This window comes from Equus caballus, chromosome 12 (genome assembly GCF_041296265.1).
Source record: "Equus caballus isolate H_3958 breed thoroughbred chromosome 12, TB-T2T, whole genome shotgun sequence".
Taxonomy (NCBI): domain Eukaryota; kingdom Metazoa; phylum Chordata; class Mammalia; order Perissodactyla; family Equidae; genus Equus; species Equus caballus.
The window spans coordinates 38,258,571-38,473,107 of record NC_091695.1 but is presented as its reverse complement, the minus strand read 5'-3'; the positions used below and the strand labels follow the sequence as shown (position 1 = coordinate 38,473,107).

At 49.6% G+C, this 214,537-nt stretch overlaps 10 protein-coding genes across 50 annotated transcripts; 4 read left to right on the top strand and 6 right to left on the bottom strand.

Annotated features, from left to right (window-relative positions):
- Positions 1 to 10,777: 10,777 nt before the first annotated feature.
- On the bottom strand, positions 10,778 to 19,103 carry SAXO4 (stabilizer of axonemal microtubules 4). The gene is given in 14 exon segments (XM_023654161.2): positions 10,778 to 10,819; positions 10,821 to 10,851; positions 11,356 to 11,520; positions 13,123 to 13,217; positions 13,309 to 13,419; positions 13,739 to 13,825; positions 13,939 to 13,998; positions 14,395 to 14,507; positions 14,826 to 14,889; positions 15,488 to 15,616; positions 17,320 to 17,473; positions 17,752 to 17,875; positions 18,325 to 18,461; positions 18,918 to 19,103. Coding segments are annotated over 13 exon segments (1,284 nt in total). The 5' UTR covers positions 18,434 to 18,461; positions 18,918 to 19,103.
- An 18,464-nt stretch (positions 19,104 to 37,567) lies between these two features.
- SDHAF2 (succinate dehydrogenase complex assembly factor 2) lies at positions 37,568 to 56,879 on the bottom strand. Its single transcript, XM_001502117.5, has 4 exons — positions 56,745 to 56,879; positions 52,389 to 52,612; positions 52,196 to 52,305; positions 37,568 to 41,278 (listed from the first exon to the last, which is right to left on the bottom strand). Exons 1-4 carry the CDS (start codon positions 56,778 to 56,780, stop codon positions 41,148 to 41,150), a joined length of 501 nt encoding a protein of 166 aa, XP_001502167.1. The 5' UTR covers positions 56,781 to 56,879; the 3' UTR covers positions 37,568 to 41,147.
- CPSF7 (cleavage and polyadenylation specific factor 7) lies at positions 56,870 to 78,854 on the top strand. Of its 4 annotated transcripts, none has more exons than XM_023654156.2 (10): positions 56,870 to 57,011; positions 57,636 to 57,744; positions 63,477 to 63,695; positions 64,534 to 64,637; positions 65,016 to 65,188; positions 68,037 to 68,451; positions 68,958 to 69,076; positions 71,271 to 71,439; positions 72,093 to 72,260; positions 76,862 to 78,854. In XM_023654156.2, the coding sequence occupies exons 2-9, from the start codon at positions 57,691 to 57,693 to the stop codon at positions 72,253 to 72,255; spliced, it is 1,416 nt and encodes a 471-aa protein (XP_023509924.1). In that variant the 5' UTR covers positions 56,870 to 57,011; positions 57,636 to 57,690; the 3' UTR covers positions 72,256 to 72,260; positions 76,862 to 78,854. The 4 variants fall into 4 exon arrangements, with proteins under 4 accessions (XP_023509924.1, XP_023509925.1, XP_070084889.1 ...); XM_023654157.2 differs by having other exon boundaries at positions 56,899 to 57,011; positions 65,016 to 65,161; XM_070228788.1 differs by having other exon boundaries at positions 56,944 to 57,084.
- On the bottom strand, positions 78,855 to 83,983 carry TMEM216 (transmembrane protein 216). Of its 14 annotated transcripts, none has more exons than XR_011423690.1 (7): positions 83,892 to 83,974; positions 83,218 to 83,319; positions 82,545 to 82,637; positions 80,788 to 80,989; positions 79,631 to 79,785; positions 79,219 to 79,359; positions 78,855 to 79,124 (listed from the first exon to the last, which is right to left on the bottom strand). XR_011423690.1 is itself a non-coding variant. In XM_070228797.1 (5 exons), exons 3-5 carry the CDS (start codon positions 82,588 to 82,590, stop codon positions 79,356 to 79,358), a joined length of 252 nt encoding a protein of 83 aa, XP_070084898.1. In that variant the 5' UTR covers positions 82,591 to 82,637; positions 83,218 to 83,319; positions 83,892 to 83,974; the 3' UTR covers positions 78,855 to 79,355. The 14 variants fall into 14 exon arrangements, 9 of the variants coding, with proteins under 9 accessions (XP_070084898.1, XP_023509927.2, XP_070084892.1 ...); XR_002811912.2 differs by having other exon boundaries at positions 83,218 to 83,315; positions 83,906 to 83,953; XR_011423689.1 differs by having other exon boundaries at positions 78,855 to 79,359.
- Positions 83,984 to 96,936: 12,953 nt separating this feature from the next.
- On the bottom strand, positions 96,937 to 103,262 carry TMEM138 (transmembrane protein 138). 4 transcript variants are annotated; one of them, XR_011423684.1, is made up of 6 exons: positions 102,794 to 102,928; positions 100,303 to 100,570; positions 99,038 to 99,209; positions 98,184 to 98,374; positions 97,799 to 97,874; positions 96,937 to 97,524 (listed from the first exon to the last, which is right to left on the bottom strand). XR_011423684.1 is itself a non-coding variant. In XM_001502070.6 (5 exons), exons 2-5 carry the CDS (start codon positions 100,428 to 100,430, stop codon positions 97,412 to 97,414), a joined length of 489 nt encoding a protein of 162 aa, XP_001502120.1. In that variant the 5' UTR covers positions 100,431 to 100,570; positions 102,794 to 103,262; the 3' UTR covers positions 96,937 to 97,411. The 4 variants fall into 4 exon arrangements, 2 of the variants coding, with proteins under 2 accessions (XP_001502120.1, XP_005598278.1); XR_011423685.1 differs by having other exon boundaries at positions 102,770 to 102,875; XM_001502070.6 differs by lacking the exon at positions 98,184 to 98,374 and having other exon boundaries at positions 102,794 to 103,262.
- Positions 103,233 to 112,525, top strand: CYB561A3 (cytochrome b561 family member A3). Of its 19 annotated transcripts, none has more exons than XR_011423681.1 (8): positions 103,233 to 103,372; positions 105,814 to 105,921; positions 107,233 to 107,431; positions 108,572 to 108,780; positions 109,447 to 109,601; positions 110,309 to 110,465; positions 111,041 to 111,290; positions 111,709 to 112,525. XR_011423681.1 is itself a non-coding variant. In XM_005598224.4 (7 exons), exons 3-7 carry the CDS (start codon positions 107,248 to 107,250, stop codon positions 111,793 to 111,795), a joined length of 792 nt encoding a protein of 263 aa, XP_005598281.1. In that variant the 5' UTR covers positions 103,233 to 103,372; positions 105,814 to 105,921; positions 107,233 to 107,247; the 3' UTR covers positions 111,796 to 112,525. The 19 variants fall into 19 exon arrangements, 15 of the variants coding, with proteins under 15 accessions (XP_005598281.1, XP_070084881.1, XP_070084880.1 ...); XR_011423683.1 differs by having other exon boundaries at positions 106,813 to 107,431; XR_011423680.1 differs by having other exon boundaries at positions 103,292 to 103,501.
- A 1,223-nt stretch (positions 112,526 to 113,748) lies between these two features.
- On the bottom strand, positions 113,749 to 125,569 carry TKFC (triokinase and FMN cyclase). Its single transcript, XM_005598219.4, has 18 exons — positions 125,484 to 125,569; positions 124,079 to 124,193; positions 121,364 to 121,553; positions 120,316 to 120,426; positions 120,060 to 120,241; positions 118,751 to 118,829; positions 118,363 to 118,452; positions 117,758 to 117,792; positions 117,598 to 117,682; positions 117,412 to 117,501; positions 116,749 to 116,865; positions 116,276 to 116,395; positions 115,975 to 116,112; positions 115,240 to 115,346; positions 115,033 to 115,136; positions 114,864 to 114,897; positions 114,670 to 114,759; positions 113,749 to 114,290 (listed from the first exon to the last, which is right to left on the bottom strand). The coding sequence occupies exons 2-18, from the start codon at positions 124,079 to 124,081 to the stop codon at positions 114,129 to 114,131; spliced, it is 1,737 nt and encodes a 578-aa protein (XP_005598276.2). The 5' UTR covers positions 124,082 to 124,193; positions 125,484 to 125,569; the 3' UTR covers positions 113,749 to 114,128.
- A 55-nt stretch (positions 125,570 to 125,624) lies between these two features.
- On the top strand, positions 125,625 to 154,548 carry DDB1 (damage specific DNA binding protein 1). Its single transcript, XM_001502022.7, has 27 exons — positions 125,625 to 125,853; positions 127,041 to 127,189; positions 128,219 to 128,335; positions 128,704 to 128,925; positions 131,161 to 131,275; positions 132,188 to 132,285; positions 133,055 to 133,213; positions 134,080 to 134,163; positions 134,737 to 134,853; positions 135,446 to 135,548; positions 138,410 to 138,485; positions 138,581 to 138,689; positions 140,377 to 140,555; positions 140,653 to 140,816; positions 140,896 to 141,003; positions 141,162 to 141,369; positions 142,465 to 142,560; positions 142,662 to 142,773; positions 143,730 to 143,853; positions 144,202 to 144,366; positions 145,086 to 145,180; positions 150,562 to 150,732; positions 151,101 to 151,210; positions 151,498 to 151,667; positions 151,895 to 151,997; positions 153,031 to 153,154; positions 153,776 to 154,548. Exons 1-27 carry the CDS (start codon positions 125,793 to 125,795, stop codon positions 153,857 to 153,859), a joined length of 3,423 nt encoding a protein of 1,140 aa, XP_001502072.1. The 5' UTR covers positions 125,625 to 125,792; the 3' UTR covers positions 153,860 to 154,548.
- A 3,502-nt stretch (positions 154,549 to 158,050) lies between these two features.
- VWCE (von Willebrand factor C and EGF domains) lies at positions 158,051 to 193,324 on the top strand. 4 transcript variants are annotated; one of them, XM_070228774.1, is made up of 21 exons: positions 158,221 to 158,439; positions 160,930 to 161,024; positions 161,146 to 161,235; positions 161,570 to 161,698; positions 164,011 to 164,127; positions 166,743 to 166,859; positions 167,747 to 167,875; positions 168,900 to 169,330; positions 169,413 to 169,506; positions 170,763 to 170,845; positions 172,348 to 172,435; positions 173,946 to 174,031; positions 175,255 to 175,372; positions 175,869 to 175,934; positions 178,089 to 178,181; positions 179,389 to 179,415; positions 179,756 to 179,838; positions 180,395 to 180,485; positions 180,569 to 180,651; positions 180,973 to 181,063; positions 192,290 to 193,324. In XM_070228774.1, the coding sequence occupies exons 1-21, from the start codon at positions 158,330 to 158,332 to the stop codon at positions 192,916 to 192,918; spliced, it is 2,850 nt and encodes a 949-aa protein (XP_070084875.1). In that variant the 5' UTR covers positions 158,221 to 158,329; the 3' UTR covers positions 192,919 to 193,324. The 4 variants fall into 4 exon arrangements, with proteins under 4 accessions (XP_001915993.1, XP_070084875.1, XP_070084874.1 ...); XM_070228773.1 differs by having other exon boundaries at positions 175,869 to 175,954; positions 178,085 to 178,181; XM_001915958.6 differs by lacking the exon at positions 179,389 to 179,415 and having other exon boundaries at positions 158,051 to 158,439; positions 175,869 to 175,954; positions 178,085 to 178,181.
- Positions 193,325 to 199,122: 5,798 nt separating this feature from the next.
- LOC100059532 (pepsin II-4-like) lies at positions 199,123 to 208,228 on the bottom strand. Its single transcript, XM_070229173.1, has 9 exons — positions 208,173 to 208,228; positions 207,551 to 207,695; positions 205,422 to 205,539; positions 204,425 to 204,543; positions 203,515 to 203,714; positions 201,822 to 201,938; positions 200,540 to 200,684; positions 200,349 to 200,447; positions 199,123 to 199,272 (listed from the first exon to the last, which is right to left on the bottom strand). Exons 1-9 carry the CDS (start codon positions 208,226 to 208,228, stop codon positions 199,123 to 199,125), a joined length of 1,149 nt encoding a protein of 382 aa, XP_070085274.1.
- Between the last annotated feature and the right edge of the window lie 6,309 nt (positions 208,229 to 214,537).

Here is a 214,537-nt window from a genome sequence, read left to right as displayed (position 1 = left end):
TGTGTCAGGCCATGATCAGGCAATGGGGGAATAAAGCAAGGAAGAGAGAGAAGGAGGGAGGGCTCCATTTAAAACAGGGTGGCTGGGGAGGCATTTGAGCAAAGATGGGGAGGAGGAGAGGGAGTGAGCCCTGCAGACAGGTGTCGGGAAATGTGTTCCAGGCAGAGGGGATGGCAGCGCCGAGCCCCGGGGTGGGAGTGTGCCTCCGTGTTCTGGAGCAGCCAGGAGGTGGGGAGCGAGGGCGAGCAGGGTGACAGATGAGGTCAGAGAGAGAGACAAAAGGGGCGGACTGCCGAGGGCCCGGGGCCTATGAAGGCTCAGCTTTGACTCTGAGTGACAGATCATTGGGTGACTTTGCCCCAAGGAATGACATGATCTGGCACATATTTGAATGGTCCTTTTGGCTGCAGCTGCAAGACCGGGGTGTGTGTGTGTGTGTGTGTGTGTGTATTGTACGTATTGGGGGCAAGGAATTTGTGCAACTTGTACAGCTCTCATTTTGGTTCTCTTCCACAAGATAGTGATGGTCGTCATTTACTGAGCACTTACAGGTGTCTCATTTACATTTCACCACCGCTCCGCCAGGCAGGTACTAAATCCCCCTGTTTTACAGATGAGGAAGCAAATTCAGAGAAGTTAAGTAGCTTGATCAAGGTCACACAGCTGGTAAGGGGCAAAGTCAGGATTCAAACCGAGTCCGTCTTATTGCCAGGCCTGGGCTTCTCCTGCTGTGTCTCCTTGCCTCTCTCGGCTGCAGGAAATTAGAGATGCCCAAATGCTTGCCCCCATCCCAGAAACTCGAAAAGATTTCCAGGACTGCCCTACTGGGAGATTTTGATCCCAGGCCCCAGAGCTCTGTGTGTTTGCCCAAATAGGGGCATCCTAGAACCCACAGGGCAAGCCGAGGAATGCCAATAGAGGCTCAAGGCAGAGCAAAGAGGTCCCCAAGCCAGGGGCGTGCGAGGGCATGATCTGGGCTCAGGGTTTGCCTGTTAGCAAATTCCAGGCGGTGTCTGGCCCACCATTACCCCAGGTGCTTCTCTAGATGGGGCCAACTCCTGAGGCTAGCTCAGCCACTGCCAATGTGCGCCCCAGACGCCCCTAGAAATTGGAGCCTAGACACACCCTGCGGATCACATTCCCGCAGCACCCGAGCTCTGACAGCGACCTGCCTGGTCTGTTGAGAGCTGAGAACCTTCCTCATCTCTTCCAGGGAGACCAGAGGTCAAGGGAGGGAATCTGACTGGTGCCCAGGGTCACGCCCCACGCCATGGACAGGAACTTGACCATCCTAATGGGTTCGGGGAGGCCCCCATATTCCCAAATGGGTTCCGGGCATGACAGCTCCTTCCTCCTGGAAAGATGCCACAGTATCATGGCTGGCAGCCGCCCTTATGTCAATACCTTCCTAGATCTGTGGCCAAGTGCAAGTCAGATCTTCTGCTCTGAGACTCCAGACTCAGGTCCCCCCTATGATCTCCAAGGACTTGCCTGGCCTGGTCCCCCTCCCTGTGGCACAGGCTGCCGAGGGTCATCCACTTCTGTTTTCTTTCTCTTCCTGGGTACACAGCAGGCTGATGAGGTGGGGCTCTGGAACGAGCACTGGGCTGATGGGTGTGGGCAGAAGTGATATGTGCCACATCCATGCACAGTCCTCCATTCTCTTTTATTTCTGCAGTGTTAAACGTAGAAGGGAACTGGATCCCTGAGTCACCGCTTGGAGACGAGCTCCCTGACCCACATTAGATGGTGAAGTAAATGAGAAATAAATTTTTAATGCGTTTAGCCACTTAGACTTAATGGCTGTTTGTCACAGAATCCACCTGGACTGACTAACACAGTTCCTCTCAGTTTCTCAACCATACCAGCTTTTTTCCACCCCAGGACCTTTGCACAGGCTGGTCCCTTTTCTTCCCACTCTACTTGGCTCACTTCGCTTATCCTTAAGTTTTCAGCTAAAACTTCCCTCTCTTGGAGAATCCTTCCAGATTCTTTGGAGCATGTCAAGCCCTCATGTTATAGATTCTTGAGCTCCCACATTTCTCCTTCAAAGTACTTGCTCCAATTATAATTAAGTAAATAATTGACTATGAATTATTTGGAATCTGTTTCCTCTGTGCTAAGATATAAGCTGCTTGAGAGTGGGGCCCTTGCTCACTGATGTTCTCTAGTACTTGGCCAGGCGCTGCTCAACCTACTCAATAAATAAGTGTTGAATGAATGAACGGGGAGAACTCTCTCCCACAGGTTCCCCAGGGCCACCTGTTCCACCAGAGCCACTCACTCTCTCTGAACCTCGATTCTCACATCTGGACAATGAGGCAAAACTGGGGCTAGGGTGAGGCGGGCAAGGCACTTACCCTGGGCACAAAATTTAAGGGGCACCAAAAAACACAGTACAGACGTGCATCACTTAACGACCAGGATACATTCTGAGAAATGCATCGTTAGTCGATTTTGTGGTCATGCGAACTTCACAAAGTACTTACACAACCTAGATGGTGTAGCCTACTACACACCTTCCTATATGGTGCTAATCTTACGGGACCACTTTCGTATATGCGGGCCATCATTGATGGAAATGTCATCATACGGCGCATGAGACTGATCTCGAGCCTGAAGTGAGTTCGCTCGCTCCTTGCACAGCAAGCCAATCTCTGACACCGGCTGTAATGGAAGAAAGTAGGAGTTTTATTATTGCAAAGCGCTGAGCAAGGAGAATGGGTAACTAATGCTGAAATCCAAAACGCCCCGAAAAGCTACAAGAAAGGGTTTTTATTTGGGGTTTTAGGTAGGGGATGGGGAGCCCATAGCTTTGCTGGCCGGTGTTTTCCCACCAGCCTGTGTTTGACCTTGAGAAGCTGCTTACGGGGAGAGGGGAACAGTAAGACAGGAGGGTTGCAGGTGGCTGTCCTTGGCTGTCTTGCTTCCATGATGGATGGTGGATTCTGGTGTCAGGGCCCGAGCAGTTGAGGTCTGGGAAGCCTCAGCTTTCTGACCTCCTCTGACACAGCTTCCCTGTGGCAGACTTCAAGGACACATGATGAGCTAAAACTTTAATGGGAGCCCAGCGTGAGGCCACCTGGGTTTTAACAATTTGTAACGTCTATTTGGTTGTAAAGCTCAGGGAGTCAAAGGTTAAAGAGACAGGTATTTACATATGAGTGGAACTCAAGAAGCAGAGAACAGGGATGAATATTTTTGGTTTTAACCCCAAATAAGCTCGGTTCAATCTCCGGGAACCGACATCAGGTCTGATATTAACTAAGAGCCGTAACAATACTGTAATCAAGATAAATAACAGTTTAATGCAATAAAGACAACATCGGTACCAGCGCTGTGATGAGCCACACTCATATCGGAGCCTGCAGCAAAGGGAAAAATTGGTAGTATTAATCCCATTTTTATTCGAAATTTTGCTATTTTGTTGATCATGGATTTTTTGCATTAATTTTGATTTTTTAAATGATGGTATTAAATTAATTGTATTTATCTCGAAGACTCGGTTTTTTTGTGCCTGGGAAAGTGCCTGGCTCACCTCACCCTAGTCCCAGGCCTGGGATGAGTATAGTCACCCTCTCCTGGAAGGATTAGGATGAAGCATCGGTGAGATCAGATGGGAGCTGGGTATCCTCATTTTGCGATATTAACTGACGCTCCGCTGTAGACAATTTCCTTATATCCATTCCCTTCCTTTCAGATGCTAAATTGGCTTTCTGTATTCCCACTCTCAGAGGGAAACTCAGAACAAAGAGTCAAATCCTTGGCTTTGAGTTGCAAAAGAGGCTTTGAAACCCAGAGCTGAGACTGCGGCCGGTTCTGAGAGAGAGATTTTGTGTAGGTCTAAAAGCTTAGCTTTGAACTTGGAGAGCAGAGAGCTGATGCTGAAAGCCCTGGAGTGGGGAAGGATGCGTCATCACAGAAGCCAAGATCCCACCCAAAGAGAGATGCAGGTTCCACAGGCAGGAGGGAGAGAAGGGGCAGAGTAGCACCCCTAAACGGAATGTCGGCCCTCAAAGGCCCTGGTCCCACCTGCTCTGAGCTGAGCGTGGTACGAAAAGGAAAAAGTCCCTGGTACATTAGGGGACACCAGGGCTGAGCGGACCTGTACTTCCCTTACCAGGTGTGGTCTGAGAATGCAGCGGGCCTCCTGTAAGCCCCCCTACCTGTATAGAGAAGCCTCAGGAATAGAAACGGAGCTGAGCTAGCTTCCCCCACGGATCCTCTACACGCCCCTGCGTCATGGGGGAGTATCCAGAAGTTTCTGAACCTCCAAGATGGACTTGGTGAGGCCGAGAGCAGGCTGATGGACCTAAGGGGCTGCATGCATGGTCCAGGCAAAGCAGCTGAAGGGTTGATTGTGTGACCCCAGCAACCAGAGGTCAGAGTGTCACAGTTGCTTCCGGGCAGGTGCAGGCAGGACAGGTGTGGATGACCAAACCCACGGAGGTCACATATCTCAGGAGGAGTCAACACGGATGGATGCCTCTCCCCCAAGAGCAACTTTCCGGAATGGACGCACCCTGGAGGAGGGGCAGGATTCTTGATCCGATTGGATTTGAGTGCTAAAGGGACAGAGCTTAGATTCAAAGGGGGCTGTGTTGGCCTGGAATCGACTAGAGGGATGTCTTGGCGAAGTTCCATTACAGAGAGCCCGGGGTGCACTTCTCACCAAGCTCCTGAGTCTGTGCCTGTGAAACCCACACTTGCAGCGTGCACAGCTGAGCGGGTGATGCCATGCACAGTAGGACCAGATCCAAGGGACCCGGTTTGCATCAAGGACCTCATAGATTAGTATCCCACAGGGCATGTGAGGAAAGGCATCTTTTTCCATGTCTCACAAAGGGTCCGTAAGGCAGCAGCCTCCTTGCCAGGTGTGTAAGGTACCTGGCCCACAAGAGACGCTCCAAAAAGGCTCATTCCCATCCTCTTGATGGTAACCCACATGTGAACGAAGGACATTTGAATTCTTTGGCCACCCCCACATTGTCTTAGGTTGAAGAATGCCAAGGGTTTTGCAAAACAGAACCCAAACGTCCTACTGTGGAAGCTGGAAACGCTGGAAACTCCCAGCTTCCCTCGCAAGTTGGATGCAGGCATGTGACCTGGAAACCACCCATCAGAGGCATTCATCCTAGATTCTGAATCGGAAATGAGACATGGCAGAGCAGAAGGGACCGTGCGGAATCTCCTGAGGACTGTGGGGGCAGGGCCCGCAGGGGCAGTCCAGGGCCCAGTGGTGGGGGAGGCATGCTGTCTCCATGGGCCTGGGTCTGAGGGGCAATTTTGGCTCTGGTTCCTGGCTCAGTAGCTTCTAAGCTGTGTTCTCAGGCCCACCTGAAGATTCTGTGAACTCCGAAATCCTTTTGATAGATTCCTTTTCTGCTTCAATTAGCCGAAGTTGGTTTCCGTCGCTCACAAAGAGCTCTGACTGCTACCCCACATGGTCAGACTTTAGCCTCATCACCAAGGGAGTCACGTGGTCATGGTGGAGGGACCACCGGCCCTGTCTCCGAGGCCTTCACTGCCATACCCAGGAGTCCCCATGCTGCCAGAGGCCTCGTATATGCTCAGGTTCTTCAATGCCAGCCTCCTGCCCCTTGTGCCAGAGCCCACCAGGAGAATGTGGCTCTGCTCCAAGACTGTCCCACCATACGGACCTGAAGGGACCATAGGGACCACACCTTGTCATGGTCCATGGCAAGGCTGCTTGGGGCCAGATCCTTATAAAGTCTTTCCTGAACACAGCTCCATCAGCTTCTCACTCAGTCTCTCTCTGAGGATAAATGGACCAGAAAGATGCCTTTCTGACCCGTCTCTTTACCTGAGGATCTCTGAAGACAGACACGCACATGCGCATGCACACACACTCACACGCCACTTCTTCAACAAGAGAAAACAAGGCCCCATGCTTATCACTGGCTGCACAGGAGATGCTGGCTCTCCTGGGAAGCTTCCAGTCCCCTGCTTCTGCCCACTTGAGACCCCCAGTTCGGTGATGTGCTGGGAAACGCCTTGTATCCAGAGCAGAGAGACCAGAGTGTTCGCTCACTAAGCCAGTGGCTTTCGTGCCTCATCTCTCTGGCTCAGACTGACCTGGTTCTCACAAAGGTCCTTCTGGGGTGAAGTTTTATGACTCAAAGAACTGTCCCACCAGAGCCCTGTCTGAAGCAGCGTCTTGAAACGCAAGGAGTGTTGGGATGTCTCAGAGACCCCGGCCGACCCTCCTCTGACCTTGAACAGAAGCCCTAAGGGGGGCTTTCCTGGGTCTGGTCCCTCCTCTGTCCTTGCATGTTTAGCTGTTTGGGGAACACTTCTGTGGGGATGGGTGGCCCTCCAGATGGTCAGAGAGGAAGCCGGGGATCAGATTCTGAGTTTCAGGGCTTCCATCTGTCTGCGTGGAACATCCCCACTGTCCTGCAGCCTCCCCACGCACGGCTTCCCGCCACCCCCCCGGGCCTCCTGTTCCCACGGGCAGATGCCTCTTCCCAGCTGGCCAGCTGTCAAGCAATGATAACGTGACCCGGGCCAGGTGGCACCTGTCGACATCAGCCGCCACAGTGCCATGACAGGAAGCAGCCACACACGTGTGCACGTGCGTCAGGAGCGGCGCCCCATCGCGTGGCACCCGGGGTCTGTCCCCATCCTCCCGTCCCATTAGCCCTTGGGGCTCCACGCCCCCACACCGATGCCGTCAGCACAGCACCCACCTGCGTCCCCAAACCTCCTCCAGAGGGCGGCCCCCCAGCGTTCTTGCTGAAAAGGCCCACGGAACGTTCTCAGCACCAGCAGGCTGTGGGGGCTTAATAAGAGTAATCGTCATTGTCACCGCACACCTCCGAACGGTTCCTAAAGTGCCCGTGGGAGGGGCAGGGAGGTTTTTTGGTCGCAGCTACAATAGGCACCTGCTGGAAGGAATGAATCACCTGGACGCCCCAAGCTGGTTACCAGGTGAGGGGAGGTGGGCAGCTTCCAGGAGGGCCAGAAGTTGGCCTCAGGGATGGGGCGGGGCCTGGCCCCCTGAAGGACAGCCTGGGCCTCCCGGTAAGGCTGCACTTAGAGGTAGATCTCACCCATGCTCTCCCAGACAAGAACGGGTCTGTTCCTAGAGAAGGGTCGTGTCCAGGACCAAGACGGAGGAGACAATGGTCAGACCCATGACTCTCCGCAGTGCGGCCCTTGCTCAGGACTCCAGGCCCACCTGGAGCTCTGGTCCCTCTGCTCCAGCATCAAGGTGGCTCCTGTTTGCCAGCTGAGCATTTTACACATGTGGTCTCACTGACCCCACCAGGTGGAGCCTGCAGTTACCTGCCGCTCAGCGTCGTTAGGTGGTCTCCAGAGCTGATGGCAGGAGGCAGCCTGCGGGTGTGGACAGCCAGGATTTGCACTTGGGCAGCCTGATTCCAGAGCTCAGGCCCAGACGACTACGCTCTGCTGATGCCCAGACCCAGGAGAGGAAAGGGTGCCTGGCTGATGCTGGCCAGGGCCAGGCGGAAGGCTCAAGTCTCAGGGGGCAGGGGGACGGGGCCTCAGAAAATGAAGCCACATTGTCAGCGCCCACACTCCCCAGCCAGCGCAGAGGGCGGGTGACGTGGCCAAGGCCGGTCCCTGCAGTGGGGTTTCAGTAACCTGAGTAGCCGCAGGGTGGAAAGTGTCCGCCCCTCCTGCCCCGGTGACTCAGAGAGGATTGCTCAGAGCACTGGCTCTGGTCTTGGGACCTCCTGCGGGTCAAGGATAGAATGTGGGGGCCCTCAGGCCACTACTGGGGAGTTCAGTAGGGGGTGGTCAGAGACTGGCCCTGGTGTGCGAGGGGAGAGCAAGGGGGCACACGCAGAGAGACAAGGGGCCACCAGGGGACAAAGCACAGGGGTCCCCAGGGGCCCCAGCCATGGCATCCAGGCAAGTTGGGAGGGGGGGGAGCGGCACAGCATAGTCTCAGCTGCCAGGCCACACAGACGCAGGGAGCCTGGGTGACTGACATCCTGGCATCAGGGCCAGTGATCCCCAGAGGCCCACCCCTGATGGCCCTGCTGGCAGGCAGAGTTCGTCCGTTCATCCATTCATCTAAGATTTACTGAACACCTACCAATGTGACAGGCACTGTCCTCAGCTTTAGAGTTTCAGCTGTAAACAAGACAAGCATGGTCTGTGCTCTTGTTGAGCCTCCTAATGGGGGAGGGGGACAGAGACGGGCTCCATAGCATGGCCTGCCCTGGGGGGGCAATGGTTGACTTGAAATTGACCTATGCCCCCACCAGCTGCTGCCTCTCTGGGCTCTGGCCCCACCCCTTAGCAGCAGGCACCCACCCACAGTCCTTGCAGGCTATGTGACCCGGGACCAGTGCCTCCACCTCTCCATGTCTGTCTCCTCATCTGGGAGGTGGGGACCCCCGTGCCCTAGTCCAGGCAGGACTCTAGACCCACCTAGGCTTGGCCTTGGCCCCTCCTGGAACGCCCTTCCTGCCACCCCATGCCCTGGGCCACCCTGTCCTCACACAGCCCCTTGGGCTGGGGCCCAGGACCCAGCAGGGAGGCCAGGAAGGGCTGCCCGAAGAGAGGCCACAGGGGGAGAAGGCAAGGGCTGAGGGGCGCACAGGGGAGCTGCTCGGCGCCCTCCCCGGGGATGGGGTCTCCTGCTCCCACTCAGGAAACATCGTGGGGTGGCCCCAGCTCACATGTCCTGGAAACTGGGTGTGGGACAATGGGAGCGGGGAGGTGATGGCAAGAGGATGTAATCAGACTCCGGTGTCCCCGACACCTTATCCTCTGTTGAGCCAGGCAGAGGTAGGCAAGCGGGAAACATGAGCTGTGAAAGGACACTGGCAGGAAGAGGGGAATGGAGAGGAGAAACGGAGTGTGCGTGTGTGTCTGTTCTGTAGGTCTCTGTGCACCTGTTTTCTTGTCTGTGTGTCCGTGTCTATGCGTGTTGATGTGTCTATAGGTCTGCCTGTGTGAGTGTGTGTGTGTGTCTGTATATACAAGCATCATGGGTGTTTATGTGAAGATCTGTGTGTGCGCATTTGTTTGCCTTTCCATATGTCTCTGTGTGTGGTTGTGTTACTGAGTCTGTGTGTCTTTGTCTGTTGGCACTTATGTGCCTGTGTGTGTTTGTATGTGCGTGTCCTCAGGGGTCTGTGTGTATCTTTATTGTATTTGTGTGTACTTTTGTGCATGTGTGACTGTGGGCGGGAGGGGCTGGTCAGTCTCCCACCCTCTCCGCCACCTCACTCTGGCCAGGCCAAGGATGGGGCCCAATTCAGTGGGCAAGGGTCCGGTTTGGTGACACACCCCTAAAGTTGGGGGCCATGGACCAGCAGGCCGCCACCCACAGTCTGTGGGACTGTCACTGGGTCCTGAGTCTGGCTGGCTTTGCAGCCGAGAGACTTTATGTCCCCGACTCCCCTCCTCCGATGTGGGAGCCAGCTGGAGCCACCCACATCCCACATGGAGCCCCAGCCAGGCCGTGGACAGCCCCCGGGCCTGCCGCTCAAGACTTCTGGGTACAGCCGGGCCCCGGGACCAGCAGAGCTGCTCCAGAGACACCCACTGGGAAGCAGGAGTGGAAAGGTGGGTGGGGGACCAGCTGCTGGACCACTGAGTCCTCCCCTCTGAATGCCAGTCTGGGCTGCTGCTGTCCTTCTGACCTGTTATGACCTCAAGCAGCTCAAGCACCCTCTCTAGGTCCAGGTTTCTCATTTATAAAATAAGGGGCTGGTGCTAGCAAGACCACAGCATACAGTTGTATAGCTGTGCACTGCACAAATGCACCTGTTGGAGGTGACAGAAGGCCCAGAGAGGGAGCCCGGATTCTGCCCTGTAGGCTGAGGGCCCTGGTGTCAGGCTGCAGCACCTGGAGGGAGGGACGCCCTTTTCTTCCCACAGGAAGTTTGCTCTTTTAGTCCTGTGCTCATGTGGGGCGTCCGTCTAGGGGGCACCTTGTTCTAATTCTCATGAAGGGGCTGCACTGAGGCAGCAGCCTTTTCAGCAAGTTCCCACCTCTCCCTGTGTTGGTGTCCGGGTGTCCATCCACTGAGGACCCCCCTCCATCCGTCTCTGGAGGGACACCTCTATGACTCTTGCTGCCCCACTGCCCTCCCCCCTCCCTTAAACCATCCAAGGTGGGACCCAGCAGGGCCCCTGAATCCCTGCCCCGATCCCCTGCTCCACTTTATAGACCAGGTACTGAGGCCAGTCGAGCCCCCTCCCACACACCCCTGCCTCCCCCTTCTTCTCTGGCCCGCCTGCTCCCTCCCTTCCACACTTGACTGAGCACTTAGTACAGACCCCTTGCCAGGAGTGGAAACTGAGTCTCAGTAGTGAAGTGCCTTGTCCGTGGTGTCACGGTGAGTCCAACCAGGCCTCCCGGAATCCAAGTCTGGCCTCACCCCTCCACCCCTGCACTCCCACCCTCATCCCTCCTTTTCCCAGCCACCGCTGACAGTGACAGACACATGGCTCCGCCTCACTGCTCTTTATTTCATTAGGAAAGTAGTTGGCGGAGTCCCAACGGGGGTTGGGGTGGGAACAGCCACAGGAGCCGGCTCCTGTCCCATTAGGTTGGCCAACCTGTGGGGAACGTACAAGAGGAGTGGTGGTCTGTGTGCTCTCCTGCCCCCAGGAGGCCACTGATCTACCACCCCCGACTCTAGGGCTGGGGTCCCCAGGCAGCGCTTCCTTGACCCAGGGTTTGGGAGGTCGGGCAGGCCCACGATGGCCACCCCGCACAGGGAACAGGTGTGTGGGGGGGGTCCCCCAGCCCCTTACCCAGGCCTCAGGCTCAGCTGGGGGTGGTGCAGCGGCTGCTGTGAGGTGTGGCTGGCTCGGCAGAGGGGGTCGGCTGAGATCAGGGTTCTGCAGGGAGGGAGGGGGCGCAGATGAGAGAAGGATGGGGCGGCGAGCCCTCTCCAAGTCTGCCCTCTCCGGCTGCCAGCGCTCAGTCAGGGCAGCCAAGCCACAAACATTCTTTGCCTGCCAACTCGGGGCCGGCATGGGAACAAATGTGATTTTTGAGGAATTGAATTGAGCAGAAAGGAGTCATGGTGAGGCAGAACCACAGTCCATTCAGCTTAGGTCCCCACCCCGGCCATGCAGCCTGGCGGGGAGCAGGTGTGCAGCTGGCCTCTGGGAAGTTTGTCAAATGCCTGGGAACAAGGGGCAGGGAGGAGGGGAGCTGAGCAAAGGGAGAGGTCGCTGGGGAGAGGAAGGAGGAGCCCTGTGGGCAGGAGAAGGGATGAACAAGCCACAAAGAGGAAAAGGGGCCTCTCAGACGGACAGGCACACAAGGGAGGGAGAGAGGCTGCAGAAAGGCCTGGATGTGGCAAAGGACAGAGCCGAGCGGGAGGGCGGGACGGCTACCTTCCCACATAGGGGTGCTGGCGCCGCAGGCTCTCCGTGGGGGTGGGTGTGGCCTCCACGCGGGTGGCCGACTGGTTGAGGGTGTAGCCTCCTGGCTTCTGGGGCTGGATGCCACCTCGAGTCCAGCCTTCACAGTCTCGACCCTTGGGGATGTTCTCGAAGTACCTACAGCACAGGAGGGGTTGGGGGCCGGAAGCTGGCCTCTGCACCCCTCTGCAGCCTCTTGCTCTTCTCCAGCCGGAATCTCGGCTCCAGCAGAGTGCACTCTGCCTCCGATCCCTCTGGCCTCCTCGCCTTAGCCCATGCCGTGCCCTCTGCCTGGCACTCCACAAGCCCCCATCCACTTGGGGAGCTCTGGCTCGGGGAGCCTGCCCTCCCTCTGCCCCTGAGCCAGAGGCCCCTCCTTGTGCCGCCCCCAGCGCCCAGATGCTGAGAAAGCACTTGGGAGTGGACAGGACTGTTTAAGTGATGTCTCTGACCCCGGCTTGGGAGCCTCTTGGGGCTGGGGACCCTGTCTTATCCATTCCTCTCCAGGCATTCAACTTTTCTTCCATTTCGTCACTATTCACTGAGCACCAGGCCGGGTTCTGAAGGTACCAAGGTGAGCGAGATGCGGGCCCCGCCCTTGAGCTTATGAAGAGAAGGTGCCAATAGATGAACGTGGAAATCGGTGATTCCAACCCCTGGGGGCTCTGGGTGCACCAGGCAGGAGCTCAGGAAGTGCTGGTGGGCAGGGAAAGGATCCAGCAGAGACAGCTGGGCCTGGGGGTCCGCCTGCCTAGGAAGGGGCAGGGACACACTGGTCCCCCTAGGCCCAGAGGGAGCCTCTGCCCCTTCCCCTCACCCTCTGAGGGGACTGGAGCAGCCACAGGTGTCAAGGATCTGCTGTGCAGTCAGGCACCACATCTGTCCCTAAGGATGGGGCACAGGGGCACCTTGGGACACCAAGGACTTGGGGGGACAATGTGGACACAGATGACAGATGCTGTGAGGGGAGGTTTTGTCTGAAGAATTACACTCCTTTATCCCACTCCTGTGAAGCCCTCCCCAACCAGTCCTGGCCCCGGGAACCCTCTCCACAGCTCTAGGGCCACTTCCTCCTGGGAGCCCTCCCTGATGCTCCTGACACTCACTCTTTGCCCAGGGCTCACACAGCACAGAGCTTATCTCCTGAGGCAACATGGAGCCCACGTGCCATTGGACTGGATGTAGTGTCTTAGCAGATGCCATAGTTGCTCCACCCAGACCCCCTTGGACCCCCTTATTCTTCCCCTGCCCACCAGCCTGGCTGCCAATGGCCTGCACTGCATCTCTGGGAAGGCTGCCCTAGGGCTGCAGGAACTTGCTTTGCCTGAGCAAGGAGGTACCTAGCATTGACACTGCCCCTGGGGACAGCCCTAAACCAACCACCCAAGGATGTGGGGGTATGAATACCCCAGCTCCCTCGCCCCTTGGCTGGGATAATTCTGAATTGTGTGTTTCGCAGTTTCTAGACTCTCCCAGTGGGATGTCTAGCTTAATAGCACGCCTGTGATTGGCTACCTCCCCTTCCCCATCCCCCCTCCCCACTCTCCCACACCCCACAACCCAATAAAGGGCTTGTGCTCAAATCCTTGGCTCAGGGTCTGCTTCTGGGGGAACCTACATTAATTCCGTGTCGGCCTTCGCAAGGCTGTGAGCTCATCACTGGTTCCAGTCTCAGTCTCCCTGTCTGCGAAATGGGCTCCAGCATCACAGCCCCGGACTCGGGCAGGGAAGGGGGCTCACCTTTGGTTGTAGGCGTTGAGGTAGCGATTATCCACGCCTGGGTCGTAGGGGCTGCGGACATAGCTCGGACTGTTAAGGCTGAACCCTGTGGGCTCCTGCATGAGAGAGAAGAGAGAGAGAGTGGGGACTCGTCAGTTCAGAGAAGGTGGGGATTTGGGGGTGGCGGCTGGGTACCCCAGGCCTCACCTTGTTCCCCACGGTCTCCTGGCCCAGCAGGGAGACATTTGTCTGTTGCATCCGCTGCGGCGGCTGGAATTGCCGGGTCATGCTGCTGGGTTCTGGGCTGGGAGGGGGCACCTGCAGGGGACAGAGCCACAGGCAGGGTGGCTGGGTGGTCAGGGTGAAGCAGCAGGGAGGGAGGGCGGGCGGGCAGAGGCACACACAGCCCCAACCTGCCCCCAGCCCCAGGACCCGTCCTTCCCCCTCCAGCCACTCGAAACTCACTGTTTCAAACACTCTCCTCCGTTTCCAGCCCCTGGGCCTTTACCCTCCATCGAAAGGGGTCGGCAAACACCCTGATTCTTCCCGTCCTTCAGTGCCTGGCCCAAAGGCCACCATATTCAAGAAACCTCCTTGACTCTCCGCTTGTCTGAGGGAGCCCCCCATGGCCACTCACTCTGGGGTTCAGAGTCCTCTCATTCCCTCGGCTGAAGCTCTTCTCCCACTCGGAGCCTCTGGTCAGCGTGGGCAGCAACTCATCGCCCTAAGACAGCAAAGCAGCCACTGTCACCGCAGCACGGCTGCCCGCCACGGCCTTCTGGCACAGTGTCCCAACCACCCCCCAGGAGGACCCCAGCCCTCCCCAGCTCAGCTTACATGAGGGTAGGTCATGGGGAGAAAGTCCGACTTGGTGACACTCCGGCTGGGGAGGAGGACCTGGAATGAGGCCAGCAGAGGAGCTTCAGCTGGGCAGAAGGGGTCGCCCCCTTGTCCTGAGCTCAGAGAGGGACAGGTGGGTGTAATTGGGGTAATGAGGAAAGGGAAGAGTTAGGGGAGAAAAGAGGGGAGGACCCGACGCTGAGTGGGAGCCAGCAGGCCGGGTTCTTGTCTGGGCTCCGAGTGACCTTGGCTAGGCCACTTCTCCTCTTTGGCCCTCGGGGTTCTCATCCGTAAGGTGGGGGAGTTGGACCGAAGCAGGGGTGGTCGCCCAAGCTCCCTCCTCTTGTGTTTGAACAAAGGGTTCTGCCGCTCACTTTTTGTAAAAAGCTAGAAATCCCCAGAGCGGACGGCTTCGATGACCCTGAGAGTCCAGTGGGGCCCAGCCTGCCTTACCGGGTCCCCGGGCAGGGCCTGGGAGGGCGGCTGGAAGACAATGGGGCTCCTGGTGGACTCCTTGGTGAAGCCGGTCTCCTCCTTGGCTCCGATGGATCTCCTCTGCAACAGGTCTGCAGGAACAGCCCCCTTGTGCTGCCCCCTGGCCACCCGGCCCCACCCACGGGGCCCCCAGAAGCTCAGTGTCCCAGGACCAGGGGAGAGAGCTGGCTCCGGGGATCCGAAGGCCTGAGCCACCAGGATGGTGGACACCAGGAGGACTCCAGACTCCAGGGCCCAGAGTGAGAGAGGAGGGCAGAAGGAAGGGCAGGACCGACGGGCCAGGAGGCGGACTGGACTTAGTCCTTAGTCCAGGGTCCCCGGGGGTCTCTCCTAGGTCGGGAGTAGGGAGGTGTGGTGGGAGGGAGGCATGAACTCTGACAAGCACCCACCTGGCTCCTGAGAAGGCTCCTTGAGATACTTTGAATTATACTCAGAAGTCATGAAGTGCGGGCCCTGGAACACGGAGGGTGGAGCAATGGGGCCACACGGGAGACCAGAGCCCCGAAGGTGGTCAGTGATGGTGGCGGCTCTTGGGTATCCGCGCTCTGAGTAGAGCTGTGCGGTATAGCTGAGAAGGGAGGGCTGGGGCAGCACCCCTGACACAAATCTCTCTCTGATGGGGCATCACAGTGCCAGCAATCCCAGCTGGAGAGCACAGCTCTCCTGTGACCAGGAAAACTTAGTCACGTCCCACACTGGACTCCTAGTAACGAACAACAGGGCTCAGAGCCCCCGGGACCAAGGCCGGAGGGGACCCAAAGAGAGGAGAGAGGCTGATGGAAGAAAATGGGTGCTCCCTTCACAATCCACTGCTCGGGCGTCCGGATGGGGGAGGGGAGAGAAGGGAGCATGGGTGTTAATCCTAAGACGGGCGTGACGACCCCTTTGATGCTGTCTTGGAAATCCCAAATATCAAAGCCTTTGCTCTCCCCAGTTTTTCTTGGTGCCCTGAGCTTCTTGGGTGAGTCTCCCTCTGGTCTCCAGGAGGGAGAAGCAGGGGGTCTGGCCCCTCTGCCCAGCCCACAGCCCTTACTGGGGCCCACCCACTCACGTATTGTGCATTCTCCCACTCCAGGGAGCCCCTGTCCTGCTGCTGGTGGAGCAGGGGCACTTTCCTGGGCTCCAGCCCGGTGATGGCCTGGGGCCTGTAGTCCGGGGTGTCAAAATGGACCTTCCTGACCTGGGAGGAGGGAGTGGCCAATTACCCCTCCAGGTGAGGGAGGGCAGCCACTCCCTGACTCTGATTCAGCCCTTAACCCCTACAGAGTGTCTTCACAGCAGCCTGAGGGGGCCCTTTACCCTGAAGTCAGGTCACGTCCCTCCTCTCTCCAAGCTCTGGAGTATTCTCATCACACTCAGAGTAGAAACCCACATCCTGACAGCAGTCCACAGGACCTCGGCTCCTCAGTCGGCTCCAGCCACCTGCCTCCTTGCTGTCCCTCTTCACATCACACACTCCTGCCTCAGGGCCTTTGCACTTGCTGTTGGCACCACCTGGAACACTCTTCCCTCACATAGCTACACTTGGAGGAACACTAACCTCTCTCAAGTCTTTGTCTAATGTCTCCATAACAAGCTCTTTCCTCATCCTCCTGATTTGCTGTGGCAACCCCTTCACTTCTGTTTCACCCCCTGCCTCTTCCCTGTTGTATTTTTCCCCAGCACTTTTCACCGTAAAATATAGTAAAGACGTTCAGAACATATTGGTTGAATGAATGAATGAATGAATGACTTAGTATCCATTCTGGTGGTGGTGGTGATGATAAGGATGATGGTCATAATGATGACAGAAATGAAGAAGACGGGGTGAAAATGACAGAAGTGAATTTGACAATGGTGGTGAGGATGGTAATAAGGGCTTGGAGATATGGATGGGATGGTGGAGATCAGGGGGATGGGATGGGTTTGGGGTTGGGATGAAGTGGGAATAGGACCGGAGATGGGGATGGTGGGGATGGGGGTGGGAATGGTATGATGGGGGATGGGGTGGGAATGGTGTGATGGGGAATGGGGTGGGAATGGTGTGATGGGGTGGGGGTGGGAATGGTGTGATGGGGGTGGGGGTGGGAATGGTGTGATGGGGTGGGAATGGTGTGTTGGGGGTGGGGGTGGGAATGGTGTGATGGGGGATGGGGTTGGAATGGTGTGATGGGGAATGGGGGTGGGAATGGTGTGATGGGGTGGGGGTGGGAATGGTGTGATGGGGGGTGGGGGTGGGAATGGTGTGATGGGGGGATGGGGGTGGGAATGGTGTGACGAGGGGTGGGGGTGGGAATGGTGTGATGGGGGTGGGGGTGGGAATGGTGTGATGGGGTGGGGGTGGGAATGGTGTGATGGGGGATGGGGGTGGGAATGGTGTGATGGGGTGGGGGTGGGAATGGTGTGATGGGGTGGGGGTGGGAATGGTGTGATGGGGTGGGGGTGGGAATGGTGTGATGGGGGTGGGGGTGGGAATGGTGTGATGGGGTGGGGGTGGGAATGGTGTGATGGGGTGGGGGTGGGAATGGTGTGATGGGGGATGGGGGTGGGAATGGTGTGATGGGGGATGGGGGTGGGAATGGTGTGATGGGGGGATGGTGGCAATGGTAGAGATGGGGATGGAAAGGGAATGGGAATGGTAGAGATGATGATGGTGACAGAGATGGGGATGGAAATGGAGAGGGAGGTGATGGTGGGGACGAGGATGAGGACAAAGGTGATGAAAGTGTGTGTACCCCCAGCCCACATTGTGGCTGCTCCATGTCCAGTCATCTCAGCCTTGACCAACTCTTGGCAGGGCAGTCCCACCCTGCTGGAGGGACTCCACCCACTTTCCACCCCCAGCCCTTCCTCCAGCCCATCCTAGGGCTCCCCGCTGTCTCCTGGCCCCGGCGCAGCACTGACCTCCTTGGTCAGAGGTGTCACGTTGGACTTCTCCCGAGAGTACCCAGAGCTGGTCTTGGCCAGGTCCCAGGGCAGGGGATATCCGCCATCGGATACCTCTGGGGGACGGAAACTCTGACTGGTCACTGTCTGGAGATTGTCACAGACTTGTTTCCTGAGGTGGAGCAGGGGTAAGAGCTCTTACCACCAGGGCTACCTGCCTTTGTCCTCTGAAGGCTGCAATGCTTATCTCCAGAAGCTTCCCACCTCCCTCAGACCTCGCACAGATGCCTCAGGGGTCGCCTGCCTTTGGGCCCCCAGGACCTGAGACCTAGAGCAGGCAAGGCTCAGGGTCCCTATGCCTGGAGCCTGGAAGTGGTCCGATGAGCTCCTATGGCCCTGAGAGCCAACTCCAGCAGGACAGGGGGTGAGAAGGGGTGGGGCTGACCGTACCCCATGGCTGGTCCAGGTGGCTCCAGGGTGTCAACCTTGGCTTGGTATGAGACCACAGGCCGGAAATTTGATTGGTAGCCTGTGCCTTTGTGACTGCCCATGCGCGGCCTGAAATCCTCCCGACCTGCCAGAAGGGAAGTGAGCAGACAGGATGGGGGGGTCAGCAGAGTGGGAGAGCAGTGAGGGGGGCTTCCCAAGCACGGTCAGCATCCCCCTTGGGGTCCAGGGGCCCTGTGATGGAGAAGGCACAGAGTCGGGGCAACAGCAAGTGTGACACGAGCTGTGAAACCTGGCCTTTCGGGACTGTGACAACAGGAAATGGAGTCGGCAGGTTGGGGACAGTCAGTATGGCAGAATCATAGGATGGATTAGGTGGAGGGAGCAGTGGGGCGGGGCCAGCCCCATGGTACCCGTGTGGACATGGTCCTTGGGGGCTCAGGGGACCGATCAGCTCAGTGTGCTGAGGTTGCTCCCAGTGTGTGATGGGCTAAGGGGGTGCTCCTCTCCCAGCAGGAGTGCCTCCCCGCTCCTGCCCTGTGTCCTACAGGTGCTTCTGCACAGAGGTGCCCTCACCATAGGCTACGGAGTAGCTGGTGGCATAGAATTTCAGCGGATCCGTGCAGCCGCCTGAACTCATCTTCACATAAGGGGAGACACTTCCCAGGGGGAGTTTCCCCATCATGATGCTGTGGGGCAGGGCCCCGGGGGGCCTAGGAAGGAAGCACAAGGGGCCCCCGTCAGCCCAGCAGCCCTAGGGCCCGAGCCCGCCCCAGGCCCAGGCTGCCGAGACCACAGAGGGGGTGACGGAACCCCACCCAGCCAGCCCCTTCCCCCAGGCCTGTCCCTCTCCACTCACACCCCCACCTCACACTGAAGACAGGACTAGTAATCGTCAACACTTATCTCATGTACACCTGTGTCTCCTTTCACCTTCCCACATCCTATTATTAATTCCCATTTTACAGCCAGGAAACTGAGGTTCCAAGTGATGAAGGATTAGCTCACAGTAGGTGGTAAACTGTGATTCAGACCCAGGGTATCTGACTCCTGGGCTCCTGATCTAAACCCCCCCACACTCTCCTCTGGGGACTGAATGGCCAGACAACCTCCCCCCAGGGAATTCTTGGCTGTCCCAAGAATTGGGGGATACTCGCTCTCCGTCTCACCCTCGGCTGTCTTGGTCTTGCCCACCTCCCGCTGGGAGTTGGCTCAGCTCTCCTGGAGACCAACAGGCAGCTGGCCCCACCCTCACCTGCCCTCCGCAGTGGCTCTGAGGACGAGCAAGAGGCTGCAGGAGGCAGGAGCTGCTCCGGAGTGGCCTGGGCCCTCTGAGAGGTGGCCAGGCCAGGAGAAACAGTGCATTGCCTAGCAACTGGCGCCTAGCAACAGAGTCCCCACGCCTCTGAAGCCCTTCCAGAGCCAGGGCCCACGGAGGGGCTGACCTGGCCAGGAGTGGGGGGCCAGGAGCTGCTGAGGCAAGGTCCTGCCTCCATGGCTTTGGCCCCCATCGCCGGTCTCCCTCCACAGGGCCCGGCAGAGCTGCCGTCTGAGTGACATCAAATAAACGATAATCCCAAACAATCACTTCCATTCACTGAGGACCCACTTCTCACCAGACGCTTTATATCCTTTATCTCCAGTCCTCTGAGGAGCTCTTCCAGGTAGCTATTATTATCCGTCTTTTCACACGGGGAAAATGAGGCTTAGACAAGCAAAGCGACTTGACTGGCCGGAGATCTCGCAATCAGAAAATAGCAGAGTCGGGATTCGAACGTGGGTGGGTCCCGATGCCACTCTTAGGCCTCTTGGTAAATCGATGTTTACCATGCTCTGCTAGAGCCAGATCTGTGCCAAGCAATTTTACACACGCACTTCATATAATCCCCCAGATCACACTGTGAACTGGGTACTATTATTATAGAGCCAATAAGCCACAGCAGTGAAGAGTGTGGTTCCAACCCGATCCGTCACCTTCGACGAGGTCCCTATCCTCTTTGCCTCATCTTCACCGAGGGCTGTAACCGGACTGCCTTGTAGAGCTGCCGGCAGATTTAACGAGAGGGTGAATTCAGCACCTGGCAGATAGTTGATGCTCAATTTATTTTTATTTTTATTTTTTTTTTTTGCTGATGAAGATTCACCCTGAGCTAACATCTGTGCCAATCTTTTATTTTTTATGTGGATCACCACCACAGCATGGCCACCTACGAGTGGTGTGGTTCCATGTCCAGAAACTGAACCCAGGCTGCCAAAGCAGAGTGCCGTGAGCTTAACCACTAGGCCATGGGGCTGGCCCCCTCAAGATGCTCAATTTTTAAAAGCTGCTATTCTTAGCCTTATTTTCGAGATGGTAAAGGTGAAGCCTAAAGACAGATTACCCAGGCCTCACAGGCGGTGGAGGCAGAGACTGGCTTAAGACAGGAGTGAACCAACTCCACAGTCACTGCTCCTGCCTCCTCTGAAGCCCATTCACCTCGCCTTGACTTGAAGGCTTGTAAACGTGTAACAGTCGTGTCTCTGGGGAGGAGGAGGTGAGGTGGGGTAGCGAGGAGCCCCGATTTGCAGCGTTTGCCAATTTCCGTGGTGTAAATACTCTCATCACGGCTGCTTTCAGACCACTAACGCCACGTCGCTGAACGGGGAGTCGGGCAGACATGCTCTGTAGCCACCCTCCACTGAGGAGCTCCCAGTCTAATGACAGAGGCTCGCGTGAGCTCCACCCACGAGCCGCAAGATAGGGTGAGACCACCAAAGGTGGGGGCTCACCCAGGGCGAAGGGAGGGAGTGGCCCTTCTCAAAGGGTGCATAGAGAAGTGGTTACAAGCAAGAGCTCAGACTCTGAAGCCAGACAGCAGAGGCCCTGGCCCTGCCACTTGATAACCTAAGACTTGGTGCATGTTCCTTGTGCCTCAGTTTCCCCTTCTGGATAACGGGGGTAATCATGGCACCTCCCTGTGGGGTTGTAGTACACACAAAGCCCTTAGCCGGCACCTGGCATGCTTTGACTGTGAGCGCCAACAAAGAGTTAGGGAAAGGCCCAGGCAGAGGTTTGGGCCCCTGGGTTATGGCCCTTGAATTTCTCACGGCCCTGCCCTCAGGGAGCCCACAGTCTTCTGGGGTCTCAGACACAGCCAGTGTGATGTAGCCAAAGAAAGCTCAGTTTAGGAGGCTGGCAGGTCTGATCCCAGAAGCTGCTTCTGCCACTGGCTTGCTGTGCGAGTCTGGGCCTCGCCTCCCTGAGCCTGTTCCTGCACCTGTAAGCTGGGGACACAGTGCCCACCTGGTAGGTCGCTGGTGGATTTGGAATACCCCATGCACAGTGTCTAGGCGGAGATGAGGGAGGGTGCACCACGTGGAAGGCTCTGCAAGGGCAAAGGTGGGAGAGCCTGGCGCCCTGGTGGCGGTGACTGTGGCTGGAGCACTGCATGGGGAGGAGGAGCTCAGCTAGAAGCTGTGGCCAGGTTTTCCATTTAGCACTTGGTGGGGGAAGAGCAGGTGGGAGAAAGGTTTGAAATCCTCCCCGTAGGGCTGCGAGGGAAGCTCTTGAGCTGGTGGAGCAGCCGGAAGACTTGGGTAGGACTCCCGGGAGGCGGCCGCTCTCCGAGTCTGAACTCCCTTTAGGGCCGGCAGCGGCGGTCCTCCAAGTGGCCTCTGGTTTTTTGCTGTGTGGCGACACCCAGCGGCCATACCGCGCAACTGCAGGAGATGCTGCCGGTGCTGCTCTCCGCAGTCTGGGGGGCTCCTGGAGGGGTGCAGGGAGGCGGCAGAGCAGCTAGATGGCCCCAGCCACAAGCCACCCAGACTTATTCACCCCCGGGCTCTCCAGAACAGAAGGTGCCGGCTTCGCACGGAGTGCTCTGGGAGGGCGGGGGCCCGGAGCCCGCAAGGAGCAGGAGGCCTGGGGATGCTCGCCTGGCACTGGTCCCAGTGACAGCCGAATTGCTGCGTGACTTTTGGACCTCTCACCTCTGGGCCTCAGTTTTTCTATCTGTGAAATGAAGCAACAGACTAAACAACGCTTCCAGATTTTAAGTTGGAAATCCTGGGCCCACCTCAGCCCATCTTCTCATTTATTAAGCACTTCTGCCCAGGCTCAGAGCTAGGAGTCACCCCATCCCTTTTCACTCCAGCCCCACAAGACAGAAACTATTTTTATCTCCGTTTTACATATGGGGGACCTGCCCGAGGCATCACAGGCAGGAAGGGATGGAGCCAGCTCTGACTCCTGAGTCGGCGCCAAGCCTGCTGGAAACTGCCAGCAAATCTGCTGTCAAGAGCTGGGACTGGAGCAGTGGGCTCTGACACCACGCGGTCGAGCTCAGTCATTTCCAAAGGGATGGACTGCCCTGGCCCGATGGTGACTTCTTTCCCCTTTCTAGAGCTGCCCAGCCTGAGCAGTAAGATTCGTTCTCGTCTCCCCCCTGTGAGAAGTCAGGGCTTCAGACACGTGGAGCTGGCCCTGGATGCCAGCAGCTGCCTCCCCACTGAGGCCTGGAAGGTTGAGTCTCAGAAACCAGCAAGAGGACATTTTGGGGCCCTGGCCCATGGAAGTCCTTAGCTGGGACCAACGGGAGCAGGCCCTGACAGGTGTCCGAGGCCAGTGTGCACCACCCTTTGACTGCTGACTCCCGAATGGGGACAGATGTCTGTACTCTGTGCTCTGGGCTGCGTGAGCTTCAGGTCCCCAAAGGAGCATGAACTTGGGCAAACGAGTCAGCACATCACCAAGCATGTGTCGTTCTGTCTTGGTTGACATGTGTCTTCAGGGCTGGCCTCAGGGGGCAGGGCCAGGCTCTTGTCAGGAAGAGATGTGTTAAAGGAGGGAAAAGCTGCTTAACACACCCAACCTTTTGACAGAAGACCATGCTGCCCGGCGGGGGGAGTGAGTTCTCCGCCTGGGGAGGCATTCAAGCAGCAGTTTGAATTTGCTTGGATCTGGATGACAACGACAGCAGGCTCTCACTCAGGGTTTATGAGGTACCAGGCACTGTTCTGAGTGCTTCCCATGTAATACTACATTTAAATGTCACCACTGTGAGGGGTGTTCCTGTGTGGTGGGTGGTATCAGCAACTCTGTTTTATAGATGAAGAAACTGAGACACAGAGAGGCTCCGCAACTTGTCCAGGGTCGCACAGCTAATAAAGGGGGAGGTTCTTCTTTGAATCCAGGCAGGCTAGCTCCAAAGGTCACGCTGGCGACCACTTCGATATTACCTTATGGATTGAGCTAGAAGCTCTTCAAGTTATTTTCTCTCTCTCTCTTTTTTTCTGGTGAGGAAGATTGGCCCTGGGCTAACATCAGTTGCAATCTTCATCTTTTTTTTTTTTCTCCCCAAAGCCCCAGCACATAGTTGTATATCCTAGTTGTGAGTCCTTCCATGTGGGACGCCGCCACGGCATGGCTTGATGACCTGTGTGTACGTCCGTGCTCAGGGTCCAAACCAGTGAAGCCCGGGCTGCCGAAGTGGAGCGTGCAAACTTAACCACTCGGCCACCACAGGCCAGCCCCTCCTCAAGCTATTTGCAAAATCTGACCTTCGATGACAGTTTTTAAGACCCTTTTAAAAGACTCCTCCCTCCCATGCTCAGCTGTCTCCTGCACCCAGCCCCTTGGTCTGCACTGGCCGCTGCTAGGTGAAAATCCACCAAAGAGGGGTTGACAACTGTCCAAATCATCAAGATGAGCAAGAATTGGGAAGCAGTCCGCTAGGACATAGCTGAGGAAACTGAGTCCTCGCAGAGCAGGGACGTCTGAATTTGACGGCGCTGGGAACCTCACGTAAATGGAATCAGACTGCATTTGTCCTTTCGTGTCTGGTTTATTTCACTTAGCATAACGTCCTCAAGATTCATCTGCCTGGTAGCATGTGTCGGAATTTTGTTCGTCTTTAAGGCTGAATAGTATTCCATTGCATCTATAACCACATGTCGTTATCCAATCCTCTGTAGACGGACATTTGGGCTCTTTCTACCTTTTGGTTATTGGGAATGATGCTAATGTGAACTTGGGTGTACAAATATCTCTTTGAATCATTGCTTTCAAGTCTTTGGGGTATAGACCCCGAGTGGAATTGCTGGATCATATCACACTCATACTTTTGAAGTCCCTGGGCTGGAGGCTGGGGCAGGCACGAAGGGTAGTGTTTCCTGGCTTCAGATGGGCCTCGAGGCAAGAGGGTGCTAGAGGAGAGATCAGATCAGGTGTCACTCCCAAGAAAGCCCCGGGCTGAGCCCTTTTTGGTGTAAGAGGAAGAGGCAGGGGTGCTAATGCCTTGGAGGAGCTGAGGTCACATCTCTGCTCCTTCTGGAGCCTCTTCTAGACTTGGCTTTGAGGTGTGGCTCTGACACAAATAGTGCTGTGTGACCTTCCTTAATTAACCTCCCCTCTCTGGTCCTGCTGCGTGTGAAAAGAGGGGTCTGGACTAGAACAGGAGGTTTGGTTTGTTTGTTTTTAGTTTGACATGTGTTGTTTCTTTGGCCTTGGGGCCTCAGAACTCCTTCTTCAAACGGATCCTGAAATGATGGTTGGCTCCATGTTTCCTCCCCTCCCCTCCCCTGTGAGATAGAACGACCCCACTCTACCCGCTTCCAGGTTCTTCCCCTCTGCCTTGTTACAGGAGAGCATGGACAGGAGGCTGCCACACTTGGCCTGGCCCTCTGGGTCTGGCTGGACCGCACTGGCCGTCTCTCCTGGCCTAGACCCTAAAGTGTGTCCACGGAGGCCACCGGGTCTGCAGAATAGAGCTCAGCAAACCCCTCGCTCTGCTGCCGAGAACACTGTTTTCGAACCAGATTCTTCTAAGCTCACCTGAAGAACCTCACCCAGGCCAGGTGACCCCCTGTGTGATCACCTGGACCTCAGCTGCTCCAGGTGACCCTCAGGGGTGGAGCAATTTGAGGCTGGGATGTGACATACAGGGGGTCATGGCAGGAAGGGCTGACTGGGGCCACGCCAAGCCACGGGGCCCCTTTGTCCACGGGACAGGGCAGCAGAGTGGCCTGGCTTCCTATGACCACCTCTCGGGTTAGCCCCGCTGAAGGGCTCCGTGGATCCTCTGAGGACGGCCAAGTAACCGATTTAGAGGATGTGGATCTGGAAGCTCCTGGGTCTGGACGGCCTGGCATTAGGGTCCGAGCCCTGGCTTTGGGGCCTCGCTGAGCTGCATTCACATCCTGGCTCCCTCGCGGACAGTGTCCTGGGCCTCGCTTTCTTCTTTGCGACAGCAGGATGCTAGCTGCTCCCTGGGCTGTTGGGAGGATGAAATGAGGACTGCGAGAGAGGAGCTCAGCGTGGTGCCTGCACCGGGTGGAGGGGTGGGGGATGTGGTTATTGTGGGTGTAAGCATCGGGTCCAGGGAGAGTGCCAGCAGACGGGCCGGCGTGACGGCAGCTTCCGCTGCTGGTTTTGCTCTTTCCAGCTTCTCTGTACTGTGACTTGGGCCTCTAGGAAGGACCGCTGTCTCAGTGAGACAGGAGGGCTGCCCGGGACTAGCATCCTACAGCTCCCACCTTTCAGAAGTGCCCTGGAGGCCCTGCTTCCTGTGCTGTCACCCCAGGAACTGAAATAGCCTGGGTCTAATGGCCTAAGTCCAATTGCTCTCTGTCATCGTCCTTCCTAAAAGGCAGTGGCTCCCCGGATGGTCTGAGCGCTCTCTCCACCTCCCACCATGCTAGGGTGACTTCTGGGATGTGGTTCATTTCTCCCCTCGGTGGACGTTTCCTGGAAGAAACTCTCTCATGCTTGTTTGCTGGCTGTTCTGTTTCTGCCTGTTCTGTTCTTGGACTGTCTCCTCTGGGTGAACTGGCTGATTTTGCACAAGGTTTAAAAATTAATGACTCCTGGGGAAGATGCAATGAGATGGAGCAGAAAATAAGAACCCAATCCACGTCCTTCAACAGGATGGAGATATTCTTGGCAGCGATCAGCAAGAAACCCGGGGTAGGGGGCAAGAGACTGGGGCCCAGACGCATAGAGATCTGGGTTCGAATCCCCAGCCCTGCCTTTATAAGGCAGGTGCCCTTGGACAACTTCCTTAAACCTCTCCAAGCCCGTTTCCTTAGCCGTGTGATGAGGCTGCAGTAGAATTCATACAGTTAGGCTGCAGATTTAGAAAAGACAATATTTAAGTGCTTCAGCACACAACCCTGCATGGAAAAAGCAGTCGGTAAGTGGTTATGCTTGTTTTCCATTTCCCAGCCTCCCTAGCAGTTAGATAAGTGCCGTGTGGCCTGTTCTGGCCAACATGCTGCGCGAGGAGTTGAGGAGCGCCACTCCCAGCCTGAGGTAGTCAGGAGCCACTGTGCGTTTTCCACTCCCTGTGGGTGGAGTCCTCATGTTGGGCGGGAAGAACCGAAAGGTGGGAGCAGCCTGGATCCCCGAGTCACCGCCTGGAGGTCAGCAGCCCGGGAGAGCTGCCTGTCCCTCATCGGATGGGGATGCGACAGACGGAGAAACTGAGCTGCTTCATGCCCTTGAGTTTTGGGCTTTTGTTTGCTTCTGCAGCACAAGCAGAGGACTGAGGAGCTGAGGACTTGGGAAACAAGTTGGGACATGATTCTGTGTATTCGTCAGGGTTCTCCGGAGAAACAGAACCAACAGGATGGACATCTATACGTATATATACAGAGAGAGAGAGATAGAGACAGACGGGGTTTGGGTATAAGAAATTGGCTCATGGGATTATGGAGGCAAATAAGTCCCAAGATCTGCAGGGTGGTGAATCAGTAAGTTGGAGACCCAGGAGAGCCAATGATTTACTTCTAGTCCATGTCCAAAGGCCTTAGAACCTGGAGAGCGGATGACATACTTCCCACCTGCAGACAGGAAGAGCTAATGTTTCAGTTTGAATCTGAAGGCAGGATGAAAGCCAACGCCTCAGTTCGATGTCAGTCAGCAGGAAGACTTCTCTCTTAATTGTGGGATGTGGGGTGTGGTGGAGCCTTTTTGTTCTATTCAGGGCTTCAACTGATTGGATGAGGCCCACCCATATTAGGGAGAGTGATCTGCTTTGCTTAATCTACTGATTTAAATGTTAATCTTGGGGCCGGCCTGGTGGTGCAGTGGTTAAGTTCACATGTTCCACTTTGGCGGCCCGGGGTTCACTGGTTTGGATCCCAGGTGTGGACATGGCACTGCTTGGCAAGCCATGCTGTGGTAGGTGTCCCATGCATAAAGTAGAGGAAGATGGGCATGGATGTTAGCTCAGGGCCAGTCTTCCTCAGCAAAAAGAGGAGGATTGGCAGCAGATGTTAGCTCAGGGCTAATCTTCCTCAAAAAAAAAAAAAAAGGTTAATCTCATCCAGAAATACCCTCAGAGAAACACCCAGAATAATGTTTGACCAAATATCTGGACACCCTGAGACCCAGGCAAGTTGACCATAAAATTAACCATCATGTTCTAGCATATGGGAAGCAGATAGATGAGAGACCTACTGGAATTTTGAGGGAATAGTAATGCCAAAGAAACCACGAGCCTGGTCTTTCAAAAGCTTGTAGCTGAACTAAAAATGGATCAAAGACTTAAGCATAAGACCTGAAACTGTAAAAAGCTCCTTGACGTTGGCCTTGGCAATGATTTTGTGGGCAGTGACACCAAAATCACAAGCAACAAAAGCATGTTCCGATGAGGAGGCCACGCTGCAGAGGGGTTGGGAGGGCTGGCGCGCCACCGGGCTGCCTGGCTTCACGTCCCGCTTCCCCTGCTCACCAGCTGAACGACCTTGGGCAAGGGGTCCAATTTTTCTGCAGCCCAGTTTCCCAGTTAAAGTGGGATGATCAGAGCGTCTCTACCTCTCTCCATGAGGAATAAATGAGCTAAATTAGAAGCGTACCTCACATGATAAACACCTCTCACTATAATTAGTCTCAGGAGAGGCTAAAACGGGGCACCGTCTTGGCTGTCCGCCTGACGCTGCCCAGGACACTGACCACGTGCTCAAGTCAACCTCCTGCCCCGTGGTCAATGGACAGTGGAGGTGGCAGGGATGGCCGGTGTGGGTTTTCAAGCACTGAATTTACACATGTCACCACAACAAACCTACTCCTGGACGTTGACAGCCTCTTTTTATGTGACAAACTCATAAATAATTATATCAGAGAAGGCAGTTAAAACTCCTGCTCTCTCCACCTACATGCTTATGGCTGTAGGCATTCTCAATGTTGGTTAATTAATGTCACAGCTTCAAAAGAGAATTCTGAGCCAGCCCTGATGGCCTAGTGGTTAAAATTCAGCGCTCTCTCCACCTTGGTGGCCCGGGTTCACTTCCTGTTTGCAGAACCACACCACCTGTCTGTCAGTAGCCATGCTGTGCTGGTGGCTCACGTAGAAGAATTAGAATGACTTACAACTATACCTTCGTGTGTTGGGGCTTTGGGGAGAAAAAGAAAAAAGGAAGATTGGCAATAGACGTTAGCTCAGGGCCAATCTTCCTTGCCAAAAAAAAAAAAGAGAGAGAGAATTCTTTTTTTGATGGAGAACATCTTCATTTTAGACATAACTGATATTAAGCCAGGTATCCTTTTATGACAGACTTGTCCTCACCAGTTCCATTTTTCTCAGTGAGGAACTTATTTTTAAAATGAATTTTTGTAACTCAACGAGACTACTCTTATTTGCACTTAATTTTCATTTAAACATTAAAATTTTTTTTTACTTTAATAACATTGTTGTTGTTGTTTTATTTGTTTTTCTAGTTTCAGACATGATTTTTGATAAAGATACCAAAGCAATCCAATGGGAAAGGAAGTCTTTTTAATAAATAATGTTGGAATAACTGGACACCTTTATGTCAAAAAAAAAAAAAGAACCTCAAATCTTACCTCACATCATGCCTAAAAATTCATTCAAGATATAAAGATACCTTCATGACTTGGGGATAAGCAAAGCCTTCTTAAATAGGTCATGAAAAGCAATAACCATAAAAGAAAAAGCTGATAAACTGGATTTCATCAAAATTTAAACACTTGGCTCTTCAAAAGATACTGTTAAGAAAACGAACACACACAAGGCACAGACTAGGTAAAAATATTTGCAAATATATATCTAGCAAAGGACTGGTATGCAGCATATATAAAGAGCTCCTACAATTCAACAATAAAATGACAAAAACTAAATTTAAAAATGGGTAAAAGACTTGAAAAGATACTCCACAAAAGAAGATATATGAATGGCCAATAAGCGCATGAAAACATTCGACATCATTAATCGTCAGGTAAACGCAAATTAAAACCACAGTGGTGCACCAGTACATGCCCACCAGAATGGCTAAAATTTAACGGACTGACAACACCAAATGCTGGCTCTCATACATTGTTAGTGGGAGTGTAAAACGGTACCTCTACTTTGGAAAAAGTTCTGGCAGTTGCTTTTAAACTAGACATAAACCTATCTTATGACCCAACAATTCTACTTCTAGATATTTACTGAGAGAAAGAAAAACATATGTTCACAAAGAGACTTGTTCGTGGTATCTTCATTCATAACAGCCCAGTACTGGAAACCTGTCGGGTGTCCATCATAGGAGAATGGACGGACTGACTGTGGTGGAGTCATATGGAATGGAATAACAGAATAAATAACTAGCAGAGACAAATACTGATGTGTGCAATGACGTGGGTGACTCGCAGTAACATTATGCTGAGTGGAAGCAGGCACAAGAGAGGACATAGTGTATGATTCCCTCTATACGAAATTCTAGAACAGACAAAACTAACCTGTGTGGAAAAACAGGCTGCTGGGGGTGTGGGGAGGTGTGCTGTGGGGGCTGACTAGGATGGAACATGGGGGCACGTTCTGGGGTGATGGTAATTTCTGTATCTTGATAGGAGTTTGCTGTAAGCATTTGTTAAAACTCAGCCAATGTACACAAGATTTATTCATTACATCGTGGGTAAATTTTACAGCAAAAGGAAAAAACTTTAAATATTGGACTCTAATGATAGACATTATGAAGTATTTTGGGAAGCATTCTGATTTCTGTAATTTTCTCTGAAATGCATCAATAAGTAGACGGATTAGTGGGTGGAGAGAGGGATGGGAAGATGGACAGATATGCAATGAATCAAGTAGCGTAAAAAGTTAATGAAAAGATCTAAGTGGTGGATATACGGGTGTTCACTGTAAAACTCTTTCAACATTGCTGTATGTTGGAAAATTTTTACAATAAAATGTTAGAAAAAATTCAGTAACATTTTATGTATTCATTTTATAGTTACTTTATAAATGTTGACAACTGACACCATGGATATGATTTTTCCATATGCAGTTGTAGGTAAAGCTTCCTTTTAAAATTAATTTGCTTAAATAAAAAAGGAACGTGACTCAAGAAAGACTGTAGATAAATATTAGCAGAGACGGTGCACTGTGTGGCAAATCTCACGAGGGCAGGAGTGAATGGGCAAAGTCTGGGATGAGAGGGGTGCTGGAAGGTACCTGCTGTTCTTGGGAAACCTGGATTCGAATCCTGTCTTGCTGCTTCCTAGCTGTGTGAACAAGCGTCTCTGAGTTTGAAGGATCCAGCCAGGGCTGGGAGTAGATGTGTATGTGTTGGGGAGAGATGCTAAGAAGGCCCATCAGACTGAATGGGGAGTAGAAAGCAGAGAGGGAGCTAGCACGGAGCGCCCACACAGACAGGAGTCCCAGCTCTTTCTGCTTCTCCAGCACACCCTCCTTGTGAGCAATGTAAAGCCCGCCCTCAGCGGGGCGCGTGGACCCTGGGGCCGGGGCTCTAGGGCCCTGTGGGGCAGCGTCTATTTCCTGAGCTTGGGAGTTTTCTTCTTTGACCATCCCAGGTCTTCCAGAGGCCTAGGCAGGGGACCAAGAACCCGCCACTGTCCTAAGTGAAACAGACAGATGTAATTCATTAAAACGCTTGTCCTCGGGCCGAGGGCATCCCGCCACCTGGCTTGCTGGGGACCAGTCCTTCAAGCATATCGAACTGTTGGAACTAGAGAGGGGGGAAAAAAAAATCTCTTCTCAGCAGGAGGCCCAAGAGGCCTCTGACTCCTGCAGATGCACAGCTCCCGCTGTCAGGAAGGTTTGCTTTGAGCTCTGCTATTGGACTGACACACCAATTTTTGTTTTTACTCATGTCTTAAATAATTAGGAACACCCTCTATGTGCCAAGTGATGTGCCAGGCACTAGAGACATAAAGGTGGACAAAAATAGATCGAGTCCCGTCCTCATGGAGCTTGAAGTCCACTGGGCAGAGACAGGCATTAATCAGAGAATCACCAGATGTACTTAAAATTGAGGTGAGGGGGGGCTGGCCCCGTGGCCGAGTGGTTAAGTTCGCGCGCTCCGCTGCAGGCGGCCCAGTGTTTCGTTGGTTCGAATCCTGGACGCGGACATGGCACTGCTCATCAAACCACGCTGAGGCAGCATCCCACATGCCACAACTAGAAGGACCCACAACGAAGAATATATAACTACGTACCGGGGGCTTTGGGGAGAAAAAGGAAAAAATAAAAATCTTTAAAAAAAAAAAAAAATTGAGGTGAGGGAAGGCTTCTCTGAGGAAGTGCCCCCTGAGCTGAGATCTGAAAGAGGAAAGGGGTGATAGGGAAAGGGAGGAAAGAGCATTCTGGGCAGAGGGAACCTTATGTGCAAAGGCCCTGTGGTGGGAGGATGAGAGGTTGAAAGAGCATCACAGAGGCTGGAGCACAGAAAGTGGGAGAGAGCTTGCCAAGATGACGTTTAAGATTGGGCATCCTATGCAGGACCCTTGTAGTCTATGTTAAGAATTTTCACCTTTTTTTGAGAGCCATGGGCAGCCCTTGAAGGGTTTTAAGGAGACGGAGGACGTGGTCAGAGCAGTGTCTTGGAATATACTGATTTCAGGGCAGCAGATAGAGAACAGAAGGCTGTAGTAGTTGTCCAGGTGAGGGAAGAATGACAGTACCTCTGACCATGATGATGCTGCTGGAGATGGAAAGAAGCTCTTTTGGGGGTGAGTCAACAGACCTCGGTGACGTAATGGAAGGAGAGGGAGGGGTTTAGGCCAATTCCTAGCTTGAGCAACTGGATGGAGGCTGGCACCTTTCACTGAGAGATTCCAGAGGAAGACCAGGAGGGCTTGGCGGGTGGCACAGGGAGGGGGAACAGCTGGGTTCTGTTTTGGACATGCTGAGTTTGAAGGGCCTCTGAGACCCACTGGAGGAGTCAAACTGGCAATGAGATATGGAGGCAGGAGTTCAAAGGAACGGAGAAGTGTCCACATGTAGGAGCTAATGGATACCCCGGTGTGGGTCAGGTCACCAGAGCAAGTATGGAAAGAAAAGGGGAGGGCTCCTAGGACAGCACACAAGGAACTTCCAATTTAATGACTGGGTAGAGGGGCGATGTGCCTCCACAGAGGCAGAGGTGTGGCTAGAGAGGTGAAGGAAACCCAAGGAAAGGTTGAATCACGAAAACCAAGGCATGAGGTTTCTGTCGTCGGCTGGAGTTGAAAGTAAACCTTTGGACAATGTCTGTTGGATTTAGCAACACGGAGGTGCTAGGTGACCCAGTGAGGGACGCTTTCTTAGAAAAAGAAGGCAGAGGGCTAGACAGGTGGAGATAAGGAACAGATGAGAGACAGGGAAATGGAGATGAGCGTGGTCAACCCTTTGCAGAAGGTGGGTTGTAAGAGGAGGAAAGGAAAAGGAGGGTTGCTGGATCTGAATCTGGATCGGGCAAAGCAGCACAGGCTTGAGAGCTGGATACAACTGAGCAGAGACAGATGGATGTGAAGAGAAGGGTAGAATAAGGTAGGGACAGGATCCAAAGGGCAGGAAGAAGGACCGGGTGAACAAGGAGGAGGGACAGCTCCCGGGTTGTAACAGAACGGGATGTATACAGATATGGGAAGATAAGGGAGTTCCTATCTGATGGCTTCCATTTTCTCTGATGGAAGTCAGTGAGGTCATCTCCTAAGAATGGAGGGAAATGAAAAGTCATGGGCTTGAGGAATGGGTAGAAGGTTTGACCCAGTCATTGTTGAGAGTGAGAGAGCAGACTGACCAGACACATGGCATGTGCAAAGGCCCTGTGGCAGGAGGGACTGTGGACAGGAGAGGAGGTTGAAGGAGCATCTGAGAGGCTGGAGAACAGAAACTGAGAGAGAGTGTGGCCAAGAGAGAGAGAACATGTGATATACTAAGATGTGCTATATACCATGCATCTGATACAACAAGATGTGCTAGGCAGAGTAGAATAGGCCATGATGAGGAAACGAATAAAGCAGGAAATCCCCCTGACTTGACACAGTAATGGTTTATTTCTCATTCACACAGTTTGAAAGAGTTTAGGTGACTCTCTTCCTTCATGTAGCCACGTCATCTGGAACACATGGCCTGGACATCTGCAGCAGCGTAACAGAGGGCTGGGGACCACTCAGGATGTTTCTAGGGGCCAGGCCTGAAAACGGCTCTCATTACTTCCACCCACATTCTATTGGCCAAACTCCATCACATAGCACCAGCCTTATTATCCGAGAGGCTTGGGGATGTTGCCTTCCTGTATGCTCAGGAAGAAGAAACGGGGGACACGGGCATTACCGTAGTCTCTGCCGCAATCTGCGTGCCGAACCAGCAAGTTTTTCTTCTCACTCAGACACATACTCACCTCTCCTCAGGGGACACCATCCAAAGTCCTGCCCAGCCCCTGCGTCTGGCTTGAAGCCCGGGGGCACTGATGACTCGGATGTAGTCGTCTCTTCTCACCCAATGAGGCTCTTCTTGGTCCAGTGACCCATGAACTAAAAAGACAAGTAAGCTGCCCCCTCACCCCACCCCATACAGCGGTGGCATAGGGACAGGACTGCAGGAGACTCCTTCAGCACTCTGGTTCTGCTCCCCAGGAGAGGCTCTCCCATCCGCTCTGCGTCCTGGCTCTTCTCTCTGGGAGCTTCCTCCTTATCCATCATCCCCCCTGGCCACATCTGAAATGGGCGTGGCAGGGCATGCCCTCCTTAGGTGCTTCATACTCTCCCTCCTGCTCATGGATGGTTAGAGCTCGAAAGGTTGTTTTACAGCTGAAGACTGTCAAGGGTTTTTATTTTTGAGGGGGAGCCCCGGCTCATGGTCCCTTTGGTGATACACTTCTTCACAGGCTTAGCTTGCTCCTGTTTGTTTCTAGTTTTGGGTAATTTGTTATGCAGCATTATCGTAGCAATTGGTAACTGATACAGACGGGAATGCAGCTTACCATGTAGTTTCCTGTGCCAGTAGCCACTCTCCTCCAAAGTCTTTTCCAGACATAATTCTTGAGCCTAATTTGTTTTGCTGGTTCACACCCACACTCTCCCTGTCTCCTCAATGGCTATCTTGAGGCTATTCGGAGTAGTAAATAGGAGGCACAACTTTCATCTGATCTTGTCCTGAGTCACTTTATCCAAGGGAAAAGCTTTATTGGGCCTTTGATGCTCAAAACTTTTCTCTCTCATCTTTTTCTACTTAGGGTGTAGAAGATTTTCCAGCCCCGGGAGGGCCTGGGTTTCTGGGTTCTATTTCCTTTTGCTATCACTCGAACACTATTCTTTCCTGAGCACGTGTCTCCCTTGTAAATCCTCACCCAACACAGCCAAGAGGAGCCAATGGAGATGACTAGTTTTCTGTTCTCCAGCCTCTTCCTGGTGGGCTGCCATCTTGGAAAGCATGGGGGGTACCTCCCAAGTTAGAGCAGACAATAGCTTTACCAAACATTTCGCTAGTGCATAACACAGATCTCCTACTTTTTGAGGGTCCTCTATCAGTTTCTGTGTTCACTTCTGCCCAACTGCTAAGCCAATGTGACCACAGGTGCATAACTCGATTCTTCTGGGCCCATTTCTTCATTGGCAAAATGAAGATAACAGTACAGGGCTGCTGCAGAGACCGAGCAAGTCAGTGCATGCACAGACGGTCCCTGACTTACGATGGGACTTACTATGATTTAGTACGATGGGTGAAAGCGATACACATTCAGTAGAAACCGTACTTCGAATTTTGATCTTTTCCTGGGCCAGCGATGTACGGTACAACCCTATCTCATGACACTGGACAGCAGCAGCTCCCAGTCAGCCACACGCTCACAAGGTAAAACAATCGATATCTTTACAACCATTCTGCACCCAGACGACCCTTCTGTTGTTCACCTTCAATACAGTATTCAGTAAATCACGAGATATTCCACACCTTTTTATAAAATAGGCTTTGTGATAATTTTGCCCAACTGTAGGCTAATGTAAGTGTTCTGAGCACATCTGAGGTAGGCTGGGCTAGGTCATGATGTTTGGCAGGTTAGGTGTATTAAATGCATTTTCGACTTAAGATATTATCAACTTACAATGGATTTATCGGGACGTGACCCCATCATAAGTCGAGGAAGCCTGTACAGTGTGAGCCCAACGTGTGGTCTGGAATAAGCGCTCAGTGAATGTGAGTGGTTACTGCTGCTGTTCAAATGGGCGAAGAGGAATTACACGTGTTCGCAAGAGTCTGATATACTAAGCAGCCGCCTTTTAAAAAAAAAATTAAGGTGAGAGGTTCACCAGGGGCCAGGATGCTCGTTCACACAGGCCAGGCAGTGATGCTTTTTCTCTGTAAGCAAACCTACATGGGAAGCTGCATTCCTGTCTGTATCAGTTACCAATTGCTACGATAATGCTGCATAACAAATTACCCAAAACTTTGTGGCTTAAAAGAAAAAGCATTTATTTAGTTTGAGGGTCTGTGGGTTGGCAATTTGGACTAGGCTTGGCTGGGTAATTCTTCTGGTCTTGACTGGGTCCCCTTATCTGTCGACTTTGGCTGCGGTGACTAGGACACATCTGTCATCCTCCTGAAAGCTAACCTGGGCAGGTTTTCGGGTGGTGGCAGAGGCACAAGAGTTAGGGCAAGCCCAGTTTGCAAGTGCTTTTCAAGGTTCTGCTTGCTTCACAATTACTGACATTCCATTGGGCAAGCAAGGCCCTTGGCTGACCCCACAGTCAGGGTGGAGGGTCCTGCAAGAAGGGGGAAACAGGGGTGAAGAACCTACCAGAAATCATGAAAATGATTGGTGAGGGTGAACTCAGAACAAGGGAAGTTACTTCCACAACATTAAAAATAGGTGTCTGAGAGCTCCGTGGCTTGGTGTCCCCACCCTTACTGTGGGGACAGACCGGCCACACAAGGCTGGATGTCCTACGGCCGGCACAGTGCCTGACACACAGGGCCCAATCCTCCCTTCTCCTCCGTTCATGTCTCCCTCCTGCAGAGGTGCCCGGGCCTGGCTCTCTCTCATCCTCGTCTGCGGCTCCTCATCTGGCACTGGGCCTACCACGCAGTGCTGGTGCAGACAACCTCGGCTTAGGAATCAACGAAATAGTGAAAGAACGAACAGCAAATTCCTCAAGGACAAACAAGATACGTTCTTCTCTGGTCCCCAGCATCGAGTGAAGACCATTACAGTGCATCTTTCACAAATTAGATTTCTGAGCATCATTTTTCCTGTTTGGACCCAGCCGACTGCCTAGTTCTACTTGTGCTGCAAACACAGCATCTAGTACATCTGCTAAAACCTTCTCACCTCTGCAGGACCCTGCTGAGGGGGTGGCAGCCAAGAGAAAGAGGGAGGCAAGGGTCCTGCTCACAAGGGGCCTGGCATCAGAGCCTCTGCAGGAACTGGCACTGGCTTGTCAGCAAAAGCGTGGGAGTCAGCGGGTGTGACGGAGGTTGGGCACCTCACCTTGGGACCCTGGACTGGGGTTTACCAGGCCTTCCTGACCAGCTACATCCAGCTCAGAGCCAGCCTCTGACTTGGAGGGAAAGGACAGTGACAGGAAGACCTGGAAAGAGTCCAACCTCATCTCTGCTGCTCCAGGGAAGGATGAAACCCTCGATGCAGGGCAGACTTTGAGCCCTGCCCTCTGGCCCCCCTCCAGATCACAGGAAGCCTCTCAGAACTCAGGACCACCACCTGCAGAGCCAGGCTGCTCCTGTCCTGCTTGGAGGGCTCAGGTGGTTAAGGCTGGAGCTGCTGAGGCTGTTGCCCTCTGAAACTTAGGGTCCTGGTGGTCTTCTAGGGAACCAGAGGGTCTCTGCCAAGTCCAGTGCACAGCAGCCCTCCTCGGACCAAGAGGAGACCCAGGAGGAGAGGACAGCGGCAGGAGGAATGACGATGGCTTCCCTGTTTTGAGGGAGTAGAGCATACGGTGTAAGTGCACAGGCCCTGGCGGCCCTCGGCCTGGCTTCCAATTCTAGTTCCACCCCTTCCCATCTGACTTCGAGCAAGAAGCTTCTTCTCCCCAAGCCCCACTTTCCTCATCTGTAAAAGGGGAATGATAATTGTACCTTCCTCGTACCATTGCTGTGAGGATTGAACGAGATAACCCATGCTCTTAGCAGTGTTGGGCACACATAAGCAAACAGTCCCGTTAGCAACAATTACTACTGAGTGTTGCTAGGGGCCCAGGTACTGTGTGAAGGGCTTTACACACGACTCCATTTAGTCCTCACACTCACATACGAGTTGAAGTTCTTCTTCTTCTCCTTTTTGCTGAGGAAGATTCACCCTGAGCTAACACCTGTGCCAATCTTCCTCTATTTTGTATGTGGGTTGCTGCCACAACGTGGCTGCCGAGTGGCATAGCTCCACACCTGGGAACCAAACCAGGGCCGCTGAAGTGGAGCACGCCAGGCTCTTTTTCCTTCCCTTTTTCCACATGAGACACAGAAGTGTGGAGAGGTTAATAACGTGCCCAAGGTCACGCAGCTGACCCATGGTAAAGCCAGGATTCTAACTTAGTTCTGATTCCGGAACAGCTGCCCTGAACCGCTCTGCTCTGCTTGGCTTCCCCTCAACAGGTGTCCTAGGATGTCACCAAATGTGCACATTTTATTAAATACCAACTACATGAACTGAAACCCACTGGCAAACAAAACGGACATCTTAATGTCATAACTCGCTTTTTAAAACCACATGCTGTGATGTTTAGTTACATAAAATACGTTCACATTGCCCTTTTTGAAGCGAACATTCTCCTCCTCGGCAGGAATATCTGGATTCAGGCGAGTCCTGGACCCAGCAAAAGCCCTGAACTCTTTTCTGGCTATGGGTCAGGAGGAGGTGGATTTCTTCTCTATACACCTCCTTCTTTGAGGCCTGATGTTACTGGATCCCTTCACCTTCTCTACCATCTGCTCTCAAGCGTCTGACTGCTCACACACATTTGTTTCTTGAAGCCGAAAGGGCACTGCTTTCCTGAGGCCACCTGTTCCCCCAAGTCTATCACCTGATGGGGGCAGATTCTAACGCCGGTCCTCGTTCCCAGAGGGCCCCCTGGGAAATTGAGGTGTCACAAGGTGGCTTAACTGGAAGCTGACCAGTATCATCAGCTTGACAGCTGCAGGACGGCCAGTCCACCCTCCTCAGGTCCAACAGGCTGTAGCAGTAAGAGGGGCTGTCAGCTCAAAGCCTCCCAGACCTGCTTGCCATTTAAGGCTGCCTGCGCTTCCTTATCACGGCATCGTCCTCTCTTCGTCTAGCCACGACAGCAGATAGACTGAAGGATAAATGTGAGTCTCTCAACCCTCCCAATGGAATTCCTTTCCCTGGAAGCAGGTGTGTGCTGGTGCTGGCCTCGCTGGAGCTGGAGGGACAGACCAGATGATCTTCAGATAACGCCCAAAGCCGGGGAGAGACGCCTTGACAATGACCCCCAACAGACACACTCCATCTAAGGCGCAGAGCTCGGGCAAAAGTTGTTTGGTGTATGGATTCTGCAGACTGAAAATGATTGAGAGGAAATGACAGGAAAACAGCCTTTACTGACCCAGTTTGACGTGTCACGCGGGAGCCTGCGCGACATGAGACTCATGAGACCACTTCAGATGGGTCAGGGCAGGGCCAGACGCCCATCCGCCCGGCGCAGGCTGGGAATGAGGTCAGCGGGCAGTGAGGCGTCCAACAGAGAGGAATGAGCCTAGCTTCTGTTCCTTACGGATCCTTGGGGGGCTGCTGGCTCTTGCTCTGTGTTTATTAATTTTTAAAAAATGCACTGTGGCCGGCCTAGTTTTACTTAATGCCTAATAAAGGGAAAAACTGTTTACATAGCACCCCTGGGTCTGAGACTGAGCAGCTGAAGTTAGCAAGATCCTTCACTTTCAGAGATGACACAAGCCAGCAGCCTGGGAAGAAAACAATTCCTTTAGAAGCATGCCATTCCCAGGTGAAAGTGGCAGCAGCTGAGCATTATGTTAAATAAGACAAAATCGGAGTAAGGAGAGATCACACCCTGGGGAATAAAGCCCCGACCGCATACTTGGCTGCTGGGCTCGGTTGCGTAAGTGTCCAGGATAGATGGGTAAGTCACTGCCCAGTGCACGTGCACTTCTTATAGTCCAGATAAATCTCTCTCTGTAAAACTCTATTTGACATTCTCCCCACAGTACATCAAATGAGGCCCGAGAATGGCCAGAGGCTGTGGTGTGCTCCCAGGGTGATGTCTTCTCGTCTGCCCTGCTTCTTTCTGCCTCCCCATCCTCACTCCTGTTCCTCGCTTAGGTGAGAGTGCTACAGAATTTTCCATCAAAGGAATCGTCACCGGGGTCTGTTTTCCCTCCAGTCTTCACGGGCTAGAAGGCACCCCGCGGTTCTTTAACAAGCTCAGCTTTCCTGTCTGCAGATGAGACTGCCCTGCACGCAGTTCTGGGGACCTCGCTGACACACCAGGCAATGTGTTTCAGGAGACAGGTTTTAAGCCTCAGGCCAAGGCCATGACTGAGCACCTCTATCTACTGAGCTCCCTGTGTCCTGGGGACCAGCTAAGAACTCCGCAAGCTTTAACGTCTGCTCAACTAGTTAAGATAGGGAGTGCCGTCGCCCCCATCTCATAGATGAGGAAACTGAGGCTCAGGCCCACTCATGTCTCCAGCAAGGAAGCAGCGGGCCCAGATTTGAACTTGGAGCCAGCACCTGTGCTGCCTCCTTATTTACAAGCTCCCTTGGGTGACCGAGTGCTTACTTTGGGAAGCACCCGGCAGCTTCCTGCCCCTACGTGACACACAGGTCATCTCGGTACTGTCAAGTTTCTTTGCCATAACTTTTCAAAGCACAGATTTCTACGAAGTTTCCACTAGTACGGTAGTGCGTTCTGGTAGAAAGTTCCTGAGCTCTGGAGGCACGCTGAACTCAATGAGACTCTGGCTTTGGGACTGAACAGCGATGCGACCTTGGACATATTACTCTCTCTGAGCCCACTTTCTCATCTACAAAGTAGGTGTGACACCGCTTGTCTGCAAGAGGGCTGAGAAGCTTGAATGAGATCACGTGAGTAAAGGCTGGTTCTCTTCCCTTCTCTCCTTAGCCAGAGACACTGGGGGGGCAGGCAGGACCATGAGGCGGCCCTGGGGGACCCCGTAGCTCAGTCACGCTGGAAACGTGCACCTCCTCCCTGCATGCAGCTCTAATGATCACCAACATCTGCTTCTCAATGCCAGCCTGGCTTCCGCAGGTCCACCCCTTCAGATGCTCCTGGCCCAGTCCTGGTGATGACCGTTCTGACTGGCTTACAACTCCCACGGCAAATTCTCCTAGTGAGACGGCCTCTGGCAAGGCAGAAGTCTTCTGGCCCAAAGGCTAAACACTTTCAACTAATTCATTCTGACATATTATTTCTTCCGTGACATTATTTCGTCAACTAAAATAGTTACAAAGATGGGAAATATAGAAAAAGTTGCTATAGCGCTCTGTGGAGATAAAATCCATGATTGCGACCTTGTAAAACTCTATAAACATAGGACTCCAAAATATATGGGAACAGACAGAATGAAAATGACTGTGTGAGGGTTGGGGAATTGTGATTTTCCTTTCTTAGATATTCTTTAATATTCCATTATGGTTCTGTTTCCAGAGTGAACATTTCAAGGAAAACCTGATGGGTATGTTGACTCCTGAGCAGCAGGCCCGCCCCGTTCCTGCTCGCTGCTCTCATTCTGCCTGCTGTGCCTTTGAAGGGCTCAGCTCAGGGGGCTTTGATCAGCTTCCCTTGGCAGAAAGAACCAGATCGGACTGGAAAGGGGGGATTTCACAGGAACAAAGCTCTGGGCTGCTCAGGGCGCTTTCCACCCAGCACCGGCAGCCGCCGCCTCCTTTCACAGAGCACACGCGGCGCCTGAAGCCAGGAGCCAGCACAATAGCTTCCCCTACAGTGCCCTCCTGTGGCCGAGGCTGGCAACACTGACATCCTGCTTTTGAGGCCTAGGACCGAACAAAGCGTCGGAATGAGACACACTGAACATTTACACGTCCTGGGAGCGAGATGGGTCCATCCTTTGAGGCAGGACGAACGGTCCGGGCGGGTTGAGTGTCTAGGGACAAGTGGGAAAACAGGGCCGGGATCCATCATAAGCCATGCGGGTTCACAGACTGAGGCCAGGCAGGCGGAGGCGCCCAGCTCAGTGGGGCTTTTCAAAGAGGTATTCGAGATCGGGGGCACGCAGTCTCTGCTCCTTGTTTTTGTTTTTCGCAAAGTCTCTCAGCAGTGCCATGACTTCATTCTCAAATATTTCTGGGGCTGGTTTTGCTTCTGCAAGAGAAAAACAGGCAAAAAGAATGACGTGTGTTGGCCAGTCAATACTCAGGTAGAAGGATCTTGAGACTTGAAACTGCGGTCCTGGCCAAGAAGCACAGTCGATACACAGACCTCTCCATTCTTCCTCCAAATACACACGCAGCCTATACCAGGAGCTGGCAACCTACGGCAGCCTGTATTTGTACACAGCTCTCTGGAGCAGCCACTCCCACTTGTTCCATATTGTCCGTGGCTGCTTTCGTGCTATGATGGCAGAGTTAACAGTTGCAACGGAGACCACATGGCCGCAAGCCTAAGGTACTGACTCTGGGCTTTTAGGAACAAGTTGGCTGACCCCTGGCCTGTCCAATCTTGGCTGTACTATTTGGCTCTGCATTTGGTATTTCAGTTGTTTTCTGGGTATTGTGTTCCCTCCCCCCTCCCCAATTTCCTAAGGCAAAAGTCCTCGGTTATAAGTGACAGAAACTAATAACTCCAGTAAACTTAAGCCAAAGGGAACTTATTGGAAGGTTATTAGAGGCACGCAAAACTGACATAAACCTGGAGAACCAGATTTGAATGGACAGGCAAGAAAGACACAGAGCGAAGGCATGAGAAGGCCAGCCTGAGTCCAGAGGCAGGCAGTCTGGCAGTAGGCCGCTCACCTCCAGCTTTTCCTTCCACCTGAGACACACTCACTTAAGACTCAAATTACAAGCAAAGCCTCCCACTGGGAAAGCTGATGTAAGGTGCTCTGGAATGAGCCTCCTATCAAGACCAACTATAATGCTAGGAGAGGGAAGTACTCCAAACAAAGTCTGAGTCCCCTCACTCAGCACAGGGCCTGACATTGGGTGGGGGTCTGGCATCTGTTTCTCTGTGACAATCAAAATAAGATCAAGGAGGTTTAGGGCTGGCCTGGGTGCATATTGGTTAAGTTCGCATGCTCTGCTTCAGCAGCCCAGGATTCACAGGTTTGGTTCCTGGGCACAGATCTACACACTGCTCATCAAGCCACACTGTGGTGGCGACCCACATACAAAATAGAGGAAGATTGGCATAGAAGTTAGCTCTGCAGCAATCTTCCTCAAGCAAAAAGAGGAAGATTGGCAACAGATGTTAGCTCAGGGCCAATCTTCCTCACCAAAAAATAAATAAAGAAAGAAAAAACAAAAGTAAAAGGTTTATATATTGAATTACATCTTTTTATTTTTCAAATTGCAAACTTTCCCAACACGATTTATTAAGTAATTCATCTTATCCCTTCCTGATTTGTAGATTCCCATATTACATAAATTTTTGTATATACTAGGCTCTCTCCTATGCTCAGTAATCTTTCAGTGGTGCTTGTACCAATTTTACATTATTTTAATTGTTATAGCTTTACAGTACAGACTAATACCTGGTAGAGCAAATCCTCCTTTGTTATTCTTTATTTTTATGCACACTGTTTAAAAAATGTAAGTGCTTACTGGGCTTTACTAATAAGCATCTAGAGCAGGAGTTGTTAAACTATGGCCCACAGTCCTAATGTGGCCCACCCCCTGTTTTTGTAAATAAAGTTTTATTAGAACACAGCCACACACACACAAAAAGATCAAGGTTTAGGCTTCCCCTAGGATGCTGAAAGTTGGCAAGAGCACTGCTCTCACCCTTACGAGAAAAAGTTAAACTACAAATATTGCAACTTTCAAGTCATCAGAGAGCTGAGGTCACAGGGCAACCAAGTAGAATAAAATCTAAGGAAAGAGAAGCCCCTCAAAAGAGAAAGTGGACACGAGCACTTGCTCACCTGAGACAGGACGAAGGAAGAAGAGACACTCGGCACCATACATACAGGTAAGAATTCAGCTAAAACTCTTTTTCTTTTAAAGACTGGCACCTGAGCTCACATCTGTTGCCAATCTTTTTTTTTTCCTTCTTCTCCCTAAAGCCCCCTAGTACACAGTTGTATATTCCAGTTGTGGGTCCTTCTGGTTGTGCTATGTGGGACGCCACCTCAACACGGCTTGATGAGCAGTGCCATGTCCGCACCCAGGATCCGAACCGGCACAACCCTGGGCCGCCAAAGCGGAGCGCGTGAACTTCAGCACTCGGCCACGGGGCAGCCCCTCACCTGGACGAACTGCCGACAGCCTGCGTAGGCTGATGTGGGAGCATGAAACCCCTGGAGCCACACACAGGGGAGTGCACACCCACCTGCAGGTTCTTGTCAACAAACTGCCGACAGCCTGCGTAGGCTGATGTGGGGGCATGAAACCCCTGGAGCCACACACAGGGGAGTGCACACCCACCTGCAGGTTCTTGTCAACAAACTGCCGACAGCCTGCGTAGGCTGATGTGGGGGCATGAAACCCCTGGAGCCACACACAGGGGAGTGCACACCCACCTGCAGGTTCTTGTCAACAAACTGCCGACAGCCTGCGTAGGCTGATGTGGGAGCATGAAACCCCTGGAGCCACACACAGGGGAGTGCACACCCACCTGCAGGTTCTTGTCAACAAACTGCCGACAGCCTACGTAGGCTGATGTGGGAGCATGAAACCCCTGGAGCCACACACAGGGGAGTGCACACCCACCTGCAGGTTCTTGTCAACAAACTGCCGACAGCCTGCGTAGGCTGATGTGGGGGCATGAAACCCCTGGAGCCACACACAGGGGAGTGCACACCCACCTGCAGGTTCTTGTCAACAAACTGCCGACAGCCTGCGTAGGCTGATGTGGGAGCATGAAACCCCTGGAGCCACACACAGGGGAGTGCACACCCACCTGCAGGTTCTTGTCAACAAACTGCCGACAGCCTACGTAGGCTGATGTGGGAGCATGACACCCCTGGAGCCACACACAGGGGAGTGCACACCCACCTGCAGGTTCTTGTCAACAGACCGCCACTGAGCATGCTCCGACAAAGACAGGGTTCAGACAGGGGGCTGGAGAGAGCCTCCCTCAGTGATTCATGCCAGGAGGGGAGCGGCCGACACTGCAAAAAGAAGCATAAAGCCCAGCCCAGCCCTTCTCCTCTACAGAACAAAAGCCTCAGCAACTAGGAGCAGGTCAGTGAATCCTGTCTCCTACAGGACACACGTGAGGACCCATTTGGGCTGGTGGAAGGGTAAAAGAAAAAAACCCCTCTACCCTTGTGGGAAGGGCAGAATCACTGAGAAAGCCCACCCCTAAGACCCAGGCTACAGGGATGAAGCTGGACCAGGATAACAGAGAATACCCTCCCCACCTCCCTCCTCAAACTTACAAGCACCAAGTGCAAAACAACAGGAGTCTACTGCTGGGGGAGGGCCAGAGCATGGAGAGCGATTCCCTGTGAGGCACAGAAATACAGGAAGGCTGCAAGCTGAGGGTACAACAGGAACATTGAGAAACACCCTCTGGAAACTCAGCCCCCACCCTAAGCACATGGTAACAATAGAGGCTGGTGGTGCACTGAAGGGAACCAAAACAACGACAAAATCCAATGTGAGCTTAACTCCTAACTAGACTGACTCGATCCCCAAATTAACAGCCTAGCAGAAGCAGCACGACCATTTCCAGGCAAAAAATACTACTTATCTCGGTCTTTACTCTCTTACTCATGATGTGTAACATTCAATCAAAAATTATGAAATACAAACACATAAAAGAAAAAAAAAACACACTGTGAAGGAACAAAGCAATCAACAGAAACACACTCAGGGATGAGTTAAAACTATTAGACAGGGAATTCAAATAAAGTAACTATGATTAATATGTTAAAGGCTCTAGTGGAAAAAGTAGACAAAATGTACAAACCGATGAGAAATTCCAGCAGAGATGGAAACTACAAAAGTCAAAAGGAATGTTAAAAATAAAAATACAGTAACAAATAAGCAGAATGATCTCAAAAGGCTCATCATAAGATCTGACATGGTCAAGGAAAGAATTAGTGAACTGCAAGATAGTCAACAGATATTACCTAATACAAATTACTCAAACTGTTACATAAAGAGAAGAATGAAAGACACAAAGGAGAGAATCCAAAAGCTTTGGGACAGTATCAAACAGTCTAACCTAAATGTAACTGGAATCCCAGAAGAAAAAGAGGGAGAAAATAAGGCAGAAGAAATATCTGAAGAGATAATGACTGAGTTTTCCAACAATAATGAAAGGTATAAAAACACAGATCCAACATACCCAAGCAGGATAAATACCAAAACCAAACAGACATATTCGAACAAATGAAAACCAAACATGAAATACTGAAAACATTCAGAAAGAAAACGTACGTTACATACAAAGGAATAGACATAGCTTACTTCTTGTCAGAAAGTATGCAAACCAGAAAATAGCACATGCAAACACCAGAAGAATTTGAAGCTGGTGGAACACTGAAGGTAATCAAAGCAACAAACCCAAATCCGGTTCAACTCCGAACCAGACTGACTTGATCCTGCACAGAACAGCCTAGCAAAGGAGGTGTGCCCACGTAAAGTGCCGAAAGGAAAAAGTGTGAGCCTGTAATTCCATATGCACCAAAAATATCTTTTGAAAATGACAAACAAAAGCCGAGAGAATTCATAATAGCAGACCTGCACTACAAGGTCTGCTAATAAAGGAAGTTCTTCAGACAGAAGGACTATGATACTGAGAAAAACATGGATTGATGTAAAGACATGAGGATCTCTAGAAATGGTTAAAATGAAGGCAAATATAGGGGCTGGCCCCGTGGCCGAGTGGTTAAGTTCGCGCGCTCCGCTGCAGGCGGCCCAGTGTTTCGTTAGTTCGAATCCTGGGCGCGGACATGGCACTGCTCATCAGACCACGCTGAGGTGGCGTCCCACATGCCACAACTAGAGGAACCCACAACGAAGAACACACAACTATGTACCGGGGGGCTTTGGGGAGAAAAAGGAAAAAATAAAATCTTTAAAAAAAAAAAAAAAAATGAAGGCAAATATAAAATACATTTTGTATTCTTTTCCGTATTTTAAATCACTCTCAAGATAATTGTCTAAAGCAAAACAATAGAAATGTAGTGTAGGCTTACAGCATAACTAAAACACAGCAAGAGCACAAAAGATGGGAGGGAAGAATTGCATACACTGTTATAAAGTTCTTCCATTATACGTGAAGCAGTATAATAATACCTGAGGGTATAACACGGAAGGTAGACTGTGGTGAATTAAAGATGTACACGGTAAACCCCAGGGCAATCACTAAAAAAATTATAAAGACAGGTACAAATAATGAGCCAACAGTGGAGGTAAAACAAAATAAAAAGTACTAAATAAAAAACCCCCACGGAAATAGAAGTAAAAAGGAACAAAGAACAGATGGAAGAAACAGGAAACTAACAAAAAGATGGTAGTAGCTTTTAATTCAACCACATTGATAACTCGTTATATGTAAATGGCCAAAACACGTCAATAGAAAGACAGAGACCATAAGATTGGATACGAAAGAGAGAGATAAGTGAAAAGTCAAAGAATGGTGTGGCAGGCAGACTTATGAGTCGGCCCCCAGTATTTCCCACTCCCCGGGTATACAAGGCCTGCGTAATCCCCCGGACTGTGAATATGACGATTTTCACTCCCCTGATTAGGTTATGTTATATGACACAGTTGACCTTAGGACAGGGAAATTATCCAGGTGGTTCTGACCTAATCACAGGAGCTCTTTTAAAGGAGAGTTTCCTCCAGCTGGTGGCAGACGGCAAGTCAGAGAGATTTAAAGCACGAGAGGGAATCAACGTGAGGGAGGATTGCCACAGCTGAGCCGGAGAGGGCCAAGTGGCAAGGACCGGAGAGTGGCCTCTAGAAGCTGAAAGCGAGCCACAGCTAGCAAGACAACAAGATCTCAGTCCTACAACTGCAAGGAAATGAATTCTCCTAACACCCTGAGTGAGCCTCCAGACAGGAATGTAGAACGGCTGACACTGGTTTCCCACTGTGTGATCTGGGCATGGCTTCTGACCTCCAGAACTGTGAACTAATAAACAGGTGTTGTTTACAGTTGCTGAGTTTGTGGTAATTTATTACGTAGCGATGGAAAACTAATATAGATGGAAAAAGACATAACATGCAAACACTAACCAAAAGAAAACTGGGGTGTCTATATTACCAACAGGCACTTCAGAACAAGGAATATTATCAGTGATAAAGATGGACATTGTACAATGATAAAGGGGGCAATTCATCAAGAAGATATAACAATCCTAAGCGTGTCTTCACGTAATAACAGAGCTTCAAAATATATAAAGCAAAAACTGAGAGAAATGAAAGGAGTCTTACTGAATCTACATTATAGTTGGGAGATTTCAACACTCTTCTCTTAGTAATTGATAGAAGAAGTGCAGAGTAAATCCGTTGGAATATAGAAGACACGAACAACAGTATCAACCAACTTGACCTAGTTGACATTTACAGAACACTTTACTCACAAGTGCAGAACACACATTATGTTCAAATAAATGCACATGAACATTATCAAGATACCTACATTTCAGACCATAAACAAATTTCAAGAAATGGAAAAGAAGTGAAATTATATAACATGTGTTCTATTGTCACAATGGAATCAATAAAAGAAAAATATCTGGAAAATCCCCAAATATCTGAAAACTAAACACAGGTCTAGAGCCAGCCGCTTCAGTGGCCTGGGTTCAGTGATCAGGCGTGGGACCACACCACCCATCTGTCAGTAGCCATGCTGTGGCAGTGGCTCACATAGAAGATCCAGAAGAACTCACAACTACACACAACTACGTACTGGGCCTTTTGCGGGGGGGAGGAAGAAAAAAGGAGGAAGACTGGCAACAGATGTTAGCTCAGGGTTGAAGCTTCCCCTGCAGAAAAACCAAAAAAATACATACTTCTAAATAACTCATGAGTCAAAGAGGAAGTCACAAGGGAAATCACAAAATATTTTGAATTAAATGAAAATATAACATATCCAAATTTCTAACATGAAGCTAAAGCAGTGCTTAGAGAGGGTAATTTATAGCATTAAATGCTTATAGTGGAAAAGAAGATCTCAAGTCAAGGAGTTCAGCTTCCACCTTAAGAAATTAGGAAAAGAGCAAATTAAGAAGAATGGAAATAATGAAGATAACGGTAGAAATCAATGAAATTGCAAACTTAACCACTCAGTCATGGGGCCGGCAGCTGGAACATTATTTCTGTGATTAGGTTACAAAACACTGTGGCTTCCATCTTGCTGGTAGACTCTAATGTCTCCTTGGCTTGCACACTCTGACGAAGCAAGCTGCCCCATGGCAGAAGCCTTTGCGACAAGGAACTGTAGGAGGCCTGTAGGCAACAGCCAGCAAGAAACTGAGGCCCGCAGGTGAAGAGCCTGTGAGGAACTGAATTCTGCCAAGACCAGAGAGGGCTCGGAAGTAATCTTTCCCTAGCTGAGATCCAAATGAGACTCCAGACCCTGGGCCGACACCTTGATGGGGACCTCGTGACAGACTGAAGCATAGGACCCCGCTGAGCATGCCTGGATTCCAGACCCACAGAAACCATGAAATATAAGTATGGATTGTTTTAAGCCAATAAGTTTTGGGGGTAATTTGTCATGCAGGAATAGGTAATACACTGATTAAAGAAATCAAAGAAGACTTAAATAAAAGGAGACATGGCGTGTTAATAGATCAGATGATTCTAAATTGTTAAAAAGAATCTTCCCAAATCGATCTGTTGCAACACAACCCCAATCAAAATCCAAGCAGGATTTTTTTTTGGAGAAATTGAACAGCTGATCCTAAAACTATAAAATCCCAGGGGGAAAGAGAAAATCTTGGTGACTTTGGATCAGGCAGAGTTCTTAGACACAATACCAAAAGCACAACCCACTAAACAAAACCAGTATACTGTGCTTCACCAAATTTAAAAACTGCTCTTTGAAAGGCAATGTTAAGAAAATGAAAAGAGGGCCAGTCCCAGTGGCCTAGTGGTTAAGTTCAGTGTGCTCCACTTTGGCAGCCCGGGTTCAGTTCCTGGGTGCGGGCCTCCACTGCTCTGTTAGTGGCCATGCTGTGCTGGTGGCCCACATACTAACAAACAGAGGAAGATTGGCACAGATGTTAGCTCAGGGTCAATCTTCCTCATCAAAGAAAAAGAAAGAAATGAAAATGTCTCCAGAGACAGAGAGAAAAAATTTGCAAGACACATCTGATAAAGGCCTTGAATCTGGAATAAATTAAGAACACTCAAAACTCAATAATAAGAAGGGGCTGGCCCCGTGGCCGAGTGGTTGAGTTCGCGTGCTCCGCTGCAGGCAGCCCAGTGTTTCATTGGTTCGAATCCTGGGGGTGGACATGGCACTGCTCATCAAGCCACGCTGAGGCAGCGTCCCACATGCCACAACTAGAAGGACCCACAACAAAGAATATACAACTATGTACCGGGGGGTTTGGGGAGAAAAAGGAAAAAACAAAATCTTTGAAAAAAAAACCAACTCAATAATAAGAAAACAAACAAGCCAATTAAAAAGAAAAGGTGGGGGGGGAGATTTGAAAAGACACACCACCAGAGATGTGTGAATGGCAAATGAGCACTTGAAAAGAAAAGATCCTCAATATTATTAGTCATTACCAATTAAAACTACAGCGATATAGCACTACATACTTCTTAAGAGTAGCTAAAAACAAACACAGCTAATACCAAGTGCTGATACAGATGTGGAGCATCAACCCCGCCCTTCACACCCAGTCCCTGGCGATCACTGGTCTGATTTCTGCCCCTACAGTTTTGCCTTTTCCAGAGTATCATATAATGAAGTCATACAGCATGCAGTCTTTGAGTCTCGCCTTTTACAGGACAGGAGTCTGCAAACTACAGCCTGCTGCCTGTTTTAGTATGGACCATGAGCTAATGATTTTTAAATGGTTGAGGAAAAAAAAATTCGAAAGAATACTGTGTGACACGTGAAAATTGCAAGAAATTCCAATTTTAGTGTCATCGATAAAGTTTTATTGCAACACAGTCACACTCAGTTGTCTTCCTGTTTTCTGTGGCTGCTTGCGTGCTCTGATAGTAGGGTTGAATATTTACAACAGAGAATGTATAACCTACGAAGCCTAAAACATTTACTACCTAGTCCATTACAGAAAAAGTTTGTTATCAAGTTCAACATACACTTATCACGTGACCCAGCAATCCTTCTGCTGGATATTTACCCAAGAAAAACTAAAACTTGTGTTAACAAAAATGTGTATGCCAACGTGTAGATTGACTTTATTCATAATGGGCTAAAACTGGAAAGAACCCTAAGGTCTCTCAATTGGTCAGTGGATAAACAAACTGTGGGACATCACTCGATGGAATTCTACTCAACAACACAAAAAGGGGGGCCGGCCCAGTGGCTCAGTGGTTAAGTTTGTACGTTCTGCTTCGGCGGCCCGGGGTTCATTGGTTCAGATCCCGGGTGCAGACACGGCACAGCTTGGCAAGCCATGCTGTGGTAGGCGTCCCACATATAAAGTAGAGGAAGACGGGCACAGATGTTAGCTCAGGGCCAGTCTTCCTCAGCAAAAAGAGGAGGATTGGTGGCAGATGTTAACTCAGGGCTAATCTTCCTCAAAAAAAAAAAAAAAAACCACAAAAGGAAGAACTACTACTATGAACACCACCAAGGACAGCTGTCAAATGTGTTATTCTAAGTCAGGGCCAAACATTTTCTTTAAAGGGCAGGACAGACATTTTAGACTTCGGGGCTTTCCAATGGTTGTATAAGCTTCTAGATGCTGCATTATCACATTTTATACTTGGAATCTGTAGAATGGCTTCTATTCTATGATACAAACATTGAGTGGAAACACAAAAACAGGAGACCCAGAGTGTAACACAAATGGATGAGATGTCCCCTGACACCTTTCCCCCATTTTTCCTTGAGAATACAATCTCCAATTTAGCTGGACACGTAGAATATATTATTTCTTCCTTACGGCTAGGTGTAGTCATGTGACTGAACTGTGGCCAGTGAAAAATAAATGGAAGCATGGTGTACAATTTCCTGAGAAGGGTCACAGAGTATGGGGTATGCTCTTCTATACACTTTTTTCCTGGCTGAAATATGGACAAGACAGATAGAGCTTCAGTGGCCATCTTGGATCGTGAGGCAGACGACACACACCAAGGATGAAGGAGCAGCAAATCAAGAGGATTCTGGACCTCGTGACTTTTTGAAGCTACTCTGTATGCTCTGAAGTGCCTACTTCTGGACTTCTGTGATGAAAAAGAGAAATACAGTTCTGTCTTGTTTAAGCCATTATTGTTTGGGATTTTTTTTACTCATAGCCAAAGCTAATCCCAACTACAAACAGAATTCATCCCTCACAAAGGCAGTCCCAGAGTGGGACTACTGAGGAACTCTTGCTACGCACTTACAGAGCTGTCTGCTTCCACTCCATTCCCAGAATGGTTTTTCTTCAATCTTCCCCCCCTTTGTTGTTTGGAGGAAGATTAGCCCTGAACTAACATCTGCTGCCAATCCTCCTCTTTTTTTTTTTTTTTTTTTTTGCTGAAGAGGACTGGCCCTGAGCTAACATCTGTGTCCATCTTCTTCCACTTTATACGTGGGACACCTGCCACAGCACGGCTTGCCAAGCGGTGCCATGTCCGCACCCGGGATCTGAACCAGCGAACCCCGGGCCACTGAAGCGGAACGTGTGCCACCGGGATGGCCCCATCAACCTTCCCTTTGATACTGTGAGCTTCCCATACAATTCCACCAAATTCCCTTTTTGCTTAAGTCAGACAGAACATTGCTATTGCTTGCGAACAAAGAACCTTAACTAATAAAACAAATTTTGCACACTCAAGAAAAATTTGAAGAGTGTTCAGGTTGAGTGTCCGTGGCACACGTGAAAGAAGAAAAATTGCTTAGGATACAATTCCAGAGTCAAACCAGCCCAAGTCAGCCCATTGTTCACATTATGTTGCTTATCACGTCCAGTACCTGTAGCCCAGTAGTAAATATCCCAGTCATTGCTGGGCTCATTAATCAGGCGATCATAGAGGTTCAGCTGTTTCTCTGTCATGTGGTGCAGATGCTCTTTAGCAAAGAGGCTAAAAAGAAGGAAAAGAGAGAAAGACACTGAAAAGGCTGTCTCCAGTCAAAGAGAAGTGACCCCAAGACTGCCATCCCCTACCTCAGCAGGATGCAGTTTTCCAACATTCCCCTCTTTCTGCTCTCGTAGAGCAGCCGGGCTCTTTTGGTTTCTATGGATTCATCAGTTCGCTCCTGCCATGGAGGCAAAGGGATTTCAATCAAGTCTTTTTGGGAATCGGTCGGGCTGTCACCTCTGTAGAAGCATCTGAATGGTGTCATGCTGAGCGAAGGTGACACTAGGTGGCGCCTTGACACAGCAAGCATCTGAAACAAATAAACCACAAACATCTTTATAACAACAACAATGCCATCACTGTCATTCACTCAACACTTACTAGCTGTTAAATGCATTCAATCTGGGGCAGGCCTCGGGCCGAGTGGTTAAATTCACATGCTCGGCTTCAGAGGCCTGGGGTTCGCTGGTTTGGATCCTGGGCACAGACCTACACACTGCTCATCAAGCCATGCTGTGAACATAGAAGAACTAAAACGACCTACAACTAAGATATACAACTGTGTACTGGGGCTTTACGGAGAAAAAAAAATGAGGAAGACTGGCAACAGGTGTTAGCTCAGGGCCAATCTTCCTCACCAAAAAGAATACTTTAAAAAAAAATGCATTCAATCTCGTTTAGTCCTAAAAAAGTTAGGCTTATACTGTCCCATTTTACAGCTTAGGAAACTGAGGCTCAAAGAGGTTAAATAGGGGATGGCCCCGTGGCTGAGTGGTTAAGTTCACGCGCTCTGCTGCAGGCGGCCCAGTGTTTCATTGGTTCGAATCCTGGGCGTGGACATGGCACTGCTCATCAAGCCACGCTGAGGCAGCGTCCCACATGCCACAACTAGAAGGATCCACAACAAAGAATATACAACTATGTACCGGGGGGCTTTGGGGACAAAAAGGAAAAAAACTAAAATCTTTAAAAAAAAAAAAAGAGGTTAAATAATTTACCAAAGGCACCCAAATAGTAACTGCAGTTAAAACTGGAACCTAGCCCTAACCATAAACATGTTCTTAACCAGCGCCTTTCCAAAAATTCTCCCAGCAAAAATATTTTCTCCCTCTTTCACATTCCCTTTCTCCCCTTTTCACATTCCCAACGGTATGGTTGATATTCTAGTCACTTGCCTATGTTAAAATCTGAGCACCCAGTGACAGCATGCTCCCTAATGCCTCACAGGCTCCCTGTCTAGAGAAAGGCAAAAACTATCAAGATGCAATGCGAAGTTTGTGACATCAGCAAGACGGTGGAATGGGAAGCCCCACACTCTCCTCCCATGGAGACCCCCACTCAACAACAGTACCCAGACCAATTCCCTTCATGAGAAATCCAGAAACCAATTAAGAGGCTCCTGAACCCCCGGCGAGCACAAAACCAGCTGGATCAAAGCTGGAAGGAGAATTCGTGGCACTCATTCATCATAGTCCCTCCTCTCAGCTCAGTACAGTACAACTGGAGAAAACTCCCACCTCCTGGCTTCTCCCTGGGGAGGAAAGAGTTGGAATGTTGCATCCAATATTCTGGCTTTTTGTGGGGCTGCCTCAGGGACTGGTTTATGCCTCGCCTTTCTCAGAGCGCCAACAGGACCCAGCACACTCTAGATGCCTAGGGGCCTCTAAGAACAAAGAGAGCTGGGCAGCTTGCTACTGTTCCAGAGGACCCTTGGGTGACCCACGGTACAGCAAGCAGCCAAGAGACCTTGGCAGCTTCTTCTTGGGTGGGGAAGGAAAAGAGTGGAGCATGCATCCAAAGTTCCTGCTTTTCAAAAAGCTGCCCACGGCACTAGTTTCTGTCTTGACCAACCTGCAGCACTGATGGGTCCTGGGATACACAAAAGAGCTGTGAGGCTTGCGGCAGCTCCAGAGAACCTGCACTACCACAGACAGACACCAGAGGGAGCAAAGATCCTGAAAAAAGCAGCAGCAAATGAGAATTTGCACACACAAATCCAGAGAAGGCATATCCACATGAAAGGTTTGAGAGGCCTCCAGATTCTCTAGCAGGGCAGGCTGGTAAAGGTCTTTCCTTGTACAAAGCCAGTCCGAAAAGAGTGGGAGAGGTAGCTGTTTTTTCAAATGTGTGGATCCCAACACAAAGTTGCAAAGGATGAGAAAAAATGGAAGCATGGCCCAATCAACTGAACAAAATAAATTTCCAGAAAGAGACCCTAAAGAAACAGGTATATGAATTTCCAGACAAGGAATTCAAAACAACTGTCATCAAGATATTCAGTGAGCTCAGGAAAACAATGCATGAACAAAATGAGAACGTCAACAAAGGAAAATATTAAAAAGAAGTCGCCAGAAATTTTGGAACTGAAGAATACAACAACTGAATTGAAAAATTCACTACAGGGGTGAAACAGCAGACCTGATCAAGCAGAAGGAAGAATAAGCAAACTTGAAGACAGGTCATTTGAAATTACCTAATCAGAGGGAAAAAAGAAAAAAGAATGAAAAAGACTGAGGTAAGAGACTTACAGGACATTGTCAAGCTGAGCAACATACACATCATGGGAGTCCCAGAAGGAGAAAAGAGAAAGGAGCAGAAAGCTTATTTGAAGAAATAATGACCAAAAACTTCCCAAATCTGGGGAAAGAAATGGACATACAAATTCAGGAAGCCCAAAGGATCCAAAGGAACACTAGAGAGCAAGATGAAAGCATAGGAAAGCATAAAGCTCACTGGTAAAGGTAACAAATACAGAATATATAACAAATACAGAATACTGTAACACTGTAATGGTGATGCACCAATTACTTCTAATTCTGGTATAGAAGTTAAACGACAAAAACATAAAAAATAACTATAAAAACAAGCTAATGGATACACAACATAAAAATATGTAATTGTGGCATCAATAACATAAGATGGGGAGGAATAAGACAGCAGAGTTTTTGTATGAGATTGAAGTTAAATTATCAGCTTAAAATAGATTACTACAACATGTTTTATGTAAGCCCCGTGGCAACCACAAAGAAAATACACAATAGAAAATTAGAAAGGAATCAAAGCGTGTCTCTAAAAAAAAAAATATCAATGAAACAACACATGACAGCAAGAGAGGAAGAGAAGGACACAAAGCTATAGGATGGACAGAAAACACTTAAAATGGGAAGAGTAAGTCCTTCCCTATCAGCCATTATTTTAAATTTAAATGTGTTAAACTCCTCAACTGAAAGACTGGCTGAATAGATTAAAAAAACAAGACCGAACTATATGCTGTTACAAGACACTCATTTTAGATGTAAGCATACACACAGGCTGAAAGTGAAAGGACGAAAAAAAAGATATTCCAGGTAAATTGTAACCAAGAGAGAGCAGAGATGGCTCTACTTACACCAAACAAAACAGAGTAAGTCAAAAACTGTCAGAAGAGATAAAAAAGGGACAGTATATAATGATAAAAGGGTCAATTCACCAGGAAGATATAATTATAAATATATATACAACCAACATCAGAGCACCCAAATATATGAAGAAGGAGCAGACCTGATCAATCAGAAGAATCAAGAAGAACTGAATGGAGAAACAGACAGCAACATAATAACAGTAGGAGATTTCAACACCCCACTTTCAATAACGGATAGAACATCCAAACAGAAGATCAATAAAGAAACAGAGAACTTGAGCACTACAGACCAAATGGACCAAACAGACATACACAGAACATTCCACTTAACAGCAGCAGAATACACATTCTTCTCAAGCACACTGGGAACATTCTCCGGGAGAGATCACATATCAGGTTACAAAGCAAGTCTTAAACATTGAAATCATACAAAGTATATTTTCTGGCCACAATGGAAGGAAATAAGAAATCAACAGCAGAAGGAAAACTGGAAAACTCACAAATCTGTGAAAACTAAACAACACACTCTCACTCTTGAACAAGCAATGGTCCAAATGGGTCAAAGAAGAAATCAAAAGGGAAATTAGAAAATATCTTAAGACAAAACGAAAACACAACATACAAAAAGATCATGAGATGCAGCAAAAAGCAGTACTAAGAGAGAAGTTTACAGTGGTAAACACTTACATCAAAAAAGAAAGATCATATGATATGATGCAAAATCACGACAGGTACCAGAGAAGAGTTAAGAACAGAGAGAAGGGGCGCCCAGAGGCGGTCGGACCAGTTCCACCCGGTCAATAGGTGAAATCTGAATTGGGTCTCGCCGCAAGACCGATGGTTCAACGAGGCTACGAGACAGGCACACAGTGGGCTCAGAAAAGGGTGGCAGCGACCTGAATTTCCTAAGTTGCAGGCTCGACCTCTCCTTGAATCTGTCCTTGCCCTGGGCTGTCAGGATTCCCTCCAGGACTCCACAGGAAGACGAGACTCAGTCCCCACCGCGGCCCACCCAGGACCCGAGAATCGCCACTCTCCTCACCCGCGCCAGAGCTGGCAACACCGCGACCACCGACATTTTTCCCGACCCGCACCGGAAACCAGAGGCCCGACCACTTCCGGGAACTCCCGGACGCCCGCCCCGCGGGCTTCGGCGTTGGGCACCTGAGCCGGAAGATGTGGCCGTGCGTAGGGCGGAAGTGGCTGTGCGTGTGACGCCGGCGGCGGTGGGGGGCGGGACCTGGGGCCGAGAGCGGTTCGCGCGCTTCGGGCCTAGTCCGGACTCGCCGCCGCCGCCGCCATATTCCCGGTAACGGGGGCGCGCGGCCGGGGGCCGGCTGGGCCGGAAGAGGGCTCGGGGCCGGCGCGGAGGCGGGGAGGGGGTCGGTTGAGTTTGGGGCGGCCGGAGTCGGCGGGCGGGGGCAGGCGCGGGCCTTTGAGGGAGGGGGCCGAGGGCGCCGGGCCGGGTCTGTGGGGAGGGAGCGGGGCGGGCCTAGCCGGGGGCGAGGACTGGGCCCGGGTGGGGAGCGGGGGCGGCCGGAGCTCGGGGCCCCGCAGGGACTCTCGCGGGGCCGCCGTGCGGCCTGGGCAGGTGCGGCGGCTGGGGCTGCGGGCTCGGCCGCGGCCGTTCTTCGCAGCGCCGTCCGAGGGCCCCGAGGAGCCGAGGCCTGGACTTTCTCGGCGCGCCGCGGGCAGCTGCGGCGTAACTCGGCTCGGGCCCGAGGGTGATGGGCAGCGAGCCCCGCGAGCCCCGGCGGCCTGGGAGAGCGAGGGGCGGCGCGAGGCCGGGGGCGGGGCGGGGCGGAGCGGGTGGGGCCGAGCTTGGGCTGCCGGGATGCTGCGTCTCTGGAGACGGGAGGCTGGCCGCGATTGCTGTCCTCCCAGCCCGGGACCCTCATGCCTTCTAACGCTCGCCTCTTTCTGGATACCGCAGTGGCATCTTTCTTACTTTGTCCCTTCTCCGGGCTCGCGATCTTCCTTCTGGAGCCATGTCAGAAGGAGTGGACTTGATTGACATATACGCGGACGAGGAGTTCAATCAGGTGAGGGGTCCTCGGGAGCCCTAGGATTTCCCTCCATCCGCCGAGGAATCGCTTCCAGCGGACTTGCAGTGGTTCCCAGCCACGCCAGTCCTTGAGGATCTCCTAGGCGTGAAGGCGCTTCTCTGGGCTCTAACATTTTCCCTCTAGCACAGACTTTCGAGACTTCTCACCGTTCCGCTTTATGTTCATTTAAGCCTCCAGGCTTCATTTGAGAGGCTTCTATTTAAGAGCAAATAAAAATCAGGTTTAATAGAACGGTGAGTCAACCTGTGGAACTTGCTCCCCCAGGAGGCCACAATTCGACGTCAGTCTCCTTAAAGACTGACTCCTCTTAATCACAGTTGTGTTCGGTGTCGTGTTCCTGAGGACAGTGTTGATACCTGTTCCTTTGCTGTGCTCAGACCGCCACTGGAGAAGTGTGGTCCCCTCCTCCAGGAGGCAGCGCAAAGGCACAGTATAAAAGATGCATTAACGTTTAATTTCAGCCCCGTTCAGATTGTTTTACGGCTCACTTCCTCCTGTAAGTTCCTTGAGTCCAGTCTTGGGAAGTCCACAGGCATTTTGGTCTAATAGATTTTATGGATGTTTCTGAGGTGAGGGTAAAGGTGTTGGACAAACCAGATAAAAAGCAGGTGTAGACCCACTCATACACCTAAGTTGGATTCATTGATCTTTTATGTTACAGCAAGGAACATTATACAGTGATTTCCCTTGAAACAGTAATCTCAGGTCCAGTTCAGTTCTGAGCTCTTGAGGTCAAATCTCAAAACTGTTCCAAAGTCACTGTTTAAAACTTACTAATATCCTGCGTGGATTGTTTTCGGCACCATTCTACTTGAGTAAGCTGGTTCTTCTCATTGGTATCTGTCAGGGGGTGCACATGAGGGCCTGGTAAGAGCATAAAAAGACCAGGCTAGAGAAGGAGTGCCCTGGTTGGACCCTGAGTTTGATATGAGGCAACAGAAGAGGTCGATACGTGCCATTTTTTTCACTTGGCATAAGTTTACATAAAAAAAAGTGTTAAAAACTGTATTATACCTTTTTAACGTGGATATTTTAAAACACACACAAAAGTAGAATAGTATAATGACCTTGTATCCGTTACACAGCTTCACCAGTTATACTTTTTGACAGCCATTTTCCTGTATCTTTTCAGGTAAACAGGAGTCATCTACACGTGGGTGTTGATTGATTTAAATACGTGAAAAATTTTGTTTAGTTTCAAAGAAGCCAAATTTATTTATAGATGAAAAAGAAAGCTTTAGTATATTAATTTAGTTACAAACCATTGCTTTCCTGAGTTTTCCATATTATGCTGAATCAGACTTTTACTGCTTTTTACAAGGTAGGGGTTTTGTTTATTTTTTAATGTAAGATAGCAGAAAAAGAAGGCGGCTGCCTAGTTCTCTGTTATTAATGAAAAGCCTTTTTTTACCCCTTAGTTTCCTTTCTGTGGGTTGATAACAGTGCTGATTCACTTTGGGAAATGGGCAGAACAGAGGCCTTGACCACAAGTCTAGCCACATTTGGTCTGAGAAAATGAGATTTCATAATTTCTTAAGCAGTGTAACTTGTAGGTCATAGTTGAGACAGCAGGCCTTGTCCGGTGGTCACTGCTTTGTCAGGGTAGAAGTCATTGACCTCAACAGTTTGTTCTCTGGTCTCTAGTTGAAAAGGACTTTTTAATGGGTCTAAGATAGGTTTAAGATAGTGTGTGGAATCCAGTAGACATTTATACAAACAGACCATACTTAACACTTGGCAAGTTGAAGAAAATGTAGATTTTGAACGTCTTATGGAAGGTTGGAGGGGATGCTTTTTTCCCCACAAATGAGTTGATTTTTGGCCAAGCTGGTTTTAATGTAATTTGGAGGCTGCCGGAGAAATGATAAAAACTGTCTGGTTAGGATTGTTAGAAGCAAGCTTAGACTGAAGGCAACCAGTATAGATTCTGTTTTTTAGAATGTTTTAAGAATGTTATTGATTGACCCCAAGCTGACTCATGCACAAGAACCCCACACATGTACTTTGCTCCGCAGGGAAAACGAACACAGTTCCTAGATGGGACGCTGTGATGCTGACTCCCTGATCGCTTAACACGTGTGCCGCAAAAGCGTCTTTAGCAGAGCTCCCTTCCTGCCATTATAGCGGGACTCGGGCTGGGAGAACTCTGGAAAAGTGACTGAGAGCGGCCGCTCGGCTGAGAGTTTTGTCTCTGTCGCTTGTGGTGAGACAGGTGCTTTGCACAGTATGCCCGGTTCTCTTCCTTACTTCCAACAAGTATTTACTGAGCTACTTCTGTTTGCTAGGCACTGTGTCGAGACTAGTGAGGGGAAAGGAAGGAAAAAATGGATTCCTCTGCTCGAAAGAGGTTCCATTCTCCGTGGTTGAGGACAATGGACAGTGACAGGGAAGGAGGGTGTGTGAGGTGAGAACTGCAGGAATGGAAATTATAAAGCCCAAAACTTCGATCATTGGTTACAATGAAAAGAAACAATGATGTCAAATAGATTGCTTTGAGAAAACTAAATTCTAGGCTTTATTACTTCCCTCAGCTCTCAGGAAAAGGGGGCTGGAGGGTAGGAGCAGTAAGCGTACAGGCAGGGAGGTTCTTATGTAAATTCAGAATCCTGCCAGTACTCTTGTTAACCAAGAAGCTTCGTGAGACAATCACAGTTCTTCCTACGCTGTTAAACACAAAATTCTTCCTGAGATACTCATTCGCTATTAAGTACATACTTCCTTTTGAATCTCTCTGGAATGAAATCGTCAACATCAATGCATGTAAAACGTTAGATTTTTCGCTTAGTTTGTAGAATTAGATTTTGTTTGAACCTAATCAGTCACTACATAAATCACTAGCCCATTTGGTTTTCTGAAAAACCTCAGGCCCTTCTCTGTTTTTCTGTCTTCCAAGCAGGGCTAAAATGGATTGGTGTTGCTAGTAAATTTAAATCCAAACACAACTTGATACATTTGTTTCTTCAATAAAATCCTCAACAGAATCCTCCAGGGGCCTGCCCTGTACTTCAGAACAGTTCCCACCACCTTCTTTGAACTGAGGCTCTGTGTTCCAGAGAGACCATTTGAATCTTGTGACAATTTTGCCTTCATTGAATCTTTTGGAGTTTCTTAGAATTGTAAGATAATCCATGTACCAGGGTCTTCCAGGACTGAGTCTGTCGTGTTCTCTAAGGGACCCTGAAAGAGTAGATTGTTTGCCTGGCCTTACAGTATGGGGGATTTCCTGGTGATACTTTTGATTTCTGAGCTATCCAGATCTGCCTTTTACTTCACTACCCAATTATCAGTGGTAATTTTTGTATTATAACAGTTAGACACATATCTCTGAATCGCAAATACTACATGGAAGGAATCCCGATTTCGTTCCACTGACTATCTAAGATGGTATGTTTCTGTATTCCTTTTAAGTTCTATTTCAAAATCCTTGATGGATTAAAAACACCACCACCACCACCCTGGTGTGAAGTAGTGCTCGCTAAGGATTAGAGCATTGGAGAGGATCAAGTGGGTTCTAAGTCCTTTCTCTGCCTTGAACCACAAGGGCAAATCACCATACCTAGTATGGGCATAAATAAATAAGTGATTTGTCGAGAGTTGGGATTGTTTGAGCCATAAGGGCTGTGAAATATTTTACACACGATATTCGCCATGTTATTATCTCAGCTGTCTTCATCTTACTCAATTTATTGTCCACCCTGTGCTCTCCAGTGTTAGCGTCTCTCCCCATTTTTCACACACTCGCCCTTGTTTATGTGAGAGCCTTGTGTATAGGTTTGACTACCTAGGACAGCCTTGCTGTGCTTATTTGCCTTATTGAATCCTTTTCTTGTTAAGTTGCCTCTAAAAAGTTGCCTCTCTTTGCCATTCTCTTTCTGATACTTTTATAAGGTTTAAATGCCTTTCCTAGGAGATTTCTTAGAGTATTTGTAGTATTGAAGTTATTTACTTGCCTCAGGAAGTAGAATCCTGCCCTCTTCACCATCGGAGCAATCCAGTGGTACTATCTTGGTGTGCACGTGCTTCCACTGTACTTCAGGTCAACTGAGAATCTGAAAGATTGTTTCCAGAAGTTTGTGGCCATATGTAGGCGTAAGCATGAATTGTGTAGTGAGTCTCTCCTCTGCAGCCTCCCTTGAGAGTGCGCAGTTCTTGTGATGGACTTGAAGGGAGAAAGTTACTAGAGCTGCCTGTCCTGAGTTGCGTTAGAGGAAATGAGTCTCTCTTCAGGGAACTAGATAAAGTTACCGACCGTAGGTTCTTCCTCTATTCCCTTTTTAAGAAGACAAAAATGACGTGAATGAACTGTAGTTTCCCTAAAACACTTTGAACTTCTCCCTTTCATTTTGGCAGCATCATCTTTAGCACTCATTGAATGTTTTAGAATGTCATCTGAAAAAATACTTGTCTGATCCTTAAAATAAAAAGACCTCTCTGAGATAATGACATTGGAACATCTGAAAGATTAGGTCCCTTGGTGATAGTTCTTGTGATTTAAGGATTTTTGATATATAGTGTTAGTCATTTTGGGCTGCTATAACAAAACACCAAAAACTGGGTGGCTTTTAAATAACAGAAATTTATTTCTCACAGTTGCAGAGTCTGGAAGGCAGAAATCAGGTTCGGAGTCTGGTGAGGGCCCTCTTCCTAGTTGCAAACTGCCAACTTCTTGTTGTAGCCTCACATGATGGGGACCGGAGCAGGCGAGCTAGGCTCCATCCACAAAACCTCATCGAATCGTAATTACCTCCCAAAGGACCCACCTCTTAATGCCATCACTGTGGGCAGTAGGGTTTCAACATAAGCATTTTATGGGGCCACAGACACTCAGTCCGTAACAGTGATATGTCACATAGGCAAAAGGTATATTTCACACATCTTCCAGAATACATGTTCGTATTATAAATGCTTACTGTGACATAGCTTTTGATAGAAGTCGTTTCCTGTTTTCTGGTCCTTATATTTTAGAGAAGTTTCACTGTTTGTGTATCAATGAATGTCTCTGGTACGCTCAAAGATATCTCTTATAGAAACGTCATGGTAAGGTATTAGATCTGCATGTCATTTGAGAACTAGAACTTAGTGAGGAAAAATCCCCCAGAGTTAGTCCCTCGCCACCCTTTTTTTATGTTTCTTTGCTGGTTATTAGAAAGATGGGATTGTGTTTTATGAGTTTTAGAGCTTCCCTAATTGTTTGTTTGAATTAAATAGTTTAAACCAGTAGCTCATTCTTTTTTGCATTTTGGCTCCACTTTAACATGCTTTTCCCCTGCTTTCTATTTCTAGATAAATGTACTTTCTTACTAAATAGAATAGTGTTTTGTGTAACTTGATTTTTGAAAATACCATAAGATGTTGAAAATACATTTTCATTAGTGTCTTAGAGTAGTCTTTAGAAGCTGACGTCAGTGATAACTAGCAGATACATGTCTGTGTTTAGTTTGCTTCTTTAATCATGTACCTTTTGATTCTCATATGTGACTAAAGCTCGTGTGGTCTACTAACAGGGTCTTGGGGCAAAAACCTACATAAGCATATTGAAGTGAAGTGGTTTCAAATCAGAAAGTTTTTATCTAGTTTCCTAGAATGGGACAAGGAAGTTTTGTACATTGTTTATAACATATTGGCAGATTCTAAGTAAACAAGCGTGAAGTAGAACGAACGAAATGAAAAGTTTTCAAACCCACCTTTGCCAACCTCTCATCTCCTAGGATCCAGAGTTCAACAATACAGATCAGATTGACCTGTATGATGACGTGTTGACAGCCACCTCCCAGCCCTCAGATGACAGAAGCAGCAGCACTGAGCCACCTCCTCCTGTTCGCCAGGAGCCGTCTCCCAAGCCCAATAACAAGACCCCTGCAATTCTGTACACCTACAGCGGCCTACGTAATAGGCGAGCTGCTGTCTATGTGGGCAGCTTCTCCTGGGTGAGCATGGGCAACCAAAAAGGCTTGTGGGTGGGCTGGAGGGAGAGCACTGGGAGGTGATGGCATTTTCAGAAACCACTGTTGCACTGTTTTGTGCTCTGATGGGGTTGGATTTCTTTTTCCTGGGATCAGGTTGGATTGATCTCTGAAAGAGAACTATCCTGAGGACGTACTGGTGCCGAAGAAAGCAATGATTAAGTGGGTAGTTGCTTTTTCTGCCATCTTGTTACTGCCCCTGACCCTGGGGCTTTATGTCTAGCAGGGTCATCTGTGGGATGAGATTTCAGAGTGAACACCTTGAACTCTTGGTGGTCATTAGATGGTCCTGTGATAGTGATGGGTGACAGGGATCAAAGACCCTGATAGCTCTAGTACACTCGGGGTAGGTGGTGATTGTTCTGCAAAAGTTACTGTGTGACATGTTTTTGGGCTGGTGGTGGGGGTGGTTTTTCCAAATTAGGAAATGTATATACTGAGGGGAAAGTTCCTGACAATGGTCAACTCTAGCCTATGAGATCTATCATTAAAAGCTGCTAGTAATCAGTGTTTGAACTAATGACCAGCCAGCCCAAATGGCAGTCAAAGTTAAAGTAGGTTTTAATTTTCTTAATCTCTAAAGATGAGGATCGGGGAGGGCGTGGGTGGTTTTGGAATTCTATATGGGTCAGGACAATAAGAAAAGCCTGCACTAATTGAAATATTGATGGGCTTTCCGGTTTCCTGAGGGAGGTCGTGGTTGTGACTAGAATCCTAGGTTTGAGGGAAGGGTCTGGGACATTCTGGGTGGGGGGTTGTGTAGCTCTTGACATTTCTTCCTTTTCCATCTTGCCGGCCCCAGTGGACCACAGACCAGCAGCTGATCCAGGTTATTCGCTCTATAGGAGTCTATGATGTGGTGGAATTGAAATTCGCAGAGAATCGAGCAAATGGCCAGTCCAAAGGGTGAGGTCTGGATTTCAGAAGCCCCTTTTAGTTTGTAACCATTGGGATAACAGGTCTGCACTGTATTTTGGCCCTGGATTTTAATGCCTCCCACCCCTGGCCCAGTTTACTGCCTTGGTTTTGTCTTAGACTGGGGCCCTAGCTGCGATGGAGTAGAACATCCGTCCATTTAGGGGCAAAGAAACTGATTTCTAATTCCAAATAAATAGGAAGATTATAGGCTGACGCCTTTTTGTTATTGATAGTTTTGTGTGTGTGTTTACTATTAGCAAGATATCTTTTGCCTTACCAATTTTCACTAAAAGTGGAAGAGAATTTTTTTGTTCCTCTCTAGGTTGTCTAGTAGATCTCACTCACTTTTTACTTTTCTTCCTCAAGGTATGCTGAGGTGGTGGTAGCCTCTGAAAACTCTGTCCACAAATTGTTGGAACTCCTGCCAGGAAAAGTTCTTAATGGAGAAAAAGTGGACGTGAGGCCGGCCACCCGGCAGAATCTGTCACAGTTTGAGGCACAGGCTCGGAAACGTGAGTGCGTCCGAGTCCCAAGAGGGGGTACGTGGAGACCATCTGTATGAAGGGGGGAGTGTGGGTTTGTTTTCTGTGGTGTGGGCTTTGCCGTCAAAGTGGAGGAGTTTGGGGGAGGGTGGATGGTTATGGGTGGTGGCATGGTCAATAGGGGGGCTGAAAAATGAGGCTTGTGTACAAGAAAGAGCACTGTGCTGGGAGTCACGTAGGTTCACTTATAGTTTGGTTCTACCACTAATTCATTGTGTGACCTTGGGCAAGTCACTTTACTATTTAGGGCCTGTTGCCCCAACTGAACTAAGTACATGATTTTTAAAATTCCCTTCAACTCTAAATTATGTTTCTATCTAAAAGATCAGTGTGTAGTGAATGGGATTAATTGTAAGACATGCTTCTCTGTAAATTATCAAGAAGCAGCCACCCTACAATGTAAGTGAAGTATATAAAGATGGCTGTAATCTTGTCATAAACATCTGTTGGAGAGCTGCTCTGTAAGGAACGGACCAAAAGGAGTGCTGGAGAATAACAATTTAACAGCGTTTCTTCAGCACTGTCCGGGGGAGACAGCGTCCTTTTGATTATCGGATATTTTAGTCTGCTTGTCAGGTATTTCCCATTAGTAAAGAAGGCTGCATCATACACTACCTTAGCTTGATGACAGTATCCTTTAAGTTCACCTTACTCCCTTTATTCTGACTGTACTCACCAAGCCACCTTCTGATACTAATTTGGTTTCCCAACTAGGCTCTCCTTCTGGGAAGAGAATGCGCTGACCAGCCGACACAAGTATTCCGGTCTGCTTGGCAGTTATATTTCTCATTGTAAATTAATAAATTGGCATTCTGGTTTATGAATCAGTCTCTTGTGAGTTTGGTTAGCGGGACTCAGTCTCCTAGGGTCTGATTACCCCTGGGTGACGTGTTAAAATCGAGTTTCTGAACCTGCGAAACCTGAGGACCAGACCTTGGATTGTCCTGACCTCACAAGGTGCAGCCACCCTGCAAGGCCCTCCCAGAAGCAGCCAGCTGCCTCTACTTTTGTTATACTGCAAGGCGGGGGGGGGCGGGGAGGTGAGGGGGGGAGTTTCATCACCTATGTTCTGTTACTGCTTAGGTCCTGCTCTGAAAATGGTGCCTTGTATTGATTGGGTGGTCCACTGGGACCTTGTATTGGTTGATTGAAGGTGGAAATCTGGCCGCTTCTCTCTTGCTGAGGAACAGCTGTTTTAACTAGATCGAGAGCCTAGATGGATGTGGTGTGAGCTCCCATTGCTCTGGCTTAAAAGGCACACACTTTTCTTCCTTGACAGCTTGAATTTTGAAGTCCCTTCTGTTTCAGAGTCTTTCTACAGTTCAGCCCTCTTCTGATTTTCCTAAGATGCATAATTTTGTAGCCACATCGGGGGTAACATTCCTACCTCCCCTTGGCTGTTTACTCCATGGTGTTACCTTTCTTTGCTGACATGAGGGTGGTGACTGAGTGGTGTTTCTCTGCTCTGCCACATTGATAGAGTTGGGCTCTGTTAATTCTCTGAGTATAGCTGCTGGACTTCCTGTGCTTAAAAATGGTTGCTTCTCTTGGGACTTTTAGCCATAGATACAAAACAGAACCCTTGCAAATGTGGGAACAGTAGCTGAGACAGTGGCTAACTTTCAGAGGATCACACTTGCTAATACCTCTTTTTTCTTCAGTTTGAGAGAACTCAAGGAAAAAGCAAGTTGCCATGTGTTTGAGACGTGAAAATTAAGACAGTGCTATGGTAGGCACTGGTGATATATACTACAATAGAGAAACCAAGGTGGTTGCCAGGGTGATGAATTTCACCTTATGCTTTAATCAGGAATTGAGGTTTACTAACAGCTTTTAGTTTCACAAGCACTTGTCTGCATCTTTCTACCTCCAAGACTCCCAAGGCCACGTGATCATGCTCTTCTGTTGGATTGTACATTAACTAGGCTTAGAGTAGACTGTCCAATTGGAGAGAGGGAACAAGTTTAACCAAGTAACTTGACAATGACAGAGCCATGTTTCCAGCTGTATACAAGCCTGTTTTGAGCCCCTATTGTGCACAACACACAGCATTGTGCAGCGATGATGTTCCTGGTAGGCTGCCCTGTGGAGCAGAGGGTTTAGGCCTTGAAATGTAGTAGGAATTCCCCAGATTTGAGGCATGTTTTGTACCAAGCTTTTGCTAGGAGTCCCTGCTGTCAGCTGTGTGCCATCTGCTCATTCTGTGGCAGATCTTTTCTTGGCTTATCTTCCATTTTTTTTTCTCTTTACCTCTCACTTAACCTCCAACCTGCTACTCTTTGTTGTGTCTTCCCCATCGAAGTTACTAGTTTTGTTATGTGGGTGGAGGAAATGTCATCCATCCCTTCTCCTCCCCTAGATTCCCTGGCCAAAGCACCATGGCAAAGAGGAAATTTCAAATGCGCAGCAGGAGAGAGAAAGTCAGCTAGTACTAGTCTAAGGAGAGAGGCCTTGAACTCTTACCAGGGGACGTGGGGTTTCACATCAGCTTGAATCCAGCTGAGCAGTCATGAATCAGCACTCATTTCCTTATGGGTTATTAGCATCTTTCTGCGTAGAAAACAAATCTAAACATAAATTAAATGTGCAGCACTGAGAGTTCTGGATAAAGAGTGTTCTTTGACATACAGAATTTAGGGTAATACTGCTTTTTGGGTTTATGTCTTAACTGAATTGCCTCTGACCTTTTCCTCTGAGGCCAAAGAAGAGGCAGCAGATGATTTTACCTTCTTTCTCAGCCTCCTCAGTCACCTCAGTACGGTGTCAGATGACTTGCTGAAGGATGAGCTAGTCCCGTGGGTATGTCTAAAGCCTGGGCAGTAATTAGTTCTGTTTTACTTCATAGGAATACCTCCACGGGCCCACTCCCGAGATTCTAGTGACTCTGCTGATGGACGGGCCACACCCTCTGAGAACCTTGTACCCTCATCTGCCCGGGTGGATAAGCCCCCCAGTGTGCTGCCCTACTTCAATCGCCCTCCTTCAGCCCTTCCCCTGATGGGTCTGCCCCCACCCCCTATTCCACCCCCACCACCTCTCTCCTCAAGCTTTGGGGTCCCTCCTCCTCCTCCTGGCATCCACTACCAGCATCTCATGCCCCCTCCTCCTCGATTACCTCCTCATCTGGCTGTACCTCCCCCTGGGGCCATCCCACCTGCCCTTCACCTCAATCCAGCCTTCTTCCCCCCACCAAATGCTACAGTGGGGCCTCCACCAGATACTTACATGAAGGCCTCTGCACCCTATAACCACCATGGCAGGTAAGGACTATCTTGTTCCTTTCAGATCTGAGCCAGGTATAGTAGGGTAGACAGTGTATTAAGCATCTTGTTCTCCCTGAGGAAGTGAGTGAGTGCTGAATTCTTGTGTTTTCCCTTGTGGAAGCTGTTGTCATAGTGTTGAGTCTTGGGAAATAGTTAACTATCTATTAGATATTGTTTTTATTTGATGTTGTGTTTGCATCTTAACCTTTTGACCCAAACCATGTCCTTCATATCCCTCTTTAAGGAGCTTGGTTAAATTGAGTGCAGTAGGTAGCTAAGAATGGTATGAATGTCTAGCACTATTGGGTCATGCCAAAATTACAAAAGTATATGACATAAATCCTGTCCTTAAAGAGAACATGGACAGATAAAACATCCAGACAGACTGAGAACCATTTAAGACATTATACAGGAAAGTGTAATTCAATAACATAGTAGTATAGACTATGGTAAAGATAATAAGGGGTGTGAGCAATCAGGAATGGTTATTATTTCTGTGGCAGCCGAGATTCGGGCCCTCCGCCCTCTACAGTGAGTGAAGCAGAATTTGAAGAGATCATGAAGCGAAACAGAGCAATTTCCAGCAGTGCCATTTCCAAAGCCGTATCTGGAGCCAGTGCAGGTAACTCACCCTTATCTTTAGTTTTGTCATTTCCATTGGCAAGAAGTTCAATAAGATAAAGTTGGAGCACTGTTAGATTCTCAACAGTGGCACATTTTGAAAAGCAATATATAACTTGATAGCTCAGCTGTTGGGAAGCTCCAGTGGTGTTATTTGCTTAGCCTGTGTCTAGACCTGCCCCATGAAAACCAACTTGGTGCCTAGAATATAAAGAACCATCTCACTGTGGTATTTCTCATAGAAGGAAATTCCTGCCTGGTGGAGATCTTGATGTCAGTGGTTGATCAGTGGGTCTATTGTCTATGTAGTGGCTCCAATGCCAAGTGTAGACCCTGGGTTTTGAGGACTGATGCCTCAACTAGATGATTGCTTTTATATGGAATTTGATTACATTTAGGGGCCTGGGCAGAGCTGGTGACTTCCATATAGCCTATCCTAGAAAGAGGCAAGTCTATTGGGTGTCATCTTAAGGCATAATATGCCCTTACAGCTAGCTTTTGCCCTGCTGTCAGTATTAAGTGGGCAGAACCACAAGCTGTGACTCTGAGAGCCCTGGGCATAGAATCTTTGGTTTCTAAGAGGGTATAGGAAGTTTCAGGGTTCTGGTCCAAGTTTCATATTATGACATTAGGCATACTCCCTTCCTTCCTGTGAGTTTCCCACATGAATGTCAATGTAGACTGTCAGATCTCCTAAGAAATAAGTTCATCCTAAATACTATCATCTGCTTTCCTTAATTTCTCATCTTTGGCTGAAAAATTTGAATCCACAGAGTAAGTTAAAGACAGGAAGTGTATACATTCTCTTTCTTTTTTTTCCCATCAGTAAACCTTCATTGACATCTGAGTAAATCTTTTTAAATTACAGAGTAATCTATGCTCATTGTAAGAAGTCAAATATAAGAGGAGTATAAAGGAAATAATTATTGTTCTTCTCCACCAATTCCTTCACACTGAGATGGTCAATAACAATCTCTATCTCCCTCCCTTTCTATTGTTCTCATTTCAGTCATTCAAATTACAAATATTTATTGAATGCCTACAAAATAGGCACAAATTTCCTACCCTGGTAGAGCTGACATCCTGATGTTCCTGGACCTCCACAGAATCACAGTTCCTCCACAGTTTCTATTCTGTTCTCACTGCCTTGCACAGAGGAAGCTGCCAGTCCTCATCACTGGACCCCTCTCTGGTTTCATGCTTTGCTCACATTATCTTCTGTCCTTATTGCTCTTTACTTAGCTTGGAAAAGCATTGTGCAGGTGTCCATCCCGTGACCAGTGTCCTTGAGCCCAGGCATTGCTCAAATTTGGGGATGAAGGTACTGGTTCTTGATGAGAGCATAATTAAAATGTGTGTGTACATACACACTACATACACATTTTAGATATATATGTACACATCTGATTATAGATTTAAAATGATCAGAGAAATATGCAATGTTAATAAATGAAAGTCCTCTATATGAGGACTGCCACCAAGACCACCTTTTAAAATTTAGTGTCCATCCTCCAGATTTTTTTGTGTGTGTAGCTATATATATATATAATTTTGATTGTTTTTACAACAATGGAATACTGTTTTGCAGCTTTTTTTAAATTAGTATATTCTGGACATCTCATACCAGTGTATAATAATACCTAACATTTATTGAGCCCTTACTATGTGCTTGGCACTGTGCTCAGCGCTTTACATGGATTACTTTGTCTATACACAGATTTCCCTCACGCTTTTTAACAACTGTGTAGTAGTCTGTAGAACCAGTATTCCGTAATTTACATAGCCAGACCCTATTGAAGGAACTTTCAGTTGTTTCTAATTCTTTAATACAACAAACAATGCTGAAACAAATGTTATTAAATATACATATTCATGAACAGAAGTAGAAAATTTTTAGCATTGCTGGGTCAAAAAGTATGCCCATTGTTTATTTTAATGGGTCTTATGAAATAGCCCTCAGACAATGGTGTGCCAATTTATCCATCTGCAAGCATTATCTGAGAACATCTGTCTGATTCCAGACCATTGGAATATAGGTGCCATTCAGTTTTATACCTGCCACTTCTGCCTCATCCATTTTACCATGGTTCTGTGGATTAGCTACTCTTGGTTTGTGTCCACCTCAGTTCTCCTTTTGGTCCAGTTAGTTTACTGTCTCTGCTCATCCTTGGCCTTTCCCATCCATCCCCTGTCAGGGGATTACAGTGACGCGATTGAGACGCTGCTCACAGCCATTGCTGTTATCAAACAGTCCCGGGTCGCCAATGATGAGCGTTGCCGTGTCCTCATCTCCTCTCTTAAGGACTGTCTTCATGGCATTGAAGCCAAGTCCTACAGTGTGGGTGCCAGCGGGAGCTCGTCCAGGTGAGTTGATGATTGCTTCAGTGGCCTACCAGCCCTGAGCAGCACTCTTCCAAGGATTGGCAGGGGGAGGAAAGGAGCCCAGGGTATCTGGCAAGGACCTGGCTGAAAGAGCAGACCTAGCCCTCATGTCTTTAAGGAGAAGACATTAATCAAACATTTCCATTAAGAAATGTTGGAATGTCTGGAATCTGTTGGGTTGAGGCAGGGGGCTTATTCGGGAAAGAAGACAGATTGGTGTAGTTACGAACATGTGCTTTGGAGCCATACATGCTTGGATTTGAATCCCAGTTCTCCTAACTACCTATGTGACCTTGAGGATGGAAGTTACTCAGCTTTCTAAGCCTCATTTTTCTCATTTTTAAATAAGGGACAATAGCAGTACTTATCTCACAGACCTGTTGTAAAGATTAGGTGAGCTAATGCATGTAAAGCTCTTAGCACTGTGCCTGATACACTAGTAAGATCTCAACAAACATAACTGTCATGATTTCCCCATAAAAGACTAGTCCTCAAAGAGCTAACGTCCTCAGACAGTAGGCCCATGACAGTAATAGAAGGATGGTTTACACAAATACTAGAAGACACCAAAACACAACACTCTTGGAAAGAACGTCGTAGGCCCTCTCAGTGAGGCTGAAGGATCTTTCTAATAGGAAAAGACATCGGTCCCGCGAGAGGTCACCTAGCCGGTCCCGGGAGAGCAGCAGGAGGCACCGGGACCTGCTTCATAACGAAGATCGGCATGATGATTATTTCCCAGAAAGGAACCGAGAGCACGAGAGACACCGGGATAGAGAACGGGACCGGCACCACTGAGCAAGGTGGGACAAAGCCCCATTCCTGGCTGGCGGATGATCTTTTATGAAAGAAAAATTATTGATAGTGAAGATTTCTCTCTCTCTTCTCTAAAGCAAATAAAGGGAATAGGAGGACTTTTGATTTAGGTAACTGAAAATTCAGGAGGGCAGATTTCCTGTCTGTTTGTGAGGCATCTCGCCCTGAGGTGGACCTGAGATTAGGCTATTTTTGTTTCTTGTCTGCCTTACCCTAGTACCTGAGAGAGCGTGGCATAATGGCTAAGAGCACAGAGTCTGCAGGCAGATGCCAGAGTGTTTCCCAACTCCTCCCGCCATAGTACTTTCTCTTGCTCAGTTTCCTCGTTTGTCAATGAAGCTAATAAAAGAACTATCTCATTGGATCGTTGAGTAGTCAGTGATAGAATCCATATGCAGCATTTAGCATTCACTGTACCTGTCACATAGGAAGTTCTCAATAAATGATAGCCGTTGTTGTTATCATTGTTATATTTTAACCCTACCAAACTTTCAAGTAAAAAATCTGGGAAATTGACCAAGACAGAAGTAAGACCATTGCCTACTTGTTAGTTTTCAAGGTGCAAGATCAATGATTTTAAGAATTAATATCGGGGCCGGCTCCGTGGCTGAGTGGTTAAGTTCGCGCATTCCGCTGCAGCGGCCCGGGGTTCGGATCCTGGGTGCGGACATGGCACAGCTCGTCAGGCCACGTTGAGGCAGCGTCCCACATCCCACAAGTAGAAGGACCTGAAACTAAGATGTACAACTGTGTACAAGGGGGGTTTGGGGAGATGAAGCAGAAAAAAAAAAAAGGAAGATTGGCAACAGTTGTTAGCCCAGGTGCCAATCTAAAAATAAAAAAAGAATATCTATTAAAAAGATTTTGAAAATCAGAATACTTTAGTCAGGAGAATGCTGATCTTAAAAACATTGTCTTTAATAGCTTTAGAGACTGTGGAGGATACTTCAGTGGAGGGATATATTTGTTTTGGAAAAAAACTAATTGAAGTTTGTTTTGTTTTTTAAACAAAACAAAAGCAGGAGAGTTGGGTGGGGGAGACCATGTTTACTCGGGTAATTGAAGAGTTAGGCTTGGCTGCATCTAGGAGCTGTTTTCGTTCTCAGACAGGCTCCAGGTTTATATCCCACCAGCTTGGCAATCTCAACTGAAAGAAAGCTTCCAGCAAAGACCGTTCTAGTTTATAAGCAAGCAAGAGCAGTCGTTGACTCTCTTTGTGTGGAGAGCTTTAGTCTCCACTCTGGCTAGGGTGGGCCGTTCGTGGCTCCTGAAGGCTCTTGCGTGACCCAGGTGACTCTAGGGTCTCTTCTCAATCTTGTGGTTTCACCTCAAGTGCATTATGATGTCCTTGGTTTTGCCAGTTTGACTGGTCTGAAGTAATGACACGTGAGAAAAAGAGTGAGGAGTAGGAATAGTTGTGTTGGTGTCTGTAGGGTGGAGAGATGGATGGCCATCTTTAGAGAGGAAGAAGGGGAAGCAATCCCCCCCCCCCCCCCCCCCCCCCCGCCTGTGAGTCCTGTAGTTCATGAGCGGGGCCTGAACTGGAAGCAGCTGGAAAGCCGCAGTATTTTGCCTAGTGACAGCCTACTAACATACAGGAAAGGAGTCTCGTTATGAGTGGTGCTGCCCTCGACTTTGCTGTTTGGCCTTAGCTGCCATTAACTTAAAAGCAGAGTTATAGCTAGGAATTCTTTTTGTCTTCTTCGATAGGAGTCAGATAAATGAGAAAATGAAAAGTTACTAATATTCTTTACCTGCCTCCTTTCTCTGTTCTTGAACCACTCCTTCATTCCACAGTCTTAAGAGTGCTTGTCATCATCGAAATCTAGGATACTCCACATGAAATCACCAGTTAGGCTGTGGATTCTAGATACTGCTTTCTAGATTTTGCAACTGGTTGAGTTTTGGGAAGTGCCCACCTGTCCTCTAGAAAAGCAGACTCTAGGGGAGGTGGAGCCCACCAGTAGCTCTGGCCTGATTCACTCTCAGGGAGCAGGCAGGAGGGCGGACGTTGGAGTAGGTCTTTGATCCCGTTTCCTCCCTTTGTAGCAGTAGTAGCATTTCCCTTCTCTTGTTTGAGCCAGCATGCATGGTTGCTAGTGCTGTTTGTAGGGCCAGTACCATCACCCTCCCCCAGTCCTGCAGCCTATGCTATGTGTCCTTTGGAGCCAAGGAGGATAAGAATGACCAGGGAGGTGTTACTTGGTCCATGCAGAACATGAATTATAGTCTCTGGGGCTGCATTTAGTTTAGTACTTAGAACATGTAACTGCATGTTGCCATTCCTGGTGGCTTTGCTCCTAATAGCCTTTTGACAAAGAAATTGTGAAATCCACTGATCATTAGTACCTTGGGGATTGAACATCTGAACCTGAGACTTTAGTTATCAGTGTGCTTCATGTCTTTCACTGTGAAATGGGACTGTTTCTTCCATTCTGAGGATGATTCAATTTGCATAACTGAAAAATCCTGTAACCCAGTAGTACCCAGAAAGCAGTCATTTGGCTGGTGCGGGTCTGTGACAAGATGAGGAAAATGAAGTCTGAGGGAGATTTTCCAATTCCCCGTTTTTCCTCATCACCCCTTAGATGTGTTGGTTATTCCATCCACATAATTACTCCAAAAGAACTAAATCAGGCAGCCAAAAAAAGCCAGTTTCTCACATTCTCATCCTATGGGCTCTTAATTCCATCTGCAGTTACCAAGTTGTGACTTAGGAGATTTCATGTTGGGGAGATGGCGCATGGGCCTCATTTATCTTGAGAACTTTGCAAGCTCTACATACAACACCTTTGAGTTAGAAAATAATAGTATTTATATCGTATGGACAAGTGTTCCCTGAGAGCAAAAAGTGTGTCCCTTCAGCAATAGAACAGCACCCTTTTTTGTCCATCCTTCCACAGGATGGACACCCCCTCTGGGGCCTGAAGTCTGATTGGCCCACTTTGACTTCTGTCTGCATTCAAACATTACCACCAAAATGTGGCATAACCTCTCAGAATTGGGTGCTTACTTCTCCTGAGGCACTGGTTATCCTCTGCGTCTTGTTGTGTATGGACAGCTCCCAAATTACAGCTCTTTTGGGGAATATGTTTGTACTTTGGAGTTTGAGGATGTTCTTGGGTAATCTGTGGCTTCGACTTTTTGTAGTTCTCGGCTTATGTCTTTGTTATTTTAGGACATTATCCTACTTGAAATATGGTCATTCTCACCTCGTTCCTATCCTCCAGGTCCAGTGAAAACTGAGCATTCTGTTCAATTTTGATCCAGTGCAAAGATTCGGAAACCCAACTGGTATGAAATTGAGAAGGCACTGAGGGCTTCCGTTTTCCCTTATAGAAAATGAGACAAACACCTGCCTGCATAGGTGTTTAGAGAAACGAGAATGCAGAGGCCATAACAGATTCTGAGGATCCCAAGCTGAAATAGTGTCAATTCAAAGTGTAGAAGGACTAGGCAGCTTATGGATGTGTTTTCCTTGGATAGCTCCTCCGGGTTACAGAAGTGCGTGCATAAAGGTTGAGCATTTGTGTGTAAGCTGTGTTGCCAGTTTGGGCATTAGTTGAAACCTTAAGCCTGAATTTAATCTCCCTTCTCCCTTTTAACTATTAATTCTATTTTATATGGTTGGATTGACCAGGCCACCTCCTGCAGATTGATATTGCAACATTGGAACAAGGGCTGAGTGTACTAGGGACCTTAAGTTTGGTAGAGAGGTGACAAGTGTCTTACTGTTTGGCAGAAGTTCTTAACATCACCTTTAGTTTCTTGGATGGCGATTACTGATGATTTATTTCCGTGCTCTGCTTTCTCTTCTGGCCTGGCCAGAGCCCTCTTGCTTGGTGTTAGTATGCTTCCTGGTCACTCACCCACAGCTGTCATCGGGGGAAAGACTTAAAATCTCTTGAGTTTTTAGTACAGCTTAGAACTTCTCTGGCTCCTTGCGTGTGTGCACACACATGTACTCATAAGGACTATTTGGAATCTGTTTTAACCAGGGCTGCTTTAAAAGAAAAACAGTTTAGGAGTTTCCTGTGTAAGTACATGCTCCCTCGTAGGACCTCTTTGGTGTTTGGGGGGTTAATGGATTTGGCTATGTCCACACTTGGTTTCTTACCATTGTACCTCCCATTTCCAGATTTTTTCCCCCTCCCCTTAAGGTAAGCTATGACTTGCTTAGAATAGATTTTTCTGAAACAGTATTTAAATTCACCATGTTCCCTTATAGCAACTTTTCTTGACATGTTCTAGTTTTCATACTTTTCCAGCCAAAGTCTCCTTTTCAGTCAAACCTCATTTCATTGTCTGTTTACCCCCCCTAACCTTAAAGTAAGATGTTACAGCTTTTTCTCGCTACCCATTGTAGCTTCTCCCCCAACCATTCCCTCACTACTCACAGTGTCAGACACTCCCAAACAACCCTGCTTTCTTTCTTTTACTTTCTCAGGCTTGCATTCTCTCTGCCTTTGTCCCCTACTTCATATGTTACAACTTTAGAAAATGCCAGTGTAATTCATATAAGCCCGTTAGTCAGAAAGTAACCTCTAACTTGTGTTTTCTTTCTTCTCTTCTGATGTTCTCATTGCAGGGGTCTGGTTGGAAGCAAATGTTTTTTTAATGGACTTGCATCTCCTCACCTTGATCAGGACTAAAGGACGGAGGCCGCTCCACCCCTTCCCCTTCCTCCAAACCCCTAATGCCCTCCAGACACCCAGGGAATACCCTCTGCCCTACAGGATTGAAGATTGCCTGGTATCCCTCCCAATCCCACACCTCCTGTTTGCCAGGGGAAGGAACCTAAAGACTTCGTGTGGTTGGGAAGGGTGGCAGACAGGAAGTAAACATGTCCAGGCCCCTGGTCTCCATAGAGAATGGTGCTTTGTCCAAGGAAACGAATGAGTTTCTGATTCTCCAGGAGCAGTACAGTGGTGAGGTTGATGGGAAGACTTCCTTCCCAAAGAAAATGGGTCCTCCATGCGGGATCTAGGAGAGTGACTGGGTGTGCCAAAATACGCCCAGGGTCCTGCCCTCAGCACTAGGTTCAATGGGGCCAAGAGGGTCCAAACCCCTTGCTAACATACCACTTCTTTGTTTAACCCCTCTACCTTCCCAGCCCTTGGAGGAGGGACCATGAGAACAGAAATTACCTTCTGAAAAGCTTCTCCTGTTCTTGCTTTTCCCTCTTACATATTGACGGTTTGTTTCCCTGACCTCCTAGAGGGCTGAACCCTCCCAACTCCCTGCTGCCCAGCCTCCTTAGTGGACTTACCCTCCTAAGCAGAGAAGGCCCATGAGCTTGCTTTCTGCTGGGGAGCCTGGCAGAGCCAGTTACCACCCTCTGCTGCTTCGCGCTTGGTTGCCTCTTGCAATAACCAGCTCTGCTAGGTGTTCCCTTTGCCTGGGGCTTTTCCATTTCACACGTGGAGCCCTTCCCCCAAGGCTGCTTCCTTGTTTTAGAGGAAGGTACTGCCATTGGGAGATGGGGACATCGGACCTCAGCAGTGAAGAACCCTTGAGAAGTACCAGGAGGAGTGGGGAAGGAGGCAAGTTGAGCAGGATATGGCCTACTTCCATAGGCCTTTCTTTTTTCAGGTTTGATGTGAGCATGGGCTTGCATCCCCCAGGTACATACTTTTACTTATTGTGGGATAACCTGGCACTAGTAGGCAGGTAAAGTCACAAATTTGGTGTCTTTCCACCTTTTGACTGTTGATTTAATAGCTCCCCTCGCTGGCCTGGAGGTGCTTCCTGCCTCTGATAAGGAGCAAGGAAGAAGTGGAGCCTGTCTTGAATGAGCTCAGCTCAGAGTTCTAAGGACCACCACTCTGGGGGCCATTTTCTTCACAGGCAAATGGAATTGCTTTTCCCATAACATCCAAATTGTGATGTGGTTGCTGCTGAAGGAAGAAGCAGCAACAGGGTCCTGCAGTACCCACGGGGCGATGGATGCTACTTCTGCATGCATCTACAGGGCACGTGACATCTAACGTGAGAAGAGACGTGGCATGTGAGATGAGACTTGGCATGTGAGATGTAGGGTCACTGGAGACCCTTATGGCTCAGAGGGGAGAGACTGAGTTGGACTGAACCCTTCCTCTGTTCCCTGCACGTTTCTGACATGGCCCTCAGTCACTGAGGGGGGTCCCCCAGGGTTGGAGAGGCACATTCCCTTGGGACAGAGGCTACAAGTTTGTGGCTTTTTTCCCCTGTCCCCCAACCCCATCCCCACCTCCACGTCAGAACACGGCACCTTGCCCAGCTGGCCAAGTGTTAAGTGATGTGCTTATCCTCGAGAGCAGCTCCGGGTGTCTTTTTAAAACGTAGAGAAAACCAAGTAAGGCGACAGTTTAAGGAAAAAAGATATATAGAATACCAGAAAAGCTGTTTACCCGGAGAATTTTTTTTCTCCCCATTTTTGTTTCTACTCAATGACACAATTTTTAGTTTTATTTCCTGATAGCAAAAGGAAAAAAAAAACCCCAGCCCTCAAAAAGGCCAAGGCCCCGTCCCCCTGTTGTCGGTGATTTGTTTGTCTTTCTGATAGGTTGAAAATTGTGTAATAAACTTGATGACGCTGTCAATCTTTTATACTGCATTGTATTTTTTTCCTTTTGTAACAAAATATTTTTAAATAATAAATGGGGTGTGAGCTGTTTTATGGATTCTGCATTGAATAGATTTGTTGAGGTGTCTGGGGCCTGGGCATGGGCTGATGTAGAGGCTGTGGGGTGGCAGAGAAGCCTGCGTTCTTAGCTGGAACTGCATGTTGGGCATGTAGTTGCCTGTAGCACATCTCCTAGGAGACTTCGAGGCACACCTCTGGAGGTGCCCCTTGAGGTTGAGCTTTTTTCCTTAGTCATCGAAATAGCCCAGTTAAAGGAAAATTCTAAGTCATCCTTTACCCTTCAAGACTCCTAAGATTTATTCTGAGAATCAGTGTCCTACCTTGTACAGTTCAGCTCTGATGTCATCAAGTTCACAAAGGGAAGAATCCTGTGCTAGGAGTTAGAAGATATGCTTGCTCGTGCCTGCTTCCACCATCTAGATGTCTAACCATGGGCAAGCAGCGCAACCTCAGTCTCTCATCTGTAAGATGAAAATGATAGTGGATTCTGTCATGGCTCCTGGTGGCTTCTTGGGGGCTAAAGGAAAAAAAGCCACTGCTGAGCAAGTTAAGAAACAGTTTTAAAGATGGTGACTTGGAGAAGGGAAAGATACACTCATGTAGAGCAACATTCCTTCAGCTTAAAAAGAAAGAAAAGTATGTGTTCCTTTTGTTACCTTGAAATTTTAAAATAAATAACCAAAAAATATTGGTCAGTTTAGAATATGCATCTTCCAATTACTCATGCCTCACCCTGGGAAGGAGCTGACAGTTAGCTGTAAGTGGCAGGAGAGACACGATGCGGCTCTGGGGCAGAGGTGAGGACCATAAGCAGTCTTTTGCAGGATGACAGACCTGAAGAAGGTCCAGAAGTTGGCAGTGCCTTTAGGGATTAATTCAGGCTGGAGCTGGGGAAAGAAAATCAGACACCATCGCTGCCTGTGTCCACACTGGGTCACCAAGCGGCCTGGGAACAAATGGCTGGGATGGTCTCTACCTTCTCTCGGAGTGGATGAAAGTCTAGGGACATGGGCCAGAAGGAAGAGGCTACAATCCCCACAACAGAAAATATATATTTATTATAAAATAATGTTTTGTTTCATGATGAGAGTAGAAAAATAACACTATGAGCTACTAGCAAAGTTCTGGAGCTCAGTCTCTAAGGAAAGGGATGACAGGCTTTTGCATCCATCTGGGAGCACACCATCCTGAGGCTCTCCGTGCTCGTGCGCGACAGGCGTGGCACAGCACCAACAGGGATATGTGGCGCAGGGCCTGCTGGAAGCCCAAGGAGCCTACATGGTCCACACAAGATGCTCTGGCCACGATGATCAAAGAGGAGAACTTGAGGTGAGCAGGTTATTGATTCTGAGAAGGGCCCGGATGGGGACAACCGTGCCCCTCCCTACACTGAAGTATAGAAGCATCTCTTAGGCTGATGGCCCTGGGTTAGAAGATGGTGCCCAGTGGCCTTATGCTCGGTTTGTTGCCCAAATGTCTGTGCTGAGGAAAAGCTGCAAGCTTTCCCAGGACAACTTGACCCACCATTTCTCACTGGTGTGGCTAAGGTACCAGAAGTATGTGTGGTCTCAGCCCCTGAGAGCTGCTGGCTGCAAATTTTGTACTTCAAATCCTGTCCACACTGATGGCAGAAAGAAAGAAACAAAATGTTAAAAGTCCAGTGAGCAAGAGCAGTGACCTGAACTGTTGTATACCCCAAGCCTCTTGGCCCCAAAGAACAAAGAATATCTTCTCTAAGTGGGTAACTGTCTACCCTGAATGGGAAAGGCAGTCCCACAGGCACCGCTTTCCCCCTTAAAAGTTCTCTAGACTCCTCAGGCTTCAGAAGAACAGTGAGCCCCTCCCTGGGATGGGATGGGAACCCAACCCTCAGGTGACGGGAAGCATACCTGGAGAAGGCGGCCAGGGTAAGCACCTCCAGCAGCAGCTCTGAGCCACAGAAGACGAGCAAGATACCGTTCATGATGGCTTCCAGGCGGAGCACATAGGTCTGCAGCAGCAGGTAATAGGAGGCCATCATGGCAGACGGGAAGGTCAAGGCCACACTGATACCAAGTGGCATCTTTCGCTGGCAGAGGTTTCCCTTTGTACCTGTCAGACACAGCCCATGCGGTCACCTCCAAGTGGCCTGCTTTCTCTGGCCTCAGAGGAAAGGTGGGTGGGATGGGATGGGCTGGCAAGGCAGAGAAAAATGATCCTGACTGGGGATGTGCAGATTTATCAGTGGGGGCCCACTGGGATGAAAAGGAGGGGCTTTGAAGGAATTACAGGATTGGAGTCGTTCACTCTGAAGGCCCTGCTTCCAGGCTGGCTCCCACTCAAGGGACGAGGGGATCTTTATTTGGGGGGTAAAGATTTTTAATTATGAAAATATTATACAACCACTGAAAACTTTTCATCTAATATAGAAAATAATTTTAGAAAATATAGAAACTAAAAGACACCATTACTCACCCCCTGGAGACAGCCATTATTACAGCACGACATATATTGTTTCAGGTTTTTTTATATCTGTAGACCCACATATTACTATTTATTACTATAAAAATAAAATTATACTCTACATACTGTTTTGCAACTTTTTTTTCCCATTTAACATAAGTTAGACACCTTTCCACATATAATTGCCTTATTCTTTTTTAATGGCTATGAACGATTTCATTGAGTGAACACCATAAATTACTTAAGGAATCCTGCATTGATAAGATGTTTAGATTGTTTCTAATGTTTTCATGTTACAAATTACGTGGCAATAAACATTCTCATATAGATATCTTAGCATATCTGTGGAAATGTTTGATTTTTTCAGCCAGTTTCAGAAATAAAATTGTTAGGTCTAATAATACGAATTTTACATGGTAAAACTATTAGCAAAAAGGTTGTACTAATTTATATGCCAAACAGTGTGGGAATATAAATACCCATGAGAGTGTGGGACTATAGAGAGCTATTCCTCACACCCATTTGAATACTGGGTATCTGGAAATCCTTTTAATCTGATGGGTGAATGTTACCCTGTTGTTTCAATTTGCTTTTTCTTAGCAAGTTTGGGCATTTTGTCCTGTTTGTGGGTCCTCTGTGATTATTTTTATGTGAACTGCCTATTAGTGTTTAAATTAGGTGTCTTTTCCTTAGTGATGGAGGTGAGCCTTCTGTATCTTTTGTCATATGTGTTGCAAGTAATTTTTTTCTCAGTTTGTGTTTTAACAGTTTTCAGAGATGAGACATTCTAACTCATAAGGATTTGTTTTGTGTTTCTGGGGATATAAAACTTTTCCTAAAGAACTCCTTACTTGGAGAAGTGGAGGGCATCTAGGAGCTCATCTGTGCAGGCACAGACTGCCATGGACACGGAGTTACAACTGGATCTACCCTCCCAAGCAAACCAGTGAGAGGAACCAGGCAATTGGGAAGGAATTACCTCATATCTCACGCTCCTGTCCACCTCTGGCCCCACACAGCACCAGACAGGTAAATCTTCACCCAAAATACGAAGCAGCTTGAAACTTCAGAGAGGGTGTAATGCGATATACCCCCAGATCCAATCGCTTATTGTGAGCCTACGTTATGTACTTTTCTCGTTCGTCAGGTTACACATACCAGCTCGTCTCATAAGGAATGGAAATATTCTCTGGACAACACTCACCAAAAAATAGTCGAATAACTTCAATTCCGAGATAAAGGAGGAGCATCACCACATCCAGTACTAGATTGGCTGTTGGATATGGTAGCAGGAGACCTGCCAAGACAAAGCCAGAGTCTGCGAACAACATCTAACTCGCCCCACAAGACCTCCCACACACTTGGGAATAATGAGGACGTGGGTCTTATCAGCTTTCCACCAGCGAGTTAGTGAGACGGGGGCAGGGTCTGTGAACCTGCTGAGGGATATGTGGACTCCTAGGTCTGTCAGAGGCGGCTCATTACTATGGGGCTTTACTCCTAACTCCAAATGTCTGTGGGGACTCCACTCTCCAAAACGGTCAGAGGTACATGAGTACACAAGCCACTGAATAGTTGCTGAGGGTCACCAACGGGCTTAAAGTGGAGTTCAACAAAGAGTGGTGACAGGGGAGAGCGGAATGCAGAAGCCCACATTTCCCAAACTCAAGAAATTCTTGCTGAGGGGCTTCCGACTGAATCCTTCTCAAGGAAGCCAGGTGATGAAGAGCCTTCTACCTTGCAGTGAAGAGGAGCTAAAGAGAGGAAGGAAAAATAAGGCTCTTGGTGGGAGCTGGCTCTGGGCTGAAGGGATCTTCTGCTGAAGTGGGGAAGGGATGTTGGGGCAAGAAGGGTGGGGGTCAAGTCCCAGGCCTTACCTTTATACAGAAATATGAAGAGTTCCAACAGGAAATAGGTAGCGTAATACCACCCGTTCAGAAAGAAGAGGATTTCCAGGGGGGTGGAGGACAACCGTCTATCTGAGAAGATGAGCACAGAGAAGAGGGATGGGGATGAGCGTGAGAGCCGCTCAATCTCGGTTCTTTGATGGGTTCTGTGTCTAACTGGGAGAAAAGAAGAAGCTGCAGCTAGTTGGAGGGGCCACTTGGGGGCACTTCTGATTGCTGATAATGAGGGGCGTGTGTGGTGGGGAGTTTCCTTCAATCCCCTTCTTTCTCCGGGATCACTGTCAAACTCAACTCTTTTGGCTTCGGGGGGGTGAAAGTCAACGCCCCTCTAAGATCTAACCCCGTCACTATCCGGAAAGGGAAATTGGGGCGCAGAGACCCGCAATGGCCTGTTCGGGGTCACACAGCAAATTCGTAGCTGAGCCGGCCTAGAATAGGCCCAGCCGAGGATGTGGGGGTATTTGAGATCCGCCCCTCGAGACCTCCAGGCACTCGGGGTGGGTGGGGCTGCGAAAGCCCTCTTTGGACAAGTGAGGAGCGATGTGAGGTCCCTAACACCTGAGAATGGAGGGTCTAGGTCGAGGACTGGGAGACAAGGGAGGCGGGGGAGCGAAGGGATCAGGACCAGGACAGGACTCACACACCTCCAGAATCTCACCTCGCGGCGCCATCTTCAGTCCCCATGGAAACTGCCTACGCGGCCCCAGCCCGGAGCAGTGAGGCGCTGCCGGAAGCGTGGGATAGAGCGGCCCCGGCTTCTGGCCCCTCTGCCGGCCCGCGGCACTCTATGGTTGCCAGGGTCTCGGTGCCGTCTGCGCGTGCGCCGGGGGTGGCGCGGACCGCGCTCGGCCTCCGCTGGGGCTTCAGCTCGCTGAGCCTAAGGGATCACAGTGGCGGCCCACGGAGCAATCGTCTGCGGGACCCCGGCGGCAGGGGCAGCTCTCTGGCTCCCCCACCCGCAGGTTACAGTGCGTTGGCAGACGTGGCCGTTTGTGGCAATGTGACCACAGGATTGGCAAATAGCCCCAGGATTCTCTTTTCTAACAACAGTCTGAAAATGAGAAATGGTGTGCGCGACGGTTCTCTGCAAATGTGGGGTGGGGTTTACCATCGGCTTTGTGCGGGCGATTTATTACTAGGTGATTAGAAGCCAGCAAAATAGTCGGAACTAGAGGCACCTTTCTAGGAACACAAATAAGAAAACGCGAGGAGGAAACGTGATCACCACGTGATCCATAATGTGCAGCGGGAGTTGAGAGGACAAAGTACTCCTGGGTGGGAATTGAGAGAAGTTTCCAAGAGAGACGGCCAGTGAACTAGGTTTTGAAGGCCGAATACGATTTGGAGCAGTAAAAGAGTGTTACTGCCCGCAGAGGAGTGAAAAGAAAAAGGATGTGGAATGGACTCAGGCTGACTTGGCTGTTAGCCGGTTGTCAGTCAGGGAAGGGCAAGAAACAGATGGCACACTCAAACCAGGTCATTTGAGTAGAGTGACTAACCTTTAAGGAAAGTGGTGTACTCCTAGTTAGTTGGGGTGGAGGTGGGGCAGTAATTGTTACTTCTAGGCATAAAGGGGAAAGGACAGAAGCAACTTCCCCAACCTGCAGAGAGTAATGTCTATGGAGACGGTCCTCCCACCTGGAGCTGTGACAGTCTGAGAAGCTGGTAGATAAATATCCAACAGTGTTTCCCAATGCTTTCTGATCTCTGCTTGTGCCTCCCATTGGCAGAACTTAACTGCAAGCTGGAGGGCTTTCTTTTCTTTCCTTTTTTTTTTTTTTTTTTGGCTGAGGAAGATTTGCCCTGAGCTAAAATCTGTGCCAGTCTTCTTCTATTTTGTATGTGGGTCACCTCCACAGCATGGCCTCAGATCAGTGATGTAGGTCGGCACCCAGGAGCAGAACCTGGGCTGCTGATGTGGAATGCACCGAACTTAACCATTAGGCCATGGGCCGGCCCTGTGGAGGGCATTCTTTAGCCTCAGTGCAGCAAGTTACAGAGCAAGGCAGGGAAAGGTGGAAAGGGATCTGGACCCAGCACACCTACCTCCATTGCCTGCTAGACAAGAGACATTAGGCAAGTTCCTGCTCTGAGCCTCAGATGCCCATCTCTCAAAGGAAGGTAGGCCAGCTGCTTGTTTTTGTAAATAAAGATTTTTGGAGAACACAGCCACGTCCGCTCACTTACATATTGTATACAGCTGCTCTCATGCTACAATGGCTAAGTTGAGTAAAGTTGGCCCTCTATATCCAACGTTCGGCATTTGTGGACTCAACAAATCTTAAATTGAAAGGCCTAGGATGGCTGCCTCTGTACTGAATGTGTACAGACTTTTTTTCTTGTCACCATTCTCTAAACAATACAGTATAACAACTATTTACAGAGCATTTACATGTATTAGGTATTACAAGTAATCTAGAGAGGATTTAAAGTATACAGAAGGATCGCGTAAGTTATATACAAATACTATGCCATTTTATATAAGGGATTTGAGCATCCGAGGATTTTGGTATCCATGGGGGTCCTGGAACCAATCTCCTGGGGATACTGAGGGATGATTGTGGTTGCAACAGAGACTATATGGCCCACAGCCTTAAATACTTACTATTGGGTCCTTGAAGAAAAACTTTCCTGACCCCTGTCATAGACGACTGCATAAGTGCCAAAAGTAGACAATAAGACTGAATTACTCATAACGTAGCAAACAGCAGGAGCATCAGCATGGAAACCTGGTTCCTTGTACCCAAGTCCTAGGAGTGACACAATGAGCCCAGATGCTGATGCACACTGGGTTATGCCACATCTGAGAAGCCCAGGGCCAAGGGCTCAGCACCTTTTTTAGCAAGCAGCAAATAAGCTAGGCCCCTCCTCTGGGGGAGGGAGCAATTACACTACAGTCACACGGAGGTGGCCTTGACCTACTTAATTGCCTGCGTGCTCAGTATCAGGGGACAGTTAGGCCTTTCAGTTTGGCATGTGCAGCAAGAACATGCAGGGATGCTAGGGCCAAAGGCAGACTGCGTCTCCCAACCTCCAGTGACACTGCTAAACCAGCTATTTCCAATAGGCTTTCATGATTTGGATTTTAATGTACATAATATCACATCATCAGAAAATAAAGACATTTTTACTTCTTCCTTTTCAATCCCTATACCTTCAATTTCTTTTTCTTACCTTATTGCACTGGCTAGGCATTCCAGTATAATGTTGAATAGAAGTGGTGATGATGAGTATCCTTGTCTTTTTCCTAACATCAGGGGGCAGTGTTTAATATGTCACCATTAATATGTTAAACATAGATTTTTTTGCAGATACTCCTTTATCAGAAAGTTCCTTCTTCTCCTAATTTGCTGGAAGGTTTATAATGCATTTTATTGAATACTTTCTCTGCATTGAGATAATCATATGATTTCCCCCCTTTGTTCTGCTAATGTAATGAATTACATTGATTTTCAAAGGTATAACCGAACATGCCTTCCTGGAAAGAAATGTATTTGGTTATGATATTGTGCAGAGAAGAGTCGACGTAGCAGGCCTGAGACTGCTATCCTTAGGAAGTCCTACTTCCAGGGTTGGCCCTTGGCTGGTGTCTGGGAACTTGGATGTCAGAAGGATTTCCACCAACCCAAAGTGGCTTGCTATGCCTAGACTGTTTGTACAAACCATGTGGTTTATGCTGAACACCTGCTTCCTTCTGGGAGTCTGGGATTTTGGTACATGCTGAGCAGAGGATGCCTATGTTGCCTGCGTCCAATAAGAACCTTGGATACTGAGTCTCTAATGAGCTGCATTTCACACATGTTGTCAGAACTTGTTCCTGGAGGAATTAGGTACATCTTGTGTGATTCCACTGGAGAGGGTTCTTGGAAGCTTTCTCCTGGTTTCCTCTAGACTTCACCCCATGCATTTTTTCCTTTTGCTGACTTTGTTTTGATCCTCTCATTGTAATAAATCATAGCCATGAGTAGGACTGAATGCTGAGACCTGTGAGTCCTCCTAGTAAATTATCGAACCTTGGGGTGATCTTGGGGACCCTTGACAGATATAGTACCCTTTTTATATATCACTGAATTTCATTTGCTAATATTTTGCTTAAGTTTTTACATATGTTATGAGAGAGATTGGTCTGTATTTTACTTTCTTGTAAAAGACGTTGTCAAGTTGGGTATCAAGGTTAAGTTGGCTTCATGAAACGAAGTGAGAAGGGTTTCTTCTTTTTCTATTACCTAGAAAAGATTGTGTAAAATGGGTTTATTTATTCTTCAGAAGAATTCACTAACGAAGCCATCTAAACCTGGAATTTTCTTTGTGGGAAATTTTAAAATAACTAAATTTTTTTTTTTTGAACATTTTTTGCATGTAGTCAGATGTATCCTTTTTTTTTTTTTAAGATTTTATTTTTCCTTTTTCTCCCAAAGCCCCCTGGTACATAGCTGTGTATTTTTAATTGTGGGTCCTCCTAGTTGTGGCATGTGGGACGCTGCCTCAGCATGGCCTGATGAGTGGTGCCATGTCTGCACCCAGGATTCGAACCAGCAAAACCCTGGCCTGCTGAAGCAGAGTTGCAAACCTAACCACTTGGCCATGGTGCCGGCCCCTAAGTTTCTTTAATATATATGGGACAACTCAGATTTTCCACTCCTTGAGTAATGTTTGGGTAAATTTGCCCATTTTTTAATAAGTTTTCCAGTGTATTGGTGTGAAGTTTTTCATGACATCCTCATATTTTTTTTTATTAAGATTATGATAGATTACAACCTTGTGAGATTTCAGTTGTACATTATTGTTAGTCATGTTGTGGGTACACCACTTCACCCTTTGTGCCCTCCCCCCATCCCCCCCTTTTCCCTGGTAACCACCGATCAGTTCTCCTTGTCTATATGTTAACTTCCACCCATGAGTGGAGTCATATAGAGTTCGTCTTTCTCTGTCTGGCTTATTTCGCTTAACATAATACCCTCAAGGTCCATCCATGTTGCTGCGAATGGGACACATCCTTATATTTTTTAATGCCTGTAGTATCTGTAGTGATGTCCCCTTTTTGTTCCTGTTTTTTTTATTTTTGAGGAAGATTAGCCCTGGGCTAACATAAGCCGCCAATCCCCCTCTTTTTGCTGAGGAAGACTGGCACTGAGCTAACATCCATGCTCATCTTCCTCCACTTTTTACATGTGGGATGCCTGCCACAGCATGGCTTGCCAAGTGGTGCCATGTCTGCACCTGGGATCTGAACCAGCGAACCTGAGGCCGCCGAAGTGGAATGTGCGCACTTAACCACTGTGCCACCGGGCCGGCCCCAATGTTCCTAATATTTTAAATTTTTTAATCTTGATTATTTTTGATAAGTGTTTATCAATTTTAATAATCTTTCTAAAGAATCGCCTTTTGACTTTATTTTTCTTCACTTTATATTTCTTTTCTACTTTGTAGATTTCTGATCTTAATCATTTCCTTCCTCCTGAAAATACTTCAGGTTTCACTTGGTGTTCTTTTTGAGATGGAAACATGTATCTTACGTTTTCAGCCTTTCTTCTTTGCTAATATTTGTTTTTAAGGCTATCAGTTCTCCTCTACACACTAATTTAGCTGCATCTTTGAATCCTGTGCCCTGCTAAATCAAATTCATTTATTAGTTCTAATGACTTTTTGTAGATTCTTTAGGATTTGTTAATGTTCATAGTTATCATTTTCAAATAAGGACAGTTTTACCTCTTCCTCTCTAATATGTATGCCTTTTATTTCTTTTTCCTTCCCTAGTTGCTCTGGCCGGGCCATCTAGTACAGTTTTGAATAGAAGTAGTGTAAGAGGATATCTGTGACTTTTCTCTGATTTTAGAAACTATTCAGTCTGTTACCATAGAGTATAATGTCAATTGTAGGTATTTCAGAGATGCCCTTTAACAGGTAGAAATTCCCTTCTATTCTTAGTTTGAAGGCAATTTTTATCATGAATGGGTGTTAAATTTTGTCACAACTACAACTATTTAATGATCAAATGCTTTTCCCCCTTTATTCTATTGATTGTATGAATTATGCTCATTGATTTTGTTTCTTCTCCTCAGAGCCCCTCAGTACATAGTTGTATATCCTAGTTGTGAGTACCTCTGGTTGTGCTGTGTGGGACGCGGCCTCAGCATGGCCTGATGAGTGGTGCCATGTCCATGCCCAGGATCTGAACTGGCAAAACCCTGGGCCACTGAAGCGGAGCACACGAACTTAACTACTTGGCCACAGGGCCAGCCCCCGCTCATTGATTTTTAGATGTTAAACCAACCTCACATTCCTGGGATAAATTTCACTTGGTCATGATGTATTATCCTTTTTATATTGCTAATTTTTAAATATTTGTTTAAAGATTTTATTTTTCCTTTTTCTCCCCAAAGCCCCCCAGTACATAGTTGTGTATTTTAGTTGTAGGTCCTTCTAGCTGTGGCATGTGGGACACCACCTCAGCATGGCCTGATGAGCAGTGCCATGTCCGCGCCCAGGATCCGAACCTGCGAAACCCTGGGCTGCCGAAGCGGCCACGGGGCCGGTCCCTATATTGCTAATTTTTAAAGAATTTTTGCTCTTATGTTCATGAGGTATATTGGTCTATAGTCTTCTTTCCGTGTGATATATTTGTCTGTTTTGGTATCAGGGTATCATAAAATGATTTGAGTTGAGAAATGTTTCTCCTCTTCTATTTTCTGAAAGAGTTTGTGTAGGATTGATATTATTTCTTCTTTAAATGTCTGATAAATTCACCAATGAGGTCATCTGTACCTTAAGTTTTCTCTGTGGGAAGACTTTTAATTATAAATTCAATTTCTCTTTTTTCTTGGGCCATTGTTGTGATTTGTGTCGTTTGATGAATTTGTTCACTTCATAACATTTGTCAAATTTATTGACACAAAGTTGTCTGTAAATACCCTTATGATCTTTTGAATATATGTAGGATCTATAGGAACATCCCCTTTTATTCTTAATATTGGTAATTCATGTCTTCTCTTTTTCTTGATCAGTCTAACTAAAGATTTATCAATTAACTTTTCAAAGAATTAACTTTTTGCTTCATATGTTTTTCTGTATTATTTATCCATGTTCTCTTTATTTCTTATCCTTATTTTTCTTTCCACTTACTTTGGGTTTAATTTGCTCTTTTTCAAGTTTAATATGAAAACTTAGACAACTGATTTTAGATATTTTTTCTTTTCTAATAAAAGCTGCATTTTAAAGGCATTTTAGTGTTATTTTCATTATTATTCAGTCCAAAGTACTTCATAAGTTCCCTTCTGATTTCTTCCTTGATCCATGGATTATTTACAAGTGTATTATTTAATTTCCAAATATTTAGTGGTTTCTTAGTGTGGCAGTTATCACTATATTGCCCCTCAGCCCCAGATTCACCCTTCAGTACCAGTTCTGCGATTATGGACTGGACTCTATACATTTCTCCCTTATGGTGAGCACGATGGTAAGCTTTGTCAGCAGAGGGCACTGGAGGAACACTGAGGGAAGAAAAGGGCTTGTCTTCCTGGCTCCAGTGGGCTCTGGTTTGCTTTTCTTTGCTCCTGTGCCATGGTCTCTCATCAGTGCGTGTGCACAGGGACATCGGGTGGTACTCTGTGGCAGCTGCATGCCAAGAGCAGGCACTCCCTCAGCAACCTCGCAGACCTGGGCCAGGTCTAGTGACCACTTTGCTGTGGCCCTCCTGTCAAGGATACAGCATACTCCAGGCTTTGAACCCATGGCAACTCCCTAACTCTGTGCACTTGCCCTCTCGCCTTGTTTACCTATGCCCTGGACAGGTTTTCCCAAAGCCGTCCAGAGAAGGACACTACGTACCCACAGCAGTGCCCCAACTCCCTTCATCTATCTGCTCACCAATCTCAGCTCTCCTCCCCAGAGGGTTGATTCCCATGGTCCTCCACAGGCTGTGGGGACATCATGCATCCCAACTCTTTTGGTGTGCCTGCCCAACAGCCTTGGCTCACCTGTGCCCCAGAGGGTTGTTTCCTGGGATCTTCCCAATGTACATACTGTGTGCGCTGGACCTGGTACCAGCCTGCAGGTGGTGTCCTTAAGCTCCCTGCATACCTGCCCACCAGCCTCAGCTTGCCTGCCTCCTGGAGGGCTGTTTCTTGCTTGGCAACCGTGAACCAACTCTGGCCTGGGCAAACCAGTGAACTTATCCACCACCCAGTGGGCTGCAGTGAGGTCTGAACCCCAGCCTAGGGGGTGGGGGACCCTATCAAGTTTGTCCTTCCTTGGATACCCTCAGCCCTCAGGTACCCTTTTAGAGTTCTCTTTAAATCTTTATAGTTCCTCTCTTACCATAATTTAATGATTCTTTATATTAAACTTGCCATATTTAAATTACTATGTGGTTTCTGTCTCCTGATTGGACCTAGACTGACCCACCTAGCTATCTTATTGTTACTGATGTCTAACTCAATTCCATTATTGTCAAAGAACATACTCTTTATCCTTTTAAATTTATTTAAATTTATTCTTTTAAATTTATTGAGAATTATTTTATAGCCCAGCATATGGTATATACTGGGTCAATGTTCTGTGTACTTGACAAAAATTAGCATTCTACATTCATATGAATTATAAAAAAATAGGAAAAAAGAAAAAATTAAAAATAGTCTTGGGGCTGGCCCGGTGGCACAGCGGTTAATTGCACACATTCTGCTTCTCAGCGGCCCGGGGTTCACTGGTTCGGATCGCGGGTGCGGACATGGCACCACTCGGCAAGCCATGCTGTGGTAGGCATCCCACATATAAAGTAGAGGAAGATGGCCACACATGTTAGCTCAGGGCCAGTCTTCCTCAGCAAAAAGAGGAGGATTGGCAGTAGTTAGCTCAGGGCTAATCTTCCTCAGAAAAAAAAATAGTCTTTATATTTACCCAGATATTATTTCTGATGTGCTCCATTCCTTTGTGAGGCTCTGAGTTTCCATTTGTTACTGCTTCCCTTCAAACCAAAGATCTCCTTCAGTGTTTCTTACAGTGCAGGATTGTTGGCAACTAATTCTCTTAGTTTTCTTTTATCAGAAAATGTATTGATTTCAACTTCATTCTTGAACTATATTTTTGGTGAATATAGAATTCTGAGTTGGTCTTTTTCCTTCAGCATTTTCGAGATGTTGTTACACTCTCTTCTGTCTCTGATTTCTGGTGAGAAGTCAGCAGTTAATCGTTGTTCCTCTGTATGTGGTGTCGTTCTTCTCTTGCTGCTTTCAAGATTTGCTCCTCATCTTCAGCTTTCAATAATTTGACTATGACGTACCTAGGTGTGGCCTTCCAGTGTTTATCAAGGTGGGTTTGCGGAGTATCTTAAATCTGTAGATTTCTGCCTTTGATCAAATTTAGGAAATTTTTGGCTAATATATATTTTTCTGCTCTGTGCCTTCTCTTTGCCTTCTAGGACTCCAATTACAATAGTTAGATATTATCTAACTAGTCTGTGAGACTTTTTTTTTTTAATCTTTTTTTCCCTCTGTTCTCCCCTGCCTGGGTAATTTCTATTGGTCTATCTTCTAGTTCATTGACTTATCCTGTTTTGTCTTTTGCTGTTAAATCCATCCATTTAATTGAAAAATTGTCAGTTGTCGTAATTTTTACTTTTGGGATTTGTTTTTCAAAAATCATTTGTTTCCATGCTGAGATTGCCTTCTTTTTATTCACTGAGAACATATTTTCATTGCTGCTTTAATATCATCCGTTAATTCCAGTATCTGGATCATCTCAGTGTTGGTGTCAGTACTGAACGTTAAATTGTGGAGACTTTGGTTTCTATTATTTGTCTCCAAAGAGTGATGGTTCTTTTATTTTGTCAGGCAATTAACTTTGTTAGATACACACTGCAAACCACACTTACTGGGTGGCCGCTCCAATCTCAGTTTAGATCTTCTGGCTGCCTTGAGTCTGAATTGTGGATGTGTGGCCCAGAGCTTGGGCAGAGATGTGGGCAGACAGAATTTGGGGATTCCTCCCTCTGTGGCTCTTTCCCTTCTGAGATTCCCGCTTTCTCTCCAGTGGCTTCAGTTGCCTTAGCTCAGTACTGTGGCACTGGGATTTTCCACCAGCATATTATACATACCACTTTGCTTGCTACCAAGTTACAAACAGCAAAAATAGGGAACTTCTGGCCTAAGCCTCCATTTTTGAATGTGGACTCCTCATCAAACATTCTGCCTCCCTTCATTCTTTAGTGTCTTCAAGTAGCTGTTTTTGTATTATGTCCAGATTTTACAGTTGTTTGTGGAGTGGTCATCCCAATAGAATCTTACTCAGCCATTATTAGAAGTCCCTAGGTATAGTGTAAATATTTTATCTATTTGCTCCATATTTCCCTCTATTTTTTATCAATCATAGTTTAAACTCCTTGTCTGCTTTCTCCAATATTTAAATCACCTGTTTATATTTTCTACTTTTACCCTGATTTTAAATAATATGGTCCTATCTCTTGACTTGCTAGTAATTTTTATTAGACCCAGAAATTATGTATAAAAAGTTACAGTGTTTGGAGCCGGCCCGGTGGTGCAGCGATTAAGTTTGCATGTTCTGTTTCTCAGAGGCCCGGGGTTCGCCGGTTCAGATCCCGGTTGCAGACATGGCATCGCTTGGCAAAAGCCATGCTGTGGTAGGCATCCCACATATAAAGCAGACGAAGATGGGTGTGGATGTTAGCTCAGGGCCAGTCTTCCTCAGCCAAAAGAGGAGGATTGGCAATAGTTAGCTCAGGGCTAATCTTCATCAAAAAAAAACAAAAAAGTTAGTGTCTCTAGATGTTTTTTCCTTCACTCTTTCCTCTGCTAGGCAGATAGAATGGGGGCTGATCACCTTAATCCACTCAGGGTCTATATAGTTGGAGGCTGCACTGCAATTTTGATAAGCCTACCTGTATCCTCTTGTTCCTAGTAAGGAGCTTTCACTGAAAGCCCTGTGTGTTTACCAGTTTCCTCCCCTGAGTGGGTCCTGAATGCTAGTCATCAGCACCATAAGCCTGCCAAAAATTCTATTCTGCTTTTCAGAAGTTTGAGGCTTAGCTTTTTATAGCTGCCGGCCCTATACAGCTTCAGAACTTGGTAAATATCTTGAGAAAAAAATGTGTTGTATTTTTAAGCCTCTTCCAGTCCCCAACTTTGTCGCTCCAGCATTATAAGACACTGAGCTCAGCTGGCTTCTCTGTTCCCTGGCTGCAACCGTCTGTCTGGGCAATGTTTGGATTCTTAGCCTCTTGCTCAAATTTAGAATCAGCAAATGCCCCCAGGGAAATCCTGCTGTAGATTGTCAGCTCACTTCCCTATGATTCTCCCTACTTTAGAATTTTAGGCCCTCCAATCCTCTCTACTTCAGCAATTCTCTGAGGCCTTTTAAAAAGACAATTTCTTTTTTTTTTTTTTTTTAAAGATTTTGTTTTTCCTTTTTCTCCCCAAAGCCCCCCTGGTACATAGTTGTGTATTTTTAGATGTGGGTCCTTCTACTTGTGGCATGTGGGATGCCGCCTCAGCATGGCTTGATGAGCGGTGGCATGTGCACGCCGAGGATTCGAACCGGTGAAACGCTGGGCCGCTGAAGCGGAGTGCGTGAACTCAAACCACTCGGCCACGGGGCCAGCCCCTAAAAAGACAATTTCTATATTTTATCTGTTTTTTTTAGTTCCTGACTGGAGCATTGATCAGCCAGAAATAACTCTAGCCTACTAAAAGTAAAAGTCTCTAAGCACTTTTAAAGTGTTCGTTTCCTTCCTCTGAACTTTGAAAGCTGACTTTCCCCAAGGAGTCAATTTACACGGTATCATAAAAACATATTCCTACTGCCAAGTGAAAAAAAGAAAGCAAAGTATTTTATGGCACATTCCCCATAATCACAACTGTGTATAAAATATATACACTTACTGTGAGGGATTTGAAATAAATGATTGGGGTAGGATCATGGCAATCTTTTCTATGTAAAAATGTTTCTGAAATGTTACCTTGTTTCTAACAAATATATGAGTAAATGCAGATTGTCAAGGAGGGAAGGGAGAAGGAAGTCAGTGGCTGAGATGCGGCCGTGGGAAGATTAACCGCATACACCTTTTTATAACTTGAATTTTGTACCACGTGAATGTATTGACTGTTAAGGAAAATAAACATATATATACACACACATACTCATTCCAGGGACTCAGAGGGCCACAAAGTGCCATAAATATTGTGAGTGATTCCTCAAACAGGCATTTGGTTGTACTCACTAGCTTCAAAGACCACAGAGAACAATCTAGCCCTGATTCATTTGGTGGCACAGAAAATTGCCTATCTTTCAAAGATTGTAATGAACAAAGGGGATTACAATATTCCGTAAGAGCTTTTATGAAAAGATTCAAAATAGGGCTATTGTCATTTTTTTACAGATGACAGTGCGTGTAGATGGTGACTTCATCAGGACTTTTTAGATCACTTGTTCTGATCAGAGGATATGGGGCCTTAGACGATTTGTCTGAACACTGTACCTTTCTTTGTAGTATCTGTTAAAATCTTGACGGCACAGCTGATAACTTATAGTCTCTCTTTCCCCAAAACTTTATTCTAAGCTTCTAAACCAGGGATCAGCATACGGCCTGGGGGCAGATCTAGTTTGTTCTTGTACAGTCGTCAAGCTAAGAAGAAATTTACATTCCTAAGTGGTTGAAAAAAATCAAAAGAAAAATACTTTGTGACATATGAAAATGATGTGAAATTCAAATTTCAGTGTCCTTAAATAGTTTTACGGGAACACGGCTGTGTTCATTGGTTTACCTGTCATGTATGACTGCTTTCACGTTGCAAGAGACACTGGCCCTCAAAATCTGACATACTTACTAAGTGGCCCTGCACAGCAGAAGTTTGCCAATGCCTGTGCATTGAATAACAAGTTTCACAGAGCGACTTCCTGGTGTGGTAGACTGACTGAATGGCCCTCCCTGTATCCATGCGTTTTGCCAGGCAACTGTGGGCTCAATCATATGACTTGCTTTGACCACTGGGAGTCTGAGAGACACAATACAAGCAGAGTCTTGAAATGGCATTGCACACTGGGGCTTGTTCTCCTGCTCCTCTGCCACTGTCATGTGAACAGACCCAGGCTATCCTCTGGAGGATGGGTCATGTGAACCAGAGCAGAACAGCCCAGTCATTCCAGCTGAGGCCAGCTGAGGTCAGCCAGCAGCCAGGGATCCTAAGATCGTTGCAGCTGCCTGGCCAGTCCACAGCTGACACAGACACACGAGCAAGCACACTACCCGAACCCAGCCGCAGTCAGCTGAGCCCAAGACTCAAGAGCCACGTAACTGTTGCATGCCACTGAAGTTTCATGGTGCTTGTGACACATTATTCTGGCAACAGAAAACTGGTGCTATGGTCACATGAATTTTAAAAATTCCCTTTGCCAAAATAGGCTAAGGAACATTTTTTATTCTTCTGAGGGTAGTTTAGGCCTCTGATGAGGAGAGAGTCTGAACGAAGCACAGAAATCTGTAACTCCAGGGGTGGGGGTGGGGCATCAGATGATATCTTAAATTTCTGCAAAAATACCGTGTACTCATAAAGGGACTCAATAAATACCTGTATTTGCTCTGTGGCTCACTCTGCCCACTGGGTCAAGTGGATGCTGAGGTTAGGACTTGGCATGCCTCTTACCCATGAAGAGATCTATCTAGACGGACAGACTCCACCATTTATGGAAAAACAATTGAATTTATTTCCTATTTATAAAATGTAAAAAATGTGCCTTGGGTATAAAATCTCTATGTCTAAGCTGTGACCAGCCAGGAGCACAGAAATATCCCTCTTTGCATCCTTCAGTCATTAGTGTGTGGTGCAAGGGAAGTGGGGGCTGGGAGCTCGGGCTGTGCCAGGCTAAGCACAAAGCTTCCCAAGGATAAGAGCCACAGAGCCTTCTGTGAGGAACGGTGGGGGCAGGAAGGGTCAACACTGAGGCAGGGGGAGGATACACTGGCGTCTGTAGTGGGGAACACTGTAATTCACAAGAGGGAGATCTTCCCTCTTGACTGCTGAACACAACGGGCCTGAGCCTGTCCTGGAAAAGTCAAGCTGCTTCCGGATGCAGCGGGCCAACCACTCCCCCTTCAGAACTGCAGACGTGGCTTCCGTCAGGAAGGAACGCCATCCATCAGTGTGATAAGAAGCGGTCACCGTCGGACTTGCAGGAACTCCTTGCGCAGCCATAGAGAGTCCTGGTAGAAGCGAGGATCGCCCAGTCTCACAGCTGTCCGTTTGTAGAAGTAACAGTATAACACTGCCGCTGCAGGTAATAAGCACAAAAGCAGCCTCAGGGACGCTCCTGAGTATTGGTTTCGGGGTAAGGCCAGAACCTAACAAGGCTGAGAGGGGCCCTGGCTCATGCCTTCCCAGTGACTCCCAGCAAGGACAGAGGGCAGGAGTCTCTCCTGTTCTTGGCGAGGCTGTCCCAACCATCCCACACCAGCTGTGCTGGGCTGGGCGGCCAGGATGAAGGCCCTCACTGCCAGAGCCATAGGTGGGATCAAAGTGAGGCCTGACGTTGTTCCGCTCCTTACCTAGTCTCTGGAATACAAATAGCGTTTGAAGTCCATCTGTCCAGACAAAGCGTTTGGAGTTTTTCCAGCGTAAGTTCTGAAGGAGACAGGAGTAGACAGGGAAAGGTTAATGGCAGATGAGGCCCTAACATCTCCAACTTGGTTAGCTGCAGAGATACCACTTGGTTTAAAATCGACTACTCTCACCCTCCTTCTTTCTTTCCAAGACCCTAAGGAGTGTTTCTCAAAGGACCCTCAAACTCCCTTTTTTTTTTTGCTGCAAAGGAAATCTCCTTTTAACCCTGAGGAAGTTTGCACTAAGCTATTTATTCCCTTTCACTTCATAGCCTTTGCCAAGGAGAAATGACATATATTATCTCAGGGGTTCAGCGGGTCACTGTCTTGCCTTGAAAATCTCAGGCTCAGCTCCTGCCAGATAAAGGTGGGTGCACTCAGGGTTTAAGCAGATTAGCAGCTTCTTAGTACAAAGCCGGGACCTATTTTGGCTCCAGGGGCCAGAGCAAAGCCAATCCTCTTCAGGAAGCACCTAGAGACTTCGGCACCGCTCTGCTTCTTTCCTGTGGGCTCCGCTTCTCTCTGTGGAATCACACGGGCAACCTAACGAAGTTCAGTCTGAGAAGGTGGCTTTTGTACAGAAGTCACTAGAGAACCTGAGGTTTTAATGTGTTCCATCAAAATGAGTACATGAGAAGCACGTGGGATACCCAAAGAGACGGAAGAATTTGTGAAGCAGAAATCTGAAACCGTGAAAACTAGATTTGCTCTGAGGCCTATGTCAGAACAAAGGGAGGCATCCTGGAGGCTGGCTCTTCTAGTGTCAGTGATGGGGATGCAGCAGAGGGCAGGAGGCACTGAGGGCAAACAGCACTCTTGCTTGTCCATTTCCCATAGGACCCTGGTGCCTAAGAATACCCTGTATCAACACCCACCTGCCCGAACAGCTAATGATGAAACAGAGTCAACTTTCTGTTTTAGCCCTGGCAGGCCTGTTTGGGGCAAAGGTGAACTGAATGTTCCAGAAGTGTCCCTCAACTCTTGGATAAGGCTGTTCTTCAACACATTAGGTTGCGCAAAAGTGCCTTATGAAACTCTCACATGCCTAGCTCCAGGCCGGACCACATTCATTTCACCTGTTGCCTATCAGGGATTCTGTGAGATATAAAAGAATGAGGCTGGATTCCCAGAGAAAAGATATTCCTAGCCATTTAAGGATTCAGAAATTCAGGGTTCCATTCTTACCATGACCCAGACATGAAGGGAGATGCTGAGGGCGAAGTACACGCCTGTCAGGATGATGGTCCCTTTGAACTTATGGAACAGGAGGTTGACCAGGCCAGCCTGGAAGACGAAGGTGTTGAAGAACATGAGGAAAATGATGATGATGTTGAAGAGGACTGCAATATCCTGGATGCTGCAGACATATAAAACAAAGTACAGCCAAATGGAGGCCTGTGTGAGGACACAAGAGCCGGCCCTCAGTCCTAAGGGACACTATGAGATCTGTCCTTCCCTGTGATACAGTCCTCTGAATCCCCCCCAATCTCCCCATGGGCTTTGGGACCCAAACGACATGAAGCTTAAACTACCTGCTGGCCCCACCAGTTGAGTTGCAGTCCACATGCAAGGCCTTCCTGCTCTCACACTCTTAACTCAACAAACCTCCCGGGCACTTGTGAGGAGAGGCTAGTTTCTACCCTACGTCAGAAAATGCTAGCGTCGTCTGTCAAAAAATCTGGTCCTATGAGACGTTTACATGTAGCAAGACAGCAACACACTTGCCCTGATCTTTGCATGGCTGGTGCCTTGGTGCCATTCAATTTCAAATGTCCCCTTTTCAGAAAAATTTTTCTTTAACCCTGGTACCTAATGTAGCCATCCCCTCCCCACCCGCTTTATATCCACTTATAAAATTATCTTTTTTTTTTTTTAATATATTTGTTGTCTCTCTCCACTAGAATGAAAACCCCATGAGAGCAGGAGCTTGTCAGGCCTAGACTACACCTGGTCTTAGAAGTCCAAATAGAACACTGTCTGGCAGGCCAACGAATACTTATTGAATGAAGGAAGATCATGTTTAAGACTGTAGTTTTCAGTTTCGAACGTGCCTCACGGAGTCTATAAATCACTGTGGAGGAAAAATGCCAACAGTTTCCACTTATGGGATTCACATATATTATTAATATGATTTCCCTTTTAACCTGCCATTTTGTGGTCCTCTTTCACGGCACAGTAAGACAACATTTCAACTCGCAGATGGAGAAAATGACAGGGGCCACAGCCTGACCCTCATTTTCAATGTGCACTGCTCCCCATATCCCAAATCTTTGTCAGAAGTATATAAAAACAGGACCTGTGACATGTCTGTACCATGGAGTACCCGGGATAACGTACGATTTTGTTCTCCCTGATGTTTCTCTGTTAACAACTTTAAAATGCTAAATCACAACGGTCAGGGCCTTCGAACTGCTTGGGTGCAGCTGCGCCGCCCCACCCACTGAACTCACATGAAGAGCACGAGCTGGATGACAGGAGCCATCCGCAGGAGCTCCGAGAAGGAATTGACAAAGAGGTCATAGGACAGCAGCAGGAACTGCAGGGAGAGCACCAGGCTGTAGTTACTGGTCTGGAGCATCTTCCTGCTGCTCTCTTGGGCCCCCAAGGGCACATTCCATACTTCCCCACACAACGGCTCCTGGCTTTCTCCCCAGCACTGAGGAAGAAGCGTCTGGTTCCTCAGAATCAGAGCTGTTTCCCTTGCTCTAAGACAACAGCCTGTGGAGGAAAAAAGAGAGGTGAGGTTAGAAATTCATTAATACAGTAAATATTTACTAAGGACCTACTATGTGCCAGGCACCATTCTAGGTGCTTGGGATACAGCAGTGAACAAACCCAACAACAACAAAAAACCAACTAGTCACTCCTCCGAGGGACCCTTACTCTCAAACCTTTCTCCGTGCCTGGAACCTTCTAAATGAGGAACTCTTTCTAACTATGTTTGAGTCCAAAGGAATCCAGGGGTACTACAAAGACTGACTGACTGGTCATGTAATAATACTAATTCTAATACTAATTGCAGCAGTATACTTTTCCATAACACTTACAAAGTGCCCGGGACTATTCTAAGTACTACCTTTAATTAAATCACAATAATCCCATGAGACAGAAGGTACACTATTACTCTCCCCATTTTACAGATGGGACCACTGAGGCCCAGAGAGGTAAAATACTTTGTCCAAGGTCACACTGCCAGTAAGTGGCAGAGCTGGGATTCAGATCCAGGCAGCCTGGGGCCAGAGTCTGCTCTTAACTACTGCACAAGGCTGCCTTTCACATAACTGATAGGCTGATGCATAACTAGATGGAAAAAATGTTGGCACAGAAGTGAGAAGTGGGGGCTGGCGCGGTGGCGCAGAAGTTAAGTGTGCATGTTTCACTTTGGTGGCCCGGGGTTCGCTGGTTCGGATCCCGGGTGCGGACATGGCACCACTTGTCAAGCAATGCTGTGGCAGGCGTCCCACATATAAAGTAGAGGAAGATGGGCACAGATGTTAGCTCAGGGCCAGTCTTCCTCAGCAAAAAGAAGAGCATTGGTGGCTGATGTTAGCTCAGGGCTAATCTTCCTCAAAAAAAAAAAAAGAAGTGAGAAGTGGTGTAGGCAGATAAAGCTAAGAGGAAATAGTGCTCTCCTGCAAAACTTTATGTTTAGTGTTATTGTAGCAACATAGTAGCACCAGGCCTTTCATTTCATATATTCCAAGACCCAGAAGTTGCTCTCAGGGGGTGTCCTGTAACTCTCCAGCTGGATCAAATCTATAAGCAAATTTCAAAATGCTATGAAGTCTTAGAAGAGAGAAGTTAAATTAACATCTGTAAAATGTTTTACAATTTACAAACTCTTTTCATATTTATTACCTTATTTAATCCCACACCCATCTCGAGAAGTAGTCTTATTATGCAAATAATTTCCACTTTATTTTTTTTTAATAGTATAACTGGTAGATACCTGCATTTATTTCCTTTTTTTTTGGTGTGGAAGATTGGCTCTGAGTGAAGATTTGTTGCCAATCTTCCTCTTTTTTTTTTCTTCCCAAAGCCCCAGTACGCAGTTGTATATCCTAGTTGTAGGTCATTCTAATTCTATGTGGGCCGCCACCACAGCATGGTTTGATGAGTGGTATGTAGGTCTGCGCCAGGATCGCAACCACCCCGGGTCACCGAAGCAGAGCGCATCAACTTAACCACTTGGTCACCGGCCAGCCCCTAATCCCCATTTTACACAGAGGCGCTGAGAGGTTAAGGAACCTCGCCCACCTCACCTGGTGGAGAAGTCCCACCTTACAGGATGTATAAATGTAGTTTCTCTGAGCCCGAGTTTCCTCATTCATTAAATACTATTAACTTTACGAATATTAATTAAATGTAACGAATATTAATGAGCTATCACCTACATATCAGCATCATGCTAAACCTGTCAACCAAGATAATTCCTTTAATCCTCACAACTACTCTGCAAGGTGGGAAAGAATGATCCCCATTCTACAGGCAAGGACCCAAGGTCAGAGTTCAAGTCATTCATCCTAATTCTATAGGCAACGACACGAGGTCAGAGTTCAAGTCATTCCTCCAGCTCGCAGGTGAGCAGAGCCAGGATTCACAACTAGGTGTGACACTAGCCCGTGCCCTTACCCACCACCTCACAGGCCACCAGAGGGCTGCTGTGGGGATCCGTTATCTGGAACGGCCCCCCGCCCTGGCCACGGGAAGGAGGACCATCTCCTCCGGTTTAGGGCAGCGGTGATTCGCAAGGTAACGAAGCGGTCTTCACAGTCCGTCCACCGCTGCTGCCGCGTCCCCTTTGTCCCCAGAGCAGGTTTCCCCACCCTTCCCTAGCTACTTTAAAATGGGGCTGCTTTGGCAAAAAACCCAAACCCAAACGACAACAACAAAAATTCCGTCTTCTGGTCGCTTTACCTGCTCCCCATCCAGCACTCTCACCTGCCAGCGCCAACGTCGGTCGTCATGGGGACCCCGTCCTGACTTCCGGAAACGGGTTTCAAATTCCGGAAGTACATGGCGGCCGCGGGCTCCGCCTACGCCGGGCTACCGCCGGTCCTGGCTTTCTCTCCGGCTCTCTGGCCGGCCCGGCCGCCATGTTTGGGCCCCCTCCTTCCCGGGCCCGCCCCTCTGCTGGCCGTCCCAGCGTCGCCGTGCCCTGCTCCCGGCCCTCCCAACCACTGAGCAAAGCCTCTCGTCCTCCCTGCGCGCGGCCGTGCCGAGCGCCAGCCCCTGGCAAGAGGCTTCTCGTCGGCCCGAACATTTCCGCTCCCACCGGATGGGGGGCGAGGGACAGGGTCGCCCCGTGACGGCGTCCCTCGTCCCTGGAACCCTGGGCTTGGAGAAGAAACTCCCGAGGAGGAGCTGGAGTTGGGGTCGGCACCTTGGAGCGCTGGAAGCTGGTGACCCCGCGGCTCCGGACTTCATTTCCCAGACGGCCGCGCGCGCGACCGGAAGTGCCGCGAGCCTATAAGAGGGCGAGCGGACCTCTGCCGCTGGGCTGCAGGGCGGCGGTGCCAGGTGTGTGCGAGCGTCCCAGTGAGACCCTGATTCCACCTCCCAGGAGCCTGGGGAGCTGCGACGCCGGCCGGGTGGCGAAAGGCGGGTCTCGGAGTCCCCAGCCCGGCTGCGTCCCACTGTGGTTTGGGGGTGAGAAAGAGCCCGGGCTGGGAGCTCAGGGACCTGGGTTCGAGTGCTGGCTCCGCTAATACCTCGCTTCGCGCTGTCGCGACCCCTCGCTCGGCCTCACTTTCGTCTTTTAGGAAATGGACACCGTTCTCCGTGCCCTTCTTCCCACAGGTAGTGGTTGTAAAGGCACGAAAGCTCTTCGGAAGTCGCAGTCAGCAGGCGGAGCCCCTCGCCTGAATTTCCACCCAAGATTAGCTGGGACCAAGGGGTCCCAGCCCAGTCAGGGATCGATCCCCGGGTTTCCAGCAGAGGAGTCAGAGATTGGTCTCCGGGTTTCTGGAACGGTTCCCTGGACACCTGAGCCAGACCAGAGCGCAATCCCAAGGGGGTCTGTAATCTCTCTGGTCCTAAGGAGGGCCTTATCCACTCCTGACTGAGTAGGGCCTCACTCCTGAGTCCTGACTTTCCGGAAGCTACCCGAGGAGTCCTGGAGCTGAGGGGGAGTGAACTTGGATTCCTGTATCAGCTGTGTCACTCACCTTGGCCAAGTCACTTTGCTTCTTTGGGCCACAGTGTTTTTGATCTGTAAGCTAAGAGTTTAGAACTTGAACCCTAAGTCTGGTTCTCAGCATTCCTAAAGCCCCTATCATCCATCTGGGAAGGGGGAGCAGCACAATGACTTTCTGTCCCTTCATCTATCTGTAGTTCTAAATTATAAACGTACTATGGTAAGAGTTTGGAATAGAGCCTATTCATAAGACCAAGGGCTGAACGGGAAATACCCGTTTCCTACCCTGGGCCTGATCTGTTTTAGTGCAATCCTTTCTGCCAAGGGACTGAGAAGAGTATTAGACTGGAGAGTAGTGTCAACAAACTATGACCTACACAACAAATCTGGCCCACCTGAAGGGTTTTTACATTTTTAAATGAGAAAAATGGAAAGGATAATATTCTGTGATATGTGCAAATAATATGAAACTGAAACTCCAGTGTCCGTAAATAAAGATTTTTGGGAACACAGCCATGTCCACATGTGAAGGTGTTGTCTCTGACTGCTCTTGTACAACATCGGCAGAGTTGATGACATAGTTGTGACAGAGTCCGTATGGCCTGCAGAGCCTAAAATATTTACCATTCTGGCCCTTGCCACAAGTGTCTGCAGACTTCTGCCTTCGAATGGGGCTCTACCTAGTGAGGGCAGAGTAGGAGACCAAACCGGGGGGAGTGCATCTGGAAATCACAGCCCCACCTGCTCTCTTTGAATAAGTGAGAGAATATTCTCCGCGTTTGGGTTGCAGTCTTCAGTGCATTCTTCCTTTTTCTCTCCTGTTGTGCTCTCTTTCAGGCAGAGGGAGGGCTCATCTGTGTACTGAGCAGTATAACACCGCAGCCCTCTGTCAGGAAAGATCCCCATTGTGTCTTCCAGGTCTGTCCCAGAGCAATAATCAGGAGTCCCCAGCCCGGCTGTGTCTGACTTCTAGGGTAGTAGATACAGTCCGTTTGGGATCATGTTGACTTTTCTGTTTTCATTTTACAAAGGAAAAAAAGTCGTGAAAGTAGATGTTGTCCGATGGATGGAGCCTGCTGACCAAGGGCTCCTTCAAGCTGACTTAAACACGTCACTGCTGGGTGACAACATCTGGTGGCCTGAAACTTCCTCTGCTCTTGCAGGAACTAAGGGGACAGCTCTGAGGCTAGGTAGCAAATCTCTGAGCTCAGTAGTTGAGTCATGAGTCAAAAATTTCTAGGAAGCTGGTGGCATGATGTGCTTGCAGCCTCACAGAAGCTTGTCTTTTCCCCCAGCCCTCAGATCTTCCTTTCTTAGAGATTGCCGCCAACTTGGATCACCTTGTGAGACCTCAGCATCTGTTTCTGGTTAACCTGGCACGGAGAGAGCTGGCATGGCATGGAATCAGGGCCACTGAGAAGCCTGGGCAGGCACAGGGGCCATGAGCTTCAGGTTTTGTTAGTAGTTAGGATGAAATGCTGTGACAATACTAAGAAAAGTATAATACTTGACTCTCACATGTCCTTACATGCATTTTCTCACTGTTTGACCTTCTGACAACCTGTAGTCAAGGAAAAAACATGGGCCTCAAAGCCAAACAGATGAGATTTGAAACTTTCTGCCCATTTGCTGGCTCCTAATGCTAGGTACTTAATCTTTCTGAGCCTCAGTTTCCTCATCTATGAAATGGGCTTGATAACTGCTCACAGAGCTGTCAAGAGGATCATGTGTGTAAATGGGATCATGTGCATAAGGTTCTAGTGTAGTGTCTGCTCAGAGCTGGCTTTCAGTAAATTATGTCCTTATTATCATGCTTTTCTTTCAGATGAGAAGACTGAGACCTACATGTGTTAAGTGATTTGCTCGAGCTGCCTCCATTCATAAGAATTGGAGCCCAGGACACCACCCTCTTGGCTTGCCACTAGGTCTAAAGGTGAGGAATCAAGTCTTTTCTCTCCTTGGGAGTTCCTGGCTATCTTAGGGGCCTCCTCTTCTCTCTGTTAGCTAGTTCAGATTGAGGGACCTCAACTGCGGGAAGCCACAGTGTCACCTTCTTGGTGTGAGTCCATGGGACAGGGTGACTGCCTTGAGAGCTGGGCCAGGCCGCCTACACGTTAGCTGAAAGCAGGGCAGCCCTGTGGCTTTGTGCACAGGCCTGCTAGCCCTCACAACCTCTTGCTTGGCTTTTTTTTTTTTTTGGAAGATTAGCCCTGAGGTAACTACTGCCAATCCTCCTCTTTTTGCTGAGGAAGAGTGGCCCTGAGCTAACATCCATGCCCATCTTCCTCTCCTTTATATGTGGGACGCCTACCACAGCATGGCTTTTGACAAGCAGTGCCATGTCCCCACTCAGGATCCGAACTGGCGAACCTTGGGCCACCGAAGCCAAACGTGTGCACTTAACCACTGCGCTACCAGGCTGGCCCTTGCCTGGCTCTTAAGAGCAGCTGCTCAGGAGCCTAGGCGTTCACCATGCCCGAAACCAGAGTTGGCTTCTGAGTTTATCAAGTACACATGGAAATCTCAAAATAAACTCTTGCTTTCTAGACCATGAGTTCTTGCTTCCTCTTTTCTCCTCTGGACTTTCCCCAGAGGAAGAGAAAGCAGAAGCTGAGGGCTATCGCCCAACTCAAGGTGTGGAGTGTGGGGACTCCAGAGCGAAGGCCTGGTCTGACCTCCCCAGTGGGAGGCTTAGCCCCCTAGAGTTCACCATCTGGGGAAGAACTCTCCTGTAGAAGTGGGAGCCCATAGGACTTCCTCCCGGCTGGCCTAAGAGTAGTGTATTTGCGTCTTGGAGATTGTGATTTTTGCCTCTTTCTTTTAGAACCGAGGGCCTGGCATTTGTGTGACCTAGCCTGGATTCTGATTCCTGTCCCTTCCTTTCTAGAGGGTAATTCTTTACCCTCTGGTCCTGTGACGGCAGACTAATCTCAGGGCCGTGGGCCCAGAGCCTTGGCATCCAGCCACAGCAGAGGAGGCCCCTGTTCGGGCCCAGCCCCAGGCCCAAGCTGGCTGGACTGTGTGCTGTCATGTGCTGGGTGGGGCCTCACTCACTGTCCATACTCAGAGGTCAGGCCCACCCATCCACCGAGGCCTCATGGGGTGGTGCCCAGGATGATGGCAGGGCAACGGAAGCAAGAAGTGTCCATCCCTTGGGCCAACAGCGACGTCAGTGTTACTTCCTTTAGCTGGTGTGCAGGGCGCACCTGAGCCAGCAGGGATGTGTGACTTCCGCTTCTTCTAGGAGCGCTTGAGCAGAATGGCTGTGGGACAGTTTTACCTGTCCTGCCTGGTGCTGGGGTCCCTGGGCTCCATGTGCATCCTCCTCACCATCTATTGGGTGCAGTACTGGCGTGGTGGCTTTGCCTGGGATGGCAGCGTGCTCATGTTCAACTGGCACCCGGTGCTCATGGTTGCTGGCATGGTGGTGATCTATAGTGCTGGTGAGTACGAGGTCATTTTGGGAGATGTGCTGTGGCAAGGGCCTGGACGGGGCAGAGCTCCCCCTGTCTAGGGCTGGCCTTTGTCACTGCTGGGTTTGGGGCTGTGGGGGTGGGGTGTTTTGGGCTGTCTCTAGGCCCAGGTGTCACTTGGAGGAAGAAGTAGTGAGAATGGGGGTATCCGAAAGGGCGCCTTAGCAGATGGTCAAGGGCACGAGTTGGCAAACTTTTTCTGCAAAGGGTGAGATAGTAAATATTTTAGGCTTTGCAAGCCATGTGATCGCACTGCCACTACTCAGGTCTGCTATTGGATTGTGAAGTAGCCACAGATGACATGAAAACACATGTGTGGCTGTGTTCCAATAAAACTTTATTTAGAAAAATAGTCAGCGGGCTGGATTTGCCTGTGAGCTGTAGTTTGCCCGCCCTGGCTCTAGGGAGCGGGAAGTGGAAGCCCCTCATGGCATAGTCAGGTCCTTAAATGAGGGATCTGCTTACTCTTGCTGGACCCATTTTTGCCCCATGCATTTGGAGCTGGGCCTCGGGTCCCAGGCAAGCCTCACTTTCCCCATTTGTAAAATGGGGATGACGATGACACGGATAATAGCAGCTTGCCCTGTGTAGTTCAGATGCGTCATCCCATTTTGTTCCTACAAGAAGCTGGTGGGGTGGGCTCTGTTGCTATCCCCATTTTACAGATGAAGAAACTGAGACCTAGGAAGAAGATGCTGAATAGCTGTGAGGCAGAGCCAGGATTTGGACCTAGGTTAGCTAACCTTCAAGTCTGTGTTCTTGGCAACTCAGCTCAGTTGTGAGAATTCAGGGTGATGAAATAACGAAGCTGGCATTGCTTTTTAACATGCAGAACTGCAGACAGGCTGCATTTATTATTGTGATGATGGCATGGCAGTTCCAGGAAACCTGTTCCTCCCTTTTTCTCGCTGTCCTTTCTCTCCCTGCTTCATGGCTGTCTGTTATCCCAAAATAACGCGAGGATAGAAGATGCTGACTAGTTCACCCCGCTATCCTAGCATTTCCCTCCTTCCCATTGGGAGGCTGTGTGGGATCATGTTGGGTGGTTCCCTAATGTGTGGGTGAGCGCGAGGGGAAGAGGCCAAGCCCTGGGACTGCTCTCTCCTGCAGCGTCGCTGGTGTACCGCTTGCCCCGGTCATGGGTGGGGCCCAAGCTGCCCTGGAAACTCCTCCACGCGGCCCTGCACCTGATGGCCTTCATCCTGACCGTGCTGGGACTGGTTGCCGTCTTTTCCTTCCACAACCATAACAAAATCACCAACCTCTACTCCCTGCACAGCTGGCTGGGCATCGCCACCGTCTTCCTCTTTGCCTGCCAGGTGGGTCCTCTGTCCTCCACTGGGTCCCCACTGCTGGATGGCAGCCATGGGCTCCAGTTGGGGATTCGCTTGCATCAGCACCAGACATCCCCTCTGCTCACTGCCTGGAGATGGCCTTGCAGGGCACGTCCTGTAGACTCGGCAGTTTCAAGGCTCTTTAAGGGATGGTGGTGGTTCCCGTCCTCACACTTTCCTGCTCTTACCCGTCACACGGCCCATCTGCCGTCCCCGAGTGCTTTGCACTAACCTTCTCACAGCACGTACCACGCTGACCCTACATCATCTTTCCCCCCTGCCCGACTCCCACTGTTCTGTGAACCAGAAGCAGTTCTAGAAGTGCTTTCCATATTCTGAGGTCAGCCCTGCACAAATACAAGGCAGGAGTTTTATGAGCCAGGGCTGGAAGGAGCAGAGACACGAGATGGCTGGGTCTGCGGGAGAGGGGGCTGTAGCCAGGCATTTCCTGTAACGTTCTTGTTTGTGTAAGAGAAACAGACAGACCACAGTGAGGAAGCTAGGTGTGGGGCTGGGGCCGTGCCTGCTGGGAAGGTCGAGTTGGGAAAGAAGGGTGACATTCGCTGACAGTAGGTGGCGCTGGTGGGTGGGACGACCCGGTGCCGTTGCTCACACACGGTCCAGTCAGGTCCTTCTTCTCCATGTCCACAGTGGTTCCTGGGCTTTGCCGTCTTCCTGCTGCCCTGGGCGTCCATGTGGCTGCGCAGCCTCCTCAAACCCATCCACGTCTTCTTTGGAGCCTCCATCCTCTCTCTGGCCATTGCGTCTGTTATTTCTGGCCTTAACGAGAAGCTTTTCTTCAGTTTGTGAGTGGAATGGGGCCCCCGATTCTAAGGTGGTAGGGAAAGAACAGGGTCTTCAAAAGGTACACCTTATAATCATAAGACCCATCCCAGGGAGGGGAGTCTGTGGGGTTGGGCTCGTTCCTGATCTGGAAGGTAATGCAATTGGTTTTTCTTTAGGTTGAGATTAGTAAATTGGTCAGCAAATATTTACCCAGCATCAGATTGCTTTAGCATCTCCTGTGGGTCAGAAACTGTTCTAAGCACCTTAAATTTAATCTTCTAATGGCCCTACATTGATACTGTTGTCATTGCCACCTACAAATGAGGGAACCGAGGCACAGAGAGATTAAGTAACTTACCTGAAGGCACACAGCCAGTAATTGGCGGAGCTGGGATTTGAGTTAGGGTCAGAGCCTGCATGCCTAACCACTACCGTCCCCTATTCTTTGGAGGCGGGGGGTTATAGTGAAAAGCAGAGAAGATTTGAGGTCAGACCTGGATTTAGATCTTGGCTGGGCCAGTTCATTTCACCCCTTTGCGCTTCAGTTTCTTCACAGGTAAAAAGCCTTCTGTCATAGCAGCAGGGACTTAGAAAGTATATTCAGATTCCAGGTCCAAGATGGTCCTGGGAAGCTGTTCTCAGCCTCTCTTAGTGGCACTGAGGCTCCCACTGGGCGAAAACAGGTGGGAAAGTCTCTCAAGGGCCCACATTGTTTTGTCCTCTTCAGGAAAAATGACACCAACAAGTACTCTAGCCTGCCCAGTGAGGCCGTCTTTGCCAATAGCTTGGGGATGCTGGTCGTGGTCTTCGGGCTGCTGGTGCTCTATATCCTTCTGGCTTCCTCTTGGAAGCGCCCAGAGCCAGGGATCCTGACCGACAGACAGGTATGGGGTCCCCCTCTCCCATTCCAGCTTGGAGAAGGGCTGGGTCTGGAGAAGGGTCATCGAGGAAGGGCTTGGGCCTTGCCGTGAAGAACAACCCATTAACAGGGTGGGAAACCAAGTGGCTCCAAAGTGGGGTGAGGCTGGCTGATGGAGGGCACTGCTGTCCAACCAGCACATCCTGGCCATCGCGGCAAATGCAGCAGCTCAGGCTCAGGGGCTCTGGGGCCTGTCCACTGAGACAGGATGGGGGTTACTCCCCTCCCCAAATTCCTGTGGTTTCATGAGGGGAAATGTGGCCTTACCTTCCCCAAGGAAGGGCTGGAGCATGAGGTGGGGGTGTCATAACTTCTGCTTTTCCAGCTCTGGGCCTAGTCTGTGGGGTGGGAGCTTATCTAGCAGGTGCTGGGTGACAAGTGGAGAGCTTGGAACAGGTTTGGCCTGCTCTTGGCCCCTCGGGCACCTGAGGGATGTGCCGAGGAGGGGTGTATATCAGGCCAGATGTGGTGGCTTGGGCCTGCAGGTCTGGGGTCGTTTGACGTCACACCAGTAACCTGTGCTTCTGCCTATCTTTCCAGCCCCTGTTGCATGCTGGGGAGTGAAGTGGGAAGGGGCCCCCAGGAGCAGTCGGTGTGCGGTCTGGACTCCCCTCAGAAGCTCTGCTCTACCCGGCGCTCCCGTCTGGTTTCGGCAACAGACTTGCTTTGGGCTTCGGGTCCAAACCTCTCCTGGCCTCCGCGTCGGGCCTGCTCTCTCCACCACCTTGCTGCCCAGCCCTTTTCTTGGTGGCTTTGGCTTCTGCACCCCTCCCTGGCATCAACTTCTCAGGTCCTCCATTTACACAAAGCCCTTCTTCCCTGGGTGCTCCCTCCGCTTCTGCTCCGTCTGAAGTCAAGCTGATTTCCCCTTTAGACCCCTAGGGATGTGGTAGAAAACCCTGCAGTTCAGAGGGACCCAGGTGCAATCCGTGATGGGGAAAGTGAGGTGATGCGTCCCTTGGGGGTCCGTTTCCTTTAGGCCGCCTGCCATGGGGCAGGCTTCGTCTGCTCTGTCATCTCCATCCAGCCCACTTGGACATGAGACTGGGTGGGAACGCCGTGAGGTGATGGAAGGAGGTGGGGAGAATGGTGGCAGGCCCCTTCTGCAGAGGAGCAGCTGAGGAGCTGAATGCTGCTTGCTGTTCTGTTTCATGTCGCTGCATTCGGTGTCTGTGTGCCTTGTGACCATGTGGCTCTACCTCTTCTAGCTGCTGCTACAACTGAGGCCTGGATCCCGGTCTTTCCCTATGACTTACAAGCCTGTCACCGTCAGGCAGCCCTGCGAGCCCTGGTAACCTGCTCTCCCAAGAACAGACCACCCGTCCCCAGCTGTCCCAATCGGGATGAGCAGCAGGGGTGCCTCCGACTTCCTGTATACTTCCCGGTGCTGGGAGAGTCAACCTTGCTCTCTTGGCAGGGCCCTAGCCCAGCTCATTTTCACTCTCCAGCTCAGCATGGAACCCGCCCAATTGTGGTGCATTGTCGCCAGCAGAGCCCTGGGCGCCATGACCACCTTCAGAGGTGTTCCTTGCTGAGAAAGTGCCTCACTTGTCCCCACCATGGCTGCCTGCCTGGCCAAACCCAGTCTCGCGTGTTATGCCAGAGTGTGAGCTGTTGGTTCTTCCCCAGAGGAGAAAGTGGGGTGGGGAGGGAGGAATCTTGCTCCTCTCCTAAGTGTTGGCCCTGTGGCTTTTCCTGGCCTCTCCAAGTGAGCCCTACCAGGTCCCAGGCTCCATGCTGCTCTGCGTGGATGACAAGCAGTATGTCACCTGGGGTCCGGAGCGTGCTTCCTCCTAGCAGGTGGCGATGAGGCCACCTGTCCACCCCAACCCACATGGTCAGATGTAGGCAGGAGGGCTATGACTCAGCTTCCCAAGTAGGTGAATCCTTCAAAGCCACTGAGATGACTGCCGGGCACCTTGGGCACATGAACAGCTTCCCCTCTTTTCCCCTCTTTCCATATGGGTGGGCAGTTCGCTAGTTTATGAAGCTTGATTTTGATTAAACATGTTTTTAAGAATTGAAGCCCTCTCTGCTGAAATGTCTGTGGTTCCGTGAGCTCTGGGCAACCTGTAAAAGCCTCAGGGCAGTTCTGACCCTTGCAGCCCTGGGGAGGGGCAAACCAGAAGGCACCAAAGATCCACGTGATAGTCTTTCTGGAATCGCATGTGACTCCTGGTATGTATGGACGTCCTTAATGGTGAATGGCTTTTGAGCACTTGGTTATCTCACAAAGAAGGAAATGCTGCTTATTTCATAATCTGAAAAGTATGACTTAAAAGGGAAAAGTGACTTACCCGAGGTCACCCAGCCAGGAAATGGCAGAGTTGGGATCCACAGGCCCCGTGTCTGATGTGAGTCTCCCAGCTGTCGGGTGCCTGCATCTGTGAACACTGATAGCTGCACCTTGCAGTTAGGGACCTGTGGTGCAGCAGATGGACAGGGGCCTCTGGGCAGAGAAGCCTAGGGGATTGAGGGGGCCTACAGCCAAGTTTGGGCAAAGTAACTGATGGGGGAACCCCCTTCCCAGTGTGTAGCTGCCACCTGGTGGAGCAGATGACTTGGAAGGAGTTGGGTGTAGACACTAGTGATGATGGTAACTCCCAGTGAGTGAGCACCTGGACTGGTGGCTCTACCTTCGTCAGTTCATTTGAATCCTTTTCCACATCCCCACGAGACGGGTACGATTCTGATTTCACGGATTCCAAGGTGCTAAATAATAGGACCGAGTTTCTGTAGCTGGTTTGAAGCAGAACCAGGATGCAAAGTTGTGTCTATGTGAGTCCACGCCAGTGCCTTTAACTGCTCCTTGCACTGAGTGTGGGCCAGGGGTGCGCTCTACCAGACTCAGCAGCCCCCCTGCTGGCCCAGGTGCCATCCGTGATTGCTCTAGAGAGACCTGGGGGCTGCCTTGGGTGCAGTTTCTGTTCTAACACTGAGCCACAGAATATGGTGACTTCTTTTCCCTCTGGTGTCTCATTTGCTCATTTGATTCCCAGAGAGTCAGAGAATTCTGTTAGTTTAGTGCTGAGAAAAGCACCCCCATCAGGTGTGGTGTGTATATTGAAGGAGGACGGGAATGGGGACCCCAGTGGAGCCTGCCCAGCTGTGCAGACTCTGCCTTTGGGTCTCAGGTGGTAGGAGATGGGTCATGATGGTTTCAACCAGGGGCGGAGGTCTTAGTCCCTGGGGCATTCCTGGGCCCTCATGCACAGGCTTGGAAAAAGATCCCTAGAGGAAGCAGTAGCTGTGTTGCTTCAGGCTGGTTTATTAGCTTGCTTTTCCACACTGGCTCAGGTTCAGGGGCAGGAGGCCTTTCACAGGGAGTCTTAAAACCAAATGAGCATTGCCAGTGAAAGGCTGTGCTGCCGCCCGGGGAAAGTGCCTTATGGCTAAGCCCAGAGCCGGCTGGGGGCAAGACAGGGTGATCTGAGGACCCGCCTCCCTGAAGAGGGAAAGGGCGTGACCCACCCTGGGCCTGCAGTTTCTCCAGTGGAGTCGTTCTGGAGACTGGGAGAGGATGGGCCCTAGGGGTGAGGGACGAGGGAGGGTGACTGTTGGAAGGCAGAAGGAAGTGACAGTGGTCCCTCTGCACAGCAGTGACAGAGGCATCGAGCCCAGGAGGCATTCACACACCCTGGCTCTGCAGGACCTCCAGGATGGCACGGAGAATGGCCGCGGCTGCCACTGCCCCGGGGTCTGGCTGATCCAGCCGCGCAGAGCTGATGTAACTGGCTCTTCCGGCTCCAGCTTCCATATCCTTGGTGGCCTCGGCTGCAGCTTCTGCACTCTGAGGGGTGGGGGTGTGGGAGCAGGTTCAAGGACGAGCCCCTAGGCCTCCTTCCTGCCATAGATGCTGGACCCTCCTGTTCCAGCTCTGCCAGCACCCACTGTAGTGTCACCAGTGTGGAGAAGTCACCTCCCACCTGTCTCTAGCAGAGCAAGGGGCCACCACTTACTGAGGGCCTGCTATGTCCCAGACACTGCTGGGGTACTACCTATCTCTCCAGCCTCACCAGGACCCTCTGAGACAGGCACTCGGCCCCATTTCTGGAGGAGGAAACGAGGTACAGGAAGGATAGTAACTTGATAGCTCAAGGTCACATGGAGATGGGAGCCTGGTGGCTCCAAGCCTGTCTCCCCGGGTGGCTGGGCCCAGCCTCACTCACCTTGACCGCTTTGGTCAGGATTTGGAACAGATCAGCCCCTGGGCTCTTCCAGGCTTGGAGCTCCTGTCCTGCTGCCCACAGCGAATCCAGCTGGACAAGGGGAGGGAGAGGGGGCTGAGCACAGGCCCTGCCACTGAGGCTGGCCTGCAGGGCTTCCACATGTAAAAGGAAGAAGGGCTGAGCTGAATACACACCATGGTCCTGTCCCCTGGGGCAGCCTTTCCGTACCTGGCAGGGGAAGAGAAAGATGAAGCTCACTGTAGGGAATCACTCTGGGGGTGGGGACAGGGCCTGGCTGAGAGCAGGTGACATCAACCGCCTCCCCCGGCCCACCCCTGTCTAAGGCACAGGGCTCTGGCTCACTTCTGCATGGCCTCCAGGCCGGCATCCATGGCAGCAGACCAGGCTGGAAGGTCGGTCTTGGCCTTGAGTGGCTGGGCCGCCGCAGTCAGGAAGAGGCCATAGAGCTGGCGAGGACCAGAATGCTTAGCACGTGGGCTGGCCTGGGCCGCAGCCAAGCCAGGACCCCTCCACGGCAGCCCTCTGGCCCCAGGGGCTGCGAGCACTCACCGCCCCAGATGAGCCCCCCATCTTCTCCAGTAGCAGGAGGGACAATTTGGAGAGCAGCTGGGCAGGGCTGGCAGGGGGTGGACCCTCCTTCAGCCACCCCTGGATCGCTGCAGGCAGAGAGAGATGGTGAGGAATTCAGAGACCCTCCACCCCATCCACGTGGACCCCAACCAAGTACCCAGGCCTCACTGCCAGGCAGGAGGAACCAACAGGAAGAGATGCCCAAGGCTCCCCTTTCTACATCCCACGTGCCGTCTGCAGAGGGGTGGGAAACAGTGACGGGCCCTCAGCAGTCACCTAGCAGGCGAGGTCTGCCCTGGCACCTGCACCTGACATCCCATACCTTGCTTCCCTGCTCCATTTTTTCCCCTGAGCCCTTTCCACTACTACCCTGTATGTTTTTCTGATTTACTTTGTTTGTGGTTTGTCTCCCCACCAGAACATAAGCCACAAGAGCAGTGATTTTTATCTGCTTTGCTCACTACTGTATCCAGAGAGTCGAGAGCAGTGCCTGGCCCTGTGGTAGGCGCTAAATAAGTTTTTCTTGGCTGAATGATGCTGGATAATTAAGAGCTTTTCACTCACTAGGTTTGGTGACGGACCCTGCTTGTCAGAATAAAAGCTGGCAACCCATGTCAGCCCTCCAAATGTTTTTGAAATTGTTCTGGTTCATGAAATGCCAACCAATGTGCCACACCAGCCCCTCTCCTGATCCCAGAGGGTCCTGGCACTGACCTCTGGCCGCGCGGCTGTGGGTGGTGCCACAGTCCCCGTCGCCGGCAGCACGATCCAGGGCATTCAGATGTTCCTCCAGGCCCAGGAGGGCGGCGCACACCCGCTCCAGCACAAGTGCCATCTGCTTTGAGGCTAAGCCTGGAGAAGGAGGACAGTGGGGGAAGAGGCCCGCCTGGCCCGAACTTGACCAGTGTGGGAGCTGTGGGTATCAGGGCTCGCATATACCCCACTGCACACCCTGCCCCCTTCAGGGATCAAGCCAAAGCCCTGGGCCGCCCTCCCCAACAGCAGGGCCTGGTACCTCCTGCAGCAGTGGACTCAGGGACCTCCAGGGGCTCCGTGGGGGCTGCCCGGCTCCGCTTCCGCCCAGTCACGGGGACCTTGGCCACGTTAGGCCAGGCTGATGCGGAGGTTTCAGCATCTAGGGACAGCAGGATGACTCTCTTAGAAAGGGGTCGGCTGGCCAGGGATCAAGTGGGGCCTGGACCCCTCACCTGGTGGTCTGATTCCTTCCACCTCAACAAGCAAGTACTGAGTGCCTACTGTGTACTTAGTATTTGCCAGAGGGAGGCCAGAGGGAAAGGGGGGCGGTTCCTGCGGAGGATCCTAATACCAACTCCTCTACTGACACCTGAGAACTAGAGAAGCCAGAAAGAGCCTCTCCACAGGTTCCTGATTGTCGTGGTCAGCCCTGATGGGGTCTCTCCAAGTCCCCCTGGTTCCTTCCAGCTACAAGGAGCCCTGGCTCGGATGACCTCAGCTTCCGGGTCTCACCTATCAGCTTCAGAAGGGGCTCATCCACCAGCAGAAGGGTGAGAGAAATGCCAGGCATCTCCAGGGCTGACATGAAGGTGCCCACCAGGGCACGGGCAATCTTCACCCCGCGGCCCTCTGCAATACAAGAGCAGGGAGGCCTGTGAGGGACGGAGGGAAGGCTGGGCACTGCCCCCCAGGGCATCAGAGAAAGCAGCAGAATGAGAGGAAAACAAGGACTTGGGAAGCTGGGCCTGAGGTCAGCAGGGAGATGGCCAGACTTCCTCAGGACATCTCGCAACAATGCCCCGAACTACCACCTTCCCTGGCCGTGTCCCTTGTATAGGGACAATTGAGTAATACAGGTCTCATTACTGAGTTCTTACCAGGTGCCAAGCACTGTGCTAAGTGTGTTATGTGCATTGAATCTCATTTAATCCTTGCAACAACCCTGTAAGGCAGGTACTATTATTACCTCCCTTTACACACAAGAAAACAGATGCTCAAGGCATCCAGCAATTAGGTGACAGAGTGACCATCTAAGCCTGGCTCCTCTGACTGCACAGCCCACGCTCTGGGCCATCACAAGATCCTATTTCAGCTGCCTGTCTTATGTGCAGCTTCAAAGCGCTGGAGGGAAGACGCTCCAGGGGTTGGGAGGTCCCCTTCCAGCGTGCGGCTCACCCAGAGAGCGGACAGCAGCGTCAGCTATGATGCCCACTTCCAGGAATGACAGGCCACCCAGGTTGTTGACCATCAGCACCACTGAGGAGCCTGTGGGCAGACACGACAGCCCTGGTGAGACTCTCTGGGACCCCTGCCCAGAAGAGGAGACAGGGCTGGGAGACAGACAGCAGGACAGCCCCTCACCAGACTGCACAGGCACGTGGGACGCGTTGGAGGGGTTCGTCATGTGGTCGAGCATGAGCGCCACAATCTCGTCGGCGGCTGCCATCTGTCAGAGGGGACCAGGAGTGAGCTCTGCCAGGGGCCTTGGCCTTGGACCAGGTTGGGCCAGAGAGTCACCTACCTTTATCCGGCGCACGCCAGCTTCTCCGTGGATCCCTGTGGATAGACACGGTCACTGCTGACCCACTCGGGGCCTGGGGATTCACTCGTCGCGTTTTTATCAAGGATTTACTAAGGGCTCGGCATAGGCTACGTGCTGTGTATGTGGGGAGGGGGTGGAAATGGGCAGAATAATGAAAGACACACCAAGCTTATGGCCTGGTGGTGGAGATAACAGAACTTTACTTAACTTTCAACTAGTTAAGTGGCTTTAATAGAGGCAGTCACAGCAAGGCCACAAGAGGCCTCTGCCCACCACTCTGGAAACATCGGGGAGGAAGAGGGACAGCTTTGCAGCTGGAGTGGCCGCTGAAAGGGGCTGTGTTTCGGTAGGGGCAGGGTGACCCGGGAATGGTGTGAGCCAAGGCAAGGAGGTGGGGGGGGCCCTGGGTGGATGGCAAAGCAGGTAGAAATCAGGCAGCTTGGGCCAGAAGGGCCTCGAGTACCCACTTAAACACACTAAGACCACCTAGGTGACAGCTCCGGGCGAGCAGAGGGGACCAAGGGAAAACAGGTGGGCAGAACCCAAGGGACAGGCATGGCTGGGATGGGGTGGCTGTTGCTTACCCAAGCCCAGCTCCAGCTCATCGGCTGAGAGCTCAAAGGTGGGTCTGGAGCCAGGCACGCTGCAGGAGGACAAGCTCACTCCCAGGGTTCCTATGAGAAATGAGGTATGAAAAGGATGACTGCTCTGCTCCTGGCAGCAGGCAAGCAGCAGCGAGGCCTCGGGAGCCCTGCCCAGAGGCAGCCTCTTCTTGGAGACAAGCTGCCAGACTCTTCATCCAGTGATGAAAGAGAAGCTCAGCTCCGGGACGCAAGGGTACCAGTGCCTAGGACATCCCTGGGAGACCTTCCCTCAGCCCCTGGGGAATAACCCATCCATGCCGCAGCTCCTGGTCCCAAGTCGGCCCCCACTTCCCTCCTTCCCACGTCCCAGTCCCTGGGCCACACTCACCCATGGCCTTGGCGACTGCGCTCACCCGCTTTGTGATCTCCTCCAGCCCCACACCTGCCTCAGCCAGGGCACCCGCCACCTGCACCCACACAGAGAGGAGCCCCGAGGGGGAAAGAGTGACTGTAGCACTTGGGGGTGGAAGACCATACCCCCCCACATTGACAATGCACCTGGCAGGAATCTTCAAGAATCCCAGTCTGTTGGAGCCAAAAGGGACTTTACAAATGGAGAGATAGGCCCAGAGAGGGGAGATGACTCGTTCAGTGTCACACAACCCCCTGTGGCCAGTTTCTTGATTCCTGGCGTAGAGTTCTTTCTCCACGGCATGTACACCATGGCTCACTTGACTCGCCCACCCACCCACTTTTTCCTAGCATCTAGTATGTGCTGGAAGGAAACAAAGTGACTAAGTCACAGTCCCTCCCTTGAAGGAACTCTCAGTCTGGGGAGGGCTGGGGAAGCAGACCCACACAAATTGAATGTTTAATGCGAGGTGGTAAATGCAATGATGGAGTTCATGGTAGGATGTTATGGGAGCACTGAGGAGGGGCTCCTAGCCAGCTGGGCACAGTGGGAGGGAAAACTTCCCAGATGGGGAGATGTCAGCACTGGGCCCCTATGGAATAGCAGGAGTTGGCCAGGCCAAAGGGGGCTGGACAGGGAAGGACTCTCAAGGCCAAAGACAGAGCATCACCAAGGCCCCCGAGGTGAGCCACAGCCCGCATGCAGGGAACTGTGTTCAAGGAGCAGAAGAGGATGATGGGGAAGATGGGAGATGAACCTGGAAAGTCAGGGAGGAGGGGCAAGAGTGTGGAGGGCACCTGACCAAGGAGCCTGGGTTGACTCTAGGACCCCAAAAGGGCTTTTGGCAGGAGAACAAGTTGGTCAGATAAACAACTGCAAAAGACACCTGGGGTGGTGTGGGGAGCAGACTGGAGGCGGGCAGGAAGCAGGCAGGGGAGCGCAGTGAGGAGGCGGCTGCAGCCCCCTGGGCCCGGAGCGGATGAGCACTGAACCAAGGCTGGGACAGGAAGGGCAGGCGGAGGTGTGCATCTGGGCATTTGGGAGCAGGACCACCACGTCAGGGCAGCTGGCTGGGTGGGGCAAGGGGAGGGAAGGGATGGGAGAAAGCCTGGATTCTGGGCTTAGACAGTGGGGGAAGGTGGGGCCTTCCTGGATCAGGGAGCACCGGGGAAGGAGGGGCTTCCAGTGGTGGGCTGGCTGGAAAGGTCCAGCCACCAGTGCTGCCAGAGAGAGCAGGCTGGGAGGGGCGGGCCAGTCTATGTCTGTGTCCTGGTGGGAATCTCACCTTGTGTATGAGCACTGTGCCGCAGAGCCCCCGCCTGCCTGCCTTCTTCAGGACGGTGAAGGCGCTGTCGTCCCCGATGACCACCATCTCCACAGGGATGCCCTCAGCCTGGGCCTGCTCCCGGGCCAGGCCGAAGTTGAGCCGATCCCCCGTGTAGTTCTTCACGATGAGGAGAGTCCCCACTGCAGGAGCAGCCGGCAGGGCCCCGTCAGTGCCTGCCCTCCACACAGCAGCCCCTCCTGCATGCCAGGCTTACCTGTGCCCGCCTGGGCCACTGCCCTGATGGCCGCCAAGATGCTGCCCACTGCCGGGGAGGTGAACACTGCTCCCGCGATGACCCCTGTCAGCATCCCCTTTCCTATGAAACCTGGAGACAGAGGGGGAGGGGCGGGGAGAGGATGCTGGGTGGGGACCTGTGCCTGGGCTTCCTGGTTTGGCGAGCCCTACTGTGCACTTGGCACTGGAAGAGCACCTGAGTCGCTCTCCGGAGATCTTCACTCAGGAGCCATCTCCTTGGAGAGGCCTTCCTTGACCCCCCCAACTGAAGCACTCAGCCACCCCATCCCCAGTGGCTCGCTGTTCCTTTACCCTGCTCTCTCGTCTCCACTGCCTCACTTCCATGACTGGGATGCTCTCATTCACTTCTGTGTTTCCCTGGTTACCGTTTGTCTCCTCAAAGGAGAAGGAAGCTTCAGGAGGGCAGGTACCTTGTCTGTCTGGTTCCCTGCCGCCTCCCAAGTGCCCAGCCCAGGGCCAGGCACATAGTGGGGGCTCACTAATGTTTGCTGAATGGATGGATGGATGGATTTGCTGAAGGGAGACATGAAAGGGACAAAGGATGAAAATCCTGGTCCCTGCCCCCGGGGAGCTCTCAGGGCGAGCCCACATGTCTGGCACCGAATAGGGAACAATCCAGGACTGTCCATGTTGCATGTGAAAGTACAGGGTGGAAATTCAGCAGAGGGAGATTGCTCTAGGCTGGAAGAATCAGGATGGCTTCCTGGATGGGGGGAAGGGTCAGCTGGGCCTGGAAGGCCAGGAAGATGCACAGAATCACTGACTCTCAGAACTGGAAGGGCCAGAGAGACAAATCTGGCTCAACCTCATGCTTTTATAGATGTAGAGGCTGAGGCCCAGAGAGAGGCCGTGACTGGCCCCAGATCTCAGCCTGAGGGAGCGGGAGAGCGGGAACCAGGACCCAGTGGGGCTCTGTCCTCAACCTCCTACCAGCACTGAGGGTCTCCCAGGGGTCCCCGTCCACTCTTCCCAGCACCCACCCCCTGCCTCTAGGCCGGAGTACTCACCAGCGTGGGCAGGCTCATGGCCGGAGCCCCCACCTGACAGCAATGCCACCCGGCCCTTGAGGCTGTCCAGGTCAGAACGGAGGGCCACGCGGTGGCCCTGCAGGAGCTGCAGGTTGGGGTCACAGGCCACCAGGCCAGCAAGGGCATCATCGGCACAGCCTGCCACGGAGTTCAGCAGCTTCTTGGAGGTCTGCAGGAGAAGAGTGAGGAGGATGTTCCAGGTGTGGTTGGTGGGGACATCCCCATCCTGCCCATCCACATTGCTATGGCCAAGACCCCTCGCCCACACCCACCCAGGAACTCCAGGGACACAGCAGTTGGAGCAGGAACTCTAGGGGTACACAGAATTGGGCGTGATTTAATCAGGTGGATGTTTCTATGAGTTCTCTTCTTAATTTGTGACTTTTTATTCAGTGCTTAATTTATGAAGTGTTTTGGACTATGGCTTAAATTTGTCCTGAGAAATGGCTTCAATACAAAGAAAATGGGGGAACTGAAGCCCTGAACATAAAAAGATTTAATAAAGTTGGGGCCCAACAGCCTTCTTCTGCCAAAGGAGGAGACGCTCCTGTGCCAGGGGGAAGGGGCCAGAAGGGCCCCACACCCATCTGCTGTTCCAGCTGGGCCTTTGGTGCTGGGCAAACAGCACTTCCTGAGCCTCCAGGCCTTCCAGGCCCAGAGCTGGGCACTGCGTGTAAAGAGAGAACAGAATGCTGGTCCTGCCTTCCTTGGAAATGCAGAGATCGTTTCCACAAGACGAATGCACATGCGCCACGGGGGCACAGAGGAGGGGACCTCAGCCTCCTTAGTGCATCCTGGAAGTCCTTGTGAAGGATAGATAGAAGTTAGGTAAGTGAGAGGGAGTGAGGGGCATGGTCGGGGGTGGTTGGGGAGAGGGAGGAATTCCAGGCAGAGGAAGATTATATGCCCAGGTCTAGAGCTATGAAATAGCATGGTGGCCAGGCCAGGGAACAAGTGAGAACGACGTGAGTGATCAGGGACCAGCAAGGAGAGGTGGGCAGCGCCTCACAAGCAGAAGGAGGAACCTGGCCATGGGGAACCTCAGGTGCCAGGGTCATGGACAGGATGGCCTGAGAGCTACGGTCACGGGGACTTGGGCTCAAATCCCAAGTCTGCCTCCTACCAGCCGTGAGAACTCAGGGAAGACAGCTCGCTGTTCTGAGCTTCAAGTTTTTCTCTGCAAAATGGGGATTTAATAGACTAGAGTAGATGCTTGTTATATAGTAAAAGTTGAATGAAAGCAAGCTGCTCTCTTCTTAAACAGGCTCTGAAAAGCTGGACTAGCTGAATGAAGTTTGGGGTGTGCTCCAGCCTTTGTCCCAGAGAGACTGAGACTGGGGCCCAATGGGGACCCAGAGGGCTGGGCTCCCAGCGCCGCCTGGTGGCCCAGGGGCAGCCTGCAGCTGAGTCACTTTCCTGAGACTCCTTCCCCAAGCCTGCAGGCACCCTGTTCCTTTGTGCAAACTTTGCCCTTCCTTGGGTTTGGCAAGGGCCAGAGCCCAGCCACCTGCTTCAGGACAAGGAGAACAGCGCAGGTCAGAAGAGAGGGAGCAGAATAAGACTGCCTCTGTTTCCCCAAGCAGTGACTGGGAGGCAGGCACAGGTCTAAATGCTTTTGAGCACATCTCGTTAATCTTCCCAACAACCCTATGGAGGAAAGATAAACCTGGTGAGGAAACTGAGGCACAGTTAAATAACTGCCTAAAGTGACACAGCCAGCGAGTGTCCAGGTCTGCCTGGCTCCAAAGCTGGTTCCATTTGGCCATATGCTGGTCTCCCCAGGGGCTGAAGGAGGGCTGGGGGTGGCAGAGGACTTGCCCTAAGAAGTACCCCGGCTCGTGCCCTCAGAGCCCACCAGGGACTGGAATATGCAATGAAGTCATGAGTTGGTCTCAAATTCAAGCCCAGCCTCTAGCACCACCATCCTCCAAGAACGTGCCCCCTCACCATCCCTGACAGTCTGTTGCGTCTGGGATTTGCAACTATTTCCAAACCAGAGCCAGAGGTTTCCCAGTGGCCAAGGGGATGGAAAAGGAAAGGAAGTCGAATACGCGCTGTGCAAGGACTCTAGCCTGATCAACATCTCACAGCCACTTGGTGGCAGCCCTTAATCTGCTTCATATTTCAGATGAGGAAAAAGAGGCTCAGAGAGGTCAAGTCTTCTCTAAAAGGTCACACAGCTGGTCAGCGGCAGGCTGAAATTTGAACCCAGGTCTGCCCAAGTCCTGCTTTGGTTCAGATCAGTTCTAGAGTGGGCCTGGAGCAATGCCCAGGGGCATGCCGAGCCTACTGTGGTACAGATGCCACCTCTGGGACAGCCCACACATGCCCCATGCTCAGGAAACAGGCACCAGGTCCTTCTTCATGGCTCCTTCTGTCACTGATACAGTGTTGATTACAGTAGGTAACTGTTAATGTTCTAATCTGAATGCATGACCCAGACCAGGGGTAGATGGGCCCTGGAGGGACACCGAGGCTGCAGCCCAGGCCTGGCTGGGACCAGCTGGGAAATGGAGAGAAGCAGAGATCGGCCTCTGAGAGAGAGGATGACCCTCTCTCTTAACCTCTCTGAACCTCAGGAGGCAGCAGCATCTCTTGGTCAGGGTGCAAGGAACTCTGGCATACCCAGGGCTGGCACCCCAATGCTCCAAGACCACAGTACCCTTCCCCTGCCCTGGCCCTTGTGGGACTCACCATGGTGGGAGGCTCTGAAGCAAGCTGAGTTCACACCTTTGCACTGAGCTGCCGGAGGACGGGCACTCCTGTGGGTGCTTCCCAGGTCTGGGCACAGTGAAGGTGGCAGCGAAACCTGCAGGAGGAGTAACAGTACAAGCTGCTGAAGGCACTTGCAGCCTACTGACACAGTCACGCTTCCAGGGCCCTTGTAATCAGGGAGCTGCCCCAGACTTTGATCCAAGTCCAAACTCTAGTACGTGGGCTGGGGATGGAGAAGAGTGTGGGGCTGACCAAGGGTCACGCCTTCACTTGGCTGTCAGAAGACAGATCGATCCATGTCAGCCACAGGGCTGCCTTTATGCCCAGGAGCAGCACCCACCTTATCACCAGGGGGCAAAGTTACTCAGAGTCTCTTTTCATGGGCATCATATGCAGTGAATAAGCACACTCGCTCTTGGTGTTGGCACCACACCAGGAGGGAGGCAGCTGAGTCTGTGACCCCATCTTCTGGGAAACTGACTCAGAGAGCTCTAGTGACTTGTCCAAGATCATAATGGTAAGAGCTAGGACTCAAACCCACATCTCATCTTTCCAGAAAGCCCATGTTCTTCCTACTGATAATTCACTGCTTCCAAAGGCAGGCAGAGAGTCCCTGGTGTGGGAAGTGACACACGTAATCCACTGTGACATTTGAACTCCCCTCAATTCATCAGAGGTGTCTTGGGCTCATTGTGTCTGCAATGGAAAGAATCCACACCATCTCTGCACCTACCTCTGCCTCTGCCTTACTAGGGAAACCAATTCCCCTGAGCCTCAACTTCCTCATCTGTAAAATGGGGGCTGCCTTCTCCGAGGCATTCAGCAGGTGCTCCCAGCCACGTGGTTCTCCTCCCACTCCCTGCACAGCCTGTCTGCCGTGGAGTGGCCTGGAAGGTGCAGGACTAACTGACTGCTTTCCTGGGTTGCTAAGTTCTCAGTGGGGAAATTCTTTCGTGTTTGAGATCAGAATTTGTACAGCCATCAGGGCACGAATAACGCTGGGCAAGTGGCCTGGAGGGCCCTTCGAAGTCTGAAGAATAAAACACAAAGGGGAGAAGTGAGCGTCCTGGCGCCCCCCCAGGTGAGGCGGGCTGTTCGGTCATCCTAGGAGGAGGTGAGGGTACCGGCGAGGTCTGGAGGAACTGGAGGGCTCCGGGGAGGGAGGAATGGATCCTGGCTCTAGTCCGGGAGATGCACAAATTGCTGTCACCTCCCTCCCCTCTCTAGGCCTCTGCCGTCCTTCCGTTTTCCAAAAGGGGAACAGCCCCGAGGGCTCCCGGTGCAACAGAACGAGGAGCGGACCGGGTCCGGGAAACGAGGAGGGGCGCGCACGCGAGCGAGGGTCGGCACGCCTCCCCCACCCACCCATGCCCGCATCAGCCACCTCGCGAGCCGCCGCAGCTTCCCGAGGACCCCCGACGGCACGCCCTCATCCGGGTACCCCGGGCTCGGGCGGCAAGAGGCGGGGCCTCCTTTGGTTGGCCGCCTCGGGCGCCGTGAGTCCTCCGAGAGGCCAGGTGAGGCCGTCCCGTGATGCCCCGCGCCCCGGCCGCTCTGGCCTGCAACGTGTCTCTGGGGCGGAGGCAGCGGCGGTGGAGTTCGCGGCGGGCGGGTGGGGGCCGCCAGTCTCTCCAGTCGTGTCTGTCTCTCTGTGGCAGCGCTCGAGTCCCGACGGGCCGCCTCAGGTCTCGACATGTCGTACAACTACGTGGTAACGGCACAGAAGCCCACTGCCGTGAACGGCTGCGTGACCGGTGAGACCGCCCGCGCAGGGGCCCCCGGCGAGGGCGGGAGTTAGGGGGGACCGAGGCCTAGGGAGGCCGGCGGCCCGGGGGGCGGCCGGGCGGAATCGGGCCCGGGGGATGGAAGGCGCTGGCGGCCCAGGAAGCGCCCCCAGCGCACGACTCAGCATGCGCCTTTGGGGCAGTGCACGCCGCGTTTGAGGGTCCCCTTTCATCCGGGGAGGTCACTTGGCCTCGAGGACAGGGACGGGCCCAGTGGGACAGAGGGCGAAGGGTGAGTTGATTATGCAGTGTTGCTTGGGCCCCCAGATTGGCCTCGTGGGGGTCAGGGGAAGGGGTGGTGGTGATGGGGACTTTGGGGTCAGAATTTTCATGCAGGGGAGCCTGGGGGGCGCAGGAGGTGGAGGGATGTGAAGAATGTCCGCGCTCCCCCGAAGGAGTCCAGTCCTCTTTGCCTGGGGCTGTTGTTTACACAACGGAACTGCTGGAGAGAGGGTTTGGATGGCCCAGCCCAGTGCTGGGTTTGCCTTGTTGACTGTGCAAGAATTGTTAAGGGCACAGACGTCCAGAACCCCGGAATAACCATCTTGAACCCCGTTCTCAGCAGAATGTGAAGACCTGAAACTTGTGTGTTTACATAAATCCTAATCACGATTCCTAAACGAAACTCTGTTGTTCTGGAGAGTTGGAGGCGGTGAAAGAGTGTGGACCGCCCGCGGGGGTATTGGTAGACTGCTGGGGGGGCAAGAGGTGTGGATGAAACTGTTTTAGTGCAAAGCTCGGAGAATTTTCTTCTTTTGAGCCCGTCTGTTTGGTGAAGATTTTGTGAGAATTTACATAAGGGCGGAATAGAGATGAATGCTTTCTCTAGCACCTCTTAATCGGAGCTTAAGTCTACCACTGCAATAGAAAAAGTAAAATTTGAGGGCGCAGAGCCATCTGAAGGGTTTTCACAGTCATTGTCAGTTGAAGGACGTGCTGCTCTTAGGCCCAGTCCAGTTTTGTTAGTCTGATGAGGGAAGTAGCTTTCTTGAGTGGATGAAGCAAGACTGATGCGCTGGGTTTGGCAAGAAGGGAGTGAGTGGAGGGAACCAGGGAAGTACGTGGAGTAGATGAGAATTCTGCAGCTGTTATGTAGACGTGACGGGGTTATTTAGATGCTGCTCTGGCTTCAGAAGTGAGAGGATGTGTTCTTTCAGGACACTTTACTTCAGCTGAAGACCTGAACCTGTTGATTGCCAAAAACACGAGGTTAGAGATCTATGTGGTCACCGCCGAGGGGCTTCGGCCCGTCAAAGAGGTGGGCATGTATGGGAAGATTGCTGTCATGGAGCTTTTCCGGCCCAAGGTAAGTAAGTGCTCAGGGTTGGGCCCGGTGACAGGAACGGTTGTTGATGATTTTGCGTTGTTTTGGGATGGGTGGAATAAGGCTTAGGAGAGAAACTCTTCTTCTTTTGAATGGCAGCTTTCAATTTTTATTTTTCTTGAACAAGCTTCCTGGAAATAGAAAGAGAGGTAAATTATGGGAAAATTGATCAAGGTGACTTCTTTAGAAGGGGAAATTAAAGCAGTTTGAAATGTGGGTCATCATAGGGATTCAGAGAGTAGGTCCTAGAGTAGGGCAGTCCTGGCCTCATTCTTAACCTTTCAGAGCCTTATTTCCCATCTGCAAAATGGGGATACCAGTAATAACCCAATAACCCAGTATAACCCAATCCCCTGGGTCATTGTGAAGACTAAATGATTTAATAACACAGAACCTATTATATAGCAAGCATTCACTGTTATGTTAACAATTGTCATATTATTATCATCATCATTACTGTAGTTCAAGTGTTATCATCCAGAAAGCCACTACATTGTCTCATTATATCTTAACAGAATCTGACAAGAAAGCATTGGGTTCCAAATTTTAATTATAACCCTTCGAACAAAGTAGTTTTTGGGGTCTGTGCTAATAAGTAACTAAGACTTTGTCGATCTATTTTAACTTCCATTGTCGTTCACATTTTTTTCTCTCTTTCTCCAAATACTTGGAGAGGATTAGAGAAGGCATTACATTCATCTTCCAGAATATGAATGGAATGATTGAGATTAGCTTGAGATGGAAATAGATGAGGACATAGTATGCAGAGCAGAGAGATGGAGATTGAGAAAGTGAGGACTGGTGTTTACCAGCTTCAGTTCTGGCCTTTAGTACATACCCTGAGGGCGTGTGTGTACCTAATGTGTGTTTCACCCTCACCCTGGATTTTCTCTTCAGGGAGAAAAGAAAGTTCTTAAAGAATTGAGCATGCTTAAAGAACAATGTTTAAAGACTGGGCAGGTATTCTTGTTTTAAAAGAATGTGTTCTGAAAGCCTAATATTGGTTTCCAGGGGGAGAGCAAAGACCTCCTGTTTATCCTGACAGCTAAGTACAATGCCTGCATCCTGGAGTATAAGCAGAGTGGCGAGAGCATTGACATCATAACGCGAGCCCATGGCAATGTCCAGGTGAGGTCGCTGCTTCAGGCTGATGACAGTTTTCCAGGTAGAGCTGACGTGATTTGATGAAGAAAATCAAAGTGCGGGGGGCAGCTCTTTATAGGATCAGAGAAACAAGGAGAAAACACTATGGCTTTGAGCTTTTATGAAGAAAGGACTTCTGTAGTTTACTCAGAGTCCAAGGGACAGGGTAATAATTCATTGAGACTTAGTGTTTGCAAAAAGGCATGCACTGATATTTGGGCTCCCTGGTATGTTAAGTAGATGCCAACTAGTTTTAACTACCACCCCTAAAATCTTCCTGGTAAAGGGGTGCCCGGTGTCCTCTGTTACGCTGGGTGTGGAGGTTCTTCCCTAACCCCCGTTTTGCTTCTCAGGACCGTATCGGCCGCCCTTCAGAGACTGGCATTATTGGCATCATTGACCCTGAGTGCCGGATGATTGGCCTGCGACTCTATGATGGCCTTTTCAAGGTTATTCCCCTAGACCGAGACAATAAAGAGCTCAAGGCCTTTAACATCCGCCTGGAGGAGTTGCATGTCATCGACGTCAAGTTTCTATATGGTTGCCAAGCACCTACCATCTGCTTTGTCTACCAGGTACTAGAGCAGGAGGAGAGAGGGAGAAGCTGTGTGGTTTGGCATAGTAGGAGTCGATTTTTGCTAATCAGAATGTCTGGATTTTGTCGTAGGGTAGGCAGAAGTGTTTAATGTATTTGTCTTGAAATGTCTTGAACGATCTAATTAATATGGGTCAGATTTTGGTTGTGTCTTGAGTGCAGTAGTACTTATTGTGGAGGCAGGAAGCTCTCTGGGGTTTGTGGAGGTTTTAATCCTGAGATTACACTCTGGTTGTGGGCCTTGGAGATTTCATAGGGTGACCCAGTTTATACTTTGTCTTAGTCTCTTACTGGCATGCTAGGGGATTATTAAAACTTAGCTATAGAGAAATGATCTGGACATTGCTTTTACAAGCAAAGAGAAAATGTTTTCGTGATGTCTTATCTCTGTCTTCTAAGAAGAGGTTTATGTTTTGTCCAGTGCTCACTTTGTGGTGACTTGCTGGCTCCTGACTTCTATTTTAGTCTGTGCCTAAAACTTCAGCAGAGCTGATCCTGGGCAGCTGTTCTCTGCGCCAGATCTGTTAAGGGGGGCAGGGTGCAGAACACCAGGCTAACATACCCGTGTCTTGGTAAAATCTCAGCCTTTTAACAAAGGGCCATATAGCATGAGGTCATTTCACTTGCCTGTGGTTGAATAAATGACGGAAGGAAACATAGTCCAAGTCCATGTACTGTGTGTGGCACATAAACGCTTTGGTAGCTGTGTTAAGTATTGGAAATACTGATGCATTTTTGTATATTTCTTAGTGTCACCATAAGTGCTATAGATGTGAGGTGAGTTGAAATAAAGTTCAATTGAATAAGGTTGAAACTACTTGAGGAGGTTTTGTTTGATCTTGTTTCCAGGACATTAACTATCAGAGCTGAAATATAAAGTTAGGATTTCCCTCCCTGCTTCAGTTTTGTAAAGATCAGGTCATTAAAACATTCATGTTGGTTATTCACGCCTGACCCTGTCTGTTTCCAGCCTCAGGGTGGCCAGTTGTGAACAATCTTCATTTCTGAATGCTTGTCTCTGACCCCAAATCCAAACCCAACTCGAACCTTTTTGTGAAGTTGAGTCTTACTGTAATCATTGATGGGGAAATCTTTTCCTCAACTAAAAGTTACCTTATGTCTTGTTTTGTGCTAAACATTCAGTTTGACAAATATTTACCACGTGAAAGGTCGTCATGGTAAGTGCTTCAGGATCTGTGACAGTGATTAAGATATGGTGCCTGCCCTGAAAACATGTTGTTGAATTCCTTCCATAAGTTCTTAGGCTCTGGTATGGCCTTTGTTGAGGTCATCCTCCACTGGCCGAATGTAGCCTTCTCCCTACCCGTGCTCTGTTAGTCTCTTCAAGGTGACTGTGACAGCTCCAGGGCTGATGTGAGTCATGATTCAGGAAGAGGAGGGGAAGATGATGTTGACAGTGGCAGGACTGGAGGTTTTAACTAACTTTAGAGGAGCAATATGTTCTTTTTTTTTTTTTTTAGGAAGATTAGTCCTGAGCTAACATCTGCCGCCAATCCTCCTCTTTTTGCTGAGGAAGACTGGCCCTGAGCTAACATCTGTGCCCATCTTCCTCTACTTTATATGTGGGACGCCTACCACAGCATGGCGTGCCAAGCGGTGCCATGTCTGCACCCGGGATCCGAACCGGCGAACCCCGGGCTGCCAAAGCAGAATGTGCACACGTAACTGCTGCGCCATCAGGCCAATCCCTAGAGGAGCAGTACGTTCTGTTGTCTGCCATCCGGAAAGGCTATCAGAATGCTTTTAACAGTTCTATCAAACAAACTTTTTAACTATCTTAGATATATTTAGCTTCTCAATGTGTTTGTTTCTTCTCTTTAGCTATTTTGTAAGTTCCTTGAGGCCAGGGAATATTGAATATACATTCCATATATGTATATACACACACACACAGACGCAAGTATACATATGTAGATTGTGTCTCTTATAGTGGCAGTACAGTGTGACAGATTTGTTTTTCTAATTCTTAAACCTTTCTTGGTTTGTTGGATTGTTAGAAACAGTAGGTCTTGGTGCAGTCTGCCCAATCACAGGCTCAGCTGGGGGCTGTGAGCATACTGATGGGTGAGGATGGGAAGGCCGACGTGACAGCCTGTCAGATGCTGGGTGATGGCGGCCTGTTTATTTCAGGGCCCCTCTCCAGCCCAAGGTTCACCCTTCCTAAGGGCTAATCATTCCACCTTTCCGCACCTAGGACCCTCAGGGGCGGCACGTAAAAACCTACGAGGTGTCTCTCCGAGAGAAGGAATTCAATAAGGGCCCTTGGAAACAGGAAAATGTAGAAGCTGAAGCTTCCATGGTGATCGCAGGTTGGTTGGGGGTCAGGTCTGGGCCAGTTCCCTGCTGTTCTTTCTTCACCTTGTCTGCCCCCTCATTTCAGAGTCCAGGTGCTCCATGTGCATTGTTCAGTACTCCCTCATGTCCCCTCTCTCCAAATGTACTTTCTTTTGCTTTTTCCATTTCTGTCTTTGGGATTGTCTGTTTTTTATTCCCCCCAAAAAGTATAGCTTTCGTCTATTTGGGGTAAAGGGGTTAACTACAAGGTTACCCCCTGAGAGTGATTTGCAGAATGGCTTATGGAAATTAGCCTCATTATTTTATTGTTGGGCATAACATTTGAAAACTGAAAAGGACCGATAGAGCTTATCTAATCTGATGCCTGTATTCCCTCGAAGAGAATGCGGGGCCTGAGGGACTTGCCCATGCCTGTACCTTATTGACAGAGCCTGGGCTGGAATCCAGGCCTCTGCTCCTTGGCCTCTGTTTTTCCCTCAACACTGTGTTGTGTGGCTCACCTTCTAGAGAAGTTTTAAAACTCTTAAATGCAAATTGGCCCTTCTAAATGCTGGCCCTGATGATGGGGGAAATTAAGCTAAGGAACAAGGAAAAAAGTAAAAGTTTTAGTTAGAAAGGATTAGAAGTTGAGAGAGAAAATTGAAAGAATGCGTGTGGAAGAACGCTGCAAAGACTCCCCACCCCTAGGAACTCAGAAATACCAAGAGTGACCATAAAAATATTACAGGGTTAGACAATAGCTAGATAAAATTTCTGAGACGACATTCTCAGAAAAAGGCTATCATGTCCCTGGACTTTGATGTCTTTTTAAAAATAGTGATTATCTTAAAGTTTGCCTCAGAGTTACCTGGATCAGTGCCTTTGCTGCCTCAGAGTTTGGCAGGTCCAGAGTGCTGACTGTTCTGCTGCTGCTCTTTCTCCTGCAGTCCCAGAGCCCTTTGGAGGCGCCATCATCATTGGACAGGAGTCAATCACCTACCACAACGGTGACAAATACCTGGCGATTGCCCCTCCTATCATCAAGGTGAGCAGCATTCTTTTCCTTTTTTCTTCCCTTGTGCTTTCCCTGCTCCCCCCTTTCTCCTCATTTGTGAAAAGGAGATTTGCAGATGTCTGTCACATTATTCACTATATATGTAAGATGATGTGTGATCATTGGGAGTAGAAGAGAGATTGGCCTGGTTTTGCTTACAGGAGAGCTTGCTTGCCAACTAAGAGAAATAATCAAAATAGGTTTACCCTTTGCATTAACAGGGGCGACTTTAAGAAGGGAAAAATTTGTAAATTCTTTTGAATGTAATGTTTTAGGGTTCAAGTCACATAAACTAGTGAAAAATTATATAGACTTAAAATAATTAGTCATAAAAATTCTAAGCATTAAAATTTCATGTCTTAAAAATTACATTTTAAAAGCTTTATTTTATTTTCTTTTTAAGAATAAATAACAAAATCCGTGGTAGCATTAGTAGTGGGAGGTAATTAGGGTAGTGAGGATAAGTAACAAAATCTGTGATAACGTTCATAGTCCAATGAATACTTACAGCTGCCTCCTATTCTATGTATTTCTGTTTTCCAGTAGAATAATATGTGAATAAACATTTGAGGTATATTGAGCTCCTCAGAAAGTTGTTTCCAAAATAAAAATGTTCCCGTTTTCAACCATACATGTATTGTTGTTTGAGTTCCTTGCTTGTGAAATGGCAGCGTTTGGTAAAGGGAGTGGTCAGCTAGGGTTTGCTCCTTGGTTGTGAAAGACACTTAATCTCGAATGACTGTGTCCTTCCTCTTGGCAGCAAAGCACGATTGTGTGTCACAATCGCGTGGACCCCAATGGTTCCCGCTATCTCCTGGGAGACATGGAAGGACGGCTCTTCATGCTGCTTTTGGAGAAGGAGGAACAGATGGATGGCACCGTCACCCTCAAGGACCTGCGTGTGGAACTCCTTGGAGAGGTAGGACTTGCCTCTACTCTGCTGTGTTCTCTTAGGGGCCTAGTGACCCCAGATGTGTGGTCCCACACTGTGACTGGGAATTATGTTACTTAACACCCAGCAACAAATGGTCAGTCCTGCTGTGGGTGTTGGTTTTTGAGTGAGTAGATGTTGGAGAATCTCACAGGCAGGTGGGCACTGCCTCAAGCATAAAAAGAAAGAGAAACAAAAAGGATATAGTCTAGAAATAAAGAGTTATGCTGATACTCAGTTCTGGGAGGAGGTTCCCAAAAAAGTCGTGTTAAGAATTATGCAGTAGGGGCTGGCCCCATGACCGAGTGGTTAAGTTCACTCACTCTGCTTCGGCGGCCCAGGGTTTCGCTGGTTCGGATCCTGGGCACGGACATGGCACCACTCATCAGGCCATGCTGAGGTGGCCTCCCAGACAGCACAACTAGAGGCACTCACAGCTAGAATACACAGCTATGTACTGGAGCTTTGGGGAGAGGAAGAAAAAAAAGAAGATTGGCAACAGATGTTTACTCAGACGCCAGTCTTTAAAAAAAAATTATGCAGCAAATTTTAGAGGTTTCTAATTATTTGGAGTCGACTGGAGCTGTTGGGATTAAAATGATCATTTGGAGCAGGCACCTGCAAGATAAAGTGTAGCTTTTCCTGCCTGTAGGGATGTGATAAATGGAGAGTCACAGACTTCAGAGATTTAAGAACATTTGTTGAGTGTGACCTGGGGATTTCAAGTGGAGAATTGTTTTATAAGTCATGGCTGCACTTGTGAGTTTTCTCAGCAGATGTCTGAGAAGTGGTAAGACAGTGTCTGGATCCCACGTGGAGTCCATTCTGATGTCTTTCATGCCCTTGACTTCTAGACCTCTATTGCTGAGTGCTTGACGTACCTCGATAATGGTGTTGTGTTTGTCGGGTCTCGCCTTGGTGACTCCCAGCTTGTGAAGGTGAGGAGACATTTTCTCTTTTTAGATTTTTCTCTGTCTTCACTGCTTCTTCAAGTTTTTCCTGTTTAATGCTGCTCAGAAATTTCTTCAGTTCATCCATGTTCTTACTGTCTAGCTTTCTAGTAGGTTGATTTAGCATTCTATGCTGACCAGCTTTTTGTCCTAAAGGTTTAGTCAGCAAATGTGCCAGCAAGATGCTAGGCATTGTGGGTACAGTGATGAACAAGATGCAGATCCTACCTTCAAATAGGTCGTAGTCTAATATGCAGGATCCCTTCTAGAGTATGAACATTTTAGACCTCTGCAAAAAATGCATGTAAACGTTGTACATTAATTTCCAAACTGCTTCTCTGAAATCCGTCCATGAGACTCTAGATTAGAAATCCCAGGCTGGTTTGTGGATCTCCAGTAGGACAACCATGTTCTTTAGTCAACAGTCCCCTTCTAGAAGCATCCAGTGGAGCATAAGAAGAGCAGATCTAGTAGGATTGGGAGTTTCTTTTGGATGATAACCACCTCTTTAGGGTGGGTCTGTTAGGAGCCTTCCAGGACTAACATTGTTTCTCTTCTTAGCTCAATGTTGACAGCAATGAACAAGGCTCCTATGTAGTGGCCATGGAAACCTTTACCAATTTAGGACCCATTGTGGACATGTGTGTGGTGGACCTGGAGAGGCAAGGGCAGGGACAGGTAAGGGGGTCATCCTGGAAATGAGTGGTTGGTATGTCCATGAAACTGTGTCCTCCTAGGCTTGCTCATCCAGAGGGGAGTGTGCACTGCAGGTAGCTTTGAGGAGCCCCCACTACCCCAGTGATGCAGGGATAACTGCCTTTTACTGAGTGCCTGTCCTGGTCTGTCAGGTGGTTTGTGTGCATTATCTGTAGTCACACGAGCACCTGTTAGACGGGTCCTTGGCCATTTCAGAAGTGAGGAGATTTAGGGCTGAGAACAATTAAATAACTTGTCTAAGGTCACATAACTACGGGATGGCTGGCGTGCCTGACTCCAGATGCTGTGCTCTTCTAGCAAACTGGGTTCCCCGGATGGAGGCAAGCTTGCTAGCAGCAGTGGTAGGAGCTTTTCGCTTCTTGACGAGAGTGTCCTGTCTGCTCGGTAAATTTGAGAGACTTTGGAGACCAGCTTCTGCTAAGTCTGCATCCGCAAACCCAGCTCCACAGTGAGGGTCCTTGGATTTAGGTAGAGCTTGATTGCTTTCTGGGCGTCAGTGTGATGGCCCCAGGCTCTAGAGGGTGTTAATTAGAAACCTTTTCTCTCCTTGCAGCTGGTCACTTGCTCTGGGGCTTTCAAGGAAGGTTCTTTGCGCATCATCCGGAATGGAATTGGAATCCACGAGCATGCCAGCATTGACTTACCAGGCATCAAAGGTAGCCTTTTGGTGGACTTTAGGATGCAGGTCTTATTTGTGACCTCGGCCTTTGGCCCTGTTGCATGTTGTGAAGGCGCTTCGGTGGGAGCTTGAGGAAAGTAGATGAAATGAAGAGTGAAAAAAGTCATAATGACAAATAAGTGGTAGAAGCTTAAATATATTTAAAACTATCAAAGTAAACTTAAAAAAAAGAGAATACTATTGACCAAAATTGGATAATAAAGTAGAAGAACGGGGGAGGAAAAGATTATAAGTTAAATTTAATGTTTATATGAAGGAATCAGTTGAATCCCTAAAGAAAAATGAGACTGAGAATATCATATACAGGTAACTTCTAAAACAACAATATAAATCTTCCTAAATTTCGAGAGAACTGTAATAATCGAAAAGATCAAAGAAAGACTACATAGTGAAAGACTTTGACAATATGTAAACAGTAAATATAACCACAAATAATATGACGGAACTGATATCAAACATCCATGTGAGTATCTGTATCTGATGTATCAGATATCTGATCAGTAAATATAAATGGGCTAACCACCCTTACAGTAAGAGAAAGATGATCAAATTGGATCATAAAGCAAAACCAATTCAGAGTTGTGTATAAGAGGCTCAGCTAAAAAAATGTAATTCAGAATATGAAAAAATAAACATTAATAAAGAAAAATAGAGGTTTATGTATTAGAGAGGAAGACATCATATAACTACCAAACCCAAGAGAACCCACAGAAAAACTACTGTAGACAGTAAGAATTTATTAAGGTAGCAGGATATAAAGTTAATGTACTGAAATCAATAGCTTTCGTGTAAAAACAGTCAATTAGAAGGTATGGTAGAGGGAAAGAGGCAATATATAATAGTAATAAAAAGATAAACTACCAAGGAATAAATTTAATAAGGAATGTGTAAAAGGAAAACTTTACTCTTGAAGGATTGAAAGGATAGATTGGTCAAATGAAAAAGACATACCCCGAGGTCTTAGATATCAACATTATAAAGCTGTTCTCTCTTCAGCTTATTTTTACATTTGAGGTATCTCAATAAAAATATCAGTAGGTTTTCTTCTTGACCTTGACAAGTCAAAGTCCAAATGGAAAAAGGAAGAAGCAAGAAAAGCCAGGAAATCTTAAAAAAAAAAGAGCAGTGAGACGAGATTAGCCCTACCAGATACTAAGGCATACTCTTAACCTTTATTAATTAAAAGTGTGGTATTGGAGCATAAATAGGCAGAGCCCAACCAGCAGACTCAAAAGTCCAGAAATAGACACAATTACATGTCAGAATTTAGTGTGCTATAGCAGTGGCGTCTCAATTCTGTGACATAAACATGATCCTTTTTAATAAATGGTGTTGAGATAACAAGTAGTCATTTGGGAAATGATAAATTTCGATCCATACTGCACAATGTATACTTTCCTAAAATCTAAATGGATCAATGAATTAATATAAAAAATAAAGCCATACGAAAGCTAAAAAAAAAAAGAAAAAAATTGGTGAATTCCTCTCTAATTTTGGAATGGGGAAGGTCTTTTAAACTCTTAACTCAAAAGTTTAGACGCCAAAAAGAAAGACTGATAAGTTCAACAACATGAAAGTAAAGCACTTCTGCGTGGCAAAAACAGAACACTGTAAGCTAAGTTAGCAGAAATGGCACACTGGATAGAAACATGCAGTTCAGCCGGTAGACAAAGGCCTAATCTCCCTAATTTATGAAAAAATTTCTAGAAAGAAGATTGCCAAATTTCCTCTCCCCAAATTGGCAAAAGACATGAATGGACAGGCAAGAGGCCTCCCTTGTTATAAGTGAAATACACATCAAAACAAAACAGTGAGACCATTCTTTACCAGATGACCAAAATCCAAAAGTTTGACCACACGTTATGTTGGTGAGGCTGTGAGGAGATAAGCATGCTCATTGGCAATATCTATCAAAATGACACGTGCGTTTAGTGATTGAGCCAGCAATCCCAGTTCTGGGCATCTCCCCCCAGACCTTCATATGTATAAAATGACATAAATACAAGATTGTTTGTTGTGGCATTGTATGTTATAGCAGAATACTCAGCGTCCATCACTGGGGACTTCCTAATAAACTGGCACATCCACACAATTAAATACTGTGCACATATCCAGAGCAAGGGACAAGTTCAGTTCTGAGAAGGGCTCCTGCGTGTATTGTTAAGTGAAAAAACAAGGCACGGAACAGTATGTGATAGGCCCTTTTATATTTGTATTTGCTTGTGATACAGTGCTTACCTTTTTCCTTAAAATTGAAAATAAGGGCCGGCTCCGTGGCCGAGTGGTTAAGTTCGTGCGCTCCACTGCGGCAGCCAGGGTTCGGATCCTGGGTGCGGACATGGCACCACTCATCAGGCCACGTTGAGGCGGCGTCCCACGTCCCACAACTAGAAGGACCTGCAACTAAGATATACAACTATGTACGGGGGGGTGGGGAGGGGTTGGGAAATAAAGCAGAAAAAAAAAAATTGAAAATAATTGGAAGTATGAACAAGAAAGTGTTGTTGATTACTTATTTGGGAGATAGGTTGGAGGGGGAGGAATAGGAGTGAGACTCGTGTGATACATGTTTTAAAAATAAATTTTGACTTTGAGTCAAGGAAATGTGTTATCCCATCTGAAATCAAATGAGAAATTTGAAAATAGTAGGCTCAAAACAGTTTTAAAAATATCTACCTTCTTTAGAGTCTTAAAGCCAGGAAGAACAGAGTGGGTATTTCAGCTCCAGACTGACTCCAGAGTTCCTGCTCTTCACGGGGTCAGGCTCCCCCTTCCTGAGATGTGCCGAACTGAGCGTTGGTCTGTGCCGTGCATCTTAATCCTTGATCTTTGTTCCAGGCCTGTGGCCACTGCGGTCTGATCCTAACCGGGAGACTGATGACACTTTGGTGCTCTCTTTTGTGGGCCAGACAAGGTAAGATGAGTCTGGTGCCAGCTCCAGGTGCTCATGTGAAGGCTGCAAGGTGGGGAAGCTGGTCCGGCTGACCCAGGCCTTCCGTTCTGCTGCAGAGTCCTCATGTTAAACGGAGAGGAGGTGGAAGAAACCGAACTGATGGGTTTCGTGGATGATCAGCAGACTTTCTTCTGTGGCAACGTGGCTCATCAGCAGCTTATCCAGGTGAGAACTGGGAAAGGGCAGGCCCTGTTTACTTGAGTTGGACCTAGAGGATAGTACAGAGCACCACCGGAGTTTGAAGCAGTCCGTTTTTATGGCTCTTTAAAAGTAATAAGGAAATTCCAGGGAAAAAAAATTTAAATTACCTGATAACCCACCACTCAGAGATAATGTTTTACCTTTATGTTTTCTCTGCAAATATATGTGTTGTATTTATTCACATTTTCTTTTGTAGACTGGGCTAATAATATATATATGGTTTGGGGTACTGTTTCAGCACTGATTATATCCTTTTTTCCACTCATAATAGTAATGCACACTTACTGTGTCATGGTGCTCCTGTGCATGTATGACTGTTGGCAGCACTTTCCAGAGATTAGTGATTAGAACCACAGCTCTTCCTCTCTTCTGATCCTTACTTTAAATCCATCTGTGATATGGGGCTGGGTGGAGGTGTCAGATAGCCCCTTTGGCACTCATTAGCCATAAGGGCCTGATTTCTGAGCACCCTCCCAGCCCCTGGCAGACTTTTTAAGTTGGGAGTGACGCCTGATGTTCTTTATGTTTTGCACACTTTCCTCACCGTTTGAGCTGTTGTCTCCTGGCCAGGGTCAGTGTTTGCCAGTGGCAGGTGTAGCACTGGAATGCTTGAGGGTTAATCTGCCGTCTCCATCTTTTATCTAGCTGGTCATTTAGCCAGCAGGCAGTGGTGGATTTGGTAAGGGTCTGTCCACTCTGCAAGGAAGGTTCTGTCGTTTGTGGACCAAGTGTAGGATGTGCCCAGACACTGACTCATTGCTTTGTCAGTGTTTTCTAATGAGTGGCTTGAAGACTGGTATCAGTTCACATATCTATTATTGACGGGCTTTCCTCCTTAAATATGAACTCAATTTTGATAGGTAAGATGAATCGAAACCTGGCCGTGTCATCAGTCTGCATTTTCTTCTAAAATTTCTATGATGAAATAAATTTATAAAATGTTTCAATGCAATTTTGTAGGCTTCACTAAAGAATTTTGCAGGGCCGGCCCTTGGCCGAGTGGTTAAGTTCACAGGCTCCCCTTCAGTGGCCCACGGTTTCGCTGGTTCGGATCCTGGGCGTGGACATGCCACTGCTCGTCATGCCATGCTCAGGCGGTGTCTCACACAGCACAGTCAGAGGCACTCACAACTAGAACGTGCAACTATATACTGGGGGCTTTGGGGAGAAGGAAAACAAAAGAAAGAAAAAGAAGATTGGCAACAGATGTTAGCTCAGGTGCCAATCTTAAAAAAATGAAATTAAATAAAAAGAATTTTGCATAATTTTAATGATTCATGCACAGTAAAGAACTTGGGTATTTTAGAGGTCTGGTTTTGGCACTGAGAAACACTGCTAGCCTGGTAGCCACAGGACCTTACTCCATTGATACCTCTCCAGAGGATGCAGTCTGTCACCGAAGCCTTAATCAGAGTGAAGTAGACCTTTTTTTCTAGCTTGTAAGTATGAAAGCTATAAGCTGCTTTAAGCCATTCTTCAGGGTTCCAACTAAAAATGCGTGTCATTGCAGGACTTTGGGAAATATACGTATATGGCAGAAGAGGACGTACGTAGCTGATTCTTAGGGCCGACCTAGGGCAGCATTTACCACCCGCCCCGCTCCTGTGTAGATCCTTGCAGGTGCTTAGAGTCCTTGCTCTTCTCTCTGTAGATCACTTCAGCATCTGTGAGGTTGGTCTCTCAAGAACCCAAAGCTCTGGTCAGTGAATGGAAGGAGCCTCAGGGCAAGAACATCAGTGTGGCCTCCTGTAACAGCAGCCAGGTAGTGGTGGCCGTGGGAAGGGCCCTCTACTACCTGCAGATCCATGCTCAGGAGCTGCGACAGATCAGGTGTGTGTTTATCTGTTTGCTGGTTCTTCCCTCCCCTGTTCTCTGGGACTTCTTTGATCCTTGGATTCCTTCCTCTGCCGTATTCCTCTTTGTTCAGCCATACAGAGATGGAACACGAAGTGGCCTGCTTGGACATCACCCCATTAGGAGACAGCAATGGGCTGTCCCCTCTCTGTGCCATTGGCCTCTGGACAGACATCTCGGCCCGCATCTTGAAGCTGCCCTCTTTTGAACTACTGCACAAAGAGATGCTGGGTGGAGGTATGGATCTTTTAGGGACCTGGGTTGGGCTCAGAGTTGGAATGTGGAACAACAGTTTAATGTTATCCCTTTCCCACAGAGATCATTCCTCGTTCCATCCTGATGACCACCTTTGAGAGCAGTCACTACCTCCTTTGTGCCTTGGGAGATGGGGCACTTTTCTACTTTGGGCTCAACATTGAGACAGGTGAGGATAGCACTTGGAGTGAGGGGCTCTTTGAAAAATAAGGAGTACTAGCGTTGCAGAGTCCTTGGCCTCAGGGAACTGCTTTGAACCTTCACAACCCAGTTCTTTGTCCTGTTTCCTTTCCTTCCTTCTTTCTCCTGATGCCATTCTTTCTGTAGGCCTGTTGAGCGACCGTAAGAAGGTGACTCTGGGCACCCAGCCCACGGTATTGAGGACTTTCCGTTCTCTTTCTACCACCAACGTCTTTGCTTGCTCTGACCGCCCCACTGTCATCTACAGCAGCAACCACAAATTGGTCTTCTCCAATGTCAACCTCAAGGAAGTGAACTACATGTGTCCCCTCAACTCAGATGGCTATCCTGACAGGTGAGCCTCTTTTTCTTTCTTCAGCAAGAGCCATTGATTGAGGGCATCCTGATGTTTTCCTCAAACCCCTCCCCTCCAGCTGTTTCCTAGTCTCAAAGTCAGTAAATAGCTGACGGGGGAAGTGTGGAGCAGATGTTCTCAGGTCTGGCTACCCAGTAGAAGTACCTGGGAAGCTTTTTAAAAAGTACAGATTTATTTTTTTTTTGAGGAAGATTAGCCCTGAGCTAACATCTGCCACCAATCCTCCTCTTTTTGCTGAGTAAGATCGGCCCTGAGCTAACATCTGTGCCCATCTTCCTCTATTTTGTATATGGGACGCCTACCACAGCATGGCTTGATAAGCACTGCGTCGGTCCATGCCCGGGATCCAAGTTGGCAAACCCTGGGCCGCTGAAGCGGAGCATGAGAACTTAACCATCACGCCACTGGGCTGGCCCCAAAAGTACAGATTTTTTTCAGTCTTTCTCAGATGCTGATTCAGTAGATCTGGGGTTGCGCCTTAGAATTTGTATTTTAAGCAAACCTCTCAGGTAACTTAAATGATTAGTCAAGTTTCAGAACCCCTGATTTAGAGATCATTATGTAGTCCCCTGGAGCAGGGGTTCTCAAAGTGTGGTCCCCCACCAGCAGCCACAGTACGACTGGGGAACTCATTAGAAATGTAAATTCTTAGGGCTGGACCCGTGGCGTAGTGGTTGAGTTTGGAGGACTCTGCATCGCTGGTTCAGGTTCCAGGTTTGGATCCTGGGGGTGGACCTACACTGTTTGTTAGCCATGCTGTGGTGGCAACCCGTATGTAAAGTGGCACAAGATTGGTACAGATGTTAGCTCAGAGCTAATCTTCCTCAGAAAAAAAAAAAACCTCAGTCTAGGTCCACCTAGACCAGTTAAATAAGAGAATCTCTGGGGTGGAACCAGGCATCAGAATTTGTGGTCTGCCCAGCTTATTTTTAGCATAGAGTCAAAGCTGAGAACCTCTGCCCTGGAGTAAGCCAGTGTAATTCTGCCTTATTTTTCCTCCACTAATGGAGTTGCCTCATAGAATCCTTTCTTTCCTTGGGTCTACTCAGTCTAAACCCAGACCCTTCTTTCCAGCCTGGCACTGGCCAACAACAGCACCCTCACCATTGGCACCATCGATGAGATCCAGAAGCTGCACATTCGCACAGTTCCCCTCTACGAGTCTCCCAGGTGAGGGCAGGGTAGGTGCTGATGGGAGGGTGCTCAGGCGGGAGTTAGCGTGGCGCCTCCGACGTCTCTGAGGGCGCCGTGGTGCTGTGCTCGCCCTGCAGGAAGATCTGCTATCAGGAGGTGTCTCAGTGCTTCGGGGTCCTCTCCAGCCGCATCGAAGTGCAGGACGCCAGTGGGGGCACAACTGCTCTCAGGCCCAGCGCCAGCACCCAGGTGAGAAAGATGCCGTGAGAATAGGCCGTAGGACTTGAAGGGTCCAGCAGGAAACATGTCCCACTTTGCAGGCCGTACGGTCTCATAGCCACTCACTCCTGCCCTTAGGAAAGCAGCCGCGAGCAACAGGTGGGCGTAGCTGGGGTCCAGCACAGCTTCGTTTAGAGAAACAGGCAGTGAGCTGAATTCGGCCTCCTCCTTGGAGGGTGAGGAGAATTTGAGATGAGCGCGGCCAGCAGTGCTTTTGCTTCTCAGTAGCCTTGCAGGATGAACAGTTCCTCTTCTCTCTTCATCGGTTTGGGTGGGGGCAGTGTAGCATCCTAGGTAAGGGCGTGGGATTTGGAGTCTCCCGGAACTGGCTTCAGGGATTATTGCTAGCTGTGTGACCTTGGGCAAGTGTAAACTTGAATTTTCTCCTCTGCAAAGTGAGGCTGATAATAAGACACTTTACAGCTGCACTTACCAATAGACTTGAGTGGAGATGTTAGCTGGCCATTGTATTCCTTGCATTCTCTCTCTTTCTTGCTCCCAAACGTTTGTGATAGGACTTCTTCTCTTAATCCAGAGTAGAAGGTCTTCATGGTTTTCTTTTTATTTGAAGTGCTCCCCTGCTCTTCCCATTGAGAGAGGTGGAGTCTGTCACTTTATTAGGTCGCCTGAGTTTCTCCTTAGCTTTGCTTGATTGACTTGGCATCCCTGTTTTAATGATCTTTACTGACCTTGAGATTCTTGTGTTTTGGACTGCTCTGTCAGTTCCATATGGAGTTTGGATCCTTATCAGTCCCTGTATCCTCTCTGAAGCCCTCTGTTCTTCAGGCTCCGCTCGAGCTGCCAACCTTCAGTTTTCCTCGTTTAGACTTAGCCTCTGTTTCCTGATCCTGACTGATCCCCTCACACTGATGTTCCTGGCACCTGTTCAGCTTTTGAGAGGGGTGACGTGTTCTCTCTGTTCTCAGGCCCTGTCTAGCAGCGTCAGCTCCAGTAAGCTGTTCTCCAGCAGCACAGCCACTCACGAGACCTCCTTTGGAGAAGAGGTGGAGGTGCATAACCTCCTGATCATTGACCAGCACACCTTCGAAGGTGCAGATGAGCTCCTCCAGTCACTTTGTGCCTGTGTCATCCCTAATTCAGGCTGTCCTGGGCTCTGATATGTTCCAAAGTTTGATGGACAGTGTGGCAGCCCATGCTAGGAGGAGAAGAAAGGAGGGGTGGGATCTCTGAGTTGGCTGTGAGGCCAGAGTACTGAGCCTTCTCATATGAGTTTAGGCTGGTGAGGGATGGACAGTCTGAGGAGACAGGAACAGCAGGAGGCGAGTGCTGTCACCTCCTGGACTCGGCTTTGAGCTGAGCTGTGGGCCTCACAGAAGTACAGGACTACCTGTGCCTGGGGATCCTCAGCCACTCACCTCTCTACTACTCTCCTTCTAGTGCTTCATGCCCACCAGTTTCTGCAGAACGAGTATGCCCTCAGCCTGGTCTCCTGCAAGTTGGGCAAGGACCCCAACACGTACTTCATTGTGGGCACAGCCATGGTGTATCCCGAGGAGGCGGAGCCCAAGCAGGGTCGGATTGTGGTCTTTCAGTATTCGGATGGTAAGTGGGCACAGTCTCCAGATTCTGTGAGCTTGGAAATTCTAGGAAAGTAAGCAGACTGTTTTAGCTTTCAGAGTCTCAGTTAAGCAGTAGGAGAAGTTGGGTTAATTGCTGTGACTACAAGACATTCTCTTCCTTCCTGCCAAGCTGTTGATGGTCTGAATGCGTTTCCGAGCGCGTGAGCAGAGGCACAAGTAAAATCTAGCATGTTTCTTCCTTTTCTGCTCTTTGAAAGGAAGACAGAAAGGGGAGAGGTGAACAATGGCTAAGAGAACCTAGTGGCTAGAATCAGTTAGGAATCCTAGGTTCATTTTCCATTTGGTTGCTCAGCTGTTTAGGTCCTCTTTCAGTGTCAGCAGTTTGAGTTCATTTCTGTATCTTTTCTCATTTGCCCTACTAAAGAGGTTCTAAAGCCCAGCTATCAGCGCAGAAATCTCAGATCAGCTGGCTGAGATGGAATTTGGTCCCATCTTGAGGGAGAGCTGAAGTTTCAGGGTGCAGGCAGATCTTGGGCACTGTCTGGAATCACTGCACGTTACCTTGGGGCTCATACTTCTGGTGGTGGTTAACTCCAGAATACACTGACTCTCTATCTCCTGCTTTCAGATGAGTGGTTTTTTGGGACAGGAATTAGAGCCAGAGGGGAAATCAGGGTTCATTTGATCACTTTAAAGTGTGGACTCAGAAAGGAGAGTCAAGAATATCTTTTTTCCCTCCAGGAAAACTACAGACTGTGGCTGAAAAGGAAGTGAAAGGGGCTGTGTACTCTATGGTGGAATTTAACGGGAAGCTGTTAGCCAGCATCAATAGCACGGTGAGGCCCACTCCACTTGGTGTTATACCTTAGGTTGCACACCATTGTCCACAGAGCATGTCTCCCTTATGTATCCTGGGGCTGCATGTGTGTCAGATTTTAAGGATAACAAAGTAGTGGGAATGGAGGATGGAGCTGGGAATCTGGGGAACTCTGGTTGGACCCGGCATTAGACTTGGTTACATGAACCCCCATGCATATCAGATTCTAAGTGCTGTGGGGACTGAGAAAGGGGTAAGAGCTGTGGCCCCAGCACTCGGTGTGTCATGACATGAGAATATTTCATCAGTATGAAACAAAATGAGCCAAACTGCATTATCCTAAGTACATCCCTGAAATACTAGTCCTGGGAAATATTCCGCTTCTCTTCTGCCATGACCCCACCTCCTCCCTTGCGAAAAAACTTTTAAAAATAAATTTCATGGGGCTGGCCCAGTGGTGTAGTGGTTAAGTTCATGTAACCTGTTTCTGTGGCCTGGGGTTTCGCTGGTTTGGATCCTGGGTGTGGACGTGGCACCGCTCATCAGACTATGCTGAGGCATCATCCCACATAGGACACCCAGAAGGATCTACAACTACAATATACAGCCATGTACTGGGGGGCTTTGGGGAGAAGAAGAAGAAGGAAGGAAAAAGAAAAGATTGGCGACAGATGTTAGCTCAGGTGCCAATCTTTAAAAAAAAAAAAAATAAATTTCATGGTCAAATAAATTTAGGAAATGCTATATCCTGGATCCCCTTGGAGCTTCACAGTGCATCGCAGCATTTTAAGGTCCTGAGAAGATAAAAGATGCATGACTTGCATACTTTAAATTGAGAGTTTCTAGTCATTCGGTCATTCATTCGTTCATTCAAAAAATATTAATTGAGCTCTTGTAGTGTGCCAGGCACTGTTTTGGTAGTTGGGATATAGCAGTAGGCAAAATGGTTAAAGAGCTGTCCTTCTGAGGCTTATGAACAGAGTACGTACATATACTCGAGATGCTGAGAAACACACGGTGAGAAATAAAAATGGGGCAAGGAGCTGGAGGAGTGCAGGCTGAGCACGGGTGGTGGGGCGTTGCTATTTCATCACCTAGTCAGACAGTCCTTCTGATAGAATGACATTTGGCGGGTTCCTGAAGGAAGGGAGGGAGAAAGCCATGTGCATGTCTGGGAGAAGACGAGTGCAAGGAGTCAGAGGCAGGGCTGGCCTGGTGTCTGCCCAGGAGTGCGCTGGTAGGGGTGGGAGATAATGCAGAAGCAGCTCCCGGGCTGGAATGGGCAGAGCCTGGTAGGCTGGTTGAGGACTTTGGTTTTACTCTGGAGGGTTTGAGCAAATGAGGGACACGACTGGACTTATATTTTGAAAAGATCATTTCAGATCTTGGAAAAGCTACGGGGGGGACCAAGGGTCGAAGCAGTGAGGTCAGGAAGGAGGCTCCTGTGATGACTGGCGGCGGTGGCTGAGAGCCGTGTGCTGTCGGGCGTGGTGGGGGAGGCAGATTCTGTGAATGCCAGGATTGAGGTGTAAGGGAGTAAAGGGCCCAGTGTTTGGCCTGAGCAACAGGCAGGATGGCCTTGCCATTTACTGAGGGGAGAGGATTGTGAGTGGTGCAGGTTTGGAGGGTAAAGGGAAACTGGTTTTTAGCTCCATACCGACCGGTTTTCCAACTGTCCAGCTCTTAACTGAGTGTCCTGTAATTTGATTCAGTTCTGACGTGAACTACCCAGAGTTAGTATTAGACTTAACAGGTTTAAGGGTGCCGTCCCACAAGACTGCCCTCACTTCACATGCCAGTCCCAAGTAGTGGGTCCCCAGGGTCCCCAGACTTCCATCCAGCTTGGCTGCGAAGTTGTAGGGAGTTGTGGGAACCCCCTCTCAGCTTTGATAATTTGCTGTAATGGTTCACAAAACTCAAGGAAACATTTATTTACATTTACTGGTTTATTATAAAGGATATAAATGAACATCCAGATAAAGAGGTACATAGGGTGAGGTCCAGAAGGGTCCTGAGTGCAGAGCTCCTGTCCACTTGGAGTTGAGGTGCCCTAGCCGCACAGTATGTGGGTGTGTTCACCAGCCTGAGAGCTCTGAACCCTGGAGTGTAGGGATTTTTATGGAGGCTTCATCACGTAGGCATGATCGATTATTAACTCAGTCTCCAGTCCCTTTTTCCTCCCTGGAGGAAAGTTCCAAGCTTCTAATCATGCCTGGGTCTTTCTGGTGACCAGCACCCATCCTGTATCCAGGAGCCAAGAGTCACCCCATTAGGACCAAAAACTTCTGTCACCCAGGAAATTATAAGGGGTTTAGGAGCTCTATCTATGTCAGGAACTGGGGGCAGAGACCAGATACATGTTTCTTAGCTATGTCACGTGGGGGACACCAGAGGTTTGGTTTTGGACATACCAAGTTTCAGTCATCTTAGTGAGTATGTCAGGTAGGTAGCTGGATGAGAGAAGTATGGAATCCAGGGAAGAGGTAGGCTGGAGATAACAGTGTGGCAGTTACCAGGTGGCATTTAAAGTGAAAAGTCAGGATGAGGTCACCTAAGGTCACCTACCCGCTGAGAGTGGATAGAGAAGAGATCTGAAGACTGGCCCTGGGGCCCTCCACCTTTAAAATTGGGGCGATAAGGATGATCCAGGCAATTAGAGAAAAGGTGACAGGTGAGGTAGGAGAGGAACCAGGAGAGAGAAGTGTTCTGGAAGCCAAGCAGGAGGGAATAGGTAAGCTGCTAGTCTGCCGGTAGGTTGGGTAACAAACAAGGAAAGAATTGACCATTGGTTTAGCAACGTGGAATTCTGTGGTGACCTTGACCAGAGCTCTTTTGATTGACTGGTGGGGATGGAAACTGATTGAAGAGAGATCAGCCAGGCCTAGGAGAGGACAGCTACCATCAGAAAACCCTTTGGGGGAGTTTTGCAGTAAAGGAGAAGTGAGGAAAGGGGTGACTACAGGGGAACATTGGACAGGAGAGTGTGTGATTTTCCAGGCTCGGAGATACTGCTACAGTTTCCATGCTGATGGGAATGGTAGGGAGAGGAGAATTGCTGGAGCCGTGTTTTTGAATGGGCAAGAGGGCAGTGGGATCTAATGCACAGAGTTGGTCTCAGATGGTAGAAGCACGTGGAACTCCTCTTCTGGTTGTGTCCATCCTCTCTGTGAGTGGAGTGACTGAGAGGACGCATGGCAGACTAGAGATTTGAGGAGAGTGGAGGAGGTGTGAACTCATTGTTTCAGGGCCTGAATTGTAATGGACTGGGAAAAGGCAGTTGCTAAGAAGTCTAAGAGCCCACTGTCAGTGAGTGGTCCCGAGTTTAAAGTAAGGCCCGTCTTCCTAGTTGGTTGTTCTTCTTCAGCTGTAGTTAGATTAGAATTTCACCACAGTCTGATTTTGTCAGGTGAGTGTGATCAAGGGAGTCGAGCACCTGTAAGAGAGTGCTATGGTGATAGACCCTGGACATCTGAGAAAGGTGAAACAGGACACAAGATCCAGAGTTGTTTTTAATGACAGGCTCTAAGGGGTGACCGTAGGAATGGGCAAGTTAAGTGGGGAAGGGGGGTCAAAAATGGGAAGAACAGGATAGTGGAAGGGTCTTCTCTGTAGGTATGAAAATCTCCAGGCATTAACAGGACTGTCGTGTGGGAGGGAGAGTTGGCGAGGTGTAGATGGCTGCTTCAGTGGGTGGGAGTGCGAACTTAGGGAAGCCTGAAACGGCAGGCAGGCGAGGTGGTGCACGGAAGTCTGTCCTCCTTCCAGCCCCAGTGGTACGAGGGACAGTGGGAGAGAAGATGGCCGAGTTGAGAGGCCTCAGGGCCCTCATGAAAGCTCCACGTTTCAGTTAGAGTAAGAAGGGAGCAGCGAGAGAGCAGGCCCCGTGACTGCTGCCTGTGTTCCAGGGTACAGTGAACAGATGCAGGAGTTGGGAGGGGTTGGTGTGAGGTCAGATTAGGAGACGTCTAGTGCATTGCTGTCTAATAGAAATATCATAGGAGCCATGCGTGTAATTCTAAACTTTCTAGTAGCCACAGGAATAAAAGTAAAAAGAAGCAAGTGAAATTAACTTTACTAGTGTGTTTTTTGTAACCCAATAGATCCAGAATATTTCAACATGTAATCAGTATAAGAAAATTATTAGTGAGATATTTTACTTTTTTTTCATATTAAGACTTCAAAATCTGCTGTGTTTTTTACGCTTACAGCACATCTCAGATTGGGCTAGCCACGTTTCAGGTGTTTTGTAGCCACATGTGGCTCGTGGCTGCCATATTGGACAGCAGAGATCTAGAACCTGTTGGGTTGAGAGTAGGAGCCTTGGGATTTTGGTGGTGTCTGACCTTGGTCTTGACTATCTCCATGGCACGTAGGGAGGCTGAGAGTGTGGAGAGGAGGGTGGGGAGGGGTGTGTTGCCAGGAGCATGTGGAGCTCTTGGCCCTTCTTTACTCCACTCGTGGAGGTGTGGAGGCCCAGCAAGGCTGAGCTTACCCAAAGATGGGGTGTTGTGGGTACCCTCCACCCTCCCGCTGTAATTATTACAGGTGACTCTTGGAGTACACACCTTTGGGGCTAGGGTTCTTTGGGGACATCTCAAGAAATCATGGTCTCATATGTTCTGTCCAGGAGTTTCTCTGTGTGCAGAGGCCATGGGGGGAGCCACCTGGACCCTGAAAGGTCTGCCAGGGCGGGCTTTTCCGGGGAGTTGTGTGTCTGCCTTGGGACCGGTTTGTGCCGAGTATCTGTCCTTCTGTCCGCAGATGATAAAGCATCTTCATTTGTTTGGAGATGTGGTGGACACTGAAGAAACACTGCAGCAGAGGGAAAAAAAAAAGTCCTTTTCCCTTTTGGGTGGAGGGGTGGTCACAGACTCTAGTGCTCTAGAGTCCTTTAGTGATTGGACAGCATTTTTTTCTGCTGGACTTTCCTTTCCGTTGTCTCTGCTCACTGGGTTCACATCAGAGGTTCCAGGAATGTACGCGTTTTGAGAGGGCTTCAGGAAAGGCAGTTTGTTGGGGGGTGATCTTGTTGGAGATGGGTCTTCTCTTCCAGAGAGATTTCTGTGGGTCAGGTGCCAAACTTCAGTCCTAAGAGGACCATCTTTTGTCATATCCATAGTATTGCTTGCGTTACTATTTGGTTAATATTTGTCTTTATACTGACTCACTTTTTATGTAAAGGAAAACTTTGTATTATTAGTTTCATGTGCTTGCTCTATTTTCATATTTCATAAATATATAAAACTAAAATAAAAAATGTCCATCAAGTCCTACATCACACCATTTCACATCCCGTGTTACACTGTGGTAAATGGTGCTGCAGATGGAGGATAGGGGAAGGGGGCAGTCGTTCTGAGAGGATCCGGGCCCCTCGGGCTGAGACGGGCTCCGCCCTCCCAGGTGCGGCTTTACGAGTGGACGACAGAGAAGGAGCTGCGCACGGAGTGCAATCACTACAACAACATCATGGCCCTCTACCTGAAGACCAAGGGCGACTTCATCCTGGTGGGCGACCTGATGCGCTCCGTGCTGCTGCTCGCCTACAAGCCCATGGAGGGAAACTTCGAAGAGGTAGGTGGGGGGTGGGGCAGACTTCTTGCTTCAGCCGGGACCCTGCACGTGTTTCTGTGCTGGTGAGGGGTAATCAAGCCCCGTGGGGCAGAGGTGTTTTCCCTGGAGCGTACGTTCTGCATCGATGAAGTATTTCTGGAGACCCCCAACTTCACCTCTGAGTAGGCTCCATTTCTGGGCAATTGCACCAAAAGGGCTGTGCTGGCCAGAGGTAGGGGGAGGGCGCCTGGAGTGGCAGTCGTTAGTCATGGGCCCGTATCTCCTGCAGGGCAGGCTCTTGGCTTCTGGCTAAAGGAAGACGAGTCCCAGAACTGGCTTCCGTGCAGACTGCTGACTTTATTTTCTTATTGCACCTTATCTGTTTTAAGATTGCTCGAGACTTTAACCCCAACTGGATGAGTGCTGTGGAAATCTTGGACGATGACAATTTCCTGGGGGCTGAAAATGCCTTTAACTTGTTTGTGTGTCAGAAGGATAGGTGAGTGGCCAGCTATGGGAATGCGGGGCTGGGCCGGAGCCCCTGGGTCTCTGGCGAATGAGGACGTTGGGTGCTCTCTCAGGCTCGGGTGCTCCTTCACAGAGGTAGAGATTTTCATGAGAGCATCAGAGGCCATAAAAATGACCCTCTTAGACCAGCTCCTCTGCTGTGGAGTGTGTGGGTTCACCAGGGAAGCTTGGCACATGGTGTCCACTGCATGTGGTCCTTGTCGGGGCCTCGTGATGGGGACAGGAGGTTTTGGTGGTGAGTCTCACACTGCTTTTCAGCGCTGCCACCACTGATGAGGAGCGGCAACACCTTCAGGAGGTCGGGCTCTTCCACCTGGGCGAGTTTGTCAATGTCTTTTGCCACGGCTCTCTGGTTATGCAGAATCTGGGTGAAACTTCCACCCCCACACAGGGCTCAGTCCTCTTCGGCACCGTCAATGGCATGATTGGTAAGGTTGATCGCTGCAGGGCCACTTCCACACAGGCCTCCTTCCTGGGAGCACCATTCTGAGGGATGAGGGAGAGCAATTGGACACGATCTAGGAGCTTACTAGAGGAGGCTGCGGCCAGCTTGTCCCTCCTTGTGCTGCTTTCCTGGGCGGCCCTTGGTAGAAAATGCTCACTCGCTATGGGCTCCGGAGCACTCTGCAGCTCACTGTTCCCTTTGCTTCTTCAGGGCTGGTGACCTCACTGTCAGAGAGCTGGTACAACCTCCTGTTGGACATGCAGAATCGACTCAATAAAGTCATCAAAAGTGTGGGCAAGATCGAGCACTCCTTATATCCTTCCCAGAGGCATCCCTTTGCTGGGAAGCATGACCTGGGATGGGCAGAGAGCTGTATTACCCTAAGCTGCTCCTGGAATCCGCTGTCTGTTCAGGAAATGTCTTGACTAGGTTCCCGTGGGGAACAGGCTTTTTCTTTTTACATTTTCTTAGGGAAAATTTCCAACACACAATAGTAGAGCAGTATAATGAATTCCCATGTCCTTATCACCCAGCTTCACCTGGTTCACCTTGAACACGTACATGATGTTCCTGAAATGGTCTGCCTCTGGCCTTCCTGGTGTTGCACGTCAACCAGTAAGGTTAGATCACAAGATAGGAACATCTTTTCAGAGGTCTTGTCTGGGCAGCAGTGTCTGAGGACCCTTGCTAGAGGCTAGCAGAGGAGGGGAAAAGTGAAGAAGCCAGAAACTCCAGAAGCCCAGGGATCAGCCCCCAAGGACACCCAGGAGCCAGGTGCTGCTGGAAGTTTGTTTGTTGCGGGAAATGTCAAAAGCCCTCCCCGGGGGTGAAGCGAGAGGGCTCTGACGCCGGTCAGTCTGAGGCTGGTCAGGCTCTGTTACAAGGCGGCATGGCCCAGCTGTAGCCGGGGAGGGAGGGGGCGCCTGACGTGGTGTCGGTTTGCTAACCAGCGGGACTTTGGGCATGCTTCTTGTCTCTCTGAGCCTCAGTGTATTCATCTGTGAAGGTCAAGGCTGGACCTGGAAGACCATTCTTCCCAGGCATGCACATCCGATTCACCTGGAGCACTTGTGGAAAACATCCATACATGTCCAGGCTCTACACGAAGAGAGTCTGATCTGTATTTTTAAAAATGTTCTTTGGAGGACACCCCGGTTGAGAACCGTTGGATTAAGTAATAATTTTATATGTTTTCCAATTCCAAAAAGCAATGTGGCTTGTCGAAACTGTTGTTTCCTGTTCTCTTCCTGATGATCGCTTTAGGTTGTGGTCTTGCGCAGATGTGGGAATGACTGAGGGTAAGGATATTTCCAAATAATCATTCATTCCTTAACTCCCCTTTCCACCTGGAGATCCTTTCATACAGAGCGAAAGACAGAACCAGCCACAGGCTTCATCGATGGAGACTTGATTGAGAGTTTCCTGGATATCAGCCGGCCCAAGATGCAGGAGGTTGTGGCAAACCTACAGGTGAGCCGTGCGGTGTGTTCAGCTCTGGGCCAATTACACGAGTCCATGGCTGGGCCCCCCATGCTAGGACTCTGTCAGCTCCAGGGGCCTCCCCTCCTCGATGCCCAGATGCTGGCGGCCCTTTCTAAATATTCTACCCGCATGGGAAGGTGGAGTCGGAAGGCAAGGAGATGCAGCTGAGGCTCCTGGGTACCCACCAGGTGCTAGGTGCTGTAGTAGCAGCTTTGCCCACGTGACTTCTGTACTTAAACAACAAGGGCACATTCAGGCATGTCTAGGGTCTCTAGCAGACCCACCAGAGGGAGAGGCAGGGTCAGGTTCCTGCAAGGAAGAGAAATTTCCATAGTGCTGGAGTTTGGGGTACTGCTGACTGGAGATGGTGCCTGTGGGGGGTGTCCTGGAAGAGAGAGAAGTGTGCATCAGGTGGCAGCCTCTGAGCCAGCTCTGCGTCAGTAGACCTTGCTGACCTGTACCCCTGAAGAGAGATGTAGGCTGCTGCTGAGTCCTTCCTCCCCTTCATGGCAGTGGTGGAGCCAGGTGCCTCTGCTGTGGGCATCCCCTTCCCCAGGGGAGGGTGGGTGCCCTCTTGGCCCTCACAGTCCCCTTCTTTCCTCGTTACAGTATGATGATGGCAGTGGAATGAAGCGAGAGGCCACCGCAGACGACCTGATCAAGGTTGTGGAGGAGCTAACTCGGATCCATTAGCCAAGGGCAGGGATCCCCTTCCCCAGACCCTCCTGAAGGCTTTGCCCTCCTGCCCTCCTCCCCTCCCCCACCACTGTCTTCTCAGCCATGGGAAGCCTTTCCCCAAGCCAGCTGCCCCAGAAGCCACAGCCCACCCTTGTGGAAATGGGGATTTCTTAGAACTAAAACCAGTTCACTGGAGACCTGGGAATGGGCTGAAGGTGAAATATTTTCTCCCTGGATTTTTACCAGTCTCACCTAATTCCAGCCATCACCTTGGGCCACCAAGCCTTGATTGGTGTAACCAATTGTCCTCCTTCCAGGGAGGGGTTTTGCAGCTCTTTGGCTGAAAGGAAGCTCTGTGTGTGTGTGTCTCCCACACTCATACATTGTCCTCTGCTGTCTTTTTTTTAGGTTGGGGATGTGGGGAGGTGGTGTGTAGGGGGAAGAGGGGCGGGAGGGGTTCATTGTCTTTGAAGTGAGAGCTTCCTTTTGCTTTCTTCTGTTGCCTCTGAGAGCTTTGGGTCTGGAGGCCTGACCGCCAGGCCATGGGCTGCCCGAGTATGAAACCTGGAGATGGTGGATGATCCCTAGGCCACAGCCTTTTTGTCTCTGGGGAACTGCTTTCTTCAGAGGAGGAGGAGGTGGGGGGACGTGATTTGGTGGTTAGTTTCTGAGTTTTACCAAATAAAGTAGAATCTAAGAAGAAAGAGCCATTGGTTTTGCTTTCTTCCTGCTGCCCAACTCTCCAGCATCCCAGTCACACTGTGCCCAATTTCCTGCAAGCTCGTTTCCCTTCTTTCTGGCAGCTACTGCAGTCCCTTGTCCTTGCTGCTGGAACAGCTCCTCAAGCAGTGAGATGACACCTGAACCTCTCCTTTGCCATGTGATTGCTCTTGCTGGGATCCCAAGGAGTTTGGCTGTTAGGTTTTCAAAATTCAGTGGTCTTTGGTTGCCCTTGACTCTGTAGTCAACATTTGGTTCCTAGTTGCCTCTGTTAGTAACCTGCCAGGCTTGGGGGCCGCTTGGGTTGCCTTTCCTGACATTTTACAGCCAGATGTGTGTGCACCATCCAGCCAGCTTTCCCCAAGATGCTACTCCTTGGCCACGGCGAGTAGCTCCTCATACACCTCCCGGCTTCCTGTTGCCACATGCCCTTTGGATTCTGATTTTATTTCCTCTGATTGAATCAAGTAAACCTTTGGTGGGAAAGGATAGGAGTAGGGCACATTGGGATTCACCCTCCTGTCCAGCAAACAGAGCCTGTCTTCTTTCAGCTCAGTGGGTCAGTGTCAGCCCACAGGCCCCCCAGTGGTCCAGTGGGAATAAAGACTGCTCTGTCCCAGCAGTGGACGGGGTTGAACCTAGGCATATTGGCTGGCTCCTTTAAGACCAGCCTTTGATACAGTGTCAGGAAAATTGTGGTTTCAAGTTCAAACTGTGGTTTTGAGAGATTCTAGCTTAAAAGGAAAAGGGCAAGGAGGCATCTCTGCTTTGGGGGTCTTCTGGAGTAGGTCTCCTTCCCTGGAGGCGTTCCTGGTGTTTCATTACTGCTCTCTTTCGCTTACTCCTGGGATTTCTGAGGGTAGGGGATAAGGGTCTTAAGGGAAAAGTAATCAGCGTCTCTCAAAAACCACGGTTTGAACTTGAAACTCAACACTGTGATTTGAATTCTTCAAGTCATGGTTTGAATTGAAAAGACCTGCCCCCAGCCAGAGACCAGCTTTAATGAGGCAGGCAAGCAACGGTCTCCAGATTATGATTATTTTAAAAGTTTAATCCTAGATGAGAAGATTGACCATAAGGTGCCAAGGTCAGAAAGACAGAATGTGGTGGGATGATTATTCTGGTGCTTTTCAGTGGTCTGACCTGCAGCCGTGGAGACCTGCTACATGGAGTAGAAGGTTATTACTTATCAGTGGACTTATCGTCTGGACTTTGGAAGCAGGGGCGTCCTTGCAGGTTTTTGTTTCCTACAGTCTTGGGTATATTCAGGGTTGAATTCTAGCAAGCCTTTGGAAACTGACGTTCTGCTGCCACACTCCCACGTCTTCTCTTGAAAACCATTAATCACCTCTCCAGGGGTGAAAGGTTGCCTGTGGAGCTCTGCTACAGCCAGCTGGAGTGGCTCCTTTCCATGTAGGCGCTGACGAGCTTGCCTCACTCCAGGCCTCTGCACGAAGGGACCTTTGGGAGAATAATAGAAACACTGACTCATCCCATGACCGTTTGGAAGGGTCACAAGCCAGCGGCCTTCTTTCTGCAGCCAGCAACAACTCGGATCCTCCGCCTTTGGTGGAGGGTCCCTTTTGTTACTGAGGAGCCACAAGCCACAGAAGTGAGGAGGAAGCATTGAGGGACTGTACAAGGGATGTGCCCAAACTAGTCCTTGACTAGGAACAGCTTGATGCTAGAGACTGAGGGTCCAAACTTCGAAAAGCCTCGGGGTCAGACACACGAAAAGATAAGAAAAAGAAAATAGCAAAAGCCAAGCTAAAGAAGCAGACTCTCACTGTGAGGAGCAAGGTGAATGCCCTAAGGTCAGAGAAGAAGGGGAAAGGGAAGAAAGGCCAGCGGCTGTTGAGCAAGCTGCTGCTTTCGAAATTCACCGGTAGGAATTTACTGCATCTTAAATACTAGCCTGCTCCTGAGGGTGGATGAGCATTCTCTTTGAGCACACAGTGGCATCTCAGCTATGCCAGCTGCTCACTGCACAATATGGAGCCAGCTTGCCAGAGTGACAGGGGTGAGGTGGAGGGGTGGGGCTGCACAAAGGGGTAGAGTCAGGTGTGCTGGAGTATGGGAGAAGATGGCACGAGGCGTGGCAGGTGTGCAAAAGGAAACCTCTGTGTAAATGTGTTGACAATTTGTGGGTGGTGTCCAGTGCCCAGAAGAAGAGTGCCTGCTTGACATCGAGTGGTGGTCCAGGTAAAAACCGTAAGGCCAAGGGTGCCATAGATTTTGCAGGCCACGAGAAGGAAGGACTTTATGTTTATCCCTATTTTTGAATAATCCAAGGCAAGATTTCCGACCATGTGGACATTGAAGCACTTTATAAGCAACAGTGAGGGAGAGGGAGAAAGTGCACCTTCGGACGTTTGAGGCAAAAAGGAAAGATGTCCTGGGAGTCTGAGGGTCCTTAGGACTCAAAATGGCCATAAATATGGAAGTTGCATTCGTCTTATGACACGGAATATCTTGGTAACCTGCTTGCTGAGAGTCTGTCGCTTAGCTTAGAAGATGGATCAAAACTAACAACGTGAGATAACAGGGCTAAATTTGAACATCTGCAAAAACTCAGCCACATGGGTTCAAACTGAGCTTAGCAGCGTGTGTTTTAATAAACAACAACATAAAGACATGATAACAGAAAACACCTCAGGTTTTCCTTTACTGTGAACTCCGTGTTATGAGCTAACAGCATCAAGGGGTTGCCAAAAAAGCAAAGTAATATTAGGCTGTGTTAATGAAAGTATGATGTCTGGAAGGAAGGTGGCAAGAGGCCAGGCCACTCTTGGCATACCATGTTCGTTCGTGGCCACCAGTGTTAAGGACCTCAGTGACAGGCTGGGTAGCCAGTGGGAGGGCAGCTGTAGAGGCAGACCAAGGCAACGAACCGGTTATTTAGCTAGGAGGTAAACACTTCCTAAAATGTAGTTGCTGGAAACTGGATGGCTGCCTTTTGACAGGTAGAGAGAGTCCCTTATCCCAGGAGGGTAGAATTTGGTCATCCTTTCAGCTTCCTCCCAGCTGGATGATCCAATTTCCACCCACCACCTGCTCACCACTCCCCTGCCTAACAGTCTCAGACTGGCCTGGGGCAGCTGCCGAAGGGGGCAAAGAGGAGCCTCTGCGTTCAAGACCGGCGGGTGCCCCCTGGACAGGGAGCAGGTGACCCGCACACCCAGGGTTAGGGTGCAGACCTGCTGGTAGGCTGGGGGCCGGCCTAGAAGTGCCCAGCAGAGAAACGTCTCAGCGTCCCACCTTCTCGTGACAAAACAGGCGTCTCGGGCTCCACCGAGACCAGCAATGCCCGGGGCGCGCAGCCTCCAGCGCCAGCCTGCTTCCCCGAGTCTCTCTCCTCCCCGGGCCTCAGTCTGACGCCCACAGCCCTTCGCAGGAAGCCGACTCCCAAACTCCGGCAGGGGGTGTGGGCCGAGGGCGAAACCCCGCCCCTAGGGGTCCCTGATCTTTGCCCCCGCCCAGGGCTCCGCGCCTCCCCAAGAGGCCATCTGCGCGCGGGCGGCGCTGCCTTTTGTGTGTTGGCTCTGAGGTGCCAGAGACCCCCACTCGCCGTCCGCCGCGTCCCCTCGCGGCCCCCGGCCCCTCCTCTCCGCGTCCCCAGGCCCCCTGCTCGGCTCCGCGTGCCAGCTCGGGGCTCGCTGGTTCGCTCCCCGCGGCGCCAGGAGGAGGGGCGAGGGGCCGCAGCCCCCTCCCCCGCGCGCGGCGCGGGAGCCCAGCTGAGCCTGGGGGGACCCGCCGCCGCCGGTCATGTGGGCCGGACTGCTCCTCCGGGCCGCCTGCGTCGCGCTCCTGCTGCCGGGGGCCCTGGCCCGAGGCTACACCGGGAGGAAGGCGCCCGGGCACTTCGCGGCCGAGAGGTAAGCGCCCCGCGCCCCTCCCCTGCCCTGCCGCGGGAGCGCTACCGGCGTGGAGGGAGCGGGGAGGCGCGGAGGGGCGCCCCGGAGCCGCCGGCAGCCGTGGGTCGGGGCTCCGCTCTAGGGCGCTGTCCGCGCGCGGTGCAGCCCAGGGGATCCGGACAAAGAGACAGCAGCTTGTGCTCTGGGAGGGTGTCCGTTCTGTGCCCCTGGCCGGGGCTGTCCTGATTGGGACCTGGCGGGGCCAGAGATCCAGACGCTGGGTGAGCCCATCCGAGACTGCCCTGGAGCGCGGACCCCTGGCGAGGGAAGCCCGGGACGTGCCTCCTGGTCTCCGGACCAGCTGGCTTTCGTTCGCGAACGTGCCGGTGGATCTGCCTTGGCAGTGCCTGGCCTCCCCCGCCGCACGGGCTGGAGCTGGGGGCTTTCCCGGTGTCCAGGCTCTGCGCATGCCATGGACCTTGGAACCGCTGGAGTCTCTCTGGGTTGTTTCGGTTTCTTCCGCCTGTGTGTGCACGCGGGCGGGGGTGGGGTGTTTGCCCCTTTGCTCTCTCCGGATTGATGCCGCCCTCCCCTCGTGTCTCCTCCCGGCCGAGGCCGGGCCGCCGCGGGCCGAGCGCATGTGTGCGTGATGCTCCGAGCGAGGGAACACGGTGTCAGCGGGCGGCCTGGCCCGCGGCCACGGCCTCCGGTGGGGGTGCGCAAGGGGGCGGCCCCGCCAGGCTCGCAGCTCGCACGTGTGTTCCGCAGCCCACCACCAGTTCCTGCTCAGATCAGGCCGGCTCCGTGGCGTTTCAGAGCTTTCCCGCCACCTGTCTCCGGGTCACCGCCTGTCCTAGGAGGCTCCTTGGGGCGCTCTGGCGGGCGCTTGGCCCCTGCCGTCCTGAGGGTGGGCTCCACCAGCTTCTCGGGCATCCTTCCATCTGCCGCTTTGGTTGCACCCCCACCCCTTTCAGAGCCCCCGTCTGAGGAGCTGGAGGTGTCACCTCCTCCTCCCCAGGCTGCTGCCATAGTCGCTCCAGCAAGGGCAGCGGGGAGACATCAGTGCCAGCCCCCCCTCCAGGGCCCCCTCTTCCTCCGTGATGACTTCAGAGAGGGAAAAGCCTCTTGGAGGCTCCTGGGAGTTTTCTGCAGACGTTTCTGTGCTGCTATGGGCCCTGTTTCCCTTTCCAGAATACTTGTCACATTTGACACAGATTTTTCTCCCCAAGAGCGGGGTGCCTCTGGCTTTTCCATCCATGTCCCCAGTGCCTGCTGCGTGCCCGGCAGATTGTGTGTGCTCTGTAGATGGCCCAGCTGGCAGAATATTCCCATCAGCCCCGCCACACGGGCAGAGCACAGTCGGGCAGGGTTTTCTTGTCCCTATTCTGTTGCCGAGATTCCCGGTGCCACTCAGGCTGGACTTCATCACCCTCTGCCCAGCCCATCCCAGAACTAGTTCCCGTCATTGGCTCTGTCTCCCGCCGGGCCTGTGCAGGGGCTGTTCCCTCTGCCTGGAGCACCCTCTCCCCTCCTCCATTCCCACCGGCCGCTGCTATTCCTCTCTCCTGCCCCAGCCTAGTGCTGTCCATCCAGGAGACCACCTCTAACCCTCTCGGGGGCTCCATAGCCTGTTTTGTTGTGGCACTTGTCACACTACCTTGTTATCACCTTGTCTGCCCAACGTCCCTTGAAGGTGGGGACAGTGTCTTGTTCATGGCTGTACTGCTGTGCCTCGCCCAGCATGGGGCACACTGGGTCCCCTTCACTCCTCTGGGCAGCTCGCTGGTACCCTCACCTGCTCCCCAGAGATGTCACCGGGGGAGGGACATCTCTCCAGCCCCTCTGGAGCTGTCCTTCCTCTTCCTGTCTTCTACTGGCTTCCCTTCTCAACCTTTCCCTCAACAGCCATTTATGGAGCACCTACTGTGTGCTGGCCACTGCTCTGGGTGCTGAGATGAACAAAAGAGGAAGCCCTTGTCCTCAGGGAATGGTAGGGGGGACAGACAATGAACAGATTGACAAATTAATAAGTAATTTAATGTCCCAGGAAGTGAGTGTTATGAAGAAGAATAAAGTAAGGGTGAAGAGAAGGGCTTCTCTGAGACAGTGACATGAGCAGAAAGATCGGGGTGAAAGGAGGGAGTGAGCTGAGAAGAGGAACCTTCCTGATAAAGGGAACTGCAAGTGCAAAGGCCCTGAGGCAGCCAGCTCCGGGATCTGCATCCATTGCAGTCTCTAAGGACCCTCTCTCCTGGCTGCTCTTTGCTGTGTGTTCATGTGGCATATATCTGTGGGAGGCTGGTGTCTGTTCTCTCACGCCTTTGTCCTGCCTCCAGAAGAAACTGTCTGGGTCATTTTTCTTTTGAAACTTCCCACTGTCCCTCTGGGGCTGGGGTGGTGGTGGGTGTCTTGAGAACTGTTTGTTGACGGCTGACTGGAGGCTTTCACTGCCCTGTAGACCAATCCCTCCCCTGATACAGAACATGGAAAGTGCTCTCTCCTCTTTTGCAGACGCCGGCTGGGCCCCCACGTCTGCCTCTCGGGGTTCGGGAGTGGCTGCTGCCCTGGCTGGGCGCCCTCCATGGGCAGTGGGCACTGCACCCTTCGTAAGTGCCCGTCCCTGTGCCCCAAACATCCTCCACAGCAGGGCGCTCATTCCTTGGGCTGGCCTGAGGGGCAGATGGGGCGCCCCAGCCCCCACTCTCTCACCTGCATTTCTCCTCTCAGCCCTCTGCTCCTTTGGCTGTGGGAGTGGCATCTGCATCGCTCCCAACGTCTGCTCCTGCCAGGATGGAGAGCAAGGGGCCACCTGCCCAGGTAGCTGGGGGCGGGCAATGGCTGATGGGAAGAACTCTGTTAACCCTGGGATTCTGTGTCAGGCACTGGGCCCTTGAGATGTAGCCTATCGTATCATCTTCAAACAACTCGATTAGGTAGGCATTCTCATGCCTAGTTTATAGATGAGGAAACTGAGGCACAGAGATTAGTGGCTGCCCCGGGGTTACCTGGCTAGGAAGTGGCAGAGCTGGATTTAACTCAAGCCTGTTTGCCTCCAGAGCTACCTTCCCAAGAATTTCGGAGGCAGCCCCGGGAGGCAAGGGTGGCTGGGACTTTTCATGGCTCATGCTCACACGCGCGGTGTCTGTTTTAGAAGCCCATGGACCCTGCGGGGAGTATGGCTGTGACCTTACCTGTAACCACGGCGGCTGTCAGGAGGTGGCCCGAGTGTGCCCGGTGGGCTTCTTGATGACAGAGACAGCTGTCGGCATCAGGTGTACCGGTGAGAGACCTGGGAGAAGTGGGGGAGGGGGCGGGTGGGAATTCTGCGTCCTCCCTGTCCTGCCAGGATGATCTCCAGAGAGATGGGGGGCGAAGCTGAGCCTGGACCGGCTCTGAAGTTTGAGAGTGGGCCTGCAAAGCAAAGAAATAGTCCCTTCTGCTCTGTTGCAAATATTTACTGAGTACCTCTCCTGGCCAGGAACCGAGCTAGGGGCTGGAGTTACGAGGGCAGTTGGTCCCTCCCCACCGTCATGTTGCTTCTAATATGGGGTAGGGAGACGAGTAAGGACAATGACAGTCTCATATAATGGGACTGCAACTGGTGAAGTGCAAGGTGCCGGGGCCCACTGAGGGACAGGTGACCGGGACTGGAGGTGGCATTGACCACAGAAGCCGCCCTTGGGAAAGTGACATTTGAAAGATGCCAGGAGGGTGACACTCAATACTCATTTTATAAACGTATTATTTGCTCGTGATTTGAAAAAGTTCTGACGCGCAAAGTCTGTCACCTTCCCCAGGGGCAACCACTGTGACCAATTTCTTGCATATCTGTCCAGAGAGGTGAAAGCTTTTTGCTGAGGTTTGACTTTGTAAAAATAATATTTCTTCCTCTGAATATAAAAGTAAAAAAATAACTTATTTTGGAACATTTGGAAAGTAAAAGAAAAGTGGAAATAAACATGGTCCAGAAGTTCCTACCCGGAGATATTTGTTACTAAAATGAAGTTATTTTTCTGCCCTTTTCTCTGGGTGTGTCTGTGTTTGCGAGTGAGTGTACCTGTGTGTATGTGTGTGTTAGGCAGCCGGATCTGTGTGTTTTCTAAAACTGGGATCATACTTTATAGTTTTTTTTCATTATTTTTCTCACTAAACTTTATATTGTGAGCACAAAAGAGTCTTTACTATGTAATTTTTAACAGCTGCGTTCATGGCCACTGTAATTTAAGTACCTAGCTCTCTGCTAGCCCTCATTTAGCTTGTCTGCAATGTTTCGCTACTATAAATAATGCTTCAAAAAAGACACTTCGTGTCGGCCTCTCTGATTATTCCCAGAAGGAGAACTGTTGGGTCCGGGGTCTCACTAAAGGAGTTTTGGTGCTTGGGGCTCATGGCACCGTCCCCTTCAGGAAATTGAAGTAATTTGTCCTCCCCTGATTCTTATCTTTGCTGGGGAGCCCTTTCCACACACACGTCTCCTTGCAGAGGCAAATGGGACCAAGGAAAAGCCAGGGAACAATGTCAAAGCAAGGGCAGGGCAGGGGGCACTGGCCACTGCCTCGAGGGATCCCAGTGGGATGGGGTTGGTCAGGGTGGGCTTCTCAGAGGCGGTGGGTGTCATACTGAAGGGTCTGCCCATGGGAAGTGCGGGTAAGGAGAAGGGAGTCATCCAGTGGGCATGGGGGCCGGGGGAGGGGAGACTGGAGTGGGCAGAGCTGATCCTGTAGGTCCTCAAGAGCCGCCATGGTTCTTATTTGAGGAAGGGATGCCATGAAGTAGGAGTGGGGAGTTCTGTCTCCGAGCTCCCCTCACCCCTCAGGCCTGAATCTTCCTAAAGCACCACTGGGATCCAGTCACTGCACCCCGGGCGGAAGGACTCCATTGCACCCACAGCCAAGGCTTAACCTACCTCTCCAGCCCCCACCCCCACTGCCCCGACAGGAACCCGAGCTTCAGTCACTCTGGGCCCAGGGCATTCTCTGTGCTTTCCAGAAGCCCCTCAGACTCTCTCCACTTGATGGCCCCCTCCTCCTGATGCCTCCTGCTCCCCTCAGCCCCTCTGTCCTCCAGCGCACACCTGCTGTGGCCGGGCGTTCCCCAGTGGGGCAGATATCACCCGGCCAAGTGCTGGCCTCTCGTGGGTGTGGGTCGTGGCTGCCACGTTATCAGACTGTAACCATCTGGAGAGTGAGCGCCATGTCTTAGTCACATTTGTGTCCTCAGCGGCCCCCTCCAGGTCTGCTGCACACGGGCAGTGCTCAATAAACATTTAAGGGGCTTTCATCAGTCTTCCTGCCCACTCCCCTCTGCCCTTTTGGGGTTGTTCCGTCGGTGGGGCCGTTGGATGGGGGTCTGTCTCAGCATTCTCTCTGTCTTCTGGTCTGCGTGGGTCAAAAAGGAGGGGGCTGGCCCCTGCACCTCTCCTTTCTGGGGTTCCCTTATACGTGGATGACTCTCCTGGTGCCTGCTCTTTCTTCCTGGGGTGGGGCCGAAGGAAGGCCCGGTGTGGGCACGGGGGCTTTGGGGGGTAGAGTTTCCCCCTGCACCCCAACATGTTCAGAGTGGGCTGTGCATGGATGTTTTCTTTCTCCCCAGACATCGACGAATGTTTAAGCTCCTCTTGTGAGGGCCACTGCGTGAACACAGAAGGCGGGTTTGTGTGTGAGTGTGGGCCAGGTATGCAGCTGTCAGCCGATCGCCACAGCTGCCAAGGTGAGCAGCTCAGAGAGGGTAAGGACGATGCTGGGACCACTGCTGCTGGGCTCTGAAGTGGAATGCGCAGCCCTGCCAGATCCAAAATGTGCTCTCCATATATTATCGCATCCCTATAGTCCTCTGAAGGAGACACTGTTATCATCTCTGTTTGAAGGATGGGGAAACCGAGGCTTGTCCATGGCGGTTCCATCTGTATGAGCTGGAGTCAGCTTGAATCCCGGCGTGTCTGACTCTAGGGTCCTTGCTCTATGCCACGAATAGCTTGCTCTAGAAGCTGCTGCTGCCATTCTTGCAGGGTGGGGGGGATGGGGATGAAGGAGAGGCCTAGGCTCCGTGGCTGAGTGGTTAAGTTCACTCCCTCCATTTTGGCGGCCCGGGGTTTGCAGGTTCGGATCCCGGGTGTGGAACTAGCACCACTCTCAAGCCCTGCTGTGGCGGCATTCCACATAAAGCAGAGGAAGACTGGCACAGATGTTAGCTCAGGGCCACTCTTCTTTGAGCAAAAAGAGGAGGATTGGCGACGGATATTAGCTCAGGTCCAATCTTCCTCATTAAAAAAAAAAAAAAAAAAGAAAAGAGGGGACTTGGGAGAGCTAGGGCAGGGCGGATCAGACTAGCTGGAGGGACGAGGCCACAGAAAAGAGGGAGGGCTGAGAGGGAGGGGCTGTGAGCAGGTCTGGGGGTGGGGTGGAGTGTGGGAGAGGTACGCTGTGCTGGGGTCATTCATTCACACATTCATTTGTTCAGCTGCCCAGCGCTGGGCCAGGCTCTGGAGACACAGGCTGAGTTAGCAAACATGTGGCCCTCCAGCTCCCCAGCCTGGTGGCAAGGGAACGAACAGCGAGGTTGGGCCGAGGGATGAAGGCATTGGGAACCCAGGGAAGAGAAGAAATCTTTGTTCCGAAGTGTGCCCGATGAGAGAGACCTTTCAAAATAATTGCTCATTCTGTAAAGATGACTTATGTTTACAGAAGTTATGTAAGGAAGCATTCTCTCTTTCACAAGGCAGCTAAGACAGAAGCTCCCCTTGATACTGTGGTATTATTTTTTTATGTGTTTGAAACGTTCATAAATTATTTTAAAAGTTCTAAATGTCACGGCACTAGCTCCGGGCCCTCTTTCCCACCGCCAGCCTCTGTTCTCTTTAGAGAATAAGCGTGGTGTCTTAGTTTCCTCGGGCGGCTATAACAAAATACTGTGGACCGGGTGGCTTCGACAACAACTGTTTATTCTCACGGTTCTGGAGGCTGGGAAGACCGAGATGAAGGTGCTGGCCCATTTGGTCACTGGGGAGGGCTCTCTTCCCGGCTTGCAGATGGCCACCTTCTCACTGTGTCCTCACAGGGCGGAGAGATAGAGCCAGCTCTTCTTATAGGGGCCAATTCCATCAGGAGGGCCCCGCCCTCATAACCTCATCTAAACCTAATTACCTCCCAAAGGCCCCACCTCCAAATGGCATCACAGTGGGGGTTAGGACTTGAACATAGGAACTTGGGGGGGACACAGTGCATCCACAGCACTTGGTTATCGATCTGATGTGTGCGCTGCCTGCCTCTCCCCAGTGTGTGTCCATACGCACATATGCACGTACAGAGATATGATAATCAGAGACGAGCCCTCGATGAACTCCTGTGTTCTGGGTACCATCCTGAGCACTTTACATGCATGTTCTCATTTCATCCTCAAAATTATCCTATGAAGTTGGTACTGTTTATTTTTGTGTTTCTGTTAGGAACACTGAGGCTTAAAGAAATTAAATTATTTGCTCAAGATCAGGTTGGACCTGGGCTTTGAAGCCAGTCACTCCTCTGCTTGCCTTTTTTCCCCTCAACAAGCTGTTTTGAAGATCTCTCCATATCAGGGCGTTTTAAACAGACCTGCCTTGTTCTTTTTAACTACTGCCTGGTACTTTGCTGTGTAAACACCCCATATTTTACTAACTTACTAAGAGTTTATGAACTCTTCTCTTATTAGTGAACATGTAGATTATTTCCAGATTTTCACAATTTCAAACAACACCATGGGGAGGCTTTGACAGAGGAGGTGCTATAGAAGATGAGTTTTGAGGTAGGAGTAGGAGTTTTCCAGCCAGACAAGACAGAAAGGCATTTTAGGCAGACAAGAGAACATAGGGAAAGGAGGAGGCCCACCAGAGTGTGGTGCCTTTGGAAGATGGCAAGAATTTAAGACAGAGCAAAGGCGAGGGGCAGGGAAGGGGGTGGGAAAGGCAGCCCGGGGCTCATGTGCTCTGGTGCAGCATTGGTGCTTGTGGGAATCACGGAAAGCTTTTAGGCAGAGTGGGCTGATCACAGGTGCCCTTTGGTCCGAACATCCTGGAGGTTGTGTAGAGGATGGCTCGGAAGGAACGCAGGGACGGAGAGGCAGGGAGGCACATGAGTTCGTGGTTATTCTCCAACTAGAGACAAAAGTGGCCCCGGGCTAGGGTATATAGCAGTGAGGGTGGAGAGAAGTGGGCTGGTCCAGAGAGGGGTTAAGATGTTCCCCCACAGCCCTGAGTGGGGTAGGAGATGGTGATGAGAGAGGAAGAGGGACCACATTTCTCCAAAACTCTGTGTGGAAGTCAGCTCCAGCCTTGTCCTGTTCCCTTCCAGACACTGATGAATGCCTGGGGACTCCCTGCCAGCAGAGATGTAAAAACAGCATCGGCAGCTACAGGTGTTCCTGTCGAACTGGCTTCCATCTCCATGGCAACCGGCACTCCTGTGTAGGTAAGGTCCGGAGGACCCTGTTGTCTTCACACTTAGGCTGCCAATCAGGAAGATGGACAGGGTGAGCCCAGGGTCAGGAAGAGGTCAGCGGTGTGGACCTCCTGGTCCCCTGGAGCCTGCTAATGCTTGAGCCCTTGCTCAGGGCCTGCCTTTCCCTGGGATTGGCGTGGCTGCTCATGGAAGACCCTCTTGGACTTTTCCAGGCCACATGCCACTTTCATCCTGTTATGTTTCTCTTCCACCCCTCTCCCAGATACACCCCAAGGATTCCTCTCTGCTCACCCATTTTCTTGGCTGCCTTTGCTCCCCTTGGTAAATAAAGCACGTTATGTCTTGGTTCCTCTGGTTTAGAAGGAGACCCCTGTTTTCTCAGCCCATTAGCAGAAATTTCCAGAAAGGGACTGGCATGTTTGGCTTGAGCCTGGCTCATGGGTTGAAGGTGGGGTCCCATGGGCCTGAAAAAAGACCTTGTTCTAGTGGAGTTTGGTATTCGTCCTGAAGCCTACCTTGAGCAGTGCTGGGATGTTGGAGACTCTTTTCCAGTAGGGCCCCGTCACCTGACACTTGGGATGGTGGAAAGTTTGGAGATGAGATTCCCAGCCAGGCTCATCCCCACCAGCCAGCACTTAATCATTGCTGTGTACTGCTGGGGGATGAGTCACTGGGGCATCCATTAAATGCCTCCTGGATGTATGAACCTCTCCAGGGGGCTCGCATTAGATTTCAGCCCCACTCCCAGACATCTGAGTCACATCCCACACCCTGGGGCAGGGATGGACCCCGTAAGAACATGGCAGGGAGACTCCCCCAGCCTTTTGGGCTAAGGGATGGAGGAAGGGCCAAGTAGCCCCGACAAGGCAGCTGTCGGCAGCGAGGCTCTCCTGCAGATGTAAACGAATGTCGGAGGCCGCTGGAGAGGCGAGTCTGTCATCATTCCTGCCATAATACCGTGGGTAGCTTCCTGTGCACATGCCGACCTGGCTTCAGGCTCCGAGCTGACCGCGTGTCCTGTGAAGGTGAGCCTCCAGCCCCGCCTTCCTGGCTCCCGGCCCCGCCCTCTGGGTCCTGGGCTCCGCCCTCCCAGCGCCAGGCCCTGTCCCGGGTGCCAGACCCCGCCTCCAGGCCCGGCCCTCCCAGCACGGCCTTCTCCCACCCAGCGCCCAGCCCCGCCCTCCCGGGGGCCTTATCCCTGGTGCCAGGCCCCGCCTCTTGCCTCCAGGCCCCGCCCTCTCAGCCCTAGGCCCCGCCCTAAGCCCCAGGCTCCTCTCTTCCAGCAACGAACCCCGCCCTCCAAGCCTCAGCCCCCGCCCTCCAAGAGCCTAGGCCCGCCCCCCCAGCCCCAGGCCCCGCCCCCCAGCCCCAGGCCCCGCCCCCCCGGCGCCAGGCCCTCTTCCTTTTCCACCCACTCTTTTCAACTCATCTTATTTCCAACAGTTCACTTTTTTCCTCCCTTCCTCCTTCCGCTTCTTTATCCATTCTTCCTCCCCTTGCATTTCTCTGTTTCCTTAGCCCTTGTGTTGTCCCCCAAATGGAATAAGGGGAAAAAAAAATGATAGAGGAGCCTGTGACACAGGAGTCCCAGTAACCTGGGCTCCCAGGAACACTTTGGACAGTGTGGTGTCAGATCACTCTGCCCGACTTTAACAGCGTGCCTATAAACATACGTATAATGTCATATAAATACTGACAGTGCCTTTTCTAGTCCGTGGCGATGGCGAGTTTTCCCCGAGCTGTTCCTTCATCCAGAGCCTCAGCATCCCCTCCTGGGAAGCCACATCCGGGTGGGGGAGCAGGGGACCCACTCTCAACTTGTAACTTCGGCCTGCTCATGTGGGACTTTTCCACCAATCTTCTTCTGTGATCGTCCCCATAGCCCCAGCAGTTTAGGGTGGAACTGGTGGTTTTAGACCCGTTCTGTTGACGGAGAGACCGGCCCAGGGACATTCAGTGATTTGCCGTGGAGGAGCTGAGTCCAGGCCCCTCAGTCTCGCCTCCTGCCCCTGCTGCCTCCCTCAAGAGACCCCTGTGCTTCCGTTTCAGCTTTCCCGAAAGCCGTGCTGGCCCCATCCGCCATCCTGCAGCCCCTGCAGCACCCGCCGAAGATGCTATTGCTGCTTCCAGAGGCGGGCCGGCCTGCCCTCTCCCCAGGACACAGCCCTCCTTCCGGGGCTCCAGGGCCCCCAACGGGAGTCAGGACCACCCGCTTGCCCTCTCCCACCCCTGCACTACCCACATCCTCCCCTTCTGCCGCGACATGGCTGCTGTCCACCTCAGTGCCTAGTGCCTCCCAGCTGGGGACCCTCAGACCTCCCTCACAACTCCAGGAGAAAGCGGTGATGACCCCTTCCTTGCCCAGGGGCCCTGCGGCCACGCGGCTGGCACCAGGGCCCTCTGCCTGCTGGCACCTGGGAACCATGTATGAGTCAGGGAGCCGCTGGACAGACCCTGGGTGTTCCCAGTGCTGGTGCGAGGTGGGTGTGAGTGGTCCTCGGGGCTGCCCTGGTCTGGTGTCTGGGGCCTTGTGGTGGCTGGAACTCCTGCTTTTGCTTCCAGGATGGGGAGGTGACCTGTGAAAAGGTGACGTGTGAAGCTGCTTGTTCCCACCCAATTCCCTCCGGAGATGGAGGGTGCTGCGCATCATGTACAGGTGGGAGCTGGTCCACGGGAGGCTGGGTGTGCCCCACATGGTCCTGCCTCTTCTCTTCCCCAGCCGTTCTGCAGCTGAAAGGCTGTTCGCCAACTTCTGTGTACATCAGAATCACCTGAAGGGTAATCCCTGGGCCCCGCCCCCAGAGCCTCTGATTTAGCAGGTGTGGGGCAGAGCCCGGGAATTTGCATTTCTACCAAGTCCCCAGGGGATGCTGATGCCGCTGGTCCAGGGCCCACACTTTGAGAACCACTGGTCTGTGCTGTGATATCCCTCAAGGGGAACTTCTCATCTTTGGAGGATCCTTTTTGAGATTCGTTCGTTTATTAAAACCCTCAAGGAGTTTCTCCAAATCTGCTCTGCAGTCTCCTCCCCCCCCCCCCCCCCCCCCCCAGTTTGCCTTCTACCGCCCGAGGCGTAATGCTTTGTAAACTCTGCCCCCTTTCCAGTTCTCTCCCACCATCTGCTTACAGTTTTTCATTTGCTTCCCGTTGCTGTTAGATAAAGACCCCAAATCTTAACAAGTCCTTTCAACAGGGCTCCTCAAAACCATGCTGCGCGGGAATCGCTGGGGATTTCGTTAAAAATGCAGAGTCTCCTTCAGTAGATCTGGGGAGGGGCCGGAGCGTCTGCATTTCTTGAAGCTCTTGGTGATAAGGAGCCGAGGTTGCTGCCCTTTGAGCAGCAGTGAAAAAGTCTTCCTAAGGGTCAGACTGAAAATGCACTTATTGATTTTCTTAATGATGATTGTGACCTTTAATAGTGTCTCTCCTATGTACTGAGCCCTAAATATAAAGTGCTGGATACTTCACATCAGAGGTTGTGGCTCCTTCTAAGTCCCCTGCAGGGCACATGGTGGTATTTCCATTTTACGGTAAAGACAACTGAGGCCCAGAGAGGTTAAGTGACATGTCCAAGGCCACTTCGGTAACTGAAGGGGCAGGCCAGGTTCTGAACCCAGAGCTGTCTGATTGCTTTTCCTGCCGTATGGGAATAAAAACCCAGGCTCTCAATACAGTTCTGGGTTTATGAGACACGAATGGAACCATCCTGGGGCATCCTATGCAGGTGGCTCCTGCTAGTTCTCCAGGGGTCTTAGGACCACACGGTTCTGGGTACTTGGATCTGCCACTTCTGGGGCATCCTGGCCAGTGAGAGAAGGTTCCAGGTACATTCTGCCTGGAAAAGTCATGAGACCTCAAGCTTCCTCTCCTTTGAAGAGGTCTGATGCCTCCACTCCTGTTTGTCTTTCAAAGGCTGTTTTCACAGTGGCGTCATCCGAGCCGAAGGGGATGTGTTTTCACCTCCCAACCAGAACTGCACCGTCTGTGTCTGCCTGGTGAGTATCGCAGGATCCCTGAAGCCTCAGGGGTGTTTTCTTAACCTTTGGGGGTTTAGAGGAAGGGGAAAGACCCGATGTTAAAGGTGAGCCTATTGAACGGAGGGAGAGTTCTCAGGTTGTGGATTTTGGTCGGAACCTGTCGACTTTTAAAGCATGGGGGAAATGCGAACGCTACAGGTCTGTGGAGTTAGGGAAGCTTCTGCTGAGCAGAAGGGAGCCAACAGGCAGACAGGGTCCATCTGTCTAGGAAGGGGAGTGGATGAAACTCCCTTGGAAACTTCCCACTGGGGAGCCTGTTTTTCTCTCCAGGCAAAATATTTGCCAGCACAATAAAGGCATCCACATTTGGGAGGGAGAAGGCTCATTACCAGACTCAGCTTGTTAAGAATGTTTTGCTTTAGGCAGATTCAGTCCTCCAAGAATAGTTATTAAGCACCTACTATGTGCCAGACACTGCCAGATGCTGTCACAGGGATTCTATTATGAGCACCCGGTGTGTACCAGGCATGGGGCTTGGTGCTTTTCATCTCTTTCCTCCTCTGAGGTTCCTGGCAGCTATTCAGGGTTGGCTTTATGGTCCCTATTCTACTGGGAAAGACTGAGGCTGGGATTTGAGCTGAGGTCTGCCTGTATCCAAAGCCCGGGCTCTGTCCACCAGCGCTCTGTCCACTGCCACCCTCAGACCATCTTTAAAAGCAGCCCCTGGTCTGGCAGCGATGGTGGAAGCTGCAATGTAAGGCGGCTGGGGTGAGGGTGGGGGTACGTAGACAGCCACTGCCATCTTTTATTAAGCGCTTCCTGTGTGCCGCACATGTGCAGCGGCCAAGCCCTTTCTGGGATCATCTCGTTTCATGTGATCCTCAGCAACCCCCGACAGAGGTGCGGCTTGCAGCTCGGCTCACAGATAGCGAGACCGAGGCTGAGAGAGGTGATGTACTTTGCCCAAAGTCACACGACTCCTGAGTGGAGGAGCAGACGCTGGAACTCAGGTCTGGCTGGCTCCAAAGCCGGAGGCTTTTTGGTCTTAATTTCAAATTTTTAAAATTGTGTTTTAAATTTAATGCTTTGAATAGCCAATATAGTCACTTGGTTCAAAACGCAGAGGCTCAGGAAGGTGTCTGGTGGAGGAATGTCTGTTCTCTGCTGCTCGGCATCCTTCCACCATATGCCATGAAAGGGCGTGCTGTGGAAGGCGAGGCACGTTGGTCTTCACAAGGAAGGCAGCGTGTTCTGCTCTCCCGTCTGCCCTGCGAGTTGGAAAGGGGGTTGTTCTAAGCCACACCTTAATAAAGACCGGGAACAGCCCCTGCAGACTGTCCTGGTGACCACGGTGGCATTTAAAGGTCTTGGATGGCTTCCTTCGGGAGGCTGTCGTGTTGGACAGGAAACTTGAGGTGTGGCGGGCAATGGAATGAGCTGGCTCTTGATGGGCCTGAAGGGCCACGGAGCTGGGGCTTCTCCTTCCCCTCCCCCACCCTCCGCCATCTGTCCCTCCTCAGGCTGGGAATGTGTCCTGCATCTCCCCGGAGTGTCCTCCGGGCCCCTGTCAGACCTCCCCGAAGTCGGATTGCTGTACTTGTGTTCCAGGTAAGGACTCCTGGGGGGTGGGGTGGGGAGAATTTCGCCTTTTTCTGTGTGTGTGTGTGTGTGTGTGTGGGAGGGGTGTCTTTTGAGTGTGTTTTTTGGGGGCGAGGTGAGTGGAGGAGAGAGGGAGATTGATTTCTGCTTTAGAAACTCAGCTCAAGGGAAGCATTTCAAAAATGCCTGTTTTAATTGAGCACCTACTGTGCACACAGTGGTTCGGATGCTAGACTGGGCTCACAGCCTGGCTTGCCCCCTGCCCTGGGCGGCAACTTCAACGCAGTCAGGCAGGGGTTGGAGTCCACCCTTGGCAGTGCTCTGTCTGGGCAGACTGGGAGGGGGGTCTCCTCTTCCCCGCTAATGAGTCGGTCCTTTGTTGGAAATGTGGTTCTCTTTTCCCGCTATGACCTCATCACCATTACGAATAGTCCCTGCCGGCTCTGTGCCTGTGGTGTGGGGCGCTTGCCAGCCCTTGATCTCATTGGATCCGGATGACACAGCTCTGAGGGAGCTCTTTTCATAGCTCCATTTTATAGATGAGGAAACTGACGTTCAGAGGGGCCAAGTCCTGGCCCAAAGACACCCATCCAGTTAGTAAAGGAGCAGAGCTTGAACTCAAGTGTCCCTGGTTTCAAAGCTGGTGTTCTTTTTAAATATTCCTCTCTGAACTCTGAAATGTCATATGATTTTGAATTAAAACATTTTTGGAATAGGCAACACAGTTCCTAGGAAGTGGGAACTGTTACGACCCCATTGTACAGACTGAGGGTTAGAGAGCTTAAGTATCTTAAAGTCGCTTCTTTTTTTTAAAGATTTTATTTTTTCCTGTTTCTCCCTAAAGCCCCCCGGTACATAGTTGTGTATTCTTCGTTGTGGGTTCTTCTAGTTGTGGCATGTGGGACGCTGCCTCAGCGTGGTCTGATGAGCAGTGCCATGTCCGCGCCCAGGATTTGAACTAAGGAAACACTGGGCCGCCTGCAGCAGAGCGCGCGAACTTAACCACTCGGCCACGGGGCCAGCCCCTTAAAGTTGCTTCTTAATGAGCATGTAGCTGAGATTTGAACCCAGGGCAGTCTGACTACAGCTGGGTGGACCTGGCCAGGTTTTAGGCTGTTTTTTTTTCTTTTTACCTGTGGAGGATCTTCGGGTGAGAGGCTCTCACAGAATCCTCCCAGCCTCCAGGGGATGGCGTCATTCCCAGACCTTGTCTGAGGTGTTGGGGGCCGTCTTTTTTCCTTTCTTCTTTTCTCCTGCATTTAATTATTCGGGGCTTCCCCTGCCTTTTTTGTTAAGGATCTTATTTTCCGTGTGATTCATTCTCTGTCAGTTTTTAAGTAATAGCGTATTTTTGTTGGGGGTTCGGAGGGGGGAAGTGAGTAGGTTCTTGGGGGCGGGATGTGCCATGGAGGTTGTGGGAGGGTTAGCTTCCCGAGGGCCCCCCCACCCATTTGTTCCCCTTTTTCTTTAGCTTTCTCAGCCCAAAGACCTTGAGCTGCTCTCCCTTTCTCCTCCGCAGTGACATGCTACTTCCACGGCCGATGGTATGCGGACGGGGCCGTGTTCAGTGGGGTTGGTGACGAATGTACGACCTGTGTCTGCCAGGTAGGGGGCTGACTGAGTGGGTGATGGGGAGGGGGCAGGGCTCAGGATTTTCCCAGGATGCCTTGACCAGAAGAGGAGCTGCCATGCAGCAAAAGGGAGACTGAGGCAGCAAAGGAACTAAAGGGACCTGCCTTCACCACAGTCCCCTTGAAGTTCATCCTTCAGCAGTGCTATTTAGAGCACCTACTGTGTGCCTGGAACAATGCCAAGTGCCAGGGACACGGCTAAGCACAGGAAAGCCCAGTCCCCTCTGTCAGGGGGCCCAGAGTCTAAGTGGGCCATGAACAGGGGACCAGGGCTCCTAACCAGAAGCCTTCTTGGAGGGAGGAATGCTAAGTGGAGACCTGAAGGAAGACTCGGACTAATCAGGGGAGGAGCTGAGGCTGGTGTTCCTGGCAGAGGGCCCTGCAGAGGCAGAAGGCAGGGGTGGGAGAGAGCGCGGTGTGTTCTGAGGCCTGAAGGTGTCCATTCTGGCTGGAGCACAGAACTTGAGAGAGACTGGAGTCGAGGCAAGAGATGCTGCAGGCAGAGATCGCGTTTGGGTTACGTTCTGAGAAGCAGGGCCGGTGCGGGGGTGGGGGCATTCCTGTGGAAGTGATTTCCCGGCGTGCTTTCAGGAGAAAGCAGCGAGGGAAGCAGGACAGGCGAAGACGGGGTATGTGGCTGATTCCATGGGAGCTGGGGAGTGTGAGTTGCACAGCAGAGATGGGCGTGTCCAGAGGCCGGGGAGCTGTCCTTGCTCCCCAGCGAGTGGGGGTGAAGGAACCATCCAGGCACCTGGAGGATGCTGCCCCCGTCAGCCAGGGGCTACTTAGGGGAGGGCGTCTGTGGGGGCGACGGCCTCTTCCTCAGACTCAGTCATGGCGGGCTTTACCAGCCAGGCAGAGGGCTTAGGACCTGGCAGAGCCCTGGGAGAGTTTTAAGTGGTGGGTGATACGATCAGATTGGTGCATGAAAAAGTTCTCTGGCTGCAGAGTGAGAGCAGATAGGAGAGAGAGCAGGAAACTGTTGCAGAGGTCAGGGGAGGAGATGCTGGGGGCTGCAGCAAGGACAGGCCGGCATCCCCCTAGCCAAATAGCCAGCACATCCCCAGGACTCTCTCCCAGCTTCACCCCAGCCTCCAGGGAAGGACTCGCCCTTCCTCCCCCTGCTGCTGATTTCTTTGTCTCTTTTGGGAGGGTGATGGCGCCCTCCCTGGTGCATGCTCCTTGGCTCTCTTTCAGAGTGGGGAGGTGGAATGTTCCTTCACGCCGTGTCCGGAACTGGATTGCCCCCGCGAGGAGTGGTGGCTGGGCCCTGGACAGTGCTGCTTCACCTGCAGGGAGCCCGCGCCCATGACAGGTGAGGGCTGCCCCGCCCTGCAGCCCAGGGCTGCCCCCGACACAGGGCCTGGATGCCTGTGAGGAGCGAGGCTGGGCTTCACCCGCTGAGACTCGGTGTGCGTGCGTGTCTGCAAGTGTATTTGTGTGTGAGTGCTGTCTGTGTGTATGTCTGTTATATCTGTGTGAGTGTGCCTGCGTGTGAGTGGTTTCTGTGCATGTGAATGCATGTGTTTGTGGGTGTATATGTAAGTGTGTGTTTGTGTGAGGGTGCCCACATATACCAGGTGCTTGTTTGGCGGGAAAATCCACTAAACAAGGGAGCCAGGCTGGCAGCTGTGGGCATCCCCTGGGTCCAAGAAGGTCGGTGCATGTCTACCCCGGGAGCCATCTACACAGCCTGAGTGAGCAGAGGTGTCTGTCCTTGGTAGGGCGGCGCTGCAGGTCCTGCGGGCATTCAGGGCTCTCCTCGGCACTTTTGCCCACTTGGCCTTTCTCCCTCACTGTCCCCTGGCCAGGCTGCTCTCTTGACGACAACGGGGTCGAGTTTCCCATTGGACAGATCTGGTCTCCTGGTGATCCCTGTGAGTTATGCATCTGCCAGGTGAATGACAACCTGCGCGCCTTCAGCTGCTTTCCTGGCTGTCCCCCACCTCCCTGGGGCCCTCCGGGGCCAGCATCCCTGCCCCTCCAGGAGCTGGGCCATCTCAGGCCTGCCCTCAGTCTCCCTCCCATGCTATCAAGTTCCATTTTTACTGAATGGGTTGGGATCCAGTTTATTCTGTCTTGGTAGATTTTTCGGGACAACAGAGCTGGGCAGGCTCCCTTAAGAACTGTGCTTGTGCCGGGAGCGCTGGTATAAGGAGATGGAATTAGGAGTCCTATTAGCAGATTTTCCCCGGGCACGGATAACTGAGGGCACTGGGACAGCGGCGGTCTAGTCGTTCAGGCCTTTTCTGTGAAATTGCAGTGTTTCCTTCATTAACGTGAACCGTGCGACTTCACCTCGTCATAAATGGATAAGGAGAGGATGCGTGAATTTTAGAGTCAGATCGACAGAAATGCAAACACAGCTACTTGTCAAGAAACACGATTGTTTTAGCTCATTAAGTACACGTTGACTTTCCTTTCTACAGTCATGCATTGCATAACGGTGTTTTGGTCGACGACAGACCGCATATAGGACAGCGGTCCCATAAGATTAGTATCGTGTAGCCTGGATGTGGAGTAAGCTAGGCCATCTAGGTTTGTGTAAGTGCTGTAGGGGAGGAAGAAATTTTCCTCTCCCCTCTAGGTTCTTCTGGCCGGCCTAAGAATTAAATTGACATGAGACTGATTAACAGGAGAAAAACAAACAAGAGTTTAATAACATGTATACATGGGAGAAACCCAGGAAAACCGGGTAACTCGCCAAAGTGGCTGAAGCCGTCACCTTAAATACCATCCTCAGCTAAAGACAAAAGAAGATGTTGGGGGTGGGGAGGGTCGGGGGCTTCAAAGGGAAGAGAGGCAATTCACAGGTGGATGAAAAGGGGCAAACATTTGGAAAACAAGTGTTTGGCCACACAGAAACAGAAGAATAGATGGGAACCCAATAAATAGGCTTTTCTGGGTTCTTCCCTACCACCTAGTTCATATTATGCTAAGGTGATCGCTCACTTCCTGAGATAGGTTTTTTTAATCTGAATTCTTTTAGGCAGTTCAGAGGGAGGTAACAAGAAAAACTGTTGAGTCTTTTGTTTCTTAAAAAAATAATCGGCCTAAAATAATTCTCCAGATAAAGGGACGCATTTTGGGGTGGCAAATTTTGTTTCCCTTCAGTACACTCTGTGACGTTCACACAAGGACAAAATTGCCTAAGAATGCATTTCTCATGTTGCATCCCCGTCGTTGAGTGATGCATGGCTGTACTTTAAAAGAGCGTTTACTCTCTTAGAGCTTAGAGCTTTATTTCTCAACATGAGGTCCCTGCACCAGCAGTGTCGTCAGCGTCAGCCGGGAGCCTGGGATGTGCAGAATCTCAAGGCTGCCCAGACTCAGAATCTGCATTTTAATCCCCCGGTGACTCGTGCGCACATTAGCGTGGGAGCACAGCTCTCAAGTACTTTGATGTGCCTTAGACCTTGCAAAACTCAGAGCATTTCATTGGAATCAGAGTTGGGAGGAAAGTGCATTCGAGGCCTTTTTTTCTCCTTTATGACTCATCGAGGGCACTCGTATTACAAGAAAGTAACACAAAAGTTTCATAAACATTGATATTCTTAGGAAAAAAAAAAAGAAACTGTATATGGTGCTTTCGTCTGCTGAAATAGACACTTCCGGTGGAATAGTTTTCTATAAAAATAGGATTTTGTTGTACTCCATAAGTTTGGGGTGAGCCAGGGTTCCAGGGAAATGCTGAGAGAAGAATTTGGAGGGGGTGATGGTGCAGCCTTAGCTGCTGCTGGAGAGGACAGGAAGCCGAGGAGACCAAACCCAGCCCTGACCTTCCCTCTCCTTGGATATCGAAGCCTTTCTGGAAGGCTCACCCCCCACCCCCACCCCCTTTCCCGAGAAGCTAGTCCTTCTCCGGGGAGGTCTCCCTCCTCCCAGCTGCAGCGTGGCGCCCTTCAGGGGAAGCCTTGACCTGTTTGCAGCGTTGCCTTTCTAGTAGGGGCTGGGGGTGTGGAACGGGGTGGGGAGGCGGGGTCTGGGGTCACAGGTGGGGTTTGGGTGAAGGCCCTCCTTCCTCCAGGCAGATGGCTCAGTGAGCTGCAGGAGGACAGACTGCGTGGACTCCTGCCCTCACCCGATTCGGATCCCTGGACAGTGCTGCCCTGACTGTTCAGCAGGTAATTCCCTGTCCCGGGATGAGAGGGGGTGGTCCAACAAGCAGGGCTTCTCGGGGAGCCCCCGCATCCAGGCTCCTCTGGGGAAAGCACCACACATTCTTCACCTCAGGTCATCCTCACAACAACCCCAAGGGGCAACCCCATTTTACAGGTGAGAAAACTGAGGCTCAGAGATGTCCATTTGCCCAAGGCAGGCCCAGTCTGGGTGCTGGAAGCAGCTATGAAGATATGCAGAGCTCACAGCCTATGTGGGGGTGGGGGAAGGTAAAGGAACCATACTTGTGGTCAGAGAACAGGGAGACAGAATAAAAATGATACTTTATTTATTTTTTTGATGAGGAAGATCGGCCCTGAGCTAACATTTGTTGCCAATCTTCCTCTTTTTGCTTGAGGAAGACTGTCCCTGAGCTAACATCTGTGCCAGTCTTCCTCTATTTTGTATGTGGGACTCCACCACAGCATGGCTTGATGAGCAGTGTGTAGGTCCATGCCTGAATCCGAACCCACGAACCCTGGGCCACTGAAGCGGAGCGTGTGAACTTAACTGCTCTGCTACCAGGCCAGCCCCCTACACTTTATGTTTAATGGTAATTTTTGCCTTTTCCATGATTTCAAAAGTAATATTTTATTATAGAACATTTAGAAAATACAGAAATCAAAAAAAAAAATAAAAAGGGTCCCAGATCACTTTTAACCTCATAGTTTTGTCTTTCTAGTCCCTTTTTTTTCGGTGGGGAGGAAGGATGCGAAGTTCATTCTTTTTTTTTTTTTAAAGAAGATTGGCCCTGAGCTAACATCTGTTGCCCATCTTCCTCTTTTTTTTTCTCCCCAAAGCCCCAGTACATGGTTGTATAGCCTAGTTGTAGGTCATTCTAGTTTTTCTATGTGGGATGCCACCACAGCATGGCTTGATGAGTGGTGTGTAGGTCTGTGCCCAGGATCTGAACTGGCCAACCCCAGACTGCCAAAGCGGAGCACACAATCTTAACCACTCAGCCATGGGGCCAGCCTCTCTAGTCCCTTTTCGTTATATACCAGTATCTAAATCTGTATGTCTATGTCTATGTGTCTGTATCTGTACATCTGTATCTATAACAGATATCTATATCTAACATATAATACATATATATTTTTTTCTTATAAAATATTTCCCTACTCTCCCATTACCTGCTTCCATACTGGCCCGTATGTGATAAATGTCATCAAGGTGGCATGAGAAGCAGAGACGGGAGAGGTATGGGGGAAGGTTCTGGAAGGTCTGGGGTTTGGCTGAGCGGGGAGGAGCAGAGAGGATGGCCGTGGTGCCTGGCACCCGAGTAGTGTCTCCCAGTTCCTCTGGCCTGAGGCTGCTGTGGGGAGAACCCTGAAATGAAGACACTTTGATCCCCTTGCTGAATCCAGCATGGAAAAAGTCAGCACCCAATCCAGACGTGTGTTGTGTCTCTTCCCCAACCCTGGGGTGCCTGCCTGGGGAGCCAGTTAGCCTGACCTTTGCTACCCAGATAAGCTGTGGAGCTTCGCCTTGGCGGGAGCCTGGTCACTGGCCGGCGCTCACCTCGTGCTCTCTCTGCCAGGCTGCACCTACACAGGCAGAATCTTCTACAACAACCAGACTTTCCCGTCTGTGCTGGACCCGTGTCTGAGCTGCATCTGCCTGGTACGGACCACTCAGACCTGAACCCTGTCTGCGGAAACTCCCTAGGGACTGCCATCAGCTCCTGAACCCTGGAGGCAAAATCCAGAGGCCTCCAAGAGAAAGGTCACTTCTGGGTCATGGTGAAAGTCAGCTCTGTCCAGCCCCGCCCAGGGTGCATCTTTGCCCTGCCAGCAAAAATCCTCTGCTTCTGGGTGACCAGGGGCATCTTGGGGGCCGGCTCCTTACGGTGTACAGTGTGGCCCAGGGGTTCTTCCTGGGGGTGCAGGTGAAGGACGCAAGCCCAGGACTTGGTACTGGCATCTTTAATAAACTCACATTACCGAGTTCTCACTGTGCCGGTCCCTGCTTTCAGCCCCTCAGATGCATGAACTCCATCAGCACGAGAATCCTATCTTTGGGTACCACCATCATCTCCATCTGCTAGGTGGGAGCCGAGGCACAGGGAGATGACCATGTGGCTCTGAAGGGCACTCAATGGCTGTGTGACCTGTCTTTCCCGAGAGTCCCATTAGCCGCCCATAACGAAGGGGCCTTGTGCGTTTTCTGTGTCCTGCAGCTGGGCTCAGTGGCCTGCTCGCCCGTGGACTGTCCCGTCACCTGCACCTACCCTTTCCACCCTGATGGCGAGTGCTGCCCCGTGTGCCGAGGTGAGTGGGACCGGCTGCCCCACCTTCGAGGCCCCTGGGTGGGCCTTGGCGCTCACGCGCCCCTGTGTCCTCTGCCCCTGCAGACTGCAACTATGAGGGAAGGAAGGTGGTGAATGGGCAGGTGTTCACCCTGGACGATGAGCCCTGTACCCAGTGCACGTGCCAGGTGAGCTGGCTCTGGGACACCTGGAGCTGCGCGGCCAGAGGCTCCTTCTTGCCTCTCGTCCCTTTGCAAAACTCGGAGCCCCTTAGCCAACGGAAGCCCAGCTTCCTTCTGTGGTTCTTCAACTTTATCACCTGCTGGCATACCCGTGGATTTGCCGGTCCCCTCCCTCTTTGGGGTTTCCTTAAGGTGGCCCCGCTGTGTTTGGCTTCATGAGGCACTGCAGCCACTGTTCTGGGATGTTTCTGTGGGTCCCTTGCGGGGGCTGCTCTGGGCAGATGAGATGCCCTGGGCTTCCTCGTGTGTGTCCTTCTGCTTCCTCAGCTGGGAGAGGTGACCTGTGAGAGGATCCCCTGCCAGCCGGCCTGCTCCGACCCCTCCGTGCCCCCCGGGGACTGCTGCCCCTCTTGCTCGGGTAAGTGGGCGTCTGGGTCCTAGAGCTTCGCTACCGTCTTCTACCGCTTTGCTCTTCTCTCCAGAAACATAGAACTTGTAAAGGGCTGGATGTGAGAAACCCAGGCTCAGAGAGGGAACGTGCCTTGCTCACTGTCACACAGCCAGCCTTTGCTGAGCCCACACCCATGCCTGGGCTTGCTGACCCTCCTCAGTGCTCCTTATGCCACACCACGATGTGCCATCTGACAAGTGTGTTTACTGTTCCTTTTGCTTCCTCGTTACCTCCTTCCTTAATCTCTTTCTCTGCTTTCTTCCATTTTTAAGACTTAGAATTTAGGAACTGAGTCAGCTTTGCAGAAGAGTAATTGTTAGTATGTATCGAGTACTTTCATGTGTCAGGGAACGTGATATATCTATTTTTTTGCTCTTTTTTTTATTGAGGTATAATTGACATAGAACATGATATTAGTTTCAGGTGTACAACGTAATGACTCCAAATTTGTATCTTTCGAAATGATCACCACAATAAATCTAGTAGTTACAAAGTTATTTTTTCTTATGATGAGAATTTCCTCTACTCTCATCGTAACTTTCAAATATACAATACAGTATTAGTAACTGTAGTCACCACGCTGTACACGACATCTCCATGACTTATTTATTTTATAACTGGAAGTTTGTACCATCTGACCCTCTTCACTCATTTCCCCCCCACCCCTCCTCCGCCTCTGGCAACCACCACTCTCTTCTCTGTATCTGTGAACTGAGTTTTTTGTTTTTCGGATTCCGCATGTAAGTGAGATCATACGGTGTTGGTCTTTCTCTGTCTGATTTTCACTTAGCGCAATGCCTTCAAGTCCATCCATGTTGTTGCAGATGGCACAATTTTGTCTTTTTATGGCTGAGTAGCATTCTATTGTGTATATGTACCACATCTTCTTCATCCAGGTTAGGCTGTTTCCGTATCTTGGCTATTGACAATCATGCTGCAATGAACATGGGAATCCAGATGTCTTTTCGAGTTAGTGTTTTCATTTTCTCGGGATAAACATCCAGAAGTGCTGAATCATATGGTAGTTACAAAAAAATTTGTAAATTTTTGAGGAAGCTCCGTAGTGTTGGTCATAGTGACTGTACCAATTTGCATTCCTACCAACAGTGCACACGAGTTTTCCTTTTCTCCACATCCTCACCGACACTTGTTATCACTTGTCTTTTTGATGATAGCCGTTCTGACAGGTGTGAAGTGATATCTTATTGTGGTTTTGATTTTGCATTTCCCTGATGATTTGTGACATTAAGCACCTTCCTGTGTTCCTGTCATGCGTCTGTATGTCTTTACATGTCTTATTTCGTTCCCTTTTCACAGCAACTCTTTGAGATAGGTACTGTTATCATCCCCATTTTCCAGGTGAGGAAACTGAGGCACAGAGAGGTGAAGAGAGGTGTTCAAGGTCACACAGCTGATTGGCAGTAGAGCCAGGATTTGAACCCAGAGTCCATGCTTTTAGCTGTTATGCTGCACTGACTCCTGAAAATTATTCTCATCTGTTTGTCTTTCTCCATCATGTTTTTCCATGACCTTTTTGCAGAGGTATAAACAAGAAACAGACAACCTGTGGTCACACAGTTTCAAAGTATTGAAGTGGCCCACTGCTGGCCATTTAAAAAAGCTCCCAAATATTCTGGTTTTTTTACCCCCTGCCTTTTGGGTGATATTAAAGTGGTTTCTTTCTTTCTTTTTTTTTTCCTATCCATAATGGACCTACTGTGAAAAATCGTTGGTCAGACAACATTCTTTTCAAATTTTGTGACTTGTCTCCAGACCCTGTGGTCAGTAGGTGGAGTAAGTGAGTGGCTTAGTACCTCCTACAACGTGACGGCACTTTACCAGACGGGAGACCTGGAGAAAGAGGAAACTACAGTGATGCAGCTGGTTCCTCATATCCCCACCAACTCTACACTACATGTTTTCAATTCAATTTTTCCAGTTTAACATGTTCATAAAGTACCTTCACTGTGGCCGTTTAAGGTTTTTTAAACTTCCAGGAAGGCAGTGAATTTTTCCACTGATTTGTGGCCTGGCTTTCGTCTTGTGTCAAATATCTGTTTAACTCCCTTGACGTTTTGAAGAGGACGTTGTCTGTTGAGGGCAGCTCCTCAGATCTGTGGATGGATCACTGCTGTCAGGACTAGTGGGGCTGAAACATCCTGAGCCCGTGCGGACACTGTGTTGGGAACTGCTGAGAGCTTTGCAGGTCTACTCCACTTTAACCTCCACAGACTCCTCTGCAAGCTGAGAGACAGTATTCCCCCTGCTGTCTCGAGACTCATCATCGAGCTCAGGTGCCAGGCAGTGTCCAGAGCATTTTACCTGTATTACCGCATTTAAATGCTCCCTGGAATCTTCAAGTGTGCCTGCTGTTATCACCTCCATTTTGCAGATGGGGAAATGGAAGCTCAAAGAAGTTAGGTCTCGCTCTAGTTGGTGGTGGACTGAAGCCCAGGTTTCTCTAGTTCCTTACCTCACGCTCTTTCCCCCTGTGCTCTCCTGCCTCCAGATGGGGAAACTGAGGGCCCAAGAGGGGAATACAGAGCCTGGCTCCTTCTGGAACACATTGCCTCAGCTCTCTTCACCGTGCACCTCTTCCTAACGAGAGCTCCTTTTAAGGAGAAACCACTTTTTATTGAAATAGAGTATGAATTGTTTCCTTTGTATAATTTAAAAAAATATAACGCTTTCTTGAGGGATAATTCACATACCATATGATTTGCACACTCCAAGTATACAATTTGGTGGTTTTAGGTATATTCACAGAGTTGTACGACTGTCCTTTTGATGATTTTTAAGATGTAATCATTCCAGTTTCTTTGTGTTGACGACATCCGTCTCCTCCCTGGTCACACCTGTTCTTTTTTTTCCTTTCAGTTATTTCATTGAGGTTATAATGGTTTCTAGCATTGTGTAATATCAGGTGTACATCATTAGATATCAGTTTCTGTATAGACTGCATCGTGCTCACCACCAATACTCTAATTTTTATCCATCACCATAGAAGTGTGCCCCTTTAACCCTTTTGCCCATCTCCAACCCCTCTGGTAACCAATAATCTGTTGTCTTTATCCATGTGTTTATCTTCCACATGTGACTGAAATCATACGGTGTTTGTCTTTCTCTGCCTGGCTTATTTCACTTAACATAAAACCCTTAAGGTCTATCCATGTTGTTGCAAGTGGGACAATTTTCTCTTTTTTTTATGGCTGAAAAGTATTCTATTGTATATATATATATATATATATATACCCCACATCTTCTTTATCCAATCATCAGTCTATGGGTACTTGGGTTGCTTCCACATCTTGGCTATTGTGAATAATGCTGCAGTGAACATAGGGCATGAGTCTCTTTGTATTTTTTTTTTTTTTTTAAAGATTTTATTTTTCCTTTTTCTCCCCAAAGCGCGCCCGGTACATAGTTGTATATTTGTTTTAGTTGTGGGTCCTTCTAGCTGTGGCATATGGGATGCCGCCTCAGGGTGGCTTGATGAGCCATACCATGTCTGCGCCCAGGATCTGAACCAGCGAAACCCTGGGCCGCCGAAGTGAAGCATGTGAACTTAACCACTCGACCACGGGGCCGGCCCCTCTTTGAATTGTTGATTTCAAGTTCTTTGGATAAATACCCAGTAGTGGGATAGCTGGGTCATATGGTATTTCTCTTTTTAATTTTTTGAGAAATCTCTATAATGTTTTCCATAGTGGCTGCACCAGTTTGCATTCCCACCAGCACTGTATGAGGGTTCCTTTTTCTCCACACCCTCTCCAACATTTGTTATTTTTTGTCTTGGTAATTATCGCCATTCTAACAGGCGTCAGGTGATATCTCATTGTAGTTTTTATCTGCATTTCCCTAATAATTAGTGATGTTGAACATCTTTTCATGTGCCTATTGACCATCTGTATATCTTCTTTGGAAAAATACCTGTTCATATCTTCTGCCATTTTTTTTTTTTTTTTTTGCAGTAAAATGAGTGTTTCAAACTTTCTTAACAAAGTGTTGGTGAAAAAGATACTGGAGTAAGAGTTCGGTGCGGTGGAAAACCCACAAAAAATATTTACAAATTCATTGCTCTTCCCTATTTTTTTTTGTTATTATTTTTTTTTATTGAGTTATTGATAGGTTACAATCTTGTGAAATTTCAGTTGTACGTTAATGTTTGTCAGTCATGTTGTAGGTGCACCACTTCACCCTTTCTGCCCACCCCCCACCCTACCTTTTCCCTGGTATCCACTAAACTGTTCTTGGTCCATAGTTTTAAATTCCTCATATGAGTGGAGTCATACACAGATTATCTTTCTCTCGCTGGCTTATTTCACTTAACATAATTCTCTCAAGGTCCATCCATGTTATTGCAAATGGAATGATTTTGTTCTGTTTTGCAGCTGAGTAGTATTCCATTGTATATATGTACCACATCTTCTTTATCCATTTGTCTGTTGATGGGCACTTAGGTTGCTTCCACGTCTTGGCTATTGTAAACAGTGCTGCAATAAACATTGGGGTGCACAGGACTTTTGGGATTGCTGACTTCAGGCTCTTTGGATAAATACCCAGTAGTGGGATGGCTGGATCGTATGGTAGTTCTATTTTTAGGTTTTTGAGGAATCTCCATACTGTTTTCCATAGTGGCTGCACCAGTTTGCATTCCTACCAGCAGTGTATGAGGGTTCCTTTTTCTGCGCAACCTCTCCAACATTTGTTGCTATTAGTTTTACATATTTTTGTCATTCTAACGGGTGTAAGGTGATATCTTAGTGTAGTTTTGATTTGCATTTCCCTGATGATCAGCGATGATGAGCATCTTTTCATGTGTCTATTGGCCATCAGTATATCTTCTTTGGAGAAATGTCTGTTCATGTCTCCTCTTCTGCCAATTTTTTGATTGGATTGTTTGTTTTTTTTGTTGTTGAGTTGTGTGAGTTCTTTATATATTATGGAGATTAACCCCTTGTTGGATATATGATTTGCAAATATTTTTCCCCAGTTGTGGGTTGTCTTTTTGTTTTATTCCTGGTTTCCTTTGTCTTGCAGAAGCTCTTTAGTTTGATGAAGTCCCACTTGTTTACTTGCTTCTTTTTTCCTCTCACCTGAGTAGACATGGTATTCAAAAAGATCCTTCTAAGACCGATGTCAAAGAGTGTACTCCCTATATTTTCTTGAAGGAGCTTTGTGGTTTCACATCTTACCTTCAAGTCTTTAATCCATTTTGAGTTAATTTTTGTCTATGGTGCAAGATAATGGCCTAATTTCATTCTTTTGCATGTGGCTGTCCAGTTTTCCCAACTCCATTTATTGAAGAGACTTTCTTTTCTCCATTATATGTTCTTGGTTCCTTTGTCAAAGATTAGCTGTCTGTAGATGTGTAGTTTTGTTTCTGGGTTTTCAGTTCTGTTCCAATGACCTGTGTGTCTGTTTTTGTACCAGTACCATGCTCTTCTGATTACTATGGCTTTCTAGCATATTTTGAAGTCAGGGATTGTGGTGCCTCTAGCTTTGTTCTTTTTTCTCAGGATTGCTTTGGCTATTTGGGGTCTTTTGTTGCCCTATATGAATTTTAGGATTCTTTGTTCTATTTCCGTGAAGAATGTCATTGGGATTCTGATTGCGATTGCATTGAATCTGTAGATTGCTTTAGGTAATTTGGACATTTTAACTATGTTTATTCTTCCAATCCATGATCATGGACTATCTTTCCATTTCTTTCTGTCATCGTTGATTTCTTTCAATAATGTGTTATAGTTTTCATTGTATAGGTCTTTCACCTCCTTGGTTAAATTTATTCTTAGATATTTTAGTCTTTTTGTTGTGATTGTAAATGGGATTGTATCCTTGACTTCTCTTTCTGTTAGCTCGTTATTAGAGTGTAGAAATGCAGCTGATTTTTGTAAGTTGATATTATACCCTGCAACTTTGCTGTAGTTGTTGATTATTTCTAATAGTTTTCCAATGGATTCTTTAGGGTTTTCTATATATAAAATCATGTTGTCTGCTAACAGCAAGAGTTTCACTTCTTCATTGCCTATTTGGATTCCTTTTATTTCTTCTACTTGCCTCCTTGCTCTGGCCAAAACCTCCAGTACTATGTTGAATAGGAGTGGTGAGAGTGGGCACCCTTGTCTTGTTCCTGTTCTCAGAAGTATGGCTTTCAGTTTTTCCCCATTGAGTATGGTGTTGGCTGTGGGTTTTTCATATATGGCTTTTATTATGTTGTGGTAATTTCCTTTTATACCCATTTTATTGAGAGTTTTTATCATAAATGGATGTTGGATTTTATCAAATGCTTTCTCTGCATCTATTAAGATTATCATGTGGTTTTTATACCTCATTTTGTCAATGTGGTGTATCACATTGATTGATTTGTGGATCCCTGTGTCCCTGGTATAAATCCCACTTCATCATAGTATATGATCTTTTTAATGTATTGCTATATTCAGTTTGACAATATTTTGTTGAGGATTTTTCCATCTATTTTCATCAATGATATTGGCCTGTAATTTTCCTTCTTTGTGTTGTCCTTGTCTGGCTTTAGTATCAGGGTGATGTTGGCCTCATAGAATGTGTTAGGAAGTGTTCTGTCTTCCTCAATTTTTTGGAATAGTTTGAGAAGGATACGTAATAAATCTTCTTTGAATGTTTGGTAGAATTCTCCAGAGAAGCCGTCTGGTTCTGGGCTTTTATTTTTTGGGAGGTTTTTGATTACTGTTTCAATCTCTTTACTTGTGATTGATCTATTCAGATTCTCTATTTTTTCTTGATTCGGTTTTGAAGAGGTTGTATGAGTTGAAGAATTTATCCATTTCTTCTAGGTTGTCCAATTTGTTGGCATATAGTTTTTCATAGTATTCTCTTGTAATCTTTTGTATTTCTGTGTTATCCATTTTAATTTCTCCTCTTTCATTTCTAATTTTATTTATTTGAGCCTTCTCTCTTTTTTTCTTGGTGAGTCTGGTTAAGGGTTTGTCTATTTTGTTTATCTTCTCAGAGAACTAGCTCTTAGTTTCATTGATGCTTTCTACTGTTTTTTTGGTTTCTATTTCATTTATATCTGCTCTCATTATTATTATTTCCCTCCTTCTGCTGACTTTGGGCTTTTCCTGTTCTTCTTTTTCTAGTTCTGTCAGGTGTAGTTTAAGATTCTTTATTTGACATTTTTCTTTTTAGATCATGTGGACCTGTATTGCTATGAATTTCCCTCTTAGGACCCCTTTGGTGCCTCCCATATGAGTTGGTATGGTGTATTTTCATTTTTATTTGTCTCCAGATGTTTTTTGATTTCTCCTTTACTTTCTTCAATGATCCATTTGTTGTTCAGTAGCATGTTGTTTAGTCTCCAGATGTTTGTCACGTTCCTAGCTTTTTTCTTATAGTTCATCTCTCATTTCCTCATGTTATGGTCAGAAAAGATGCTTGATATGATTTCAGTCTTCCTAAATCTTTTGAGGCTTGACTTGTTTTGCAATATATGGTCTATCTTTGAGAATGTTCCATGTGCACTTGAGAAGAGTGTGTATTCTGATTTGGATGGACTGTTCTCTATATATCTATTAAGTCCATCTGATCTAGTTATTCATTTAATTTCATTATTTCGTTGTTGACTTTCTGTCTGGATATGTGTCTATTGATGTAAGTGGAGTGCTGTGGTCCCCTACTATTCTTGTGTTGCCATTAATATCTCCTTTTAGGTCAATTAATAGTTGCTTTATGTACTTTGCTGCTCCCGTGTTAGGTGCATATATATTTATAAATCTTATATCTTCTTGGTGGAGTGTCCCTTTTATTGTTATATACCGCCCCTCTTTGTCTCTCGTTATCTTTTCAATCTTGAAGTCTATTTTGTCTGATAGGCGTATGGCAACACCTGCTTTCTTTTGTTTGCCATTTGCTTGGAGTATCATCTTCCATCCCTTCACTCGGAGCCTGCGTTTGTCTTTAGAGCTGAGCTGTGTTTCCTGGATGCAGCGTATCGTTGCATCTTGGTGTTTTTTTTTTTTTTAATTTTTCTTTAAAGATTGGTACCTGTTGCCAAACAATTGTTGCCAATCTTCTTTTTCTTTTTACTTTTTCTCCTCAATTCCCCCTGGTACATAGTTGTATATTTTAGTTGTGGGTCCTTCTAGTTGTGGCATGTGGGATGCCACCTCAGCATGGCCTGATGAGCGGTGCCATGTCTGCGCCCAGGCTCTGAACCGGCAAAACCCTGGGCTGCCAAAGCGGAGTGTACAAACTTAACCACTCGGCCATGGGGCCAGCCCCTTGGGTCTTGTTTTTTAATCATCCAGCCACTCTATTTCTTTTGATTGGAGAATTCAATCCATTTACATTTAGAGTGATTATTGATATATGAGGGCTTAATGCTGCCATTTTGTCCCTTGTTTTCTGGTTGTTCTATATTTCCCTTGTTTCTCTTCCCATGTATTTCTGACTGCCACTTCAGTTTGGTGATTTTCTATGATGGTTTTCTCTTTATTTATCATTCGTGTCTCTTTTCTGATTTTTTGTTTAGTGGTTATCATGAGGTTTGTATAAAAGAGCTCATAGATGACATCGTCTGTTTTCTCATATCCTCTTATTTCCTTAATCTAAGCAGGTTCTATCCCTTTCCTCTTCCCCAACTAAGTTCTTTTTGTCACAACTTATTCCATTTTGTGTTGTCAGTTTGTGGTTAAAATGAAGTGATTATATTTATTTTTGATGCTTTCCTTCCCTTTATCTTTAACGTTGTAATTACGTCTTTGCTAACTTGTTCTGCTAGAGAGATGCAGTTTTCTGACTTTGTCTATTTATCTTCTTGCTCAAAGCTTTGTAAACCCTTTCTCTTTTTTCAGGTATGAGGGACTTCTTGATCATTTCTTGTAGGGGGGTGTCTTGTAGCAATGAACTCTCTCAGCTTTTGTTTGTCTGGGAAAGATTTTATTTCTCCATCATATCTGAAGAATGTTTTCGCTGGATAGAGTATTCTTGGCTGTAAGTTTTTGTCTTTCAACATTTTGAATATATCATTCCACTCTCTCCTAGCCTGGAAGGTTTCTGCTGACAAATCTGCTGAAAACCTGATGGGAGTTCCTTTGTAGATTATTTTCTTCTGCATTGCTGCCCTTAATATTTTCTCTTTGTCATTGGCTTTTGCCAGTTTTACTACTAGATGCTTTGGAGAAGATCTTTTTGCATTAATGTAATTAGGAGTTCTATGGCTTCATTTATTTGTAAGTCCAGTTCTTTCCCCAAGTTTGGGAAGTTCTCAGCTATTATTTCTTTGATGAGGCCCTCTGCCCCTTTCTCCCTCACTTTTCCCTCTGGAATACCTGTAATCTTTATGTTGCATTTCCTAATTGAGTCAGGTATTTCTCAAAGAATTTCTTCATTTTTTTTTTAAGCCTTAGTTCCCTCTCCACCTCCACCTGAAGCCTTTCTATATTTCCATCCTCTAAATTACGAATTCTGTCCTCCATAACGTCAGTTCTGTTTTTTAAAGCTTCTAGATGTTTTTTTATCTCATTCATTGTGTTCTTCATCTCCAGCATTTCCAGTCTTTTTTTCGGTTTCAATCTCTTTTGTGAAGAATTCCTTCTGCTCATTAATTTTATTCTTGAGTTCGTTGAACAGTCTTTCTGAGTTTTCTTGTAACTCATTGAGTTTCTTTATGGCAACAATTTTGAAGTCTCTGTCATTGAGATTGTAAATTTCTGTGAGTTCAGTGTTGGTTCCTGGAGACTTACCATTTTCCTTCTGCTGTGCAGTGTTAATGTTGTTCTTTATGGTGTTTGATGAGGTGGACCTTACCCAGCACATGGTGGTAGTGTCAGGTCGCAGATTCCACCTGCCACCTCTGGCAAGGGGGCCAGAGCTGTGTTTTCTCAACATGCTGCATATCCTGGAAGTTGTGCCTATAGGGCTTGTTTGCATTTTCCCGCTGCCAGCAGCCACTTGCTGAGTCACACATGCATGTGCAGGGCTCTGATGTGGGTCCACTGCCTCGGCTGGGGATGGCCGAGCTGGTGCACTGGGATTGTGGGGGGGGCCTTGTTTCACATTCCTGTGAAGGCCTGCTCTGTGCTCACAGGGGATTCACCTGGGCTGCTGCTCTGGTGGTGGTGCCACGTGGTGGCTGAGCTGTGCTACTGAGTGGCCATCAATCCTGTGGGCCAGACTGCAAGCCCGAAAGTGAAAGCATTCACATGCAGGACTGCCTGCTCCCCTGCCTCCTCTTACTGTTGGGTGCTGGCTGCTATGTGAGGATCTGTGACCTAGACACTGCCATTGGGGAGGGGGAGGGTACCTGATCACCTCCTTCCAGTGCTTCCCTGGGCTCCAGTACCCCCACCTTATGATGTCTGGCTGCATGGATCTCTCAGACATCCTGTTGTGCTGTGTGGGAATCCTCTGTTGGTTAATGAATGTCCTTTTCATTGGATCTTACAGGGACAGACTAAGGGAACAGCTCCCTCTGCCATGATGCTGATGTCACTCTAACCCTTCCAGTCTCTTTGTGTGTTGACATCATCCATCTCCCCCTAGTCACACCTGCTCCCTTTGCTGCCTTCTTCCTGCCTTTCCTTGCTCTCCTCCGTATATTAAGGCCTCAGGATTTGCCAGACTTTGGGCTGAGACTTTAAAAAACACTTTTTTCAGTAGATGTTATTTTCTTATAGCTGTTATACATTCACAGAAAGATTGAGGGGAAGGTACAGAGAGCCTCCATAACCTCCCGCCCCCAGCCCTCCACCCTGTCTCCCCTACTATCACCATCCCACATTGGAGGGTGAATTTATTACAGTTGATGAACCTAAATGGGCACATGATTATCACTTAAAGTCCACAGTTGACATTTGGGTTTAGGCTGAAACTGCCCACGCATGGTTTCATTCAGTCCTCAGAGTGGCCCTGTGCAGTCAATATAAATATACCCATTTTACAGATGAGGAAATGGAGGCCCAGGGGAGGTATGTGCCTTACACAAGGTTGCACAGCCAATGCCCAGAAAATCCACTTTGGTGACTACCTCCCTCTGCTGGTAGCTCCTTTTGGGTCTTCTCTCCCTGGAGGCAGGAGCCTGTTGGTCCTTGCCAGGTGTGCGAGGGCCCTCAGAGGATGAGCTTGGGCATGTGTCCCCAGTGCAACTCGTCCCAGAGCTGCTGAGCCATCAGGCAGAACTGCTGTGCATCTTGTTTCCCCATCTCTCTCTAGATTCCCTGGGAGAAAGGCAGGGTCTCTCACCTCATGGAGACGTGGAATTCAGCAAAGCGGCTCGCAGACCCCGTGGAGACACCGAGGACCCCGTCAACTGCAGCTCCTGCCCGGGGCCCCCAGCAGTATTGCCTCGGAGGCCAGCGCTCCACCTCCTCCAGCTCCTCTTAAGAAGGAACCTGTCTAACACACAGACTTTACCCATGAGCCCCTTGGGAGCCCAGGCCTCGCCCTCACTCCCTTCAGGGCCAAGGGGCATGTTTACAGGGGAACCCAGGGCCTCCCATGCCCCTTGGCCCTCCCCGGAGCCTTCAATCCCTCCAGGAGCCTCCGCTCTACCTCCAGCCTCTCCCAAGGCTCCTGGGCCACCTCCTGTTACTCCAGAGCCCTTGTCCTCAGCCTCCAGGGACCACACTGCATCCAGACAGTCTTCTCCACCGGTTGCCATCCCGACTGGAGCTTCAGCCCTTTCCATGACAGGCCCCAGCCCCTCAAAGACCCCAGTCACCCTCCTCAGGCCTCGCAGACTCTCTCTCACCTCCTCCAGACTCTCTGCAGGCGTGGCTGACAGCTCCAGCCCCCAGCAGCCCACAGTGGGGACTTCTAGGGAGGAGGAGTCCACTGGGTGAGCAGGCCTCCACTTCAGGGCCGTGCCCAAGAGACGGTGAACAAAGGACCCTCTGCCAGTGGTCCTGGGACTTTACATGGAGACTCCAGGGGCCAGTGAGGCTGCTGATGCTGGAGGCTCACTCCCACAGGGCTCCTGGAGGGGATGGAAAATACCCACGGCCGGATGGAATCTTATTCTCAAGAAGCATTTGGAATGTGCTGTGAGAATGGAGCAAATGCGTTCTCCACGGGCAGCATCCTCCTTGGGCAACCTGGCTGACTTGTCTCTGGAGAAACGTGGGGCTGCTGAGCTCCTGCTCTGGAGGAGGAGAGCAGGGAGGCCCTGGGATTCCAGCAGGATTGTGCCATCAGCCGTCCTGCATCCTTCCCTGAGATTTCCTGATTAAAGGACGTCTCAGTCCCCTAGGCTGCCTCCTGATTCACTCTCGCTGTTGGAAAGGTGGGAGAACTTCACTCCAAGCCCACAGCGGGTAAACCGGCACCCTACGGCAACTCCCCAGGTTTGGAGCAAAGCCTGAACCAACAGGCTGGGTTGGGAGAGGTCTTATGGAAACACCTGGTGGCTTTGATGCTGGGAGACTCCAAGTGAGAAGGGAAAAGACCAATGGAGCAGGCTCTGCAGGTTGGGTTCCTGGGAGGGAACCTCTGAGCTGGAACAGCAGGCAGGCAGCGTCTAGGGATGCGCTCAGCATTAGTACCTGAGGGCGAGAGGGAAGGAAGCAGGAGAAGAAGTTGGGCTGCCCTCTGGTCCCAAGGCCTCAGCCAACCCCGTGTGGGAGCTCTGAGGCTGGGATGGCCCTTCAGAGTTTTCCTGAGTTGGGGCAAGGAGACAGGGCATTGTGTCCCCATGTTGACCAGTCATTCTGTCTGGGCTGCTCCAGGAAAGGGGCATGACCTTGGGCAAGGAGCTCCCTTCAGCCAAGTCAATTCCTACTGAGGACTGATGGCCAAGAGCTGTCAGCCAACAACCTTCCCAGATGCTGTGGGGATAAATTCATCAGTCCTGAAGGAGGATCTGGATGGGGGAGCCCAGTTTGCATGACAGATGGAAAGTGGACAGTGCTGTCATTAATGGGAGGAAGTGAGATGGGGATGGGAAACAGAGCTATGCTGTCACCAGGTCACCAACTTGCTACCACTGAAACCCAGTTCATTCTGCAGCCCCCACTGCACAGACTCACCCACATTCACCCAGGCCACGTTCCTCTTGGCTCTTGTCTGACCTGCTGCTCACCCCATCTCCTAGGGTGAAGTGTCTGCAGTGGTTGCTGGCTGCAAAGGCCATCTGGGGTATGCAGCCGAGACGTTAGTGTAGAAATTGGGTCCTAATCCAAGTGTGGTTGCTAGAATAATGAATTTGGAGTTAGGAGGATGGAAACCAAAGACTTCAGAGATGCAAAGGGCTTCGAGACCATTTTGCCCAGTAAGCCACAAAGGGTGGTTCTAAAGTGTGAGGTCTGGGGTGCCATGAAACCCAGCTTTGAGCCATATTCAGCTGTGATGAGCCGTGGGACCTTCCTTCTCAGGTCCCTCAAGAGTATAATGGGATCATAGTTGTCCTACCTCATGGAGTTGTGCCCAAGGCATGTGGTCATGCCTCCATCAGTCTCCATGGTTTGTGCCTGTGACCCTGTGCTGCCCACCCAGCTTCACGATCCACCTGAGATCTAGTTTCAGGATGAAAGTACAGAACATTGGCTGCCTCCACGTTGCAACTTCTCAACAAGCCAGCTGTCAACAGGGTAGTGCCTGAAAGTCAGTGCCAATTTTCTCATCGCTGTCCCTCTGTAGTGTAAAGGATGGGATTCAAGTTTTAATAGTACTCTCCCCTCTGCACAGAACTGAAGTAAATGACATTCACTGTGACTGTTAAAAGAAGCCGGCCGGTGGAGGGGATGGGAGGACAGCAGTAAACGTTTTCCCAAAGTTGGTCCAAGTTTCAGAACAGGCTTATTTGTGAGCTACCTGCTCTTTACAGCTGAGACCACACAGGCCCAGAGAGGTTAGATCTCAGGCTGCACAGACTCTGAGGGCTGAGCTGGGAGGTGTGCTCCGTTTTCTGACTCCCACTCAGGCCTTTTTCCTTCACATCCCACCTGGTTGGGTTCTTCTTGTTGGAGTTTCAGAGAGACCACTGACAACCACAGTTGATGGTGGGCACTATGACCACTTTACCTTAGTTTGGTCCTCCCCCAAGAGGAGACCCAGAGATCAATATCTAGGTGAGAGTCGCTGGCCTGGGAGGTGGTCCCTGGGAGCTTGAGGGAGGGGGAGGTGAGACAGAGAAGCACAGAAAACCAATCACGGTGCCTTTAGGAGCGGGACACTGCTGCGGGAAATTGGCACCCAGTCCTTCCTCGGACCCTCTGGGAGACCACATAGCACACGCCTCAGAATTGTCCCCTCAAGGGCCTGAGGACCTCACTCTTGCTCGTGGGCTGTTGGTTTTCCAGGATTAAGGATCCAGCCTGCATCCTGTCTGCTCGCTCCCTGGCACAGGAGGCCTGGGGAAGAGGGGCAGGAGCTGTCTACAGAGGCCCTCCTGCTGGACCAGGGCTCCCACTTCCTCACACTGTGGCCAACACAGTCCCTTCTCAGGTCGCCTGGGGGCTCGGAGCTGTCCTCCTTCCCCCAGTGCATGCTGTGTCGTTGTGACATGTGGGAGGCCCCACTGGGATCCAACTTGGTAGGAACATGTTCTCCCCACAATAAGGCACACTATGCACAGCTGCTGCCCAGGGCTGGCTCCTGGAGGCTGGAGGACCCCCTTCGAGACCCCAAATGGGCGCGTAGTGCTGTTAATGAACAAGGTGAGCTGGTCTGAGTCTAGGCAACCTGGGCTCCAACAAGCAGGGGTATTTGTTCTTTCGCTTACCTAAGACTCCACATTTAGGGTCTGAGAAGCAGTGGAGGATGGGGAGAGTGTGGGGAAGCCTGTTCCCTCGTCTCAGGTTCTCTGGACCTTGGAAGTCCCCTAAGGACCAGACCATCAGACCCGGCTCCAGAGACCTGATTTTGAAGGTTGTTAGATTGAAGGGCCTGAAGACAAACCACGTGGGTTTCTACTTAGGATAAACTTTCAGAGGTTGAAAGCACCTTTCAGTAACTTGTTTTGAACATGTAGCACATCCATCACGTCATTAGAACTAAAAATATGTAAAAGGGTATTCACTGAGAAGTCTGTCCCATGCCGCATCTATGCGGTCCCCCTTCTCTGTTCTATGATCGCTGGTTCTTGATCATCCTCTCTTAGCTCCTTTATGTATATGCAGGCACATCTTATTCTTTTCTTTATAATGCAAAGATAGCAGACCATAGGCCCTGGTGTCACCTCTTTTTGTTTTTGTTTTTTCTTCACCTAACAGTCTCTTCGGGAGATCTTTCCATCCCAAGCACCTGGCAAGCATGCTCATTTTTTCCCTTTTACAGTTGTGTAGTGGCTCCTCGCATGCATGCACTGTAAGATGTTTAACCATCTCCTGGGGGTGGACATTTGGGTTGTTTCAAATCTTGCTCTTGGAAAAGACGCTACAAAGAATAAGCTTGGACTTAGATCATTTTGCACGTGTGCAAGTGTAGCTTTAAGAGGAAATCCCAGAGGTGAAGTTATTGGGCCCAAAATATATATGATTCTAATTTAGATAGATATTGCCAAATGGTGCTCCTTAGGGGTTGTACTGGTTTATGCTCCCACCAGAGCTTCGAGAGAATCTGCATTCGGGGAGGGTCTGGGTTCCGTGGATGAGTGGAGCAGAGAACTGTGAGATGAAAATAACACTCCTGGACAACTGGGAATGAAAGGATGGATGAGCTGAGCTTAGACCCTGAGGCTCTGAGGAAATGGAGAAAGAAGGATGGAGAGGAGGCCTGAGCCTGGAGAGGAGGGAGGTGAGTCCATCTTACCTTGTGGAGCAAAGCAGGAAACGTCAGAGCGGATATGTTAGCACAGGGTTTTCCAGTCCAAATGGTCTGTTGAGTGGGGAGACTCTTTAGGTGCTGTCTGGATCCAGGAATCCCAGGGTGTGAGGTAGCAGGAGAGGGGCTGGGAGGGAGAGTCTGAGCTGCAGCTGTGGGGGAGGAAGGAAGGGTGTGGCCAGGACCAGGAGGACAGGAAGGGGCCGGGAAGACGTGCCTGCATCCCCTGCTTGGGGCATGGTGGGCGCTTGGAAAATGTCAGAAACACAAACCCAGCAAAGGAGCCTGGACACCATGAAATTCCTCTCCAGAAACCTGAGAAGTGCACCTGTTTGTCCCAGGGCCAAATATGACTGGGACAGAATCCAGTGGGGGTGGGAACAGAGGCATCTGTTGTCTTAAGCATGACCTCAGTCGAATCAGATCCACTCTCTCATCTTATCCCAGTTTTTGCCTTTTAAAAATTCATCTCCAATTCATCACTCAGTCAACAAATATTTATTGTGCATCTGCTATGTGGCAGGCCCTGCTCTGTTCCTGTGGCCCCAACAGTTCAAGGATCACAGTCCCTGCCCTGGAGGATCCGAAACAAGTGCTCCCAAGAATGCGTGATTATCGATGCCCCCAGTGCCATGAAGGAAATGAGGGCCGGGGTCTGCGAGAGGGTGGTCTGGGTAGGCCTCACAGGGAGGTGACATTTAAGCTGAGATCTGCAGAATGGTAGAAAAAGGGAACAGCAACCCAAAGGGAGAAGTGTGTGAAAGGTCTGGAGTTGGAGAAATTTGGGTATTTGAGGAGGTGGAAGAAGGCCAGTGTGGTGGGAGCTCAGGATAAGAGGGATCAAGGTGAGGCAGGGAAGGCAGGTAGGGAGCAGAGCATGCAGGATGGAGAAGCCACACCAAAGGTTCATTGTCTTATTCCAAGTGCTATGGGAAGGCATTAATTAAAGATTTTAAGCAAGGGAAGGATGCAATCAAATTTATGTTTCAAAAAAAAGATTGTTCAGCTGGGGAAAATGGGCCAGAGGGGACACGAGTGACACTGGGGGACCTGGCACATGGGATGGTAGAGTTCACACAAGCCTTCTAGGCCCTGACATCTTACTTTGTGTGAGTGATAAATGACAAATTGGGGGATGATGTCACAGGGTTTCCAAAGCCATCTTGTCCTGGGCAACCCAAAGTCACTCCCTCTCAGCAGGGGGGCCCAGCTGCAGCCCTCAGGCCAGTGTCTCCAGAGGCCAGTCTGGGATCCAGCTGTCGGCAGAGGCAGGAGCTATAGGAACTGTCCCACAGAGGGTGTCGAGGAGCGCAGGACTGTGATGGGTTTACTAGCAAGTGACGGACTGGGATCCAGCCAAGCTGAGTTACGGTGAACCAGATCAATTTGCGGCAGGACTTCTCAGAGATTTGCTTGGAAAGGAGCCTTGTGAGCCTTGAAGAATGTGGCGTATTCCAGGCTTATTTTGAAACTCTATTTTCCGTTGAAGTTTTCTACCAAACTCACTCTGAGAAACTCTGCTCTAAATCGTTCCTGTTTGCTAATGGGCACACTCAGTTCCTTCCTCACATCTCACAACGCTCAGGAACTGGAAAACCATACTGTTTAATTACTGATGGGGAGACGGGTCAGTTCAGTGTCTTAATCCAGATTGTTGAGGGGTCTCAGGTGTTAGTCTGGATCAGCCAGGTAGTGACAGAGAGTAGCTGGGTAGATTTTGGGGTGTCAGCTTCTGTCACCTCTACTGGCCCATGTCTTCCAGAAAATTCCGCCTGTCTGGCTTACTTAGGAATGTCACCATCAGTGGCCATGTTCCCTGAACCCTTTTCTTTTCTCATGATCTCTTATTGGCTTTGGGAGAAATGAGAAGTTGCCTCCCTCGACTAGAAACTCAGGGGCTCTATTCTATGAGGAGGCAACGGGCCTGGCATTTCTGGTCCCCACATCTTCCCTGATGCTCACAGCCAGACCTGCTGAGGCCCATTCGTCTTCCTGGCTCTCTTATGAGCTATGTGGTGCTGTCCTAGCGGTCGTTTCTGCCCACCCCCAACCCCCGCCCTGGTGTTCTGAGCCTGGTAATGTGAAGGAGAAATATCGACAGAGAAGCAAGTCCACAAACGTGTTTCAGAAGGCTATGCTTTTATTCTACATTATTGGTCTGAGAGGGAACAGGGCCAAGATCCCACCTCCACGATCCCACAGGAAGAACAATCAGGAGAATTACGCACATCTACAAGGGGGAGAACTGAGGCCAGATCTTCCTGCGAAGCGGCAGGAAAGACTCAGTCTTAGGCCACGGGAGCCAGGCCGACCTGGTTGTTGGCTCTGTCGAAGACGGTAAAGTACTGGCGGATGAAGACGTCACCCAGGATCCAGAGCTCTCCGCTGCTGGTGTCCAGGTCCACGCCCTCGAAGCCACTGATGCAGCTGTCATCCTCCTGGAGAAAAGGAGGATAAAACAGGAGATGGGACATAGACTCAGAGGTGACAGGCGCTGGGAGATCAGCGTCAATAACTCTAGTCTGCTGCAAGGCACGTCAAGGAGGAGCTTCCTGGCTTGTGTGTGGGGCCTCGGCTCTTCTTAGCCTGGGATCTGCCTGTATGACCTGTTCACTGCACTTGGTTCCAGGGATCCCTAGACATGGTCCAGTGTTTCTGGCAGATTCTCAAACCCTGGCGACAGCATCAGAGCTAAGGGGTTTAGGGGAACTCAGCCTCTGGGAGGATTTTGGAAACCCCAGTGACACAGCCCTTTCTGATTATTCTGATCCTTTCTGGTGGCGAGCTGTCAGTTCTTTTCATTCTCTAGGTCACTGGCCCACAACCTTGGCTGCACATTAGAATCTCCTGGGGAATTTGCACCCACCCGCATTGGTCAGGCCTGACCCCCTACTAATTTATCAGCATCTGTGGGGGAGTGGCTGGGCATCATCCTTCTTGCTGAGTAACATTGACCCACTGGGCAAAATGAGTTTTCCACTTGAAGTTATCATAGAAGGAAGGAGTTGGTCTGTGGCTCATTTGACTTGTTTGTGAAGACTTGTCACTTGGTAGAGACAGTGGGGGCAGGGGTGGATCATAAGCCTTGACCCTATGGAAGTTAGGATCGCCATTGGCCCAACCCTTTGTAGCATTGATGTGGTCGATATCACCTGACTACCCTAACCACACTGAGTGTGGGGAAAGCCATAGATCAGACGAGGAAACTGCAGCTGAGAGAGGTTGCAAATGGCACAGAATCAATGAGCTGGTAACTGAGACCCAGAGTGTGGACTCAGGGGTCCAACTTGAAATCCTCTTCCCATGCCATCAGTGTTTGCTTCCCTTCTCCCATTTGGATGCTGCTTCCAAATTCTCATTCACGCATTTATTTTGAATGCATTGTTTTTCTCTTGTGGCTGTCTAGAGCAGATGCCAGCTTCAGCTTTTGGAAGTGCTCTTTTCTTAGTGAAAGGAGGAGTGTTGGCCACATTCTATGGGACACGTGTAGGTGGGAGGCCAAGAGCCCACTTACCTTTAGGATGTAGGCACTAGGAGGCAGAGGGAACTCGACGCCATTCATGGTGAAGACTATGTCGGGCAGGCTGTCGATGGCTGAGCAGCTGATCACCCCCTGGAAAGAGTGAGGGTTGGAAGGGTTGCCTTCTTTCTGCATGGCGGACCCACCACCTCTGTCTAGGACGGGGCAGTCAAGGCTGGACTTACCTCACCGAGCAAGTCCTTTCTGGCTCCAATGTAGCTCTGGATATTGTTGATGCCAGAGGTTGGGCCAGCCAGCAGAGAGGTGCCAGTGTCAACAATGGCCTGGCAGCCCCCGCTGCAAGCGATGGACTCTCCATTTATGGTGATGCTGGAAGTGAGATGCGTGTAAGGGTCCCCTGAGCCTCCAGGGGGTACATCTCCCCAAGAAGGAACCAAGTGACCTCAGAGGGTCCCTCCTCTCCATCCGTTGGCCAATCCACAAAATTTCAGCTTCTCTCCTTCATGCACTCATTCATTCATGCATTCATTTACTCAACAAATCTTTATTGAGTGTCTACTCTGTGCTAGGCCTGGGAGATGAAATGCCAAACGAGGCAGCCTCACAGTTTCTGACTGCAGGCGGTTTACACTCTAGCTGGAAAGATAAGTTATGACTGAGGAAGAGCCTCATGAATAGGGCACAGGCCAGGGGAACAGAAACAATCCAGGGTGAGGGTGGTGGTGGTGGGGAGCAACCAGGGTGGGTTTCCCAGGGAAACAGACAGCCCGAGGTGGCCAAGGAGATGAAGAGCTGGAGGAGGACGTCCCAGGCAGAGGGGAAGGCAGGCAAGGAGGGATGGACATGAGAGGAGCAGGGGCGGGAGTGGGAGGAACCGATGAAGTTTTAGCACGGCTGGGGCAGATGTGAGCGGACAGAGTATCCCGGTTTGCCCAGGACTGTCCCGGTTTTAGAACTGAAAGTCTTGAATGCCAGGAAACTGCTCACTCCGGGGCAAACCTGGAGTCACCCTAGCAGGTCAGTCAGGGGAGGAACAGCAGAGGAATGAGGCTGCATGGAGGAAGAGCGGGCCCATAAGTGGAAGTGTGGAAAGAATGGGCTGAAACAACTTCTCAGCCATTTTGCCCTGTCCAGAGACTGAAAGTGACATTTTTTCTGGCGTGGGAGGAGTGTGTGCCTGTTGTTAGTTCCCCTAAATGCCAAGACGTGTGGACTGGTGGGTCTCAGCTCTTTGCAGGGATGCTGGTGTCGTGTCTCTGTGAGAACAGGGAAAGTGGCTGCCTCATTCTTGCAGAGCATCTGGGGTCCCAGACAGCTCTCCTCATCCAGGGAGGGGCCTTTCTTGGGGTCTCTCTTGGTTAGCCAACTTCCACCTTCTCCTCCTGGGGTACATTTCCCTCTCTGGTTGTTCCAGGGGGATTCTGGGAAGCTTAGTCAACTCAGAGTCTATAAAGAAATGAGATCTGGGGCCCACGCCAGGACAGTGCCCATCCATGGAGATCTCACCTGTCCACGGCGATCTGCCAGTAACCCTCAGTGGTAACAGGGACCCAGTGCAGGCTTCCAGTGTAGTAGGAAGAATCTATGCCACCGAACATCACCACACTGCCACTCTCGTCATCGCTGTTGAAAGTGGGGGGAAAAGACAGGAATTCACTCATTCAGCTGAACATCTGCTATGTGCATCCTAAGAGCTCCCCTTGACTGGGCTCTTGCCAGTGCCAGGAGCTGTGCTGAGTGTGACGGACAGGGTTTCTTAATCCTCACATCAACACCCAAACAGTGGTCACTATTATTATTATTTCTGCTAGACAGTGAGGAATCTCAGGCTCATAGAAGTGAGGCGATGTGCCCAAGGTCACACAGCCCGGGAGTGCCAGAACCAAGATTAGAACCCAGGTCTTTCTAGTTCCAGAGTTGTGGTTCCACCACATCCTCACTCTTGTTGCTGTGGGGACCGCAAGAGAAGTGAATGTGGGACAGTGTTTGCTCTTGAGGACTTGACAGTAGAGTTCCCTGGTTCTCAGCCAGGGGCACCTTTGCCCCCAGGGGACATTTGCCAAGGTCTGGGGACATTTTTCATTGTCATGATTGGGTTGGGGTAGGAAGTGCCACTGGTGTCTAGTACATAGAGGCCATGCAGCCTGCTCAACATCCTACAATACACAGGACAGCCCCCAACAGCAAGGCATTGTGTGTTCAAAATGTCCATAGCGCTGAGACTGAGAAACCCTGATCTAGTTGAGAAGGTAAGATGGCCCCATGGAATCTCTAAGTCCCATAAAGGCAGAGATGTTTAGGAGCCGACTTGAATATTAAGTGACCAAGAGGAGAAATGGGCCCTCTATTTGTAATTTACTCCTGTTGTAAATTTTCTCATTGTTACCAGAATATTCATTTTTCTGAATCTCTGCAGTTTCAGGTTAGATTGGGAAGCAAATGTGTATGATGATAAATTAATCACCAAAGAAGTGGCTGCAGATACAATAGTCCCCACTCACTTCACCCCACATCAACTTTCCTGTTTTCCTGACAGTAAGTACAACGCGACTCAATGAGTTTACAGTAGAAGAATGAACAACTAAAGAAACGGATCAACAATGACAATGGCTTCAAAAGAGAAGGAGGACTGAGGGGTTGGTGGGCAGAGCTGAGAGTCTCGGGAAACTGACGACACCCTCAGAAACTCCTGTGTAACCTCGACTCAACCAAAACCAACACTGGTTTATTCTTTATTTGTTCTTAGGATTAACTCATAGCCGCAACTGGAACCTAGATTTTGTTAGCAAATGACCTAAACTATCTTTCGTCGTTTGGATGTTCCATTGTTTAAGATATAAGTCACCATCAAATATTCTTTTCATTGCTATGGAATTTTGCTTAGGAATCCTTATCTATAGTGGATTCATTTTAAATGGTGGTCTTTTGGGGCCAACGATGAAGGGACTAGGGTTAGAAAGCAAATGGCTAATGACATTTGATTTGTATAAGTCAGGGTGGCAAAGACTCAGCTGGTAAATGAGATGACGAAGACAGGTCATCACAGAGAGATGTGACACCATTCTCTCCAAAGCCACGCCTCTCAAGACTTAGACACGGACCCTTCAAATCCCTTGCTGGCTGAGACCCTCTTTACCCCACCCAGCACCGTATAGCCCTCTGCTGGGCCAGGTGACCATGACCTCCCTGCCCGACTTACGAGCTCAGGTAGACAGAGAAGAGGTCTTGGGAAACCAGACCCTGGTCCCATATGTTGTCAAAGACGGGTGTGGCCCCAGAGGCGGAGATGCTGGGGTAGCCGAGACCCAGGATGCCGTCAAAGGGAGCCAAGAAGAGGAAGAAGCCAGGCTCCTTCTCGCTCAGGCCGAAGATCTGGTTGGTGTCCTCGATGCCTCCGACCTGAGTGGGGGAACCAAGATGTTCACAACCAGCTTGTGTTGACTGAGCACTGCGGGACATCAGCCCTGGGCACAGAGTGTCCCTGGTTCATCTCATGTAGGACTTGGCTTCTTGGGCATCAGGCTGGAAGGAGGGGAGAGGGATGGTCTCTGGGAATGTTTGTTATTCTGCTGGATTAACCATTGCAGCTGATCTCCAGATGGCCACAGTCTGCAACTTGGTGTGAGAATTTGCTGCAGAACAGCCGGGCCCTGTGTGTTCCTGTTTCTGATGATCAGATGCAAAGCTGAACCCAGGTAAATCAGAGCCCTTGACCCCTGCCACACCCTGGAAGGGGGGACGAATGTAGAGATTCTGTGACTTGATGGGGGCTGCAGGTGGAGGGAAGAGAAAGAGGAGGAGGTGCTAAAAGAGAAATGAGCCTTTTCCTACCTTCTCCCCCAACTGCATAGCACTCAGCTTGGGTGGGGCTGAGGTTGGCTGTTGGCTCCAGGCATCCCACCCCTTACCTGCTACTGTCCCACCTAGAAATGTCTGTCACATCTCTTCCAATTCCGCATCCTGCTCCCCCAAATCAAGTTACTTTGGCGATCACTGAGACCCCTATTGCCTGAATGAGCTCATTATGGGGGTTACACTTTGGCTCCCACAGTCCCCAGAAACTGGCCGTAGGACTGGCAGGAGGAGGTGGTGAGCCAGCAGGTTCTCACCCTGACAGTGTCGTATCCGAGGATGCCTGTCATGCTGCCGGTGCCGTAGGTGATGGAGATCGACTCACTGGTGGCCTGGTAGGTGGAGGACTTCTCAGGGTTGAAGCGCTTGTGGTCATCTGTGATGGTAAGAAATGACATCGTCAACCTCCAAAACCCAAGCAAGAATCATGGCTGGAGATGTCTTTCTAGGGTGGGCTCCCATGGTTCTGGGTGGAGCTTTGGAAGAGAAAGGTGACCTTTCCCCAGATGTTGGAGCCCAAGCATCTGCATGTTCCATTCCTGCCTGGTTGGACCAGGTGGGACCATCTGCCTGATGGAAGGTCCCCAGCCAACCCCATCGTCCTCCGAAGAACCCCAGGCAAACACTGAGCAGAGCAGGCCCATGGCTGCCCATGGCGATGAGACCCTTCACAGAGCACTGTAAACAGCCCATGACACAGCTACACTGTCACGGTCACAGCCCTACAATGTTACAGTTCAAATTATGAAGGGGAGGATTCCAGGGGCTCCTCCTCTGAATTAAAAGTCAAGTTAACATGCTGGAAGAGGAAGGAACTTGAAACGCGTCCATGACTCCCAATGACAAACTCTCTTCCTTAGCAAACCAATGATTTTTTTAAATAAGCGAGATCACAACTCAGCTCATTCTTATGAGTCACTTTCTCATGTCAAGCTCTTGTCCCAGATGGCTATCTCTTAGCCCTTTAACCCCATCTCCCCTTGGGCCCCCCTTACTCCCCTAGGCTGTGGTTGTTCAGGAGACCTGCTCTCTGCCATTGGACTGAACCCCTTGGTGGCAGGGACCATGTGTGATTCTCCCTCTGTCCCCAGGGCTCCTAACCCTTGGTGGACACATAGGTGCTTGGGAAATGTCTGTTGAGGGAATCCCTGAGTGACTCCAGCAGGCTTGAAATTGGACCTATTTGAAGCCCCTGAGCGTTCAGGCCTCCCAGGTCAGTGGGCGCTGGGGTCCCGGGCAGGGCCAGGCACTCACAGCAGGCGAGACTGGAGCAGTAGGTCGAGGGCACCCACAGGTTGGAGGAGCCGGTGTCAAAGATGACGGTGAACTCCTGAGGGGGAGTTCCGATGCTGATGGTGCCGAAGTACTCCTCCTGTGGGGTGGGGACAGCACAGGTCACTCCCCATCCTGGGAGCCCCCCAGGGAGCAGGGCCTTGTGGGGCTTCTCCTCAGCTCCTCACCCTCACTGCTCTCCTTGCCTTTCTCTCCCTGTCCAATGCAGCCATCCTTCAAGGCTCCACCTGGCCTCCCCTCCTCCTTGATGTCTTCCCTGATTGCGTCCCTGTTACCCTCTGTCTGTTTCTTCTAAGCACCATTAACGCCTAATAATCTGCTGTCCCCTCTTCAGCTCTCCTCTTAATGTCTTAGTCGTGCCACCCTGGAGAACACACCATCTCAGACGACAGTGGGTAACCTGATAGCAGCCAGCAGAGTAAATGCTCAAAGGCTCAATCAGTAAATTGTCGATCAGGAGATAAAGAAGTCACCCAAAGATGGAAACCCCTGGATATATCCTGTTCCTAAATCGAGGTGTGTACAAGGTGTTTTGAGGAGGGGCGTGGTCAGGATTTTTATTCTTAGTGGCAGCCCTGTCTCCCTTGCCAGCAGTTCTAGCCACGCTGGTCTGGCTCTTCTTTGATGATGACAAGCTTGTTCTCATCTCAGGGGCTTTGCACTTGCTATTCCTGTGCTAGGAAAATGTTTCTTCTGCATCTTTTCTTGATCTGCTCCTTCTCAAACATTCAGAGCTCTAGTCAAAGATCACCTCCACCAAGAGGCCCTCCCTGACCACTTCATCTAAATTTGTGCTTCCTCCATTCTTCTTCCTGTTACTCTATTTAATTAAGTTTCCTTTTCATCACTTTTCGTTACATGGCGTTATCTTGCATACTTATTTATTTGTGTCTTATTTGCCTTCTCCTCTAGAATAAAGCTCCAGGAACTTTGTTTCTTCATCACTGTTTTCTCAGCTTCGTGCACAGACCCTCTGGCACATAGTAGATGCTTCCTAAATATTTGCTAAGTGAATAAACGGACTGACTTTACCAAACTGTTACCAAGACCCAGGCCCTGTGCTAAGCCTCCAAAAAAACATTATTGCATTAATTACTCGCAACAGGCCTCTGATGGTAGACGTTCGTGGTCCTGCTTGACCGACAAGGAAACTGAGGCTTGCTCTGAGAATTGAAATGACTTGCCCAAAGTCACGTAGCTTGGAACTATTAGAGAACAGATTTGCACCCGGTCTGGCAGATTTCACAGGCTAAGCTCTTAACGACAGGCAACATTGCTTCCTACCGTGGGCTCTGTGCCCTCACACAGGGGACACACAATATCTACTGAAAGGCAGGGCGTTGCTGTTGGGTCCCAAATAGAACAGTGAGTCGTCTTCCTGAAACTCCACACTGATCATGTCAACCCCCCTGGTTAAGACGATTCAGTGACAATGAGGACAAAGACCCTCATCAGAGACTCTGATCTGGCTCCACCCACCAACCCCACAGTCCTCACTCTGCACCTCCCTTCCTCCCTCTCTGCTCTCTCTGAACGCTGGCCTCCTTTCCTCAAATGCACTCTGCTCCCTGCTGTCCCAGGGTCTGGCAGAAGCCATCTTTCTCTCCGGGACTCTTTCCTGTCCTCTCCAACCCCCACTTCTCCTTCTTTGCCCTGGGGAGTCGTCCCTGTCCACCACATACATCCCTCTCACAGTGTCACCTTCACTGCGTAGCCCTTGGCCTGGCTGTACTTTTCATTGATGATGAGGCTCAGTGGTGATGGTCTCTCCCTACTAGACTGTGAGCCCCATGAGGGCAGGGGCTGTGCCTGGTTTTGTTCCCAGCTGCTTTGCCTGGGTGAAGCACAGTGCCTGGCACATAAGGAGGTGCTCTGCATATATAAACCCTGAATGAATCAATGAGAGCAACATCTCTGACTGTGAGTTTTACTGCCTTTCCTGTGCCTCTGAGATCCAGAGAGCAGACCCTTGGGTTACTTCCTGGGGGCTCAGAGCTCTGGTGGATCCTCCAAGAATCCTTGGGACCCCTCTCTCCTCTGGGCCAAGTCCTTAGTGCTGCCCCCACCACCCTGCCTGCCCATGCACTCACATCCAGGTAGTTCTCCAGGGGCTCTGAGTCCACCAGGGTGGCGGCCTCCTTGGGGAAGAACTTGCTGGCTGGGTTGGGGGTATGCTTCTTCAAGAATTCCTCCAGCAGGCCATGCTCGATCAGGTTCTGCCTCAAGGACTTCTTTCTGACAAGCGGAACCCTGTGGCAGAGCATTAGCAAATGGCATGGCATGGAGGAGGAAGTGTAATTGGGAAAGGAGTCTGCTCACAGGGTGCTCTGGAAGGCCCCGAAGGTAAAGGAAGCTGGTCCAAGAGAGGGAGAAGGAAGGAAGTCATTAGGGAAAACGCTCCCATTTTTTCTACCCTATTTCAAAGAGGTTCAGTGGTTGCCTGAAGTTGCCTGGCCCAGTGATGCAGCTGGGTACCGAACGCAGGCTGGAATTGAGGTCCAGGGCTGTTCATCAAATTGGCAGTGCAGCCTCCACAAAACGACAGAGAGAGACTGGAAAGGAGACTCAAGATGGTGGAAGAGAGTGAGGAGTTGTATGAAAGAAGAAGGTAAGAAGAAAAAGTTGGGGAGGAAAGGAAGACAGCATGACAGGCAGTGAAGGGAAGCAGCCCCTTGGAAGCTGTTCTTCGCGCCTTTTGTCCCCCAGACTCACTTGTAGATAAGGCACTCAGAGAGCGCCACCAAGCTGAGCAGCAGCAGCCACTTCATGGTTCTTCCTGGGTCCCAAGTCTCCAGAGAAGGGAAGACGGAGGAAGGCGTACAGCAGAGGCCGGAGCTGCTCCTTATATACAGCACAAGTCCTCAGGAACCTGCCTTATCAGCCTCCAAGTGTCACCCATTATCCTAACTCCAAACATAAAGGTTACCGATAAGATTGTCCCTACCCCTGTGCCATGTTCTGAGAGGTTTCCATTTGGGCAGCTTTCCATTGTAACCACATCCCACGATTAGGATGCACCTGCATAGAGAACAAGCCATGAAGTTGTGGCTTATTTCTCAAATCACAAACACGGCCTGGGTTAAAACTTGACAAGCAGAATAGTTGACAAAATTGGTCTAACGTGCACTTAACACAGAATGGGTGTCAAAGGAGCTCAGTGTACCCCGATTTGTCCTGGTGGGACAGATGCTGGGGTTCTTGGAGAGCAGCTCCCCACTTAGCCATGGGCCGTGTTCCTGTAGCTGCTAACCCAGAGGACATATATGGGTCAGTGGTTTGGTACTCAGAAAGCATTTTCCCACAGAAATATCATTTTGTGGGTTGTTGGGTGTGTAACTAGCCTATAGGCCTTATTATGCTCTTGCATAACATTGTGCTCATTACAATGGGCCGAGTCTTGGGACAGTGGTGCATGCAGTACAGAGGAAGAGGAGGGAGCGAAGAAAGCAGAAGAATGCTGCCTTCCTTTCCTGGAGGAAGCACACTTGAAAGAGGCTGGTTTTGTCCTTGGAATCTGTGCCCCTCACTTTCTGCATCCCTTCTCTTCCTACTGCCCCTCTCCCACACTCTCAGGTATCTAGAAGCCTCCACCTTTGAGACCCCAGCTGGGTCTGAATCTCCCAGGGGCTCCATGTTTAAAACTTGGCTGCATCAACTGCAATGGAGCAAAGCAATCTGGGCAAATTCAGATGAGTGGGTGAATGACTTAGAAAGGTTGTCTTCTTAAAAGAAGATGCTTACCAAGCCAATGGATTCTCTACTTTATGGAGTGCATTCAGTGAACAAAGTGGAGTGAAAACTGATTGAGGAATTGTGGAGGAGGGGGATAGGTGGGCAGGAGGTCACCAGGAGACAGCCAGCCGTATCTGCAGGTCTTGTTCTGAAATCAGATTCCGTGGGCCGTCCCTGGTTTTTCCAACATCAGGAGACACAGATTCTATAAAAGTTTCAAATTTCCCCCAGCGCTCTGGGTGAGCATGGAAGGGTGGGCAGTGTGGATCAAGTTCAGGACCAGTGGTGGTCAGTACGAAGCACATTTGTATTTCAAACTCACCTGATAAAGCATCCTTTTGCCCCAAACCTGGATCTTGCCCTGTATTTTCCACCTTCACATCTTTTGGTGCCTGCTTCTTTACTTTCTTTTCTTCCTCCTTGAGCATTTCTCCTTGATCTACACTCTCAGCTTTGGGTTGATCTCAACTCCTCTATGGATGAGCTGATGGTCCTGAAAACTTCTGCTTAAGTCCAGAAGCAGTAGATTGAGACCCCTGTCTCCAGGCCACCACTGCATCGGTGGTAAGGAGGGACATCTGCTGGGGGGTGGGCGTCAGGGTCTTCAAAGGTCATTGGTGCCTTACGCTGGGCGTGGGTACGTGGGTGCTCATCATTATTTTCTTCAGTGTATGTATATGTTCTACATGTCTTAAACCACTCATAAGAATTTTTTATAGAAAGAAAGAAGGACAGAGTCTTTTGTGTGTAGCTTTCAAGTTGGAAATGAAGGGAAGTCTTGTTGGGGGCATAGGGTGAGTCAGGGGCCCTCAGGATGAGATGTGGGGCGTGAACCATGAAGAACATGATGTGGGTGGCCTTCATCTTTTGTCTCCCTCCATGAATTGTATGGTGCATGGAAGTGTTCAACACAGTGTTTAATTAATGCCATGTAGGCTTGCCTTAGTTAAGAGCAGCTTGGGAATGTGGCTCAGAGTAGGGTCACAATTCCATAATTAGTCGTTCTTGCCATTTGCCAGCCGTTCTGGTAACTTACACAGGGCAACATCCTTTGTGTGTTTCTCTTCCTTGGCAGTTAGGGACACAGCTTATATTTATTGACCTCTGACTCTGAGTTCATTCTGGTGTGTAATGTTACTCTCACCATTTTACAGATGAGGAAACTGAGGCACAGAGACATTGTGCCACTTGCCTGAGGTGACACAGGTAAGAAGTGACTGAGTGGGGGCTCGAGTCCAGGTCTCTGTTACTCCCTGTGCCTTCTCCCTGACTCCACTGCCTGGGGTTTACTGGGGGCCGAGGAAGAATCTTATGAAGAGCTCTGGCTCCCGAGTCTGGGCTTGAATCCCAGCCCTGTCTCTGAACAGCTGTAAGACCCAGGACTGGTGATCCAGCCTCTCTGAGACTCAGTTTTCTCATCTGTGAAATGGGAATAATAGTACCACCAATTTCATAGGATGCTTGAGGATTAAATATAGAGTGTTAATCAGCCACACACAAAGCAGCTAAAATGAAAACAACTGTCAACACCAAGTGCCGACGAGGATGCTGAGCACGTGGGACTTCCCTACAGTGCAGGTGGGAGGGGAGATGGCACAGCCACTTTGGAAAACAGCTGAGCAGTTTCTTATAAACGTGCACTTACACTCAGCCATCATGCTCCTGGGTTTTTACTGAAAAGAAATGAAAAACCTGTGTCCCCACAGAGGCCTGCATACAAATGTTTATAGCAGCTTTTTCATAATAGCCAAAAATGCAAAACAACTTGAATATCCTTCAGCTTGTCCCTGGATGAGCAAGTGGTGGCGCAGCCACACGGGGGTCGAGCCGTCAGCAGTAGAGACAGAGGAGCTGCCGGGTGAATCTCAAGAGCGTAGTGCTGCATGAAGGAAGCCAAGCTCAAAAGGCGACACTTGTAAGATTCTGTTTATGTGGCATCAGGGAAAGGAAAATAGTGAGACCCGAACATAGGTCAGAGGCCAGGGGAAGACGCTGACTGCAAAGGGGCACACGGGAACTTTTTTGGGTGACGGAAATATTCTGTCTCTAGACTGTACACTTGAAAAGGCAAATTTTATTCTGTGACAAGAGACCTGATGCCCCCGACTTCACAGCAGGTGATGGGCTCAGCCAGTGACGGCCACATGGTGGGGTGAAGGGAATGGATACCAGGCTCTGCCTATGGAGGCTCCTTGGAGGGGACACACGGGTTCATTTCAAGTGAAATGTGGTGATGGCATCAAAGGAAATAAAGAAGAAGAGAACACCCACTCATCATCTCTGCTTCCATTTTGGTCCTTTGGATCCAGGAGTAAAATCTGTCCACGGTTTGCTTTTCTCTTCCTCATTGAGAGATGGGAGTGACCCAGTTGGGAGGTGAAGCGAAGCTCCAAGGAGCTGAGTGACGACTGTGAACATTTGTTGGAACCCCTGGGTGCTGAGCCCTCCAGACAGGCTGTTTCATGTCATCCTGAGGGTGCAGGTGGGGTGGCCAGAGTCCATCTAGCAGGGGTAAGTAGTGTCCACTCTCCCCTGTGCATCCTGGAGCTGCTTATAGGGTTGGAGTCCAAGGATGGGCATCAATCTGGGGGCACGGCTTGTCTGTGGGATCCACATGGGAATTTTGAACAGAGGAGAAATATGTTTGGGCAGGAGAAGGAAGACTCCTCAGGGAGGAATCTGCAGGACCCATTTGAACATTTATCCAACACATTTTCATTATGCACCTGCTCCCTGCTGTGTGGTAGGCATGTTATAGCTGCTGGGAGCTCATCCATGAGCAAGATGGAAATAGGCCACGCCTTTAAGGAGTTTGTGGTCAGTTCAAGAGATGGCAGAGAGGGGAGGTCTCTTTCCCTCCCACTCAGTAGGGCTTTGGATCTCACTAATGGGAAGCTCAAGGATTAGTGACGATAATTGTCTTCCCACCTTGGAGGTTTTAACACACTCAGGGAGGCTGATGTGCTTGGTGACACCAATTCTGGCTTTTCTCAGACTCTTCGATGACCCCCAATTATCCTTCTCTGCTGATATTCATGTCCCTCATAATCTCCTCCCCTTGAACATGGACGGGACCTGTGAATTGCTTCTAACCAGTAGGATATGGCAAAGCAGATGGGGTGTCATATTTGTCATTACTTTACCTGAGATTGTCACTTCTGTCTTAACAGGAGACTGTTTGTATAGTCTGTCTCTCTTGCTGGCTCTGATGAAGCAAGCTGCCCCAGAGAGAGGCCCACATGGCATGAACAGAGGGTTGCCTCCAGCCAACAGCCAGTGAGGAACTGGGGCCCCCAGTCTGACTATCTGCCAGGACCTGAATCCTCTCAACAACCACGTGAGCTTGGAAGCAGACCCTCCTCCAGTCGAGCCTCAAATGAGACCACATCCCTGGCTGATGCCTTGACTGCAGCCTTGTGAGTGGTCTTGAAACAGAAAACCCACCCAAACTGGATTCCTGACCCACAAAAACTCTGAGATAATACATGTGAGCTGTTTTAAGTTGCTAAATGTATGTTCTTTTGTCACTAGCAGTAGATAAAGAATACAGGGCTAGAAACCTCTAGAAAACTCTACAAAATGCCACCTAGATGCCTCCTGCTCTTCTCCGCTTGTGGTCCATTTCGTGCCCTACGTGGCGGCTGTCTGCTCAGGCCATGTGAGTGATCTGAGAAGGAGGGCGTTGACATCACTGCTCTGCTTCTCTGCAGACCTCCCCTCACACAACAAGGATTGCATTTCCCCGGCTCTTCATACTTTTCTGAGTGCTCTGAGACACATGGTGTCTTAAAAACATATTATTCCCCAGCGGTGCAGCAGTTAAGTTCGCACGTTCCGCTTCTCGGCAGCCTGGGGTTCGCCAGTTCAGATCCTGGGTGTGGACATGGCACTGCTTGGCAAAAGCCATGCTGTGGTAGGCGTCCCATGTTTAAAGTAGAGGAAGATGGGCATGGATGTTAGCTCAGGGCCAGTCTTCTTCAGCAAAAAGAGGAGGATTGGCAGTAGTTAGCTGAGGGCTAATCTTCCTCAAAAAAAAAAGAAAGCAAAAAAGTTAAAAAAAAATATTATTCCTGCACCGGCCGCCTTGACACAGTTCAGAAGAGTTAAGTGATCAGTTCAGGTTCACACAATTACGTAGTGACACTGGGGACTAGAAGCTGGGTCCCAGATGGCTCTGGTCTTGAGACCTTCTTGTCCCGGGCCAGGCTCTGTTCTCACACGCTTCCACCTGGTTTCTGTCCATTGGTTGGAGTGTGAGGTGGACATTTCATGATGGCCACAGCCTCCATCCAGGAGAACTCAGAGAAGCCATTCTATCCTGTCCCCAGAGGACCTCTTGGGAGGGAAAGTGGAGTCCTGACTCCAGGGTCACGTGTTCTCCATGAGGTCTGATCCTCAGCCAGCGCCGACCCGTGGCTGCCGTCAGGGAAGCCACATAATCTCATCGTGGGGACTGGCCTGGCAGAAAGATTAGATAAAATCCTTTACTTTGCCATTAGCCCTGCCTAGCGCCAGGCTTTGAGGGGTGCTGGGAACTGCTTTGGTAATGCTGGGCACCCACTACCAAGAGCACAGGTGTTCAGAAATGTTCTATGAACATATCAAGCAATGGAATGAAGCCTAAAGAACCCAATCCTGGCAAGATCAAGATAGAACACTGAAGCACGATAAGTGTTCTCAAGCTGGTCTCAGAGATTTTGGAACAGCCTCATGGTCCTGGGGTTTGGGAAGAAGAGTAAATCTTCCCAGAAACAGCACTCGTAAATGGCTGGATGTGAGAAACCCAGGTTCAGAGATGGAATGTGGCTTGCTCTTGGTCACACAGCCACCACATGGAGAGCCCACGCCCGTGCCTGGGCTTGCTGACCCTCCTCAGTGCTCCTTATGACCCACCATGCTGTGCTGTCAGACAAGAGTGTTTGTGTTCCTTTTTCTTCCTCATTACCTCCTTCCTTAATCTCTTCCTTTCCTTTCTTCCATTGTTAAAAATTAGAATTTAAAAACTGAATCAACTTTGCCGAAGAGTAATCGTTTGTATGTATTGAGTACTTCTATGTGCCGGGGAATGTATTTTCTTTCTTTTTTTTCTTGAGACATAATTGACATATTCTATTAATTTCAGGTGTACTACATAATGATTCTGTATTTGTACATATTACAAAATGATCACCACAGAAAGTCCATTTAACATCTGTCACCATGAATAGTTACAAAATCTACTTTTCTGTTTTTTCAATTATTTTATTGAGGTCATAATGGTTTGTAACATTGTGAAATTTCAGGTGTACATTATTATTTATCAGTTTCTGTATAGACGGCATCATGCTCACTACCAATAGTCTAAT

Excerpts from the sequence above, each read along its gene's own strand:
- SDHAF2 (XM_001502117.5), bottom strand. The coding sequence starts at position 56,780 with ATGTCGGTGGTCGCGGTGTTGCCAGCTCTGGCGCGG. Across the intron at positions 52,613-56,744 it reads TGTTGCCAGCTCTGGCGCGG|ATGCTTGCTGTGTCAAGGCG; the intron begins GTGAGGAGAGTG and ends TATTTGTTTCAG. Across the intron at positions 41,279-52,195 it reads TATTTACTACTGGGCTACAG|AAGCAAAACCAGCCCCAGAA; the intron begins GTACTGGACGTG and ends TTTCTCTTGCAG.
- CPSF7 (XM_023654156.2), top strand. The coding sequence starts at position 57,691 with ATGTCAGAAGGAGTGGACTTGATTGACATATACGCGGACGAGGAGTTC. Across the intron at positions 68,452-68,957 it reads CCCTATAACCACCATGGCAG|CCGAGATTCGGGCCCTCCGC; the intron begins GTAAGGACTATC and ends TTTCTGTGGCAG. Across the intron at positions 71,440-72,092 it reads GCCAGCGGGAGCTCGTCCAG|GAAAAGACATCGGTCCCGCG; the intron begins GTGAGTTGATGA and ends TCTTTCTAATAG.
- TMEM216 (XM_023654158.2), bottom strand. The coding sequence starts at position 83,931 with ATGGGGACTGAAGATGGCGCCGCGAG. Across the intron at positions 82,638-83,217 it reads CTTCATATTTCTGTATAAAG|GTCTCCTGCTACCATATCCA; the intron begins GTAAGGCCTGGG and ends TTGTCTTGGCAG. Across the intron at positions 80,990-82,544 it reads AGTTATTCGACTATTTTTTG|GTACAAAGGGAAACCTCTGC; the intron begins GTGAGTGTTGTC and ends TGTGTCTGACAG.
- TMEM138 (XM_001502070.6), bottom strand. The coding sequence starts at position 100,430 with ATGCTCCAGACCAGTAACTACAGCCTGGTGCTCTCCCTGCAGTTCCTG. Across the intron at positions 97,875-99,037 it reads CCCTTCATGTCTGGGTCATG|AACTTACGCTGGAAAAACTC; the intron begins GTAAGAATGGAA and ends TGTCTCCTTCAG. Across the intron at positions 97,525-97,798 it reads ATTTGTATTCCAGAGACTAG|CGGCAGTGTTATACTGTTAC; the intron begins GTAAGGAGCGGA and ends TATTACCTGCAG.
- CYB561A3 (XM_005598224.4), top strand. The coding sequence starts at position 107,248 with ATGGCTGTGGGACAGTTTTACCTGTCCTGCCTGGTGCTGGGGTCCCTG. Across the intron at positions 107,432-108,571 it reads GGTGGTGATCTATAGTGCTG|CGTCGCTGGTGTACCGCTTG; the intron begins GTGAGTACGAGG and ends TCTCTCCTGCAG. Across the intron at positions 110,466-111,708 it reads GGATCCTGACCGACAGACAG|CTGCTGCTACAACTGAGGCC; the intron begins GTATGGGGTCCC and ends TACCTCTTCTAG.
- TKFC (XM_005598219.4), bottom strand. Across the intron at positions 120,242-120,315 it reads AGTGGCCCAGGCGGGCACAG|TGGGGACTCTCCTCATCGTG; the intron begins GTAAGCCTGGCA and ends CTGCTCCTGCAG. Across the intron at positions 117,793-118,362 it reads TGAGCTGGAGCTGGGCTTGG|GGATCCACGGAGAAGCTGGC; the intron begins GTAAGCAACAGC and ends GTCTATCCACAG.
- DDB1 (XM_001502022.7), top strand. The coding sequence starts at position 125,793 with ATGTCGTACAACTACGTGGTAACGGCACAGAAGCCCACTGCCGTGAAC. Across the intron at positions 128,926-131,160 it reads CCATCTGCTTTGTCTACCAG|GACCCTCAGGGGCGGCACGT; the intron begins GTACTAGAGCAG and ends TTCCGCACCTAG. Across the intron at positions 138,486-138,580 it reads TCTTTTGTGGGCCAGACAAG|AGTCCTCATGTTAAACGGAG; the intron begins GTAAGATGAGTC and ends GTTCTGCTGCAG.
- VWCE (XM_070228773.1), top strand. The coding sequence starts at position 158,330 with ATGTGGGCCGGACTGCTCCTCCGGGCCGCCTGCGTCGCGCTCCTGCTG. Across the intron at positions 167,876-168,899 it reads TGACCGCGTGTCCTGTGAAG|CTTTCCCGAAAGCCGTGCTG; the intron begins GTGAGCCTCCAG and ends CTTCCGTTTCAG. Across the intron at positions 179,839-180,394 it reads GTCTGAGCTGCATCTGCCTG|CTGGGCTCAGTGGCCTGCTC; the intron begins GTACGGACCACT and ends TGTGTCCTGCAG.
- LOC100059532 (XM_070229173.1), bottom strand. The coding sequence starts at position 208,228 with ATGAAGTGGCTGCTGCTGCTCAGCTTGGTGGCGCTCTCTGAGTGCCTT. Across the intron at positions 201,939-203,514 it reads TTCTCTGTCTACCTGAGCTC|CGATGACGAGAGTGGCAGTG; the intron begins GTAAGTCGGGCA and ends CACTTTCAACAG. Across the intron at positions 200,448-200,539 it reads GAAAGGACTTGCTCGGTGAG|GGGGTGATCAGCTGCTCAGC; the intron begins GTAAGTCCAGCC and ends CACTCTTTCCAG.